The sequence below is a fragment of the Macaca nemestrina genome, chromosome 6, assembly GCF_043159975.1.
Source record: "Macaca nemestrina isolate mMacNem1 chromosome 6, mMacNem.hap1, whole genome shotgun sequence".
Taxonomy (NCBI): Eukaryota; Metazoa; Chordata; class Mammalia; order Primates; family Cercopithecidae; genus Macaca; species Macaca nemestrina.
The window spans coordinates 81481994-81740228 of record NC_092130.1 but is presented as its reverse complement, the minus strand read 5'-3'; the positions used below and the strand labels follow the sequence as shown (position 1 = coordinate 81740228).

The 258235-nt window shown below is 38.1% G+C and overlaps 3 protein-coding genes, 1 non-coding gene and 1 pseudogene across 10 annotated transcripts; 3 read left to right on the top strand and 2 right to left on the bottom strand.

The window, feature by feature from the left end:
- The first annotated feature begins 36283 nt into the window (after positions 1 to 36283).
- On the top strand, positions 36284 to 38715 carry LOC105471042 (tRNA-dihydrouridine(16/17) synthase [NAD(P)(+)]-like; annotated as a pseudogene).
- Positions 38716 to 54967: 16252 nt separating this feature from the next.
- LOC105471048 (chromodomain helicase DNA binding protein 1) lies at positions 54968 to 128414 on the bottom strand. 5 transcript variants are annotated; one of them, XM_024789478.2, is made up of 36 exons: positions 128214 to 128399; positions 105855 to 106056; positions 104737 to 104862; positions 103830 to 103894; positions 102113 to 102262; positions 101734 to 102005; positions 100424 to 100649; positions 99618 to 99718; positions 99207 to 99385; positions 98124 to 98251; positions 97155 to 97371; positions 95474 to 95563; positions 94299 to 94489; positions 93083 to 93271; positions 89649 to 89811; positions 88656 to 88808; positions 85848 to 85919; positions 83616 to 83765; positions 82545 to 82693; positions 81855 to 81951; positions 81649 to 81744; positions 80111 to 80287; positions 76993 to 77153; positions 75658 to 75699; positions 74180 to 74310; positions 72949 to 73087; positions 72584 to 72734; positions 71227 to 71343; positions 70303 to 70431; positions 69572 to 69835; positions 69058 to 69198; positions 63659 to 63837; positions 59822 to 59918; positions 58793 to 58844; positions 58005 to 58215; positions 54968 to 56503 (listed from the first exon to the last, which is right to left on the bottom strand). In XM_024789478.2, the coding sequence occupies exons 1-36, from the start codon at positions 128264 to 128266 to the stop codon at positions 56158 to 56160; spliced, it is 5406 nt and encodes a 1801-aa protein (XP_024645246.1). In that variant the 5' UTR covers positions 128267 to 128399; the 3' UTR covers positions 54968 to 56157. The 5 variants fall into 5 exon arrangements, 4 of the variants coding, with proteins under 4 accessions (XP_024645246.1, XP_024645247.1, XP_070954771.1 ...); XM_024789479.2 differs by lacking the exon at positions 69572 to 69835 and having other exon boundaries at positions 128214 to 128414; XR_011624835.1 differs by lacking the exons at positions 54968 to 56503; positions 58005 to 58215; positions 58793 to 58844 and adding an exon at positions 60820 to 60977 and having other exon boundaries at positions 59850 to 59918.
- Positions 90302 to 90405, top strand: LOC112424829 (U6 spliceosomal RNA). Its single transcript, XR_003015770.2, has one exon. It is a non-coding gene; the product is annotated as a U6 spliceosomal RNA (small nuclear RNA).
- LOC112424828 (uncharacterized) lies at positions 128279 to 131625 on the bottom strand. The gene is made up of 4 exons (XM_071099195.1): positions 131482 to 131625; positions 131210 to 131326; positions 130414 to 131089; positions 128279 to 128414 (listed from the first exon to the last, which is right to left on the bottom strand). Exons 1-4 carry the CDS (start codon positions 131623 to 131625, stop codon positions 128407 to 128409), a joined length of 945 nt encoding a protein of 314 aa, XP_070955296.1. The 3' UTR covers positions 128279 to 128406.
- On the top strand, positions 130845 to 254456 carry LOC105471044 (uncharacterized protein C9orf85-like). Of its 3 annotated transcripts, XR_011624836.1 has the most exons (11): positions 130845 to 131190; positions 139965 to 140072; positions 156862 to 171665; positions 172835 to 176899; positions 187345 to 194116; positions 197742 to 197824; positions 198762 to 198857; positions 203028 to 203149; positions 226798 to 226915; positions 230656 to 230776; positions 250994 to 254456. XR_011624836.1 is itself a non-coding variant. In XM_071098672.1 (9 exons), exons 7-9 carry the CDS (start codon positions 198853 to 198855, stop codon positions 251113 to 251115), a joined length of 249 nt encoding a protein of 82 aa, XP_070954773.1. In that variant the 5' UTR covers positions 130852 to 131190; positions 139965 to 140072; positions 156862 to 171665; positions 172835 to 176899; positions 187345 to 194116; positions 197742 to 197824; positions 198762 to 198852; the 3' UTR covers positions 251116 to 254456. The 3 variants fall into 3 exon arrangements, 1 of the variants encoding a protein (XP_070954773.1); XR_011624837.1 differs by lacking the exons at positions 130845 to 131190; positions 139965 to 140072 and adding an exon at positions 145264 to 152114 and having other exon boundaries at positions 171420 to 171665; XM_071098672.1 differs by lacking the exons at positions 226798 to 226915; positions 230656 to 230776 and having other exon boundaries at positions 130852 to 131190.
- The last annotated feature ends 3779 nt before the right edge of the window (positions 254457 to 258235 follow it).

Sequence of the window (258235 nt, the reverse complement as noted above, 5' to 3'; positions counted from 1 at the left end):
ATGGTGGCTCACACCTCTAATCCCAGCACTTTGGGAGGCCAAGGCAGGCGGATCCCCTGAGGTTGGGAGTGCGAGACCAGCCTGACCAACATGGAGAAACCCCATCCCTACTAAAAATACAAAATTAGCCGGGTGTGGTGGCACATGCCTATAATTCCAGCTACTCAAGAGGCTGAGGCAGGAGAATCGCTTGAACCCAGGAGGCAGAGGTTGTAGTGAGCCAAGATCATGCCACTGCACTCCAGCCTGGGCAACAAGAATGAAACTCCATCTCAAAAAAAAAAAAAAATCAGTAACATATCTATACACAAATAGTGAACTAACTAAAAAAAAAAGTCAAGAAGGCAATCCTATTTACAAATGCTACAAAGAAAATACGATGATTAGGAATAAATTTAACAACAATAAAAACAAAAACACAACAACAACAAAGGAATGAGTTTAACCCAGGAGGTGAAAGATCTCTACAAGGAAAACATACAACACTGATGAAGGAAATTGAATCTTTAGCCTGTTTTGTGTGTAAACATCTGTATAAACACATATGCATATGTTGATAAAACCTTATGTAAGCTTCATCATTAGTAATCACTTCATAAAAATGTGAAGTGTCATAAAAATGTGAAGTGTCATAAAAATGTGAATGTCAAAAAAAATGAAAAGACATTTGCATCCATGCTCATGGATTGAAAGAATTACTATTGTAAAAATGACCATACTACCAAAAGCAATCTACAGATTCAATGCAATTATTATCAAAACTACCAATGATATTCTTCACAGAAATAGGAAAAAACTTAAAATTTGTAGGGTACCACAAAAAAAAAAAAAAAATCCTAAGCAAAAAGAACAAAGCTGCAGACATCACACTACCAGATTTCAAAACATACTACAAAGCTGTAGTAACAAAACCAGCATGGTGCTGTCATAAAAACAGATACATAGACCAATGGAACAGAATAGTGAACTCAGAAATTAATCTGCACATATACAGCCAAATGATTTTTGACAAAGTCACCCAGAATACTCATAGGGTAAAGGACAATCTCTTCAATAAATGGTACTGGGAAAACTAGATATCCATGTGCAGAAGAATGAAACTACCTGTCATCTGTTTAAAAAATCAACTCAAGTGGATTTAAGACCTAAATGTAAGATCCAAAACTACTAGAAGAAAACAGGGGAAATCCTTCAGGACATTGGTCTGGAAAAATATTTTATGTATAAGACCTCAACAGCATAAGCAACATAAGCAAAAATAAACAAATGAGAAAGGGAATTAACATCCAGAGTATACAAGGAACTCAAACATCTCAATAGCCAAAAAAAAAAAAAAAAAAAATCTGATTAAAAACTTGGCGAATGATCTGAACAGACATTTCTCAAAAGAAGGCATACAGTCACTAAACATATGAAGAAGGGCTTGACATCACTAATCATCAGGAGAATGCAAATCAAACTGTAATAGTGTATTATCTCACCAGAGTTAGCATGGCTATGATCAAAAAGACAAAAAATAACATGGTGGCAAGGATGTGGAACAAAGGGAACTCTTATACACTGTTTTGAGAAAGTAAACTAGTGCAGCCACTATGGAGAACAGTGTGAATGTTCGAAAAAAAAAAAAAACAACAACTACAAATAGAGCTACCACATAATTCAGCAATACCATTATGGGCATTTATCCAGAGGAAAATAAATCAGTATATCAGAGACCTCTGCACCCCCATGTTTAATTGCAGCACTATTCATAATAGCCAAGATATGGAGTCAACCTATGAAATCAACCTAGTTGTACAACACCAGATGCTTGGTTAAAGAAAATATGGTATACATACACAGTGGAATACCATTCAGCCATAAAAAATAATGAAATGCTGTCATTCACAGCAACATGAATAGAACTGGAGGATATTGTGTTAAGTGAAATGAACCAAGAACAGAAAGTTAAACTCCACATGTTCTCATTCTTATGTGGAATCTAAAAAAAGTGGGTATCACAGAAATAAAAAAAAAAAAAACAAACAGAGTATACTAGAGGCTAGAAAGGAGGAGAGCTAAGAGGGAAATAAGGAAAGATTTGTTAACCAATACAAAATTACAGCTACATAGGAGGAGTAAGTTCTAGTGTTTTATACTACTGGAGGATGACAGGAGGAATACCAGAGTTAACAATAATATGTTATATAGTTTCAAATAGCTAGAAAGAGGATATTGGCCATGTGCAGTGGCTCACACCTATAATCCTGACATTTTGGGAGGCTGAGGTGGGAGGATTCCTTGAGCCTATGAGTTCAAAACCAGCCTGAGCAACATACAAAGACCTCATTTCTACTAATCTTTTTTATTAATTAGCTGGTCATGGTAGTCCACATCTGTAGTCCCAGCTACCACTTGACAGCTGTGGCAGGAAGATCGCTTGAGCCCAAGAGGTCCAGGCTGCAGTGAGTTGTGACAGTACCATTGCATTTTAGCTTGGGTGACAGAGGGAGACTCTGTTTAAAAACAAAACAAAACAAAACAGAAAGAGAAAACTGAATGTCCCCAGTAGAAAGAAATGATAAATGCAAATGAGATTATGAATATGCTAATTATAATTACTATGTGTTAATTTTTTAATGTTATTCAGTAAATATATGTGTGTGTGTGTCTGTATACATATATACACACACATTATATGTGTGTGTATGTATGTATGTATAGACACAGAGTCTGACTCTGTCACCCAGGCTGGAGTGCCGTGGCGCAGTCATAGCTCACTGCAGGCTTGAACTCCCGGGCTCAAGCATTCCCCCTGCTTCAAGCCTCCTGAGTAGCTAGGACTACAGGCACTGCCACCATACCTGTCTAATATTTGTAATTTTTTGTAGAGATTTGATCTTGCTATGTTGCCCATGCTGATCTTGAACTGGCTTCACGTGATCCTCCCACCTTGCCCTCCCAAAGTACTAGGATTACAGGTATGAACCAGGTATGAACCAAAAAAAAAAAATTAAATTAAATTAAAAAAATAATAATTTAGTTGAACTGAGTAAAAACAAAGAGAAAACGAGAAATGTCCAGATAGTAAATAACAGATTCTAGCATAGAAGGAAGAGAAAAAAGTACATTAAGAGGTCTCAGTTGCAATTTTTTCCGATAAGAACTTCCTCCAGCCTCACTCTTTGTGTAGTCGCACAGTGCTTCCTGTACCTCCTGTTCTCCATAAACAAAGATTCAGTCCCATTTCCTAGCTCCCATTTTCATTGTAAGCCCTGCTGCCATTTATCAGTATAGACACGCATGTTGATTCCCGAGCTCTCTGGGAATCTCCGGATGATGAGATTACAAAGAAAGTCTCAGGAGGCTGGTTCACTGGAGGGCATTTTGAATCGATTGTGAACATGTGTTGGGTGTGTAGGTCAATGAATTCTGGGGGTAGGCTCAGGTGGCTCAATGAAGAAGGCTACTTCCTTAGGCTACTTCTGACCTCAATTTAAGCAAATTATTTATAGTTGGGATAAAGTAGTTTTTGCATGACCTTAAAGTAAATTGAACAAGCCAATAGACAATGTAATGATCACCCACTTTGAAGCTCCTTTTTTTTTTTTTTTTTTTTTTTTTACAGGAAAGAGATGCATTTAGATATTTGGTAAGAATTTCATAGAGACTAAGGTGATGGAAGTGTGGGAAGAAATTTCAGAAGCAAAGAGAAATGGTTTGTTTTTTAGAGAAATAAATGGGCCAGTGTTTCAAATACTGCATTTCATTCATGAAGTTGGCAGCAGTATCAATAAGCTCAATTGCTAGCAAATGGTGATCTGATTAAAGTGGGAAGAATATATCCAAACAGGTAGAGATTATGAACTAAAATTCCTAAGATTAAATTATTATTTTTTTTTTAGATGGGGTCTCACCCTGTCACCCAGGCTGGACTGCAGTGGTGCAATCATAGCTCACTGCAGCCTCAAACTTCTGTACTCAAGTGATCCTCCTGCCTCAGCCTCCTGAGTCACCAGGATTAAAAACATATACCACCATGCCCCATTAATTTCCTGCCTTAGCTTTCCAAAGTGTAGGGATTACAGGCATGAGCCACCATGCCTGGCCTAAAAGTACTTTCCTTCTTTCTTTCTTTTTTTTTTTTTTTTTTTTTTTTTTTAAGAGATACTGTCTCATTTGTTGCCCAGGCTGGTCTTGAACTCCTCGCCTCAAGTGATCCTCTCACTTTGGCCTCCCACAGTGCTAAAATTACAGGAGTGAGCCACCACTAAAAATATTCTTAATGTATTATTTTCTGACTGTGTTAGTAGGACATTGGGTAACTTTTTTTTGCCAGAAAAAAAATCTCCAAGATTTGCTTTTACTTTACAAACTATACATTCCTTGTTCTCTTGAGAATGTCATTCCACTTTTCAAGTTCACTGAACTATGCCAACCCACTTGAAAAATGAAATTGACCTCAGTTATCCTTGTTTATGCTGTTGAAAATGAACTTCTTAAGGTCACATTGCATTAAGTTGTTCATTCCTTTTGTTGTCCCATTCCCAAGTATCTCCAGGTGCTTAAAATGTCGATAGTAATAATGAAATCACAAAATGAAAACTGGAGACAATATGCCCAAATTTCAGAGAAGAAAGAAGAAAATGTTCTTTCTCTTCACTCCTCCCATGGAATATGAAAATGATAAAGAGAAGTAGTGACTAACCTCCAAACTCTTGCTTCAAGGCAGGCAAATGGTGTTTCAGATGGATATCTAAGACATTGAAGCTCCAAGCCCCAGACCTGCAACACCTCTGTCTCCTACCCTTGGATGACTCAGTTCTACATTTTGGATTATATGGTCTGCATTTACCTGGAGCTCTGCCTTAACTGATCTATTATGTGTAACAGGATGGCTCACCCGGCAGCAATTTTGCAATCTCTTTCTCATGAAATATTTTGCAAGAAAGCTCTCCCTTTGACACCCTATTCAGCATAATATTGTATCATGTGTAGATTAATATTGCATTTGTTCCATGATTAGTTATCTTGCAAAGTGAGTTATTCAGAACACAGCCAAGAATCAATAGGAAGATGAAAAAATTATCTGAAAAACCAAGTAATACTCTTACAGAATATTACTCAAAGAAGAATCTCTCTGGCCATTACTCAGGACTTATTTACTTCTATTTTAGATACAATTCTTACATGCTTAATAAATCAACTTGTTATTCACCCAATTCTATGCAATCTTTTTTAGAGATAGGGTGTCACTGTGTCGCCCAGGCTGGAATTCAGTGGTACGACCACAGTTCACTGCAGCCTCGGCCTTCCGGGCTCAAGCCATCCTCCCACCTATACCTCCAGAGTAGTGAGTAGTGGGAACTACAGGCAGGCTCCACTACTCCTGGCTAATTTTTTATGTTTTTTAAAGAAACAGATCTCACTGTGTTATACCTGCCTCAGGCCCACAAAGTGTTGGGATTATAAGCATGAGCCACTGTGTCCAGCCACTAATGACATTCTGAAAGTTACTCCTAGGCTAACCCAGGCCATAAAGATGGTGCAGAACTGAAACACGGTGCCTGGTCTTACACAGGTCCTCAGCAGCCTTAGAATGTGCTCAATGAACTGTTTATGATGTGACTGAATGGGATAATGAGACGCAGCCCAACAACACTATGTTCACTATGAGAAACTTAGTGAAAATATTTGGATCTGAGGATTCATTTCTTTCTCTTCTTAATGTAAGGAACCATACTGGCTCTTCTTTTTAAATTGTAAACTCTGTGAACAATGTAAGTGATTGTCATTCATATTCTGCCTTGGTATCAGAAAGCTCAAAGCCAAGATTGTGATCCATTTCTCATTAGTGTAAAGGATTTCATGGGAATAATTTTGTGTTTTGCATTTTGTTTTATTTTTTCTTGGCATCATTTTCCTTATTTTGAATTTACATCTTTTTGCCATATTGTTTGTTTTATTTTTAAAAACTCATATGGAATTTACCATATGCTAGACACTGTTCTAAGCACTTTGCAAATATTAATTCATTTAGTTCTCATAGTTACCCTATGTTATCATATCCATTTATGGATAGTTAAAAATGGAGGCACTTAGAGATTAGTTGTATATAATTAAATCTACATAAAATCTTTTTGGAATATAAGAAAATATATGGCTGGGTGCAGTGCCTCATGCCTGTAATCCCAGCACTTTGGGAGGCTGAGGCAGGTGGATCACTTGAGGCCAAGAGTTCGAGACCAGCCAGGGCAATGTGGCAAAATCCCATCTCTACAAAAAAAAAATAAAAATTAGCCGGGCATGGTGGCTGCAGCCTGTAGTCCCAGCTACTTGGGAGGTTTAGGTGGGAAGATTGCTTGAGCCCAGGAGGCAGAAGTTGTAGCAGTGCTGAGATTGTGCCACTGCACTCCAGCCAGGGCAACAGGGGGAGACCATGTCTCAAAACAATAAATAAATAAGTAAATAAATAAATAAAGCAAGCTTATTCAAGCTGGAAAGGCTGATTGAAAAAAAAATTTAATGCTTAAAATCGATGTTAGTAAAAAGCAATAGGTAGAAATATAGAGGTAAAATACTAGGGGAACAAAAGCTAAAGGTTTAAGTGATTGCTTTTGGGGAATATGATTCAGGTGTTAAGGATCATGGGAACTGCTGTGTGTGTGTGTGTGTGTGTGTGTGTAAGCCTTTAACACTTTAATCCTTTTTAAACCAGGAATGTGATAATGTGATTTCTTTGAAATTTCTAAAATATTATGAAAACATGCACACAAACTTCTCAATCATAAAAGTGACTATCCTTTGATCACTCGCTGTGTGTGGTTCACTGGAAGGATATGAATCATGTGATATCATAGGGAATTTCTTGAGCAACAGAGTGAAATTGAAAAATATGTTAGACTCTAGATCTGACTACATTTGAGGTTGGTATAGCTCTTCTGTCAAGGTACATGTCTTCATATTACTAAGGTTCTACTTCTCTGAAACACAGTACAAAGCTATGGCACTTTTGAAGCAAATACCTGAGAACAGGGCTTTTCACAGTGCTGGCCTCAGACTCTGTCTCTCATGGTCCATGAAGGATCATCTGTCTGTTTAGCAATTAAATATTTTTTTGAACTTACAATAATTATTTATATATATTTTGTAAATTTAAGATGTAAGATTAACTATAAGTTTTGCTAAAATCTTATTCTGTTCTAACAATTTATAGACTTTAAGAGTTTGTACTGTATTAATAAGAAACTCTTGCTTAACATTCAAGTAAACTGAAATATTGTCTCTTGACCTCAGTGTTTTCAAGTTAATTAAATATTATCACTTAAATTTGTTACATTAAGCATGTTTCATTGCTGTCATTCCAATTCAAAGAATATACCCATCTATCAAAAGCAGCTCATTAAACATTAAAAGAACTGATAAAAATGGTAATATAAATACTGTGACCCAAAATAAAGTTGGAAGTATGAATAGGGAGAAGTGCTTTAGTGTGAATGTAAAATGCAGATCTGTATGTGCAAAAGCAAATAAATCTAAACATGTAATGATTTTGCACAAGCAGCCAAAAAAGAAAAGGGTGATTAAGTCCCATGATGAATATATAATAAACAAACTTTATTGGAAAATTGATCCACTGCCACCAGTCCCAGTACATTATCTGTTAGAATACTTGTCTATAGCAACATACAGCTCTAGAGGACTTCAGGCATAATGACTGTTCTTGTAAAATCAATCAGTTTTTACGAAACTGTGCAGAATTATGGTATTCAATAAATGATTTCTTTTTCTGATGACATATAAATGACCAAACTACCAACTGATATTTAAACAAATTTATATACCTATTACACTTTATTGCTGTGAAGGTTTTTAAAATCATAAAAATGTAAATGCCTTTTGTTATACCAGGGAGAACGCAGAATACTTTTGAAGAATAACATGTCCAAACAACATGTCTTACTAGGAATGAATAACTTACATAACACATAACAATTAAAGCAACGTTATACTGCCTCAGAATTAGAAATACAATCTAGTGAAACAGAAACCAGCAGTTGACCCCAGCATATAAATAGAAATGACATATAATGGAATTGACAATTCAAATCAATGGGAAAAGAGTAACGTATTTAATAAATTGCACTTGAACTATTGTTTATTCATTTTCAAAAAAAAAGTATCTTTACCTCACCCTACATGAATATAAACTCCAGATGTTTTAAAGACATAAATGTCAAAAGAAAAACATTTTTAGATGTTAGAAGAAAATATAGATATATTTGTTTATAAATGAACCTTAAATTGAGTAAGAATTTCTTAAACAATATACCAAAAACACAAGAAGCAAACGACATGACAGTTGATATATCTGATTATATCAAAATGCTTAGCTTGAATATAAAATTTTAAGATATATTTATGTACTAAAAATATAAAATCATGAATCATTGTTAATTTGAGAGAAGCAGGAAAAACAATAGATCCAGAGAAAGTATCCAGGAGATTTTAATTATATGTATAATTTCTCAAAAACATCTTTATATCCATATATGCTTATCTATATATAATTGTATCTATATTTCTCAAAAATATGTATAATAAGCATTTATGGCAAAATGCTATAGTTTGACAAAGATGTCTTACTGGTGTGGGTTGTATTGTTTTCTATACTTTATCTATTTTATGCTTGAAATAGATTGTAGTAAAAAAAATCAAGAATATTTAAGAGACATGGAAAATAGAATTTCAGGTCCATCACATAGTAATAAGAGCTCCAGAAGGAAATATTAGGGAAAATGGAAGCTTAGTGATATGGTTTGGCTGTGTCCCCACCCAAATCTCATCTTGAACTGTAGCTCCCATAATTCCCACGTGTCATGGGAGGTACCTGGTAAGATGTCATTGAATCATGGGTGTGGGTCTCTCCCATGCTGTTCTATAAAGGGGAGTTCCCATGCACATGTTCTCTTTCCTGCCGCCATGTAATATTGTGAGGCCTCCTCAGCTACGTGGAACTGTGAGTCAATTAAACCTCTTTCCTGTATAAATTACCCAGTCTCAGGTATGTCTTTATTAGCAGCATGAGAATGGACTAATATACTTTAGTATATTCCAAGAGATAGTGGCTGAATATTTTCCAAAATTCACAAAAGACATAAATCAAGTTTAAAAAACACATCCCCTTACACCCTCTCATAAATACATATTTTTCTCAAAGATCAGTTGTGCTCGATCTGGGATCTTTTTGCTACAATTTGTGCCAAAAGTATAAAAGTATCTGAACTGGGATGGAACAAATTTATTATAAAATTAGAATATCACAATTAAATATTCTTACCTAGATGGCCCAGACTGTTACCTGAGAAAGCTGAATAATTACTCTGACCAACTTAGGGCAAGCTTATGTATCCCTTCTACTACCACAGTTGGTGCTCTCTTGAAAGTGTTGCCTTTTGACTGCAGGCCAACCAACTCAGTCCATTACAGTAACTCCATAAGAGAACAACTCTGCTCCAAAGAAGGAGAGAACAACAGCTAGTTCCAGTGCCTGCCACATCCTGGCTAACGAGAGGTCCTGAGTCTTTCCACATGGTGACTTCACTGCTAGCATAAGCAGCATTTGAGACAACCACCACACTAAACAAAACTACAACCACGGACTCTCACAGAGTCCAATTCACTGCCCTGCCACCTTCACCAGAGTAGGTGCTGGTAGCCGCAGCTGGGAGACCGGAAGATTGACCACATCACAGAACATTTGCAGACATTCCCTAGCACCAGCCCAGCATCTGGTATCCCTGCTGGGTGGCTAGATCAATAGCCACCTGAGATCACTCCATGAGACAAAAGAATCTGAATAGCAGCCCTTCAGTTCCAGATTTTTCCACTGAAATAGTCTACCCAAATAAAAAGGAAGCAGAAAAGTAATTCTAGTATTATGACAAAACAAGGTTCTATAGAACCCCCAAAAGATCATACTAGCTCTCCAGCCATGGATCCAAACCAAGAAGAAATCTCTAAATTGCCAGATAAAGAATTCAGAAAGTTTATTATTAATCACTCAAGGAAGTACCAGAGAAAGGTGAAAACCAACTTAAAGAAATTAAAACAACAATACAGGATATAGATGAAAAAGTCACCAGATAAATAGATATCATAAAGAAAAAACAATTATAACTTCTGGAAATAAAAGACACACTTAGAGAAATATTACTGTAGTATTGTGGCAAAAACACAATTACTTTTGCACCAACCTAATACAAAATACACCAGAAAGCTTCAACTATAGACTATAACAAGTAGAAGAAAGAAATTCAGGGCTCAAAGACAAGGCTTTCAAATTAACTTAATCCAACTAAAACAAAGAAAAAAAGAATTTTTTTAAAAATAAATAAAGCCTCCAAGAAATGTGGGATTATGTTCGATGACCAAATATAATTGTTCAATATATGTTCAGTGACAAAATATAATTGTTTAATATATGTTCAATGACCAAATAATTGGTATTCCTGAGGAAGAAGAGAAATCTAAAAGTTTGGAAAACTTATTTGAGGGAATAATGGAGGAAAACTTCCCTGGCCTTGCTAGAGATCTAGACATTTAAATACAAGAAGCTCAAAGAACACCCAGGAAATTCATTACAAAAATATAATCACCTAGGCACACAGTCATCAGATTAACTAAAGTCAAGATGAAGGAAAGAATCTTAAGAGCTATGAGGCAAAAGCATCAGGTAACCTATAAAGGAAAATCTGTCAGATCAGCAAACTTCTAAGCAGAAACCCTACAAGCCAGAAGAGACTGGAGCCCATCTTTAGCTTCCTTAAACAAAGTAAGTATCAGCCAAGAATTTTGTATCCAGTGAAACTAAGCTTCATAAATGAAGGAGAGAGAAAGTCTTTTTCAGACAAACAAATGCTGAGAGAACTCATCACTACCAGGCCAGCACTACGAGAAATGCTGAGATTTCTAAATCTTGAAAAACCTCAAAATACGCCAAAATAGAACGTCCTTAAAGTATAAATCTCATGGGGCCTATAAAACAATAATACAATTTAAAAAACACAAGGTATTCAGGCAACAACTAGCATGACTAATAACAGAACGGTACCTCACATCTCAATACTTATATTGAAGGTAAATGGCCTAAATGCTCCACTTAAAAGATACAGAGTGGCAGAATTGATAAAAATCCACCAACCAAGAATCTACTGTCTTTAAGCTACTGACCTAACACAAAAGGACTCACATAAACATAAGGTAAATGGGTGGAAAAAGATATTGCATGCAAATGAAAACCAAAATTGAGCAGGAGTAGCTATTCTTATATCAGACAAAACAGACTTTAACGCAACAGCAATTTAAAAAGACAAAGAGGGATTAGTCCAACAGGAAAAGATTACAATACTAAATATATATGTACCTAACACTGGAGCTCCCAAATTTATAAAATAATTACTACTAGACCTAAGAAATGAGATAGATAGCAACACAGTAATAGTAGGGGACTTCAATACTCCACTGACAGCACTAGACAGGTCATCAAGACAGAATGTCAACAATAAAAAATTGACTTAAACTGCATTCTAGAAAAAATGGACTTAACATATATTTGCAGAACATTCTACTCATCAGCTGCAGAGCATACATTCTTTTCATCAGCACATGGGACATTCTCCAAGATAGGCCACATGACAGGCCACAAAACAAGTCTCAATAAATTTAAGAAAACCAAGATTTTATCAAGTACTCTCTCAGACCATAGTGAAATAAAATAGGAAATTAACTACAAAAGGAATTCTCAAAACTATACAAATACATGGAAATTAAATAATCTGCATCTAAATGATTGTTGGGTTAACAATGAAATCAAGATGGAAATTTGTAAAAAATTATTTGAACTGAAGAATAGTTGTGACACAACTATCAACACGTCTGAGATACAGCAAAGGTGGTGCTAAGAGAAAAGCTTATAGCATTACATGCCTACATAAAAAGTCTGAAATAGCACAAATAGACAATCTAAGGTCACCCCTCAAGGAACTAGAGAAACAAGAACAAACCAAACCCAAACCCAACAGAAGAAAATAAATAGAAAAGATCAGAGCAGAACTAAATGAAATTGAAACAACAACAACAACAACAAAATACAAAGGATAAATTAAACAAAAAGCTGGTTCTTTGAAAAGACAAACAAAATCAATAGATCATTAGTGAGATTAACCAAGAAAAGATCCAAATAAGCTCAATTAGAAACAAAACAAGAGATACTACAAAAAAATACCACAGAAATATTAATACAAAAGATCATTCAAGGCTACTATGAACACCTTCACATGCACAAACTAGAAAACCTAGAGGAGATGGTTAAATTCCTGGAAATATGCAACTCTCCTAGATTAAGGAAAAAATAGAAACCCTGAACAGACCAATAATAAGTAGCAATATAGAAACAGTAATTTAAAAATTACCAACAAAAAATAAGTCCAGGACCAGATGGATTTACAGCTGAATTCAATCAGACATTCAAAGAAGAATAGTGTCAATCTTACTGAAACTATTCCAAAAGGTAAAGGGAATCCTCCCTAAATCATTCTATAAAGCCAGGATCACCAAAATACCAAAACCAGGAAAGGACATAACAAGAACAAACAAACAAAAACAAAACTACAGAACAATATCCTTGATGAACATATATGCAAAAATCCTCAGCAAAATTCTAGCTAACCAAATCCAACAGCATATCAAAAAGATAATCCACCATGATCAAGTTGGTTTCATACCAGGGACACAATGATGGCTTAACATCTGCAAGTCAATAAATGTGATACACCACATAAAGATAATTAAAAACAAAAATCACATGATCATCTCAATAGACACAGAAAAAGCATTTGACAAAATCCAGCATTGCTTTATGATTAAAACCCTCAGGAAAATCAGCATAGAAGGGACATACCTTAAGATAATAAAATCCATCTATGACAAACCCACAGCCAACATTATACTGAACAAGGAAAAGTTGAAAGCATTCCCCCTGAGAACTGGAAGAAGACAAAGATTCCCACTTATACCACTTCTATTTAACATAGTACTGGAAGTCCTAACCAAAGCAACCAGACAAGAGAAAGAAATAAAGAGCATCCAAATTGGTAAAGATGAAGTCAAACTGTCACTCTTCACCAGTGATATGATCGTATACCTAGAAAACCCTAAACACTCATCCAAAAAACTCCTAGGTCTTTACTAAATGAATTCAGTAAAGTTTCAGGATGTAAAATCAATGTACACACATCAGTAGCCCTGCAATACACCAACACTGACCAAGCTGAGAATCAAATCAAGAACTCAACTCCTTTTACATCAGTTGTAAAAAGTAAAATAAAAATATTTGGAATATACCCAACCAAGAAGGTGAAAGATTTCTATAAGGAAAGTTACAAAACACTGCTGAAAGAAATCATAATTGACACAAACAAATGGAAACACATCCCCTACTCATGGATGGGTAGAATAATATTGTAAAAATGACCATATTGCCAAAAGTAATCTATAAATTCAATGCAATTCCCATTAAAATACCATCATCATTCTTCATAGAACTAGAAAAAAAAATCCTAAAATTCATATGGAACCAAAAAAGTGCCCGCATAGCCAAAGCAATACTAAGCAAAAAGAACAAATCTGGAGGCATCACATTATCTGACTTAAAACTATATTACAAGGTTATAGTTACCAAAACAGCATGGTACTGGTATAAAAACAGACAGATAGACCAATGGAACAGAATAGAGAACCCAGAAATAAAGTCAAATACTTACAGCAAACTGATCTTCAACAAAACATACAAAAACATAAAGTGAAGAAAGGACACCCTATTCAACAAATGGTGCTGGAATAGTTGGCAAGCCACATGTAGAAGAATGAAATTGGATCCTCATGTCTCACCTTATACAAGAATCAATTCAAGATGGATCAAAGACTTAAATCTAAGTCCTGAAACTATAAAAAATCTGGAAGATAACATCGGAAATACTCTTTTAGACATTGGCTTAGGCAAAGAATTCACAACCAAGAACCCAAAAGCAAATGAAATAAAAATAAAGATAAATAGATAGGACTTAATTAAACTAAAAATCTTCTGCACAGCAAAAGAAATAATCAGCAGAGTAAACAGACAACTCACAGAGTGGGAGAAAATATTTGCAAACTGTGCATCCAACAAATGCCTAATATCCAGAATCTACAAGGATCTCAAACAAATCAGCAAGAAAAAAAAAATCTCATTAAAAAGTGACCTAAGGACATGAATAGACAATTCTCAAAAGAGGATATACAAATGGCCGACAAACATAAAAAATGCTCAACATCACTAATTATCAGGGAAATGCAAATCAAAACCACAATATGATACCACCTTACTCCTGCAAGAATGACTATAATTTAAAATTCAAAAAATAATAGATGTTGGCATGGAGGTAGTGAAAAGGGAACACTTTTATACTGCTGATGGAAATGTAAACTTGTACAACCACTATAGAAAACAGTATGGAGAATCCTTAAAGAACTGAAAATAGAACTACATTCCATCCAGCAATCCCACTACTTGGTATTTATCCAGAGAAAAAGAAGTCATTATATGAAAAAGACACTAACTAGCACATGCATGTTTATAGCAGCACAATTTGCAATTGCAAATATATGGAACCAACCTAAACACCCATCAACCAATGAGTGGATAAAGAAAATATGGTATATATACATACATATATACCATGGAATACTACTCAGCCATAAAAAGGAATTAAATAGTGGCTTTCACAGCAACTTGGATGGAGTTGGAGACCATTATTCTAAGTGAAGTAACTCAGGAATGGAAAACCAAACGTTGTTATGTTTTCACTTACAAGTGGGAGCTAAGTTATGAGGATGCAAAGGCATAAGAATGATGTAATGGACTCTGGGGACTCAGGGGAAAGGGTGGGACAGGGGGATGAGGGATAAGACTACACATTAGGTACAGTGTACATTGCTTGGATGATGGGTGCACCAGAATCTCAAAAATCACCACTAAAAAACTTATCCATGCAACTGGACCCCACCTGCTCCCCCAAAAAACTATTGAAATAATTAAAAAAAGAAAAAATATATTATGCACTAAACTCCATAGCCTGACATATTAGTTTCTCCCTGATGTCACTTGCCTTCTTTCCAGCCTCATTTTGCATCTTAGAAATCTTGCACTGAGTTGTGTACAAGGTCACCTGTGTCACTGAGGGCCTTGTTTTTTAAAACTTCTAGGTATTTTATCTTCCCAAGTTTCAAAATTCCAGTTTTGCTCCCACCAAGGATTTTTCTGACAAGAGTGGGTTCCTTCTCATGTTTATGCTGGCTTTTCTTTCTGAATGCCTTACATGAACTGTAAAAAAATAAATAGAAACATAGAAATATTAAAATATATCAATGTCTTAGTCTGTTCAGGCTACCATAACAACAACAACAAAAAATCATATCCGCCTGCCAGTGAACAAATAAAAAAAAAATTAAGTTACTGGTAAAATTCATTTTTCAAATGACACTGTTAGATATAATATAAGCGGTATAAAAGTGTAACAGCAATAATTTTCTTCGTGTTAGCAGATCATTCACTTTACTGTTAAATTACTACCAATGGTAAATGTATGATTTAGATTTAGGCATATATGTAATACATATAACGTATTTGATTATTTTTATTTGTTTTGTTTATCACTGAAAACCCAGACTACATGAGAACAGATATAGGCCAGGAGTTGACAAACTATGGCCCACAGATCAAATCTGGCCCACCACCTATTAGCCCTCCAGCTAAGAACAGACTTATATTTTTAAAGGGTTTTAAAAATAAAAAGCAATATTCCCTTATATATGAAAATTTTGTGAAATTAATATTTCATTATCCATAAATACAATGCTATTTTTTTAAACACAGGCACATTTGTTTGTTTATGTATTGTTTATGGCTGCTTTTATGGTACAATGGCCAAGTAGTTTCAACTGAGGCCATAGGGCCTACAAAGCCTCAAATATTAACTCCCTGGCTTTTTGCCAAAAACGTTTACCAGCCCCTGACATAGGATACAAATGGGCGACTTATATGCTCCAATTGAATATGCAGGAAAGAAAAGAGGTAAATTGTAAATGAAATAGTTTATACATTAATGCCAATGTATATACTACTTTATTCACAGAAAAGAGTTATGAAGAAAAATATGACACCTTACCATGAATGATTCAGCACTAGGTGAAATTGTAAAAATTATTAAGATAATTAAATTGTGGTAATTACTATAACTCCTTCATGTTATATGAAGGAATAATGAGTAAGTAAATGACTGTGCTTTTTCATACTACAGTTACTGAGATTTTGAAAGGAAAGTTGCTCACATGACTTTTGGAAAGGAGAGATGAAATTAAAACACTTCATCATGATGCTGAAAATGCCAGGAAAGATTATATTTTTAGTTTCATGTTTTGTTACTCTAGTGAATAGCCAGAATCTAATACTTCAAGACCAAAATCTCACAAGTTTATAAGTTGAAAATAAGATATAAATTTTCATCAGAAGACAAAATTGTGGCTCAAATTATTCCATTGCTGAGTGTTACTCTTTTTAGGCACTTAATATTTTTTCATTTTTCAGAGAATTAAATCAATGATATATTATTGTACAGACTTTAAGTACCCAACCCCACAAATGCTGAAACAGAACATGAAGAAATTATCCAGAACTACACGAAACCTACAAGTTTAACCTCATATGTCAAAGCAGTCAACCTTATAGGTTCCTTTTTGTTTTTAGTTGGGGTCTCGCTCTGTCACCCAGGCTGGAATGCAGTAGCACAATCATACCTTCTGCAGCCTTGAACTCCTGGACTCAAGCAATCCTCCTGCCTCAGTGTCCCGAGTAGCTGGGACTACAGGCATGCACCACCAGGCCAATCTAATTTTAAAATTTTGTTTAGAGAGTGTTTTATAAAGAGTATTTCTGTCTTGCCACGGTGCCCAGGCTGTTCTCGAATTCTTAGGCTCAAGCAATCCTCTCGTCTTGGTCTCCCAAAGTGCTGGGATTATAGGCATGAGCCACTGTACCCAATCCAACCTTATAGGTTGCTTTGGGGGCTGTTGTTATTTTAATGTGATAACTCATCCACACCGTGTCCAAGAAAGTAACTAAAGTCATTATCAGTGAGCAATCACTCTTTAACTTTAGGTTCATTTTCAACACAAACATGGAAAACTGATAGTTATCAAATAGTTGCTCCCATTCTCAGTGATGCACAAATGTAATGTTCTAGCTCAATTGAAATAATCACAAGATAAAAACTGCCTGGATATGGAACCTCACTACTACCTTCATGAAAACTGCACATTGATTAGAAAAAAAGAAAAATTATTTCCAACCTAGAATTTTAAAGTCTGCCCAATTATCAATTAAGTGGGAGATTAGAAAAAAACCACATTTTTAGAAATAGACTCTCAAAAACTTAATTCCTGTTTATCCTTTCTTAGAATGCTACTGGAGAACACACTCCACAAAATAAGAGAAAAACCAAAGAGGAAAATAGGAGATCCAGGAACCAGGGAATACAACACAGGAGGGAGGCCAAGAGAACCCCTATTTATGGAATGAAGAAAAATCCCAAGGCTATAGTTACAGCAGGGTAGAAGCACACCAGTCCTGAAGGGGAAAGGTTAGAAAGTTTTGGAAGAGACTTCTGAAAGAGATGAAGTTGATAGAGTATCTAATGTGTTTGAACATCATAACTGAAGATTTACACAATTAAGGGAGAGTTTGGGACTAAATTAAGTACATAAAAAGAACAAGTAAATTGACAAGACATTTAAAAATTCCAAGGAAGATAAAATATTGTGCTAGCAAAAACAAAAAGAGTAACCACAATATACTGCATGGTTCATCAACAAACTGTTTACATGGTCATCATAATGTCAACACTGAACATTTCTCTTTTTTTTTTAGACAGTCTCACTCTGCCTCCCAGGCTAGAGTGTAGTTGCATGATCTCGGCTCACTGCAACCTCCGCCTTCTAGGGTCAAGCAATCCTCACACCTCAGCCTTCCTAGTAGCTGGGACTACAGGTGCGTGCAATTGCACATCCAGTTAAAGTTTGTATTTTTTGTAGAGATGGGGTCTCATCATGTTGCTCAGGCTGGTTTCCAACTCCTGGGTTCAAGTGATCCTCCTGCCTCAGCATCCTAAAGTGCTGGGATTAGGCATGAACCACTATGCCTGCCAGAACATTGTTCTTATTAAAGTTATATCTATACCGGAAAGATGCGGTATGTGAATGCTGTTGGGGGGAAGCTGGAGATAAAATTGAACTAAATCCTTTCATAACAGAAAGTTAATAGTTAATGCTGAAAACGGTAATATTGAGAAGTAGAAATACACACCTTTTATAGAGATTTAAGTCAGTTACAACCACAAGAATCAATCAAGAGAGTTAAGAAGGGAAGTAGACAATGCTGGGGGTGAGTTGGGGGAGGCAAGGGACTGCTCTTTTTCATAAAAGCTTTGTGGAGGTATTTCTGTCTTTATATTACGTGAATGATTAATTTCAATAAAAACAGAAAAGTATGTTTTAAATAGTTAATAGTTTTAACTAGTTACTTTTAAAAGTATGTTTTAAAAGTATGTTTTAAATCATTTATATATAAATATCCATATATATATATATATATAGAGAGAGAGAGAGAGAGACAGAGAGAGAGAGAACTTATCTATCAATTAAAAAACGACTTCTTTATTTGAATACAAGGATGAGTCTAGGCAGGGCTGGGAGAGGGGCACCACCCACAGAAAGCACAAGTCCCTCCCCAACACCACACCATATAATTTTTAAACGGATAGTGATGACTATAAAACTGCTAAGTTATTTAGATTCCTTCAGATACATGAAAAATGTACTATTTTATTTTAAAATGCTGTATTAGGGTTCTCTAGAGGTACAGAACCAATAGCATAGATGTATATATAAAAGGAAGTTTATTAAGGAGTACTGACTTATATGATCACAAGGTCCCACAATAGGCCATCTGCAAGCTGAGGAGCAAGGAAGTCAGTCCAACTCCCAAAGCTGAAGCACTTGCAGTCCAATGTTCAAGAGAAGGAAGCATCCAGCACCACGGGAGAAAGATAGAGGCTGGGAGGCTAAGCCAGTCTAGTCTTCCCATGTACTTCTGCCTGCTTTTTTTCTGGCTGCTCTGGCAGCTGATTAGATTGTGCCCATCCGGATTGAGGGTAGGTCTGCCTCTCCTAGCCCACTGACTCAAATGGTAATCTCCTTTGGCAGCACCCTCACAGACACAGCCAGGAACAACACTTTGCATCCTTCAAGCCAATCAAGTTGACAGTATTAACCATCACAAATTCCAATATTTAAAATGCACTAGAAATGATATGCTTTATTATAACATACAAAAATTATGTCTTATCTTGAACAATTTTAGATATCAACTTAAACTGTTTCATGGGATTCATAATTTTTGAAATTATTTTAGGAAGTCTGAGACCAAGCATTTCATACCAAACACCTGTTAAAAGTAAATGTTTCTGTGGTTCAGTTTAATGGGTGGACTCATACTCCCCTCTAGTGGTTAAGATGGTCAAAAACACATGAGATACAAATTTGGACCTGTGGCATTTTGGAGACACAGGAATTTCATTTCCTTTTGTTGCATTAAACAAATAACAAGTTTTGTGAAATCTGGATATAGTAAAAGGATTTTGAAAACTAGGATTTGAGAACAAAATGGACCACAGAAAAACAACTTATCTGCCTTTAATATTGTGATTGGGTGTGAACCAAGCAAGAAAATTTTTGCTTTCCAGAGAGATCCAAACAATACAATGTCAGCATCATATTCAGAGACACGATGAAGACATTCAATTAACTGAATGCACCTATAGGTTCACTGTGTTCTCTGTGTAACTGTGGAGGTTTGCCTTTGTATAAGCGTCCCCATAGCGTCTTTTCTCCTTACCCATCACTGTCCCCAAGGATTCCATGGTGTGACACTGTCAGTAACAAGAACGCACATTATGGAGAAAGCACAGTTTAGTGGTATGAGTAGGGAATGATGAAATTTGAGAAAGACTAGATATCTGAATTTTATCCCCGTCTATCCCTAACTGTGATCTTGGAAGAATTAACTTATTTAGGCCAATTTCCACAATAATAAAATGGTTAAAATTCTAGCATGTGTGTTGCCTCTGCCACTGTGGTGTGCCCCCATGGAGGCCGGCATCCCAGCACCCACTAGCACCCTGCTACAGCTGATGGAACATATACCCCACAGCGCTGCTACTGGCACATGCAGATGAGAATGAATCATGCTGCCACTGCACTATGAAATGCTTTGACTGACACCACCCATCAGAGTGTAGTGACCAGCAGTCTGGGAGCACCTTGGGCCTCCTCCTACAGCACAGTGGATTTCTAATCTCGAGGAGACAGAGAACAACACTGAGCCTCAATACAAGTCCCCCTTAGTTAAAGCATGCAGTCTAGGAGTTAAGAGCTGACCAATGGTCTCCTAAAATCTTCCAGAAATGAAACCAGTCAGCGGAATCCACCTTATATCACAATCAAACCCTCAAGATGATTGAATAGGATAAAAGGGAAAAAAATCCAAAGGTTAGCAACTTAAAAGATTGAAGAAATTTTCAACCAAAAAGATGAGAAAGAACCAACGCAAGAACTCTGACAACTCAAAAGGCCAGAGTGCCTTCTTTCTTCTAAATGACCATACCACCTCTCCAGGAGGGGTTCTGAACCAGGCTGAGATGGCTAAAATGACAGAAATATAATTCAGAATATGGATAAAAACAAAGATCATTGAGATGCAGAAGTACATTGAAACCCAATCCAAAGAAGCTAAAACTCACAGTAAAACAATACAGGAGCTGACAAACAATATAGCCAGTATAGAAAAGAATATTACTAACCTGATAGAGCTGAAAAACACACTACAAGAATTTTAGAATGCAATCACAAGTATTAATAGTAGAATAGAACAAGCAATCTCAGAGCTTGAAGACTGTCTTTCCGAAATAAAACAGGCAGACAAGAATAGAGAAAAAAGAATGAAAAGAAAGTAACAAAACCTTTAAGCAATATGGGACTATGTTAAGAGAACAAATCTATGAATGACAGGTATACCTGAAAGAGATGAGGAGAATAGCACCAATTTGAAAAACATACATCAGGACATTATCCATGAGAACTCTCCCAGCCTAGCCAGAAAGGCCAACATTCAAATTCAGGAAATGCAGAAAACTCCAGTAAGATAATTCACAAGAAGATCATCCCCAAGACAGGTAACCATCAGATTATCCAAGGTTGAAATGAAAGAAAAAATGTTAAAGGCAGTTAGAAAGAAAGGTTAGGTCACCTATGAAGGGAAGCCCATTATACTAACAGAGGACCTCTCAGCAGAAACTCTATAAGCCAGAAGAGATTGGAGGCCAATATTCAGCCTTAATTCTTAAAGAAAAGAAATTTCAACCCAAAATTTCATATTCAGCCAAACTAAGCTTCATAAGCAGAGGAGAAATAAGATTGCTTTCAGACAAGAAATGCTGAGGGAATTTGTTACCACCAGACCTGCCTTACAAGAGCTCCTGAAGGAAATACTAAATATGGAATGGAAAGATCATTATCAGCTACTACAAAAACACACATAGTGTGTTATAGGCCAGTGACACTATAAAACAACCACATAAACAAGTCTGCAAAATAACCAGCTAACATCATGATGACAGGATCAAATCTACACATATCAATACTAAAGCTGAATGTAAGTGAGCTAAATGCCCCCAGTGAAAAGGCACAGAGTGCAATCTGGATAAAAAAACAAAGACCATTAGTATGGTGCCTTCAAGAGACCCATCTCACATGCAATGACACTTGCAGGCTCAAAATAAAGCAATGGAGAAAAATCTACCAAAAAAAAATGAAAAACAGAAGTAAGCAGGAGTTGCATTCCTAATTGCTGACGAAACAGACTTTAAACCAACAAAGATCAAAAAAGACAAAGAAGGGCATTACATAATGGTAAGGGTTCAATTCAACAAGAAGACCTATCTATCCTAAATATATATACACCCAACATAGGAGCACCTAGATTCATAAAGCAAGTTTTTAGAGATCTCGAAGGAGACTTAGACTCTCAAACAATAACAGTGGGAGACTTTAACATCCTACTGACAATATTAGTCAGATCATTGAGGCAGAAAATTAACAAAGACATTCAGGACCTGAACTCAGCACTGGATCAAATGGATCTGATAGATATCTACAGAGCTCTCCACCCAAAAGCAACAAAATATACATTCTTCTCACCACCACATGGCACATACTCTAAAACTGATTACATAATCAAATACAAAACTTTGCTCAGCAAATGCAAAAGAACTGATAACAACCACTCTCAGACCACAGCACAATCAAATTAGAAGTCAAGACCAAGAAATTCACTCAAAACCATATAACTCCATGGAAATTAAATAACCTGTTCCTGAATGATTTGGGGGTAAATAATGAAATTAAGGCAGAAATCAAGAAGTTCTTTGAAACGAATGAGAACAAAGATACAGTGTACCAGAATCTCTGGGATACAGCTAAGGCAGTGTTAAGAAGGAAATTTATAGCACTAAATGCCCACATCAAAAAATTAGGAAGATCTCAATTTAACAACTTAACATCCCAACTAAAAGAAATAGAGAACCAAGAGCAAACAAATCCCAATGCTAACAGAAGACATGAAATAACCAAAATCAGAGCTGAACTGAAGGGAATAGAGACACCAAAAACCATTTAACAGATCAACAAATCCAGGAGCTGGTCTTCTGAAAAAAATAATAAAATATACCACTAGCTAGACTAATAAAGAAGAAAAGAGAGAAGATTCAAATAAACACAATCAGAAATGATAAAGGGATATTACCACTGGACCCCACAGAAATACAAATAACCATCAGTGAATATTATGAACACCTCTATGCACATAAACTAGAAAATCTGGAAGAAATGGATATATTCCTGGAAACATACATCCTCCCAAGACTGAATCAGGAAGAACTTGAATCCCTGAACAGACTATTAGTCAGGGTTCTCTAGAGAGACAGAACTAATAGGATAGATGTATGTATGAAGGGGAGTTTATTAAGGAGTACTGACTCGCACAGTCCCAAGGTGAAGTCCCACAATATGCCATCTGCAAGCTGAGGAGCAAGGAAGCCAGTAAAAGTACTAAAATCTTAAAATTAGGGAAGCTAACAATGCAGCCTTCAGTCTGTGACCAAATGCCCATGAGCCCCTGGCAAATCACTGATGTGGTCCAAGAGTCCAAAAGCTGAAGAACTTAGTCTGATGTTTGAGGGCAGGAAGCATGCAGCACGGGAAAAAGATGAAGGCTGTAAGACTCAGCAAGTCAGCGTCTCCCATCTTCTGCTGCCTGGTTTATTCTAGCTGCCCTGGTAGTTGATTGAATGGTGCTGACCCACATTGAGGTGGGTCTGCCTCTCCCAGTCCACTGAATCAAACTTTTTTGGCAACACACTCACAGACATACCTGGGAACACTACTTTGCATCCTTCAAAGCAATCAAGTTGACCTTTAACATTAACCATAACACAGACCAATAATGAGTTCTGAAATTGAGGCAGTAATAAATAGCCTGCCATCCAAAAAAAATAAGCCCAGAGCCAGACAGATTTACAGCTGAATTCTACCAGATATACAAAAAAAAGCTAGTACCATTCCTACTGAAACCACCCCAAAAAATTGAGGAAGATGAACTCCTCCCTAACTCATTTTATGAGGCCAGCATCATCCTGATACCAAAACCTGGCAGACACACAACAAAAAAAGAAAATTTCAGGCCAATATCCTTGATGAACATCAATGCAAAAATCCTCAACAATATACTGGCAACCAAATCCAAAAGCACATCAAAAAGCTTATCCACCACAATAAAGTAAGCTTTACCCCTGGGATGTAAGGTTGGCTCAACATACGCAAATCAATAAATGTGATTCATTGCATAAACAGAACTAAAGACAAAAACCACAGATTATCTCAATAGATGCAGAAAAGACTTTCAATAAAATTAAACACTGCTTCATGTTAAACACTCTCAATAAACTAGGTGTTGAAGGAACATACCTCAAATTATTTGCCATATATGACAAACCCACAGCCAACATCATATTGAATGGGCAAAAGCTTGGAGCATTCCCCTTGAAAACCAGCACAAGACAAGGATGTCCTCTTCTCACTATTCCTGTTCAACATAGGAGTCCTGGCCAATGCAGTCAGGCAAGAGAAAGAAATAAAGAGTATCCAAGCCGAAAGAGAGGAAGTCAAACCATCTCTGTTTGCAGACAACATGATCCTGTATCTAGAAAACCCTATAGTCTTGGCCCAAAAGCTCCTTAAGATGATTAACAACAAAGCCTCAGGATACAAAAGCAATGTACAAAAATTACTAGCATTCCTATTTACCAACAACAGTCGAGCAAAGAGCCAAACTAGGAATACAGTCTCATTCACAGCTGCCACAAAAAAAGAATACCTAAGAATACAGTTAACTATGGAGGTGCTTTCACCTCTCTACAAAGAGAACTACAAAAAACTGCTCAAAGAAATCAGAGATGACACAAAAAATGAAGACAATTTTATGTTCATGGATAGGAAAAATCAATATTGTTAAAATGGCCATATTTCCCAAAGAAATTTATAGATTCAATGCTATACTTATTAAACTACCACTGACATTCTTCACAGAACTAGAAAAAACACTACCTTAAAATTCATATGGAACCAAAAAAGAGGCCCGGTATTGGGAGAACCCCCCCGCCAATATTTCAACATAGGTTCTATTTTCCATAAGTGTCAGTCAGCTGAGAAATAAAGAGAGACAGTACAAAGAGAAGAATTTTACAGCTGGGCCGCCAGGGGTGACATCACATATTGGTAGGACTGTGATGCCTGCCTGAGTCTCAGACCAGCAAGTTTTTATTAAGGGTTTCAAAAGGGGAGGGGATGTAAGAACAGGGAGTAGGTATAAAGATCACATGCTTCAAAGGGCAAAAAGCAGAACCACTGATAAGGGTCCAACAAAGATCACGAGGCGAAGGGCAAAAGCAGAACCACTGATAAGGGTCTATGTTCAGCGGTGCATGTATTGTCTTGATAAACATTTTAAACAACAGAAAACAGGGTTCAAGAGCAGAGAACCGGTCTGACCACAAATTTCCCAGGGCTGAGTTTTCCCAACCCTAGTAAGCCTGAGGTTTCTGCAGGAGACCAGGGCTTATCTCAGTCCTTATCTCAACTGTACAAGACAGACATTCCCAGACTGGCCGTTTATAGATCTCCCCCAAGGAACGCATTCTTTTCCCAGGGTATTAATAGTAATATTCCTTGCTAGGAAAATAATTTAGCCATATGTCTCCTACTTGCATGTCCATTTATAGGCTCTCTGCAAGAAGAAAATATGGCTCTTTTTGCCCTACCCCGCAGGCAGTCAGACTTTATGGTTGTCTTCTCTTGTTCCCTAAAAATCACTATTATTCTATTCTTTTTCAAGGTGCACTGATTTCATATTGTTCAAACACACATGTTTTACGATAAATTTGTACAGTTAACACAGTTATCACAGTGGTCCTGAGGTGATGTACATCCTCAGTTTATGAAGATAACAGGATTAAAAGATTAAAGACAGGCATAAGAAAGTATAAAAGTATCATTTGAGAACTGATAAATGTCCATAGTAAGATGAAATCTTCACAATTTATGTTCCGCTGCCATGGCTCCAGCCTGTCCCTCCATTCGGGATCCCTGTCTTCCCATAACAGCCAGGCACGGTGGTTCATGCCTGTAATCCCAGCATTTTGGGAGGCCGAGGTGGATGGATAACTTGAGGTCAAGAGTTCAAGACCAGCCTGGCCAACATGGTGAAATCCCATCTCTACTAAAAATACAAAAATTAGCCAGGTGTGGTAGCACACACCTGTAGTCCTAGCTACTTGGGAGACTGAGGTAGGTAAATTGTTTGAACCCAGGAGGGGGAGTTTGCAGTGAGCCAAGACTGCACCACCGCACTCTAGCCTGGGTGACAGAGTGAGCCTCCATCTCCAAAAATAATACTTTTTATTTTTAAATTTATATGACGCCAAAAGAGCCTAAATAGCCAAGGAAATCCCAAGCAGAAAGAACAAAGCTGGAGGCATCACACTACCCAACTTCAAACTATACTATAGGGCTTCTATAACCAAACAGCCTGGTACTAGTATAAAAACAGACGCATATACCAATGGAACAGAATAGAGAGCTCAGAAATAAAGCCACACACCTACAGCTACCTGATCTTTGACAAAGTCAACAAAAACAAACAGTGGGGAAAGGACTCCCTATTCAATAAATGGTGCTAGGATAATTGGCTAGCAATAGATATAAGATTGAAACTGGACCCCCTCTTTACACCATATACAAAAATCAACTCAAGATGGATTAAAGACTTAAATGTAAAGTGCAAACCTATAAAATCCCTGAAAGACAACCTAGGCAATACCAGTCTGGACATAGGAACATGAAAAGATTTCATGACAAAGATGCAAAAAGCAATTACAACAAAAGCAAAAATTGACAAGCAGGATCTAATTAAACTAAACAGCTTTTGCACAGCAAAAAGAACTATCAACAGAATAAACAGACTATCAACAGACAACCTACAGAATGGAAGAAAATTTCTGCAAACTATGTATCCAACAAAGGTCTAATATCCAGCATCTGTAAAGGAACTGAAACAAAATTGTAAGAAAAAAACAACCCCATTAAAAAGTGGGCAAAAGACATGAACAGACACTTTTCAAAAGAAGACATACATGAGGCCAACAAGCATATGCAAAAAAGCTCAATATCACTGATTATTAGAGAAACGCAAATCAAAACTACAATTAGATACCATCTCGCATGAGTCAGAATGGCTATTACTAAAGAGTCAAAAAAACAAATAACAGGTGCTGGTGAGGTTGTGGAGAAAAGAGAACACTTTTGCACTATTGGTAGGAAAGTAGTGTGGTGATTCCTTAAAGAATGAAAATCAGAACTACCATTTAACCCAGCAATCCCATTACTAGGTATATACCCAAAAGAATATAAATCGTTCTGTGATAAAGACACATGCATGCCTATGTTCATTGCAGCACTATTCACAATAGCAAAGACATGGAATCAACCTAAATACCCATCAATGGTAGACTGGATAAAGAAAATGTGGTACATAAGTACCATGGAATACTATGCACCCATAAAAAAGAATGAAATCATGTCCTTTGCAGGAACATGGATGGAACTGGAGGCCATTATCCTTAACAAACTAACACAGGAACAGAAAACAAAATACTGCATGTTCTCACTTGTAAGTGGAGGCTAAATGATGAGGACACATGGACACATAGAGGGGAACAACAGAAATTGGGGTCTAGCAGAGGGTAGAGGGTGGGAGGAGGGAGAGGATCAGAAAAAATAACTAATGGGTACAAAGCTTAATACCTGAGTGATGAAGTAATCTGTAAAACAAAGCCCCATGACACAAGTTTACCTATGTAAGAAACCTGCACATGTACCCCTGAATTGAAAATAAATGTTTTTCAAAAATAAAATAAAGTATAACTAATAAGTAATTTAAAACTTCTAGCCCTGGCCAGCTGCAGTGGCTCATGCCTGTAATCCCAGCACTTTGAGAGGCCGAGGCGGGCGAATCATGAGGTCAGGAGATCGAGAACATCCTGGCTAACACGGTGAGACCCCGTCTCTACTAAAAATACAAAAACTTAGCTAGGCGTGGTGGCGGACACCTGTAGTCCCAGCTACTCGGGAGGCTGAGGCAGGATAATGGCATGAACCCGTGAGGCGGAGCTTCCAGTGAGCCGAGATTGTGCCCCTGCACTCCAGCCTGGGCAACAGAGTGAGACTCCATCTCAAAAAAAAAAAAAAAGAAAGAAAGAAAGAAATTCTAGCTTCACAGGTACCTTGTAAAATTATAAAAGCATATAAGTAAGGTGCTCAATAATAGCAACCAATTGTCGTTATTGCTACATTATATGCTTGAAAGATAAGTAGCTCTGTCCATTTAGAGGATACAGAATATAATTGCAAGGAGTCCCTTAAAGTAGCTTAGTCATTTAGTCATTTCTACTTATTTGGTCATGATAGTGCCATCTTCTAAGGGTTTTCTTTCCCATTCTCTGACATAAATATTTCCATTGAACTTCCTCCCTTCTTCTTTTATCAGGTTTGTATTAGGAAAAAATATCCAGCCCCCACAACAACCAGACTTTGAGCAATCATACCCATATGATTGCTCCTCCCTGACTGCTCTGACACTTGACCTCTGTAACTTTTATCAAAGGCTTCATCCTTGCAATTATCTGCTCTTCTGTGCGTTCCTTAAAGAACTAAAATCAGAACTACCTACTGTCATTTTTCCCCCTCTACTGGATCATTTTCATCCACCCAAAATATCCTCAAGTATCTGTTTCTCTTGAAAACAATCCCCACCCCTACCTCATTCCTCGAAATCCTTCTTAACTTCACATAATCTTGAAGCTAATGACCTATTTCTCTGTTTCTCTTCACCATTAAACTTATTGGGGCTGGGTCCAGTGGCTCACACCTGTAATCTCAATACTTTGGGAGGCTGAGGTGAGAGGACAGCTTGAGGCCAGGGGTTCCAGACCAGCCTGGGCAACATAGTAAAACTCCTGTCTCTATTGAAAATACATTTGTTTTTAAATTTATTGAAAGTGTTGTCTATATTAAATTTCTTGAAAGAGTTGCCTATAGTCCCACTTTCTATTTCCTCACCTCACATGCTTCCCTCAGTACTATCCATTTGGAATAATTTTCTTCCACTCAGCTGAGACTTCTCTTGTCAAGGTCAGAAATTAATTCCCTGATACTACATTCATTGAAACCTTTTCTGCTCTTACGTTAACTAACTCCTTAGCAGCTTTTGACAGTTGACCACTTAAATTTCTTTTTAATGTGGTATGTGAAAATGATATACTGGTGATACCTTGATGACTTGGTAGTAAATAATACAAACTCACTCAAAGTAACTTAAATAGAAAAGGATTCATTGGAAAAATGAAAAAACGGTTAGGGGCTGGGCATGGGGGCTCAGGTCTGTAATTCTGAGACTGAGATGGAAGGATCACTTTAGGCCAAGAGGTCAGGACCAGCCTGGGCAACATAGTGAAACCTCCATCTCCACACACACAAAAAAAGTTTAATTAAAAGATTAGCAGCCGGGCACAGTGGCTCATGCCTATAATCCCAGCACTTTGGGAGGCCAAGGCGGGTGGATCACAAGGTCAGGAGATTGGGACCATCCTGGCTAATACGGTGAAACCCCGTCTCTACTAAAACTACAAAAGAAAATTAGCCGGGCATGGTGGGGGGCACCTGTAGTCCCAGCTACTCAGGAGGCTGAGGCAGGAGAATGGCGTGAACCCAGAAGGCCGAGCTTGTAGTAAGCGGCGATTGCACTACTGCACTCTAGCCTAGGCGACAGAGCAAGACTCTGTCTCAAAAAGAAAAGATTAGCATATTTTAAATTAATACTATTTATTATAACATAGTACATTATAAACTCAAATACAAATTAATATTCGTAATATAGTTAAAATTTCAATCACTTCCTTACATAATTTGACTATTCATATTGACATTTTATAGCTTCGGTGGCTAGAACTAAAATAGAAAAGGGACTGGTCGAGGTGGCTTACGCTTGTTATCTCTCCACTGTAGGAGGCTAAGGTCAGAGGATCGCTTGAGCCCAGGAGTTTGAGATCAGCCTGGAAAACGTAGCAGGACACCATCTTTACAAAAATAAAAATTAAAAATTATAAAATTTTAAAAATAGGCAAGGGCTAAAGGCTACAACAAAGAAACAAAAATATAAAAAGATTAGTGAAAAGAAGATGTTCACTCCTGTTGCAGTTTTATGTAAGGGGTTTCCTGCAGACTTCATCACGCACTTCAACTCAGATAGCAACTATAGCTCCCATCTGAAGCAGCCATTCCTCATTCTTTTCAGGACCCTGAACCACCAATATGACTACACATTTGACTGGATAATGTAAAAGCAAAAAGTAGCACAGCAAGCAGCCTCTTCCAGTGGGCAGCGTCAGCAGGCCCAAACTCCCACAGACAAGCAAACTGATAAAACCAAGAGTAACACAAAAGGTTTCTAAGCATGAATTGGGGAACAGAAGCAGCAGAGCAGACGATCAGAGCAGCATTCGTTTCTCTCCAAATCTAGAATTTTTAGTTCATATATACACTAGCCAGTGGTTGTGGACAGTGATTTACTTGATGTAAAGAACTTAATTTCAGTATAAACTGACTTTGAGCAGCACTGGTGATGTTGTATCCTGAGTTGTAGCTGCTGTAACTGTGACTATTAACTGAGATAGTGAAACATGGTGTCTGGTTTTCTACTGCATTTTTTCAAGTGGAAAAGTTAACTAAACGGTTGACACACACAAATTGGGGGAATTTAAAAAATTAAAAAGTAGAAAAGGCACTCTGGAATCCTCTGCATTCTGGAAGTGAAAGAAGAGGTGACACTTTCAAAAAGATAGACCATATAGAAGAAAAGTTCATTGGAATGGAGCAAAGAGGTGAAAGATCCAAGGCAAAGAGTAGGAGGGAGTCTGACCTCACTTTCTGACAGCAGCTAGCCACTAGTAAACTCTTACTCTTGCCATTTTCTTTCTAGACCAGTATAGGGCAATCTTGAATACCACAGTAGTAATAAAATATTTATTCACCCTAACGCTAAATTCCTAAAGTATACATGAAATGCAGTGTCTTATTTCTGTTTGTATGTGCGTGTCTTGTTTTCACAATTTGCAGCCAGAGCAAAACCAAAATTAACTGGAATTCTACAGATCAGAAAATAGGTTATACAGAAACTGAGGTGAGGGAAAATGGTTTGAAGAAGGAAAATGGGTTGCTAAAAAATTAAGCAGAGTTTGAGGTAGAGAAGACAACCAGATAAAAATGTCCAATGGGCCTCTGAAAACAGCACTCTAGAGTTTGGGAGAGGTCACCACTGGCAATGATGTAGAAATTATCTACTGAAACATAATAATTAAAGCCATGAAAGTAGATGGCATTGCCAAGGAAGAATGTGTAAAAAGAACAAAAGAGAGTGTATTAGTCCTTTTTCATACTGCTGTGAAGAAATACCTGAGACTGGATAATTTATAAAGAAAAAGAGGTTTAGTGAACTCACAGTTCCACATAGCTGGGGAGGCCTCACTATCATGGTGAAAGGTGAAGGAGAAGGAAAAGCATGTCTTACACGGCAGCAGGCAAGAGAGGGTATGCAGGGGATCTGCCCGTTATAAAACCACCAAATCTCATGAGACTTATTCACTATCACGAGAACAGCATAGAAAATACTCACTCCTATGATTCAATTACCTCCCACCAAGTCCCTCCCAGGACACATGCCGATTATGGAAGCTAAAATTCAGGATGAGATTTAGGTAGGGACACAGGCAAACCATATCAGAGAGCTTGGTACATTTTTAAGGATTTCCAACAGACAGAAAAAAGAGATCTGATTTAAGGGAGGGGAAACATCCACTATTATGCAGCTGCACTACTTGGCCTCTCAGGAGCATGTTTCCCTTTCATTCATTTTTCTCTTTTATTTTTGCTATGCCAATCCCAATTTATTCTATTTTGCCCACTTCACTCTGGGAAGGGTGAACTACTCCCAGCTCCAGGGGTAAATCCTAATTTACCTAAGCTGATCATTGTACTCCCTTCGTCTTGTCATAGATTGGCATGCATATCTCTATATATAATATATGCATGTATATATTTGTATATGTTATATATAATTGTGTATACGTTTATATATATATACACACAGTAGTTCTGGCTCATGCATTGTGAGAGAAAACCCGCTGTAGAGACTTCTGGTAGAGAGTTTTGCTGCTGAAAGACACATGAGAAATGAAGTTCCCCTTCTTCTGGCTGTTGTTCCTCTTGGAACTGCAGCAGCCATCTTGTGGTACTGAAGAAAACGATCTCAAGATGGCAGAGTAGAAAATGGAAAGGACCTGGGTCCTCAATCACATCATTAAATTGTTGATGAGTTACCCTTGAGACAAAATACTTCAGGACTATGGAAGATAACTTTTCCTCGGTGTTTAAATCAGTCTAGTAAGGATTTTCTGCAGCCCAAAGTGCACATTAATATGTAAAATGCAGCCAGAGTTAAGAAGAGTCAGCTTAACCTTATCAAATGTTCCTGATAGTTGAAGAAGAAGAGAAGAGTCATTCTTGGTTTAGGTCCAAATAGAAAGTGAAAAACTCAAAATCCTTCATTTGATTTTAATACATATGTGCTATGTATAACACATATAGCTTAAAAGGAAATTTTAGTCATATTTCTTCAAATAAATGAAGAAATATATCAAGTAAGGTTTAATCAGAAAAGAACTATTAGGAGACAGATGATTATGATGACTAGATAGATAGATAGATAGATAGATAGATAGATAGATAGATAGATAAAGGGGATTCGGTACAGGGATTTGACCTTATCAACTTTGGGAGCTGGTTAAGCAGTCTCTGTAAGGCTGTAGACTTTGCACCTGAAGCTGAAACTCTTAAGTCCATACAGTAGACAGTCGGGAAAGAAGATGGGTCTAAAGTGAGGAAGACCAAGAACAGTCTCAAACCCATAAGCACAATTGGAGCCCCTGAGAACACACTGACCAATATGTCATTTCTTGTTTCTTCTCACCTTAAGGAAATACGAGCCCTGCAGAAACAAGGGCCTTTCATCAAGGTGTTAAACACACACACCTGGCCCAGGAGTCAGAGACACTGACTCCAGGGGAGGGTAGAACAGGTGCAGGCCTGGTCACTGACTCATGCCAGGAGGTGATCCAACAGACAAGCAATGAGCTTTCTAGGCCATAAAATGGCTGCATCTTCACTTTTGCCCTCTGAATCTCCCACAAAAATGTCCCTGGTGGCTCACTGTAACTGGCAACACACAGGACAGTAAATTCTGGGAAGTGTAATGTAGACTAGCCAAGTTGACACACTAAAAATTCACCAAAACTTGCCAGGTTCTCATGAAATAAATGGAGTCTATTGTTATCATGGTGTTTCTTTTTCTTAATCTAATAGGACAGTCTTTGGAAAAAACATTTACATATTTAGATGCATGCTTACCAAAGCCTTTTAGTGGCATCTGTTTTGCAAAATATTTGCATCTGCTCAGCATCTTACTATTTTAATTAAATGTTATAAATAAGAGAGCACTTATCGTCTCTGAACTGTATCCTGAACTTTCTTGAATATGCAGATAGTGAGAGATGTCCTTTCTGAAGACAGTTGCTTTACAGACATATGCTACTTGTTATGATAGCAGAACACCTTTGCCAAAGTACCATATCCTAGTCTCAATTTTGCGAAATTTATCAAGAATAAATATTATCTCTGCCCTAGAAGACCAATAATGAAGGTTATGCATGATCAAGGTAATGTGAACAAGAATTGTCTAATATATGAAAAATCTATTTTAACAAACATGTTTTTCTGTGTTATAGTGAATGAAAGACTCAGCACTGAATAAACCATAGACATCAGTACTATATACAAAGGTCAAAGTTAAGAAATACACGTATATGTTAAATGAGATTGATGAAGTCAATAATTAACCTGTATCCACTTAGGTCAATTTACCTCTTTGTGTCTCTATTTTCTTATTTACAAAGTGAGATAAATAAAGCAAATTCTAAGATTAACTTCCAACTTGATTCTATATATATTTCTGAATGTATTCATGTATTTAATTCCAGTATTATTTAATACTTTAGGAGTACAGAATAAAACAATTTAAAACATAAAAATACTTATACATAAAATATTTATACATTTGCACAAATATATTGCAAATATATCATTATAACAGAGGCATGAACTACTTTATAATTATTTGTGTAAACTAAAAAATATAAATCCAACCAGAAAAATTTTGCATCAAATCACAGAATATTTTTCTGTTTTGTTGTTGTTGTTTGTTTTGACACAGAGTCACACTTTGTTGCCCAGACTAGAGTGCAGTGGCATCATGTCGGTACAAGTGAGTCCCCTGTCTCAGCCTCCTGAGTAGCTGGGATTACAGGCGCCCACCACCACGCCTGGCTAATTTTTTTGTATTTTTAGTAGAGATGAGGTTTCACCATGTTGGCCAGGCTGGTCTCAAACTCCCGACCTCAGGCGATTCGCCTGCCTCTGCCTCCCAAAATACTGGAATTACAGACATGAGCCACTGTGCCCTGCCCTGTGTATATTTTTTAATTTGTACAAGTTAATTTTAAAATCTGAAGGCCAAAATATACAATGAACAAACAAGACAATGTATTAAACAAGTCTAAATACAATATCAGCTTTGGGAAACAAGAAAAAGTTAATGACAGATAATTGGTTGGGAGGAGATATTTACAATATTTTGAACCAATAAGGAACTAACTTTTAGTATCCCAAAGGAACAATAATTAACAGGTAAAAGGAAAATCAATATAAAAATTGGTAAATGATATGAGCAGGCAATCCATAGAAGAAAATAACTCAAAAGAGTATAAAATATATGAAAAGATGTCAAACTCATTGTTAATCAAGAGAAATACAAGTGAAATAAAAGGGAGAATTTTTAAAATAAAGCAAGATGATGCTACTTTATACTATAAGATTGGGGGGAAAAAAGAAAGTCTGATAATGTCAATCATTGACATGAATAAGGGACTACAGAATCTACAAATGGGAGTGTAGACCGGTGCAGACCCTCTGGAGAGCAATTTGGTAACAGTTTGTCAAATGGAATAATAAAGTAAAACAGACCCTGTGACTGAGTAATCCTATTCCTGGGTACATATGCGAGAATTTTCTTACACAGGCTCAGCCTATAAGCGGACATATGCAAGGATATTAATCTCAGGGTTCATAGTAATAGGAAGTTAGCTAAACTGGAAAGCTGAATGGAGAACTATACAGTCAAAATAAAAGAATGGGGAGATTTATGAAACCAAAGTAAATATTAAAAACCAAAACACCACTGTTAAAAATTATAAAGAAATTAGAAACAGCATGGGGCAAAACAACCACAGCTGAAAATCAAATCAGCGGCCTAGAGAGAAAGACATAAGAGAATGACTGCAGATGCAAAATAAGAAAAACAGATTGAGGCCGGGCGCGGCGGCTCACACCTGTAATCCCAGCACTTTGGGAGGCCAAGGCGGACAGATCACCTGAGGTCAGGAGTTCAAGACCAGCCTGGCCATCATGGTGAAACCCCGTCTCTACTAAAAATACAAAAATTAGCCGGGCATGGTGGTGCATGCCTGTAATCCCAGCTACTCGGGAGGCTGAGGCAGGAGAATCGCTTGAATCCAGGAGGCGGAGGTTGCAGTGAGCAGAGATCATGCCACTGCACACCAGCCTGGGTGACAGAGTCAGACTCCGTCTCAAAAAAAAAAAAAAAAAAAATAGATTGAAGAAATTATATAGAGGATTATAGAAAAAGAGGACAATGGAACAGAAAATATATTCATAGATACTATTTTCTTAAAACAACTTTCATAAATGGAAGAAGTAATGCAATCTGTAGTGTGAAAAAGTATACAGATTATCAACATAAACACATATTCTGGTTAAGTTACTGAAATTAAGAATAAAAAGTTATTCGTGTTTCCTTACAAAACAACTAACTACATGAGGAAAAAGGCTGTTAACAGCACACGACGTAGCAATAGCTACAAAAGGCTGAGGGAAACAAAGTTCGACCTCTGGGCATGATATTCAGTCAAGGGGATACACAGATGAAAGGCAGGTGTCCTAAGACCTCACTGAACTGGGAGAACACTGAAGTCTCTGCAAAATCTATTGGATGACAGAACCGACTCAACCTCGAGATTAAAGTAGAAATTTTGGGTGGCAACTTGGAGCCCTGGGCCCGGCAGCAGCCCCCGCGCGGTGCAGGTGTTCGCTTAGGCCCGAGCACTGGCAGGGACCCCGGGAAGCGGCTGGGCGGGAGCCAGGCTGGCCTGGGAACCCGGCACCTGGCGCCCGGCACCCGACGCCTCCGTAGCCAACGGTGCGCAGCTGACAAGACGGGACCCTCGGGCACCTGGAGACCATGCCAAAGCAGCAGGGCTTCGAGTTCTGGAGTTGCACCCTGGGCCACGGCCGCGCCATATGGTGGCCCCCATGGTGACCAGAGCAAGCTGGCCTGGAGGCTGCTGAACCGCCGCCATGGGGCACAGCTGTGCTACACACCCACGCTGCACACCCAGGTATTCAGCCACAACACCAACTACTGAAAGGAAAACCTGTACTGCGAGGTGTATCCTAAGGACCGGGCCCCTCATCCTGCAGTTCTGTGCCAATGACCCTGAGGTGTTAGTTCAGACAGCTCTCCTGGCTCAGGATTACTGTGACGCCATCAACCTGAACTTGGGCCGCCTACAGGTGATAGCCAAGAGAGGTCACTGTGGCGCCTACCTGCCAGACGAGTGGGACCTGCTCCAAAGAATGATTGAGCTGACACATGAGAAACTCTGTTCCGGTCACATGCAAAATTCGTGTCTTCCCAGAGATTGACAAGACTATGAGGTACGTCCAGATCCTGGAGAAGGCCAGCTGCCAGCTGCTGACCTTGCATGGGCGTGCCAAGAAGCAGATGGGGCCCCTGTCGGCCGCAGCGTCCTGTGAGCAGTGTGGAAGGCTGTGGTCATCCTTGTGTTTGCAAACGGAAACATCCAGTGCCTGTGGAATGTGGAGGGCTACATTTAGGACACACGCGTGCAGGGACTCATGAGAGCCGAGGGTAACCCGTACAACCTCACCCTATTTGAGGGCCGGAGCCCTGTGGGGTGGGAGCTGGCCAGGGAGTACCTGGACATCCTGCAGGAGCACCCCCGGCCACTGTCCTGCGTCGTCGGGGCCTACCTCTTCAAGCTGTGGCACCGCGCACTGCAGGTACATCAGCAGCTGCCAGAGGAGCTGGCCAAGGTGAAGACCCTGGAGGAGGTCGCTGCGTGAGCCAGGAGTTGAAGCTGTGGTGTCAGGAGGAAATATCCAGGCAGGAGGTAGCAAAGACAGCCAGCGACTTGCCCTTCCCCTGGATCTGCCAGCCCTACCTCGGGCCAGGGCCCAGGGAGGTGAGCAAGGAGAAGGTGGGTGCGTGCAACAAGCAGACCCAGGAGGTGGAGTGCTGCACAGACATCCTGTCCAAGAACAAGCAAAGAAGCAGCTGGGGATCTGCCACAAGACCTTCTACCCTATCTGGAGCTAAAATATGCAAAGTCTGACCAATGTGGAAATGTTACATGGGAAAGGGGAGAGGGGGTGTGGGTCCTTCTTCTTAGAGCTCCCAAAATGGTGGTGGGCTGCTTCCAAGATGGCGGCAAGCCTCTTGTTCTCTGACCTGGGATTCTTGGCCTCACCAATTTCAAGGAATGGAATCTTGGGCCATGTGGTGAGTGTTATAGCTCTATTAGAAGCCGTGGGCCACAGAAGAGAACCATGGAACCCACTGATTAGTGTTCAGCTCCATTAGGACCAACCTGGGCACTTAGCCCTGCAGGAACAATGGCAAGCCTTTAGCCTGATAGGGAGTGGCCATGGGCACCTCACTGGATCACGAGGCAGCAGACACACTGCTGGATCTGGAGGGATAGAAGTCAGCAGTGGGTCTGCCACTGCACACAGCAGTGGTGGATGGTAAGCAAAAGCTCACCTTGAGCCCTAACAAACATGGAACAGAAGAGTGTGTAGTTGCAAGATTTAATAGAGTGAAAATAGAGCTCCCATAAAATGGGAGGGGACCCAAAGGGGGTTGCCCCTCCCTGTTTGAATGTCTGGGGTTTATATCCCAATCATTGTCCCTCCCTCTGTGCTCTCAGGCGATAGGTGATTGGCTATTTCTTTACCTCCTGTTTTTGCCTAATTGGCATTTTAGTGAGCTCTCTTTACTACCTGATTGGTCGGCTGTGAGCTAAGTTGCAAGCCCCCTGTTTATAGGTGGATGTGGTCGCCTTCCCAGCTAGGCTTAGGGATTCTTGGCCTAGGAAATCCAGCTAGTCCTGTCTCTCAGTAACCCAAAGGGCAACAGGTGTGTGTTCAGCTGTGCTATGGCTGCTGCAAGAAGCAAGCCTCCAAAGAGACCACGGATTGCTTTTTTAAACCAAATTTGAGAAGAGTCTGGCCTGAGCTGCAGGAGCCTCACCTGACAGGGCCTGGAACACCAGGTGGCTTCTCCCAAGTCATGGGAGTGCCCTGGCCTGAAGGCCCCAGAACCCCCAACCCCCAGCACTGTTGCTGGAGACTGCATGTGTCCTACTTGAGGAAACGCCTTTTACTTAGGGAATCTCCCACTACTTAACATGGAAAGATGCGCTCATGTCCTTGCCTTGGCCTACTCTTAGGGCCTGGAAATGTTGCAGCAGGAAGCAGGCCCCAGGCTGGATTAGCCTTGTTCTCCCAATGCATGTGTTCAAAAGTAAACAAATTATTTCAAAGATTTAAAAAAAAAAAAACAAAAAACAGAAATCTTGATAAAATGGGAATATTGAATAAATGTATAGAAATAAATTTACCAATGTAGACATTTTGATTGTAGAATACAATGTATGTGTTGCAAAACTTTACAAATTAACAATATAAGCTAGTTAATAAAATATCAGGAGGGAAAATATGGGAGAGGGACAGAGAATAGTTTACTAAATGTTTTATATTTCATAAAAAAGAGTCATTAGACACTACGTGAATTTTATAAATCAAGAAAGAGTTAAAAAGTATAAAATTTATAAAAATAACTGATATAAGAACTAAAAACAGACCTTTCAGATATCAGAAAAAAATACACAGAGAAAAAGAGAGCAAATCAAAGATAATATATAAAGTAAAAGAGAATATAAAGCATTATAAAGAAAAAATAAGATGAAGACTAAACATATCTGTTCTTTTAATAAACATAAATGAGATAAATGCATTTTTTTGTGAGCAATCTTCACTCGCTGCAACCTCTGCCTCCTAGGTTCAAGTGATTCTCCTGCTTCAGCTGCCTGAATAGCTGGGATTACAGGCACACACCACTTTGCCCAGCTAACCTTGCCCGGCTAATTTTTAGTAGAGACAGGGTCTCACCATGTTGGCCAGGCTGATATCAAACTCCTGACCTCAGGTGATTTGCCCATCTCAGCCTCCCAAAGTGGTGGGATTAGAGGCATGAGCCACTGCACCTGGCTTTTTTTAAAATTTGCTTTCTTTTGTCTGTCATATTGATGCAGGATTTTTGCTTCTTAGTTCAGCTAAAATCCAAGTTCTTATCTCATGACCAGGAAAAAATTAGGCACAAGGACACATTGAAGGTAGAGGAGAGCTGACTTATTAGGCAAAAAGAAAGCTCTCAGCAAACAAAAAGGGAGTCCTGCCAACAGGCTCCCACCTCACAGATTGAATACTAGGCCACCACACATGAGCTGAGGAGGCCAGGCTCCTCCCCCTGCATAAGGTGCAAATCCCCATTGGCTTCACCCTGCACAAGCGGGGCCCCAGTCTGTCGTGGGCATGCCTAGACAAGGCCCTGGGCAGGTTCCCTTATCTGCTTTCTTCATGGATCATTCCCTCCTCTAAAGAAGTACATTCAACTGCCATTAGAATAAGGATAAGGACAAAGACCAATCTTAACTGCTTCCTGCTGACAGAGGGCACTGTTTTGGGAAGACAGCAATCAGATCTCCCTCAGAGGCCTATCTAAGGGTCCTTGGTAAAAGGGGGCTATTGTTTAAGGTTCCCATCGTTTGGAGTTCAGTGGCCTGAAGGTAAGAAGAGACAAACTGTGTTATTAGAAAACATGTAGCAAAACGAAACAAAAAAGGGTAAAGACAGCTCAAAAATCCCAAGACTTCCAACACTCCCAGATAACTGGTGGCTACAGTCATGCCTGGTAAGATTTGGGTGCATGAGACTTGGCTTTGGTGAGCTCCATAGGTCTTATTTTCCCAAAAAGAAACCTCCAGGTTAGGAGCACCTATTTACTCCCATCACCTGGTAGGATTTGCAGGATAATTACTCAGAATTAAAATATTAATCTAGATTTTTACATTACCCATCCCTTTTGTTCCTTCTGAGCTGCAGCCGGAGATTGCTGGTTGGTCCACAGCAACAAGTAGGCTTAGTCTAAAATATAGGCAAAAACTTAAAAACAACTAATGAGTTTAGAATTTAATGACAAATGTATGATAAATTTCGAAACATAATTTCTCTCTCTCCAATCCTCAATTAGTTAAAAGCAAATCATGATAAGCCTGAGCTGTTTGCAAAATAGAGTTTAGTCTTAATACTTGGTTTGATTACTTGCATAAAGTGCAACAAGAATAATTGTTTTTACATAGGCTTTTTTTTTTTTTTTTTGAGACAGAGTTTCGCTCTTGTCGCCCAGGCTGGAATGCAGTGGTGTGATCTTGCCTTACTGCAACCTCTGCCTCCCAGGTTCAAGCGATTCTCCTGTTCTCCTGCCTCAGCCTACATAGGCTTTGATGGAATTCTGTTCCACAAGGAATCTCAGATAGGACTTTCGAAAGCCCAGCCCAGCCATGGGTTTGTACACTCAAATATCTATGAGTTGGGTAAACTCCATTCTTCTTGAGGTCCCAAGAACATGGCATTCCACGACCTGTTAGAAAGTGACATTCTTTACTCACCATAGGTTAGGAACCCTGTACAGGGACTGTGTAGACAAGGTATGAGGTCAGTTTTCCCAAGGGGCTTTTATCGGCTCTGCAAGTCAAGCTTGATTCCTTAAAGGGAAGCACACCCTTCCAGTCAAAGCCTTGGTAAAACAACCAGTTTCTCTAGTTGCATCCTGTTGCAAAAGAAAATGGATTCTTACGGCACTGATGCAAACAACTATACTGCCATAAGTCAAGAATACTCATAACAAGTTTCCAAATCCTGAAGAAGCCAGTCAGAGAAAAAAACAAATATGCTCCAAATTTTGTTCACAGGAGTATACGTTACTCAATTATTAAAGGCCATAAATAGCTCAAAATACATATCCTTGACTCTGAAAAACAAAACAAGGATCAGGAATGTTCCAAGCAAAGGTATGAAAAAATAGTACTTCAGTTTTCTATGAGGTCAGTCCATTCAGTTTACTCTTGCTTTGCTTGATATTCATGAACACTTCAGCTCTTCATGAGTCCTGTACTTCTTTTTATTCCATTGTCACATTCCCCAAAGTTATCAGAAACTTGCATTTGAGAGCACTTGTCAGGTTCTATAGCTGATTATAAACTGTGTTTTGAAGAGGATCAAAACAAGACAACAATTGTCTGTGAATAACAAAATGTCCAGGGTAGTTACTCTCAAAACATGACTGACAAAGAAATTTGGTTATCTCTGTGGTTTCTAATAACATAATAATCTTAATTGTGATTGATAGCATATACTCAGTCATTGAATTTTAGAAATCTCATACAATTCTGAAACAAATGTTAATATTATTTCCTAAAGTACAATCTGAAGAAGATTAAACATCATATTGGCAATCACACATACCTAAACATGTCAAATAATCCTGCTTACCTCTCTTTTGAATGTTCCAGGGGCCCTCTGTACCACTGAAAAGGTAGGGGTCAGGAAAGACAATCTTGAGGCTGAAATTTGATTTTGGGAAGCCTGTTAATGTTATGAAATAGAATTCCATATTACCATATGGAAGTTATTTATTTTGCCAAAATGATGACTCAAAAATTTTAAAACAAAGCAAAAACCTTTACTGATTAAGAGGGAAAATTTAGCTTTCCAAATAATTTGTCTCCTGCTTTCTCTTTCTTTTCCTTGGCAGCCTATCCACAAGGCAAACAGAAATCTTTCATTATCCTTTACTATTACACAAAAATCTTGTACATGGGAGAGAAAGCCAAATTTTGCCCTTACATTAGTTTACTGTTAATGTCAACCCCAATTTTCTAATGAAAACTTAGACAATTCTATCCAATCTTAAGCAGTTTGACCACGAGGTAAGATTCTTATAACCTTTTATAACCCTTTACAAATTTTGCTAAAGAGCAGATTCGTGCCATAAGGGAAATTTGTTATGCTTTTATTTCAATGCTGAATTTACAGAAAAACAATATAATACACTACTGAATTTAGTCAATGTTTACACATAGAATTTCTTTTGCAAGATTTTTACAATCCTTCCATAATTTTCTTAAACCTTTAGCTTTATTTTAACTAATTTAAAGCAATCCTTTTACCATAGGCAAAAATTTAGATTTCCATGCCTTCTTATAATATTTTACTAAGATTACATGATTAATGAATATTTACTGAGATTAAGGCCTATGTACACAGGACTTACCATGTTGTAAAACAGGCAAGTTCTCAAAGGCCAAAGAAACAGTTTACAACTTTAAAACATTTAGCAAATCTAGTATCTGACCCACATAATTTAGACCACCTACTTCCATTTTAACTACATTTGCATTTTACCAGTAATCTTTAAGACTTTTTTTTTTTTTTGAGACAGAGTGTCACTCTGCTGCCCAGGTTGGAGTGCAGTGGTGCAATCTCGGCTAACTGCAAGCTCCGCCTCCCAGGTTTATGCCACTCTGCTGTCTCAGCCTCCAGAGTAACTGGGACTGCAGGCACCCACCACCAGGCCCGGCTAATTTTTTGTGTTTTTAGTAGAGATCGGGTTTCACCGTGTTAGCCAGGATGGTCTCAATCTCCTAACCTCGTGATCCGCTCGCCTCGGCCTCCCAAAGTGCTAGGATTACAGGCGTGAGCCACTGTGCCCAGCCAAGACTGTTTTCATTACTCAAAGATTAATGTCACATGAACTAAAAGGCATTATAGCTTATATTTTTCTTTCAAAAATATTTGATCTAAGTACTCATTTTCCTTTATGCCAATTAATTAGAGCTCTCTTTTTTATAGACATCACACACAACACGTATATAACCACACAGACAAACAGAAGCAGATCCAGTAGTTACAAGATTTTCTGTTTACCAGCCAGGCGCGGTGGCTCACGCCTGTAATCCCAGCACTTTGGGAAGCTGAGGGGGGTGAATCACCTGAGGTCAGGAGTTTGAGACCAGCCTGACCAATATGGTGAAACCTCATCTCTACTAAAAATACAAAAATTAGTTGGACGTGGTGGTGGGCGCCTGTAGTCCCAGCTACTCAGGAGACTGAGACAGAAGAGTTGCTTGAACCTGGGAGGTAGAGGTTGCAGCGAGCCAAGATCTTGCCATTGCACTCCAGCCAGGGTGACAGAGCGAGATTCTGTCTCAAAAAAAAAAAAAAAAAAAAGATTTTCTGTTCACCAATCTCCTTTTTGGACTATTGGCCTCTAAGTGGGGCCCTTTAAGAGCAAGGCTAGGAAAGCATGCAGTTTCTAAGGCCTAATAAACAGGTATAGCTGGAAGACAAAAGCAGATTTTGAAAGGGATCCATCTGCCTCTAATTCCTGGAGCTCCATGAGGAAAACAGAGGTCTCTCCAAAAGTGGAAGCAGTGGCACCTTTTCTGTTTTTAGCAGGCCATCACAAATTATCTTAGGGCCTCCCATGCATACATTAAGGGTGGCAAGAAAAAATGGAGAAAAAGAATTTAGTCAACTGAGAAAACAACTTTTTTCCAACAAAATAAGATCCAAGAGGAGAAAAACATAAAGGTCTAATATACCTATAACTTGGATATCCACTTTTAATTAAGCTGAGTGCTCTTTAAGAAAATCCTTTTAAACCCCTTATTACCTGACTTTGCCCATGCCAAGCAGCCAATATTTCTGGCTTTTGAACTTTACCAAAGGTAATCTCCTAGGTGCTCAGAGAAAGGAAAATTGAAGGTGGTTCATGAAGGGGGAGCAAATCAACAAATGGTAAAGGCCATGCAGATATCAAACTAGTAAGGACCCTTTACCTAAGCCAGGATTGAACCCAGGACACCGTTGTAAAATGGCAGAGTCTAAAAGAAAGCACTGCCACGTGGTTACAGGTCATCCTTTCAAGGAAGTAAAACAAGATGGAGACCTGCAGCAAAGTTTGCCACTGACCGGTTTGCTAGACTGCGTTGAACAGTGGGCCTATGGAGTCCTAGGCCCACATGGCATCCTATGGTACCCCTATTTCTGACAGAATCATACAGAGAGACATGCCAAGCACACCAGATTGGCTACAGCTTAAGACCAACCTCACAAATACTTTTTCATAATTAAAACTTTAAAGAGAATATAAACAGTGATCCTTATCATTCTCTTTACTGATTTGCACAGGGACAGGGAGGCCAAAAGCCTGACTGGTTTAAAAAAACTCTTATCCTTTTTCTAGCATGTCAGGCTTCTGGCTTCCAACCCCTCAAGTTCAATCCCAAGCCAACCAGTTTAAGGCTTGGGAAATTAACTTTTCCCAGTTTGGAGGATACAGCTGAGGGGAGTGCCCTGTAGCATGGGGACACAACCACCCATCTGTAAAGAAAGGACAGAGGAGGAAAAAGGCAGCATTTTTTCAAAGCAACCCCAGGACTCAGTATGCATTTGAAAGAGGTGCAGACTGAAAATGAATGGCTGTGCATCTAGAAAGAGGGGAGAGAGGCATCCCTGATTCCCTTCTCTTCCTAGTGAATACCTGAGGTACATGAGGTAGAGAAAGTGAAGCATCCTTCTTTCTTTATTTTTATCCCTGAGTCCCAGTGACCACACCACCAGGTGGTCACCAGCACATGGGTGCTGCCCATGAGTGTCAAAGCAGCTTTCACCCATGTTAACAGTGGGACCTAGGTGATAGGATTATCCTCTCTTACCCATGTATGTCCTATCTCCCCTGCTGTCAGTAGCTTGAGTTCCCTAGACCTCATTTATGCCATGGGATACTAGCATGACCTTTATCCATGAAATGGGAGACTTGGCTTAATCAGCAGCAATTAGTCATGCTCACCTGCACTGTGCCTTTTAACTTCAGTCATCATCTGCCTCTGAATCCCTCAGATACAGTTTTCTTTCCTAGGGCTTCAAGTCGAAGCTTGGAATTGAGTTTGGGACAAAAGACCTGCCTCTGGGGGTTGCATGGACTCCTTATCATAAGCTGAATGCTAAGGTGAAGCTGTAGAATTGAGTCCTCCTCCAACAAGGGAGACAAAAGGATGTCTTGTGAATTGAGGTCCTGTAAAACATCTTCTAAAAGGAAAAACAAAAACAAAAAACTGTTAACTCCTGACAGGGTGGAGAAAAGAAAAAAAAAAAAAAAAACAGCTTAAATGCAGGGCTGGAAAGATGCCTGAAGGAAGAACCTCTTATTCTTATGCAAATAGGTTTCTCCAACAGGGAGATAATTTTTTTTTTTTTTTTTTTTTTTTTTTGAGACGGAGTTTCACTCTTGTTGCCTAGGCTGGAGTGCAATGGTGTGATCTTGGCTCACTGCAACCTCTGCCTCCCAGGTTCAAGCAATTCTCCTGCCTCAGCCTCCCCAGTGGCTGGGATTACAGGCACAGGCCACCACGCCCAGCTAAGTTTTTGTATTTTTAGTAGAGACTGGGTTTCCCCAGGTGGACCAGGCTGGTCTTCAACTCCTGAGCTCAGGTGATCCACCTCCCTTGGCCTCCCAAAGTGCTGGGATTACAGGCATGAGTCACCACACCCAACCAAGAGAAACTTTTCATTGCTGTTTCTTCCCTGGGGCTTAGACCAAGCTGGAGCTTAGACCAAGCTGGAGTCCTTGGCTGGGGGAATGGGGGAAGGGAAGACTCTGTGGGCACTTAGCAGGAAATGCTGTCCTGATGGCCACACAGGGCCCTGGCCTCCAAGGCCACCTTGGGCTGGGCGGTGTTGGTGGCTTATTCCTGCCCTCCATGGCCACTGGACATGGCATGCACATGCAATGGACACTGCCATGCACCCCAGCTGGGAGGGAAGTGGGGCAGGGAGCCGCCACTCACCCATTTGTCCCACACGTGCACCTGTGGCCATTGGGGTGGGAGTGGAACACCCCCAATATTGTAAAAGAAAAGATAGGTGACATTACAGTCCCCCCAGAAAAGAAGGGAAATGCCATAGAAAAGGCTGGGTTGGACTGAGACCAATATTCCTGATCCCCAAGAGCAACAAGGGCTCGGGGGTCAGGGGGCAGAGTTTCCTCTACCTTCAGAAGAAGTCTTAGGACAAGAAGGCTCAGAAACGACAGGGAAATAAATTTTTTTGTCCACATTTTACTCACCATTTCTCATAGTTCCAAGCAGGCCACCAAAATGATGCAGAATTTTTGCTCCTTAGTTCAGCTAAAATCTGGGTTCTTGTCTTACAAAAAGGAAAAATTAGGCACACAGGCACACTGAAGGGTGAGGAGTAGGCAAAAAGAAAGCTCTCGGCAAATAAAGAGGTGGTCCTGCCAACAGGCCTCCACCTCACAGATTGAATACCAGGCCACCACACACAAGCTGAAACGGCAGGCTCCATCACCTGCATAAGGTGTGAATCCCTGGTGGCTCCACCCCATTCTCCCAGTGCACATGCGGGCCCCCAGTCTGTTGCAGTCATGCCCAGACAAGGCCCTGTGCACCCTTATCTGCCTCCTGCATCTATCAGTATTGTACAGGATAAGGCCTTTTTATAGGACACCAAAGGCACAATCCATGAAAGAAAAAATAAACTGGACTTCATTAAAATTAGTTTATTTTTTTATTTTTTTATTATTTTTTTTTACTCTGTGAAAGACATTGTCGAGAGAATGAGAAGACAAGACACAGACTAGGAGAAAATATTTGCTGAAGACGTATGTGATAAAAGACTGTTATTCAAAATATGCAAAGAATGCTTAAAACTCAACAGTAAGAAAACATACCCAATTTTTTAAAAAGGGGGGATTAAAGACCTGAACAAACACCTCACCAAAGAAAATATACACATGGCAAGTAAGCATATGAAAAGATGTTCCATATTATATGTCATCAAGGAAATGCATATCAAAACAAGTGAGATAACACTAAACATCCATTAGAATGTCTATAGTCCAGCACACTAACAACACAAAATTCTGACAAACACATGGAACAGAAACTCTCATTTACTGCTGGTGGGAAGCAAAATAGTACAGCCACTTGGAAGACAGTTTGAGAGGTTCTTCCGTAAGTCAACATACTCTTAGCATGTAATCCAGTAATTGCCCTCCTTGGTATTTACCCGAACGAATTGAAAATTTATGTCTCCACAAAAATATGCACATGGATGCTCATACCAGCTTTATTCAAAATTGCCAAAACTTGAAGACAATAGAGATATCTGTCCTTCAGTATGTGAAGGGATATATAAAACTATGGAACATCCAGACAACAGAATATTACTCAGTGCTAAGAAAAAAATGGGCTACCAAGTTATAAAAAACATGGAGGAAACTTAAATGCATATAACTAAGTGAAAAAAGCCAATCTGAAAAGGCTAGCTACATGCCATAGGATTCTAACTGTGACACTTGAAAGGTAAAAACTATGGAGACAGTAAAAGGATCAGTGGTTGCCATAAGTTAGGGGATTGAGGGAGAGAGGAATGAATAGGAGGGACACAGAATTTTTAGGGCAGTGGAAATACTCTGTATGATACTATAATGAAGGATACATGTCATTATACATTTATCCAAACCCACAGAATATACACCACCAAGAGTGAACTACTGACTTTGGGTGATGATGTGTCAATACAGATTCACCAATTGTAAGCAAATGTAGCACTCTGCTTATGGGGAGGTTATATGTGTGGAGACTAGAGAGTATATGTCTGTACCTTCCTCTCAATTTTGCCATGAACCTAACACTGTTCTAAAAAAATAAAGCCTTTTAGGCTGAGCACAGTGGCTCATGCCTATAATCCCAGCAGTTTGGGAAGCTGAGGCAGGAGGATCGCTTGAGGCCAGGAGTTAAAGCCAGTCTGGGAAATATGTGAGACCCTTTCTCTACAAAAAATTAGCTGGGCATGGTGGTGCATACCTGTCGTCCTGGCTACTTAGGAGGCTGAGGTAGGAGGATCCCTTGAGCCCGGGAGTTCAAGGTTACAGTGAGCCATGATGGCACCACTACACTCTAGCCTGGGCAACAAAGCAAGACTCTATCTCTCAATAAATAAGCCTGAAAAAATACATTTTTATAAAAAGACAAGCAATAAAAAACCCAAAAGCTGGTTTTAAAACTATCAACAAAATTGGCAAACCTCTAGTTAGGCTGAATAAGAAAAAAAGATAAACAATTAATATCAGAAACAAAAAAAAAAAAAAAAAGGAAAGATCACTATGGAACATACAGACATTTAAAAGTTAAGGTGAAAGAACATATCACCTCAGTAGACAACATTTATGATAAAGCTTCTCTAAAAACCAAGAATACAAGGTAAATTACAAAGCCTGATAAAAGGCATCTATTTAAAAAAACTTAATGCTAATAATAAAGAAAGGCTAAATGCTTCCACTGTAAGATAAAGGATAAGCCAGGATATCCACTCTCCACCTCTCCCCCATGTCAACATGGTATAAGAGGTCATACCTAGTGCAGTAAAGCAAGGAAAAAAAAGTATACAGATTGCAAAGAGGAAGTAAAGCTGTTTTTATTTGCAGACATGATCATGTGCATAGAAGAACCTAAGGTACAAATAAAACTTTTCACTAAAGACATGATCATTTATGCAGAAAATCTTAAAGAATCTGGAACAAAACTATTAGACCCAATGAGTCAGTGAGCATGATCAGAGGACACAAGGTCAAAGGACACAAGGTCAAATCCAAAACATGAGCACTTAAAAACTGAAAAAAAAAAAAAAAAAAAACACATTTAAATAGCACAAAAATATAATTTACCAAAGATAAATGTAACAATATATGTTACAAGATTGTATACACTGAAAAACTGCTATATGCTGATGAGAAAAATTAAAATACCTAAATAATGTAGACATATTTTGTGTTCGTGGGCTGAAAGTCTCAATATTGTTAAATTGTCAGTATTTCCCAAATTGATTATGTAAACAATACAATCTCAAAATCCCAGCATGTTTTCTAATTTAGAACAAAACATTGCAGTTCATTAAGATCCTTTTTTTTTTTTTTTTTTTGAGTTGGAGTCTTGCTGTCGCCCAGGCTGGAGTGCAGTGGCGTGATCTCAGCTCACTGCAACCTCTGCCTCCCGGGTTCAAGCAAGTCTCCTGCCTCATCCTCCTGAGTAGCTGGGATTACATGCGCACACCACCATGCCCGGCTAATTTTTGTATTTTTTTAGTAGAGACGGGGTTTCACCATGTTGACCAGGCTGGTCTCGAACTCCTGACCTTGCAACCCGCCTGCCTCGGCCTCCCAATGTGCTGGGATTACAGTCATGAACCACCATGCCGGGTCTGGGATCCAATTTTTAAAATATTAAATAAACAGAAAGCCAAAACAATTTTGAAAAAGCAAAATAGGATTCACTACTACCTGATTTTATGGCTTACTATAAACTATAGTAATCACCATAGTGTGGTGTTGGCATAAGGACAGAAATATAAATTAATGGGACAGAATAGAAAGCCCAGAAACAGACTCACACATATATGGACAGCTTATTTTCAATAAAAATCAAATAAGCCAGGCAAGGTGGCATTCATCTGTAGTCCCAGCTACTTGAAAGATTGAGGTGGGAGGATGGCTTGGAGCATGGGTGTTTGAGACCAGCCTGGCAATATAGTGAGACCCTGTCTCTAAATAAATAAATAAATAAATAAATAAATAAATAAATAAATAAAAAGAAAGAAATGTAGTGGAAAAAAGGATAGTCTTATTAACAAATGGTGCTGAAAAAATTGGATATATAATATTTAAATAGTAACAGAACCCACAACTCTTTGTGTTCCACACAATATAGAAAACATCAACTCAAAATGAATCACAGACATACTTAAAAGGTCAAGGCTGCAGTGAGCCATGATTGTGCCACTGCACTCCAACCTGGGAAAGGAGGATCACTCAGCAATAAAAGGAAATGAACTACTGATAGATGCAAAATCATGGATAATTACAAAAGCATCCTGCTAAGCAAAAGGCAAACTCAAAGGGCAACATACATATGATTCCATTTATATGACATTATGAGAAAAATAAAACTATAGGAACAAATCAGTGATTGCCAAGGGCTTGGTATAGGGGAAAGGAGCAAAAGAGAACTTACTTGATAAGATGGAAATACTTTATATCTCAAGTACGCTGATGGTTACAACAACTGCATAATCTGTCAAAACTCATCATGATGTATGCCTAGAGAAGGTGAATTTAACTTGGGTAAACATGATGTAAATTTCTTAATGGGAAAAATATAGCAAGTAACAGCAAGAGAGGGGATATTTTTTGTTTTTGCAATTTTACTTTAAAAACATTGGAAATACAACATATTTCTCTTAGTGTTTTTACAAGTTGTGCTCTTGTGCGTTAAAAAAGATAGTGTCTCATGATACTATCTAAAAATATATTTCTTTTCGAAAGATAAGGGAATAGACAACCCAGTCATTGTGGCTTGAGTCTGTAATCCCAGCTACTTGGGAGGCTGAGGGAGCAAGATTGCCTTGATCCCAGGAGTTCGATACCAGTCTGGAGCAATATAGCAAGACTCCACTTCTAATTTTTAAAATAATGAAGAAGAAAGGTAAAGCAATAGACAAATCAAAATGTTTTACATTTTCCTATTTTATATATACCACGTCTCTGCATATCTCTTTGCAAAGTATCGATTATATTTCCTAAGTAGCCATATAGTTACAGAAACCAGGTTTTCATTTAAGCATTAGTGTATTATTTATAACAGTGGAATTAACCTCTGTATTAATTATTCAGGTCAATGAAAGAGATATTAAAACCCCATTACTTGGAGCATTTCCCTGCCATTTTAATTCCAAGAGATGAGGCTTACGTTTTTCTATGTTTCTCAAGTACCTCTGGTGATTTTTATCAGTCAAGTTTAAAAACTGGTAGTAAACAGACTCAAGTAATCCATGAAACAGTAAAGCATACGATAGTTTCCAATACTAACAAATCAGGTTAACAATGGTAAGACAAAAAGTTTGGTAATGCTGGCCATTTATAGGGCATAGCATTTCTGGGAAGGACACTAAAAAAATGAAAACAATGTAATTGATACAAGGCATTAAGTACTGAGAATATAGCAGTGAACAAAATAAAGTCCCTGCCCTAATGGAACTTATCTTCTAGTGGGGAAGCAGTCAATGGCAAATGAACCAAATATATAAGCAGTGGTAATGCTAGAAGATGCAAGATAAGGGATTTTTTAAAACGATGGGGCAGGGTACTAATTTCAAGACCTGAAATGACATTTGAGCTGAAAGAAACCTGAATTGAGGAAACAAGTTTTGTACAAATCACAAATAAGCATTTTTAATAGATGGACAACAATGCAAAGATCAGGAAGTATTTTCTTTGTATTGAGAGGAGTGACTGAAGTGAAGCAAAAAGAACAGAAATAGGTAAGTAGAAAGTGCCTTAGGCAGAAAGCCGTGAATGCATTTATCAAAGACCCTAGTTTTTAAAACTTTCTCTCTTTTTTTGAGGCAGTCTCACTCTGTCGCCCATGCTGTAGGGGCGTGATCTTGGCTCACTGCAACTTCTGCCTTCTGGGTTCAAGCAATTCTCCTGCCTCAGCCTCCTGAGTAGTGGGGATTACAGGCGCATACCACCATGTCCAGCTGATTTTTGTGTTTTTAGTAGAGATAGGGTCTCACCGGGTTAACCAGGCTGGTTTCAGACTCCTGATCTCAAGTGATCTGCCTGCCTCAGCCTCCCGAAGTGCTGAAATTACAGGAGTGAGCCACTGCACCCAGCCTCGTAGTTTAAACTTTTAATGTCATTAGTGTAAAAGGGTTGAGTTTGGTTTTACATATTTTAAAATTACATATTGTTAGCTGTCTAAGTGGAGATGACTTCAGGGTAGTGGTTGAAGCTAAAGATAGTCAGCACTAGAAACAGGAAAAAAAAATAGTACAGCTGTTGAGAAATAAATCAGAAATTAAGTCTTATCATAACAATGACATTGGATTCCAGAAAGTAAAAAGAAGTGGGTAAGAGGCAACAGCTGATCAAAAAAGAAATTAAAATAATAATAATAATAAAACCACCACAGGACTTAATATAGTCAGCCTGCAGAACACTAGAGACAAAGCAAAGATTTGAAAAGTAAACAGAAGAAATAAAAAAAGTAACAAGTAGTGGCAGTTCCATAGCTCATTCTAAATTTGAAATCTAATGAATAGTAGTCTACAATAATGAAATGACAATACATCACTTTTCAGTCACATAAAGTTTTTGTATCACCAACGCAAACAATATCATTAGCTCCTTTAACAGAATCGTTAGGAGTTTTAGATTGTTCATACCTCTTTAGTTTCATCTTTAGATCAGGACTCAAATGTGGAGTAGAACATGGAATTAAAATTATTTCATTCATTTGAATGAATTGAGTTTCTACTACAAATTTTGTTTCAAATATAGGTGTAATTGTTTTTTACACCTTAAAAAAATTGTTTTTAAAAACAATTTTATGAAAAAAAAATTTTCCATAGTCTGAACATTAATTTCTAACATACTCTAAAAAAATTTTTTAGAGTGGTTAGTGGCCTTTTAGTGTAGAAAATCCAGTGCATGAAGCCCCATTAGAGAATTTGTATAGGTACTTGTACAATCTTTTAACATTTTTTATTAATCCTACTTTCTCCAGTAATCTCATCTTTCATCCTTTTACACCATAGCTAAGATTTCCTATTCCAAGATCTTCCTATCAGAATTCAAGGAATTTCTGTAATGGAGTCAACCTATTAGGTCCTACTTTTTTTTGAGTTAAGAAAATTAGCATGAAGTGTTCCACAAAATCAATTACTATTGTCAGAAAACATAATCTCAAATTTTCTTCAAAATATCTATAATTGAATCTTAGAAATTTTAACACATTTTGACACTATCTCAAAATATTTGTTGTTGCATTACTATCTAATTGTGTCCTCTGTAACATCCTCCATTCATTACAATTATTGTACAGTGCTAAAATCTAAGTTTCGTTTGCATTTTGAGTAATGTGTATTTAATAGAGGCATCTATATTAATGTGCTTTTACATATTAACTCAGAAATATTTTAAAACATTTTTGCAGTTTCCTATGAAGCTGAAAGTCTTTTTAAAAAAATCCTGTATTTAAATATTAGTTGCTCTTCCAAATCCCTATCCCTTTTTAAAGCTGTTGTATTTATAAAGCTATGACAGCTAATTTGGGGTGCAAAGATCATTTTCTAGTTAGAGATAGTAGTGGGGTAGAAATACAAATCATGCCATTTACCCCTAGAGCATATTCTTGATAAACTTCATGAAAATGAATAACCTACTCAACCTTTTCATATTAATTACAAAAAGAGAAATTATATATACAATCTACATTACATAAAATTAAAAAGGTTCTCATTAAGCTACTCACTCTGAAAATAAATTATTCAAACTCATTTTCCATAGTCTGAACATTAATTTCTAACATACTCTAAACAAAGAATATCTTTATAAGCAAACAGGCTATTGCTTTTAGTAAGAATCATTTATTGTGTAAGAGTGGAAGGTTAATTGGTACAGTACTATGCATAATCTCTCACCCTTGAAAAATTAAACATAACTGGATAAAAATAACAAAGCAGAATGAGCATGTGAAAGACAAAAAATAAGCAAATTTTATAGAGAATGTTCTGCTATATTTATGTACTGTTCTTCTCCATTGTCTTTTCTACTTACTGATCTCTTACAAAAAATGAACATATTTTGTCATTTGATAAATGTACATACAGTTCTGTATTTTTCATTCAACTCAGCTGACTGAAACTTTCAACTAAATGTAGCATTATTTTAAAAATTAGAGCCCATTCCCTTGTCTCAGAAAATGCAACATTGTTCTGTGAAATTTGCACAATAGAATATTATGCAAGTATCTCAACTACAAAGCAATAAATTAAAAAATGCCAGCCATGATCTTATGACTTAAGCATCATGAATTAGTCAAATGCTAGCTTGTGGAATAAAATAATCATACTAAATGTAGAGAAAAGTGATAAAAGTTTCAAAAATGTGTGCCAGGACTACGTTCATTACTTTTATATTTAAATATAAATTAGATGTTTAAAAAACTGAGCCATTTCCTCCCATGTTATTTCATATACCAGAAAAGAAATAAACCATCATTATTCTTCAGGGTAACTGTATTAGAAAGAGAAATTACTGCAAAACAAAACAAAAAGCAGAAAAACCCACAAGCTTTTATACACATAGACCTAATTGGACAAAGGAAAATTAAAAAAAAATAAATCTATGGATAGGTATCTGTAGGTTGCTCCCACAGCCAACTAACAGTGACACACAGAGGAATATTATAGAAATTATGTCCACATACTTATGTTTGTCAAAGTTAAGATTCAAATTTGTTACATCGAAGCATACATGCTAGAATGTGCCACATGACTTTAAAAAATCCCACTGAATATAAAACAACATAAAAATCTATGAATAAATATAAAGCATCCCATAATAATATCTGCAGGAAGCCAAAAGGGGCCAACAAAAATGTCTATGGCCTAAGTCTTACTTCATAGGAATATTCATATATTCTCCAAAAGATTTAGTTGTAATGCTACACATTACAAATATTCAACTGCTTACCAAAATACGTTTTCTGGCGGCAAAACGTTACTTAAAAAGGGAGTACGAGGGGTGTTAAGTGCTTGAGGGAGTAAGAATGCAGCAGAAAATTACAGGAGCCCACATATCCTTTTTCTTAAATTTAATTTGTCATATATAAGGTTTTTATATACAATCAGTGTGCATTGTAACAGTTTATATTAAAAGTCAATCAAGTTTATCTAAAATGTTAACCTGGCTGCATAGCACATTTGACATTATTGCCCACATGAAACGGGAAAACAAACAGATTTACAATAACTTTTGGCCGTTTTGGATTCTGAAAAGTGTTTATACACCTACCCTTTTAAACCAGATGCATCTGAAAAAAATGTTTCCAGAGCATGCAGTTTAAGATTTTACATATCATCTCGCCATTTTAAAACTACAAACACAATATTGACTAAAAAAGGAAAAAAAAGGGGGAAGAAATAACATGTATCTAATAAAATATTCAGTATAAAAAGAGGACTAATGGAATTAAAGTGGCCCCTTTCCCCATTTTTACATTCTAAACAATGATTCCATCAAGACAAATCATTAAAAAGTGTTATTACACTGATTTTTTTTTTTTTTTAATAAGAAGGCCTGAGTTGGTAGGGAAAGGAACAGTCAAAAAAAGCCTGAGAAAGGGAAGGAAGTAAGGAAAGTTCCTTTAATATTTACAGTAATTTACAGCCATTTCTTTTTTGTAAAAAGGCATAATAATAGATCACAAACAGGAAATTCCTGGCTATTTTACAGATATAAGTACAGAATTTAAATATTCAAGCTTGTGATGAAAAGCGGCAAGGTGGTCGCAGTGTACAATGTAAACAAGTAGCTTTGGAAATGAACAAAGTCCTTGAGTGTTTTTCTTTATTAAGAAAGAACTCTCTTTCATTCCTTCCTGAAACATGATCACAGGTCAGAGTAAAGTTCATATATAAACATAATTTAAATGGAGGTCAGTCTAAAATCACTGACTTAAAAACAGTTTTATCCAGCCTGTATGGGAGGGCAGTGTTGAGGTCCCTGTAATAGTAAACATTTTCCATTTCTTTAAAAAAGAAACAAACAAACAAAAAGTACTACAACATTTGTAGTACAGTGCAGCATAATCCTTAAATATAAAAATATTTTCTCTTCTGTTGGGATAATAGACCTTGCATCCTGGAAAGAAGTAACAATACTGCTACTGATAGAAGATCTGTTTATATCTTTCAAGTCATGTAAGGCAATTACTGTGTTGGTTTATGATATATGGCTAAAAGTCCAGAAAGACGAAATAGCAGTTTTTGTTATGTTTTCCGACTACTCCAGGTATGCTCCGGTGTACTTTTGTGTTCAACTGAATGTTCAAATGGAGATCTGGAGCCATAAGGAGATCTCTGATCTAGTGGTGACCTAGGGCCACTGCTGGAAGCTCTGTGGTCCATTTGCCAATCTGAGTGATACCTATAATCCCTGGAAGATTTATGGTGCGTATATTCAGAACTTGATCGGTGGTCTGAATGTAACCGATGATCTGAATGAGAACGATGATCAGAATGAGATCTATCTTTTAAATTTCCTTCCAAATTTGACCTGTGATCTCTACTCCTGTGATCATCCAGTTTTCTGTGTTTCTCTCTGTCACCGTAATATCTAATAAAGAAAAATTGAGAATTTTAGATAAATAATGCAAATTAAAATGTTTCCAAATAAAAGATTATTAAAAAACATAAAAATACCTTAAAACATGTTTTTAACTGTATACAAGCTCAGTGTTTCATTATAAAACTTACTAAATTAACTCAAAAATCACTGGAAATATCTCTTTGGAAGAACTATTTGATTCATAAAACTAAAGTGAACCATACAAAGTCCTTAAAATAGCATCTAATTTCACATGGCTATTTTAGATAATTAGCTGCTTTTTATTTTACAAATCATTTATATGACTGCATCTTAATTGTCTGAAAGTTGAAATTAAGACTATTACAACTATCTGAAACACTCCTGAGACCAGAGACTTTTATCAACCACTAAGCAGGAAAAAGTTTTAAAATGCTAGAATGCAGTCTACGAAATAATCTGAAAAAATTTTTCATTGGTTGCTGATGCCTATTACAAGCTTCCTCAAGTTTGACTAGTAAGACGTGACACATGAATCATTAAGAAATTTACTCCACAAACATGTGACAGCTTGACAAAAAATAAATGTGGCAGTTTAATGAGAAGTATTCTCTAAAATGACTGCCTATTCCAAAGTGACACACACTGAAGATAATGTGTTCCTTTTTTGTTGACCTTACTACAAACAACTATATTGTATAGGCCTGTGAAATATATATTACAAATCTGCCTTTTTAATTATTTGACGCTTTCTAATAATAAAGAGACATTTACAACTGATGTGTTCATAGTGTTGACAGAAGTTCTCAAAGAAATTATTGTAGTGAACACAACTAAAATACAAAGAATGTCTTCTAATTTGCTGCTTCTACTTACTATAAAAGCATAAATACCATAAATCTGTTTTCAAGTTTACTTTTAGTAATGATCATTAACTACTGACAATACTTCTTTATCAATAAAGGAATAAAAAGTATTCTATGTTATTACACTAAGGTTGCTTACTGTTCAAAGGCTTCAAAAAACAACAATAAACAAAAAACCCTCCTGGTTCCAAGAATATTCCAGATTGCTGAGATGAAGTTTAACCTCAACGAGATGTGTTTGCATATATTAATTTTTCCCCTCATGACTTTTTAAAAATATGGAATACAAAATTTCCTAAGCCAAACCTGAACCACTATTACATCAAGTTTTTATTTCATCCCATTTATTATATTTTAAAGAGTATTTGAGCCAATATTCTCCAAAACCAACAATGAATCCCACACAATTTATAATTATGCAACTCCCTACATTAACTTTCTTACTACATATTTTGATCTCAATTTTATGATTCAAAAGCCATTTTATAGAGAAATTCAGTTCTTAAAATATATAAATTTTTCTTAATTATATACAACACCTTTATTTCACAAGATTTGTTTTGACTGCATGAAGATTGAATTAGTTGATAGGTTAAATACAGGAACATCATGATAAGGAGAAAGACATGCATAAGCAAAATTTCTAAAGTGACTGCCAAGTTTACCTGCTGTCTTGCTTGTAGTGATCCCAATCACGATGGTCTTTACCATTACTAAAAGAAGAATAGGGTCTTTTCCTGGATTCACTTTTTTTGTAAGAATCTCCCTGATGTCGGTCTTTATGATGATCATGGTACTGAGTTAAGTGTCTATCAGAGGAATAACTGTCCCTGCTGCTATCATCGTGATTTGTATTCTCTTTTAATCTTTCCACATCTGTTAGATAAGTACAACTTTTATTAACGACCTTAAAAATAATATGTGGCAAAAAAAACTTAAGTTGATAGATAACAAGAACTCATTTCAACCCTTGCCAAAACAAAATTGGTTCCCAAATACAAGCAGTTGAAGCATTTATAAATGGTGTATAAAAGCAGTACTAAGGATTATTTTAAAAGGGTCACTTGATTCTGAAATGTGACAAAAACTAAAAAATATGGGACCCATTCCTTTCTCAGACTATACTTTTGTGGCTGTCATACAGAAAGAATGCATTACTATTCCAAATTACATAAAAAAGAATATTTGTTCATTTTAGCAGTTATTCTACAATTTCTAGAAACTGGGAAAAAGATGATTAAAAGGATAATCAACTAAAAAGAACGATAGCTTAAGAGAATACATTTTATATAATAATGTAGGTATGTATCAGAATTACCGTATCTTCTTAATATAAAGGTACTTGTAAATAAAAACAAGGTAACAACTTTTTTAACATTTAGTTTATTTAAAACAAATATTTAAAAAAAAATTTTTTTTTAATTTATTTTCCCAATCAGTAAGGCTTACATACCTGGATTTCTAATCACATGAGGATTCAAGTTGCTGTTTTGATCATTGTTTTGCTAAAATAAATGCACACATGTGTAAGAATCTTTAGGTGACTTCACAAACTTACAAAAAGGATAATTCTTAGAAAATACTGATACTGAAGTCTTCAAACAAGGTATTAGAATGTTTATGTGTGTACATATATGTATATATGTGTGTATATATACATGTATGACATTTATAGATCTCCATTTTTAAAGTATGAACTACTTGTCCCATGACTTAAAGATATTTTTTCACTTTGAAATAAACTGACTTAACAGAAAAGTTGCAAAAATACTGAGTTCTCACATACTCTTCATCTAGCTTCTCCTAATGTTAATATCTTATATAAACATAGTATAAAGATCAAAACCAAATAATTAACATTGGTATAACACTATTAACTGAAGAACAGACTTTATTCAGATTTCACATTTTTCCACTCATGTTCTTTATCTGCTCGGGGATTCGATTTGGAAGCCCATATTACACTAAGTTGTCATGTCTTCCTCTGGGGCAGCTCCTTAGTCTACTGCATGCTGTTAATACTTCTGGAGAGTACCAGTTATTTTATAGAATATCCCTCAAGAAGGGCTTGTCTGATATTTTCACATAACACTTATATATTTTTGGCAAGAATTCCACATAAGTGATGTGCCTTTCTCAGTATCAGAGGGTTCATAATGCTGATGTGTCTTACCACTGGTGACATTAACCTTGATCACTTGTTTAAGGTGGGTCAGGCAAGTTTCTCTATTATAAAGTTATTATTTTCCCTTTATAATTAATAAACATTTCAGAGATCTGTCAATATCCTATTTTCTTGCCCATTAACTTTACCTCCCTTCTGTGAATCTTGCCTGCAACAATTATTACTGTGGTGTTCAATGGTGATTTTTAAAATTTATCTTACTCATTCTGTATTTATTAATCAAATTGCTTTGTAAAAAGAATGTCTCATGGTTTTAATTATATAAATTAAGGGAAAAAAATATAATGGCAAGTTTACCTGAGATTCCTGCCGTTTTTTAATAGCATGCTTATATAATTTATGTAATTTTCTTGCATCAAATTCAGTAAACTTAGATACAAAAATCCATAGGTTTCTAGAAGAATTAAAAAAAAGGCAAATTACATTAGTCTGGTGGAAAATATTTAGTTTTTTTCATGGAACTCCTTCCCTCCAAACAGAAACACATACACACATACACAGCCCTCTAAGGAACAAACTCTTAAGGATATTAATTCTATATATTTTTTCAAAACTTCATATAAGACTCCAGTGAAGCTAAACATTATATTTTACTTCTCTTCCAGATCACTTCATTTTAGTCTTTAGACTGAAAAGCAGTAAACAATCCTAATTTGAAATGCACCAAAGATATAAATTAAATCAGGAAGTGATTCAGATTCATACTGTGATCCTGATTATGCATATAAGGGACAGGTATGTTAATAATTGGGAGTGGAAATACCATCAGGTAATACGGATTATGCTTGTAAAGAATTGTCTTAAATAATGCATTAAAAAGTAACTGTCACTTAATAATAGTAATGTAATGGTCCCAAGAGTTAACACGATCAAACACCATAAATAAGGTACAGCTTGGTATCTCTTGCCATTCCAACAGAGGCATCAGTAATTAATCAGAAACTGTGGTGATTATTTCATAATGCATGTGTATATCAAATCATCAAACTGTATACCTTAAATATATAAGAACTGTAATTGTTAAATATACCTCCAAAAAGAAAAGGAATGTTAAGTTCTAAGGGAGGGTGGTAGTCCCTAGAAGATTCAAATGTACACTAGAGGTAAAATATTTACCTTGAAATATATTTTTAAAATGAACTTAAGAGAATATATTGAATGGTACCTTACTGAACTGAAATCCACAGAAGGGGGAAAATTCATCTAGCCTTTACATAAATTCACAGACTATCTCGAACATATCTACATTCTAAGGTTAACTCATAAGGGTAAAAGGTGGGAATTTAATAAAGTACCTTTTTGTTCCTAAGTAAATTCCTTGTAAAAACATATTTTCCGGCCGGGCGCGGTGGCTCACGCCTGTAATCCCAACACTTTGGGAGGCCGAGGCGGGCGGATCACGAGGTCAGGAGATCGAGGCCAACCTGGCGAACACTGTGAAACCCCGTCTCTACTAAAAATACAAAAAAATTAGCTGGGCGTGGTGGCGGGCACCTGTGGTCCCAGCTACTCGGGAGGCTGAGGCAGGAGAATGGCATGAACCTGGGAGGCACAGCTTGCAGTGAGCGGAGATCGCACCACTGCACTCCAGCCTGAGCAACAGAGCGAGACTCCGTCTCAAAAAAAAAAAAAAAAAAAAAAAAAATTAAAAAAAATTAAATAAAATTTAAAAATATATATATATATACACACACACATACATATACATATTTTCCCCAAAAAAATCTAGTCAGGAACCAGATTCTGGTCTTAATTATATCATCCAAATGACTATCTGATCTTGAACAAAGCACCAGAGCTGAGGCAAGCATCAGCACTTACACAAACCTAAGAATTAGTGCCTCTTTTAGAGTTCAGGTCCTAGTGTTTCCTCTGTCATTCTCCAGTTCCAGCCCTAAAATGCTTTTCAACTGAATCCATTTTTTTCCTTCTGTAAAATGGAATAGTAAATATCTGTTCATATTTCCTACAAGTAATACTATTAAAAGGATCAGCTAGAATGAGGCATATTTGATAGACAAATAAAATACAAATATACATTCTATTTTGGCCATCACTTTATTACAGTGATCTTTAAATAAAAACTAGTGTTGCATTTCAGTTGTTTTTAAGAAATTTGGTCAAAAAATATATTGAAAAAAATTGTAAGCAAAAAACAAAAAGATCATTATGGTAACTACTGTAACACTTGCTTAATGCCAACCGTTCTGTAATCTTTAGATTTCTATCTTCTTTCATTCTGTACAATTCCCCAGATGGGGAAGGAAAGATGGAAATATCTCATAAAGCAAAACAGCTGCGACTTCTGCCTCCTTGGTTCAAGTGATTCTCTTGCCTCAGCCTCCCGAGTAGCTGGGTCTACAGGCACGTGCCACCATGCCCGGCTAATTTTTTTTTTTTTTTTTTTTTTGTATTTTTAGTAGAAAGGGGGTTTCACCGTCTTAGTCAGGATGGTCTCGATCTCCTGACCTCGTGATCTGCCCGCCTTGGCCTCCCAAAGTGCTGGGATTACAGGCATGAGCCACCACGCCTGGCCCACAATGACTGTTGTTGAGGGGATGGGGTCAGCCAATAATAGGTCTCAATATAAGGTACTTTTTTTTTCTTGTTTCTGTATTAAAAAAAAATTCCCCCCAGCACTTTGGGAGGCCAAGGCAGGCAGACCGCTTGAGGTCAGGAGTTCAACACAAGGCTGGCCAACATGGTGAAACCCGTCTCTACAAAAAATACAAGAATTAGCCAGGCCTGGTAGCCCGGGCCTGTAATCCCACACTACCAGGGAGACTGAGGTGGAAGGATAGCTTGAGCCCAGAAGGCAGAGGATGCAGTGAGCCGATATCCGCCACTGCACTCCAACCTGGGCAACAGAGCGAGATTCCATCTCAAAAAAATGAATAAATAAAAATACAATTTCTCCAAGAGAGCAAAAGCTATTTTGCTTCATGGGATATTTCCCTCTTTCCTTCCCCATCTCCCTCTTAAGGGAATTTGGTTTAACCAGAGACAGAGGCAGCAGGAATGAACAATAAGGCACACGAAATCAAAGTAACTGAGAACCAAACGGGAAAACCAAAAAGGTAATCTGCCCAACTGAATGAAGAAAAGTGAGGTGAGAGCATAGCCTTAGGATGTAAAGTGACAGAACACAATGAAAAAGTTAAGTCTCCCGGCTATTAAGTCTCTCTTCTTCCAAAGGTTTCCCCACTCTTTCCTAATAAAAAACCGAATTTGAAATGGTACCTATTTGTATTAGCCGCTGTGTAATTTTTTTATTTTACTTAAAATTTTATTTCAAATTCTTTAATTCTTTGCTCATTTTTAAATTTACTTTCAACCAAATTCACTGTGTAATTTCAGTAAGATGTTCCTTATTCTCATCTAGAACGCAGAAAAAGTAGATATTCTAACTCTTTGAACCTCAAAAATCTAAGCCCTAATTACAAGGATTCAAATATTGGTGTGTAAGATACAACTAAATATTTTCATTCAGTGGTCCTCCAAAAATGATAACCCATTCTTGGTAAAAGGTATTACTTAAATGAGAAGTTGCCAGGCTTTCAAATTTTGTATTTCTGGTTAAATGTAAAAGATAGAAGCCAAGCATTTTTACACTAAAAAAAAGTAGAGAAGAAATTAAATGTAATCCTTTAGATTAGCTAAATTTAGCTTTAAGAATAATGCACTACATTACTTTTATTTTCCTAATTTTTGCATTTTACATTGCTTGAGGATGTTAATTTTTTATAACTTCATACATGTATCCAGGATGTAAACTGCTAAATTCATGCAACAATAAACTTTGTGGGAACATCAACTTCAAAAGATATTACCGATAATAATTTGGTAAATTGCAAAGACTTTTTCAAATAAAATGCAATCTGAATTTTAATGAAACAGCTGTCACTATTTCTTTAAAGGCAGAGATGCCACTTGTTACATACCATGATACCTAAGTAACCACCCATAAATAAAAAACTTTAACGTTAAAGGGAGAAAAATTAAAACAATCATCTGCAGGTTACCTCTTTAAAAATTATCTTGTTCCCTAAACTTCAGAATCAGGAAAGAAAACAGAAAAACAAAAGACAGTTACATAATACAAATTTAACACTTCCTGAAAAGTGTATCACTTACTTTCTCCATTGCTTAATTTGTTCAGGATTTGTATACTCTTTTAGACATTCTGTGATATGGTCTCCAATTTTTATTAAACATTGTCTAGTATGTTCTAGTTGTTCTCTTTCTGAAAGGCCTTTCTCAGGCCTATCAAGTTGTTTCAAAGCTGCTTTAACAGGCCTCATTCTTTCTTTACACTTTAAAATGAGAAAACAAGAATATAAACACATGTATTAAAAACCTAAAGTCAACAAGATCTACCTCCTTCAATGATATTTACATGAATATTATAACACTGTTTGATAGCAAAATAAGCAATTAAATCTCACTTCACAAATCTTATACATCAGGGTTCTTTCCCCTTTAGATTTTTTTCAGGAAAGTAAGCCTTTCTGTTATCATTTAAAATTAGTATTTGAGTAAGTAAAAGTTTTGGATTTTACTTAGCTTCTACATAAATGGTTATTTTTTATACTGTAGCACACTATTATAAGGAGTCTTAAATATAGAATATTAAAAGAGAGAGAGTAAAAATATTTCAGAGTATAACTTAATATACCCTACTATCCACTAAATACAGGGTAAAATGATTTTAGCAAAACTATTAAAATCAATATAGCTAGATATATAAACTGTCTATTCTTCCAAACTTTTGCAACAACGGAAGGTGGCAATAATGACTTGCTCTTCATATTTTGGGTGGTTGGGGAATACAGGGTCAAAGGGTAACTTTTTCCTTGGCCTGTACATTCCTGACATGCTTATAAAAGGCTGACATATTAAGAACTGCATGTTTTATTGTAGCAATAGGAACTACAACCGTCTACCAAAATCAAAATAAAAATATTACTAACAAGGGAACCTTCAGATAAAATTTGTAAATGCAAAAACAAATTAAAAATTAACATTATATTCACAGAAAGCAAGCTGGTTTAGTTCTAGGAATATAAGGATGATGGGTCAACATCAGACAATACATTTAGATAATCCAACATCATTTATTAAGAAATCGGGCCAGGTGTGGTGGCTCATGCCTGTAACCCCAGCACTTTGGGAGGCTGAAGCGGGAGGATCACTTGAGTCCAGGAGTTTGAGATCAGTCTGGGCAACAGTGAGACTCTGATTCTATACCAAAAAAAAAAAAAAAAAAAAAAAATTAGCCAAGCATGGTGGTCCCAGCTACTCAAGAGGTCAAGGTGGGAGGACTGCTTGAACCCAGGAGACTGCAATGAGCTGTGATCATGCCACTGGCACTACAGCCTGGGCAAGAGTGAGACTGTATCTCAAAAAAATAAAATAATAAATCCTCACACCACTGCTCTGAAGGACCTCTCTTATTATAAAGAAAATTAAAATTCAGTCAGATCTGATGCTTTAAGAAAATCTTTAATTTCCTTTCTAACTTTTAGTTTATTCATTGCTGTTCTTTATGTTTCCTATTTTTTGTTCAACTTTGGCAGTTTATATTCTGTTAGAAAATAATTTATCCAACATATGTCAGTTTAGTACATACTATGTTCTAGATATTGTTCCAGACCCAGGAAATAGAGCTGTAAGTAAAACAGATCGTGCCTTTATGGAACCTGGAATCTAGTATAACACTAGAGAGCCAATAAATAAAGAAGAAATAGTGTGTCAGGTGACAACAACTGTGATAAAGAAAAATAAAGCAATAAAGAGCAGGGAGCTTCCTATCTTATACAAGATTTCAGAGAAGGGCAATGTTTGAGAGGACATCTAAAGAAAATGAAGGAGTAAGCCATTTCAAGTAGAGGAAAAAACAAACATGAATGCCCTAAAACTTGCTTGACATGTTTTAAAAAAAAGTATGAACACCAGTGTTGCTGGAACCAAGTAAGTGAGAGAAGTGGCTGGCAATGATGGGAGGTGACTAGATGCTACGAGGTTGGTTTCAGGCTAAGAATCTTTTCTCCTACATGAGATAGAAAGCCATTGGAGTGTTTTAAGCACAGAAATATAATGGTGGGACTTTATTCTCCCTCTAAGTCATGATTACTCTGGTTGCTATGTGGAGTACCAACGGAGGTATGAGCAGGATGGAAGCAATAAGAATAGACCCTGACAATAGTCCTTTGCAGTAGTATTTAATCTATTTTATAGAAGAAACTGAAACTTAGAATAAAATGACATCTGTCAAATCCAGCTCTAACTGACCTCAGACTCTGTGCTCTTTCTTGACTGCTAAATTATACTGTCACTTAGGAAGACAACCAGTAAAAGATAAGGAAAACCAAGGTGCCAAATGAAGCAAATATGTTTAGAGAGTGACGACCTAGAAAAGGCCATTGAATTTCATAATTATTTAGAGCTATTCCCAAATACAATGGAATTTCTTATTTAGAGGTAAAATCCTATACAAGCCAGAAAGTCTGGCTCCGGAGTCCATGTTTAAGAACTATTCCAGGCCGGGCGCGGTGGCTCAAGCCTGTAATCCCAGCACTTTGGGAGGCCGAGACGGGCGGATCACGAGGTCAGGAGATCGAGACCATCCTGGCAAACACGGTGAAACCCCGTCTCTACTAAAAAATACAAAAAACTAGCCGGGCGAGGCGGCGGGCGCCTGTAGTCCCAGCTACTCGGGAGGCTGAGGCAGGAGAATGGCATAAACCCGGGGGGCGGAGCTTGCAGTGAGCTGAGATCCGGCCACTGCACTCCAGCCCGGGCGACAGAGCCAGACTCCGTCTCAAAAAAAAAAAAAAAAAAAAAAAAAAGAACTATTCCAGTCTTCATTTCCATGATACACACAATATCATTTAAGATCAATGGAGAGAAAATTCATGCATTGTGCACAGTAGGAATTTTTCCATTCCAGCAGTTACATGAAAAAGTCAGAAGACTAAAAAAGAAACGTAGGGGAAAAAAAGTGGCAAAAGGCACAATCTCACCTAATTCATTAGTGGACCACAGAGAGAAGGGGAAGTAGCTCAAGTGAAGAGTTTAATGTTTTCACCTCAAAAAATCAAAAGAATACCACCTCCCCCGAGTCCCACCCAATACAGAGTAGACAAAAAACAAAAACAAAAACAAAAAAACAGTTACCCTTGAAAAAGAGAGAAGAAATCCCAATCTGTGAATGTGCAGAGGAGATAAAAATAAAAGTCCAGAGATAAAACATATGGCTCAAATAAATAAAATGGAAGATAGGAGCCACAGCAGCTTTGAATGTCTCCAATATTCTCAGTGACTGGAAGAATGTCAACAGCTCAAAGTAGGGAGAACAAGAAGACTGGTAAGAACCAATATATTTAAAGGGCATGAACAATATTTGAACTATATTAGGGCATGTTGTGGAATCAGTAGGAAATACATTAGTGGGTTCATTAAATCAGCACTGTCTAGTCATCGTGCAAAAGAAGAGAAAGCAGGACAAGAGGGTAAGCTGGGGATCTAGGAGGACATAATGGGTCAAAAACAAATATAATTTTAGAAGGTGAAATTTCCCATCTTTGAAGTATAGCATTTGATTAATACTAGTGATAAAACTAACAACCAAGTCTAACAAGTGACTGAAGTACGTTAACTGCTCCAACTAGTACAAAAGATTCAGATTCTAGAAATGCATGTTGTCACGCATATCATGCATGTTGTCATGCATTCTCTAAAAAGGAAATATAGGAATATATATTTATATATAAATTTGTATATATTGTAACTATATATAAACATGATACATTTATATATCAGACTACAAATGTTACCTTCAGTTGTGGCCTGTAAGGAAACGTTTCCTAGTCCTAGTTAAGGCCAAACTACGTATCTGTATCATACCACTTGGCTTTTTTCTCTAAAATTATTATTCCTTCCTGGTTTTGCTCTGCAATTGGACTTTTTAGTCTCACAATCACTATCAATTTCTGAGCTTTTCTGAAGACAGCACTGATCTGCAAACTTTACATGTACCAATTCATTTAATCTTCATACTTACTTTCCAAATAGCAGCATTCTGCCTCAAGAGTCAGTACTATTAACCACATACATACTATTATATTATGTAATTACATAAGTATACAATAATATTCAGTAAATAAATTATGAATATATACATTGAGTAAATTATAAATAAATACATAAATTATAAATATCTTCAGTAAATAAAGTCTTTAGAAAAGGCACAGATAGTTTCTCCCTCACTTTGAGGAACACAAAGGCATGACAACATGCAGAATCAGTATATTTTAGACAAGAGATATTGCCAGCCCAAAACAACATAGGTACAAAAATTGAGCCTGTTTAGATACTCATATAATTTGACAATGCAACTTTACAGCTACTGCATCTACTAACAAAACATTAGGCTCATATTTTGTACATAATTTTTTCTTATTTTACTTTTCTAGTGAAACATTTCACTCTTACTGTATTTTTTTAAAAAAATATTGGTCTGTAAAAGACTGGGAAAAAAAACTAGTCCTTCACCATAGATAACAAGCACAATTACATATATGTGTGTGTGTATATACACATATTTATTTTTTAATGGCATTCGGGAATTTAAAAATTTGAAATATGAGCTGGAGGAAAACAAATACACTCAAAGTACTTGTAAAACCCCTCTTCTTAAAGTCTTTCTTAAAGTCTCTCTGAATTGCTTCTAAATTTAAGACACCAGCTGGGCATGATAGCTCAAGCCTGTAATCCCAGTACCTGGGCCCACCTTGGCCTCCTTTTATCTCCCTTGGTTTTTTTGTTTTTTTGTTTTTTTTTTTGAGATAGAGTCTCACTGTTGCCGGCCCGGGCACGTAGTCATCTGAGGTGCAATGGTGCAATCTCAGCTCACAGCAACCTTAGCCTTCTGGGTTCCAGCAATTCTCCTGCCTCAGCCTCCAGAGTAGCTGAGATTACAGGCGCCCACCACCACGCCCAGCTAATTTTGTATTAGAGTTTTGTATTTAGAGTTTCATCATGTTGGCCAGGTTGGTCTCAAACTCCTGACCTCAGGTGATCCACCGCCTCAGCCTCCCAAACTGCTTACAGGTGTGAGCCACCACACCCAGGCTTATCTCCCTTTTTCACCAAGGAATTCAAGACAAGCCTGGGTGATATAAAAAAATCCCCATCTTTACAAAAAAACTAAAAATTAGCTGGGTGTATGGCACATGTCTCTAGTCCCAGCTACTTGAGAGGCTGAGGCAGGAGGAGCACTTGAGCCCAGAAGGGTGAGCCTGCAATCGGCTGTGACTACACCACTGCACTCCAGCATGGGTGACAGAGTAAGATGCTAACTCAAAAAAAAAAAAAAAAAAAAAAAAAAAGCCTTCAAATTTTAAATATATTGCTTTTATGAATCTAATCTACAATAAATTCAAATGCAGTTCTAAATTAAAAGCTATAAATGACAAACTTCAACTTAAATGTTATATGATTTAGTACTAATAATCAGAAAGTCAAAGGCTTACAATGCTGAATGTCTTCTGATCCAGCTCTTCAGATTCTTCAGAAATGGGAACTGGTTCACCACTTGCTGTGATATGAACTGGAGCATCTGACACTGAAGATTTCTTGGATCTTTCCCTACCATCAGACTTGGATTCGCTCAACTAAAGAAAAAGTGAAAAGAAAACAAAAACAAAACCCCAATAGCAACAAAGGCAAAATGACTAACACTTCCAGAAAATAATTACTGTCTCATTTTATTCTACAAGTGCTCATTCTCACTGAATATCCTCATCTATTTTAATTTTTTTTCCCCAATTTCATTTGGGGAAACAACCAAAGCTACTCTGTAATGTTACTCTGAAGGTAAAACATGAAAGAGTGTTCAGACCTATTATTCTCCTCTACTGCATACCCACACATGCTTCTGAAGAACTCAATTATTGAGACTAGTATCGGCTGATATGCAATTTAGTCTCCTAAAATATAAATATGCTGATTGTTTTTACTTTCTATTTTTTATTATGATTTGCGTACCTTTTCTTCCTTTATGTCTTTTTCTTTCTGTATAGCTTCTTTTACTTTGTTTTCTCTTTTTTCTTTAAAATCTTTTTCCTTTATATCTTTCTTATCCTCTTTTTCTTTTATCTCCCTTTTAAGTTCTTTTTTATTCTCCTTTTCTTTTGCTTCCCTCTTTTCTTCTGGTTCCTTCTTTATAAAAACATCTGGCTCAGGTTTTTCTTCACTGTCTCTTTCTGTTTTAATTTTTTTATTTGGATGTTTCACAGAACTGATCTCATCCTGAAAAGTGCAAGTATGGCCAATGTATTACTAACCAAATTTTAACAATGACTAATTTTTTTTTCACATGACTACAGATTGCATGTATGTGGATTCTGAAAGACAGCCCAGAATCCCCCTAATAATTATACATGCAATGTTTACCTTCCTATAAAGCCAGTCCCGTTCAGGTTCATAATACAATTAAAGGAGACAGAAGCTCATCGAACTGGCAATTGTTTGAAAAGGAAGGACCTTTGCTCTATGCCTCTAGTGCTATATAATATCTACTGGATAGTTAGAATTCTCTTCTATAAATGAGACTATGTCATGAACCATAAGCACGCGCGCGCACACACACACACAGACTTCAGTACCTAAAATACAAATTTTAAGGGACTAGTTCAAATTTCAAATGTAAAGTACACAAAAACATGCCATAATTCCCTTTCCATAGAAAAGGTTGTTGTTCTAAAACACATTCTTACTTTATCATCATCTTCATCAGACTTCTCTGAAGGCAAAGGAGAAGAATCACTCTTTATTTCCTCTTTCACTTTTATAGACTTCATTGCTTTATTCTTCTTAGCTCTTGCTTTTCTCCTCTTTGAACTTCCCTAAAAATCATTATTTTAATTTTAACCAATTCTACAGATTTCATTTTTAAAAACTTCATAAACATTAAATCCAGTGGCTAGAATACATATACCTACCTGATCCTTAGTCTATTGGTAATAAGCTGTACCAACATTAGAAACTCAAAAAAGGTGCTATAACTTAATGAGTCAAATATAATATTAATGTAAATAAAAAATACTAGCCAATTATTATTCCTTTAAAAAAAGAGTCAGAGAGAAGTAGAAACAATTTTTTGTCCTCTGAGATTATTATCACCTTCAGCTTAATTCAATAGCACAAGAGACAGCATTAGGAATGATTTTTAATGCTACAGGTAGTTACTGACATTATGGTCATAGGTAAACTTCTAATGGTTGCTCTAAGTTTCCAATCACCTCCTTTTTGGTGTCTGTTTCGTTCTTTTTCAGTAAGCTCGGCAAGCTATGATGCTGTCCCTTAAGCACTCTAATGACTCCAAGTAAAACAGTCATGTAGGCTATGTAGGCTTGACTTCTCAAAAAGCACTCTACACTCTAAACGAATTTTCTTTATCCCTCTCTAAAACTAGAAAAAAAAATCCTACTTCTAAAAGCTATGATTCACCAGTTTTAAGATGTATGCCGAGATAATTTAAGGTAAAATTTGAATATGGCAACATCAAATAAAACTACTTAATTATAGAAAAACCTATTTATATAAGCTCATATTGACTTCAGATGTTTAGCATGGTCAAGTAAATGAAATTTATCTTACTAAAAAGTAAACTGGTCTTAGGCATGTGGGCCTTAACTTACCGCACCAGAAAGAGCTTCTTTTTTTGCAAGATCTCTACTAAGTAATTTGATGAGGTAGTCTGCACGGGTCTGCAACTGTTTTGCTTGTGGTTTTTTATCAGGATCATCTGGAAGAATCTGAAAAAGCAATTAACGTTTTCACATTGTCTTAATAAATAACATGAGAAATTTATTGGGTAAAACATGCTTAACCATTTAAATATATATATATACACATATAGTTCACCAAGTTTCAATTAGTATTTGTAGGAATAAACTCAATGCAAAATACATTTTTTATACCTATGCCAGAGCCAAAGATTTAATTTTTCTGAGAATGAATTCTAAATATACTTTAAATACCCTCATATTATCTTTCAAAATGAAAATAGAAAGTATGAGGTTGTAAATTTCCTTCAAATATACAAAAGTGTACTTAACATCCACTGTTATTCCATGTTATATAATCCTTAAATGCCTTCCCTTCTCAGTAAAAGTGTATTTATATATAATGTACACAAAAATTCCTAGAATACAAGATGTCATCTTTCTAGAAGAAGACCTAAAGCATACACTGGGAGGAAAGTTTTATAGGGGAATCTAGACTACTTAATTTTTTCTTCACAGTAACAAAGCACCAATATCTAAAGGTTCCCAACACAAAAGTATAAACAATAAGGAAGTTCTCCCAGTGTTTCCCGTTTTAGGTAAAAAAAAAAAAAAAAAAAAAAAAAAGATTTCAGCTAGCACAGTGCAACCAAATGACCAAAAATACTAAAATACGATGTTTTTAAAAATATATATATAAAAGATTTTAATGATTTTGTCTTACTGGAATAATAAAATTAATGATGAATGGGTACAAATATATAGTTAGATGGAAGAAATAAGACCTAGTGTTTGATAGATGAGTAGGGTGACTATAGTTAGCAATAATCTATACATTATAAAATAGCTAGAAAAGAATCATTTGAATGTTCCTAGTATAAAGATAAATATTTAAGGTGATAATGTCCCAGTTACCCTGATTTCATCTCTACATATTATATGATTGTATCGAATTATCACACGCCTCCGAAAATATGTACATCTACTATACATCAAAAAATTTTTGGTAGAATAAAACTTTTAACCTAATAATCTGAAAAATAATACACCTAATGTCTTAATAACATATAATTTCACAGTAACGCAAAATCTCAGAAATCATTTAAATTTCATCTTTTCATGCAAGGCATCTTCTAAATACACCAAGGTCACACAACTAGCTAGAGCCTTGGTTTACATATTTCCATTATTTCCAACATAATTTAAAAGTAAGAATTAGAATAAATTAAATTCAACATGAATGGTCAACAGAATCAAGAAATAGAAGTACCTTGTGTGTTAGACTGAGGTCAGGATCCATTTTAATCATTTCCCAGCTTCCATATCCATATTCATAGATGCCAATTAACAAATTGGAGTCATCTTCTTTGCCCCAGTCTATATCAAAATGAGCTGCCTTTGTGTGGCATGGGATAGTATACCTGGCATTAAAGTTAATAACTAATGGTAAATTTGTAATTGCCTTACTGAAAAATTAATTTTGAAAAACGTGAGTCATTAGAACTTTAAAATACTATGCTTTATTTCTTTGATTTTTTTTTCATAACTAGCCAGTAACACCATAAAAATTAAGCACATTCATTTTGTAATTATTGACTAAGAAAAATCTTACAATGGAGAAAATAAGTAACTCACTGCTTTCTTTCTTCTGGATCAGAAGGAATGGATTTGTGCAAAGGTATTAATTCTTCTTCATGGGAGATGACTAGCTTGGCATTCACCTGTACTCCTGATATTCGGAATGTTGGACCCTTCACTTTTCCGAGTCTACCACCTTGATTTTTTTTTAAAAAAGAGTATTTTTAAAAGTATAAAACATAATTCTATAAAACACCAAGCAACTGATGCTATTACTTATGTTATTTAACAATAAGTATTCTTTATTTATGTTATTAAGAGATTACTGGAAAACCTTAAATTTCATTACATATGAACTAGTGATTATCATCTAGCAGATGTAGATTCACGAAAAGTATTTATCTAAGTGTTTTACCAATTACATAAGATGGATCAATCTATTCATACCATCAACCTCTAAATAAAGAATTATAGGATGATGACTCAGGGTCTCGCTCTGTCACCCAGGCTGGAAGTGCAGTGGTGCAATCATTGCTCACTGCAGCCTCGACCTCCTGGGCTAAAGCAACCCTCCCACCTCAATTCACAAGTAACTGAGAATACAAGCATGCACAATCACAACCTGCTAATTTTTATTTTTTCATTTTTCTTAGACACGGGGTCTCATTACGTTGCCCAGGCTGGTCTCAAACTCCTGGGTTCAAGCTAAACCCCCATCTCAGCCTCCCCAAGTGCTGGGATTACAGGTATGAGCCACTATGACTGGCCTGCTTATTAAATCTTATCTAAATATTTTTATTCAGGTAAATGAACTGTAAAATAAGCATAATAATAAAATATGTACCAAACCAATATCATATATGTATATTTGCATTATATTTTCCCAGTCATCTATATTAAAAAACCCTATAGATACTATACATATTGTATTGTGTGTGTATATACACATATAGCTATGAATGTATATATGTGTATATACGTGTATGTATATACGTATATGCATACACACACACACACACACACATATATATATAACTGATATAAAACAGTAATTTCTGACCTTACCTCTCAGACAGAAAATGTCAGCAGAATTAAAAACAGATTCTACTGCCTTCAAATTGCAATTCTGTTCTCCATTTCCTATTACCCAGAATGGCTTTACTTTGTTTCATAAATAATCTTTTGAGACTGATGAATAGATAATTTAAGATATAATATCTAGCTCAACAAAGCATGTTTTGAAACTTTCATTTACTTCTCTTTTAAATCACTCTCATTTTAATGTTACCTGTTCGTTCTGTTCCTGAAGAACTATCCTTTAAAGCTTTAATGCAACCATTATGTACCAATTCTCCCAGTCGTCTAAGGTCTGTTTCCGACTTATCAACTAATTCAGCATCTCGAGCAATTGCATCTAATCTGTAACAAAATAATCCCATTTTCAGGTAAATATGTTAAATGAAGTGGTGCCATTTAACATAAACTAAGTTTCACTCTATTTCAAGATCTAAATGCTACTCTACTGCATGCTCTATATATTCTTGTTCATATAAATGGCAGGAAGCACATAAAAACCAGGACAATGTGGCAGAGAAACAATTCATTTATATATTCAATAAGTTTACTTAATTATAGAGCAAATGGAAGATTACATACCAATTCTGTAAAAGCTTTTAATAACTGATCAAATTTTAAGATGTTCAAAATGAAGTGGTGAAGTTTTATAATTGTAAACAAAAAAGCTGAGTAAAGTTCTGTAACTTTTTATTCCTCTGCACCAAATAATATGAATGATTAATATTCAAGACTTTTGTTCATCTAAAATAATTATGCAAGTATTTTATTTTAAGTATGCCATCTCAAAATGAAACAGAAAATATGTCCATTTTTGAAGGGATTTTTTAGATAAAAAATAAACTAATTTGAGTCTTTGCTGGTCTATATTCAAACAGTGGGTTGACCACAACAAAGGGCAAAGAATATCCAAATCACAATACTTAGTGAGATTATTTGATAACTTCAAAAAACTGTCTTAATTTGAATTTCAATACAGTTTGTATAATAAGAGAATGAATTCGAGAAAATTAAGAAAATATCTCTAGTTAGGGAAAGCAGAGCTGGTTAAAAGGCTGTGTTAGCCTTTGGGAGGCTGAGGCGGGCAGATCACCTGAGGTCAGGAGTTCTAGACTAACCTGGACCACATGATGAAACACTGTCTCTACATTAAAAAAAAAAAAAAAAAAAAAAAAAAAAAATTAGCTGGATGTGGTGGCACACTCCTGTAGTCCCAGCTGCTTGAGAGGCTGAAGGAGGAGAATCACATAAACCCAGGAGGCGGAGGTTGCAGTGAGCCGAGATCGCGCCACTGCACTCCAGCCTGGCAGACAGAGTGAGACTCCATTAAAAAAAAAAAAAAAGACTGGATTAGCAACTCAGCCCTTCTATGGATAAATCTGCTTATGCTACTTTTAAGTTACTGATGAAAAATGAGATAAAGACTGTAAAAAGTGTCTTACAGTCATAAAAGTGCAATTTAAACATGTATTGTATAAATAACTTCATTTACAGGAAAGAAATTTGAGACTAGAAATTAAAGATAGTATAAAAACATTTTTAAAAATCAATCTGAAATTTGTCTTGTACATTAATTTTTAAATGCCGATTAAAAGCAAATTTAACAAAGTAGCTAAACTGAATGTTAACACAAACAAAGCTGACAGCATGTAACACATTCCATTATTCTATGAGAATAATAAATGTATTTACCTTTCCAGAGGACCACCAAATTTCTTATAGCTCTTGATAAACCTAAGAGAAAATAATTGTTTGGTAAATGTGAGCTTCAGTATTCACTAAAAATATAGGTATTTCTAATATTTACAGATATAAGAAGGTACTTGTTAGTATAAAAATTAATTCAAGGCACTGTTATCTAAGAAGAATGAATCAACTATGCTAAAAACAAAAATGTTAAAACATTAAGATACAGCAGGTAAGACACGGCATATTTTAACACCCAGGATGATGTTTAGAGATATCAGTATAAATAAAACAATAGAAGCTAAATTTTGTTTTAAAAATTACTTTATTATTTTCATAAGACCAAAAAAGGTCTGAAGCTACCATAGGAAGTGTCTCCATAATAATTATTAATTATATTACACTTCCTCACATTCCAAGTGCTGATAAAAATTTACTGAATGGCTTTAATTCAGATGTGTGGTATTACAACAACGAAAAATTAAAATTTTACTTAAGAAAGCTACATAAGTGGTTAATAAATGAGGAAAAATATCCAGGTAAAGTAGAAGTCGAAATGCTTCCTCAACTAAAGACGAAAAGTCCAGCAATTCAGGTGGTCAGTACCTTTAAAAAAGGCTAACAATGTATTAAGTTTTCTGGTAGAAAGAATGAGGAAGAATTTTGTCAGGTCTAAGATTTAAAAGAAAAAAGTTACAATGGCTTGCAAGAAACAAACTTTCAAAATACAAAACTGAACAAGATTTTAATAAATCTCATATCCAAAACTATTACACAAACAAAAGTAAGCCGTTATCCCATTCCCCTTAAATAAATGTGTATACATAAACATTCTGAATGGACATTACATTTATCCTGCATGGTCAATCTTACCTCACCTCAATTCCTACTTCAACATATCAGAAAAGGTTTTAAAACAGGGTTATTTTCAAAAAGGAAATTACCTTGGTGTTAAGAAACTAGAAAAATACAGAACTTCTACAAAATATTAGTAACTGGGAGTCCTAAATGCAGTGAGAATTTTTAATAAAAAATTTTAATAAAAAACCAAATGTATCATAAACACTTTTATTATTCAAAAGGATCACTATTCTGAGTCAAATTAATAAAAAAAGTTTTGCAGCCTAAGTAGTTTAGCAATAAATAAATAACACGCAAAGGTAAGACACTAAACTTGTTAGTTATAATACCCAAAAGCAGAACCACCCAATTCCTACTCAAATAACATACATTTGCCTCTTCTAAAACTTCATCACAATTTTTGAAAATTATGAAATTTTTATATTTTAGTTTCACACTCTACTAAAACTAAGTTGAAGCGATTGTCTTATACCATCTTACCGCCTAATTTCTGCATCACTAAATCCTTTAATATTCTCGCGAGGAATAGTCCGTGGTCTTCCCCGTTTCTTTGGCCTTTTCCCTTCTGAGATGGAATCACTATCAGATCCAGAGTATCTCCTACTTCTACTGCGCCTCCCTTCACTTCCATTGAAACTAATCTGGAATTGGAAAATAAATATTTACCCAACCTTAGTGTAAAAACAGCTTTTATCTTAGGAGCAAAAGCCATTATAAAAGATGGTCAGAATCTTAAAAATGTTATTCAAAGTATCAAAAACATTCCATAAACAAAATTAAAAAGCAAACAGAAAAATATATACATCTGGTGGGTATTTTGACTTAAAGGGTAATGAGACAATGTTACATCAAAAGCCTCAAAAGTTATTCTACTGACCCAGCAACATAACTTCTAGGCATTTTTCCTGAGGAGATCAGAACTGTGAAGAAACACTGATCAATAAAGTTATTTACATCATAAAAGAAAAATGTGGCTGAGCGCAGCAGCTCATGCCTATAATCCCAGCGTGACTGGGAGGCCAAGGCAGGAAGATAACTTGAGCCCAGGAGTACAAGACCAGCTTAGGCAATATAGTGACACCTTGTCTCTACCAAAAATTTAAAATATTAGCGAGGCATTTTTGGAGCTACTTGAGAGGCTGAGGTGGGAGATCACTTGACCCCAGGAAGTTGAGGCTGCAGTGAGCCATGATTGTACCACTGCATTTCAGCCTGAGCAACACAGTGAGATCCTGCCTCAAAAACAAAAAGCAAATAATCTAAATACTCATCAAAGAGAGACCAGACAAATCTATATGATAGAATGCTAAGAGACCATTAAAAATGGGGTTGTAGAATAATTAACATTCATGACATACTGTCAAAAAGAAGAAAAAGTTCCAAATTAATACGACTCCACAATTTAATTTGGCAAATGATAATGAATTTTTAAAAACTGGAATGATGTACACTGTGATAATATTAGTCGTTATCTCTGAGGGAACGGATTAATTAACTGTCCCTTTTTTTCTGTTCTGCTTAATATCCACATATTGCTATTCTAACTAGACAAGTCAGATATTTGAAAGAAAAAAATGCCAGTTGAACCCACATAAAAGACTATTTGTAACATCCATGAATTTTAATGGGATACATCAAAACATACATTCTGTAAGTCTTGGGAGTTTTTCCAAAGCTTTGGCACATATTCTGAACCTCTAATATGCTGAAACTTAAATGAAGTAAAAAATGGTATTTAGACCTTATTTTTTCTAACCTCCCTTGATCCTTTCACAAGATCTAATGTAATGCTGCATTCTCACACACTCTAAAACAAAACTACTTAGGGGTTTGAAGAAATAAACAGAAACAAGAAATAACATACATGGTTACTTTTAGGCCAAAAACATTATTTTTGGCTCCACTTCTGGCTGTTATGTAGAAACTTGGTAGGGGCACTGCTCCTACTCTAACAACAAATCTGATCTACAAGATCCTAATTCTTCTGTTTAACATCAGAGAGATGAAATTTCAGGGCAACCTATACATCTAAATGTAAGGAAATACAGGAGATTGCAAAAAGAGAAAAAGATATAGGACTCGAACAGTGGCTCATCTGTGGACAGCATAGGTGACAGAAATCAAGTACCATACAAGACGGTATCAGCTAAAATCTGCTAATGGCTGAGTACAGGCTATTGTGAGATCATAGGACCTAACAGCCAAAACTCGGAGGACCTGCACCCATTCTCAGGCACGCTGCCACAAACTTCCACTAGGTGATCATGAGAAAGCAGCATGGTAGAAGACTGGACAAAACTTTTCTCCATGGTACAGCCTTAGAGAAAGTGAGCGGTCACCTTTGTGGAAACAGGAAGGAAGCCTTGCCAGACCCTTCTGATCTGCTCAACTGAGGGCACAGAATAAGATCTAATATGGTTGCAAGAAAATAAAAAACAAAAAACTCTACCCTTGGGGGAATGGTAGCAGGGCAGGGACTAGAGTGGGGCAAGCCCCTCATTTGCCCCAGGCTTAATTTAAGGAAACACCAAAAAACTCAGTAATCAAGACAAATAATTTTATAATATCCTAAAAACCAAAGGATAATAGAAAAAGAAATTAGTCTTAGAATTTTTTCCCTTTTGGCAATATAGCTTGGCATGGCACTATTACAGTTATTTAAAAATCTGATATTTGTTTACTTAGGCTACTGAATAAATACCAAATGTTTAAAAACTAAAATTACATAAAGTATGCTTTCTGAACATGGCAGAATTAAATTACCAATAATTAACAAAGATAGTTGAAAAATCTCCTAAATACCTGAACATTTTAAAACATACTTCTAAAAAAACCTATGGGTCAAAGAGAAGTCACATGGGAAATTTTAAAATATTTTTAAATTAAGGAAAATATAAAGATAGATTTGGAAGATTCAGAAAAAGCAATGCTTAAAGAAAAATTTGTAGCATTAAATGCCGATATTAGAAAAGAGAGATTACATTTCTATATCTAAGCTTGCACCTTAAGAAACTGAATAAAAGAGGCCAGGTGCAGTGGCTCACGCCTATAGTCCCAACATTTTGGTAGGCCAAGGCGGATGGATCACTGAAGCCCAGGAATTCCAGACTAGCCTGGACAACGTGGCAAAACCCCATCTCTACAGAAAGCATACAAAAATCAGCTGGGTGTAGTGGGGCACACCTGTGGGAGGATCATCTAAGGCCATGAGGTTAAGGTTGCAGTGAGCCAGAATTGTACCACTGCACTCCAGCCTTGGCAACAGAGCAAGATGCTGTCCCAAAGAAAAAAAAAAAAAAAAAAAGAAAGAAAGAAAAGAGCAAATTAAATCAAAAGCAGAAAGGAAGAAATAATAAATTGCAGAAACTCATGAAATTAAAAACACACAAAAAAATCAATGAAACCAGGAGCTGGTTCTTTGAAAAGATGAATAAAATACAAGAGGAGTAAACACTTCTCATTTCATGAGGCAAACATTATCAAATCAAGAACATTACAAGAAAAGAAAATTATGGACTGATACCTCATAGAAACAAACAAAATCGGTCCAGGTTGAATACTCTACTTTATAGAAACATCTTTAAAATTGCAAAATCACCTGTTTTGCACAATTTCTCATTCTTGGGAGCATATAAATTTCTTCAAGTTCCTTTTGTCTTTCTTCTTCTTCTAATCGTCTTCTTTGATCTTCGGGAATAATTTCCTCCCAATTCTTTGAATTTCTTTCAGGTTCCAACTCAATGTCATCCTCATCCATATTTGAGAAGTTGGCAACCTGATAAATTTCAGAATTTTAAGAGTAACTGTTATAGAAAAATTGATCCCTAATTTTTTTTTTAAAGGGAAGAAACTGAGATGCCTAAATATCCTTAGGATAATGAATATGACTGTGGACTAAACCAAAAATAACTTCTAAACAACCTAGATTCATCACCTCACTAGGGCAAAGCAGATCAAACAAATGACATCTAATAATCCTCTAGGAAAGATTTTCTTTTGCCCTACTGCTCAACAAAATTAGTAGCATCTCAGAACTAAAAGCAGTTAACAGAACAAAAAAAAAGTAATTTATACTATTAACATGCTAAATAATCTGCAGAAATTCTCAGACCAGTCCATGTATCAAGTATTGTAGAACAATCTAGTATCATTTTTATGATCGCAAAAACACAATCTAAAGAGCTACTGGCAGCAAAGAGCTACTGGCAGAGACACAGAGCTCTTTGAGAGCACACTACCTTCTGGGAGGATTATATAAGATAGCACATTTAAGGTACTATGCAAGGTCTGGTATACAGAAAGCACCCATTAAGGCTAACTATCACAGCCGGGCGAAGTGGCTCACGCCTGTAATCCCAGAAACCACCTCTTAACCAGGATTACTCAACAGTCTTCTATCTTATCTCCCTGCTATAGCTCTTGTCTCACTACAGTCATCCACATAGCAGCCAGAGTGATATTAAAATTACAAAAGTTTTTTATTCACTGTGTGGGGTACATGCAGATGTTCTATAAATACTTGTCAAATGAACACATGAAATGAACTGACCCTTAAAAACTGCAGTTCATAGAAAATAGCTAAGATGTAGAGAAGCCTGTTTCTTTAAACAAATGGCACTTAACTTACTCCATGAGGTCAGTTGACTTATGTTGTTTTAGGACTCCTTTCAACTCACTGGCCCTCAAAAAACCAGGGATATTAAGTATCAATATATAGTAGCTTATTGCTTACTTTGACTGATTTACTTGAGTTTTCTTATTTGTGATAAGTTAATGTCAAAAACTGCTTCAAAAAAAATCAGCCGAAAGCTTTCAGTCATGGAAATCTAAGTAAGAGATCACACTGATTCATTTATTTACCCAAGTATTTAAGGACACGCTATTTGCCAAGCACTATTCTAGTTGCTAATTAGCAAACAACAGCTCTTTCCACCCAACAACATGTAACTTCATAAATGGATCTGGTCTCTTTCAAATCAGTTTGCTACTGGTTTGTCTGAACAAGGGAGAGTAGTTTTTATACAACATAGCAATCTTCCTGATTATGCTTAAAGAAAGATTAACAAACCACTAAATGACAATAATTCAATTCCTCTCAATTTATGTAATTACAAGGAAAATTTTGTTTAAATCTACCTTGAACTGGGAAAGCAATTCGTCTCCTACAGTTAAAGGACCTGGTTCATTTTCATGAGTTTCAGCTCTCTTCAAGATTTCATCTATATCCATTTCCTATAATTAGAAAAACAATATTTAAATATACTTGAATCCTTTCATCCTACCAAACAGATGACACATATTCTGAAGCGGGTTTGTTGTTTTGTTTTGTTTTTTTTTTTTACCTGGGGCTCTTGTTCTTCTCCTTCAGGTTCCTTAAAAAGTTCCTCAGCACCAAACTTTAAAATGGCTGATAACTCTTCTTTATTGAAAGGAGTAGAACTAAAAGAGGAAAAACAAAAATGCTTAACATTTAACAGTTAAAAATATTTACACAGCACTTTTATTAATTACTGACATTTTCACCTTTACAAAAGTTACATGAGGAAGTTAGATGAATCAAGTATTAGTATCCTTTTTTTTTTTTTTGAGACAGTCTCTCACTCTGTCACCCAGGCTGAAATACACTGGCACAATCTTAGCTCATTGCAACCTCCGCCTACCAAGCTCAACTGATCCTTCTGCCTCAGCCTCCTCAGTAGCTGGGACTACAGTCGTGTTGTCACCATGCCCATCAAGTTTTTTATTTTTTGTAGAAGTGGGGTTTCACCATGTTGTCTAGGGCAGTATATTTACTTTAAAATAAGGAACTTGAAGCACAGAAGTTAAAGAGATTACCCCTAAAATTACAAATCTATAGCGATGAAACCAGGTATTGAAGTATGTCTTCTAACTAGAAATTAGTCAAAAGTCTTCCAAAATATAAAAAGTACAACACTGAATACATTTCCTCAATGATCTATAGTGATGTAACATATCAAAAAAATGAGTTTCCTGACTCTAAAATGACATTTTTTAAATAATAAAGTAACCACCTTGATGGGGCAGAACCTGTATGTAGTACTGTCTTCCCAGTTGTGTCCATTCTTTGAATTACAAGATGATCTAAAACCATCTTCTTTTTGGCCCTTTCAAGAATATCTTCTTCAACTGATCCCTTTGTAACTAGACGATAAATATTCACCTGTAAAAACACACACGAGGAAACAAATTGCAGCATAAAGGATTTGTTTTGCTAACTTCAAGTGCCTAAACATTGGCACACAAATTGAAGCTCATTCTACACTACATGAAGTTTTCACGGGTTAAAAGCAAAATGAAAATTTAAAAAACATGTTTAAAGCTAGAGTTCCTCAACTCAAACTATTTTGAAATATATCCTTCCTTCCTTCTTAACATTTTGGCAAGGAGATTGCATTTGCTTATTTTTGTTTTTTTTTAAAGGAAAGACAGTAATTTGTAAGTTATGATTTAGCTGGGAAAAATGGGGGGGGGGCACATAAACTTCTGACAGCCTTATTATACTCGTTGCCTTGATTCTAATGTTTCATCACTCTGTATTATGCAAAATTCTATGAACCACTCCCCAGGTTAATTAATAAGAAGCCCACCATAAAACAAACTCTTCAAAATTGAAAAAAAATTGGTGTAGTTAATTTTCCCTATTTCTCTAGGTAAAGGTTCAGTACCACCATTTAAGGGTATTTTGTTACAATTATAAAAATGGGGTCACATATTATATGTGGAGAATCTTGGAAGCACATGGACAAAATATACACTAACAGAAAGGCAGCATATGCTACTCAAACTCTTTCAAGTTAAAACAAGCAAGTAGACTTTTATTATAATTGAAAAACACTGCATTTTATAGTTATGACTAGAACACAGGATAAAAACAGCATACATGATCCTATTTATGCATAGTTACCTCAATTCTGTCATATTCTCCAGGTGATTTTGGTAAACCAAGTTCCTTAGCATCCTATCTGTTAAATAGTAGTATGACTGTTGCAGGGATCTTACCCTCTAGAAGATACACTGAAACCATTCCCCCCCAAAAAAGAATTCTAAAACAGCAACATAATACAAATTAAAATTAAAAATACCTGTTTCTTTTGCCCAATTCGATGGGCTCTAGCCTGTGCCTGAAGATCATTCTGTGGATTCCAATCGGAATCAAATATAACAACAGTGTCGGCAGAGGCTAAATTAATCCCTAGACCTCCAGCTCTTGTAGACAGCAAAAAGCAAAAATCCTGTAAGAAATTAAATAATCAAAATGAAAATTTTTCAATTAATTTTCTGAACTTAAACAGCATGTTACTAATTAAACAAAAAGGCAGTTTTTAAAACTAATACATAAACATCTAGCAAGACCAACCAACAAAAAGACTCCAAAATCAAATATATGTGTTATTAATACCAAATTCAATATAGTGTTTACTTCTGTTGAAAAAAAAAAAAAGAAAATGGAATAGGAAAGGAATGATGCTTCAACTCGAACTGTAAATTTTATTTCCTTAAAAAATAAAAGGCACATACCAAAAAAAAAGAACTCTATGGAAAATAGTGTGGAAATTCCTTAAAGGAACTAAAAGTAGAACTACCATTTGATCCAGTAATCACACTACTGAGTATCTGCCCAGAGGAAAAAAGTCATTACATGAAAAGATACCTGTATATACATGATTATAGCAGCACAATTTGCAATTGCAACAATGTGCAACCAGCCCAAATGCCCATCAATCAACAAGAAGATAAACTGTGGTATACATATACAATGGAATACTACTCAGACATAAAGAGGAATGAAATAATGGCATTTGCAGCAACCTGGATGGGATTGGAGACTATATTCTTTTTTTTTTTTTTTTTTTTTTTTGAGATGGAGTCTCACTCTTTTCATTTTGCCTCACTGTAACCTCCGCCTCCCAGGTTCAAGCAATTCTCCTGCCTCAGCCTCCCAAGTAGCTGGGATTACATACAGGTATGCACTACCACACCCAGCTAATTTTTGTATTTTTAGTAGAGATGGGGTTTCACCATGTTGGCCAGCCTGGCCTCAAACTCCTGACCGCAAGTGATCAACCTGCTTCAGCCTCCCAAAGTGCTGGGATTACAAGTGTAACCCACCACGCCCAGCCTGGAGACTACTATTCTGAGTGAAGTAACTCAGGAATGGAAAACCAAACATTGTATGTTCTCGCTCATAAGAGGGAACTAAGCTATGAGGATGCAAAGTAATAAGAAATGATACAAAGGACTTTGGGGACTCAGAGGGAAAGGGTAGGAGGGGATGAGCGATAAAAGACTACAAATTTGGTTCAGTGTATACTGGTGAAGGGTGCACCAAAATCTCACAAACCACCACTACAGAACTTACTCATTTAACCAAATATCACCCATTTCCCAAAAATCTATGGAAATAAAAAAAAATTTTAAAGCAAAGTGCGATAATTTGCTGTTTTGGGGTCTTGTCTTTACTTTTTTTGAGACAGAGTCTCACCTCTATTGCCTGAGCTAGAGTCTAGTGGCATGAGCATAGCTCACCACAGCCTCAAACTCCTGAGCTAACTGATCCACTTAACTCAGCCTCCCAAGTAACTGGGACTATAAGGGAGTGCCACCATGCCCAGTTTATTTTTTTACTTTTTTACTTTTTTTTCTTTTTTTTGTACAGACAGCAGTCTCACTGTTTCCCAGGGTGGTCTCAAACTCCTGGCCTGAAGCGATTCTCCTGCATTGGCCTCCCAAAGTGCTGGGATTACAGGTGTGAGCTACCGTGCCCAATCTGCCTAATTTATTTTGAAGCAAATTAAAGTAACTGTTCCATGCTGAAACAGTATTGATAATAAACAGTAAAATTCTTGGCTGGGCATGGTGGCTCACACCTGCAATCCTAGCATTTTGGGAGGCCGAGGCAGGTGAATCACCTGAGGCCAGGAGTTCAAGACCAGCCTAGCCAACATGGTGAAGCCCCATCTCTACTAAAACTACAAAAACTAGCCAGGCACGGTGGCATGCACCTGTAATCCCAGCGACTTGTGAGGCTGAAGCAGGAGAATAGCTTGAACCCAAGAGGCAGAGGTTGCAGTGAGCTGAGATCATGCCACTGCACTCTAGCCTGAGCAACAGAGCTAGACTCTGTCTCAAAGAGTGCAATTCTTAGGTTTAAACTAGAATAGTGACTTTAAAACCTCGTTTGCTGATCAAAGGTGGCTAACACTACTCCTTTTTTATCAAACTAGATATGAAGATTAAAAATGTCTGAATATAATAATGTAATATACTGATACTAAATCAAAATTATTTATAATTTAAAAAGCATTAATACATACCTCTGATCCCTCAGCATTAAAATGATCCAGAGCTTGTTTCCTCAGTTCTCCTTTTATTGATCCATCTAATCTCTAGAATAAAACACATTAAAATACTGCATATAACAGAATCGAAATGTTACAAAGCAATTATAAAATTAAGTAGAAATATGAAGCATGTCTTATATAATAGAAGGTACCTTCTAGACGGTAAAATAATGCTCAGGCATTCCGTCTTTGGTCTGTGCTCCAAATCACTAAGACTGAACCCTCAAGAGTAAATACAGCATAGGCTGTCATACTATTCTGCCTCAGTCCCATTCTAAAGGTATGTGATTGAGTACACAGCTGTTTATAAACACCTGAAACAAGTTTCATATCATGCCATGACATACTGTGTTATACTCTCATGTTTTATCATTTTACTTTCAAAATGTTGGTGTAACCCATTAAACTGATTCACAGATCCATTATCAGGTTACAAATTAAGTACAGTGTGGTTACTAGAACAGCATTAGTGTCACTTGAGAACATAGATAGGCAAATTATTCAGCCCTACCCCAGACCTACTGAAGGGGTTTAGCAAAGGCCATCCAATTAATTCTGATGCACACTAAAGTTCGAAAATTATTGATGTGAAGCATCATGGGCTCTAGTCAACATCCTGCAAATGAGTATTTTATTCACTGGGTATCTTGAGCAAGTGATTTGACTTTTCTACACAAACTTTTTCTCCATGTCAGTTCTGCTTTAAGTAAAACAGACGTAATAGTAGTCCCTCTTTCGTAGACTATAGAGAACTCAGTGAGAGAACATAGGAAAACACGTAGCACAGTGCCTACACATACTGAATGCTTATTAAACATTAGCTACTATTTCACTTTCTAAATGGCAATGATTTTGTAATTATTACCTGGTTATAGACTAGAAATAACTTGTCTACTGTGATCCATGCATTTAACCGATGTATTAAACTAGTATTTTGGGAAGCCATATGCCTACCTTTGCTTTGTTACTGTATGAATTTTAAGTCTGAGAAGAAAAATATATACATTTTAAACGATGTATTCTAAGTGGTTTAAGTGAAATGCTCTTAATTATCACCTACACAAAGTAGGAAAACAGATGTCTATTAAGGTTTAAAAAAAAAAAAAATGTTTCTTTTCCACTAAAATACAAACTAGTACAAATATTAAGACTAGTGGCATCTCATTACTGTTGCATGACCTAAACCAAATAAAATTAAAAATGATTCTCTCCAGGAAGCGACCTAGGAACAAGAAGGCATTAGCGGCAGAGAAGTGGTGCTTATAAACACTCAAAATTGGCCGGGCGCGGTGGCTCAAGCCTGTAATCCCAGCACTTTGGGAGGCCGAGACGGGCGGATCACGAGGTCAGGAGATCGAGACCATCCTGGCTGACACGGTGAAACCCCGTCTCTACTTTAAAAATACAAAAAACTAGCCGGGCGAGGTGGCGGTGCCTGTAGTCCCAGCTACTCGGGAGGCTGAGGCAGGAGAATGGCGTAAACCCGGGAGGCGGAGCTTGCAGTGAGCTGAGATCCGGCCACTGCACTCCAGCCTGGGCGGCAGAGCGAGACTCCGTCTCAAAAAAAAAAAAAATTAAAAAAAAAAAATAATAATAAACACTCAAAATTAGTCAAACTAATTTTTTGTTTGACCAGGTACACAATAATTTGTTTAAAAACAAATCAACACAAGGCAGGAGAAGAAAGCAAATGGAAGGACAGGAGGAATAGCTAAAGAGTACAAGTTGCTTTCCGATGAAAATGTTCTAAAACCACCTGTCTGACAATTACACATATCTGTGAACATAGTAAAAACCACTGAATTGTATACTTTAAATGAGTAAATTGTATGATATGGGAATTACATATCAGTAAAAGTGTTTTCAAAACCCTCAACTAATGGTACTCTTCTACGTTTTCCCCTAAATGATTGTAATTATTTCTCAATGATATTCATATCACCAAATACCTGTCCTTCTTCACAACACTTACCAGAATTGTAATGTTACATTTATTTGCAATCACCTGCTTGATGTTTGTCTCCTGTAAAAGATTATGAGCTCTGACCAAGCAGGGAATGTGTGTTGAGTCCCATTATTATAATTTTACTGCTATTTTACTATCTACACTAAATATACACCATTTGCTAGCTGTATCTACATAATGTCTGCTATGTTCCTAGCACTGTTCATAAAATTGCTTCAAGGATTAAATAATTAGATGTAAAGTACTGAAAATAGCACCTGACTTTAAACACTCATCAATAATATTAGCTTTAGTTATACTGAATGAACTTCAACATAAATTTTGAATAGATGGAAGGGAATTTTGGTCTTTAGTTTCTTCTCTAAAGTTGTCCAGTTTTACTCAGCGAACACTGTGTCAGATAACTATGAGCACACCAATCATCAGAATCTTGGCAGCATTCACATTCAGAGGCTGCTGGCTGTTTTCCTCATTCAGATTAAAGACTAAAGGCTCCCCTGCTTTTAGATCTATCCAATCAAGAAAACTCTGTCTTAGTTCAATTTTTAAAATCTAAAGCAAGCACAGAAGAAAAAGGCAGAATTAAAAGAAAATAAAAATTAGAGGAAAGGAAGAAAAATTGTTTTGTTGCAATATGTAAAGTCAAGAAGAAAAAACGGAATGACAAACATTTTTTAAAGCAGATATATCTTTTTAAAGAAAGTGCAGTTTATATAAAAACCTAAACACTTATAAAATAATTTCAAAGGTAATACTGTAAAATATGCACAGGAATTAGATAAAATTTAAAACAACAAATACAATTAAATGCTTACTTGAAAGGGGAATTGACGATATTTCAAATATTCTGCAAGTATATCTAACATCCGCACCATTTGCGAAAAAATAAGAACTCGATTGCCTCGTTCTCTTAGGCGAATTAAGAGCTTGTCAAGAAGAATCAATTTTCCGCTACTACGAATTAAGTGCTACAGAAACAATAAATTCAAGTCGTTATATGTTAAAAGACGTAAATAAGTTGTCCACATAACACTTTAGTTGCTTGAATTCTTTTAAATTGAGATTTTTAATTTTCATGTTAGAAAACAACTTGTTTCACTTTTCAAAATTTTCTAAGACCTTTACCATTTCACTACGACTTAAGCTAAAATATTCCTTGCCATATCACACCTAGGTTTTTGTTGTATTGTCAGGGAGGAAAAAAGTACTGTTCACTCTGTTTGCTAGTTACTACACCACAGTGTTTCTCCAAAAATCTTAGCTGAAGAACAATTACACTGGAAGCAGCAGCAACTAAGCAACCAAAGGTTTAAAAGGAGTAAGCAAATGCATTCTAATGTATTAATTCTAGATGCTGATCCCAGCCCTTCAAGGCACTACAGTGGCTGGACTGCAGTTGTGCCTTCACACTTCTAACTTATCTTCCAGAAGTACCAGGAAGGGTTAATTAAGATGTGAGGTCAAGATGTCCTTTAGACTACCATCTACCAAATCACTAATGCAGCACAATTACTATTAATGATTTTTTTCATAATTATGAACATACTGTGGGATTTTTTTGCTGGATAAGTCATTATAGTCCATGGTTTGAGAGACATATTTTTAGAAAATTCATCAAAATAATTAGATAAATTAGAATTTTAAAATCTTTTCTACAAAGATTAATAACTGAGACCATTATATAAAGGCACCATTAACTAAAGAGAACTTTTAACCAATATATTAAAGCACTGAGCTATTTTCGATTGTAAGTGAAATCAACATTTCTAGAACTTTATCATAAAGTAACAACATTTAAAAATTCTTACTTGTAAGGCCTCCTGTTTATTATAGAATTCATTATTATCTGGTGGTTTAATGAGGTAGCAATGGTTACAACATTTCTTTAGTTCCATCATAATGTTCAAAAAGCCTGAGGTACTGCCCTTGGAACCTTTGCTGAGGGCTTTGTAATTCCTAGTTAAAATCCATCTTAAAAAAAAAAATTATGAAAATGACATTTAGCAGAACAATTACCAGGATAAATTCTAAACGCTTAAAAAAAAAAAAAAGGCAAAAGGTAGTACCAAAGTAAAACTGTACCATTATGAAATTCACAACTGGATATATGATGGACCAAGCCTCTTTCATAATACTCACGAGAACACAACTTGTTTTCCGAACCATTAGCTACACACAGAACAGGCTAATGTAACATAATTATTACAGAGTATTAATCCTTTTCCCCTCAAATTTGCTAAAAAGATGGTCACCTGCATTACTTATCTTAATCTTCTTACAACTTTCACTGCATTAGACATCTAATGAAATTGAATCTTCTACATGGACCTAAAAGAAACCTGAGGATACCTGGTTTTAGCCACAACTGTCTTCTCTAGATTGCAATTACACAATACATATGCAACTTACAGAAAACACCTTGGTGCTATTTTACTGCTCCTAACTATATGTAACAATTCCTGTGCTCACTTCGGCAGCACTTATACTAAAACTGGACCGATACAGAGATTAGCATGGTCCCTGTACAAGGATGACATGCAAATCCACGAACCCTCCATATTTTTTGTATATATATATACCATGAATACTACACAGCCACAGAAAAAAAAGGATGAAATGATGTCCTTCAAATAAAATAATGTCCATGGATATAGTTGTAGACCATAATTCTAAGTGAATTAACACAGAAACAGAAAACCAAACCTCGCATGTTCTCACTTATAAGTGCAAGTTACACACTGCGCACACATGGACATAAACATGTAACACTGTGGACTACTAGAGAGGGGAATGAGGGGAACATGGGTTGAAAACTACCTACTGCATACCATGCTCACTACCTGGACGCAATATTACCCATGTAACAAACCTGCACATACACCTCCAGCATCTAAAATAAAAGCTGAATTTTAAAAAGAAAAGAAAAATTTCCTCTCACCACGACCTTTTCCACCTTTTATTTTCCTCCTTTTAACAAGGTCAGTTTTTGAAGGGACTTCAAAGTCTCAAATATCTAGTGTACATACTCTTTTATTACCATTCTTTACCACTAGTTATACAGGCAGTTCCCCAAAACTGGAATGAAAAGCAAAACAAAACCCATGGACAATGCTCAATGCCGTAAGAGGTAATCAAGAATAAAGAATTATTTTTCCTTATCCAGAAAAAGTTTATTATTAATTTCTCTAGAGGTAATAATTCTAAGAATTTTTCCAGAAATTTATGGCAGTATCTTATTACTTTAGTTGCCAAAAAGTACCCTGAAGAGTTTAAGTTCAATATTCATGATATATGACTAGCACTGAGAGAATTACAGGTGAATGTATCTTCTTCCTACTTTGACTTTTCTTCCCAGATATTCTACAAAATGCATTACTTTTTTTAAAAGAACCCGATAACAAAATCAGATAATCGCCATTGTGTACTACAAAATATACTCTTATCGTAATTATTAATTTGAATATTATCAAGCACCTAGATCTAACTACCGATCTATAGGGAATACAGGGGATACTGTTAAACTATTTTAGAGGGAAGTACTATGCAAAATCTAGATTGTAGAAAAATTCTACAGAACAACTGTTTTCCTCATCGTATATATTTTAACAAAAAAGAAGTACCTATAGATAAACTCAGAGACAAATCAATTGCCATATATGAACCTAACTCAATCCTGATTTGAGTAAACGTAAAAAAATTTTTTGAGACAGAGAAAATCTGAACAGACACTGAATACTGGCATCAAGAAATTACTTGATTCTGTTGAGAGAGCAATAATTTCCTAAATTGTGAAAATTTTAAAGTGGGTTATTTATGATGGGGTCTCACTGTCACCCAGGCTGGAGTGCAGTGGCATGACCTCGGTTCACTGCAACCTCTGCCTCATGGGCTTCAAGCGATCCTCCCACCTCAGCCTCCCAAGTAGCTGGGACCACATGCACCCACCACCACTCCTGGCTAATTTTTTTGTATCTTGGGTAGAGACAGGGTTTTGCCATGTTGCCCTGGCTGGTCTCAAACTCTTGAGGCTCAAGTGATCTGTCCCCCCTCAGCCTCTCCAAAGTGCTGGGATTACAGGCATGAGCCACCATGCCCAGGTGATACTAGTATTTTTAAAAGTCAATTATTAGAAATACATAGAAAAATATTTATGGAAAAATGTCTGATCTGCTTCAAAAGGATAGTTACTGAGGGAAATGGGGATGATCAGAGATACGTAAAAAGACTGGCTTGAGAGGAAAGTGAAGCTGGGGCTGGGCACAGAAGCTCACACCTATAATCCCAGCACTTTGGAAGGCTGAGGTGGGTGGATCGCTTGAGGTCAGGAGTTCAGGACCAGCCTGGCCAACATGACAAAACCCTGTCTCTACTAAAAATAAAAAAATTAGCAGGGCATTGTGGGGCACACCTGTAAACCCAGCCGCTCGGGAGGCTGAGGCACCAGAATCATTTGAAACCGGAAGGCGGAGGTTGCAGTGAGCCAAGATCGTGCCACTGTACTCCAGCCTGGAGTACAGAGGGAGACTCCATCTCAAAAAAACAAACAAACAAACAAAAAAAGTAAAGCTGAGTCATGGGTATAAGAGTTCATTAAATTATCCTATTTTTGTACATGTCTGAAATTTTCCATAACAAAAATAATTATGCAGTAAGTATATTCTTTCAAATGTGTGGCACCTATAGATTTACCATAAAATATAAATGTTTCGGAAACTCCAAATGCATGTAGCAATGTATTTCCTTTTATGCAATTAAATGTTTAAATAGATATTAGAACAGATTTTCCTTTCTGACTCTTTGAAAAGTCCTACTGTATAGATCTTGACATACAAAATTTATACCAGCTATGATCTGTTAATACTCTTCAAAAAGCAGCAGGGCCTAAAATTTTGTTCTAAGTTTCTTTTTTTGGCCTCTATCTGTTAACTGTCATAATCAAATAATACCTTCATGTCGTGGAAATCCTAACACTTAAACTTTTTATAATGTAACAGTATGATATACAGGAAAGCAATTAATAATGTGTTAGAAGATAAATTAGTCTTGTTACTCATCATTTTGGACATGTCATTAAATCTCCTTTTGCCTCCTAATGACACAGAATAAACTTATTCTAAAACTCAAGAATTGCAACTGCTCTACGACACTATTGTAGAGAAGGTGGGGGCACCAAGAGCAGGACACAGACATGGAAGTTATTCAGAATTAAAAGTTCAGAACATGTGCTCTGTGTACAGCTTACTTGTAATATTGTTTCTGTAAAGCACTCATTTCCATTCTTAAAATCTGCTCAACCTTGGCAGGAAGAGATTTTTCCACATCTTTCTTAACTCGGCGTAACAGAAACGGCTCAAGCTCCTTGTGAAGGCTTGCATAACCATATTCTCTCCCTTTGCCATGTTCTTCTTCAAAATCTTCCCAGGAAGAAAACCTTTAAAATTTAAGAAATTGGAACAATCACTAGAAAAAGTCAAACTGCATATGAGTTTTTTTTTTTTTTTTTTTTTTTTTTAGGGGAGTCATTTATAAACAAAATACTACAGATTTTTAGAATAAAAAATTAGCTAAAAACTTAGTTACTGGCCGGGCACGGTGGCTCACGCCTGTAATCCCAGCACTCTGGGAGGCTGAGATGGGTGGATCACGAGGTCAGGAGATTGAGATCATCCTGGCTAACACGGTGAAACCCCGTCTCTACTAAAAATACAAAAAAATCAGCCAGGTGTGGTGGCGGGCGTCTTCAGTCCCAGCTACTCTGGAGACTGAGGCAGGAGAATGGCGTGAACCCAGGAGGCAGAGCTTGCAAGCTTGCAGTGAGCCAAGATCGCGCCACCGCACTCCAGCCTGGGCGACAGAGCGAGACTCCATCTCAAAAAAAAAAAAAAAAAACTTAGTTACTTCTAAAAATTTCCCTCCCAAGAAGATGCATGATGAAATATAATTAGTTGTTTTATAAGTTATGATTCTTGAATCAAGTGAATATGAAGTATTTTGAGGTATGGGAGTAATTATCACTAAAATATTTCTCAAAAAAAATACTTTTAAAGTTCTGGACCTACTGAAAAAGCACAAGTAGTGACCTTAGGGAACTTATTTAGCCTAGTCTAGTCTAGTTTTCCTCATTTAGAAAAAAGGATTGCCAGCACCTCATTGTTGTTACTCCTACTATTAAACACAAAGAATGTTACTATGTTAGTTTTTCAAGCAAGGTATATTTTGACCATATGCAAAATCAACTGTTGTGATTTATAACACATGGCTTAAGTTTACTAACAAAATTGAAAAATTGAAATGGTATTACAAACTACCTGACCTCATTTTCCTTTTTTAAAAATTCTTAGTGATCTGTGATCTAATCTTTTAGGGCAATAAAAACTCTAACTGACCTTATTACCTGGGTTTCTTCCCACTAAACATAACCACACAAAACTATGATTAAAATTGTAAATTTGTCTTACTTTTCTGGCATAATGAAATGTAGCAAAGACCAGAGCTCTTTGAGGGAATTCTGTAGAGGAGTTCCAGTGATAAGGAGACGATGATTGGATTTAAAATCTATTAAAGTTTTATAGAGAAGGGAGTCATCATTCTTTAATCGGTGTGCTTCATCAACACCTATAAATGCCCAATTTAGACCTCCAAGGAATGCCTTAAAATAGAAAAACAATATTTTGAGAGAAAAATGGAATTCAGATTTAGCCTTACCATTAAATCTGAACTCTATTATTAAAATGATATAAAAATTAAAAACACGCTTTGTCTAATTTTCAAATAAAAAATTGTAATTTCAAGATTACAATACACAAGTAACTCAGCACATATTCCTTCTATGACAAATTTAACCACTAGAACGTAATATCAAGCTAAAGTTTTTATTAGCTTATAAACATAATTAACAGAGAAAAATCAGCAGTGTCATTGAAAATTTTTACAAAAGATTTTTAGCCTAAGCCCAATAGAAGCCTCTATTAATGTCAATATGAAAAAAAACTAAGACGCAAATTCAGAACAGCGTCTTATTCCAAGTGTAGGTACAATTCTTTGTACAACTTTTATGAACTGTAGAAATCTCTTAAACTTAGGTCTCCAAGTTACAGCAAGCCTGATTCCACTACTTAAGAGTTGTGTTACCATAGGCAAGTTCATTACATTCTTTGAGACACTCTTGAGTTCCGTTTTCTTTTCCATAAAGTAGAGAAAGCGAATATAAAGTAGATGGAGGAATTAAGTAAGGCAGTATCCATAAAGCCTTCATTGCTTCACACAGTGGTAGCTTAATCCTATTAGTTATCTTCCTCTTCTTTAAAGAGCTTACAAATCAATACACACTATAACAAACTAGTTTCATTAGACTGAGTTGGCAAGGTTTTTCTAAAAAGAGCCAGATAGTAAATATTTCAGACTTTGCAGATAAGTATATGGTCTCTGTTACATATTCTTTCTACGACCCTTTAAATGTAACCTTTCAAAAAGGTAAAAACCACTCTTAGTTCAAGCACCATTGAAAAAATAAGACCACAGGCTATAGTTTGCTGACTCATGATTTAGGCTATTCTCTCATCTTGGCCACAGCATATGATAAAGAAAAAACTGATATACAAGAGACAAAAACACGTGAGAAATAAATACATACCTTATCCTTTAATAAAATTTCATAAGTTGTTAACAGTATATTAAATTTTAACCGTTTGGTCTGATGATGTGTCCATTCATGAGTTCTTATCTATCAAGAAATTTGAAGGACAATTTTAAGACAAACATCAAGCAAATTATACTTTTACTTACACATCTAAAAATAAAAATCCATTCAAATATGTAAATGACTATTAATATATGTTTATGTAACAAAAGAGTTTTTGTGGTTTTTTTGAGACAGAGTTTTGCTCTTGTTGCTCAGGCTGGAGTGCAATGGCATGATCTTGGCTCACCACAATCTCTGCCTCCCGGGTTCAAGCGATTCTACTGCCTCAGCCTCCCGAGTAGCTAGAATTACAGGAATGCACCACCACACCCAGCTAATTTTGTATTTTTAGTAGAGACGGGGTTTCTCCATGTTGGTCAGGCTGGTCTCGAATTCCCGACCTCAGATGATCCACCCACCTTGGCCTCCCAAAGTGCCGGGATTACAGGCATGAGCCAGCGCGCCTGGCCTGAGTTATTCTTTATATAGTCCAAAATGCTATGTAAATCTTATAAATAAAGCATAAATACCACAGCATTTGTTAAAAAAATGAAGTAAACACAATTTTAAAGCACATCTTTCACAAAAGAAAAGGTCTTATTTAAGAAAACATTAGTGATTAATTCATTTAATAATGTAATGTTTATGGAGGAAATATGATGTCTGGGGTTTGCTTCACAGTAACTAGGAAAGTAGTGTGAAGAGGTATAGATAAAACAAAACTATCAGTAAATTTGTGAAACTGAAGGTGAGAACATGAGGGTTTATTACATTATTCTGTCTTCTCTCATGTATATTTGAAATTTTCCATTAAAAATGTAAAATATGGGGGTGTGGTGGCCCATGCCTGTAAATCCCCCCAGCACTCTGGGAGGCCAAGGTGGGTGGATCACTTGAGGTCAGGAGTCTGAGACCAGCCTGGGCAACATAGCGAAACCCCATCTCTACTAAAAACACAAAAATTAGCCGGGCGTGGTGGCAGGCACTTGTAATGCCAGCTACTTGGAAGGCTGAGGCAGGAGTATCACTTGAACCTGGGAGGCAGAGGTTGTAATGAGCTGAGATCGTACCACTGTACTGCAGCCTGGATGACAGAGTGAAAAGAAAAAAAAAAGAAAAAAAAAAAAAAAAACAAACACACAAAACCAGTCAAATATATATATGAAGTAACACTAAACCAAAATTGACTTTGTTATAGTCAATTAAACATGTACTGAGAACTTATTTGTGGCAAGTTCTATGCCAGAAACAAAGATTTTTATAAAGACCAAAACAAAACAAAACCCTTCATCCTTATTAGGCCAAGAACGGTGGCTCATGCCTGTAATTCCAGCACTTTGGGAGGCCAAGGGAGGCAGATCACTTGAGCTCAGGAGTTCAAGACCAGACTGGGCAACACAGCAAAACCCTGTCTCCACTAAAAAATATAAAAAATTAGCTGAGTGTGGTGGTGTGCTCCTGTGGTCCCAGTTGCAATGAGCCAAGATCATACCACTGCACTCCAGCCTGGGAGACAGAGTGAAACCCCATCTCAAAACAACAACAACAACAACAACAACAACAACAAAAAAAAAACGCTCGATCCCAAAGACAAGTACATTTTTATTTCTACATTTACAGGGAAACAACTTACCATGTTTCTGCTGTTAATGTCACCTAAATAAACCACAGCATTCATTTGAGAAGCCCATGTCTGAATTTCCCTTTGCCAGGAAGTAAGAGTGGAGAGCGGTACTACCAATAGAAAAGGTCCATATAATTGATGTTCATGAAACAAATAATTCAGAAATGAGATCGTCTGTATTGTTTTTCCAAGGCCCATTTCATCAGCGAGTATGCAACTATTTCCTCTACAAAGTTAAAAAAAAATTAGCATGGAAGAAAATATTCAAATATACAAAGAAACCTTTTTATATCATGTGTATATGTTTATATGAAGTTAAATAAAATTAATCTGATAGGTATTATACATATCACTTTTATTAACTATAAATAATAAATGTAAAGGTATTTGGGTACTCAATCACTAATGTTGTAAGAAAAGTAAAAGGAGATGACCACTTTAGGCCAGAAGAGGCTTAAAGATTAATAGTATTATGTTTAATCAATTATAAAGACAATAATGCAATTCATCTACTACTCATAGAGTCCAGATATATTAAGTATTAAATAAGTAAAAAGCATATAGGAAGAACATAGATTAAAAGAAAAAATCTACAGCTAAATTGCAACTGAAAGTCAAAAAGTAGACTGGGGGCCACAGAGGACAGAAAAAAAATGTAGAAGACTAAATGGATATTAAAATAACTAGGAAAAAAGAGAATATTCCAGGAACAGCATGGGATGAGAATGGATATGCATTTTGATTTTTAAACAGAATAAAAATGTATTTTAAAAAGGCAACAATCAAGTTAAACTCAAACTCCACTGGATTTTCTTCCTAGTATGTAATAAATATTGTTTATATAAACTAGGAAATACAAAGAGTAGCATATCAACTGCCAAAGTCTTATCCTTTATGTAAATGGAAATCTTTTCTGAATTCTGTATTGGTAAAATTCTTACTCTGTCAAATTAAATAGATGATTCAAAATACACTTACTTGCACCAAGAATGAGCAAGCCAATTTAAACCATTCAGTTGATAATCTCTTAATTCTAAGCCCTCATGTCCTCCAATATAGGATGGCTGCTTCTTCAGGGCTACAAATCTTGGCCTTTGTTTTAATACCTTCAGCAGAAATAAAATTATGTAGAATTATTAAATATAAGAAATTATACTAAAAGATGAAAGCCTCAGCTTTACCATAAATTCTTAAATTTCATCTCTCATCATCAAGCTCAGAGATTCCATTATTCAAAATGTATCTGAGGATTCAGTCAATACTGTTTTCTACTATTCTAACAAAAATGAAAAGTGAAATATTTTGCCTTCTTTTTTAAACAAAAATTTATAGAGAAAATTAAGTTCCTGCCAAAATATGAGTCTCATGTATATCACATGCAAAACCTATGTTAAATTGTTCACAACCATTGCTCCAGCCTTAAGCTACAAATAAACCATAAAACTGGCTTAGCTTACCATTCAATTTCTGAATTCCAAGTTATCCCTATGAAGAATGTAATTCTTTTAATAAGGAAAGAAAGTCTAGTACTATACAGATCTCAACACTATCACTAGTAACTTTGGGTAAGTTACAAGGATTCAGAAAGTATTGTGCAAGGTAGTTCTGGATACTTTCCTATATCCCTCCCTCTCCTCTTTCTCTACCTTCTAAGAAAATATCCACTATCTTTAATATTGAGCATATCTCTAGTTTCCAAGAGCTTTTTTCTATTTAGTTTCCCAACCCTTTCCAACAATCGACATAACCAACTTATCTTTCTGACATAGCGATGCTCAACAAGATAAAAGACAGTACAACATTTAAGAAGATATACTGACCAAAACATCGTTTACAATTTTTTTAAAAGAGAAAGTTTCAAATAAAAAATTATAAAATTAAAACTAAAAAACAAAAACACACAACAATTGCAGCAAGTTCACTTCCTGTAAGACCAATTAACCAAGAACTATTCTCCCTTAGTCTATCTGAAATCAGGATCCAACTGCTGTATTTAGGCTTGTAAATATTTATAATGCATAAATATATTTTTAATAATTTAAAATGTTAGACAATACTCACTTTGCAATCTTTAAAAGGAGTGGTTTTTGATTGGTTCCTGCTAAAATACTCATCAATACACGCTTGAAACTTTTTGGAAATGAGAGCTCCATCTTCCCAGCTGCACTCTGAGTATGGAAGGCCCTGCCATTTGCAGTAATAATCAGGATAACCAGCTGCTGACTTTTGATTGGAATGAGCTGTGAGATAATCAGGCATTTACTTATTTTTTTTTTTTTTACATTTAATCATCAAATGCACAATTCTTAGTAAAGGCTACACGAGTAAAATTTAGCTATCTAGTTTACAATACTGTTTTAGTAAGAGCAAGCTACTGTGTTTGATGTGTAAGTAGCAAATTTATGACTTTTTTCAGATTATTTCAAGCATAAAAAGATAAAGTTTTTTTAACCAGAATCATTTATCACTAACCAATTATACGTTCCACTATTTGATACTGTTTATGTAGATCATCTGTAAGTTCTTGCTGGCAATTATAATATTCCACATCTTCTGGAGAAGCATTTTTCAACCTGAAAAATTATTAATCCGGGAACAGACTTAAAAATCTCCCATAAATAACCTGTCACTCCCCCAATCCCAACACTATCTGTAGCACAGAATCTTCCATTTTGCCACCGTGTGGGCCAAGTTTCAGTAATAAAGAAACTAACAGGAATAAGGCATCATTAATTTTTAACTAAAAATTTGTAATTTATAATGTATGAGACACTCTATGTGACTGTTACCACGGACAGGTTTAGATAGGTACACCCCTAGGAGTTTTACCTTGAGATGGAATAAAATCATCCCTCAGTACCTGCAGGGGATTGGTTCAGGATCCTCTACAGATACCAGAATCTGAGGATGCTCAAGTCCCTTACATGAAATGGCATGGTACTTGCAATATAACCCACACACATCCTCCCCTATACTTTAAATCATCTCTAGATGTTCTTAAAATACCTAATTTTACATTTACAGTGTAAAGAGTTGTTACATTGTATTGTTTTTAATTTGTATTGCTGATTGTTGTTCTATTTTTCCCTCCGAATACTTTCAATCCATGGTGGGTTGAAACCAAGGATAGAAAAACTGTGGACAAAGACAGCCAACTGTATTATAAAGTCTATAGTTATTTTAGGCTATCATTTGATGTTACTATGTATTCTTTATTAACATAAAGGCTTAGTAATCTTTGAACTATTAAAAAAAAGTATGACATACAGCATACTTACCATCTTTTTGTTTCCTGATCTTTTTTCTTATAATTATCCAATTTTTTCATTCCTCTAACATTCTGTTGCTTGAGGGTTTCTTCTGTCTCCCAAGTGTTGTGGATATGGGACCATCCTTTCCATTTAATTAAATACTGAATCTCTCCTGGTTCTTTGTTTTTTTCAAAGCCTGCATTTGGGTCACCATCTGCTTCAACTGCATAGATGGTTGTAGTAGCACCAGTAGCTGAAAACAAAAGCATAAGATCCTTCCATGTAATCAATTCTGTTGTAGGATTATATTTCAACTCAAAATTTCAAAAATACGAACACAAAAACGTAATACTCTTAAAGTATCGGGGGGTATAGAAACTTATGGGAAATTCTATTGCTCATAAATAAAACTAAGAATTTCAGAATTATCTAATATAATCCCCTCCTTTTTCAAATTAGAAAAAATAAAAAGACAGAGGTCCACCTGAGATCCCACAGCATTATTCTATAATTATCCACAATATAGGAAATGTGGTCAGGTGGAGGCCCAGCGCGGTGGCTCACACCTGTAATCCCAGCACTTTGGGAGGCCAAGGCAGGTGGCGGATCATGAGGGCAAGAGATGGAGACCATCCTGGCTAACACGGTGAAACGCCGTCTCTACTAAAAATACAAAAAATTAGCCAGGCGTGGTGGCAGGCGCCTGTAGTACCAGCTACTCGGGAGGCTGAGGCAGGAGAATGGCACGAACCCGGGAGGTGGAGGTTGCAGTGAGTCAAGATCGCGCCACTGCACTCCAGCCTGGGCGACAGAGTGAGAATCCGTCTCAAAAAAAAAAAAAAAAAAAAAAAAAATGTGGTCAGGTGGTTATTAAGAAGATACTCAGGCTAAGCAAAGCATGCTTTTATAAAACATAAGTAAAACAACAAATCCACCCTCTTAGCTTTCAACACTGTTGAAACATCTTTAACACTTTACTCTTTTTTTTTTTTTTTTGAGATGGAGTTTCGCTCTGTCACCCAGGCTGGAGTGCAGTGGCGCGATCTCAGCTCACTGCAACCTCAGCCTCGTGGGTTCAAGCAATTCCCTTGCCTCGGCTTCCCAAGTAGCTGGGTCTACAGGTGTGCACGACCTCACCCAGCTAATTTTTGTATTTTTAGTAGAGACGGGGTTTTGTCATGTTGGCCAGGCTGGTCTAGAACTTCTGACCTCAGTTGATCCACCCGTCTCGGCCTCCCAAAGTGTTGGGATTACAGGGGTGACCCACTGCGTCCGGTCCTTTACTCTTGTAAATATTATTTAAATAAGCAAACAATAAATGGTTTTTAAAAAACTACCTCCTTTTCTCCCAATCCGACAATCCATAAATCTTTCTATGGTTTCAAATTCCTCTTCCTCAGGTTGAGGAACGTCCTCTCCGCAGACTTCCAATAGGTCATCAGAATCTGTTTTCATTTCTTCATCCTCCTTATAGCTAACATTAACAGTTGCTTGGCGACGAGAACTTCTTTTATCATTATCATAATCTTCTTCATCCTCCTCCTCCTCAGACGAATCAATCTGTCTCTTTTTTTGTCCAAGAATCTTCTTTCCATTTTTTGACTTAGATCTAGGAAAGGACAAGAAGAAAAAAAAAAAACCAAGATTTGAAAAACTATATACACAAAGAATGAACACCTTCTACAATCAATTTTCACCACCAAACTGAGACCATACCTATTTTGAGGTTTTCTGCTTTTGACTTTGTTTTTTGGCTCATAATCAGATTCTGTTTCATCACAACTGCTTTTATCTCTCTCTTCTTCGGATTCTGAATCTGAACCAGACTGAGACGGAGATCCTGACCCAGACATTTGCCAATCTTCACTGTAGACAAAATTTATAAAGTATTTTTATTTGTACTTATACAGCAAATTTTATCCTTAATACAAAGATGATCAAATCAACTAAACTATATTCCAGTTATTATCAAAACTACTGTTGCTTTTACTCATGCTAAAAATGATGAAGCATTTACAGAATAAACACACTCTGGATAATATTCTTCATAGACTTCTCTCACAAGTCTAGTTTTGTTTATCAGTTATACGTCAATGAACAGCAAATGAATGATATTTTAATTTTCACTATAGATGAAAATCTTGTAAAATTATTCTACTTGCCCTCTCAAAAAAGAGATACTAATCCATGCCATTTTAATTCTCTAGAGGCTGTGATTTTGAAAAACATCTTTTTAAACTGATTTTTTAAATAGTGCCCGTTCACTAAGGAAAGCTTACAGAAAAATGTAAAAACAAAACAAAAGCAACATTAGTACCATCTCAAACATTCAATCTGAGTACCTTACTTTTATTATTTTTAGCCTATTAAGTCTACTTCATTCCAATCAACATGTAGAGAAAAATAATGGATGTTAATATTTTGCTATCATAAGAAGTTCAAATGAAAGGCACATACTGATTTCTTATAAATACACTATATCCTATTTCAGCTATGCTTCTGCTTCATTGCTCTGTATCTTTTGCACCAATTGTAACTATGATGAAGGCTACATAAACAAGCGTATATGATCATATCTGCTTATGATAAAAACATAATAGAAGCAAATTTTTTACTTTGAGATCTTTTCAGGGCTTGCATGCCAAGAAGTCTCCATTTAATATTTTTATAACGGAAAAAAAAAAATGGATGATCCAATATACATCTATTAATAGGAGGATCAGAGAGATTTGTAGAAAGAGAAAGGAAAAAAAATCCAAAGATAAATGATTGACCTTTCAGAATAAAAGATAGAACAGACTAATAAAAGATATGAGTCTTCACATTAAAAATGCCTGAATCTTTTGGGAAAAGCAAGTAACCACTCTAATAGGCAGAATATCAAAGGCAAATAGGAAAATAAAAGTCAAGAAAATGGAATGTTTCCAAACCATTAAAATAAACATGGATTGATATTTTGAAGTATTCTTAATACTTGCTGGGTCAAGATCTTTAGGAAAATACAGTGAGTTTCTAGAATGAGTTCTACAGTATGAAGTAAATTTCACATGCAGCTGAATAGTAAGGATAGCTATTAACATAATTATAAGGATCATCCCAAATCAGTCATCCTGTCATCCCTATACTCCTATATTCCCAAGTTATTAAGATTTTCTGACATTACAACTAAGGAGATCATTAAAGTTTAAAAATATATAGGGGGAGTTATAGGAGATAAAGAAATGGCACAATACCCTCGGGTAGTCACAGAAAGATAAATGTAAAAGATAAGATTTATCTTTAAATGGTGTAATGGTGTAAATTAACTTTATAAAATGCCAAGAACTAAGAATTTAGAAGACTTTCCTTTTGGCAACAATTTTCATAAAGAAAGAAATATGAAATCATTAAGATTTTTCTAAAATGAAGAAGTCAGTTGAACAAAATGACATACTCTCTATGCTTTTTCCTTTTGACCTCACTTGATGAGTCATCGGAATCTTCACTGCTAGAAGAATCCTGCAGAAAAAAAATAAAGTCAGTATCATCCACTAATGATTAGAATGTAACCATATCAAAATTTTACTTGCTATACTATTTAACATTCACTTTATGAATAACAGCACTTGTGAAGCCTTTTTTAATGTAGTTTTATTTATATTAACTAGCTGAAAGGAATTAGTAACATTTTTATTGCAAATTAATATAGCCAGTGAAATTAAGTAAACAGCAAAATGTCAGCATTTTGTATAAAACCTTAAAATCTACCCTCTCCGGAGACCATTATTGTTGCCTAGTATAGCCAAAACAAGAAATCCTAGGTGCCGGCATGCCAAATTTTGAACTTTTTTCTTCACCATTACTATTACTTTTTGTTATAATTTTTCCTGAATGTTTTTGTGCAAACATACATGTATGCAAGCTTGCACACACACAAAAACTACATTGTTGAAACAAGTTACTCTTTCAAAAATATTATGTTGAGAATTCTGTTATTATTTCGTACAAATATGATTTAATGGTATAATATTCCTTCATTCATACATGTATATGGATATATGTGTGTAGGTGCATATCAAATTTAATTATTTCCCACGGAGTTCACATTTAGTTTATTTCTAACTTTGCTGTGATGAGCAAATGCACACAAATGTCCCACTGCTTATTTTGGATTAATCCCTAAAATTGGAATTATTGGATAATGCAAAAGGTGCATTTCAACATTCTTGATATATACACTTAAAGTATTTCCTACTTATTCTTTCAAAGCACCTATTATTTTTAATAATTTCACCAAATACTAGTTAAGTGATTCAGCAGCATGTCCACTTTTAAAATAAAAGCTCATGACGAAAATGCACCTCTTCTGATCCGCTATTAGATGAGGCTTGATGTTGCTGTTGTTGCTGTTGCTGCTGCTGCTGCTGCTGCTTCCTGAGCATTGCAGATCTCTGAACGGCCAGAATACTAGGACTAGATTTCCAAAACTATAATAGAAATATAAACCAGTGAACGATGAAGTATTAAGAAAATTGCAAAAAAGGTTAATTTATTGAAAAACTGTACCACCATCTTTACTGCCTCAAAGTAATAAAGACTATTTTCCTTACCTATATGTAACACGATTATCATTGCAATATAATTAAAATGCTGAGTTTTAGTTATGTATAAAAAAAATGGTGTGTTGAGTTCCACAGACAATGTTAATCAATATCCTCTTGATGTTAAGAGCATCTAAGTGATAATACGCTTTATTAGTGCAACTCATAGAGTGGTTACCTATTTTATCAGTGTGAGGTGAAGAGGCTGAGTCAGAATATACACCAACGATGTCACTAGGCACACTGTTTTAGTTCAGATTTGGTGGGGGGCAGTAGTAACATTTTTTTCTATGAAGGAAGCGTGTGTCGATTTATATTCTGGCCCTCAAGCATCTTATCTCATCACAGACAGGTACTCTGAGTAACACTGTACACTACCATGAGGTATAGACAACTTTTGTATCTCTTGTAGTAGTTTTTTTCAAACAGAATAGCCCCTTATCCTATTCTATCATTATCTTTGAGGAATCTGAGTTCCATCAAATTATTCTGCTAGTAGCAATAAAGTATTTCCTTTGAAGATCTTGAAAGTAGAGATCATACACAGTAAGGTTAACAAGTAGACCTCAGGATGTCTTAAATTTGTATCTATGACACAATGGATATTTATGAAACTCAATTTCTGCGTAAGAGGCAGAAAACGTTTTATTTGCCTGCATGTGATTTACACTTTGTGTTTTCTAGTTCGAAAATGCATCTATTCCAAGCCAATTAGTCCACACGTGTACCACCACGAATGTGAGGATCACTAAAAGTAAATTTTAATTTAAAACGCTGTCTTGTCTAAAAGCTAGATTAAGAATGGTATAAACCAATCCTCTAAATTTTCCCAAAGTAATACAAGCAATCTACCTTTCATTGGGTATTTTATTGATTACCTCAGCTCCATCAACTTTCGGTGGTTTTGCTTGAACTTTGTTTTCTCGGGAAGTGTCTGACTCAGACTCTGACTGACTGCCTGATTCAGATCCGGAGTCAGAGTCACTGCTACCTGACTGGCTACTGCTTCCATCACTACTGCTTCCAGAACTCGAACCAGATCCAGAGCCTGAAGCTGACCCAGAATCATCATCCGACTGGCTATAATTTGAAAATAAACAATTTCAAACAAAATTCATTAGGAATTTAATTTTTCTTAGACGTCAGCAGAAAGCCCCAAATCATTAATTTCACTTCATACTTAATATTTCAACTACCTTTGGCCAACAATATAGAAAAATAAATTGACTTAATCTATAGTAACAACTGCCATACTTGATAATTTATACGTGATATATTACATACTTGATAGATTTATGACATATTTTATAGATTTTTATGGCTAAAACATAAGCAACAAGATTGTAATCTTCTTCTAAGACAAAATGCAAAATCCACTAAGTACAAAATCCTGGGTTAGAAACCTTGAGAAGTCAAGAAGTTGAAGCCATGATACCTACCTTTATAAAGTTCTAGCAATTATAAAGTAAGCAATGTGCGAAGAAAAGATTAAATGTGTTTAAAAAAACTCTTAACAGTAATAAGCAGAAATTTATTTGTAGTTTCTGCCTGTTTTCAAGTTTCCATCTCTATCACTCCAGGAGAATGTAGTTTATTATAATCGAGCTATGATAAAATATAATTTATTTTAAAAAATCAGTAACGCTTAATAGTTCTTCATGGATCTGTAGCAATAAATCTGAAACAGCAAATTCTCATATTTCCTAACATGCATACACATACATACAAAAGCAATTAACATTTCATAAACTATCTTTTTTTCCATTTCTAATTTTTAGTCCAAGATAGAGCAGAAATGGTCTGGACTAAACAGTTCATTATATAATTATCCCCAAGGTCATTTGTTTATATGTTGAAAACTAGGGCATTAAATTTCTGGTACATACGGTAGAATCAGATTTTGATGTAATTTCATTTGGCTTTATGAGAAACCACAGGTAACATAGTTTACAGATACACAAGAAAATACAAGCTTCCGGCCGGGTTCGGTGGCTCAAGCCTGTAATCCCAGCACTTTGGGAGGCCGAGACGGGCGGATCACGAGGTCAGGAGATCGAGACCATCCTGGCTAACACAGTGAAACCCCGTCTCTACTAAAAAATACAAAAAAATAGCCGGGCGAGGTGGCGGGCGCCTGTAGTCCCAGCTACTCGGGAGGCTGAGGCAGGAGAATGGCGCAAACCCGGGAGGCGGAGCTTGCAGTGAGCTGAGATTCGGCCACTGCACTACAGCCTGGGCGACAGCGCGAGACTCCCTCTCAAAAAAAAAAAAAAAAGAAAATACAAGCTTCCTGTCCTCTTCTGTAATTTTCTAAAATGCCACCAGATGGAGGTATTTACTCTAAGACAACACAGTAATTCTCTTTTTCCAGAGCAAGAATTTAATAATTTCTGCATGAAAACAGAAATAAAACTTTGCAGGAAGAATTTTGATTCTACAGGTGAGATATATAAATGCTTAAAGTATGAATAAGCATTATTGTGTTTTTAAATCTAATGGAATAAATGTTATATTCACAGAAACGGTAAATTAAAACTTGCTTCTTAAAGGCTTATGTTATGAACATCATTTTTGCCATCATGTCTACTCTCTGGTCACATAGTTTTGAGGTCCAAAAACATCGTATTAAATTTTAATTTTTAAGGCCATATTTTACTTGCATCTCTTGCAAGAAATTTTAGCAAGGATATTAGACTTTTTTTCCTGATATACAACTTTATTTTTCCCTTACAACAGTAGGTAAGCAAAATATTTCATTTACTCAATACACTTTATTGAGAACTATCATATGTTAGGCACTGGGGACAGACTGAGATGAGACGAAGTCCTTACCATTAAAAGAACTATTTAACCTTGAGACAGTCATATAAATGGATAAATATCATTCTTCGCTATGTTTAAAACAACTGATCCACATGTATGGGGAGCACTAAAGATACAACCAAGTTTGGTACAGTAGTCAGAAAACACTTAGAAGGTAAGTGCTGCTAAATGAATTCTTCAGCAAAGAAAGAAAGTGTATCTCTTTCTTTTGAGGAATCTGAGTTCTATTAAATTATTCTGCTAGTAGCAATAAAGTATCTCCTTTGAAGATCTTGAAAGTAGAGATCATACACAGTAAGGTTAACAGACCTCAAGAGGTCTTAAATTTCTATCTATGATACAATGGATATTTATGAAACTCATTTTTTTTCCAGAGTACCTAGCACAGTGCCTCACACAGATGTGTGCTCAATAAATATGTGAACAGTAGATAGATGAATGACTGAATTGTGGGGGCTATTGTGGGCCTGTAATTCTTATTAGTCATTAGTCACTCCAGATGCATAGCTAATACAAACTGCTTGTTAACAAATCAAAATTCTAAAATGAATATAGAAATCTTTCCTTTCACATTCTTTAGGCAGTAGTACTGACTGGAGATAAAAGCAACAACCTGAGGCTAGGCTACTCTAATCGCACGGGTTTATTGTTAGAATGCCTTTACCTTGGGTATTAGAAATACTGAATAAAGTATTTTATTGAGTTGTTCTTTAGTAGGATAAAGAATATGCAAAAAGAGCCAGGAGCGGGGACTCACACCTGTAATTCCAGCACTTTGGAAGGCAGAGGCAGCTAGATCACCTGAGGTTGGAAGTACGAGACCAGCCTGACCAACATGGAGAAATCTCATCTCTACTAAAAATACAAAACTGGCCGGGTGTGGTGGTGCATGCCTGTAATCCCAGCTACTTGGGAGGCTGAGGCAGGAGAATCGCTTGAACCCTGGAGGTGGAGGTTGTGGTGAGCCAGGATCACGCCACTGCACTCCAGTCTGGGCAACAAGAGCAAAACATCTCAAAAAAAACAAACAAAAAAACAAGATGCAAAAAGAGTAAGGAATATCTTATTTACTGCTACAGAATGATCTAAGATACAGTTTAAGTGAAAAAAAAAAAGTTTACAGAATGTCTCTTTTGCATAAGAAAGAAAAATATTTATATATATTCGCTTCTATTTTTTGAAAAGCAACAATGGCAGAATAACCCAACTAATTAAAAAATGATCACCTAAAGACAGAGGGAGGGAAGAGCAGAAAGAACAGCAACTGAAATGAGTCTTCAGTTTTAGAATTATGTAAATGTTTTGCATGATTTTTTTAAAAAGAGATTTTAAAAATGAAAGAAAAATATATATGGGGCCAGAAAAAAAAATTATAGACTGAAAACTCTGAGCTAAAATAGGTCAAAAGCCTCTCCCTAATTAAGAAATTTTATTTCCACCTATTGCTGCAAATGCTCTTTCTAAAATAAAAAGCCGATCGTGGCCTTTCTTTTTTAAGTCTTCTGTTCTGTAACAAAGTTCAACAAACATCTATGAGACCTTTCAGGAATCTCTAATTCTCCAATCTATTTTCAACTGGTTGCTCACTTAAATCCCTAAGTTCAAGCTATGGCAAGCTACATGTAATTCTCTGAAAGCCACTTACTCTTTCCACTTCCTGCCTTTGTATCATTCCTTCTCTTTTCTTTTTATTATGTAATTTTTTAACTTGAGTCCCACCTCACAGCTACTCCTCCAACAAATCTCTGCCAACTCTATCTCAACCCAATGTTAAATCAGGTATCCTTCCTCAGCACTCCCAAAATTTCTTGAATATATACCTCTATCTTGGTTACGAGAAAATGATGTAATAATCACTGTAGTGTTTTTGTTTTCAGGTACCCCATCTAAGACTTTACGTTCCTTGAGTGCTGGGATTGGCTTATTGCTGCTCTTATGTCAAGCATTAAATGAAGAGTACAATGTTTCACAGGTAGATGAATGACTAAATAAAGTAAATCAAAGAGATACAGGGGACAGTTTTACATATTTTATGTAAAACTCACAAATTTGGCTACTAAATCTCTGATCTCCAATTAGTATTTTATTTTAGGTAACAACCAGTATTACTAATCTTTTATAAAACTGAAATATCTGTACAACACTTAAGAGTTATCCTTAAAGTATATTAAATCTCACTAGCACAATACTATTAAAGTGGTAGGTAGATTACTAAAAACACTGAATTCTTAATTCAGATAATACACCCATGGAATAAATAAATAAATAAACCCATTGAATTCTTTTCCTCACTTAATTCACAGAAGAAAAACCACCATTAATAGGTACTGTGATAAAATTTTAGTGTTTTCTTAGGGTAAATTAAGGAGAAATACCACATTTAAAAGATAAAATAGTAATTCAAATTAAAGTGTCTTTTCAAGTTTATTTTTATATACAATTTCAAATATAAACTGTAGAGTAATATGAATTATCATGAATCTATCACCCAGCTCCACAATTAGCAACTCATATCAATCTTGATTCAACTAAGAAACTATTTGTAAACATTTGCAATACCAATATATCTTAAAAGATCACTTCTTTAATATTAAAGATTTAATATTATTAAACATTTAAATTAAGTATACTGAATATTAAATATCCACATCAGGCTATACTTTTAGTCTCATAATTGTTTCTTCCATTCTGCTTTCTAGATTTTGCTAAGTGCACCTGTGTTATCATTTAATATATTTTTCTATCCCTTGTATTTCTTATAAACTGGCTATTATATCTAGAGGCTTGATCAGATTCAAGTTCTGTTCTTGACAAGAATAGTTTATATGTGGTGTTGTGGACTTCTACCAGATGGCATTTAATGTTCTGTTGTTTCCTTTTGTGTGAGATTTAGTAAAAATCTGTGGACTCAGGTACTGCCAGCCTTATCCATCCATTATAAAGCTCCCCATCACTTCATACCTAGTATTTTTTAGTAGCCATTGATGATCATATGTTTTCTTCCATTAATTAGAGGCAGTAAAGTGGTGACATCATTCATCAGTTACTCAAAACATCTTTTCTTCGTTATTAGGTAGATTATTTCTATAAAGAGAAACTTCTCCCTCATTGTATTTGTTAACTCTGAGGTATATAGTTCATGAAGGGATTTTATTTCTTTTCCTTATTTACCAGTTTTCAAAATGAGTTAAATCGCCAGCATCTTCTAAAGTTGACCAATAATTTTTTAAGTCCCATTATGAACTCGTGGATTTCAATTTATTTTATAAATTTTAATCCACTGTCAGCATCCTTGATGTCCAAACTCTCCCACCTTTTGCCAACAGGAAACCCTTTATTAGCACTTAAGTCCTTCTGACAAGACCTGAAGTAGTCTTTGATAACCTAACTGCCTTTCTAGTATGACAGGATGTACCAGGCTCATCTTGTGTATTTGTTGCCTGGGGCTATAACCCAGTCATTTTATCAAAAAGCCCTTCTATTTATAATAAATTAGAAACTAAGCTGCAATACTACTGGACTGGTTGCCTTACTTAGGATGTTTCAATGGAATGAGCTAGGATGCGCGTATTTATTTAGAGAAAATACATTAAGAATTCATGTAATTCAAAACTGCAGGCTTTTTACTTCGATTGTATATTCATGTCGTCACTCAGGCTGAGTTGGTTGCAAATGGCACTAATTATTTGCTTTATTTCATTTTTAATAGTTTCAAAATAATACATTATAAACAGTATGATTATTCAAGTTAAAATGACTATGCAATTCTTTTTGTTTTCAGGAATACTCACTTCTACAGTCAAATGACTGCTATAAAGTCAGGTAAAATAATTTATCTCTATGTGACCACCAATTTGGCACAGTTAGGACCATTTGCTTTTTTAAATAGAGACTGTGCTTTCTTACTACTTTTGATTTTTATGTTGCTTTATTTACTTGGATCCAACTTTGGAGCTACAGAACAAGTTATGGTCAGAAGTTCAGCTTCCATTCCTGACTCCTGTACACTACGTCCTCTCTTCCCGTATAGTAACCATTTAAATTTTTTTATTTTCCCCTTTTTTAACATAAGCAAATTATGAATAAGAATGTTTATATTTCCCCTTTCATAAATAATCATTAACATATTTTACTCTTGGCCAGGCGCGGTGGCTCAAGCCTGTAATCCCAGCACTTTGGGAGGCCAAGACGGGCAGATCACGAGGTCAGGAGATCGAGACCATCCTGGCTAACCCGGTGAAACCCCGTCTCTAGTAAAAAATACAAAAAAATAGCCGGGCGAGGTGGTGGGTGCCCGTAGTCCCAGCTACTCGGGAGGCTGAGGCAGGAGAATGGCGTAAACCCGGGAGGCGGAGCTTGCAGTGAGCCGAGATCCGGCCACTGCACTCCAGTCTCTGCGACAGAGCAAGACTCCGTCTCAAAAAAAAAAAAAAAAAAAAATATTTTACTCTTAAATAAATGGTAGCAGATTATATACACATTATATCCAGGAGATCATTCTGTAGTAGTAGACATATTTGTGCAACTGCATATACTCCATTTTGTAGATGTACCATAGTTTCATGTCCCTCAAGGATGTACATGTTGTTTTCAGTTCTTTGATTCCACAAATAGTGATACGAAAAAAAAAAATGGCCCTCTGCAGATATCTTTTTTATTTACAACAGTGTATCTTTTGATGTGCTATTTATCAACCAATGCAAACTCATCCTTTCTGAAGTTTTAAATTTACAATCACCTAGTACCTAGATTCTGACTTCTAAATACTACTCCACACTTAAATAAACTACAGCTCCTTTGAGAAACGGCAGGTTCTAAGGCTGCAACAGGGAAGATACAAGATGAGTCTAATAACCTTCCTGTGCCAAAATGAAAAAAAATGCATATATATGGAGGAATGTCAAAAAGTACAAAGGAAAAACAAAAGGACATGGGAGCCAACTTGAAGGGGCTTCCATTGACCAAATCTGATTTGAGTATAAAAATAAAGACAGTTAAGGATCACTACTCAGTATATAAAACAGGAACCCTTGAGTCGGTGCTGATGACAGAAACAGACACACAGAGGAGGGCTCTGATAGAGCTCAGAATGTCAACTGGTAAATATGGACAGGATATTAGTCTTAGAAAACCATAATTATGCAATCATCCAAGAAAATGCTGATTCAGGCAAAAAATCATCAATGAATACTAAATCTAGGGGAAGAGTTTGCTGAGTAGAATAATTTACATAGACTCAAAGTGTCTTCTCACAAATTGCTTCTTAGCTGTTAACAAATGAATTAGAAATCACAGTGGAGAAACTGGACACCATGTCCTGGTGACTGAATGTAGCATCACTAATAGGGGCAGACAAACAATGTGAGCTCCAGCTGTGAAACACTTGAGAAGATGTATCATTACCTATACAGTTCTCCTCCAGCCAGGTATGCAGAGTAAGGAACACATAACTTGGATATAATGATAAGTGAATACCAGAAAAACCCAAATTGAGAAATATATTCCATAAAATAACTAGCTTATAGTCTTTCAAAATGCCAATGTCATGAAAGACAAAGAAAGAGGAACTGTCCAGATTAAAGGAGATTAAAGAGATACGACAGTCAAATGCAATATGTAATCTCTGTACTGAAAGATGATTGACCAAACTGGAATGCAGGCTGAAAATTCAAGTACTGTATTAGTGTAAATTTTCCTGAACTTAATAAACAATACAGGCCTTAAGTAAAAGAATACTTTTTTTATTCTAAAATATGTACTGACTGTTATGGAGAATGGTTTAAAAGAAAAAAAAAACAAAAAATATATACTGAAGTGTAAGAGGTGTGATTTTTGCAACCTACTATATCACAAGTTTTCTTCATTAACATCCATGATTATGAAATCTTCTTTGCAGGTAGTAAAAATGTACAATGAAGCAAAAATTTAAAAGCCACAGAAGTAAAGTGAACAAAACAGGCAACTAAACATTCAATGTAAGAAAAATAGAAATACAATTATCTAATGTATAATGTATCAATAAATTGGCCGAACTAGGCCAGTAGAAATAAAATAACAAAACTTCTTTTTAAAAAATCTGAAAAGATAAAAATGAACACTAAAGAAGGCAAATGTCAAACTGGGCAGGGTGGCTCATGCCTATAACCCAGCACTTTGTGGGAGGATGAAGCTGGTGTATCATTTGAGACCAGGAGTTCAAGACAAGCCTGCCCAACATGGTGAGACCCCATCTCTACTAAAAATACAAAAATTAGCCAGGTGTGGTGGCACATGCTTGTGTTCCCAGCTACTCAGGAGGCTAAGGCATGAGAATCACTAGAACCCAGGAGGCAGAGGTTGCAGTGAGCCAAGACTGAGCCATGGTATTCCAGCCTGGGTGACAGGGCAAGACTCTATCTCAAAAAAATAAAATAAAATAAAGAAGGCAAAGTCAAATGTATATAATAGCCACCTCAGAAACTGCTAGTAGCACTAGAGAATAGACTGTTTATGTGTATTTAAACATTATATGTCAAAAGCCTTAGATCTATTTTCAATTACATTAAATAACATATATTTATTTACTTCTGTTCTTAGCACATAAAGATTTTCTTTCTTGTATATATAATTTCCCTACTTTTTATTTCTTTCTTTTTTTTTTTTTTTTTTATCAGTTAACAGTGATTAGATGAATTAGATTCCAGTTGGGGGTGTTGGGGAAACCCTGACAGAAGGTAAACTGATTTTCCACAGAATTATAATGGAGGATGGTGTGCTTGACAAAGAGAGCTATAAATAAAGAAATCAAAGAATTTTATTTACTAAAGAATAGAGCATAGTGCACTACATTCTCATCCTATGCCTCTTGTTCCCTTCCACCTATAGCTACTGCTTAAGTGTCAATGTCATTTGAAAGAGCTTCTTGCTAGGCATGGTGGCTCACACCTGTAATCCCAACACTTTGGGAAGCTGAGGCAGGAAGATCACTTGAGGCCAGGAGTTCGAGATCAGCCTGGACAACATAATGAGATCCCGTCTCTCCAAAAAAAAAAAAAAAAATACAAACTTAGCCGGGCGAGGTGGCATATGCCTTCAGTCCTAGCTACTCAGGAGGCTAAGGTAGGAGGATCATTTAACCCAAGGGTTCGAGGCTGCAATGAGCTATCAACTGTACCACTGCACTTTAGCAGGGACAACAGCCAGACCCTAACTCTTAAAAAAAGGGGAGGCGGCCTTCTTTTAAGGAATTCTTGGAAGAATTTTTGGACACACACTTACAGGGTAAATTCTGGACTAACTTGATGTTCTGAAGTTCAACCACAAATTATTTTCCTCTAGCTCTCTAGCCCTTTCTTCTCCTTCTAGTTGTATTTATATCTGTACACTGGTTAGATGAGCCTCAGGTTTCTGCCACATAGAACTAATTATTTAATTATTTAATTAAAAAAGGAAAAGATGATGTTATTTGTTAATTGGTGCTATGTGCCAGATATTAGGTTCTTATTTAATCCTTTTATTTTCATAATACAGACAAATAAATTAAGGATCAGAGAAGGCTGTGTAAATAAATGACAACACTGTAATAACAAGGGTACAAATTATGAATATCTATGGAGAACTAAAAGGAAGTTCAGAAAAATAAAAGTCCCTAATTTCTTAGGATGAGAGTAGTAGTTTATTTTTTTAAAAATTCCTTAATGTTTGTGGCAGAAAATGTGCCCCAACCTATCCACCCAGTATCCATTTTGCTTGTCCTCTAGTATTAATAACCATCCCCCCAGTTTTGGTTGACACATGCCCACCCCGCTAAAGATTAGCTTTCTCAGTATCTTCCATAGCTCAGTGTAGTCATGTGAGTAGGCTGTGGCCAATGAGATACAGCTAGAGGTGATGGTGATGTGTGATTTCTACATCATAGCCTTAAATATGAAGTGGCTTGCCTTAAATCCTCCCCCTTTGCATCTTCTCCCTGCTAGCTGAAAAGGGTAACCACTAGTATTGGAAGCCATACATTAACAAAAGTAAGGCTGCCCAAAGGTTTGAACTCCCTTACCTGGGAGTGAAAGAGAAGTAGTTATATTTAAGCCTCTGTGTTTTTAGTTCTCTAATACAGTACCCTGTTTCTCTAGCCTAACAGCTGTACTAACTTTGTGAAATAAACATTTTGGAAAGAACATGTTTTATACATACACAATTTTAACTCACCTGCTCATATCCTCAACTAATGAGTATTGAGCTAGAGTTTCTATTGGGAACAAAATGCCATAGGAAAAAAAAAAAAAAAAAACTTTATGTGAAAGTAAAAAGATAAAATACAACTGGTCCGATTCCTGACTGAGGAACTGAAAATAGGGGAAATGCAATCATACGCATGGTTTTATGGGGAGTGATTTTAGGACTCAGCATCAGTATCTTTCTCTATACTTTTCCCTCTGTCTGGAGAATGCTTTCTCTCCAAAGCAATCAATAAAACTTTTCACTCTTCAAGACTATTCAAAACCACGACTATTCAAAACTATGTCCTCTAGGTAGCCATTCCCTGATTTCCCCAGGCACACATCACTGCTCTAGCTCATGTTCCCACAATACTGTGCTCAAGTTACTAACAATTCCTTCACAATATTACAATTATTTGTATACATATATCTCTCTGCTAACTAAGTCTTGAAGATCATTCAGTCAGGACCTTAATTTTAGTTATTTTATAGACCATTGTCCACTTTAGCATGACTGCAGAAAGAATCTGGAAAGTAGTAGGCAACGACTAAATGCTAAGCATTAACAACAACAAAAAAGAATAGTGGCCAAAGTCAAGCAATGGCTTTCCAACTTTTTGGACCATGACCTATATAATACATTTTACATCATGATGGAGTATACACACACATAAACACAAATAAAAAGTTTGATGACATAGTACAAATAAAAACTGTAAAAGGTTTCAGAAGACCTGGAAAACATCTTCTCATCTGTACAACTCTGAAAACCAGGTAGTTCCACTGCTTTGTTAAACACTGACCAGCAAAAACAACAGTTCCTTTCAGCATTCTAAACTACCAATCCAAGACAAAATTGTACTATAAACTCTTCTTAAAGTACAATATGATTCTATCTCCTTAAAGTTTCTAACTGAAGAAATTTAAAACTGCTGAAAGTGGAGCGATACTAAGAAGAATAACTTTTAACATGACTGATTTCAAAGATGATTACTTAGTTGTGTTGAACCTGGGATAAACTCAAGAGAAAGTATTTTCTGCCGGGCGCGGTGGCTCAAGCCTGTAATCCCAGCACTTTGGGAGGCCGAGATGGGCGGATCACGAGGTCAGGAGATCGAGACCATCCTAGCTAACACGGTGAAACCCCGTCTCTACTAAAAAATACAAAAAACTAGCTGGGCGAGGTGGCGGGCGTCTGTGTTCCCAGCTACTCGGGAGGCTGAGGCAGGAGAATGGGGTAAACCCAGGAGGCGGAGCTTGCAGTGAGCTGAGATCTGGCCACTGCACTCCAGCCCCGGCGACAGAGCCAGACTCCTTCTCAAAAAAAAAAAAAAAAAAAAAAGAGAGAAAGTATTTTCTAGTAAGCAGAGAATGATCAGATGAGAAATAAGGGCTATGGATATATACATTGAAAAGTCATTGAAAAATAGTTTCCTAACATACATACAAAATTTATTACAATATTATGACATGAATGAAAATCTCTAAATCTTTAATTTATAGTTATAACAAGCAGGCAAACCTTAATGATTTTTCCCCCTTTAGTATTATCTCTCAAGTCTAACACACACAGAAATTATGTTTCCAAAAAATCAAGTGAGGTTGGAGAGAGTAATAGGAGTTAAGAGATTAAATTAGATTGGCTATGAATCGAAATATGTTGAAGCTGTATGGTGTGTACATGGGGCTCATTTTACTACTGTCACTACTTTAACATAAACTTCAAATTATTAATAATAATATTTCAGTTAACACAAATAATGCCTACATTTAAAAGTTCAATTTTGGTTGGGCGCAGTGGCTCACACCCAAAATCCCAGTACTTTAGGAGGCTGAGGTGGGTCAATCACCTGAAGTCAGGAGTTCAAGACCAGTCCGACCAACATGGTGAAACCCCACCTCTACTAAATACAAAAAATTAGCCAGGCATGGTGGCACATGCCTGTAATCCCAGTTACTTGGGAGGCTGAGGCACAAGAATCGCTTGATCCCAGGAGGTGAAAGTTTCAGTGAGCTGAGACTGTGCCATTGTACTCCAGCCTAGACAACAAGAGCAAAACTCCGTCTCAAAAATAAAATAAATAAATAAATAAAGTTCAATTTTAAAGAGATTACTGATACTTAGTCTGCTTTTTTAAAAAGGTTTTGGCAGGGCACGGTGGCCCACGCCTGTAATCCTGGCACTTTGGGAGGCCAAAGCGGGCGGATCACCTGAGGTCGGCAGTTCGAGACCAGCCTGACCACCACGGAGAAATCCTGTTTCTACTAAAAATACAAAATTAGTCAGGTGTGGCAGTACATGCCTATAATCCCAGCTACTTGGGAGGCTGAGGCAAGAGAATCTCTTGAACCCAGGAGGCGGAGGTTGTGGTGAGCTGAGATTGCACCATTGCACTCCAGCCTGGGCAACAAGAGCAAAACTCTACCGCCAAAAAAAAAAAAAAAAAAAGGGTTTTAAAATATTTATATGCTTTTATATTACTTTAACGAATACTGCCACAAAAAAATGAAGTTACCAGCAATATATAATTTTAAACAAAATTATTTGTTATGTGGTATTTCATCTGTCTGCATATACCTATAGGTCTGTACTGCACCTAAGAAAAAACTTCTTTTACTGTGAGTCATTTGATTAAAAAAAGTGAAATAAACAATGTAGTATGTATCAGATACTAGGCTGGACACTAGGTTAATCCTTCACTATAAAATACATTCTAAAACTGGAATAGATAAAAGATGATTAGGAATTTCGGTACCCCATATACAACTAATTCTGATTCTTTTACTATAAATTTTCCTTTCATATCAAACCTCTGCCGTTTACTAATGTAACTGAGGACTGAATCATTTAGAACTGTGAAAACAGTATTACAGAAGTAATAATAATCAGTATCAAGCACAAAAACAGAAAGACTGTTTCTTGTTTTAGGCTTCTAGGAATTTAGACTGTTACTTCACTCTTTTCCAAAGGCCCCATGCCTTGACATAAAAACTTTTGATCCTAAGACCCACGATCTTTTACTAACATACTTTTCCTTAGTATAAAAATTAAATCACTCTGCTTTTTGCTTAATCCTGTCAAAATGCCTTACCACCAAAGTCACATTACCAGGACGTTTTTAACATATGTGAAATTTAAGATTATCATGGTTTAAGTCAATCCTTCCAAAAACAAAGAAACCAAAAAAACACAAAAAAACAAAAAACAAAAAATCCTCTTCATTTTAATATTGGGCTTGATACTTGTCCTTATGATCAAACCGCACTCCTACATTTGAACCGCCACAGATTTTGGTATCTCTCTGCATTTATGGTATTCACCTGATATATACATGTATTTTTGAAGACTTTTATCTCTTTCTTGATTATAAGCTTTAAAGGAACTCAAATTTTAGAATCCCATGATATCTACCACACAGTAATTGCTCAATCATCTAAATAACTATCAGAAAACAAACACTTGTATTTCTGAAAGCAACAACAGTAGAACTGAGAAATAGCTATTCGGAGTCATTCTCATTAAGACTAACCCACTATTCTTGTGTCTTATGCCTCAGTTCTGAGAGATACTGTAGACACTGAATTCCAGAAGTCAGTACTGTTTGAATAGAACTTTGCACATCTCCAGCTTTGTCTCTACATATTTTAATATCAATAACTTAGATCTCAATCTATATACACCAAAGAAACTTCTGAGCACAATTTAACATTTAAAGTTGACTTCTGACTCAACAGTCACCTCATACCATAGTGATAGATAATATATTTTCAATCATAAACACTAATTTTCTCAGTCACAAGTTGATTTTGGAACAAGATTCCTGGAATTTCTCCCTAAAACTAGTGGTTCCAACCCATTCACATGGGGAATACACTCCCCATGGGTAGTGTTTTTTCTGCTATGCTTCCTTTTCCTTCTTTCACCTGGAACTAACCCACACAAAAACTTTTTTTTTTGAGACGGAGTCTCACTCTGTCGCCCAGGCTGGAATGCAGTGGTGCGATCTCGGCTCACTGCAAGCTCCGCCTCCTGGGTTCACGCCATTCTCCCACCTCAGCCTCTCGAGTAGCTGGGACCACAGGTGCCTGCCACCACGCCTGGCTAATTTTTTTGTATTTGTAGTAGAGAAGAGGTTTTCACCTTGTTAGCCAGGATGGTCTCGATCTCCTGACCTCGTGATCCACCCGCCTCAGCCTCCCAAAAGAGCTCGGATTACAGGCGTGAGCCACTGCGCCTGGCCAAAAACTTTTAACAATGAATAAACCTCAGGTAAAGAACTGCAAAACTAGATGTCAAACATATTCTCCTTATTAGGGGACTTGCACACTTCTTTATTGGGGGACTATGACTTCTATAAAAATCTTCCTAAGCCAGCTGCGGTAGCTCACGCCTGTAATCCCAGCACTTTTGAGAAGTCAAGGTGGGCGGATCACGAGGTCAGGAGATCGTGACTATCCTGGCCAACATGGTGAAACCCCATCTCTACGAAAAATACAAAAATTAGCTGGGTGTGGTAGCATGTGCCTGTTACCCCAGCTACTCGAGAGGCTGAGGCAGGAGGATCACTTGTCAGAGGCTGCAGTGAGCTGAGATCATGCTACAGCACTCCAGCCTGGCGACAGAGCAAAACTCTGTCTTAAAAAAACAAAAACAAAAACAAAAAAACTTCCCCTCTAACACCTTTTTGAATATATATTATTTGTTCTTCCTTTCTTTTCAAACTGCATTTCTCATCATTATTGAAATTACAAAAGTTAAAGCATGCTATGAAAACTTTCCAACTAGCTCATTAAATGACTCCAGTAATTTACCCTCCATTTTCTTTTTACCTCACTTTCATGCCCATTTGGTCCCACAAATTTGAATATACTCAATTGTATATTTAAACTGGGTATTCCATTATCACCCCTAGATTGTAACAGTCTTTCTTGAAGTTAATTTATAACTTTAAAACATGGCAAGATGCTGAATGACTACAGGTGAACAGCTTCATATACATGCATATGAATTTAACATTGAATACAATTCTCCTGGGAATCTTGTCAAAATGGAAATTCTGGTTCAGTAGATCTGGGACCTTTTAAGATGAAGGAATGGTTCTGTACAGTACTGGAATAGAGAATAAATGATTCTATGCACTTGTCAAAACCCACAGAACAGTGCCTCATGGAATAAGTATTAATATACACAAATTTTAAAAATCAACCGGTATGATGAGGATCACAGGATGGAATGCATATTGTGACAAATGAGTCTAATTTTATTACAAATTTATCACATAATTACACTCAAACGGGTGAGGGAAAAATGAACTTGACCAACATCAGAAAACAGTGTTTTGACTAGAAACTTAAAGGCTAAATATTAAAGTGTACTGTACCTAAACACCATATTTTAGTTGGGAAATTAGTTTCTCCTGATAAAGTATATCTAAAAATTCTAAAACTGCTTTACATGTATATTAGGAGTGAATATATAAGCACATAAATGGTGGATGGTGAGAGCCAGGTTTCTCACTGTTGAATAAGGAAGTTACAAAGGAATAAGAAACAAAGGTTAGAATGAACCCTATAGTACAGGATTAGAGTTGGAGCCATCGGTATGAACTCATGTTTATGTATGAGTTGGTATGTATATAGATGGAAGGATACAGAAATTACTACAGATATGTAGGTATACATAGTGTATCTATATATATTACCTAGCTCTGTCCACTTCGTTCACTGAGAGGAAATAAAAGCAGTGACACTTGAATATCAAGAAGCATACCCAGTACCCAAATCTTGGTTTCTAATACCATTCTCCACAAAAATGGAACCAAGGCTCCTTGGAGAGTGGCTGATTCTAGGGTGAAAGTAAGGGAGTATGTAAAAGAAACATACAAGCCAAACTAAGAAAGCTTCCAAGAGCCAAGGCTAGATCAATTTAAGTAACAAAAAAGTCATTAGGTATACATTAGGTACATAAAAGTACCTATTATACATAAACACATAAATATTATACACAAATATGTATTTTATAGAGTTGTAATCCAGTTTAGTGGATTACATATAATCCACTAAATCCATATAAGCACACATATAAATCCACACATATATAAACGATTTATAAATTTCCTTATAGAAATTCCATTTAATATATGTAAATACTCCCCCCACCAGAGGATGGAATTTAATTCCTACCCAACCCTCCTGAAAGTAGGCTAGACACAGTGACTCACTTCCAAAGAATATATTATGGAAAGGGAACTTTAGAGTAGAGAAACTTGCAAATACTACCTTGACCAAGTGATGGAGGTTAACACCACCAGTAATGTCATGAGGATAACATGTTTCCCATGATGTGACTAGCACACTTTATCTTTGTGGTATTCTTCTAAAAACCAATAACCCTAGTTTATCCTAAGAATAATAGACAAGGCCAGGTATGGTGGCTTACACCTGTAATCCCAACATTCTGGGAGGCCAAGGCAGGTGAATTACCTGAGGTCAAGAGTTCAAGATCAGCCTGCCCGACATGGAGAAACCCTCTCTCTACTAAAAATACAAAAATTAGCCAGGCATGGTGGCGCACACCTGTAGTCCGTCACTCAGGAGGCTGTGGCAGGAGAATTGTTTGAACCCAGGAGACGGCAGTTGCAGTGAGCAGAGATCGCGCCATTGCACACCATCCCGGGCAAGAGAGCAAGACACCGTCTCAAAAAACAAACAAACAAACAAACAAACAAACAAAAAAACCAAAAAAAACCCAACAACAGACAAATCTAGATTTCAAAGACATTCTACAGGATACCTGGCCAGTATTTCTCAAGATGGTTTAGATCATGAAAACTAAGGAAAGACTTAGAAACTCTCACAGATCAAAGACGACTGGGGAGATCTGACAACTAAACGCAATGTGGTACTCTGGATTTAATCCTACAACAGAAAAGAGGGAGTTAATGGAAAAATCAATGAAATCCAAGTAAAGTATAGAGTTTAGGTAATAGTTTTTTAAAAAAGAACTAAAAAATATATAAAATGGCTATAAATCTTGTTTCCCCATCTGGAAAGTGGGAATCATAACACTATACTTCACAGAAGTTTTGTGAGGATGAACTGTGATAATTCAAGTAATGCACAACGCCCCATGTGCATCATGCTAGGTTAAGGCACAGTAAGAGCTCAACAATCATCGGTTGCCATTGTTACTGTTTCTGAAGAAATGAAACTTACCTAGCCTCTTGCTGGTCTTGCTCAAGACACAGTTCATTGGAGGTTCCCAGAAAATGAAAACCATATATAACAACATCAATAACAAAAAAAGTGGCAAGATGCTATGACTCCAGATGAATAGCTTCATATAAATGTGTATGAACTTAATACGTAAGAATCACTTGGGAATCTTGTTAAAATGAAGATTCTAATTCAGTAGGTCTGAGGCAAGGCACAAAGTTCTACAGTTATAATAAGCTCCCAAGTGATGCCAACACTGCTGGTCCATGGACCACAACTGGAGCAACTTTTCTATTTCTGTAGTTTTAAATATTCCCCATTTTAAAAAAAGTTTAAACATTTTCTCCATTTATCATAACGTAATATTCATTTTAAAACACAAAACTGCACCACATATAACCCATCAGTCATCAACATCTTAAATAAGCAACCACTTAAGCAGAGTAAAAGGGATAACATCACATTAATGTTTGCCCACACATTATCTTATGACTATATACAGAAAAGTAGTATCTTTAAAAGTTAACTCATATACCATTCTGATCTTTAACCGTATAGCCATTCCTGAAGTAAATCATCACTCAAGATAACTTATTTAAAACTAAAAACAGTCGGTTAGGCACAGTGGCTCACGCTTGTAATCCCAGCACTTTGGGAGGCCGAGGTGGGTGGATCATGAGGTCAGGAGTTCAAGACCAGCCTACCCAAGATGGTGAAACCCCATCTCTATCAAAAATACAAAAATTAGCAGGGCGTGGTGGCAGGCGCCTATAATCCCAGCTACTCAGGAGGCAGAGGCAGAAAATTGCTTGAACCCAAGAGACAGAGGTCACAGTAAGCCAAGATCATGCCACTGCACTCCAGGCTGGGCAACAGAGTGAGACTACATCTCAAAAAAACAAACAAACAAAAAAATTTTTAAAAAGTCTACCAGGATTTGAAAAATTTGCTTGCAAATACCACCACAAATCCACACAGCTGCAAACTGATGCTTTGAAATCTTCCAGCATTATCTTTAAAAAGCTTAACTTCAGTTATATAAAACTTTGTGTTGAGCTATAACTGTTATACAGGTGCATCCTGGCCCATATTTCTTAGTAAATAAATTTCAAGACTGTCAGCAATAGCATAGCCAAAGAGACGTATTTTCCTGTGTATTCTTCCTTTCAGTGAATAGTTACAGAGAGCTCTCCAGACAGAACACTTAAAAAAATTTTTTTTCAATAGAAAGCTAACTGTAACCTGCCAATGCCAAATGAATTCTTTCTTAATTCTATTCTGTTTAATAAACTTTCACAAAGGAAAAAGGAAATTTTGAAGCAAAAATACATTATAGAATTCTAGCCACTAAAAAATCAAAATTTACTTTAGAAAGCTACTTACAATGAATATCAACTTTAAAAACAAAGTATATTTCTCATCTAATTGTATTAGGGGCCCAGGCACGGTGGCTCATGCCTGTAATCCCCAGTGCTTTGGGAGGCCAAGGTGGGCAGATCACTTGAGGTCAGGAGTTTGAGACCAGCCTGGCCAACATGACAAAACCCTGTCTCTGCTAAAAATACAAAAATTAGCTGGATGCAGTGGTGTATGCCTGTAGTCCCAGCTACTCGGGAGGCTGAGGCAGGAGGACTGCTTGAACTCGGTAGGTGGAGGATGCAGTGAGCTGAGGTCACACCACTGCACTCCAGCCTGGGCGACAGAGCAAGACTCCAGCTCAAAAAAAAGAAAAAAAAATTACTCTATATTAATATTCATAGTTATAGAAGCTTTTGTTTTTTTGCAAGAAAATCCCTCTACCTCTAAAGTTCACCTCCTCAGTCTTTTAATAAGGCACAATCTCCCTTCTTCGTAATGTCTTATGAAAACGCTTCTGGGGAAAGGAGTGGGAATAGAGTGTTAATGACTGTAGAGCATAGCTATAGCAGCAGTAAGAAAGAAAATGAAGGCAAAAAAGAAGGTCTCTCTCCTGATGAACTCCAAGGCAGTTGTAAAAGCTAGATAACCACACTTTTCAGAAGCACACAAAATTAATAACTCTGAATAATTAAAGAAATATGCTTTGCAATTATTTAAGATGAGTATGCATTGTAAAAGATTCCTTAAATTAGATTTCACAAGGTTTAATTTTTTTTTTTTTGAGAAGGAGTTTTGCTCTTGTGGCCCAGGCTGGAGTGCAATCGCGCGATCTCCGGCTCACCACAACCTCCACCTCCTGGGTTCAAGCAATTCTGCCTCAGTCTCCCGAGCAGCTGGGATTACAGGCTACCACACCCAGCTAATTTTGTATTTTTAGTAGAGACAGGGTTTCTCCATGTTGGTCACGGTGGTCTCGAACTCCCAGCCTTAGTACGCCCGCCTCAGCCTCCCAAAATGCTGGGATTACAGGCGTGAGCCACCGCGCCCGGCCACAAGATTTAATTTTTTTTCACCTGTAGTATCAAATTAGACCAATTACTCCTCCTCACTTTAGATATGGCAGAAAAATAAATAAAATATTGGAACAGGTAAGTAGTCAGAATATACCAGCACATGATCTGTCTGCTAGACAGATCCAACTAGAGGATTTACTCCCAAGTCTTATTTCCTATTTTATGAGTAGTTTGGTTCCTGTGTTTCCTCTAGATATTTCTACCTACTAAACATTTCATTGCAACTATGAAAAAGAAAATGTGAGGCCAGGTATGGTGGCTCACACCTGTAATCCCAACACTTTGGGAGGCCAAGGTGGGAGGACTGCTTGAGCCCATGAGTTCAAGACCAGCTGAGGCAATATGGTGAGACCTCATCTCCACAAAAAATTTTAAAATTAGCTGAATGTGGTGGCATGCACACCTGTCAGGATGCTGAGGTGGGAGAACCGTTTTGAGCCCAGGAGGTGGAGGCAGAGGCTACAGTGAGCCGAGACTACACAACTGTACACCAGCCCGGGTGACAGAGTGAGGACCTGTCTCGGAAAAAAAAAAAATTGTGGGTGGACAATATGACTCTTCTATTCACTTAACTGTAGTCAGTAGTCAGCATACCTACAGAGATTTGAATCGAAGCTGAGATTTAAGTCTTTTAATTAAACCTCAACTCTAGTGGTTCTAGTAAAACTTTACTGTTTGAAACTTTACAATGCACTTTGTAATTAATTAAGGTGAAACTTCAATATCAGTTCAATCCTTAGAGTGGAGGCAATCATATGAGTTCTAATTAATGCAGAGATAGCATCAACTCAGGTTTTATAACTCCTAGACTATACTTGTTCAATAATGCTGCTTTCCATAACTGTTCCTTATTTTATTCTAATATGATATTCTTGTTCATCCAAACGGTACCTATGAAAGCTGATAAACTAAAGTATAACTAGTTAGGTCAGAAAATTCCATGTGTCAGGCCGGGCGTGGTGGCTCACGCCTGTAATCTCAGCACTTTGGGAGGCCGAGGCAGGTGGATCACTTGAGCACAGAAGTTTGAGACCAGCTTGGCCAACGTGGTGAAACCCTATCTCTACAAAAAAAAATACAAAAATTAGCTGGGAGTGGTGGCCTGCGCCTGTAATCCCAGCTACTCTGGAGGCTGAGGTAAGAGAATCACTTGAGCCTGGGAGACGGAGGTTGCAGAGAGCCAGGATCGCACCACTGCACTCCAGCCTGGGCGTCAGAGTGAGACTCTGTCTCAAAAAAAAAGAAAAAGAAAAGTCCAAGTTTCAGATTAAATACAAATACCACTACTTAATTTTAGTTTTCTATCTAACATTTTTCTTAATCTTCTTAATTGCCAAAACTTTCCCGTTTCTTGTCTACCCCCATGTCGCCATCACTGTAATTAATGTTTTTGTTATATAGTATCCTGTGTTACACAAAACATGCTGGTTACAATAAGCAAATATTCAGTGCTCATTATCTCAGAAAATATTTTAAGCCCTTTACATGAAGCATCTCAATCCTCATATTTTTTTTAATTTTATTTTTTATAAATTAGAGACAAGGTCTCACTATGCTGCCTAAGCTGGTCTCCAACTCCTGAGTTCAAGTGATCCTCCTGCCTCAGCCGCTCGAAGTGCTGGGATTACAAGCATGATCCACCAAACCTAGCCATGAACTTTAAATAAGATAATAGTGTAATCCTCTCTTTATGGGGCAAAAATCAGAGCTTCAGAGATTAATTTGCCCTAATTCACACAACTACTAAGAGACAGAGATGGAATAAGTAAACAGTTTGACTCCACATTTCTAATTTCTAAATATGATAATGCATATAACTACATGGACCGTAAATTAATGTGCAGATAACTCAAAATTTGGGAGCTACAGAATTTGAAGAATCTTCTTTGCAAACACTTGGCCCAAGCAAGAACTCTTAACTCCTTCACAGATAATTAAAACTCCAATCTGAAAATAAAACAGGGCGCAGTAATATTTCAACAAATGTTTGGCTCAGCACTGTCTAAAACTTTCTCCAGTGATAGAACTTTTCTATGTACTGTCCAATATGGTAGCCACTAGCCACATATGATTATTCAGTACTTGAAATGTATCTAGTACGACTAAGTAAATTCTGAATATTTTGTAATTGAAGTTTAAATAGCCACATGCGAATAGTGGTAACCATACTGAACAGTACAGGTATAGAAGACAAAATGCCAGAAAAAGATGAGTGAAAAAATTTTTACTGCCTTCATCTAGAAATTTCACTAACAGTCAAAACAATTTAAATCTATTTTACATGCTCCAGCTTAATTATTAGCTCAAATATAAACTTCCAAATAGATTTAGGTAAACAAAAACTTTCTATATTTAAGACCTACTGTGTATTTGAATGAAAAAAATTAAAACCTGTATTATGAGAAAAGGTTCGTATATCACAATTTTTTTAGTATTTTGGATAGCTAAAAGGAAAACCTGAAAACTCTGCTACCTATGAGGAAAACTAAACAACAACAATAATAAAGAAAAAAGAGAGTGAAGTTTTCAACTCTCTTCATAGTAAACAAATGATAACAAAGTGCTTACTTACCTTGATTCTCCACTACTGTTTCTAACACTTTCTTCATCACTGTGTCCATTCATTGTAAATTATTATCAAGAAGTTTTAAAGTAAAATATAAATCTTCCCAGTTTAAAAGATGACTATAAATACTGACTCCTTGAATATAAAAATTCACAGATAAATTTTCTTCAACAGTCACAGGTTTTCTGGGACTCTCCTTTCATTCACCTAAAGAAAATATATTAACAAATTAAGAAAATTTCCTACAGAAAAAAAGTAAATAAGCCCTGTTTAAAACATACAAATCTACGTAGGCCAATTAGACTAGAGGTAGTAAGGAAGAAGTGGAGGCCTTTTATTAAATACTTAAAATACCTAGACTTCTAGTAACCACACTCCTGACTACTAACTGGAATTTAGTATGCTACTGCTAGTATACTTCAGACAGAAGAATTAAAATACTTGCGGAGTGATATGATTTTGAGAGACTAACTGAAAATGCAACTATCTAACAATGTTTGTATAGACTCCTAAAGCAAGGTGATACGATGTAACATATGCATACATCCCAAGAGTAGATAACGGAGTCTTATTAGATAACTTGGTCGAATAAATGAAGTGGGGGGCAGGGGGAGGTTACCTTTAATCAAGCTCTCATTCCTCCCACCAAGAACTTCATACACTTGAGTGAGAAAGTTTTGAAAACGCTCCCATGGGAGGAACAGGCAAATAAAAGATATCATATAATCTCAACAAAAATGCACAGATCAAAATAAATGTGTTCTTTAACAGGTAAACGGATAGTGGGGTAACATTTAAATAATAACCAGTTTGCACTTGGTTTCTATTTTGTGAAAAAAATTAAAAAGGTAATAGAATATCCACTATATCTGATTTTTTTACATAAAAAAATTGGGGCAAGAATAATGAACCAAGACACACCATTTCCACCTTTAGAGATTTCAGTACAACACTGAAGAATCACCTACAAGCCATCCACGAATAAACAAAGGAGATCTCTGGCAGGGGAGGGAGAGGAAGAAGCGGGGGAAGGAGACGTCAGATCCTTCCCCAGCCAGAAAGTACCGAGACAGCCAAATGAGAGCAGAGCTGTCCTCCGACCTCAGCAAAGAGAATTCACTCCTACGATTATTTCCCTTCCACAAAAGAGGGAGGGAAACAGACTGTAACCAACTCAATGATAGCAAAGTCTGCATCTGGATCAGGATGTTAATTCTCTAGACTACAGTCCAGAAAACTCTGCAAGCACAGGTTATCTAAAAAGTAACCGTTCTACTCAACATTTATTCCTAATGTTAAATATTAATCTCACCCTAGTCAAACAGCCTTACTGAACAATTAAGTCTTAAAAAATCGATGTTAACAAACTACCTTTCCCGTTTCTTCCTTTAAAAAGTTCACTCCCCTTTTCGTTCTTTCCTTTTCACTTTCCTTTCGTCCCTCAAAATGGCTTTCTCTGTACATTTTTAACTTCCTTTCTCCCCCACCTCCCTTACCCGAAAAAATCCTCTGAAACCCTTTCACAACCTTAAGTTCTGAAGCTCCAAGCGCACACAGTGCTCTGTCCTCTCAAGTGTCTCCATGAGGACTATCCTAAGTTATCAAACGTCTTCAGTCCCCTGTCTTTTAACAGTTGCTTTGCTCCTGTTAAGTTTTTAGAGCTGCACTCGAAAGAGGTTTGGAAATCATCCTCCTTGCTCATCCATTCAACGCTCTCCAATCAGCCTCCCTTGCGGACCTGCCCCCCTCTCCCAGGGCCTCCATCCCGGTCCGGGAGTCCCTCTTCCCGCCTCAAACTTCCCGCAGACCCGCCCCGCGCCCTCCCAGGCTCGCCCGAGCCGCCGCCCCCTCCCCCTCCCGCCGCTCCCCACGTGCTGGGAGCCCGGGTCGCGGCGGGACCCACGCACCGGCTAAGAGCCAGCCATTCGCGGGTCTCCTCTCGCGGCCCGGTCCGCACCAACCTGAAGAGGCCGGGGCAGGGCCGCCAGACCGGCTAAGGACGCGTTCTGCGGCCGCCGGCCTGTACTCGCCGCTCACACGCCCCCTGCGCGCCGGGCCCGTACACCGCCACCGGCACTCACAGAGCCAGCCGGCCTTCGCCCGGCCGCTGGGCCGCCGCCTGGGCACCGCGCCGCGCCTGCCCTCCACCCGACCGGCTCCTGTCCTCCCCGCCACATCCTGACCCGCCCGCCGCCCCCTTTCTTACCGGCGGACTTGGCGGGGCGGAGGGAGCCGACTCCAGTCGACGGCCTCCCCCGCGCCCAGGCCCGGGATCTCCGCCGCCAAGGTCCTAGAGCTCCGGCGTCTCCGGGTAAGGAAGAGTCCGTGCGGGGGAGGGGGAAGGGGACAGACGCGGAGGGGAAGGGGAAGCCCTGGCCCGCAGCACCAACGCGCGATCCCCTGCGGAGTGGAGCTAACAATTCATTATTGAAGCACCAACGGCGAGGGCAGCAAGAGCTAGAAGTAACGAGTCGTCGCTGCCGCCGCCGCGCGCGCGCGCTCCCGCTCCCGCCGCTTATCTGCCCCCGGCAGCCGCCATGACGCCGAGAGAGCGAGCGAGCGCAACCGTCTCCGTCGTAGCCGCCGCCGCCACCGAGGTCGCCGTCGCCTCCGCCTCCCGCGCGACGTAAGCGCTTCTGCTCACTCCCCTTCTCGACAGAGCGCGACGCGGGCAGGCGAGCGGGCGAGTGCGCGCACGCCGAACCCTTTCGGCTCGCGCGCGGGCTGCGGGAGGGACTACGTTCAAGAGTCGTGGGCGTAGGAAAAAAGCGATTGGTACTGGGGCGGGGCGGAGGGCGAGTGCGCGCACGCGCACGAATGGGAGTGCGCACGCTGGCTGCGCGGAGGCCGCCGGACTCTGACTGCGGGGAGGCCGCCGGACTCTGGTCGCAGCCTTAGTCCGCTGATCTTCACTTGGGTGCCCGCCCTTAGCGGCGCGGCGTTGAATTCCGGGAAATGGGAGCTTCAGGCTCGCTCCGTGCGGGTATGGGCGCTAATGTCACTCGGGATAGTTGCGCAAAGACGTCGCGGCGGAGACTGACAAGGAACCGGGGAGGAACGGGGGTGGGGAGAGAGTGCGATGGTACTCGGGAAGCCGGGAACGGCCGCGCCGAATAAGCCTAAAGGGCCGGGTCGCAAGGAGTGTCGGGTAGCACAGGCCTCGGCTCCGTCGGAGCGCCAGGCCTCAGGGTCCGGGCGGGGGCTGCTGCGTCACACCAGGCAGCCTGGGAACGCAACTGTTGGGCAACCGTGGTGGCCTCTCGCCACCTCTTACGTTTGGGCGATCTGCGACTGACGCTTCCTCGGGAGCTGATGTCCCGCACAGGCGGGGCGCCTGAGGAGGAGTGAAAATAGAGACCCGGTTGTTGACAGCCTGTGATGCCGCTTGATTCCTATGTGGGTGGCCTGGTTTAGACATGTACCAACCCTTCCTTTCTAGGTTCCTCCCCAGAGGGCGGGGTGAAGGGTGCGGCACCGAATCGCAACAAAAAACGCTACTCGAGGGATGTTAGTAACTGTCTCAGCTTAACTTGCTGCCTTTTAGCTGACAGTTTGTATCGTAACTGTAATTGTGAGCCTTAGTTAAATCCCTTCAATGTGTTGGAAACATCTTTTTTAAGTGTGTTTTTGAAACATACGTAAAGCATTTTGAAATGCTTTTTTGAAAGCATTGGTTTTTAAATCAGAATTCTGTTACACGTTATTTTTTTCAGTCTGCAGATGGACTTGACTCACTCAAGGTTAATGATTTTTGTTTTTTACTTATTTTTATAGAGGGGGGGTTTTGTCATGTTGCTAGGTTGGTCTTGAACTCCTGAGCTCCAGCGATCCTCCTGCCTCTGCCTTCCAAAGTGTTAGAATTACAGGCGTGAGCCACGGCACCCAGCGGCCAAGGTTAATAGTATTTAAAAGTTTCTAATTCCATTGTTCAGTTATTTGATTTGGTGTAAAGGCCCACTTTCCTAGTCAAATGAGTCTGTGGTAACATGCATTCCCCAAGTAATTATTTTTCTCTTGTGGGAAATATTCCAGAGTTTTAGACTACCAGCTGTTTAAACAATTTGGTTCAAATCCTTCAAAAAAAAATCTCAAAACATAACTCCACATATGTATTTACTGCATATTGAAGGGTATATTCACCTGGAGGAGTAGGGAAAAGCAAACAGATGCCCATGGCCTTTTTGAAAACATGTATTTATCAGCAATAATTGAATAGCAAAACGAAATGGAACACTACCGTCCTTTGCAATATTAGTTTTAATACTGGGCTGTGAGGGATAAAAAGATCATACAAATCTTCATTTCTGAAGTCCCTAGAGTATTACGAACTGAGTGCTAATTTTTCATATTAAGCTTTATGTTAATATCCTTAATGATAGGAACTTCCTGTGCTCCTAATTTCTCCAGAGAAGCTAATGATTAACATATATAAAGAATGTTGTAATCAGAAGTGTAGTTCAGTTAATAAAGTCCTCAATTACAACTCTGACATTTTGTCATTGTCTTATGAAAATAATTACTGTATAATACAGTCTATTTTACGTTTTCTGGAAGCACATCAGACTGTTTTTTTTTTTAACTACTAATTGTGCCATCAAATATGCTATTCTGCCATATTGTGCCATCAAACATGCTATTCGAAAAAATATCTTGCCCAATATGTAATAAAATATTGAACATTGGAGATTTAGATTTCGAGTAAAATCATACTTTATTGCTTCACAGAAGTAGACAGTAGGTGGAAACTTGCAACAATCTTGCCGGTTTATTTTTTAAAAAGCGTGTAGGCAATCCAAAGATACCTTTTGGGTGATTTATCAACGTAGTTAAATTTACAGTGTCACTTTATCTGAATAAACTGGCTTTATCTCTACTTACTGGTACTAAAACAATATCCAACAGTTGATAATCTCACATGACTAACGAAAAATTCCACATAATTAACATTAACCAGGAGGTTTTTTTTACTATTTAATTTCCCATTTTTTAAATTTCATATTCTTTGGAAAGAATGTTATTTTCCAGAATCTAAGACAGCATTTTGTGGGTCCTTAATTGTGATATGCTTTACTAGGCGAAGTACTAAATGGGTATCCTTAGGTGGGGATAGACTGGGAACCACATATCCAGAATTTGAAATATATAACGTAAACAGGATGACTTGCTCCTTTGTTAGCTTTTTGGATGCCAGGGTTGAGATTTTAATTCCATAATTATCTTCTTGTTGCCTGGAGGATTTGCATATGAGAAACCACAAAAAACAATCAGGACAGTATGAAAATACCCTAGAATCTCAACCTATGACAGTATTTCCCATGTGCTTGCCAAACCAGAGGAAGTCTTTCCAATATGATTCTTAAATTTACAAAGTTCTCTGAATAGAACCCATGAAATCCTAAGTCATCATCTAGTGAAGATTTACTGTACATTTTCTGTTTTCCTAATAAGAAATTAGGGGAGTTTAGTTCCCAGTGTTGGGCAAGGGACAGGACTCAGTCACCTGTAAAGTTCAGAAACTACATGTGCCTGACCTTCCTATTCTTCCCCTCTTCTGATATGCAGAATTTCTAGGTTCTAGGTAGTATTTGGGAAGTTTCCCAGATTATCGTGATGTCCACCAGTGGCTCATTCACCTTCTTTATGGTCACTGTGTTTGGGGATTTTGACTGATAAATTCTTGAATCACTAAAAGCTAAATTTCAAACAAAATTCTTAGAGGTGATACTAAGAGGCAAGTATGTATAAAATCTAATAGGCATTGAAGAAGATATAAAGATTCCATCCTCTGCTGCAAAAATTGTGTGCACGCGGAGTAAGAAAGAAGGTTCAGTAGCCAACCTGAAAAATATTAAAAAATAGTTGCATTGATGCTGTATCACTCCTTTCCTTGCCCAGATTCTCTCTCTCTTTCTTCCTTCCTTCCTTCTTCCTTCCTTCCTTCTTTCTTTCTTTCTTTCTTTCTTTCTTTCTTTCTTTCTTTCTTTCTTTCTTTCTTTTCTTTCTTTTCTTTTCTTTTCTTTTCTTTTCTTTTTTCTTTTCTTTCTTTTCTTTCTCTTTGTCTGTCTGTCCTTCCTTCCTTCCTTCTTTCCTTCTTTCTTTCTTTTTTTTTTTTTGACAGTCTCTGTCACCCAGACTGGGGTGCAGTGGTGAGATCTCAGTTCACTGCAACCTCAGTCTCCTGGGTTCAAGTGATTCTCATGCCTCAGCCTCCCAAGTAGCTGGGACTACAGGCACGTGCCACCACACCCAGCTAATTTTTTGTACTTTTAGTAGAGACTGGGTTTCACCATGTTGGCAAGGCTGGTGTCAAACACCTGACCTTGGATGATCCGCCTGCCTCAGCCTCCTAAAGTGCTGGGATTACAGGCATGAGCCACCACGCCTGGCCCTCACCCAGATGCTTTACTCACTGCTGTCCAAATACGGTTGGTCCTCTGTACCTGCAGGAATTTGCAGTTACAGAGGCTCAACTATAAAGGACTTGAGCATCCCCAGGTTTTGGTAAATGGGGGTCCTGGAACTAATTCCATGAAGATACTGAGGGACAAACTGTACCACTCATTTTAATGCAGAAATTTTGTATTCATCCTTTCTTTTTAAATCCCACTACCAGGCTTAGTTTAGGCCTCTATTTTCTCTACATCTTTCCCTTCAGCTTATCCTTTAGGTTTCCTTCAAACTTGAAACCTAATTAAATCAGTCCCCTGCTTATATACCACATATATTTGTAAACTAAACATATATAAACATATATGTACATATCATATATTCCTAGTATTTTAGTTAATTTTTTCACAGACCAATCTCAGGATTGCCTCCCATCATTCCTCACGAACGCTTGGTACTCTAGACTCTTCTGCAGGTCACTGGAAAGGTATCTCTCATTGTAAGTGGATATAGCCCATTTATCTTATGGGTCAATCTTTCATAGGTTCGTTTAAGTAAATGCTCAAGAGCTCTTGAGTACCCTGACACAACTGTGCTGTCAGCCTCTGAGACTTGTCAGACAACTCTCTGACCTCCCTTTTAGGACATGGAATTGAGTATTCTGTAAGTGCAACATGTCATTGTATCACAATATAACATTTGTTTCCATACTACATTGTGAGGTCCTTGAGCAAAGAGACTGTGTCTCAGTGCATTGTATTGATATTCATTCAATACAATGTATTACATACCAGACATTCTGCTGAGGGTAGGGAGGGATTATAATACAGCAAAAACTAACACTTCCAGAGTTAAAGCCCAGTTCAGGACACAGTCACACTATAAAATCACAGCTTAGAAAAATAGTATGAGGAGACATACAGTGCTGTGAGAATCCATAATAAAGAACCCTAGTCAGGAAAGTCTCAAGAAAGTTACATGATCGACTTGATCTAGACCTGAAGAATTAACATGAATTAGTCAAGAAAGGGAAGTAAGAGCTGCTTTCTGGGTAAAAGAAACAACATGGACAAAGATTCTGGGGTCAGAGAGATCACGTCAATGCATTTGCCAGTTTGCCAAGAACAGGCTGTATTCACTTTCAGAAGTGTTCAGGTTTGGATAGTAAATTGCATGACCACCCTATTTGTAAGGAACTCTTAAGAGGCTTGTTACTGCTGGAGCAAACAGCAGCTGGACAAGATGAGGCTACATAGACGCTAGGCCCAAGGCTAAGTGAAGTATGTTTTTCAAGACAATAAGGAAGCTACTGAAGGATTTGAAACTGGGTGGTAGCTTGATGGGATTGACAAATTGAAAGTTTTTACTTTAGGTGTAAATCCCAGAGAAGGATTAGATGTGAGTTGAAGTAGATACAGTATTCCTAATAGAGTCAGGAGTCTTTGGCAGATAAGAGAGGTTAGAAATGATACGATAGACTAGGATAGTGTAATGGAGGTGGAGAGAAGTAGAATTGGGAAGAATGACAAAACTTGATGGGATTGGATTCAGGCAGGGTTAGGGGGAGGAGGGATGTTAGTCATTTGCTGGTGAATGACATTCACTTATATAGTAATGTATTTACAGATGTGTAGATAGGGAGATCATTACATTTGGTTTAAGACAGAATTGGGCCCAGTGCGGTGGCTCATGCCTGTAATCCCAGCACTTTGGGAGGCTAAAGCAGGTGGATCACGAGGTCAGGAGGTGGAGACCATCCTGGCCAACACGTTGAAACCCCGTCTCTACTAAAAATTAAATTAGCTGGGCGTGGTGGCATGCACCTGTAGTCCCAGCTATTTGGGAGACTGAGACAGGAGAATTGCTTGAACCTGGGAGGCGGAGGTTGCAGTGAGCCGAGATCGCGACACTGCACTCCAGCCTGAGCGACAGAGCTATACTGTCTTGGGAAAAAAAAAAAAAAAGACTTACAGAATTTCCAATGCCTTTGAATTGCCCGGGAGGTTTCTGGATAGAATGATGTAGCTAAGTGAAGTCTAGACTGAAAATTAAAGCTGTTAAGTGTGAAGTGTGTAGGGAAAAATTAAAGTCTTGAGTATTCATGAAGTAAACTTGGAAGACAGCCTAAGTGTGTGCAATGAAGAATTTCAGTTTATTTTTGACTAGGTAAAGGAAGATGAACTGGATAAGGAGGAGTTACACAGTTACCAGAAGGGTGTTGTGCTATTGAAGATGAGTAAGTGCTTCATGGAAAGAGTGGTGAATAGTGTCCAGTTGCTGTGTAAGAATTAGGTGGAAGGATTATCACATATTAATCATCTAAAAAACAAATACATTAATATCTTCAAAGTCTGATTTGGGATAATATGTTTTCATTGTTTTTTTCAAACAGGAACTGAAGAATACCATCATTTACAGTTATGGGCTGTGGGTGGTCACTCAATTGGTGTGATTTGAGACTGAGAACCTCCTATTCCACAAATCTGTACTTCATCCTCTACTAATGCTTGAAAAGTCATTGATGGAAATCTGTTTTAAAGCATATACTCCTGGGAAGAGTAATATGTTTAGAAGATACATAATTCTCAGCTGTGCCAAAATTTAGAATTACCTGAGGAGTTGTATACTAAAAATGCTCAAAATTCTATTCCATGGTTCTGAGGTGGGGTCTTGGCATATGCATTTTTTTTAAAAGCTCGCCTAGGTGATTCTAATGTGCCATTGTTGGAACAATCATTGACAGCATCCTATTAACACAATGTTGACTCATAACATTTTTTTTAGATGACATGTGGGGAGGACAGGACACTTATTTATAAAACAGTGGTCGGTAATGGCCATTGAGTAGGGAGGATTTTGCCCCCAGAGAAAACATTTGCCAAAATCTGGAAAAATTTTTGTGGTCATCCCAGTGGGTGGGTTTTGCAGAGTTGGCACTATTCATATATAGTAGTTAGAGACCAGGGATACTGCTAAAAATCCTACAGTGTACGGCACAGCCCCCTCTTCCCCTGCACAAAAGAATTATCTGGCTCAAAATGACAGCAGTGCCCTTGTTGAAAAAACTTGCCATAAACGATGGCAAGCTAGGTAGTATTTTCCAGTGAAATCTTACACAGATTGGAGTTGTGGTTTGGTAAGGGTGCAAATGAATGAGGATCTACTCTCTACCTAGCAGCTTAGCCAAAACTCACCCTTTCTTATAACCAGTAACAAAGGAGCCTCAAATAAAATACATTCTGCAGAACAAAGAAATGTGACTAGCATAAAAGACTGATTTCAATGTTATTTTTCTTGTTAACAATTTATAGTGTAACAAACTCTTATTGCTGGTAAGGGTGCAAATAGGTTACAACCACTTTGGGAAATTGATGGGCAGTATTCATTATAGCTGAACTTATGTCTACCCTGTAATTCAGCAGTTTCACTCCTGAGTGTATACTCAAGAGAAATGAATGTGTCTACTAAAAGTTTTTGTGTAACAATGTTCATAGCAGTTTGATTCATTATAGCCCCAAACTGGAACAAAGTGAAGCATATTCATAAAATGGAATATTATCTGGTAATAAAAAAGAAAATGCTACACACATAACATAGATAAATCTCGCAGTCATTGCATTGAGTGAAATACACACAAAATAATTCATATTGTATAATTCCATTTGTATGAAATTCAGAAACAAGCGAAACCAACTGATGATTGAAGTCAGGATGGTATTGACCTTTCTGGCGTTGGTATTGACTTGGAAGGGGCGCAGTGAGCCTTCTGAAGTGATGGAAATGTATACCTTGATCTGGAATGTTACACTGGTGAATGTGTATGAGAAAGTGCATCAAACTGCACATTGACTTTTTGTGAACTTTATATATGTTATACTCCAGGGTTTTTTTTATTATTAAATATAAGAAAAACAGCGAAGCCGCTTTTTAACTACTTGAAGTCTTCTGTCTCAAGCTTGGTTAAATACAGGGTCAACTACATAATATAGTCTCAATAAATATAAATAATCTAATGCATTATTTGGTAAAAGGAATATTGGATTTGGAATCAGACCTAGTTTGTTTTTTAAGACTAGTCAAGTGCAGTAGTGAGAAGGAGGGAAAGAGTAGAACAAGAGTTCAATCTAGAACAGACTGAACAACCAGCTGAGATAACTCACTACCTTTGGACCAGCTTCAGACCTGGTTTTGTATCACAGTTTCATCTTTCATTAGCTGTATGACATTGAGTAAGTCTCTCACTTGGGTACTTTTTGTGACTGTAAAAGAACAGAAGATAGCTGAGAGAAGTATAAAAAACATTTTTAAAATTTTAGCCTTGATTCATGATCCCTCACGACTGAGAAACGTCCACACACATTCAGGAATGGGCCTCAGCAGTTAGTAATGTATTAGGTGACCTAACACTTCTGGCTTTAGCTAGTTGAACAACAGAACCCTATCTGAATGAATCAGATTGTTCTGAGAATTTAAAATTAGGATTGAGAGAAGCTTGTCAGACTGCTGATCACTTGAACTGGGAAAATATAAATGTAGGCCAGGGCTGCTTTGTTTGGTAGCAAGCAGCATGTGGAGAATCTGAGAGATGTGATAGAGAACAAGAGTAATCTCAGATTGCTTACTGTGTCACCCAGTGTTCTAACTGCTATAAGTCTATGAATTTGGGTACAGGTTTAGTATTCCTTATCCAAAATGGTTGGGACCAGAAGTGTTTAGGATTTGGGTTATTGGAATATTTGTGTATACATAATTAGATATTTGGAGATGGGTACTCAAGTCTAAACATGAAATTCTGTTATGCTTTCTATTTTATGCTTTATATACGCCTTATACGCATAGCCTGAAGGCAATTTTATACAATGTTTTCAGTAATACTGTGCATGAAACACATGATGTATTTTACGAGGTCAGGTGTGGAATTTTCCACCTGCTGTATCATGTGGGTGCTCAGAAATTTTCATGAGGGAGGAAGATTGCTTGAATCCAGGATTTTAAGACCTGCCTGGTCAACATAGTGAAACCCCAGCTGATTTAAAGAATAATAATAAAAAGTTTCAGATTTTGGAGCAATTCAGCTTTCTAATTGGGGGTGCCCAACCTGTACTATTATCCTTACCTACAGGTAAGGAAACTAAAAACCTTGCTTAAAGTAAGTGCTAAAGATACTAAACCCCAAGTAATTTGACCCCAGAGTCTGCTTTCATGAAGCAGTGCTGACATATCAGACACAGATATAGTAGCTGCCTCAGTTACTGATAGCTTTCTGGTTCCTGATCTTAGTGCTTTGCAAAGATAGGTCTGCTGCCTATCTTTGAATTATTTATAATAATTTATCCTTAAAATAAAATTTTGTGTCTTTGGTTAATCTAGTTTGAGTGGATTTCAGCCAGTTGCAACTGAAAGAGCCCTGCCTCAGTTTGACTGTGAATGGGGTTGCAAATAACAAACCTCAGAGAAACTGAAACTGGCTGATTCGAGGTAAGATTGGGGGGTAATGTGGACTTTCCACCATTAAGATGGAAATTTAGTTTGTGTTATGCAGCAGTGAATCTTTTATCCAGACATTCTCCAACAGTGTTTTAGAACTCAGTCATTGAGTGTTGCATTAGAGATTTTGGTAGCCAGATATTTTTAAATGTCAAGTATATTGGTTACTATATATGAGTTTTGAAAAGTACATTGGAAAAGAGAGGCATTCTAAACAAGTTTTCCAGAAAAAAAGCAGATTGGAGCAAATTCTGCAAATTTGACAATTATTGGAAGCCATTTCTGCCTGTAGCCTATGGTCTAAGAATGTAAGACCAGATCAAATTATTTGAGAGGCATGTTTAATTGCAGCATTTTTTTTTTTTTTTTGGCCACATTTTTTCTAATACTAGAGTTTTTACACTGAATACCAGAAAGTGAAATCTTAGTATTAGGAATAAGACTGTCAAGGAGATGCAAGTGATAATAAAGAACTCTAATTCCTCAGCTCCCCTCCAAAATATTTTCTACTGCCTACCCCCTTTCATGCCTCACAGAAATATGATGATACCTCACACCATCTATCAATAGCAACTAGGATCGGAATGCACTGTGTGTATAGGGATATGACTAAAGGGCAAGCTGGCATGCCTACTTATTCTCTTATTTGCTTGTGAGGCTGAAACAGAACAATGTCGATGGACAGAGTCCCAGCTGTTGCTAAGAAACAGAAGTTCAGAAGAATTGACAACTTAAGGAGAAAGCTGACCCACTAAGGTCTTCAGCATTAACTAAATACAAAAGGAATCTCCCTAAAAGAAAATTGTCAAGCAATCCTTCACAGTAGAGCAGTTGCATGCCATAAAACCCCAATGTCTGCAGTAGACCCAGACCACAGACTATCTCAACTTCTTGGGCACCTTTCAGTCTCCAATTCAAAGGAATGTGCGCCTGCCATAAGTGAGTACCCTTACCCCAAATGAGGAACTTCAGTGTCTCTCACTTGGGAGTGTGCCTGAAGGACTCTATAAAAGGGACTCCAAACTAGGTGTAGCCAGATTTTCTAATAACTGGTTAGGAAGTGGCTTAATTAATTTGTGCCTTGTAAGATTACAAGGGCCCATTATGTCCTATTATACTCCTGCTGGATACAGTATATACTCTATTTGAGCTAGTTAAATTTATATTGAGTCCACAGATTGCAGTATAAATTCAAATATTTCTTGAAAGCTGTCTCTATCCCTGTCCTCAGGCCAAGTACTAGGAAAACAGTGTTAAGGAAAGGGTTTTTCTTTTTTTTTTTTTTTTTTTTTTTTGAGACAGAGTCTTGCTGTGTCGCCCAGGCTGGAGTGCTGTGGCGCAATCTTGGCTCACTGTAAGCTCTGGTTCCCGGGTTCACACCATTCTCCTGCCTCAGCCTCCCAAGAAGCTGGGACTACAGGCGCCCGCCACCACGCCCGGCTAAGTTTTTGTATTTTTTAGTAGAGATGGGGTTTCACCATGTTAGCCAGGATGGTCGCGATCTCCTGACCTCGTGATCCACCCACTTCGGCCTCCCAAAGTGCTGGGATTATAGGAGTGGGCCACCGTGCCCGGCCTAGGAAAGGGTTTTTCTCACTTGGAGTTGACAATCTAGTTTGAAATTGGAGGAGGAGAAAGATGGATGAATAAGTAAATAACAGGATTACAAACGGAAGCTGGGTTCCGTGGTACATGCCTGTAGTCCCAGCTACTTGAGAGGCTGAAGCAGGAGGATTGCTTGATCCCACGAGCTTTAGTGGAGGCCCACCTAGGCATCATAGCAAGTCCTGCTGTCTTAAAAAATAAATAAATAAGATATTGGGATGATTTCTGTAAAGAAAAGATAGGGTACTATCAGAAAGAGTAACGAGACATTTACATGGGAAGAGCAGTTAGGGCGGTCAGAGAAGGCTTCTTTGAGCAGTATCTGGAAGGATGAGAAGGAACTGATTGTAGGAAGAACCATGGGAAAAGTAGGAAGGAGAGCAAATGCAAAGACCCTAAGGTAGGAAAGGGTTGTGACATGGAAAGGACTGGAAGAGGCAGATATTGCTGGAGATAAATGAGTAAGAAATAGAGTTGATAATAGAGTGAGCACTCATGCAACAATTAAAAAAAATATTTTTTAATTTTTATCTGAATTTATTTTTACTAATTTTGTATTAACATTAATTTGAAGAAGTAAAAATACTCATTTGGCTAGAAACTTCTCTCTTTCTTTTCATTTTTTAAGTTCTCCATACATCTTAATTTTTTAACTACCTGAAATTAGACTTGGTGTAACAATTATAAGGCACGAATATTTTACTTTTAAAAAATGATTTTTCAGTCAATTTGATTTTATGGTTTCTTAACATTTGTTATTATGAATCATGTTTCTGTTTTTTCCTCTGACTAGTTAATATCACTTTAATTAGAGAAATGTAAGTAAAAACTGTGCAAAACTTGTTGTTTCATATACTGCCATTAACAAAACTTCCCGAGGAGATAGTATACGAAACTGCCTAACTCATCAAAAATAATTAGCCTAGACAAATAGACATATTTGATGGGAAGAGAAAAGAAGTACAAGTAGCTCTCCATGTTGATGTCCTGTGGGTTTTCACAGTTAAATCAACATGTAGTTTTCAAGGACAATACATTAATAAAATAAGCTAATTAGACATTTTGAAAAGGGTTCAAACTTAAAAAACAACAACAACAACAAAAAAAACTATCTGTATAGCCCAAAATGTACAGTACAATAGAACTGCTGCAAGGAAGAGAATGGTAGTAGGACTTCTGCCTGTTTTTCATACTTCCATTTCTGTGCCTTCCCCCTGCCTGCCACTCTCATACAGAAATCAGAGAGGGGTCTTTAAAAACGTAAAACAAATCATCTTGCTTCACACTCTTTCAGAAAAATTCAACCTCCTTTCCATTGAGTCTTACAAGAGCCTGCATGATCTCACTTCAGTCTAACTTTCCAAAGTCCCATCCCCTATCATTCTCCCCCCTACTCATTATGTTCCAGCCAATTGGCTTGCTTTCTGTCCTCAAGCCTGCCAAATTCTTTTCCACTTGCAGGCTTTTGCTCTGGTCATCTCTGTTCCTGGAATGCTTCCTTGGCTCTTCACACATAGGGCTATTCGTCATCCTTTAGGTCTGAGGCCAGATGTCACTTCCTTAGAGAGGCTTCCAAAACATTTTCCAAAGAGGGCTTCCTCTGTTACTTTTTCTAATTCCCCTGTTTATTTCCTTCATAGTAATGATCATGATTTGCAGTTACTTTATTTTACCTGTCTTGTCTGTTGTCTACTCCCTTACTAATACATAAGCTCCCTGATAAACTGATATGATGAAACATTTGGAAAACTTAAGGATATATTAAAAGTAAATTTTGTAGGATTTTTAAGAAGAAGCAATTAAAAATTACCAGTGAAACGTAACAATTATACAGAAAGGAAACAAAATCATCGGACCCTATTACCATCCGTTGTCAACATGAAGTAAATATTGTTACTGATTTTTAAAAATATGGTGTTATACAGTAGTTCTATTGGAGTGGTAGGGATGTAGGTAGTATGTGAGTGCTGAATGCCCATAGTAGAAGTTGGCGTTGTTGATCCAACCTCCATCTGTCTTTCTCCCATAGGATATTGGCCACATGGTCCAGCTTTAGAGTTCAGCCTGATTAACTTAAATTGATTAGTGTAATCCCATCCTGCTTGCCACTCTACTACATTTATGGATGGGTAAATCTAAGCCAATAAATTCATGGCGTTCCTTAGGCCATAGGGCATAGTTAAGGAATGGGCATATAACCCAATTTGGAATAAAGAGTTATGAGAGGTTTGTTTAGGAATTCAGAGAGAGGGCTTTTTTTTTTTTTTTTTGAGTGAAAGATGAGAATGAGCTTCTTTGTTGCCTCTGGGTGTTGGGTGTGTTGTTGTGAAACCAGGAACTGTTACATTTCTTTTGCTTCCACAAGAGACGCAACCAATCTAAAGATGAAGACATCACACAGAAGAGAAGAGAACTGAGGAAATCACAGAGAAATGGAGCTAGAGCTGCTGGGTGAAGCTGACTCTGAGGCTTCTCATAAACTCTGTGCTTCCAATTGTGAAAATAAATGCAGTTCTCATTTCTTTTTTTTTTTTTTTTTTTTTGGTAAGTTTTTCAAAATTTTATTTATTTAGAGACGGGAGTCGTCCTATATTGCCCAGGCTGTTTTTGAACACTTGGGCTCAGGTGATCCTTCCCTCCGGAGTAGCTGGGACTGCAGGCACATGCCACTGTGCTCGACTGTAATTCTCATTTTTTAAACTAGGTGGGATTGTGATTACTACAAGTTGAGGCATCCTAACTGATAAAATCCTACTAATAAGAAGTCAAGAGATAAGGTCTAAAATATATAAATGAAGAGGTAGCTAGGAATGTATATTATTTAGAAAGATGAAACTTGCTAGCAGAATAAACAGCTTTCAGTAGCTAAAAAGTGTTTGTCTCTTTAAAATAGAAAACAGATGGGGAGAAGAGAAATGAGGTGCAGGCTATTTTTTTTTTAATTGTGAGCCTTTCAACACTTTGATTTGTTAATTACATATTTTAATTATTAAGTTTTTTAACCTGATGAAGCTTAGACTTAAATTGAGCCCATTTAAAAAATTGTATCTTAAATTGCTATTTTAATGCAAGCAATTTTAAAATAAAAATATTTGGTGTTCCAGATATAGAGAATGGGTAATAGAGGAGTAGGGTACATGGAGTAGACCTAGAAGGAAAGTCGGGATCTTAAAAGATAAGAAGTTTAAAGTTTTGGGTTTTTTTTAAAGTGCCTAGTGGCTATTTTTTTTTTTTTTTTTTTTTTTTTTAAGACGGAGTTTCTGCCGGGCGCGGTGGCTCAAGCCTGTAATCCCAGCACTTTGGGAGGCCGAGGCGGGCGGATCACAAAGTCAGGAGATCGAGACCACAGTGAAACCCCGTCTCTACTAAAAAATACAAAAAATTAGCTGGGCGCGGTGGCGGGCGCCTGTAGTCCCAGCTACTCAGGAGGCTGAGGCAGGAGAATGGCGGGAACCCGGGAGGCGGAGCTTGCAGTGAGCCGAGATCGCGCCACTGCACTCCAGCCTGGGCAACAGCGTGAGACTCCGTCTCAAAAAAAAAAAAAAAAAAAAAAAAAAAAAAAAAAAAAAAAGACGGAGTTTCATTCTTTTTGCCCAGGCTGGAGTGCAATGGCGTGATCTAGGCTCACCGCAACCTCCGCCTCCCAGGTTCAAATGATTCTCCTGCCTCAGCCTCCCTAGTAGCTGGGATTATAGGCATGCACCACCGCCCTGGCTAATTTTGCATTTTTAGTAGAGAAGGGGTTTCTCCATATTGGTCAGGCTGGTCTTAAACTCGCGACCTCAGGTGATCCACCTGTCTCGGCCTCCCGAAGTGCTGGGATTACAGACGTGAGCCACCGTGTCCGGCGTGGCTAAGTACCATGCTAAAAGTACTGCAAAAGTATTGAAAAACAACAGAAACACTGATAGATTTATTAAGATAGATTTCTTAAAACAAATTGAACATTTTATACATAATATGATTTATCAAAGCCCATTTTGGAGAGGTAAGAATATCAGTTTTTCTTTTTCTTAGGCTGATATTGGCAATATGTTTTCCCAAAGTAGTATTATAGCCCTATATTCCACTTGTAAAATACTCAACTGTTCCTATGTGTAACAAATTTATTACTTCCCAATAGATTTTCACAGTGTTCTCATATTCACTGCATAAAATTCTTGTGCCTCAGCCTCCCAAGTAGCTGGGATTACAGGCATCCTGGAAGTCCTTCAGAGTTGATACTAATCTTCTCCATCCCCACCTAAAATGTGAGATACTGCTTTTGGTTTACTTTTTTGTCTGAAGTAGACTAGGGATCAGTTTCCAAAACTCTACTTAGCTTTCCCTACTATAATAGGTCTTACTTTACGATCTAAAACTCAATGTAGGAATTACTCTAACTGCCAAGCATGTCTATACCAAATAGCATTCCGGGACTGGGGACCATCAACTGTTCCCATGGACCCAGGGTACCCATCATGAGCCAGGATTTGGCCAAGACTAAAGTTTATTATTAGTTTGGTGCAAAAGTAATTGCGATTTTTGCCATTAAAAGTAATGACAAAAACCGCAATTACTTTTGGATAAACGTAATACCTGGCTCCTATATGCTGCTACTCTAATAAGAAGGCCAAGATGATACTGTTGATCTGTAGGTATCAATGTTAACTCAGACCCTGTGTCTGTCTTCCCTGAAGTGTCTAAATATTTCCCACTTTCCAGTGTGCAGTCACCTGAGAAAAGGGCTAGATCCCTTTAGGGAAGTATGAGAAGAATCATTACAGTATATGATTATGGGATCCTTCCCTCCAGTTATCTGGCCACCTATCAACAGGTTCCCAGTCTGAAAATTGGCTCAGATCTGGCAATTGATTGAGGGATCATGGTGTTTTTTATTGTGATAACCACTCTTAGTCTCCCCATCCACTCTTGCTTTTTTTGATTATATATATGAGGCAGTACTCTTGTTGCCTCCCCATCTGTTTTGCACGTAGGGACACCGAACTCTGTTAGCCAACTCTAAAACTCATTTTGGGTTGAACTCCCTTGACTGTCACTCTGCTTTTGCTCATCATAATTGTGACTCCCCCTGACTTCTGGCAATAAACCCTGCCCCCTGGCATTTAATGTGCATGTGGGGCCCGTCATTCCCATTCCTTTTGATAAGCCACGCCCTGTGATAGTATCTTTTATCGTTAGCTCTGACTATCAAAGGTGAACTGTCACTGAACTTTTTAGTGAGGCTAGTGCATCTCTTACTGGTACATTCCTGATGACCTTAGTGAATGGTGTGTCCTCCGGGCCCTCCCATGGAACATAATTCTTGTGTGGGCTGCTGGCCTCACATAATATATCTACTCCAGCCTACCCATTTCCCTGATCCCTTTTAATCCTGTTCTTCACTATCTTCCTTTAGCAGTTTAGGTGTTTTGACTTCACTCAACATGGGCAATTGCTTATAGTAACCATCCTAACCGGAAGTTTGCACCCTCCTCTGGGACCCTGATAGAGTATTAAATCTCATATCCTGAAAATACCTCCAAGTTAATAATGTCACTTTTTTCCAGTCTTATGTTTCAGCCTTCTTGATCAAACACCCTCAACATCCAGTCCCACATACTCCTTTATTTCCTACCAATATATTCTAATTCTTGCTGCTGCTTTTGGGGGTATACATTGGGCCTGGCACATTCCCATTTGGGCCATGACTTAATTCTAGTTACTGGTCTGGCAGTCATGAGAGATAGGGTAGGTTTCCAGGAAGGCACTCTGTTGCCTTATTCAGGAACTATCTACTTTTGAGTACTAGCTTTCAGTAAGAAAGGTAGGCAGCCTCTGCAGACTGAGTGTTCAAAGGAGATTTGGCAGCCAAAATCTTTGGGGGTATCCCCCTAGCTGTCCTCATCCTGTATGCCAGAGTCCCAAGTTTTCCAACTAGCAACCTAACCTTGGGTTCAATTGTATTTTAATCTTCTTGACTGTTAAGTCCTGAGTTTGGTGTTCCAGCTTTTTTCTGTTTTCCCAGGGCAAAAAGATAAGGGCCTCTTTGTAAGCTACTAAAGAAGCTGTCTGACCTACACAGTAAGTTTTCACTTGTTAACAAGCTCTCAGATTTTCATTAACCTTTTGTAGGCCTTAATGTAATTTTATAATAGCTGGCCAATTCCATTGTTCTTGTAGATATTATTACAAACACATACACACACACACACACTCACACACTCTCACACTCACACTGAATTTTTGCCCCAACAAGGGCATTGCTCTGTATCAGAACATTCTCCCAAATTACTCCTGTAAGTTTTTTTTTTTTTTTTGAGACGGAGTCTCACTCTGTAGCCCAGGCTGGAGTGCAGTGGCGTGATCTCAGCCCACTACAAGCTCCGCCTCCTGGATTCACGCCATTCTCCTGCCTCAGTCTCCCAAGTAGCTGGGACTACAGGTGCCCGCTACAACACTCGGCTAATTTTTTGTATTTTTAGTAGAGACGGGGTTTCACCGTGTTAGCCAGGATGGTCTCAATCTCCTGACCTCGTGATCCGCCCGACTCAGCCTCCCAAAGTGCTGGGATTACAGGCGTGACCCACTGCGCCCGGCCACTGCTGTAAGTTTTAATGACTGAGCCACCACGTTCTTCCAGGGACTATCCATGCTCCAACAGTCACACATCCCATTGACAGTGGGTCATTTCTGATCGAAACCCAAGCCCCTTGTTTGTTTGAGTTTGTGGTGTAATATGAAATAACTTGGTCTTTGTCTCCAGTTCCTGTCACAGTGCTAAACCCCTTGGAATTTCCTTGTTATTCATAATATCCCTGTCTTGATCACATCTGAGTTTATGCTAATGAGATAATTTAGGGTGGGGCCTCTAAATAGCCTCAGAATCAGGCCAGCTGCCAGAAAAACCAGGTGATTTCAGGATTAGAGGATTGGAACTTTTAACTACACCCAACAACCTCCAGGAAAGGGAGTGGGGCTGGATGGATGTCAAGCTCCATAAAAACTCTTGGACAACATGATTTGATGAACTTCTGGGTTGCTGAAGATACAGAGATGTTGGGAGGCTAGCACACCCAGAGAGGGCATGACAGCTCTGTGCCTGCTTTCCTCCCCATACCTCATCCTGTCTATCTTTTCATCTGGCTGTTCATATGTATCCTTTATAATATCCTTCATAATAAACTAGCAAATATAAGTTGTTTACCTGAGTTCTGTGAGCCAACCTAGCAAATTAATTAAATGCTAGAAGGAGGTTGTGGGAACCCTGATTTGTAGCAGGTCAGAGTATAGGTGACAACCTAATACTTAAATCTGAAGTGAAGGCAATCTTGTGAGACTGAACCCTTAAACTGTGGGATCTGACGTTATCTCCAGGTAAATTGCCAGGTGGATTACCCTATTCCAGGTAGATAGTGTCAGAATTGAATTCAATTATGTAATACCCAATTGGTGTCCAATGGAGAATTGCTTGGTTTTGGGAACAGCCCCCCACACATCTGTTCACAAAAGTGTTCTGTGTTGAGTGTGAGAGTGGGGTTGTGGGGAACAGTATGTTTTGTTTTTTTTTTTCTTCTTTTTTTACAGGGTTGCTATAACAAAATAACATAAACTGGTTGGCTAATAAATAACATTTATTTCTCACAGTTCCAGAGGCTGGAAAGTTCAAGATCAAAGAGCTGGCAAATTTAGTGTCTGGTGAGGGCCGACTTCGTAATAGATGGTGTCATCTCATGTGCCCTCACGTAGTTGCTTTTGGCTTTTTTTTTTTTTGAGACAGAGTTACGCTGTTGTGCAATGGCATGATCTCGGCTTACTGCAATCTCCGCCTCCCAGGTTCAAGTGATTCTCCTACCTCAGCCGCCCGAGTAACTGGGATTATAGGCATGTGCCACCACGCCCAGCTAATTTTGTATTTTTAGTAGAGACAGGATTTCTCCATGTTGGTCAGGCTGGTCTTGAAATCCCAACCTCAGGTGATCCGCCTGCCTCAGCTTCCCAAAGTGCTGGGATTACAGGCGTGAGCTACCATGCCCTGCAACCCTCACATAGTTTAAGGGACAAACTAGCTCTCTGAGGCACTAAGCCCAATCATGAGGGCTGATTACTTCTTAAAGGCCCCACCCACCTCCTAATACTATCAACTTGGAGGTTAGTATTTGACCATAGGAATATTGGAGAGACATAAACATTCAGACCACTAATCCTTATACCAACTGGTTCACTTTGGATGTTCCAGGAAGCAGAATATAACATTAATTTAAGAGTACAAGAAGTCTATTGGAAAAATGATGGGGAAGAAAAAGACAAGAGACTGTGGTGTAGATCTAAAAATCAGGCTGGGTTGGGTGTCTCATGCCTGTAATCCCAGCACTTTGGGAGGCCGAGGCAGGTGGATCACTTGAGGTCAGGAGTTCGATACCAACCTGGCCAACATGGTGAAACCCCGTCTCTACTAAAAAATACAAAAATTAGCCAGGTGTGGTGGTTCACGCCTGTAATCCCAGCTAGTCAGGAGGCTGAGGCACAAGAATCACCTCAGCCTGGGAGTCGGAGGTTGCAGTGAGCCGAGATTGTGCCACTGCATTCCAGTCTGGGCAACAGAGCAAGACTAAAATAAATAAATAAATATCTAGCAGAATCTCAGCTAACCCATTGTGGAGCTCTGGGGAAAATATTGCTTATTAGGGAAATTCAACTTTGGGCAGAAATGACTAGACCCTCATACCATTGCCATGTTCAGTCATTGTCTGGGGGCTGCCAGGGAAGACGTTACCTCAACTGGTGTGCTGTGGTAGATCTTGACAGTGCTGCAGATGGAGGCAGTTAGCTTACTGGTATTCATTGCAGCTGAATGGCAAGTTCTATCTAAAATGGAGATATTAGTGGTGTACCTCCTATGACTGCCCCACTGATCTAACCTGAGAAGGTTCAGGAGATGCCTGCAACTAGTAGTCTAAGCATTTGATGGGGAAGGAGAGTAAGGCCAAAACAAGGCGGGTTGGCTGAAAGTTGATGACGGAGCAGTTATCCCATTAGATATCCCCAACTCTTGTCACTAGGCAAAGGCCAGTTGAAAACTGGTTTTATCAGTACACATTCACACCTGTTCATTTACATATTGCCTATAGCTTCTTTTTATTTTTTCATTTACATATTATCTATGCCTCCTTTTTTTATTTTTTTCTTTCTGAGATAGGATCTTCTTCTGTCACCCATGCTGGAGTGCAGTGCTGCCATTATGGCTCACTACACTCTTGACCTTCTGGGCTCAAGCAATACTCCTACCTCAGCTGCCCGAGTAGCTGGGACCACAGGCACACACCATCACACCGGACTAATTTTTGTATTTTTTTGTAGAGATGGGGTATTGCCATGTTGCCGAGGATGGTCTCGAACTCCTGAGGTCAACCAGTCCACCCACCTTGGCCTCCCAAATTGCTGGGATTAGAGGCATGAGCTCCTGCACCCAGCCTGGCTCCTTTTTCACTACGATGCAGTGTTGAGCAAATTCGAAAATATTTACTGCTTAGTCTTTTCCAGAAGAGCTTGCTGGAAAGTTTGCTGATTTTCAATCTATGCCATTGGGGTTATTTACATCTATGCATTGAGGTTATTTGTATCTATTGTATCTCCATGGTAGATTTACTATATAATGGTGTGCTGCTGCTTATCTCTTCCCAACTGCATTCAGAGGAATCATATTGGTAGCTTGAAATTGGCTACAGTGGGGGAATTTTACCATAGAAGTTAGCAAGTGCTACAATTCGGGCCTTTTTCTTTTTGGACAGCTGATTGTTAAACATTGACCTGCAGTATTTTTCAGTATAGGATATTACAGGCTGCATTGTTTCCACTCTCCAGAGGTATGTGTTGAAGTGCCTACCCATAGTACCCCAGAATGTGGGTGTGTTTAGACCTAGGGTCTTTAAAAAGACATTGAAGGCTAGTCACGGTGGCTCATACCTGTATTCCCAGTACTTTGGGAGGCCGAGGCAGGCGAATCACGTGAGGCAGGGAGTTTGAGAGCAGCCTGGCCAGTGTGGTGAAACCCCGTCTCTACTAAAAATACAAAAATTGGCTGTGTGTGGTGGCATGTGCCTATAATCTCAACTACATGGGAAGCTGAGGTGGGAAGAACACTTGAACCTGGGAGGCAGAGGTTGCAGTGAGCTGAGATCACACCACTGCACTCCAGCCTAGATGACAAAGCGAGACTACGTCTCAAAAAAATTAAAATTATAAAGTCATTTAAGTTAAAATGAGGTCATTAGGGTGGGCTCTAATCCAGTATGACTGGTGTCTTTATAAGAAGAGGAAATTTTTACAGGTTTTGGGGAAGACTCTGTGGTAACACAAGAAGACAGTCATCTACAAGCCAAGACCAGAGGCCTCAGAAGAGAACAACCCTAGTGATACCTTGATCTCAGACTTCTAGCCTCCAGAACTGTGAGAAAATAAATTTCTGTCATCTCACCTGCCTATTCTGTGGTACTTTGCTATTGTAGCCCTAGTAGACTGATAGAATAAGTGACCTGACAAAGTGTCAAAAGTTCCTGCAGTAGCAATCAATTGAAACAACTTCCAAAGAGCTTTGGTATAGGGCCAGGAGTAGTGGCTCATGCCTATAATTTGAGCACTTTGGGAGGCTGAGATGGGAGTATCACTTAATGCCAGGAGTTCAAGACCAGCCTGGGCAACACAGTAAGACCCTGTCTCTAATGTCAGTTTAAAAAACAAATACAACAACAACAACAACAAAAATGGCTTTGACTATTTAGTGCATGGTCTTTTCCAGAAAAATTTGCACCTCACAGAAGTTTGCTAATTTCTGTGGTAAAAATTCCCCCACTTCAGCCAGTTTCAGGCTAGCAACATGATTTCTCTGAATGCAGTTGAGGATAAGCAGCAGCACACCATTATGTAGTAATCCACCACGGGGATACAGTAAATATAATGCACAGATGTAAATAACCCCAAGAGCATAGATCAAGAGTCAGCAAATACACCTGATTCTTTTTACCCCAACTGCATTTTGGTGACATTTAATAAATTTGTTGAGCACTGTAGGTACCATGCAAGCCTTTTGGACTCTGTAAAGACCAGTTACCCTAGGAAATAATCTTCAAGACTCTGGAATCAGGGTTATATAAAGGCAGTACAGCTTTGCTCCCTCCCACCTGTACCCTGCCTTTTGTTGGCCTCATTCCTAAGGTAAAGTGATAGCTAGGTAAAAAGCAGAAGTTACAGCTAATAGCAGTCTTAAGGGAGAATTTCTGGAAGGATTCAGTAGGCTATGTGAGTGACACCTGAACTACTTTTTGTTTAAGATATACTCATGTAGAAAGCCCTTGAGAGCTGGGCTCAGTGGCTCATGCCTGTAATCAAAACATTTTGGGAGGCTGAGACAGGCGGATAACCTGAGGTCAGGAGTTTGAGACCAGCCTGGCCAACTTGGTGAAACCCCGTCTCTACGACAAATAACAAAAATTAGCTGGGTATGATGGCAGGTGCTTGTAATTCCAGCTACTCCAGAGACTGAGGCAGGAGAATCATTTGAACTTGGGAGGAGCGGAGATTGCACCATTGCATTCCACCCTGGGCAACAGAGTGAGACTCCGTCTCAAAAAAAAAAAAAAAAAAAAAGAGTCCTTGAGAGAAAGGGGCAAAGGGGCAAGTGATACAAATGTACCACTCCCTAGGTAGTATAATCTTTAGCCTTAAAAGTTCTGTGTGACTTGACCTAGGGTGTTTTTAACATGGAAAAGAGCAAACTGATTGGGAAAGTAAATAGTCCCAAGACTTCAGGAGAATAAAGTAATTCCAGTGACCTTTTATGCTGTTGTGGTGTGAATATGGCACCCCGAATTAATATGTTGAAACTTATTAGCCAATGTGATAATATAAAATGTGGGGCTGTTGGGAGGGAATTAAGGCCCTTATAAAAGGGGTTGAGGTAGTGGATTTTCTCTCTCCCACTCTTTTGCCATGCAAGGGCACAGCATCCATTCCCTTTTTTACCCTTCTGCCTTCTGCCATGTGAGAAGGCCCTCACCAGACATCAAATGCCAGTGCCTTGATCTCGGACTTTCCAGCCTTCAGAACTGTGAGGAATACATTTCTATTGTGCATAAATTACCCAGTCTGTGGTATTTTGTTACAGCAACACAAATGGACTAAGACATATACCATTAGCACTTTTGGAACATAATTTACTTTACTGGCACAGTACATATATAAAATAAACTCTCTTTTATCCTTTTGAAAATCAATAAATATGCATTGAATGCCTACATATTTATGTAGATGAACACAGGCTATAATAGGAGAGCTCTAAGATATTTAAACATTTATTCTCACATCATTAGTTACTTGACAGAGAGTATAAAGGACAGAAAGACTTGAAGTAGTGGGAGCATAGCCACTGCTGATTAAAGACAAAAAATAAGAAAGTAGATAAACAATTATTTGTCAGTTAAAATAAAACTTTTAAAAATTAAGAAAATATATATGTGAACTACATCCTTAAAAGGTCAGCTTACATGTAACTTTTCTGGAACAAATATATTTCTGAAGTAAAATATATATATAAAGGTATACTTTCATTTAGCACTACTGATATATGAAATTCCACATTTATGAAGTATACAAACTGTATTAGGATTCTCTAGAGGGACGGAACTAATAGGATATATATATATAGGAATTTATTAAGTATTAACTCACATGATCACAAGTTCCCACAATAGGCCGTCTGCAGGCTGACGATCAAGGAAATCCAGTCCGAGTCCCAAAACTGAAGAACTTGGAGTCCCATGTTCGAGGGCAGGAAACATCCAGCTTGGGAGAAAGATGTAGGCTGGGAGGCTAGGCCAGTCTCATCTTTTCACATTTTTCTGCCTGCTTTTTTATTCTAGTCCTGCTGGCAGCCGATTAGATAGTGCCCACCCAGGTTAAGAATAGGTCTGCCTTTCCCAGCCCACAGACTCAAATGTTAATCTCCTTTGGCAGCACCCTCACAGACACACACAGGATCAATACTTTGTATCCTTCAACCCAATCAAGTTGACACTCAGTATTAACTATCACACAAACTGAAGTGGATCATTTGGCTTTCCAAATGGATATGCCGTGAGATTAATCATGTATTTCACAAATTGAACACCAATAATATTCAAAAATATTTTGCAACCAAACCCATTTTATGACATCATTCAATGACATTTTTTAATTTCATGAAGAAAACACAAATTCAGCACCCCCAAAATGAAAATTATTTATACAATAAAGCATAATATAAATGTTGTATAATGACATGACATATAACTTTGTACTGTTAATACTGATTTAGATGATGTTGTATAGTGAGTACTAGAATATGTATTTGAATACAATACTTAGCAAAGCATCTTTATTTTTTGACATAATTTGACTTTAAACATTTTATTTTGTTACATTTTTTAAGACACAGGACCTCACTGTGTCACCCAGGCTGGAGTACAGTGGTGTGATCATAGCTTACTGCAGCCTTGAACTCCTGGGCTCAAGCAATCCTTCTGCCTTGGCCTCCCAAAGGGATTACAGGCTGAACCACCACATGTGGTGTATTTTATTTTTTTCAATGAATTTTTCTAACCCCTTTTGTAGTAACCAGGACCTACCCTTAGGTGAGGCATAGATGGACACCCAGAGTCAACACACTAGTGGTCCCAAGCTGGGTCAGAAAACCTGTGTGATCACAGGGAGACCCTTTGAGAAATCCCCCCTCAACCAAGAACTAAAGCTGATAGGTAAGTGTGGCCTCCAGAGCAAATGTGACATCTGGAGAGTCAAATTTACCCTGGACAAGTCTGCAGAGCTGCCCAGGAGCTGCTGATGTTTGCTGAGAAGGACCCATGGCCTCTGTTTGAAGGCAGTGCCCTGCTGCAGTGACTTATTCACATCAGAGTGCAGTACAGGGACAGAATGAAACTAGATTGCAACCTAGGCCTGAAGATTGGGGCTTTCCTGCAGAGATGCCTGCAGACCCAGTTCTTCAAGCCAGGGTTTGGCCAAGTCCAGTCATTATGCCCCTGTGCTGATCCACTAGCACCATATCTGGGTCTGCAGGTGGTGAACATCCTGTCTGTACTTCACTGACTGCCTGGACTCCCAGAAGCACGGCAACTTCTCCCTTTGCTCTTTGTTTGGCAGTGGTCGCCTGGGCCTCCTGAAGAGAATTCCAAGAAGGACCAGGGTTGGGCTGGAGAGCCCCTGGAGATAACCAAGAGGAGGGTTAAACACACCCATCCGCTCCTGGGGTGGGGGATTGTCTAGTTTTCTAATCAGATAATGGGATCAACATTTTGAAAACAAGGATTCTAGGGATGATGCTTCTCTATTTTCCATTGATAATATGGAAACATGTTTTTGAATGTACATACTTTTATATTCCATTAATAAGTACAATCATCTACCCAAATCATTTTTTTCCTGCAATTTCAGTAACTGAATTTGAGGTAAGTAAAAATGCTTTGTTTTCTTTCTTTTTTTGTTTTTTTTTGAGATGGAGTCTCGCTCTGTTGCCCAGGCTGGAGTGCAGTGGCATAGTCTCGGCTCACTGCAAGCTCCACCTCCTGGGTTCACGCCATTCTCCTGCCTCAGCCTCCCGAGTAGCTGGAACTACAGGCGCCCACCACCACGCCCAGCTAATTTTTGTATTTTTAGTAGAGACGGAGTTTCACCTTGTTAGCCAGGATGGTCTCGATCTCCTGACCTCGTTATCCACCTGCCTCAGCCTCCCAAAGTGCTGGGATTACAGGTGTGAGCCACCGCGCCCGGCCGCTTTGTTTTCTTTCAAGCATGCACAATCTACTTTCTAAAATTCTACAAGCATGAAAAAGAGGAGCACTTCTTAAAACACATACCATTTACTAAGAAATCTGTTAAATGTTCAGGTGGTGTTGCACAGTTTTCTAGGCATAATATTTAAACCATATGTGCAGTAATAGGCACATACCTCCTTTGGACAATGTGAAATCACTCCATAAAGTATTTTCAAAAAATGTTCATATATTTTTTAGTAATGGAACTATTTTTAAAACAAAAATTTGCTTAGAATCTTAGGAAGCCAAAGAGGTAAACATAGCGATGCTAGAGTTGAAGCTGGGTTGGGATGCAGAGGCTCTTCCACTCAGCCATCCATCCATTATCCTAGAAGCCCTGCAGGTTTCACCAAGAATCCTGGGTCCTTAAGAAACCGAGTTTGGGAACTGGTATAAGGAACAAGCACCAGGTAAGAATCTGAAAGCTTTGTTCTGAATTTGAGACTTGTAGCTGGTCGTTAACTTTCTCTGGTTTTTGTTCACTGATTGGTATAGTGGAGGTATAAGATGTAGATGATCTCTGAGGTGTCTTCCAGCTCTAAAACTTTATGATCTCAGGTGCTACTAGTGATAAATTACTCCACATCTGTCCAGTCAGTGCCAGAGATTTAATCTAAGTTCATGAGCAAGCCAGGCTGTGCCAAAGAGGAAATAGTTCTCGACTCTGTATTTGGCATTGTTTTTAACACTAGAAGCAAATTTCATTTTTCATATTGGCTACATTCATCCCTTATCATCAACCAAGAATTATTTCAACATTGCCTAGTTTATCTAACATAAATAAGGAATGTTCATATTGTTCCATATTTGAAAACTCTGACTTCTAGTTCATGAATATCAAGTTGAATAGAAACTTGGCACATAGTAGGTATTCAATAAATAGTTGTTCCTTATGACTATGCTAAAAACCACTGAATTGTATACTTTAAAAGAGTGAATTTTTATGGTACATGAATTGTACCTGTTTTTTTAAGTTGTTAAGTGAATGAATTAATTATATTTCTGGATGTAGAAGTAAGAGAATTTGTTGCAGTTTTAAAATCCTAATTTCTGGTGCTCAGAATAAAACAACAGCAACAACAAAAACCAAATAAAAAATAATAATAAAAAAGAACAAAAGAAGCTGCCACTTGTTGTCAGGAGACATTAATTATTGGGGCTGGACACAGTGGCTCACACCTGTAATCCCAGCACTTTGGGAGGCCAAGGCAGGAAGATTGCTTGAGCCCAGGAGTTCAAGACAAGCCTGGACAGTAGAGTGACACTCTGTTTGTATGAAAAGAAACAAGGTCTCCCTTTGTCACCCAGGCTGGAGAGCAGTGGTGCAAACACAGCTCACTGCAGCCTTGACCTCCCAGGCTCAAGCAGTCCTTCTGCCTCAGTTCCCCAAGTAGCTGGGACTACAGGCCCATGCCGCCACACCCAGCTAAATTTTGTATTTTTTGTACAGATGGGTATTTGCCATGTTGCCCAGACTGGCTTGAACCCCTGGGCTCAAGAGATCTGCCCATCTCACCCTCCCAAAGTGCTAGGATTACAGGCGTGAGCCACTGCACCTGGCCACATTCCTTAACTTTTAAGATTTTGGCAAGATGTTACATAGAATTTTCCTTGCTACTTTTTCAGAGGCAAAATAGTGACTAGATCAACGTCACTCATAAATCTCTATGGCATTTTATAATGTTTTGATGTGCCGGGCGTGGTGGTTCACACCTGTAATACCAGCACTTTGGGAGGCCGAGGCGGATGAATCACATGAGGTCAGGAATCGAGACCAGCCTGGCCAACATGGTAAAAACCCGTATCTACTAAAAAATACAAAAAACTAGCCAGGCGTGGTGGCGGGCGCCTGTAATCCCAGCTACTTGGGAGGCTGAGGCAGGAGAATTGCTTGAACCCAGGAGGCAGAGGTTGCGGTCAGCTGAGATCTCACCATTGCACTCCAGCCTGGGCAACAAGAGCAAAACTCCATCTCAAAAAAAAAAAAAAAAAAAAAAAGGTTTTTATGCTTTGTAAGTATTGCATTTAATGCCATGAATTCACGATGCCTAATATGTTGCCTATTATTCCCTTGAGTCAATTTCTTAATGCGGTGAGAGCCATGGGCTTACACATTAACTGTAAACATTTACAATGTTTGGGAATTGGGTACAGTGGCTTGTACCTGTAATCCCAGATACTGGGAGGCAGACGCAGGAGGCTTGCTTGAACCCAAGAGTTCTAGACCAGCCTTAGCAACATACCGAGACCCTGCCTCTACAAAAAAAAAAAATTGTTTAAATTAGTCGGGTGGGTGGCAGCACATGCACGTATTCCAAGGTACTTGGGAGACTGAGGCAGGAGGATCTCTTGGGCCTAGGAGTTCAAGCCTGAAGTAACTCCTCATCTCTCTAAAAAAATAAATTACAATGTTCAATCAAATGTACATAAATATCGTATTTTTATATACTTCCTTCTTTCTGAGTAAATATTTGTTGGAGGAGATCTTATAAATTAGTTTAAAATAAAAACTCTTTATATTTGGTTTATTTCTTATCTTTACTATATCACTAATAAGAGAGGGCAGCCGTAGACTATTTTTAAGAATTCTATTCTAAAATAGAGGCAAAAGTCCTTTAATTCTACTTTAAAAACACTTCATTCAGTAACGCATGGTACTTATTTATTTATTTATTTATTTATTTTGAGACAGAGTCTCACTCTGTTGCCCAGGCTGGAGTGCAGTGGCACAATTTCGGCTTACCACAACCTCCGCCTCCCTGGTTCAAGCAATTCTCGTGCCTCAGCCTCCCATGTAGCTGGGACTACAGGCTCGTGCCACCATGCCCGGCTGATTTTTATATTTTTAGTAGAGACAGGGTTTTGCCAGGTTGGCCAGGCTGGTCTCGAACTCCTGACCTCAGATGATCTGCCTGCCTCGGCCTCCCAAAGTGTTGGGATTACAGGCGTAAGCCACCGCACCCAGCCAGTACATACTATTTAAAGTCATTGCTGACACATCATTTATACCTCTGATATCACCCTTAGAACATAGAGGGTCCTAAGTAACTGTCTAACTGTCTCATTTTATAGATAAGAAAAGTAAAGCCTGAAAAGCTTACATGACATGTCCAAGACTACCTAGCCACTTGATGGCAGAGTTTATGCTTCAGAATTACCTAGAAATTCAAAACATAATTCAAAAATCATTTACATCATCTAAATTCACAAACCTGATGACCTTTCCTGATCCTATATCCTAATTCTCATTTGCTGTTTTTCTCCTTTTGATATGTTAATATTTACATATATCTTAATTATTTACAGAGTATTTGAGATAACCCAGCAGCATATTGCATAAAACTCTTAGGTTTGCTTTGTACTATAGTAATACCTTTAGATGATTTATTTTATTTATTTATTTATTTATTTATTGAGACGAACTTTCGCTCTTGTTGCCTATGCTGGTGTGCAGTGGTGTGATCTTAGCTAACTGCAACCTCCGCCTCCCAGGTTCAAGCCATTCTCTTGTCTCAGCCTCCCAAGTAGCTGAGATTACAAGCATGTGCCACTATGCCCGGCTAATTTTTGTATTTTTAGTAGAGACAGGGTTTCACCATGTTGGTCAGGCTGGTCTCAAACTCCTGACCTCAGGTAATCCATCTGCCTAAGCCTCTGAAAGTTCTGGGATTACAGGTGTGAGCCACCATGCCCGGCCAAGTTTGGATAATTTCTAAAAGTCATTATTTACAGCACGTTATAATGACATCTATACGTCTGTTAAAATTATTCTTTATATAGGCTTTGAACATTTCTGGCAAAAAGTGTATTTGTTTTTGTTCTCAGTGTTGTAGTGCTCACTTTAATGCTATAACCTGAGGAAACTGAAGATCAGAAGCATGAGGAGAGACATTTTTATGTACTTGTTTCTCTTAGTTAAAAGATTAGTTCCCTCAACCTTGGTGTTCCCATGCCGGTTTGTCGCTGCCTCAGAGATGATTTGAAGAATTATTCTCACCAGCAGCAGGTGTAGTCAGTTTACCAACATAGTTGTTATATCACCAGAATACTTTGATCGTCGGTAATCATTTTTTATGATCCACTTACTGACTAACCAGAGATTCACTAAATACACACACATGTGCGCACACACACACATACACACAGACACACTTGCAAAGCTACGAATCAGGTTCTGTGGTGGATGATGTGTTATGACCCCCACTACGCCCCCCAATTCCAGCCCCTTAAGGACTAAGACACTCATGCGCCCGTTTGCCAAGAGTGTTGGCTGCTGACTGCTGGCAGCTACATTCTTATGATTGTTCTTTTCTTAAAGAAGCTGCCTCACCTAAGTTTATACCCCCACTATCCATGTGGGAATACAAAGGCTTGGACCCTTGGCTTTAATTTAGAACTTCTCTGAAGGGACTTCATAGCTCCCGTGGGTCAACTGAGACCTCTGTTGTAACTGCATCACAGTTCAATTCCTCCCTCTCTAATCCTGCTTCCTTACCTCTCACAGATCATGTTTCTGAGAGAAACCCTCCTTTCCACAACAAACCTCCTACATGCACCTCAGAATCTCAAAGTCTATTTATTTCCTGGGATCCCGACTTGCAGCTGCTTACAAATATGTGTGTGTGGAAATGGAAGGAGAGAAAAGAAGTTTGAATGAGTTGATTAATTTTACCTGTCACATGTGGCATAATCATGGGAGAAAGGCCAGGAAAACAAGGCTTGGATATTAAATTCATTTTCTCATATAATACTACTGGTTCTATTTTATCTATAGTCCTTACATTGGATTATCATTTATTTACTTCTGAACGTTAGACTACCTCATCCTTCCGTTCTTTACCCTCTTTTCTCTCTATAATTCCATAAAGAGACCAGATGTGGTGGCATACATCTGTAATCCCAGCGTTTTGTGAGGCTGACATGGGAGGATCAGTTGAGGCCAGGAGTCTGAGACAAGCCTGGGCAATATAGCGAGATCTAGTCTCTTAAAAAAATTATAAACAATCTTTTCTATTCAGGTAAGTCCTATGAATTTAATTAGCACCTATACACACATGGATTCCTAAATCTTTAGCTCCAATTCTAACCACTTTCTGAGGTTTAGGTAAGAATTTTCAAAGCCTATTTGACCTCTCACCTTGAATTTTTGACACTTCAAATTCATTGTGTCCAAAACTAAACTCGTTACTATCAAAACTACTTCCCCATGTAGTCTCTATGTTTTAATATAGTCACTGTCTGCCCAGCTCCCCCAAAGTAAATGATCTAATCGTTGTTAATCTTCCCATATGTTATACTAATGATTGATCACCAAGTCTTGAAAATTCTAATCAGAAATGTAAAATCTACTTTTTCCACTGCTTTACTTAAGTCTTGTCATTTTATTTTCTTTTTTGGTCTGAAAGGCTACCTACTATTCAATGTTAGTTCTTTAACCATCCTCCCAGTTTTTCAGTGTAACTCACCACATACCACCTACCTTTAGGCATATAAAAGAAACGGTATCCAGTGATATTTGTGAAAACCAATTTGGGCCCTACTTCCTTGTTTCTGATCCCTTACCTATCCCGAGTTCTTATTCTGTCTCTTTTACTTCAAATTGGCATTTAGGTGTGTGTTTGGGCTCTTGAATCCTATCTATCCTGTAGGATTCTGACTTGGCTGTCTCTACTATGGACCCCTGCAGGTGATGTTATCATAATCATTCTCATACTCGGAGCTGAAGCCTCTGGGTACTAAGGATGTAGCAGTCAACAAAAATTACTGTTCTCATAGAGTTTACATTCTAGTGGGATAAGTGCATCTGTTGAAGCTCAGAGATGAGGGAGGGGAATGCTAACCACAATATTTACACTTTCTCACTTGGCTGACCTAGTTTGTTAAAGAGGGAGAGAGACTGTCCAGCAGATTGTACTAGCATCTCCTCCCATAGTTGTCCAAGGGATCTGTAAGCCATTGCTACTTCACCCTCTTCAAACATATCTTGGGATCAATTAAAACAAAACCGAAAACAAAAACAGCCTTCCTTGCTTAAGCAACTGCAAATTCATGTGAAAGCCTGAGACTCATAATCGGCATGTGTAATCAGGTGATATTTTACAATATTACACGGATACAACGTAATCTTCACAGCTTTCCTTTTCCTTGGTTTGAGGCTTATTACACAAAAGGAGCCAGAGGATTATTACACAAAGGAAGCGACACCAGAAAGGACATTGATTAGCTTTGAGACTCAAAGCTGACTTTCCTGACCTCTCTAAGAAGAGAATTGTCTTGCAAACGTGGAGAATGAAAGGGTTTCCCAAACTCCTTTTGCTAGCGTTAACACATCAAAGACTAGGCCTGATAGCTATTAGGCTCTCACATCACTACTACCCACAATAGGAAACATCATATTGTGACCCAGTTCACATGTACCTAGACCGAATATTATACATTCATGTGAACTGAATCATAATATGATATAGGTACACACACACACACACATGCATTATCGCTGAAACAAAAATTTAACATGCATTTTGATATATTCACTACAATTTTATTTCTTTTTAATACACTATTCACAGCACACTGAACTGAGATGTGCATTAAAAAAATATATATATACCACCTAGGATTTTTCAAAAGGGAGAATTCGGTGAGACAGAAAAAGAAGTTAATTCTGCTTCTGCTGGGGGCGAGGGTTGGGGATGGGTACGGGTGGGGGCCGTGCTTAGGGAAAGGATCTGAAGAATCAAAATGTTCAAATTTTTGGTGTTGAGTAGATTTTGATCAGAGGGAAAATATCTTACAGTGAAGAATAGAATTATTTGATGTCGGTTATTAAAAGCAGAAAGTTTTGAAGTCACTGCATTCAGGGGGAAGTATAAGGTCACCAAGACATTGTAAAAAAAATAGATATGGATGAGGCAACTGCAGAATGTTTACATTCTTACAGGGATAAGCACAGGATAAGCTAAAACCACAGCTGGTGTTTGACCAAAGAAGGACTGGCTATAACTGACATTGCTCTGTGTGGGTCCCTCCTGATGACTTGGGCAATGAAATTCCTCCTTATGATAATGATACTATAAAAAGAAAGAAGTAAGAAAATGAAGCAATTGGTAACCAGTGATGGAGCAACCTGTGGTCTAGTTACTGTCATCTTGAGGGAAAGACTGGGGAGCACTTGTGTTTGTGGTAGGTTGGGTGGTGGTGGCTGCAGGTGGAAAGTTGTGCAAGAAAGATGAGACCATGAAAATGATAAACATGAGGTAGGCATAAAAATGTACAGACTTGTCGGCCAGGTGTGGTGGCTCATGCCTGTAATCCCAGCACTTTGGGAGGCCGAGGCGGGCGGATCACCTGGTCGGGAGTTCGAGACCACCCTGACCAACATGGTGAAACCCCGTCTCTACTAAAAATATAAAAAATCAGCTGGGTGTGGTGACACATGCTTCAATCCCAGCTACTTGGGAGGCTGAGGCAGGAGAATCGCTTGAACCCGAGAGACGAAGGTTGCAGTGAGCCAAGATTGTGCCATTGCACTCCAGCCTGGGCAACAAGAGTGAAAACTCCATCTCAAAAAATAAAAATAAAAAAATGTACAGACTTGAATATTTAGAGAAAATGCTTGGATGCCATAGACATGTTATAATTAACTGACAAGGTTGTGTTCGATAAAGATAATAGAATTCTGTGTCTCCACGTTGCCTCATCAGTTTCCCCCATCCTACCTTTGAAGCAAAAAGTAGATTAAGCTGAGGTTTTTCTGGGCTGGGTTAAATATAGATTTTTTTTCTTCCTTGCCTCCCAAAAGGGGAGGAACTAAGAAGGAAAATGAGATTGTTGACTGCTATATCCTTAGTACCCAGAGGACCCTAAGAGGTTATAGTAAATGAAAAGACCTCATTGTCATTGTACATTCAAGGATAGTGAGCAAATGTGTGACCCTATCCATATGGTCTTTGCTCAAATGTCACCTTTCGGCAGGCCTTCCCTAACCACACTATAATTTACCCCAAGCATTCCTTCTTCTCCTGTTCTGCTTTACACTTCTACATAGCATTTATCACAAATAAACAACAGTGTGTGTGTATGAATAATATAATGAATCTCTTATGTTCCCATCACCAAGCTTCAATAATTATTAATATTTTACCATCATTTATATTACCCTCATCATTTTGTTTTGCTTTGTTTGGGCTTTTTTCTGAAATGTTTCAAAGTGAATACCAGACATGACATTTCCTTTCATACTGTATGTTTTATTTATTTAATGTCTGTCTGCTCCTACTAGAATATGTGCTCCATAAGGGCAGGAATTTTTATCTACTGTTCACAGAAACATTCCCAGCATGTTTTTTACTTTTTCTTTTTTAAATTCATTCAATTTTGAGAAGTGATTTCGAGCTTTTTTTTTTTTTTTTTTTTTTTAAGACCAAGTCTCTCTCTGTCACTCAGGCTGGATTGCAGTGGCATGATCACAGCTCACTGCAACCTCAGCCTTCCCAGGCTCATGTGATCCTCACACTTCAGCCCCCTCAGAAGCTGAAATTGCAACTGCATGCCACCACACCCAGCTAATTTTGTATTTTTTGTAGAGGTGGAATTTCACATGTTGCCCAAGCTGGTCTCAAGCTCCTGGGCTCAGTGATCTGCTTGCCTCAGCCTCACAAAGTGCTGGGATTATAGGCATGAGCCACCGCTCCAGCCACAGCATCTTAAAAAGCTTCCTGGCACATAATAAGTGCTCAATAAATATTTTTTGAGTGCATAAATATGGAATCCAAAAAGTAACATTTTCAGTCTCTTCCTAGTTAGGCATTGTCTCAGTCGGTTCAGGATGCTATAATGGAATATCATAGATTAGGTGGCTTAAACAACAGAATAGTTTGTTTTCAGTGTATAGAAATGCAAATAACTTTTCATATGTTGGTTTTTTATCCTGCAACTCTCTGGATGTATTAGTTCGAAGAGTTTTTTTATCGCATTTTTAAAGGATTTTCTATACATAAGATGTTCACAAAAAGGGACAACTTTACTTCTTCTTTTTAGATTTAGATGCTTCTTATTTCTTTTTCTTGCCACATTGCTCTGGCTAGGACTTCTAGTACTTTGTTGAATTGAAGTGGTGAAGGTGGGCATGTTTGCCTTGTTCCTGATCTTAGAGAAAAAGCTTTCAGTTTTCCACTGATTAATATGATGTTAGTTGTTGGCTTTTCATATATATACTTTATTATGTTGAGGTACTTCCCTTCTCTTCCTTTTTAAAAAATTTTTAACAATTCCCAAATTGTAGTAGAGAGAGTCTGTGGGCTTTTTTTAAATCACAAAAGGATGTTGAATCTCGTAAAATGCTTTTTTGGTATCTATTGAAATGATCATATGGATTTGATCTGTTGATGTGGCAAATCACATTGATTAATTATTTTGTATCTGAAAAGAAAATTAGGGAAACAATCCCATTTACAACTGCACCAAAAAGAATAAAATACTTAGGAATAACTTAATTAAGGAGGTAAAAGACATACACTGAAAACTATAAAACATTGGTGAAAGAAATAAGACATGCATAAATGGAATGATACTATATTTGTGGATTGGAAGATTTAAAATTGTTAAAATATTCATACTATACGAAACAATACAGATTTAATGCAATCCCTGTCAAAATCCCAATGGCATTTTTACAGAAATAGAAAAGACAATTCTAAAATTCATGTGGAACCACAAAAGACCATGAACAGCCAAATCAATCTTGGAAAAGAACAAAGCTGGAAGCATCACACATCCTGACTTCGAAATATATTACAAAGCTACAGTAATCAAAACATATATAAAAAACGTACATACAAAACCACATAATACAAAAATCAACTCAAAATGAATGAAAGACTTTAAGGCTTGAAACAGTAAAACTCCTAGAAGAAAACTTAGGGGAAAAACTTCATGACATTGATTGGCAATGATTTTATATATACGACACCAAAAAGACAGGCAGCAAAAACAAAAATAAGTGGGGTTACATCAAGGTACGTAAACCTGCACAGCAAAGGAAACAATCAACAGAGTGAAAAAGCAACTTACACAATAGAAGAAGATATTCGCAAACCACATTCTGATAAGGGTTAATCTCCAAAATATACAGTGATTTCCTCAAAACATTACTCAATAGTAAGAAAATGGATAACCAGATTTTTTTAAAAAATGGTCTAAGGACTTGAACAGAGATTTTTCCAAAGAAGACATGCAAATGGCCAACAGATATGTGAAAAACAAATGCTTGGTATCATAAATCAGGGACATGCAAGTTAAAACGACAATGAGATATCACCTCACACCTGTCAGGATGGTTACTATCAAAGGAAACAAAAAACAAGGATTAGCAAGAATGTGGACAAATTGGAACCCTTGCACACTGTTAGTGGGAATGTAAAATGGTGCAGTGGCAATGGAAGACAATAGAGAGCTTCCTCAAAACATTTTAAAAATAGGACTACTGTATGATCCTGCAATCCCACTTCTGTGTATATATCCAAAACAATTGAAATCAGGATCTCAAAGATGTTAGCACTGCTATGTTCATTACAGCACTGTTTCACCACAACCGAGATGAGGAAATAACCTAAATGTTCATGGAAAGATGAATGTGTTTTTTAAAGTGTGGTACATACAAATGGTAAAATATTATTCAGCCCTAAAAAAAAGAAGGAAATTCTACAATATGCACCACATGGATCAACCTTGAGGACATTACATTAAGCAAAGCAAGCCAGTTACAGAAGGACAAATACTGCATGATTTCACTTATTTCAGGTATCTAAAATAGTCAAGTCTGGAAATTCAAGGAGGGAATGGTAGTTTCCAGGAGTGGAGGAAGGAGAAATGGGGTATTAATCAATTTGAAGTTTAATTTAAGATGAGCAAGTTGTATAGATCTGCTGTACAGCATTGTGCCTGTAATCAACAACACTGTTACTGTACACTTAAACATTTGTTAAAAAGGTAGATCTCACGGTAAGTGTTCTTACTACTGTGAAATAAAATTAAAGAAAAACTGCAAAGTCTAACACTGCTATCCTACCAATGAGCACTTTTTTCCTCAAACTTGCAGCAGCCACTGCTCAAAGTTCTCCATCTCAGTATCCGTTTGTCAGTAACCCACCATCATAGGCCAATTACTGTACTGGGTCTTAGATTATTTACACTTCTACATACTATACAGGCCCAAGGCATAATTCACTAGAATAGAATTTGCAGAGTGTGTTGCTCTACCCATTCAGCTAATCACAACAGTCATTACCATTACAGCTTCGATCCCTAATTTCCCACTTCCCTGCCCCTCTAAAAACCAGCCTCTGATTGCTAGTGGGATAAGATGCTTAAGAAAACCTACAGGATCCACTGTGCTCTTGGACATCTAATGTTTTAGCATAGTCAGCACATTGTCATTCTTATGGTAAATGCACCAGATTTTTGCTTAGGGCACTGTCTCTCTTTGGTTACCATTCCACATTGTTAGGTTGGGACTGATCCCTCCACCTTTGCTCCGGAAGTAATTATGTAAGCCAGTCAGAGAATCTCATTAGCCTTACCACAGTGCTTGGGTCATAGATAAATGTATAACAGGAAACAGGCAAATCAAATGCATGAAATCCATTTCTGAGCTATATGTTGGAATTGTTGGGGGCAGAATAGCTCTCTTTACAACAGGTTTAAACCTAAAAAATTTTGAGCTGCTGGTTGCACTTTTGCTATCATATGTGGAGAGCCTAAAGTGAGCCTATCTGAGACTGAAGATAATGCTTAGGAAAGGAGAACCAAGAAATGGCTAGTTAATATCAATTGAGCAATTACTATATGTTAATCACAATTGATCATTTAATTCTACAGTAACTCTTAGAAACAGGGTCCAAATTGATCATTCATAAGCTAGAGATGAGGTCAATAAGAATAAATGTCTTGCCTAAAGTTTTACAGCTAATGGCAAAGCTGAGATTTGTACTAGCTAGATCTAGTCTAGATCTAGATCCATGTTCAGTACCACTATGCTACACTGTCTCAATGTATGCTAATATATTGATTAATAAATACATGCACTTCAGAGAGAGTTGGAGAGAGAGTAAGAGCCTGAGAAAAACAATGAGTCCTGGTTATTTGTCTTTGAGTACCTGGATCTAATCATACCTAAAATCATAAACTTTTTTTTTTTTTTTTTTTTTTTTTTTGAGACAGAATCTCGCATTGTCACCTGGGCTGGAGTGCAGTGGCACAAACTCAGCTCACTACACTCTCCACTTCCTGGGTTCAAGTGATTCTCCTGCCTCAGTCTCCTGAGTAGCTGGGATTACAGGGGCCTGCCACCACGCCCAGCTATTTTTTTGTATTTTTAGTAGAGATGGAGTTTCACCATGTTGGCCAGACTGGTCTCGAACCCCTGACCTCGTGATTCACCCACCTTGGACTCCCAAAGTGCTGGGATTATAGGTGTGAGCCACCGCGCCTGGCCCTAAACTTTTTTTTCCTTTAAATTAAATAAGCAAATTCCCCTTTCCACTTTTTTTCAGAAGCCAGTTTGACTGTTAAAACTGATAAAACTCCTAATATATCCTTCAATATGCAAGGAGTGATACACAGAAAACTATATCAAACATGAAAGCTTTCAGATCACACTGAAAACACTGGGTGGCTCTACATACTTTATAAATATTTACACTTGTCTCTAGGAGAAATTTGAGGACCATTTCATGAGATTCTTTGAAGTAATTCATTGAAGTAACCAACCCTTCAGTATTCTCCCTATATTTACCCCTGCCCACTTATGCTCTCTTTCATTTCTTCATGCCAGGCCTGACTGACATACACCTTGCTCTACATCTAGGGCCTACAACTTCAGGAAAAATCAGAGTACATAGTAAAAGTAGTGTCCTGGTGACCTGGCATGCTGCAACCCAGGCTCCCATCTCAAAATTGCCCATAAATGTATCTGTTTTCCTTGGACCTTCCCCAGAAAAGTTACACTGAGCCTTGTCTAGTAGGGGAGCCTTGCCTCAGATACAGTGTCCATCTCAAATTTGTTGCTTGAAGTCATCCTAACACATCCACACAAGGAACCTAAAGGAACATGACCTGACCCTCCTTATTTGTTCTTTTTCTGTTCCTGCTTTTGTCCTGTCCTTGAGTGATTTCCAATTGGAGACGCCTCTTATTTAACCTACCATTTCTGTAGGCAAAGATTTCTTAATCAGTATTACAGACAACACAATAAACAAAAAGATTAGCAAATAACAAAGTGATAAAATTAAGAATTTCTGTTTCTTGAAAGATACAATTGAGACACTGGAAAAACAAGATAGGAAAAAAACGTTTGCAATGCGTACAGCAAAGAGATCCTACAGATTAATAAGAGAAGTACCTAGAAAAATAGATAAGAAACTTGATTGGCCAGGTGTGGTCAATCCTAGCACTTTGGGAGGCTGAGGCAGGCAGATCGCTTGAGTCCAGGAGTTTGAGACCAGCCTGGACAACATGGTAAAACCTCGTCTCTACAAAAAACAGAAAAATCCGAGTGTGGTGTCAGGCACCTGTAGCCCCAGCTACTTGGGAGGTGGAGTGGGGAGGATCACCTGAGACCAGGGAGCTGAGGCTATGGAGAACTGTGATCGTGCCACTGTATTCCAATCTGGGTGACAGAGTGAGACCGTGTCTTAAAAAAAAAGTTAAAATCCCAAAACTTAATTTGGTACTCCATATAATGGGATACACAGTTGATCAATCAGTATATGAAAAGGTATGTAGCATCATTAGTCAAAAGGGAATCGAAATTAAAACTATAAAGAGTTAACATTACCTACCCAGTGATCAGAATGGTTAAGAATATCAATACGAAGAGTTGATGTGGGCCACTTGGGGTGACTCATGCCTGTAATCCCAATACTTTGGAAGACTGAGGCAGGAGGATCCTTTGAGGCCAGGAGTTCAAGACTAGCATGGGCAACATAGCAAGACACTGTCTCTACATAAAAATTAAACCGTAATTTAAAAAAATTTAACCAGGCATAGTGTCATGTACCTGGAGTCCTAGCTACTCAGGAGACAGAGGTAGGAGGATTCCTTGGCCCAGAAATTCAAGGTTATAGTGAGCTATGACCACACCACTGTACTCCAGCCTGAGAGACCCTGCGTCTATTGAAAAAGATAAAAAGTTGATTTGGATAATTTGTTGATGATCTGGAACTCTCACACACTTTTGGTAGGACTATAAATTGGTACAACTTTGCAAAAACATTATTAATCTGCTAAAATTTTAATCTCCTAAAATCTTAGGGACATGCCCACCGGGAATGCAAACATGCATATCAAAGCTACACTGGAAGTTGTTAACAGTATTATTTATTCTAGCTATAAATTGCAAGCAACCCCAATGGAATTAGAATAGATAAATAATATGTGATATATTCATGGAACAAAATACCATTCAGCAGTGAAAGTGAACACACTATAGCTATGTACACAATGTGGATGCATCCCACAAACATAATATTTCCTGAAAGATACCAGACACCAAATAATATAAATGCATGATTCTATTAATGTATACTCAGAAATGAAATTTTAGAAGTTAGAATATTGGTTACCTTTGAGGAAAAGAAAAGGGATAGTTCACCTTGCTCCAGAATACCCTGGTAACATACATACTACCCTGGCTGTCTGGTGGATAATTCTACCCTCTGCCCCAAGTCCGATGTCCCACTCCAGACCACAAGCAGGTTCCCCAGTCTTTCTACCCGATTCACCAATGGAAGGGATGGTGGAACTGTGTTCTAACAATGGTCAACAACCCGGATTTTCCTAAACGTTGCACATACATGCATAACTATTTGTTCATATTGTTCCCTCTGCCTAGCATGGAATTCCCTCTTCTCTCTCAGCAGAGAAACCCATACTCCCAATTCAAAACACAGATGGCACCACACGAGGTCAGAGAAAGAGGTAAGAAGTTTTAGTCAACTTGTCTTTGATTATTGGCTTACCATATGCAGTCTACGTGAACTTGGTCATTGCTTAACTTTTTAGCCTGTTTCTCACATATGAAATGAGAATAATGATATCCAGCTCATGGGCTGTTTAAAGGAATACATGACATGATAAGGTAAAAGCTTATTACATATTATTTTTCTTTGTTTTCCTTTTTCCCTTGCAGTATCACTTGCTTTCAGCTGTGTACTGGCACCACTCAGAATCATTTTAGAGTCATTAATTTTATTTATTTTTCTCTTTTATTTCTGTTAACCTTATTTTTTTTTTTTTTTTTTTTTCCAATTTTAAAGGCATAGTCTTGCTTTGTTGCCCAGGCTGGTCTCAAACTTCTGGGCTCAGGAGATCTTTCTGCCTCAGCCTCCCAAAGTGCTGGAATTACAGGCATGAGCCACAATGCATGGACCCGAGTCATTGATTTTGTTTTAGTTAATTTAATTAATTTATTTATTTGAGACAGAGTCTCACTTACTCTGTTGCCCAGGCTGGAGTGCCGTGGTACGATGTTGGCTCACTGCAACTTCCCTCTGCCTCCTGGGTTCAAGCGATTCTCCTTCCTCAGCCTCCCGAGTAGTTGGGATTACAGGCATGAGCCACCACGCCCAGCTAATTGTTGTATTTTTAGTAGAGATGGGGTTTTACGATGTCAGTCAGGCTGGTCTTGAACTCCTGACCTCAAGTGATCCACCTGGCTCAGCTTCCAAAGTGCTGGGATTATAGGCATGAGCCACCGCCCCTGGCCCCAAGTCATTAATTTTAAAAAGTATTTATTTAGCCTGGGTGTACTTGGTAGGAGCCAAGGTTAGAAAAAGAGCAAGATAGGATTTGTGAGAAATTATTACTTTGGCCAAGAATAGCAAGTTAGTGAATAAGAAAATGTCTAATGAAAAAATAATTTTCAGAAATTCTAAGAAAACTTTAAGAGATTTTAAAGCCATTATGTGCAAGAGACTAAATTTTTTAGATAACCAGAGAGATAAATCTACAGTAGCTATGCTGATCTAAAGGTATTGGTATCTAGCTTAATAGGTGTGTCAATGGGAAGATTAAAAAAAAGATATGACACATGAGACAGTAAGAAGGAAGAAGCATTAGAATTTTTAAAAATAGATACTGTATAAAGAATAGTACAGGCCAGGCATGGTGGCTCACATCTGTAATTCCAACACTTTTGGAAGCCCAGGCGGGAGTATCACTTGGGGTCAGGAGTTTGAGACCAGCCTGGGCAAAAAAATCAAGACCCCATCTCTAAAAATAATTTTTTTTTTTTTCCTCCTGCCTCAGCTTCCAGAGTAGCTGAGACTACAGGCGTGTGCCACCACGCCCGACTAATTTTTTTTTTTAATTATTATTATTATACTTTAAGTTCTAGAGTACATGTGCATAACGTGCAGGTTTGTTTAAATTAAACTAAAATTAAAAAAAAAAAATTAGCCGGATGTGGTGGCATGCACCTGTACTAGGTGACAGATTGAGACCCTGCTGAAGAAGAAGGAGAAGGAAGAAGAAAAGAAGAATGAGGAGAAAAAAGGAGGAGGAGGAGAAGTGGTAGGAAGAGGATGATAAGCAGAAGAAGAAAGAAGGAGAAGAAGAAGAGGAAGAGGAGGAGAAAGAAAGATAAGGAGAAAAGAAGAAGAAAAGAAGAATAGTATAATGTGAACCTGTTTTGTATTTTTTGGTTTTGTTTTTTTTAGAGACAGGGTCTCACTAAGTCATCCAGGCTGGATTACACTGTCTTAGTCATAGCTTACTGCAGCCTTCTGTACTGCAGGCACACACCACCATCCCCCGCCTGCCTTTTTTTTTTTTTTTTTTTTTTTTAAGATGAGGTCTCTGTGTTACTCAGGCTGATCTCAAATTCCTACACTTTTGCAGTCCTACTGCTTCAGCCTTCTGAGTAGCTGGGATTATAGGCATGACCCACACTGCACCTCACAATTTCAAAGTCACATAGAAATCGTATTTGTTTACTCTGAAACCAAAAACCTACCAATATTTTATCAATCTAACTGTGTGTGCTTCCAATGGTGATAGCTGAAAATTTCAAATATTCAAAACAACACACACTGTTATAGAATAAATTCATCATGTTGATTCTAAATAACATTAAACATGTTTTATTAAACATTTTAATTTTTAAAAGATGAGACTTTTGTCACTTCTGTCAAAATATCTATCTTGGAAAAAAGAAAAGAGGATGCAGGAAAACATCAAGTGGCAACTGTTGCTACATAGCTGGAAGGCTACATATGTTTCGGTTATTAGACAAACATTTTCATGCTCTGTGGCTTTTAAAAAGATTACTACCCCTGCAATGGGACATAAATCTTAACAATACATACAATCTGACAACTTGAAATTTATTGGTATTGTTATAAGCTGTTTTAACTGACAAAATTGTACCTTGACATTTGAATAAAACATCTAATATGCAATTTGCTTAACACATAATTTGCATATCATCTGCTATAATATAAACTTCTATTGTAACAATGGGAATATAAGATATAAAGACATTTTTACATAGTAGACGTGAACCAATGAATCCTTTAAGATGAAATGTGAAATCCTGGCAAGGAGGGGGAAAGAACAGAACATATTAACGGAATGCCCTAAGATGGTCTGGGAACACTTACCCCTAATCAATATTTCATCAAGCAGATCACATAGCAAAGCTACTAACTGAGCTAAGCACTGAACTAAGATACATAACTAAGATACGTAAAGAATAAAGAATAAAAATTTGTAATGCACAAAATAAATTACATGTTTACAGTTGTGGATATATAAAAAGCCAGTATTTTAAAAAAAGATTCTGGAAGAATCATGGCTTGCCAATAATCAAAATTGACTCTGGACTGTTTGATCAATGGAAGATCTTTTGAAGTAACAAGATACTCATAATGGGGAAGATACACTCAGGAGAGGAAAAAAAAAAACCTTCTGGTATGAAATCATGGAATATCACAATAACTATTTAATGGGAACAAATATTCCTACTGAAGTACTAAACTTTAATGTTCCTATTACAATACTAAACTCCTGGATATTACTCATCTGACAGGAGACAGTTGAACCTTACTGTTATGCTTATACAAATGTTTGGAATGTAACTTAATCTGGAACAGTATTTGCACCTGGAACTTTTGTTATAATTTCATGAAATTTGCTTTATGAGTTTCCACTGCCATTTGGGAGTAACCTACATTCAGTCCTTGCCTCTGTGTTAGTTTGTTGTTGCATTGCTGTAAAGAAATACCTAGACAGACACAGTGGCTCACACCTATAATCCCAGCATTTTGGGAGGCCAAGGGGGGCAGATCACTAGAGCCCAGGAGTTTGAAACCAGCCTGGGCAACACAGTGAAACCCTGTCTCTACAAAAAATACAAAAATTAGCCTGGTGGTGCACACCTGTAGTCCCAGCTACTCGGGAGGCTAAGGTGGGAGGATAACTTGAGCCCAGGAGACGGAGATTACAGTGACCCATGATTGCACCACTGCACTTCAGCAGCTGGGTGATAGAGTAAGACCCTGTCTCAAAAAAAAAGAACAGAGTGAGAGAGAGAGAGGAGAAGGGGAGAGAGACAGAGCGAGAGAGAAAGAAATACCTGAGACTGGGTAATTTATAAACAAGTTTCATTGACTCACAGTTCTGCAGGCTGTACGGGAACTGAACACACCCACATAGGGTATGTACAGAAGCAGATGCTCTGGGGCCTCAAGGAAGCTTACAAGCATGGCAGAAGGCGAAGGAGAACCAGCATGTGACATGGAGAAAGAGGGAGAAGGTGTCATACACTTTTAAACAACCAGATCTCACGTGAACTCAGAGCAAGAACTGACTAACACCAAGAGGATGGTGCTAAGCCATTCAAGAGGGATTCACCCCAATGATCCAAACACCTCCCACCAGGCCCCACCTGCAACATTGGGAATTACATTTGAACATGAGATTTGGAGGCAACAAACATCCCAACTATATCAGTTTCTACCCTGGTACAGGAATCTTCATTGCATATAGTGCCATGCCATATTGGGTGCCCTGAATTTCTTTCAGTTCTAATAGGTACAAAAGTTAGCTGCTTGTGGGCGGTGAGTTCATGAACTTTATGGAGGCTACAGAATTGCCTAGCTGTTCAGTTTGAGGATGTCCCCGGGGAGGGCTATCTCTTAGATACCTTAATAATTAATCTTTTTGCACATAGCATCAACTTCCCAAGACACAATATATCCAAACGTTAGAAGAACAGAGTTCATGAATGTTTATGCCTAAGCATGGATTTTGCTGAAAGTTGTGGCTTGTTTATGTGGGTGTGTCTTTAGTTAGGTACCCTATATGGGTGTGTCTTTATTTAAGTACCCTAACCCTCTCAGGTGTGTCTCTAACCCTCTAAGGTTAAGGTACTTAAGTAAAGACACACCCACATAGGGTACCTTGGAGTTTAGGGTACTTATTTAAAGACACACCCACATAACTCTTACTGTGCTGCTCTGACTCACAAATAAAGGTGGAAACTGGCAGGCATAATTCCTGTTCCCTTATTTCATGTACATGTCTGAGAGTAACTGGGCTCCCCAGAGCACTTGTAGATCCAGGTCATGGTGGATTCCCAAGCATTAAAAACCACATCTGTTAGGGTCTAGGACAGGAAACCCAGACTATGTCATGCCTAAGTGCCACTCCAGAGTACACAAAAATGAGAACATATTAGAAAAGATCTTACAGCTTCTCAAGCAGCTCTGTAGTTCATTTATTCCCAATCTTCTCTTAACCCTAAAGTGCTGGTGTTGCTGGTCGAGGACAGTTTCAGAGCAATAATTTCAGAGCCTATGAGCTGCCTCTGTGTATACAATGATATATGTCATAACTCTCCTAGTTCCTGCAAAAGAGCTGTAATTCTTCTTAGGATTGGGGGTGCACACTTTAAAGGAGTATGTTGATAGAAACTTGTTATAGGAATTCATTTTCCCCTCAAGCCACTTCATGGAAGCACAAGTACAATTTGTAAATTTAGTGAGGCCATAATTCAGGGATGCACTGGATTTGGGCTTCAAACTGAGTGCACAGAGATCACTAGAAGACTTAGGGGAAAAAAGGAAGTGACCCCATGAACAAGGGGGAAAAATTGACAGACGAAAAAAGTGAAACAGAATGATAACTGCCAGAGGAAGGGATGAAGTTTTATTCCCTACAACATCCTTTCTTGTACTGCCTAGGTACAGAGGCACATCTGCTGCCATGATAGGAGTTTCCTAGAAAGTGGTGAAGAGACCATAGCCTAATGCAAGTAGAGAATTGGGACCAGGAAAAATAAAGCCATGAAATGATGAGTCTACTGTGTTAGAGGTAATTTATTACTGCTTCCAAGATTTAACATATGGAGTAAAATCCTAAATGTTGAATGAAAGAATCCAAAAGTTGAACATAATATAAGGTGTCCTAGGATCCCTCAAAAAAATTAAATACCATTGGTTTAGAGAGAGGTATTCTATGGATTGACGGTTCCTGGGAATTTGGGGGTTTCAGGAAAAAAATATACTATATGTTTAGTATTTGGTTATATTACACTATTTGTTTAAATACATAAACATTTTAACATAAGTTCATTGTCTGAGAATTTGCTCTATTTTCACATATCATCAATACTTCTAGGAAAGAGTTTCCAGAACATTTTATGAAACTTTAATCAGTGGGTATCTATAAATTTTATTGGATTATGATGCCATATAAACAGGTAAGAAGCCATTTTTTCCCCTAAAACATTATCCACACAAAATGTTCTTATAAAAACCATAAACTTTGTCTTTTCTCTTTGGTCCTACAACTTCACCGCCACCAGAGCAGGTAAACAGTTCTTGGGATTCCATGCCTCAAAAATGTACTTTCAGGCTAATCTGTTGTTGGCCAAGAAAAAGCTATAGGGCCATAATAACAGGCAATTTGTAGCAAGAGAGACTTGAATTTAAAGTACCTCGTCACTTCGCCCACCACACTGGGCCCTGAAAAACCTTAAGAACAGGTCACTGAGCCCCTTTCAAGTCAGGAATTATCTAGTGGACTAGTACCTCATCGTCTTCTTTCAAATATCTCCAACCTGTTTTCCATTGCTTATATTCAGGCTCTTTCTTTATAGATCTCATGTTGCATCCTGATTGTTTTCCTGATAGAGCTAGGAGAGAGAGACAGCATGTTCCATTTATGCTTTCTGGACTCCTGGGATCCTAGAAGTCAGCTAAAGCACATAGTTGTAGAAAGAGCTACTAGCTACAGAACAGAAGAGCCAATCTTTCCTTGTGTATTCTGCCAGGACAAATTCTAGCTTTCCATTGGCTGGCCCCATTCCACCTCACTCCCGTGCCAGGTAAGTCTTTTGAGTCATCAAGCACAGCCAGGCTCACCCTGTTAGATATGTATACCCCCAGATTAAAACCTAATGCTTCCCACCTCACCCACTCCACCTGGCTTCTCATTCTGAAAGTTGTACTTTATTAAGGGCCTAATTGTTCTTTTTTTGTGCCTTACCTCCACTCCCTAATTTGAATTACTCAGTTTCTTTTGTTTTTTCATATTGAACATTTGATACACAGACTGTAATTATTCATAATTCTTATTTACTATCACACTCTCATCATTTGTACACACAGGGCTTCCTTCCTTCTCTGCTTCCAACCTTCTTTATTTTTTATTTTTTTACAAACCGAGTCTTGCTGTCACCCAGGCTGGAGTGCAGTGGCATAATCGTAGCTCACTGCAACCTTGAAATTCTGGGTTCCAACAATCCTCCCACCTCAGCCTCCAGAGTAGCTAGGACTGCAGCCATGTGCCACCATGCCCAGCTAAGTTTTATTTTGTTTTGGTTTTTATTTTTTAGAGAGAGAGTCTCACTTTGTTGCCCAGGCTGGTGTTGAACTCCTGGGCTCAAACCATTCTCCCGCCTTGACCTCCCTAAGTGCTAGGATTACAAGTGTGAGCCACCATGCCCAGCCTTATAATTATTTTTTAAAATTTATTAGTGTAGTCAGAGTCTCACTATGTTGCTCAGGCTGGTCTTGATCTCTTTGGTTCAAGCAATCCTTCTGCCTCAGCCTTCTGAGCAGCTGGAACTACAGGTATGCACCACCACATCTGGCCAATTTATTATTTTTTATTTTTATTTTAAAATATTTTTTGATTATTGTTTTTATTATTCACTGACTATTCCCCAAATGTTTTAAAAATTATTTTGTTGAGACAGGGTCTTGTTCCATTGTCCAGGTTGGAGTGCAATGGCATCATCGTGGCTCACTGCAGCCACAACCTCCTGGGCTCAAGGGATCCTCCTGCCTCAGCCTCCTGAGTAGCTGGGACTACTGACATGTGCTACCACACTTAGCTAATGTTTTCTTTTCTTTTTTTTTCTTTTCTTTTTTTTTTTTTTTTTTGTAGAGAGGTGGTCTCACAATGTTGCCCAGGCTGGTCTCAAACTCCTGAGTTCAAGCAATCCTCCCACCTCAACCTCCCAAAGTGCTGGGATTACAGGTGTGAGCCACTGCACCTGGCCTTATTTTTTTAGAGACGGGTCTTGCTATATTGCTCAAGCTGGTCTCAAACTCCTGGGCTCAATAAATCCTCCTGCCTCAGCCTTCTGGATAGCTGGGATTAATAGGCCTAAGCTACAGTGCCTGGCTCAAACCTTTTATTTTAATAATTTTATATATTGCAAAAAAAGAAAAAGACCATTTATGAGTCTACCACAGGAAAACTAGAGCACAGACAATAATTTACGTCCACCTCTGTGGTTCTTCCTTATCTTGTTCCCTCCTGCTTTGATTTGAATGTGTTTCCCCAAATTCTTGTGTTAGAAACCTAATCTTCAATACAACAGTGTTAGAATGTGGGGCCTAATTAATGGGAGGTGTTTAGGTCATGAGGGATGGACCATCATGAATACATTAATGTTGCTATAAAAATGGCTTGTGAGACTGGGCTCAGTGGCTCACACCTGTAATCCCAGCAGTTTGGGAGGCCGAGGTGGGGAGATCACTTGAGGTCAGGAGTTCAAGGCCAGCCTGGCCAACATGGTGAAATCCTGTCTCTACTAAAAATACAAAAAAACTAGCTGGGCATGGTGGCACATGCTTGCAGTCCTTAGGTGGCTGAGGCATGAGAATCACTTGAACCCAGGAGGTGGCAGTTGCAGTGAGCTAAGATTGGGTCACTGAACTGCAGCCTGGGAGACAAAGCAAGACTCCATCTCAAAAAAAAAAAAAAAAAAAAGGGGCTTGTGAGGGTAGGTTTTCTCTCTCTTCTGCTATATGAGGAGGACACGGTGTTCCTCCCCTCCGAAGGATGCAGCATTCAAGGTGCTATGTTGGAAGCAGAGAGACTGGGCCCTGACCTGTCAGTGTCTTAATCTTACACTTTCCAGCCTCCAGAACTATGAGAAAGAAATTGCTATTCTTTATAAATTACCCAGTCTCAAGTAGTCTGTTACAGCAGCACAAAACAGACTAAAACACCTTTATCCCCCACTGCATCCAAGGTAATCACTATTTTGAATCTTGTGTTCGTGATTATTTTGCTTTCCTTTTACTATGGTACTGTATGTATGCCTAATTAATTAATTAATTGTAAAGATAGGGTCTCCCTATGTTGCCCAGGGTGGTCTGAACTCCTGGGCTCAAGCAGTCCTCTCACCTCAGCCTCCCAAAATGCTGGGATTACAGGCTTAAGGAACCAAAACTGGCCATATGTATGCCTTAAAGGTTTTAACTGTTACATGACTCATTTTCATTTGACTTCAGACTTGAGCCCTCACATGACTGCAGTGTTCAGTCTGTTAGTCTGTCATGGTCTTGCATGAACTAAAGACGAACTGAAAGTCAGATAAATAGTAATTCAAAGACACTTGACATCATGACATCTGTGCCTTATTTGTGAAAGAATCCAGTAAAGATGCTCTAAAAGATAGGAACCAAAGATATACTATGAATATTTGCCTTTTCTTTATATCTATTCCTTTAAAAGCTTTAGAGAGAGATTACCTGATAAGTAACCCTCTGAAGATTTCTGATAGTTTGCTGTTTTTCTCTTCACTAGTCTTCTTTACCTTAGAGTGTTCTACTCATTGTTTAAGATACATTTCAAAATTCACCTCAGGGCAACAAATGCAAACATAGACAAATGGGATTACATCAAACTAAAAATCTTCATAGTAAAGGAAATAATCAACAGTGAAGAAACAATGTATAGGATGGGAGAAAATATTTGCAAACTATACACCTAAGAGGTTAATACTCAAAATATATAATGAATGTAAACAACTAACAGCAAGAAGACTACCCAACTGAAAAATGGGCCAAAGATGTGAAGAGACTTTTTTTTTTTTTTTTTAAAGAAAACACACAGTGGACAAGTATGCAAAATCTCAACGTTATTAATCATTAAGGAATCAAAGAAATGCAAATAAAAATCACAATATCACCCTACACTCCTATTAGAAAGGCTACCATTAAAAAGACAAAAGATAAACAAGTGTTGGTGAGGATGTGGAGAAAAAGGAACCCTTGCACACTGTTGCAGGGAATGTAAATTTGTATGGCTATTATAGAAAACAATTTAGGGATCCCTAAAAAAATTAAAAGTAGAGCTAGCATATGATCCAGCAATCCAACTACTGGGTATATATCCAAAGGTAATGAAATCAGTATGTCAAAAAGATATCTGGCCTCCCATATTTATTGCAACACTATTCACAATAGCCAGATACAAAAATCATCCAAGATAAAGAAAATATTGTACTTACATAAAATAAAATACTATTCAGCCAAAAAAAGAAGTCTTGTCATTTCCAACAACATGGGTAAACCTGAAGGACATTAGGTTAAGCGAAATAAGCCAGGCGCAGAAAGACAAATACCACATGATCTCACTTATATGTGGAATCTAAAAATTTTATTCTATGGAAATAGAAAGTAGAATGATGATTACCAAAGGCTGGGGTTGTGGGGAGTGAGAGAGGAGATATTGGGAAGATGTTGGTCAAATAATACATAATTATAGTTAGAAGGAATAAGTTCATGCGCAGAATGGCGACTAGTTAATGAAGATATATTATGTTCTTGAAAAATGCTAAAAGAGTTTAAAAATGCTAAGTGTTCTCACCACAAAAATGATAACTGTGAAATAATAGATTTGTTAATTAGCTAGATTGAATCATTCCACAATGTGTATATATTCAAAACATTATATTGTACATATTAAATACATATAATTTTATATGTCAATTTTTAAAAATAAATAATTTCAAAAAAAGTAAAAGTCACTTCAGAAAATCCTTGTACAATTCTCATAGGCATATAGTTCTCCATCGTTTGTTCTTTAAGCGCATGCCCAAATCATTATTCTGGAATTTATCTCACTTTGTGATGATTATTTCTAGAGAAGCCTGTCTTTTCAGGTCACTGAGCTATTAAAGAGATGGTCTCACTCATCTTTGTCTTTTCCAGAAATTAGTCCAGTACCAGGGCAATAGTAAATATTTGTTTAGTAAATGAATGAATGAATGATAGGCACTATTTCAGATTATTAGTAGTGGAAAAGAATGGGGCATAGTGTTACATGTCTGTAGCCCCAGCTATTTGGGAGGCTGAGGCAGGAGGATTGCTTAAGTCCAGGAGTTCAAGGCCATTCTGGGCAACATAGTGAGACTCTGCATCAATATATATTTTTTTCTTTTTACAAAAAGAAAACATTACCAAAATGTCTACTTATGGTCCCAACTACAATAAGAATGTGCTGTAACAGGAGTGAACTTAAAATTGTTTCCATATCTGCTCACCCTACTAGGCTTTTTCCTTATAAATGATATCACTGAATAGAAAATGGTAAATCAGGTTTAACAATCATGCAGTAATCACAGTAGTGGTGGGTACTATAACTGATTATAACTGAGGCTGAGGATTACATTCATTTACATCCTCAGGAAATTCTGACTAAAATGGCAGATTTGGAGACAGTGGTAGAGGGGACAGTAGCAGACAAGGAATTTATTAATTTGTTTGTTTATTTTTTAGAGACAGGGTCTTGCTCTGTCACCCAGGCTAAAGTGCAGTGGTGCCATCCTAGCTCACTGCAGCCTTGAATTCCTGGGTTCAAGTGGTCCTTTCACCTCACCCTCCTGAGTAGACTGGTACTACGGGTGCACGCCAGCATGCCTGGCTTCAGGCAAAGAATTTAAACAAATACTTGGAAGGTGGAAAGCAGAGAAGGAGCAATAATTACATTAGTAGAGCAAAGTAAGCTGCAATCTAAATGCCTGCAGAAGGGAATACCAAAGAGAAGCAAATAGAATTGTTTCAGGACTCTGGTAAACAGTTAAAATAAGGAGCAAGACAGGACTGCTGGAAACAGAGGGAAACTCCGAAAAATCTATACTCGGCGTACCTAGACTACCCTACAAATGCCTTCTTATCTCCCACCACGAACTAGATGTTTAGTCTCTGGATATATTGAACTGGAGAAGCTCTAGGATAGGAGACACCAGCTCAGCAGACGGTGGTGGGGGAGGGTTAACTTCAGACACTGAAGGTGACACCCTGAGTTCATTTGTTCTTTTCCCAAAATGCCAACAATCAGATCTATGCCCTATCGGACAGGAGATCAGGGGATTTCTTCATGGAAAAATTGAATAGTCTTGGGATCCTCCAACCAAAAATTCAGCTTTTTACCCAGGTAATCGAGAATTAAACTAGCCAATAAGCTTTATACTGCCTTAACCTGAAATATAGGTGATTAGCCAAAGATCTCCAGATGTTTGAAAATGACCCCTTGACACGAGAGGCACAGGTTCAATCAACCTAATATGGAAAAAGAACCCAGAGAATATTGAGATAGGGCAAGAAGAAGAAAAGAAAATCTTTTTTAAAAAATCAGTAATATTCTCAGAGAAACAAGAGAAGATATTGCATCCTCGCAACAAAAAGCAATGTTACTTTGTAGCAGAGAAATAAGATGCTATATTTTTAAAGGAATAATTTGGGAACCCTCCCCCCAAAAAAGTCCTCTTAGAAAAAAATGACAGATGAAAACGTTAAGAAAATAGAACAACAACAACAAAAAGCAATGGAATATAAGAAAAAAATATAAGAAAATCCAGTAAATTTGGGCCAGGTGCAGTGACACATGCATATAATCCCAACACTTTGAGGCCAGGAGTTTGAGACCACCTTGGACAATAAAGTTAGGGCCGTATCTCTACGAAAAGATAAAAAGAAAAAAAGAAAATTCAGGAATTTCAATATCTGATTAATAGAGTTCCAAAAAAAATAAAGAATAAAGAAAATGGAAATGAGGGAGTTATCAAAGACACAACATAAAGAAAATTTTTCAAATAGAAAGAACGAGAGTCTATGTGTTTAAAGGGCCCACTCAGTGCCCATAGTAGCAAATGAAGACCAACAACAAGGCATAGAATGCTATGAATAAAATGAAGATTCTTTAACCTGAAGAGAGAGAAAAAAAGTAGTATGTGGAGGATTATCTCATCAGACTGCAAGAGTAGTAAGTACATGTAGAAGACAGTGCAGCAATGCTCTCAAAATTCTAAGGAAAAATTTGCAACCTAGAGTTTTATATTCAGCCAAACTATTCATTAGTTATAAGAAAAAACCAAAGGTATTTTCAACATGCGAGTCTCAAAAAATATACTTCCCTTCCATTCTTTCTTAAGATATTACAAGCCATGGCCGGGCATGGTGGCTCAGGCCTGTAATCCCAGCACTTTGGGAGGTCAAGGCGAGTGAATCACCTGAGGTCAGGAGTTAAAGGCCAGCCTGGCCAACATGATGAAACCCCGTCTCTACTAAAAATATAAAAAAATTTACCAGGTGTGGTGGTGCGCCCCTGTAATCCCAGATCCTCAGGAGGCTGAGGCAGGAGAATTGCATGAACCTAGGTGGCAGGTAGTTGCAATGAGCTGAGACCAGGCCACTGCACTTCAGCCTGGGCAGCAAAATGAGACTTCATCTCAAAAAAAAAAAGATACTACATTACAAGCCAGATGTGGTGGCTCACACCTGTAACCCCAGTGCTTTGGGAGGCTTAGGAGGGAGGGAGCCCTTGAGCCCAGAAGTTCAAGGCGTTGAACTATGATCACACCAGTGCAGTCCAGCCTGGGTACAGAGTGAGACCTTGTCTCTAAATTAAAAAAAAAAAAAAAAAAAAAAAAAAATATTATTTAATGATATTATTTACTGCATCCAAACATATTTTTGATCATCCTGGATCTTGGAAATTAGAAGCAAATCATGAGCACTGAGATCCAGGATGTCCCAAGATAAAGGCAGGGTAAAGGAATTCCTGGATGGCAGCTATGTATCTGGGATTGATGGATAATCTGATGCATTTTAACTATATACAAAATAGTATTGAGGATATTTTGAAGACCTTTCTGAGAATTTGGAAAGAATTTTTGATAGGTATGTGGGAAAATAAGTAAATTGGAGAGATTGATAATTTGTATCTCAGAAGAAAAAATGGAAACAAGAAAACATTTCAAAATGAAAAACTATATTACATAGTGAATCAATAGTAGATTATATTTTAATATTCATACTATTCTTAAGAGTGATAATTTAAAATATTTAGAGAAATTTTAGGGAAAGACAAATGGGGTTGTATATATCCTTATCTACTATGATATATATAACTAATAAAACAAGAATTAACAATATTAGTGTATCATTAGAAACTCCTTCACCTCAGCAAAATGTATGAATATTGAAAGTGGTAGCATTTAAATAATAGGATGAGAAAGGTAGGGGAAAGGTTATAGTTTGCTACAATTTGTTATAAGCTTTTTTCTGTTCCATTGAACTTTTACATTATATGTATACATTATTTTAATACAAGTTAAAATTGGTTAAAAGTCAAAAGTATTACAAATTATTATCCTATACACACAGAATCACATATAGAATACACTAGCCCTGTGTTAGTCTAGATCCTCCAAACAGCAGAAGCCAAGATAGGATTAAATATGAAAAATATTTATTAAGGTAAATACTGATGAAAGAAACATGGGGATTTGGGAGAGGCTAGGAGAGCCATAGGACTATTATGCGTGTCTGATTTTGAGTGGAGAAAAGAAAAAAAGAAAGGAGGAAGGTAGGCAGGCAGGAAGGAAGGGAAAAGGAAGGACAGGTAGAAGCAACTTTTGTGTAATCAGAGGAAAAGTCTCCAAGACCACTGGAGGGTCCTCAAACCAAAGTAGACCGGCTGGGTGTGGTGGCTCATACCTGTAATTCCAGCACTTTGGGAGGCTGAGGCAGGCAGATCACCTGAGGTCAGGAGTTCAAGACCAGCCTAGCCAACATGGTGAAACCCTATCTCTACTAAAAATACAAAAATTAACTGGGTGTGGTGGTGCACGCCTATAGTCCCAGCCATTTGGGAGGCGGAGGCTTGAACCTGGGAGGTGGAGGTTGCAGTGAACCGAGATCATGCCACCGCATTCCAGCCTGGGTGACAGAGTGATGCTCCATCTCAAAAACAAACAAACAAACAAAAAACACAAAGCAGACCATCAGAAGAGTCCTGGCATCTCCCAGGAACAGGCCTGCCTTCCTGCTGGATGGAGCAGCTCCTGGAAAGTTTGGCTTCAGTGCAAACCTAGCAGTTGATTTCAGACCACAGAGGTAAGAGCTCTTGACCCATTAGACTTCCTGCTGTAGAAGATCTAAGAGGCGCACTCTCATGGTTGCCACTGCCACAAGGACTGTATTGAAAATAAAAAGATTTTATGTCATCTATTGAAATAAGTGTGTTAAAAAATCAAATTAGCAGGGGATTTTTGTATTTTGTTTTTTGTTTTTTTTCATTTGAAAAGAAGGGATTCTAGTATTACCTATCACTTAGGAGCTTTGTGAGAATAAAGTGAATAGAAAGATTAGATAAATAGATATAGATATGTCTTAATCTCATAGCCTGTCACATAGAAAATGCTATATAGTTACACATTAAGTAACAATGCTACAATAAGGTAGACAGTTCGGGTTTTTATTTATGTTACATCATCTTCCCCTTCCTGAGACATGGAAGACTACTGTGTCACTAGATTTGATGAAAAAATGTGAGCAGAAGTGATGCATATCATTTTTAGGCAGATGCAGTAAAAGTCCATTCACAATTCTTCATGTATCTTTGCCTACTGGTCATGAAGGAGGCCTCAAGTTGAGATGAAAGAGCTAACATACAGCAAAGTAATCTGGATCTCTGGAAAATCCACAGAAAACATGTGCCCTAGAATAATTCCTGCACCAGCAGCAAACTTTGCATAAAAGAAGAAATGGATTTTTGTCTGCATTTTTTTTTTCTGAGACAGAGTCTTGTTCTGTTGCCCAGGCTGGAGTGCAGTGGCACAATCTTGGCTCACTGCAACCTCTGCCATGGGTTCAAGCGATTCTCTTGCTTCAGCCTCCCAAGCAGCTGGGATTATAGGCATGCACCACCACACCTGGCTTTTTTTTTTTTTTTTTTTTTTTAGTAGAGATGTGGTTTCACCATGTTAGCCAGGCTGGTCTCGAACTCCTGACCTCAAATGATCCACCCGCCTAGGCCTCCCAAAGTGTTGGGATTACACACGTGAGCCACTGTGTCCAGCCAATTTTTTTCCATGATAGCAACATAACCTAGACCCTCCTGATGAATGCAGCTATTATTGTTGTTGTTATTATTTCTAAAGATCCTCTCATTGAACAAATGACTGAATTTCTGTGTTTTTTTTTGTTTTTTTTTTGTTTTTTTTTTTGCAGTAATGTGGAACAAGTGACAATTTCATTTCTTAAGAATGCTGTTGTAAAATAAGGAGAGAAAAATGGAGCTGGAATGCAATGCAAGTCTGATTCTGAGTGAAAAAGAGAGGAGTAAAAGGAGGAGGAAAGCAGGCAGGCAGGAAGAATGAAAGACAGGTGGAAGCATCTTTGACTGAAGTAAAGTCTAAGTAAAAGAAGGAATTTGTAATTTGGAGTAATTGTTAATTTTTCTTTTTTCATAACCACATCCAATCAATTACTAATTCTTTTAGACTCACCTTCAATAAATATCCGAAATCCAGAACTTTTCACCATTTTGAAACCATCTTAATCTCCTGTCTTCCTGTCTGGGTTAGTAGTCTCTCTCTCTCTCTCTCTCTCTCTCTCTCTCTCTCTCTCTCTCTCTCTCTCTCTCTCTTTCTCTCTCTCTCTCTCTCTCTTTTTAAGACAGGGTCTCACTCTGTCGCCCAGACTGGGGTACAGTGGAGCAGTCTTGGCTTGCGGCAACCTCCACCTCCTGGACTCAAGCGATCCTCCCTTTATTTCACTGTATACAAAAATTAATTCAAGATAGATTAAAGACTTAAATGTAAGACCTGAAACAATAAAAATTCTAGAAGAAAACCTAGAAAAAACTCTTCTGAACATTGGCCTAGGCAAAGAATTCATGACTAAGACCTCAAAAGCTAATGCAACAACAACAAAATAGAAAAATGGGACTTAAACTCAAAAGCTTCTGTACAGCAAGAGTCAGCATAGTGAACTGAAAACTTGCAGAATAGGAGAAAATATTTTCAAACTTTGCATCCAGCAAAGGACTAATGTCCAGAAACTATAAGAAACTCAAACAATTCGACAAGAAAAAATCTACTCCAGTGGGGCATGGTGGCTCAAGCCTGTAATCCCAGCACGTTGGGAGGCCGAGGTGGGTGGATCACGAGGTCAAGAGATCGAGACTATCCTGGCCAACATGATGAAATCCCGTCTCTACTAAAAATACAAAAATTAGCTGGATATGGTGGCACGCACCTGTAGTCCCAGCTATTTGGGAGGCTGAGGCAGGAGAATCACTTGAACGCAGGAGGCGGAGGTTGCAGCCAGCCGAGATTGCACCACTGCACTCCAGCCTGGCGACAGAGTGAGACTCAGTCTCAAAAAAAAAAAAAAAAAGAGAAAAAGAAAAGAGAAAGAAAAAGAAAAAACCCCATTAAAAAGTGGGCTATTTTTCAAAAGAAGACATACAAATGGCCAAGAAGCATATGAAAAAATGCTCTAATCACAGAAGTGTAAATTAAAACCACAATGAGATATCATCTAACACCAGTCAGAATGTCTGGGATTGGTTTTATTTTGTTTTTGTTGTTGTTGTTTTGTTTTGTTTATTTGTTTTTGTTTTCAGGGACAAGGACTTTGTATTAATCTGTTTTCATACTGCTATAAAAAACTGCCTGAGACTGGGTAATTTATAAAGGAAACAGGTTTAATTGACTCACAGTTCAGCATGGCTGGGGAGGACTCAGGAAACTTACAATCATGACAGAAGGCAAAGGGGAAGCAGGAACCTTCTTCACAAGGTGGCAGGAAGGAGAAGTGCCGAGGGAAGAGGGAAGAGCCCCATATAAAACCATGAGATCTCATGAGAACTCACTGTCTATCATGAGAACAGCATGGGGGAACCAACCCCTTGATTCACTTACTTCCACCTGGTCTCACCCTTGAGACATGGGTATTATGGGGATTATAATTCAGGATGAGATTTGAGTGGTGACAGAAGGCCTAACCATATCAATTTTGCTCTATCACCCAGGGCGGAGTGCAGTGATGTGATCACAGCTCACTGCAGCCTCAATCTCCCACACTCAACTGATGCACCCACCTCAGCCTTGCAAGTAGCTGGGACTATGGGCACATATCACCATGCTGAGCTAACTTATTATTTTTTGTAGAGGCAGGGTTTCACTATGTTACCCAGGCTGGTCTCGATATCCTGGGCTCAAGCCCAAGAGTCTGGCTGGAGCCCAGGAGTTCGAGACCAGCCTATGCAACATAGTAAGATCCTGTCTATGTTGAGACTCTGTCTAAATCCTCCTGCCTCAGCCTCCCAAAGTGCTGAGATTACAGGAGTGAAAAATGGCTGCTATTAAAAACGAAAAAAAAAAAAAAAAACCATGTTGGTGAGGATGCAGAGAAAAGAGGACGCTTATACACTGTTGGTGAGGATGTAAATTAGTACAGCCTCTCTGAAAAACAGTATGGAGATGTCTCAAAGAACTAAAAATAGAACTACCATTCAATCCAACATCCCACTACTGGGTATCTACCCACAAGAAAAGAAATCATTATATCAAAATCTACCTGCACTCATGTTTATTGCAGCACTATTCACAATAACAAATATGTGGAACCAACCTAAGTGTCCATCAGTGGATGGTTGAATAAAGAAAATGGTACATATATACCATGGAATACTACTCATCCATAAAAATACATGCAATCATGTTTTATGCAATAGCAATGGATGGAACTGGAGGCTATTATCTTAAGTGAAGTAACTCAGAAACAGAAAGCCAAATACTTCATGTTCTCACTAGTAAGTGGGAGCTAAATAATATGTATACATGGACATAGAGAGAGGAATAACAGATATTGGAGACTTGGAAAGGTAGGAAGGTGGAAATAGAGGGTGAAGGATGAGAAATTGCCTAATGAATATAATGTACACTATTAGGATAATGGGATCATTAAAAGCCCAGACTTCATCACTATGCAGTATATCTGTGTAACAAATTGGCACTTGTGCTGGGCCAGTGGCTCACACCTGTAGTCCCAGCACTTTGGGAGGCCAAGGTGTGAGGATCCCTTGAGCCCAGGGGTTCAAGACCTGCTGGGCAACATAGGGAGACCCAGTCTCTAGAAATTTTTTTTTTTTAAACAATTAGCTGTGTGTGGTGATCCCACCTACTCAAGAGGTCCCACCTTGTGGTCTCACCTACTCAAGAGGCCAAGGTGAGAAGATTGCTTGAACCTGGGAGCTCGAAGTTACTGTGAGCTGTGCACTCCAGCACTGCACTCCAGCCTGGCAACAGGCAAGATCCTGTCTCAAAAAAACCTACCAACCAACCAACCAAAGAAACGAACAAAAATTCACTTGTACTCTAAGTCTATAAAAATTTAAAATAATAATAATAGTAAAAGGAAAATTGATCTGTGAAAAACCAAGCTTATAAGTATTAAATTAATAAAAGTCATTTGATAGCATTAATGTAAACCTTAATTTGAATACCAAATTTAATATTGCTCCTCATCTTTTGATTTCTAAGCTGTGTTGAGATATTAGAGAGACAAATGAATAATTACTATCTTAGCTCTACAGGTTTCCTAGTAGAATTGGAGTCTGCTGAAGTCATCTGCATTGCACATTCATTAGATATTTTATATATTTGATTTTAAAAAAAATTATTTTTATTTGGAGGCAAGGTCTCTCTATGTTGCCCAGGTTGGACTTGAATTTCTGGGCTCAAAGAATTCTACCACCTCAGCCTCCCAAGTAGCTGGGACTACTGATACATGCCACCTGAGTAGCTGGGATTACAGGCATGCGCCACCATGCCCGGCTAATTTTTGTATTTTCAGTAGAAACAGGGTTTCACCATATTGGCCAGGCTGGTCTCAGACTCCTGGCCTCAAGTGATCTGCCTGGGTGTGGAGATATATTAGTATATTTAATATTAAATAAAGTTGTACAGTTCTTAGCAGAAGAAACTTTGCACACTTTCCTAATTTCTACCTATCATTCTGTTTTGTTTGTTTTTCTTGAGACAGAGTCTTGCTCTGTTGCAGAGGCTGGAGTACAGTGGCACGATCTTGGCATGATCTTGTCTCACTGCAACCTCCATCTCCCGGGTTCAAGCGATTCTCCTGCCTCAGCCTCCCGAGTAGCTGGGATTACAGGCACACACCACCACACCTGGCTAATTTTTGTATTCTTAGTAGAGATGGGATTTCACCATGTTGGCCAGGCTGGTCTTAAACTCTTGACCTCGTGATCTGCCCACCTCGGTCTCCCAAAGTGCTGGAATTACAGGCGTGAGCCACCGTGCCCGGCCCTCCACCTGTCATTCTTGACCATTTTCTCATAAACCCAGACACTAGTTTGGGCTCTTAATGACTTATAGATGGTAAAAGATTGGCATTGTGGAAGACAGTGTGGTGATTCCTCAAAGACAGAAATACCATTCGACCTAGCAATCCCATTATTGGGTATATACCCAAAGGAATATAAATCGTTCTGTTATAAAGACACATGCATGTGTATGTTCATTGCAGCACTGTTCACAATAGCAAAGAAGTGGACTCAACCTAAATTCCCATCAGTGATAGACTGGATAAAGAAAGTGTGGTACATATATGCCATGGAAAACTAGGCAGCCATACAAATGAATGAGGTCATGTCCTTTGCAGGGACATGTTTGGAGCTGGAAGCCATTATCCTTAGCAAACTAACTCAGGAACAGAAAATTCATACTGCACATTCTCACTTATAAGTGGGAGCTAAATTATGAGAACATGTGTACACACATAGGGGACCAACACACACTGGGGCCTGAGAGGGTGGAGGGTGGGAGAAGGCACAGGATCAGGAAAAATAACTAATGGGTACTAGGCTTAGTTCCTGAGTGATAAAATAATCTGTTCAACAAATCTCCGTGACATGAGTTTAGCTGTGTAACAAACCTGCACATGTACCCCCAAACTTAAAATAAAAGTTTTAAGAAAAAAGAGAACTGGGGGACAAGGGGAGAGAGTGCATTAGGACAAATACCTAATGCATGTGGGGCTTAAAACCAGGTGATGGGTTGATGGGTGCAGCAAACCACTATGGCACACGTATACCTATGTAACAAACCTGCACATTCTGCACATGTATCCCAGAACTTAAAACAAACAAACAAACAAAAAACAAAGAACTGTCACGAGCAAAAGTATATCACAAGCGAAAATATGTTTTTCTTGAAGACCAACAAGCTCAAATAGATCTCTTTGAATTCTTTCTGAAGTGAACTTTTAAAAAGGGAAGGTTTAGGAATGGAAGAGAAAAAAGAAAAGGAGACACCACTTTCTCAATTAGGAGGAACCCTAAGGCCATCTACTACTTACCCATAAAGAAAGCAAGGTTTATAGAAAAAAAACTGAGTGAGGAAAAGCCAGGTGCAATACCACATGCATTCAAGGAACTTTAAAGAGTGCTTCTCAAAGAAAAGGGTCAGAGTGTGCCTTTGGGGCAGGTAGGAGGATGAAAGAATTTCATCCCAGTCACTGCAGGCTGTGGCATAAACTGAAAAAGGTTGAGAAAGTACTGCTTTAACCTTTTCACTAGTGACATAAAAAACTCCAGCCCCCAGCATTGTTGCTTACTTCTGTTATCAGTAGGTATCCTCTTTTGGAGGCAAAGTGAGGCAAGAAACACCTTGAGTTCCCTCAAGTGTACAGCCAATAGCTTTTATTTTGTCCTCCTGTTAACCCACATGAATTTAATACTCCAACCATGGGATGTTGCTGTTTCATTCAAATGAGATCAGAGTATTAGAAATACCCTAACTGGGCCAGGCACAGTGGCTCATGCCTGTAATCCCCAGCACTTTGAGGGGCCAAGGCAGGTAGATTGCCTGATCTCACGGGTTCAAGACCAAACTGGGCAAAGTGGGGAAACTCTGTCACTAGAAAATATACAAGAATTAGCCAGACATGGTGGTGCACACCTATAATCTCAGCTACTTAGGGGGCTGAGGTGTGAGGATCACTTGAGCCCAGGAGGTGGAGGTTGCAGTCATCCATTCAGTTCACACCATTCAGTTCACACCATTGAAGTCCAGCCTGGGCGACAAAGCGAGACCCTGTCTCAAAGAAAAAAAAAAAATTTCCTAACTGTTTATAATCCTTACCACAGCTCCTTTGCATCATCCAGAGGTGGGCCATATAGCCCACTCAAGGCCTGGTGTTTCCCCTAGACACATCAGAAATAGGATAGGACAATATTTTAACTGAAATGACATATGACAACTCAAAACTATGTATGTGGCCAACTGGGAGCTAGCCTCTTAGAATGATCCAAAAACTGTTTAATTTGGTTAGCACTTTTGATAATTAAATACTGAATGTGAATGCCCTGAGGCAATAGACATGCTTACTCTGATTTGCAAAAGCCAAATACCTCTTCTAGATTTCGCTACTTTATTTTCCTATCTCTGAACTCCCCGATACACCTTGTAATGTTTACTTTTAGGTGTCAACTTGACTGGATTACTGAATACATAGAAACCTGGTAAAGCATGATTTTGGGGTGTGTCTGTGAGGGTGTTTACAGAAGAGATTAGCATGTGAGTGTGAGTGGACTAGGTGAGGAAGACCCTCCCTCAACGTGGGCAGGCACCATCCAATTTGCCAGGGCTGGAGAACAAAAACAGAGGAAAGACAAATATGTCCATCTATTTCCTAGAGCTGGGCTTCATTCTTCCTCTCCTATCCTTGGATATCAGAACTCCAGGACCTCTCCTATCCTTGGATATCAGAACTCCAGGCTCCGGCCTTTGGACTCCAGGACTTAACACCAGCAGCTCCCAGATTCTCAGGCATTCAGCCTCCAACTGAGAGTTACACCATTGGCTTTCCTGATTTTGATGCCTTCAGACTTGGTTTAAGCCATGCTACCAGCATCCCAGAGCCTCCAGTTTGCAGATGGCCCGTTGGGAGACTTCCCACCCTCCATAATTATGTGAGCCAATTCCCTTAATAAATCCCTTCATATGTCTATGTACATATCCTATTATATCTGTCTTTCTGATGACTCTGACTAATACACATTGTCTACATATATTTGTGCAACTTACCTGTCCCCTACAAGTATGTGGGCTTGCTATTTCCTTTGTAGCCTGCATTAGGCAAAGCAGTCTCCTTCTATTCCTATCCTTGTTTTATTTTGCTTTTTCTTTTTTTAAATTTTTTACTCTTTCTGGCATGTGCCTCTAGATGTGATTCTTTCCATATTTTAAAGTATGCTCAGGCCAGGCACAGTGGCACACACCTGTAATCCCAGCACTTTGGGAGGCCGAGGTGGGTGGATCACCTGAGGTCAGGAGTTCAAAACCAGCCTGACCAACATAGTGAAACATCATCTGTACTAAAAGTACAAAACTAACTGGACGTGGTGGCACATGCCTGTAATCCCAGCTACTTGGGAGGCTGAGGCAGGAGAATCGCTTGAACCCAGGAGGCAGAGATTGTAGTGAGCCAAGATCATGCCATTTCAGTCCAGCCTGGGTGACAAGAGTGAAACTCCATCTCAAAAATAAATAAATAAATAAATAAATAAATAAATAAATAAATAAATAAAAATAAAGTATGCTCAGCTATTCATTGCCCAACAAACTTACCACGCTATAATACAGTGATTATAGCTAACATTTTTACAGCTAGTATGTGCTAAACACAATTCTATGTTTTCTACATATGTCAGTGCATGTAATCCTCACAACTAATTTATGGGTAGGTATAATTATTTTTTCTACTTTTAAGAGAAGAAAAGAGGTTAAGAGACTTGCCCATAGAGAAAGTAGTATTAAAACCCAGATGGTCTGACTCCAAAATCCACCTCTCAATCACTATAGTATATACTGAGCCCTTGATGTCTGCACCACATAATGTCAGTTATTTTCTGTATACACCTTATACATTTTAACAGTACAAATCTTTTCCCAATATCAAGCCAATTCTCTGTTCCCACAGATAAATCAAAGCTCTAATATCAGATTCAGTGTCTCAGGCCCTCTTGCATATCTCCCTCCTGTTTGCCTGCAACCATGCACATTTTCTTTTAAATCCATGCAGTCCCACTGTTGGGACTAACCCAGGGCATGTTTCAGCCTGAGTCTTTTCCTCTAAGGTATATTCTAGGCCATCTTCCACTAAATATGAGTTCAGTAACATGTGAACGGAGACCACTATGAGCTACTTTAATCCCAGCAGAACCCTAGCTTTCTTTGCTCCAAGTTCTTCCAGCACTGTGCATACGGGGCTCATTGAGAAGGATGTTATCTCTGCGGAGTCTCATTCCCTAAATCTCACCTTTCTTCAGTGTTGAAATCACTAAACCTTGGTTAAAGTTGTTCTTCTCAGGCTGATGCAGGCATTCTTTTCTGCAACCCATTTTCCTGTTCCAGGAGGAATTTGCCTATTTTCTCTAGCATTGAATATTACTCCTTCAACCCTGGCTGAGGAATAGGATGAAGAAGAAAATTGACCTTGGAGTGGAGAACACAGAGCAATCCAGCAGTACTTGGTATTTTTAAGTCAGAAGTTTACATGCTGAGGCTCTGTCTTGAGGTCAGCCAGACACCCTAGAACTGAATCCTCGTCTTCACCAAGACAATGGTCTACTTACTGGATCCCATACTTGTGCATTAGCCTTTCTCTTCTTGTGGGGATTTATCCATAAATAGGACAACAGTCCTTAAAGTTTAAGATTCTTTAGTGATCTTACCTCCTAAACCTTAGCTGTGTATGCACTTTGATCAGTTTAACTACACGAGATGTTGGTGATCAGAATTCCAAATTCTGCTTCTTAAAAATTTTTTAAATTTTTTGAGACAAGGTTTTGCTCTGTTGTCCACGCTGGAGTGCAGTGGTGCAATGATCTGGGCTCAAGTGATCCTCCCATCTCTGCCTCCCAAGTAGCTGGGGCTATAGGCACATATCAGCACACTGGACTAATTTTTTATTTTTGTAGAGACAGGGTCTCACTATGTTGCTCAAGCTGGTCTTGAACTCCTGGACTCAACAATCCCACTTCAGCCTCTCAAAACTACTGGGATTCCAGGCATGAGCCACCGCACCTGGCTAGAATTCCAACTTCTGAGTCATACACTACTAGGTTGGGCTTTGGACTCCAATCCCAATGTACTCTACTCGTGATTCAATCAGGACTTTGTGGGCCCCCAAGGATTTCTCTTATTTATGTCAGAGGCAGACTGAAAGAGTGTTCACCAAGAACTACACCCTAAATTGAGATCTGGAAATCTTATGACTTGAATGGAGTGAGGGGAAAGTAAAGATGAATACAAAGAAAAATGACTCATAGGCATGAAAAGCATTTCTTAAAGAGGCCTAAATCTGAACTCATGTAAAACATAATCTCCTACACTTTCCTAGGGCTGTAGTTGTGTTTTTGGAGTTAGTTTGGGGCACGAAAGCTGTATCAGAAGGATACACAGCATCCAAGCACTATGTCCATCTTACAACATTAGACATATTGGAGACTGGCACTCTAAAAATGCAGACTTGACTGGGTACGGTGGCTTACGCCTGTAATCCCAGAACTTTTGGAAGCTGGGGCAGGTGTATCACCTGAGGTCAGGAGTTTGAGACTAGCCTGACCAACATGGTGAAACCCCGTCTCTTATTAAAAATACAAAAATTAGCTGGGCATGGTGGTATGTGCCTATAGTCCCAGCTAATCAGGAGGCTGAGGTAGGAGAATTGCCTGAACCCGGGAGGCAGAGGTTGCAGTGAGCTGAGATTGCGCCACTGCACTCCAGCATGGGTGACAGAGTGAGATTCCATCTCAAAAAAAAAAGAAAAGAAAAAAGAAAGAAAGAAAAATGCAGACTTAAGGGATGCTAGGCCACTGCTGACGCTTTAAAGTTGGTCAGACACCCCAAAAGTGTCGCAGTGTCTCCTAGCAAAGAAAAAATTCGGAAGAAGTCCAGGATAACTTCTGAATGCCTTGTAAGATGGGGGTACCAAAACCCCAGACAAACAATATAAGAGAGAAAGTGATGATTTCAGTTTTGGATTGTAGCTGTCTGTAATATTCAGGAATAGATGTCTAGCAGGCGGTTGGATATACTGGTCTGAAATCAAATTACAGAGAGTTCTGGATAGGGATAAAGATTTGTGAGGCAGAAGCAAAAAAGGTAGTAACTGAAAGCTTGAGATGATCTTTAGATCTTCTGCAACCCTATTACTCTATAATTATTGCTTTTCATGTTGATGACAAATTTTTGCCTACCAGTTTAGTGCATGATGTTTTAAATGCAGAAAAAAGTGCCACTGTTCCTTTGTATCTTCTGTGACATAATGCATTGATTCTGTATTTAACTGTTCTATGTAAGGACACTCTTTTAAAGAATGTTAATTGGTGCAGAAAAGGAAAAGGAGTGGAGTACTGTTATGAAGATTCTGATGTGAAGCTGCTCAGCAGCACCTCTCATTTTCAGGCAGATTTTTTACTTGGACTTTTAATGTCTTTGGTTAGGAATATTTCTCCTAATGGAATTGAGAATATATTCCTCATAATATTTGAAGTGCCTGTTGAAAAATTAAAATTTCTTAATCCCTTTCAGAGCTACTGTGTTATAATATCTCAAACTAACATTTGAGACTCTCTGGCTTGATAACTATGATTCCACTGAAGATGACTATTGAGGTAATCAACTTTGTAGCAATTCTCAAACTTTAGTATATAAGTCAGTCAGCTGGGTACTTACTAAAAATATGGATTCACAGCTATTCTCCAGCCCTAGTTTTGATTTAGTAAGTCTAGGAAAAGGCCAACATATTTGCATTTTAATAAACACTTGTATCTGTGATTACCTGATTACACATTGAGAAATAATATTTATTTCTTAGTATTACCCTAGAAATTCTAGGATAAGTATAGAATAGGGTTTCTTGTAACCTGAGATCCAAATATCCCAAAGGAACCTATGAATAAAATCTAAAGGGTTCACGAACTTGGGTGGGGTAAAATACATCTTTATTTTCAGTAACTCCTAATTAAACCTAACATTAAAAAAATTGTAAATGTAGACAACATAGCACAGTATTAAGAATAATTCTCCTAACTTTGTCATCAGTAGAAAACACAGAATTTTTTATATTGCATTGGAGTTGCTGCAAATATCTCAAAGTGTTGTTTATAATCATCACTCCTTTAAAATTATGGTAGTTACCAGACTGGGATTTCATTTAATTTAATAAAGAAGCATACATATTACTCTAAAATTACATTTGAAAACATTTTGAAAACTGTGTCTTGATAAAATTGGTTTCTTTCGTAATCCTGCATATTTCTAAAACCATTTACAAATGATTACAAGAATAGTCCATAGGCTTTGCTAAAATATTTAAAGGCTCCATGGCACTAAAAGGTTAAGAATCTTAGTGTAGGAAAGACTAGTTCCTATTGAGACATTAGGGAGGTATATTACTTAATTCCATGGGAAAAAATCATAAATACTTATAGATCAGTTGAGATTTTTGACTCAGTCTCCATTTCCGCTTTCCTGACTAATTTTTCACTCTTCAATATCTCTTCTCATGGACTACACATCTTCTCCGATTTGTTTACTCCTCCTCAACAGTTGAATGGCTCTGTTTTCCATCAATGATGACAGCTTTTAATCATAGATCTCAAGCCCATTATGAATATTAATTAATGTCTGACATCGCTTAATGAGGTAGGTAAAAACTATTACTGTTTCATAGATGGGAAAATCAGGTTGTGGCAAGTTTGGTGACTTGTTCTTAGGTCACCCAGGAAATTGTGGCTTATTTCCAAAATCAATGCTTATTCTCCTTACAGACAAATGATGTGGGTTTTTTGTTTGTTTGTTTATTTGTTTGTTTGTTTTTCACAGTATACCAATCTGTTGCAAAGACAACCTATTTTCCAAAAAAAAAAGATTATTGATACAGGCATGGAAATAATCTTTCTTAAGGCAGAAACATTTGATGGTATCAGTATTTATACTGCTTCAACCTAACAATGTATTGGTTGGGTTTTCTCTGAAAAATAATAGATGTCTTGGTTGGAGGGAAAAAGCCTCAGCTCAAATAAACCATTAAAACCACTATCCATTGTTTTGAATACAGTAAAAGTTGATTAAAAAAAAAAAAAGAGAAAAAAACCCACTACCCATTTTGAAATAAAACAGTTAGTTTCTTCTTGTATGTAGAAACTCTACCCAGTAAGGGTCGGAGAGGAACAAAGTGAACATTAGTTATCAAAATGCATTGACTTACTTTTTGATCTTAAGACACCACACACAGTCAGTAAGCACTTTTGTCTTTTTGTGGTAACTTTGTTTTCTATGGACTCATGTTGCTTTGATCAATGGTATTTGTGTGCCTCATCTTAATCTAACTTTTTTGTTGTTTGACCAGTTCATCCGGTTTGACAGGCTAATGTGAAAAATTTGAAAATTCTTTGTGATTTGTCTTTTTAAACGGTATTTGCTCTTCTTTTGTTGTTTTGCTAAATCCTCACTTGCCTGGCAAATAAGGCGAACAGAAGGAATATGATTTGGAATAGTTGAATAAATATTTGAGAGAGAAAGGAAAGTTTATTTTTTATAGAAAAATCCAATTAATATATGAGAAAAGAATGAGGAAACTTTAAAATTTCCATTAGACAAACACGATTGTTGCAGGTAAAATATGTGGAAGGATTCCAAAATCAGTGGACAAAAGTTTGAGGAAAAATAAGATATTTGTATAGTCTCAAATTATTTCCCCAACGTACTTATTAATAATGGGAAAAGAGGGATAATTACATGGAGAAATTTGGCAGATACCACCATGTCTCCCGGTATTTAAAATTAGTAGGCCTTAAATAAATGTATTAACTTTTTTCTCAAGCCATCTCTTCCTGCCTATATTCGATTTTCATTTAAATTATTAACAATTAGCCAATTTCTTGAGCTAAAATTCTCAGAATAACCTTTGACCTTTCCTTCAAGACCTACTGTCCCTTCCTCCTTCCCATAACTATTTGCCAGATTCTCTGTTAGTCACTGAGAGTACTATTGTGAAAGAGCAGACACGGCCACTTAATACTCATGGAGTTTACAACTCCGTGGGGAATATACATAAGAAACATAATACATGAATAAAATAATTACAACGTGTAAGAGGTGCCATAAAGAAAATATAGAGGGTAGCATGGTAGAAATTTAGTGAGATAAAAATATTGAAGAAGGCTAATTCAGCTAAGCCTTCTGAAGCTGAGACCTGAAAGGTGAGTATGTCAAATGCTGCTGAAAAGTCCAACAATTAACATTAAAATCTTTTGCTCTGAAAAAGACACTGGTGGAAAATGAAGACAAACCTACAGACTGGGAGAAAACATTTAAAGTCACATTTCTGACCAAAAAAACCACCACCACCACCAACAACAAAAACTTGTGTTCAGAATATATAAAGAATGCTCAAAATTCAACAATTAAAAAAGCAAAAAATATACACAAATCAACTCAAAAAGATATGTTGATGGTAAATAAGCATATGAAAAGATATGGTACTCATTATGGAAATGCAAAGTATGATCACAGTGAAATGCCCAAAATACCTATGAGAATAGGGAAAAATTCCTGATATTACCAAATGTTGGTGAGGATGTAGATCAACTGGAATCCTAATATTTTGCTGTCACAGCCACTTTGAAAAACAGTTTGACAACCTTGTTGACTTAAGCAGGTTTAATCATTTAAACATTTATGATTTGCCATCATATATTCTATCATATAAGAACATGCTTTTCATAATGCAGCAGTCTGACTCTCAGATATTTACCCAAGATTTATGCAAGGTTATGTTCACATAGAAATCTGTACATGAATGTTCATTGCAGCTTTATTAGTAATTGTCAAAACCTGGAAACAACTCAAACTTGAATAAATGAATTAGCAATTTGTGGTGTATCTATACATTGGAATTCTTAGCAATAAAAGTTGGGAAATATGGATTCATGTAGCAACATGAATGAATCTCAAATATATTTTGTGAAAGTGAAAGAAGATAGAAGCAAAACATTTATATTGTATGATTTCACTTATTTAACATTCTAGAGAAGGCAAAAATATTAAGATGGGAGACAAATCAGTGGTTGCCAGGAGTAGGGTAGAGATGGAGGCTCACCATAAAGAGGCAGCAGGAAGGAATTTGGGGCGTGATGAAACTTTTTTTTTTTTTTTTGAGATGGAGTCTTGCTCTGTTTCCTAGGCTGGAGTACAGCAGCATGATCTCAGTTCACTGCAACCTCTGCCCTCCTGGATTCAAGCGATTCTCCTGTCTCAGCCTCCTGAGCAGCTGGGATTACAGGTGCAGGCCACCACTCCCAGCTAATTTTTGTAGACATGGGGTTTCACCAAGTTGGCCAGGCTGGTCTTGAACTTCAGACCTTAGGTGATCTGCCCGTCTTGGCCTCCTAAAGTGCTGGGATTACAGGTGAGAGCCACTGTGCCTAGCCTGATGAAACTTTTGTATATGACTGTGATGATGTTCTATGAATGTGTCAAAATACATAGAAATATAAATTATAATAAGTGAATTTATGTAAATTTTAAATCTGTAAATTTTTTTTAAAGTTAAGCAAAATAAGAATTGAGAAAAGACTTTTTGAGTTTTTCGTTATGCATTTCATTGGTGACTGAGCAGTTTTGATGAAGTGGGGCTCATTGAATCCAAATTGCATTATGTTTAAGAGGAAGTGAAGTGAGTAAATGGAAACATGTAGTGTGGACTTTTCTAGAAGTTTGACTATAAAGGGGAGAAGGGAGTAGATGGATGAGAATGTGAGCTTATAATAAATCTTAATTTTTGGGGATGAGACCGATTAGAAATAAAACTAATAAAAATGTGCAAGACCTCTACTGAGAACATTACAAAATTTAATAGAAGATATAAAATTTCCAAATAAGTAGGTGCATCATGTTCACTGATGAGATGACTTAGTGCTACAAAAATCTAAGTGTTCCCTTAATTAATTTATAAATCCAAACAAACAATCTCAATAAAAATGCTAATAGGATTTGTGTGTGTGTATGTGTGTGTGTGTGTGTACTTTGCCAAATGGAGTCCAAAATTCATTAGGACAAGCAAATGTATAAGAATGGCCAAAATAATCTTTGACAATATTAGGAATTACTTCATCAGTTTTGACGACACATTATAAAGCTATATTAATAGAAACACTGTGGAACTGGTGCAGGAATAGACATCCGATTTTGAGATATGAGCAAGGTCGTCTCCTTGAGGAACAATTCTACAGTTCTACCAGTAGAGTATACTGTTAATTTTCCACTTTGCCTTCCTGAAAGTCACTAGAGGCTGTTTGATAGGTTATCTGTGTACTGGAAAGAGGGCAACATCCAGATTTTTCTGGGATTACTGGGACAGACTTAGAGTTGATGCTAATTCCTGGAGAACTCAAATGCTCTTTGGCCAAATAGAGTGGAAATTTATAGACATTAGATGTTATATGGAGCTTTGGTCTAATTTCTTCTCACAGTGGGCCACGTGGGTCCACACAAAGAACCCTATGGTAATTCTCTTTATTTCTGAATTTGTAGTTCCCCAGAAAACACTTGAAAACTAACAGACTCTTCAAATTGGCTCCATTGCCTGTAGAATGATGGCTAATGTGAAAAGGGCCAAGTAGAAACCACTAGAATTACTCTGACCAACCGAAATGTTAAATCAAAAGCAATAGTGCATCTGTGAGGTCTGTGGAGATTAATGTCACCATGAAAGTCTTGAGGGATGCAAGAGTGTAGATTTAGCTTGTGATGATGGTAGTAGGCTTTTGGAGAGTGATAGAGGATTTTCATAAAGTTTTTTTTTTTTTTTAGATGGAGCCTTGCCCTGTTGCCCAGGCTGGAGTGCCATGGCTTGATACTGGCTGTCTGCAACCTCCGCCTCCCGGGTTCAAGTGATTCTCCTGCCTCAGCCTCCCAAGTAGCTTGGATTACAGGTGAGTGCCACCACACCTGGCTAATTTTTGTATTTTTAGTAGAGATGGGATTTCACCATGTTGGCCAGGCTGGTCTTGAGCTCCTGACCTCAAGTGACCCACCTGCCTTGGCCTCCCAAAGTGCTGGGTTTACAGGCATGAGCCACCGTGCCCAGCCAATTTTCATAAACTTAATCAGGTGGTGACAGGAAATGCTGCTGCTTTTATATATGTAATCTCTTTACTGGATCAAAACAACAAAATCTCTGATACCTAGTATGCAGCTATTGCTCTGGCAAATGCTTTATTCTCTCTATTCCAACCAAGAAGCAATTTGCTGTTGCATTATTAAGACAAAAAAAAAAAAATTCACTGTTGCTTTCAGCTCTGTGGCTGTCTGTCATAATCTAGGCTACATAATATATGAAATCATGCTTATAGATCTATTGCAAAACTTTATTAAGACACATTTGTGCTGGGGGAGGAGATAAATCCCATGAAAATGTATTGGGTTCCCAAGGTCCTGGGGTTCGGGATATACTGAGATCTCTCCTCCAAAGTAAAAGTTAACTTGATGTATCTTCCACCCACTAGCATTAAGCAAGTGGTTATTTTGTGGACCTCCTTTGGATCTGGAGCCAACATGTATCTAATTTGTGTGATTTGCTTTGCCCATTTACTGAGTTTTGAATGGAGCTCAGAGCAAAAGAAGACTCTGAAGCTGGTCCAGGTTACAGTACAAGTTATTTTACCATTTAGGCCATATGAATCAGCAGGTCTGTGACTTTTAGGGCTGTTCCATGGAGCTTCTGGCAAATCCCCATACAAGAATGATAATACATGCTTGTAAGATTTTAAAACAAAGCTATGTAGATATTCATTCACCTTTTTAGAAATGGCATCTTTCTTGCCACTCAGTGCTGGTAGAGATTGAATATCTGACCATGGGACATCAAATGACCAGGCAATCTGAGATGAGTATCATGAACTGGATGTATCTGATCCCAAAAGCTCTAAAGTTGGACATCAACAGTGAAACCCCATTATAAAGTGATAGTGGTAGGAGACTGAGCTCAAAGAGATACTGAATATGTGATTTGCATGAATTGAGGTTTAGGCTCTCATGAAATGTACTGTTATTGCATTGCTGCCTGTCCTTCAACTCATACTTCTGACCTCATGGGGCGTTCCCCCTGACTGAGGAAGAAAAAAAATTCAGGCCTGGTTTACATATGATTCTGAGTGATATGCTGACACAGATGGAAGTGAATTGATGCATAATTATGGCCCAACTCAGAGGTGGTCTGGGATGACAGTAAGGAAATGAAATACTTCTACTGAGCAGGACTTCAAGCAGTATATTGGTCTGCTTGCCCACTCTGCCTGGAAGGAGAGATGGCCAAAAATATGGATCATATTGACAGTCACTAGTGATTGTCACTGGAAATTCAATGACTTGAAAGATACACAATTGGAGGAATGAAGATAAGGAGATCTGGGCAAAAGGTATTTTTGTGTACCTCCAGAATAAGAACAGAATATGAGGATTTGTCTCATGCGAATTCCTACCAAAAGTCACTGACTGAAGAGTCTTGCAGCTACCAGCTAGACAAGAAGACCCATTGTATGCATAACATCCAGCTTCTAGCTTCATCAACAAGTGCTTCATCAAGGGCTTATGAACAAAGTGGCCTTGACAACAGGAATGGAGATTACACATGGGTTCAACAACATGAACTCTCATCAAGGCTAATCAGATTAATGTCACTGCTGAGTGCTTGCCTGGCCAGTAGCCTAGCTGAGCCTCTGAAAGAGCAGGATTCTCCTGGGAGACCAGTTACCAATCTGGTGGCAGGTTGATTTTCTTGACTATACTGTCACTTTGGATAAATTTGGCTTTAAAATTTGTGTTACTTGTCTGAAATGTCTGTCAGCATCACCATCAATTAACCTATGAATATTTCACTCACTATCATGGTATCACACATAATAGTGTTTCTTCAAGTATGACCCATGAAACCATAGGGATCTCCAAGACCCTTTCAGGGGATCTATAAGGCCAGAACAATTTTTAAAACAGAACTAAGACATTACTTGCCATTTTTTGTGTTTACATTTATACTGATAATGCAAAAGCAATGCTGGGTCAAACCTCTGTCTCCTTAGCACAAATCAAGGCAGGGGCACCAAACTGTACTGAGTTCTAAGATTCTTTGCCACTGGGGACTCAGAAAAAAATGTAGTTTCACATCAAGAATATACTGAGGAGGTAGTAAAAATGATTACTTACTAATTTTTTTTTTGAGATGGAATCTTGCTGTGTTACCCGGGCTGGACCCGAATTCCTGGGCTCAAGGAATCCTCCTGTCTCAGCTTCCCAAGTAGCTGGGACTACAAGTAAATGCTACCATGCCCAACTAATTTGATTAAATATTAACTCTTTAGTACATGGCTTCTAAATATGCTGTGTGGCAAATAAGTCATTCATATAGCACTTTTGCTGCATACAAAAATACAATATTTGTCTTGTGGAAAAGCACTTGTGTGATGAAGTTGTGAGCCAAACTAGCTGATTTTTTTCATGGGGCACTAGTTTTACTTGAAAGAACAATTGACAGACAAATTAGGATTATTCAGACTTGGGTATTTGGCAGACATTTTCTCAAAAATGAATGAAGTAAGCCTGTCATCTCAAGGAAAACAACTGACAGTATTTTGTTATCAATAAAAAAAAAAAAAAAAAAAATTTAAGCTTTCAACTAAAAGTTAGTGTTTTGGAAAACTATCCAGTACTCTGAGCATGAAAACTTCAGAATTAAGATGCTAAAAATATTGTTAGTGTGATATTAGTGATTGTCATTTTATTTTATCGTATCATGAAATGTGTCACTACTTGGAAGGTTTGAATAATTCAGTAATGCAGTATTTTCCAAATGTTCAAAGCATGATGTTACAAAATCATGAATGGTAAAAGGTTCATTTAAAGTGCAAGTTAGGCTAATAGTTTTAATGTAACACAGTATATTGAATAACAAATTTAAATAAAAGGCAAAAGACAAATTGAGAAAACTATTTCAACACATATTAACACTGTCAGAAATAGCACTTTAAATTATTTTAATAAGTATAATAGATCATTGAGTTATTTCTACTTGTTTGGGTATAGAAATGAAATCTTTTTTTTTTTTTAACTATTGTTTGAAAATGTACTGTGTCAAAATTTCTTTTTCATCCCTTAGCACACTCTTGGGCAGATTCCAAAATCTTCTGGTTTTTTATTTTATTTTATTTTATTTTTTGAGTTGGAGTTTCAATCTTGTTGCCCAGGCTGGAGTACAGTGGCAAGATCTGGGCTCACTGCAACCTCCACCTTCCAGTTTCAAGCAATTCTCCTGCCTCAGCCTCCTGAGTAGCTAGGATTACAGGCACCTGCCACCATGCCCAGCTAATTTTTATATTTTTAGTAGAGACGGGGTTTCACCATGTTGGCCAGGCTGGTCTTGAACTCCTGTCCTTGTAATCCCCCCACCTCGGCCTCCCAAAGTGCTGGGATTACAGGCGTGAGCCACTGCGCCCGGGCTGGTTATTTTTTTAATTAATTGTGCCCTGCATAGTTTCAAACCACCAGGTCATGTCTCCATTCCTAGTACCACCAAAAGCTGAGTTTCTGGCTACTAGGAGTGACTTCAAGAAATGGGTATAGGGATTAGAAAAATGCTACAAAAATAGTTCTTGAATTGCCAAAATAACTAGTCTCTGAATTGTATTATTCTTACTTCTTAACCCTGTACTTTGTATGGAGTGGCAGATGGGGGTGGGAAGAGGCTGTAGGGCTATTTTTGTAAACCTTGAGGGTAAGGAAAACTCTCTGTTCACAAATTTGATGGTATTTTTATGTCTTTCTTTAGCATGTAGGTTACTTGGAACCTCTGGACTTCAGCTTTAAGTCTAAACCTAGATTGAAGAGAGTAGAAAAGTCTACCTAACACCCTATTCTGTAAGAAAAATACTAATACAACAATGGAAAAATAACAAAAGATCCTAAGCAGAAAATCCACAAAAATACAAATCACTAATAAACATTTGCCATCTTAGGAAATCCAAAATATTGTTGGATCAGTTGATATGGTTTGACTGTGTCCCCACCCAAATCTCATCTTGAATTCCCACATGTTGTGGGAGGGACCTGGTGGGAGGTAACTGAATCAAGAGTGCAGGTCTTTCCTGTGCTATTCTTGGGATAGTGAGTAAGTCTCATGAGATCTGATGGTTATTATAAGGGGGGGCAGGGTTCCTGCACAAGCTTTCTTTGCCTGCTTCCATCCATGTAAGACGTGACTTGCTACCCCTTGCCTTCCACCATGATTTTGAGGCCTCCCCAGCCACATGGAACTGTGAGCCCAATAAACTTCTTTCTTTTGTAAATTGAGCAGTATTTGGTATGCCTTTATCAGCAGCACGAAAACAGACAAATACACCAGTATAACAATTTTATATGTCATATTGCCATTAAAATTTATAATACCAAGGCCAGGTGTGGTGGCTGACACCTGTAATCCCAGCACTTTGGGAGGCCAAGGTGGCAGATCAACTGAGGTCAGGAGTTCAAGATCAGCCTAGCCAACATGGTGAAATCCCATCTCTACTAAAAATACAAAAATTAGCTGGGTGTGGTGGTGTGCGCCTGTAGTTTCAGTTACCTGGGAGGCTGAGGTGGGAGAATAATTTGAACCTAGGAGGTGGAGGTTGCAGTGAGCTGAGATCATGCATTGCATTCCAGCCTGGGTGACAGAGCAAGAGCCTGTCTCAAAAAAAAAAAAAAAAAAGAAAAAAAAAGAAAGAAAATGTAATATCAAAATGTTTCAAGCTTATGAGTGATAGGTACTTTTCATACACTGCTGATGGATTTCAAATAAGAATAACCAGTTGTGAGGAACAATTTGGGGACCCATGTCAAGAACCTGTGTCAATATAAATATATTCATGCTCTTTGACCTACTAATTCCTTTCCCAAAAATTGACTGAAGAAAATAATCTTAGATACTGTATTAGTCAGTTTTGCATTGCTATTAAAAAACCCTGAGATTGGGTAATTTATAAAGAGAAGAGGTTTAATTGATTCACAGTTCTTCAGACCATACAAGAAGCATGATACAAGCATCTGCTTTTGGTGAGCCTCAGGTAGCTTACAATCATGACTGAAGGTGAAGGGGTGGCCACCATCTCACATGGTGACAGTGGGAGCAAGAAAGTAGGAGAGGTACCACATGCTTTTAAACAACCAAATATAAAATTAACTGAACATGGTGGCACATGCCTGTAGTCCCAGCTACTTGGGAGGCTGAAACACAAGAATCGCTTGAACCGGAGAGGTGGAGGCTGCGGTGAGTCAAGATTGTGCTACTGCACTCTAGCCTGGGTGACTCCATCTCAGAAACAAACAAAAAACCAACAATAGTCAAATCTCACGAGAACTCATTCACTATTGTGAGGACAGCACAAAGCTATAAAAGTTTAACAACCATGACCCAAACAACTCCATCCAGGCCTGATCTCCAACACTGGGGATTAAATTTTAACCCTCTCGGTGGTGCAAGCCATAAGTCTTGGCAGCCTCCATGTGGTGGACCGAGCTGTATTTGGGGCCCTTTGAGCAGAGATTGGAGCTGGAGTTGCCTAGATGCAGGGAGCAGTGTCCCCAGGCTGCACAGTGTCCCTGTGGCCTGTGGTGGGAGAAGCTGCCTTGAAGGTCTCTGAAATGCCTTCAAGGCCTTTTTTCCATTGTCTTGCAGATTAGCACTTGGCTCCCTTTCAGTCTTGGTAATCTCTCTAACAAGTGGTTGCTCGCAGCCACTTGGATTCTTGCCCTGAAAATAGGCTTTTTTTTTTTTTCCTACTACATGGTTAGGCTACAAATTTTCCAAACTTTTATGCTCTGCTTCCCCTTCATATTAATATAATTTCCAACTTTAATCCATTTCTTTGCTCCTGCATCTGAACATAGGTTGGTAGAAGCAGTCAGGCCACACTGTGAATGCTTTGTTACTTAGAAATTTTGTCTCATGCGTCCATGTGAAGAGACCTCCAAACAGGTTTTGTGTGAACAACAAGGCTGTTTATTTTACCTGGGTGCAGGCAGGCTGAGTCCGAAAAGAGAGTCAGCGAAGGGTGGTGGATTATCATTAGTTCTTATAAGTTTTGGGATAGGCAGTGGAGTTAGGAGCAATGTTTTGCGGGCTGGGGTGGATCTCACAAAGTACATTCTCAAGGGTGGAGAGAATTACAAAGAACCTTCTTAAGGGTGGGGGAGATGACAAAGTACATTGATCAGTTAGGGTGGGGAAGAAACCAATCACAATGGTGGAATGTCATCAATTAAGGCTATTTTCACTTCTTTTGTGTATCTTCAGTTGCTTCAGGCCATCTGGATGTATGCATGCAGGTCACAAGGGATATGATGGCTTAGCTTGGGCTCAGAGGCATGACATTCCTGTCTTCTTATATTAATAAGAAAAATAAAACAAAATAGTGGTAAAGCATTGGGATGGTGAAAATTTTGGGGGGTTGTATGGAGAGGTAACAGGCAATGTTTCTCAGGGCTGCTTTAAGAGGGATTAGGGGCGATGTGGGAACCTAGAATGTGAGAGATTAAGCTGAAGGAAGATTTTGGGTTAAGGGGTGATATTGTGAGGTTGTTAGAAGAAGCATTTGTCATATAGAATTATTGGTGACAGCCTGGATGCAGTTTTGTATGAATTGAGAAACTAAATGAAAGACACAAGGTCTGAATAAAAGAAGCAGAAAAAATAGATATTAAAGGACTAAGAATTGGGAATACCCAGGACATCCAATTAGAGAGTGTCCAGGGGGGTTCAACGTTATTGTTTGCTTGGTTGTCAAGTTTTTGGGCTCTATCCTTGAGTTTTTTTATGTTGTCATATAGCAGGCCAGATTGATTTAGGTAAAGACAACACTCTTCATTTAAAAATATACAGAGTCCTCTTTTTTTTAGCAGTGAGTAGGTCGAGGCCTTGGTGATTTTGTAGGAAAGAGAAATGCAAAGCCAGCAACTATTTGTTAAAGAAGGATTAGAAACGGCTAGGAGACAGTGAGATTGATAGTGTGGTGGAGATAGCTGGGGAGAAGTAGAGAGTGGCATAAGAACGAGAACCAGAATAAGAGTGAGTATAAAAGTAAAGAATAGGACTTCATCAGGGTGAAAATATCGGAGGGTACCTTGCCACTGAAGATCTTCCATCCACTTCAGGAGAGACTTAAGGGTGGCGATTTGAGGTAAAACCAGGAGCCACTAAATACCAAGAGCCTGAGAAACTGCTTGGGTGATTTGACTAATAAAGGCTGGTCCGTTATCAGATTGTATAGAGGTGGGAAGGCCAAACTGAGGAATTATGTCTGACAGAAGGGAAGAAATGACCACGGTGGCCTTCTCAGACCCTGTGGGAAAGGCCTCTACCTATCCAGTGAAAGTGTCTACCCAGACCAAGAGGTATTTTAGTTTCCTGACTCGAGGCATAAAGTCAATTTGCCAGTCCTGGGTGGGAGCAAATCCCTGAGCTTAATGTGTAGGGAAGGGGCCTGTACAATCCCTGAGGAGTAGTAGAATAGCAGATAGAACAACTGAGAAGTGATTTCCTTGAGGATAGATTTCCACGATGGAAAGAAAATGAGAGGTTCTAAGGGGCGGGCTAGCGACTTGTAACCTACATGGAAGAGGTTATGAAATGAAAACAGAATAGAAAGGGCCTGTGAGGCTGGAAGGAGATATTTTCCTTGGTCCAAGAACCATTTTCCTTGTGTGGGAAGAGATTGATAGGTGGATGTTTCAGTGCGGAGGAGGTGGAAGTGGCCAGATGAGAAGGAGAAAAACTGCCATGAGGGATAGAAGTTGGAATGCTAGCTGCTTTTTGGCTGGCTTATCAGCACAAGCGTTGCTCTGAGCAATGGGATCTGATGCCTTTTGATGGCCCTTGCAGCGAATGACTCCAGCTTCCTTTGGAAGTAAAGCGGCCTTGAGAAGAGTTTTTATTAAAGGGGCATTAATGATGGAAGACCCTTGCATAGTGAGGACATTTCTTTCTGCTCATATAACAGCATGGTGGTGCAGGATATGGAAGGCATATTTAGAGTCAGTATAAATATTGGCACATAATTCCTTTGCAAGAGTGAAGGCTCAAGTTGAGGCAGTGAGTTCGGCTTGCTGAGAGGTAGTGGAGGGGGGCAGAGTGGTAACCTGAATGATAGATGTGGGAGATACTATATCATAGCCTGCCTTTGCTGGTGTGTGGCATTAGGCCTGGTGGAACTGCCATCAATAAACCAAGTGTGATCAGGGTGAGGAACATGAAAGAAGGAAATACAGGGAAATGGAGTGAATGTCAGGTGGATCAGAGAGATACAGTCATGGAGGTGGAGGCCAGCCTAAAACAGTAGGTCAAGTTGTTGGGACAGAAAGGCTACAGGGCACGGTCCTGGCTCTTGTGTAAGAATTTTGACCGCACAGCCCTGTTCTTTGGCTGTGTAATGAAAAGGGTTGGGATGAGTTAGAGAGAGCCAGCATGGGGGCAGCTTCTAGGGCTGTTTTTAAGGAACAGAAAGAGGAGTGGCAAAAGGGTTTAGGATCTATGGGGTCAGCTAGGTTTGCTTTTGTGAGTTTACATAATGGTTTAGTCAGGATGGTAAAACTAGGTATCCAAAGGCGGAAGTATCTAACCCTGACTAGGAAGGAAAGGAGTTGTTGTTTTGTAGAAGGGATTGGGGTTTGGGAGATTAGCTGGACACAATCAGCAGGGAGAGCATGTGTGTTTTCATGAGAATTATGCCAAGATAGGTAACAGATGAGGAAGAAATTTGGGCTTGACCTAAGTAATGGGGGCTGTCCGTGAAGCCTTGCATCAGTACAGCCCAGGTAATTTGCTGAGCTTGATGGGTGTCAGGGTCAGTTCAAGTGAAAGCGAAGAGAGACTGGGATGAAGGGTGCAAAGGAATAGTGAAGAAAGCATGTTTGAGATCCAGAACAGAACAATGGGTTGTGGAGGGAGGTACTGAGGACAGGAAAGTATATGGGTTTGGCACCACAGGGTGGATAGGCAAAACGATTTGGTTGATAAGGCGCAGATCCTGAACTAAGCTGTAAGACTCGTCCGGTTTTCGAACAGGTAAAATGGGGGAATTGTAAGGAGAGTTTATAGACTTTAAAAGGCCATGCTGTAACAGGCAAGTGATAACAGGCTTTAATCCTTTTAAAGTGTGCTGTGGGATGGGATATTGGCGTTGAGCGGGGTAAGGGTGATTAGGTTTTAATGGGATGGTAAGGGGTGCATCATTTGTCGCCAAAGAGGGAGTAGAGGTATCCTATACTTGTGGGTTAAGGTGGGGGGATATGAGAGGAGGATGCGAAGGAGGCTTTGAACTGGGGCAAAAGGCAGCAATGAGGTGTGGCTGTAGCCCAGGAATATTTAGTTAGAATGTCTTGACCTGATAAGGGAGCTGAGCAGGTGGGGATAACTAAAAAAGAGTGCATAAAAGAATGTTGTCCAAATTGGCACCAGAGTGGGGGAGTTTTTAAGAGGTTTAGAAGCCTGGCCATCAATACCCAGAACAGTTATGGGGGCAAGGGAAACAGGTCCTTGAAAAGAAGGTAATGAGGAGTGGGTAGCCACCGTATTGATTAAGAAGGGGATGGACTTACCCTTCACTGTAAGAGTTACCCAAAGCTCGGCATCCGTGATGGTCCAGGGGGCTTCTGAGGCGATGGGGCAGCGCCAGTCTTTAACCACTAAGCTGAGTAGATCTGGGAAGGAGTCAGTCAGAGTCTTGGGCCAGAGCTCCAGGGGCTCTGGGAGTGGCTGCTAGGTGAGTTGAACAGTCCGATTTCCAGTGGGGTCCCGCACAGATGGGACATGGCTTAGGAGGAATCCTGGGCTGCAGACATTCCTTGACCCAGTGGCCAGATTTCTGGCACTTGTAGCAAGCTCCTGGGGGAAGAGGTCCTGGAGGAACGCCTGGCAGCTGTGGTTCAGGTGTTTCGAGTTCTTGTGTGCTAGAGATGTGGCTGGGGTTTGTCTCGCAGTGGAGGCAAGGAATTGCAACTCAGAAATACATTGCTACTTGGCTGCCTCTACTCTATTACTGTACACCTTGAAGGCGAGGTTAATTAAGTCCTGTTGTGGGGTTTGAGGGCCAGAATCTAATTTTTTGGAGCTTTTTCTAATGTCAGAAGCACACTGGATGATAAAATGCATATTGAGAATAAGATGGCCTTCCTCTAGGGTCTAGGACAGTAAAGCATGTAAGGGTTGTTGCCAAACGGGCCATGAACTGGGCGGGTTTGTATATTTAATGAAAAAGAGCCTAAATGCTCACTGATTTGGGAGAGGTCAGATTAAGAAAAAAGGAGCATTAACCTTGACTATGCCTTTAGCTCCAGCCACCTCTTTAAGAGGAAATTGTTGGGCAGGTGCGGGAGGGCTAGTCGCGGAATGAAACTGTAAGCCAGACCGGGTGTGGAGAGGGGAGGTAATAGAAGGGTTATAGGGTGGGGGAGCAGAGGCTGAAGAAGAATTGGAGCCTGATTCAGCCTGGCGGAAAGCGACCTGAAGAGGAGCAGTCTGGGGAGGAAGTGAGAGGTCAAATAGGTCCATAGAAAAGGAAGATTCACAAGACTCAGAGCTTGGGGCGGAGACTGAAGGAACAGACAGGAGAGAAAGAAGAAAGATTTGGGACGAGTTGCATTGGGAGCAGAGACTAGGGAGGGACCAATGTGTAAAAGAATGCCTGGACGTCAGGCACCTCAGACCATTTGCCTATTTTTTGACAAAAATGATCTAGATCTTGTAAGATGGAGAAATCAAAAGTGCTGTTTTCTGGCCATTTAGAACCATTATCAAGTTTGTATTGGGGCCAAGTGGTATTGCAGAAGAAAATAAGGCGTTTAAGTTTTGGGTCAGGCGAGAGTTGAAGAGGTTTTAAGTTCTTGAGAATACAGGATAAGGGAGAAGAAGGGGCAATGGAGGGTGGAAGGTTGCATATAATGAAGGAGGTAAGTTTAAAGAGAAGGGTAGAGACACGGAGAGAAGGGATGGAGATATGGAGAGAAAGGGTGGGGGGGTGCTTGCCCCCCAGGAAAGTGGAGAAGGGGTAGAGACACGGGGAGAAGGGGTCGGGGGTGCTTGCCCCGCAGAAAAGCAGTGCTTACTTCTAAGGGTGAAAGACCAAGACAGGCATCCCCGGTGGTCAGACACCTCTGAAACATGAGTGAATAATCAGGCAGGCGTCCCCACAATGATTAAACACCTAGGGAAAGCTGCCATCCTGAGTGCATGACCGGCTCTGGAGTTTTGGGTCCATGGATAAAATGTGTCTCCTTTGTCTCTACCAGAAAATGAAAGGAATTGAAATTAAGAGAAGGGGGAGATTGAAGGGTGGCTCCATGATTGAAAGGAGAAAGTGGTTGAAGGATAGTGAGACAGGTTGGAGAAGAGAGTAAAAAGAGGCCGCTTACCTGATTTAAAATCAGTGTGATGTTCCTTGGGCTGGTTGGTCTGAGGACTCCAGATCGTAGGTGGATCTCTTCACGGAGGGAGGGTGAGGACAGGGGCTGGTCTCCCGAAAGAGTCCCACTGACCCGGGTCTTTGGCACCAAATGTCTCACACATCCATGTGAAGAGACCGCCAAACATGCTTTGTGTGAGCAACAAGGCTGTTTATTTCACCTGGGTGCAGGCAGGCTGAGTCCGAAAAGAGAGTCAGCAAAGGGTGGTGGATTATTATTAGTTCTTACAGGTTTTGGGATAGGCAGTGGAGTTAGGAGCAATGTTTTGCGGGCAGGGGTGGATCTCACTAAGTTCATTCTCAAGGGTTGGGAGAATTACAAAGAACCTTCTTAAGGGTGGGGGAGATGACAAAGTACATTGATCAGTTAGGGTGGGGAAGAAACCAATCACAATGGTGGAATGTCATCAGTTAAGGCTATTTTCACTTCTTTTGTGGCTCTTCAGTTGCTTCAGGCCATCTGGATGTATGCATGCAGGTCACAAGGGATATGATGGCTTAGCTTGGGCTCAGAGGCCTGACAAATTTCATCTGCCAGATACCCTAAGTCATCACTCTTAAGTTCAAACTTCCATAGATCCCTAGGGCATGAACACAATGCAGCAAAGTTCTTTGTTAAGGAGTAACATGGGTTACCTTTATTCCAGTTCCAAATAAATTCCTTATTTTCATCTGAGGCCTTGTTAGCTTAGTCTTCACTGTTTATATTTCTATCAGCACTTTGGTCATAACTACTGTACAAGTCTCTAAGAAGTTCCAAACTTTCGCTTGTCTTCTTGTCTTCTTCTGAGATCTTCAACCTCTGCCTGTTACCCAGTTCCAAAGCTGCTTTAACATTTTCAGGTATCTTTAAAGCAACATCATACTTTTTTTGTTGTTTTTTTGAGACAGAGTCTCAATCTGTTACCCAGGCTGGAGTGCAGTGGCACGATCTCAGCTCACTGCAACCTCTGCCTCCCGGTCTCAAGCAATCCTCCTGCTTTAGCTTCCCGAGTAGCTGGGATTACAGGTACCTACCACCACACCTGGCTAATTTTTGTATTTTTGGTAGAGATGGGGTTTCACCATGTTGGTCAGGCTGGTCTTGAACTGCTGACCTCAGGTGATCCACCTGCCTCAGCCTCCCAAAGTGTTGGAATTACAGGTGTGAGCCACTGCACCCAGCCAACACCCTACTTTTGATACCAATTTTATTAGTTTTGTATTGCTATAAAAATTTACCTGAGACTGGGTAATTTATAAAGAAAAGAAGTTTAATTGGTTCACTGTACACTACAGACCATACAAGAAGCATGGTGCTAGTATCTGCTTCTGGTGAGGTCCACAGGAAACTTACAATCATTGTGGAAGGCAAAGGGGTGCTGGCATCTCACATGGTGAGAGTGGGAGCAAGAAAGAGGTTGGGGAGGTGCCACATACTTTTAAACAACCGTATTTCACTAGAATTCACTTAATATCATAAGTACAGTACATGGCATGACGGGTCCACCCCCATGACCCAAACACATCTCACCAGGCCCCAACTCTAACATTGGGGATTATATTTCAACATGACATTTGGAGGGACAAATATCCAAACTATATCAGATACTATCAAGGATATATGAGCAAAGATAATATTTATGAAATTATAAGAGTAAATATTACAACCATTTAAATGACCATAAAGAGAACTGTTAAATAAATTACGGTGTACCTATATGAATAAAATGTTATATAACCAATAAAATGATGCTTTTGAATAACTGGTTAATATATAACTTTCTCAGAGTACAATATTAAATGAATAAAGTGGAACAAGATAGTGAATGCATATTATGATTTCAGTATTGTTTATTAAACAACTCATAAACATACAAAAGTAGAAAAAATATTTCTATGGTCATATATTAAATCAATAAAGTGGGCCGGGCGCAGTGGCTCAAGCCTGTAATCCCAGCACTTTGGGAGGCCGAGACGGGCGGATCACGAGGTCAGGAGATCGAGACCATCCTTGCTAACCCGGTGAAACCCCGTCTCTACTAAAAAATACAAAAAAACTAGCCGGGCGAGGTGGCGGGCGCCTGTAGTCCCAGCTGCTCCGGAGGCTGAGGCAGGAGAATGGCGTGAACCCGGGAGGCGGAGCTTGCAGTGAACTGAGATCCAGCCACTGCACTCCAGCCTGGGCTACAGAGCAAGACTCCGTCTCAAAAAAAATAAATAAAGTGGAATATGAAATTGAATGAATAGATTAAGTTTGCTTTTTAAACCTCATAACATATAAAGATGATTGAGAGAAAAATGCTGTACCATCATATATATTATTTATATAATTAAGATTAATTAAAATTAGATCATCTTTCTAATAATGAAAGTCATTATTGTTTTTTATTTTAAATTATTCAAGTGTATTTATCAATTAGGAGATAACAGTATAATGTCACTAAAAATATTTATTGAGTACTTATATCTACATCATTGCTAACCTATTAAATATCAACAGATAAGACATATTCTTATTTAAAGCCTAGATTGAGGAAGAGAATATATACATACAAGGATATGTATTGCTTTTTAAACCTCATAACCCACAGAATATAACAAATTATTGATACTAAGAATACAAAAATGATATAGGAGTTCAAATTTCAAGGAATAATTATTTTTACTTTTTATTATTATTTTTTAAGATGGAGTCTCACTCTGTTGCCTAGGCTGAAGTGTAGTGGCTAGATCTCTGCTCACTGCTGCAACCTCTGCCTCCTGGGTTCAAGCGATTCTCCTGCCTCAGCCTCCTGAGTAGCTGGAATTACAGGTGCCCATGACCACTCCCAGCTAATTTTTTTTTTTTTTGTATTTTTCAGTAGAGACAAGGTTTCACCATGTTGACCAGGCTGTTCTGGAATTCCTGACCTCAAGTGATCTGCCCATCTCAGCCTCCCAAAGTGCTGGGATTACAGGTGTGAGCCACCATGCCTGGCCCAGTTTTTAAAAGAGACGGTAGCAACAGAGGAAAGTAAGATGTGACTGGGCTTCTAAAAATGAATAGAATTTTTTTTTAAAGAGCAAAAAGGGGAGAAATAGAAGCAGAAGAAATAACATCAACAGAAGCTTAAAATGTGGCAGTTGTATTAGTTTCCTAAGTTTGCTGTAACAACAAAAAGTACTGGAGAGCTGGGTGGTTTAAAACAGTAGAAGAGTATTATCTCACAGTTTAGAAATCAGAAATCAAGGTGTTGGCCCGGCCGTGCTTCCTCTGAAGGCTTCAGAAGAATCCTTCCTTGCCTCTTCCTACCTTCTGGGTTTGCTGGCAATCTGTGGCATTCCTTTGCTTGCAGATGAATCTCTTCAATCCTCCTTCTTCACATGATGTTCTTCCTACCTTTACATCATCTTCCTTCTGTTCGTGTCTGTCTCTGTGTCCAAATTTCCACCTTAATGACCTCATTTTAACTTGGTTACCTCCGTGAAAACTCTATTTCCAAACATGGGAAGATTCTGAGGTACTAGGGGTTAGGACTTCAACATATGTTTATTGAAGAATACAATTGAACCCATAACATTTTATTTTTATTTTTTTTAGAGATGGGATTTTATTATATTGGCCAGGCTGGTCTCGAACTCCTGGCCTGAAGTGAACAGCCTGCCTTGGCTTCCCAAAGTGCTGGGATTATAGGCGTGAACCACTGCACCTGGCCAGCAACTTCTTATATAACAATGATTTGAGAGTAGTAGGAGTAAGTTTGGAGTGAGCTCCTAGGATGGGGCATAAAGAACTTTGAATACTAGGCTGAGGAAATTAATTTTTAAAAATACAGGTAAGTGATGAAGAGCCACTGAAAATGTTCAAGAAGTAGGACTGAACTCATGCAACTCCCTTACTCTCTTGGCAAGCTCTCACTGAAATAACTGGAAAGCTTTATCTTTTGGTTTTGTTTTAAAACTTCACTTTTAAACAGGTAAGATATGAGGAATACATGGGAGGTAGAAAGCAAATGGTGTCAAAAAGATAGAAAAAGAACAGAGGAAGCAGCAGCATGGGATGGTGGAGGGAAGCCCTGCTCTCTCTGGGAGAATTCTGGAGAAGCTCTGGGCTGAATCCATACAAAACAAAACAACAACAAAAAACTGGGTCATGGAGAAATCTGCAATGTTTTATGTATAAAAGTTGCCAAAAATTTCCCTGAACTGGAAAGTCTATTCGAAATTTACACTGAAGATATTGTCCAGTGACTGTAACTGTGGTGACTCATCACATAAAACCTATAATGAGCTTCATTTTCACAGACCACATGTTGGACACTTGTCCTTGATATATGGCTTTAGTATGACATCATTCTCACTTAAGAACAACTTTATTTCTGGAAAACTGTTCTCTGTACAAATTATCTGTTGCCATTTTGCATGAAATCAGTGCAAAAGCCTCTCATCATAATACTAAATGCCTTCTGAAAGTTTCTGTCAGGGGCCAGGCATGGTGGCATCTGCCTGTAGTCATAGCTACTGGGGAGGCTGAGGTGAGAGGATCACTTGAGCCCAGGAGTTCCAGGCAGCAGTGAGCTATGATCATGCCACTCCACTGCAGCCTGCACAACAGAACGAGACCCTGTTTCTATAAAGAAAAACAAAGACAAAACAAAACTCTATCAGTGCAAATCCAACCTAATTGCTTAATTGTATTTCCAAAGTTTGAATTCTGGAGGCAAGCACACACTTGACAGGGCAAGGTACAGAGCTTTTATAGAGGCTTGACCCTTCTCCCACATGAAACAGTCAGGATTCCTGCTCTCTACATTCATCTCTTAAACAGTCACAGGGGGGACTTTGGCAAGTCAACTCGTTTTGTTACTAAAACTCATTTAGATGTAGAACTTTATATATTTTTAGTCACTGGAAACACCTTATTTTTGTCTAAAAAATTTCAGAGTGTTATTATTAAGTATTTAGAAACAGGGTCTTGCTATGTTGTCAAAACTGTATTCAAACTCCTGGTCTCAAGCCATCCTTACTCCTCAGCCCCCCCAGATAGGTGGGATTATAGGTGCATGGTAAGACACTCTGCTAAACATTTCAGATTTATTAGAAAAGTTACAAAATATTGAAAGAAACAGACAATGAGCAAATTTTCTGATTGTGATGAAATGCTGAGATCTTATATAGGCAGGAAAACTGCTTCATATGTCTCTATTCTTTGCAATGGTACTTATTTCCCTCTAGCTAAGTTTATTACAAGAAAGAAAGACATATTCAGATACATATTTGTTTGGCCGTGTGTCAGTAGGGGAATAAGGTAAATCTGTATGAACGATGATTTAGTCTAACTTTCGTATCTGCTTTCAAATTTAATTGAATCTGAATCTGACTGTCCTCCCTCACCTCCTCCATCCTTCCCTTCAACTGAAAGCTTGAGAATAATAAATATAACTCTCTTTGTACTCCAAAGAGATCATTTCAGATTCATGGAGGAAATAGGTTAAATGACAGGTCAACATTGAAGAGATTAGTACATGGCTAATACCCTATGATGGTGGGATTCAGATCCAGACCAGACGTATTTCTGTAAGTAATTGTGTAGAAAAAGATCTCAGAGACATTTTAATAGTTGGGTTCGTTTATGGAATTTAATTATTATCTAGTTTGGCCTGGTTAATCTAGGAGCAAATCTCTTATATGGTTCAATCTAGAGTAGATCTAATTGCCCTTTATTTAAAAACTGTTTCTTTTATTTTTTAGTAGAGATGAGGTCTTGCTATGTTGCCCAGGCTGGTCACTGCTAGCCCAAATGATCCTCCATCCTCAGCCTCCCAAAGTGCTGGGATTACAGGCATGAGCCACCATACCTGGCTTTCTAATCTCCTCTTAAATGGCAGAATTTGCAGAACTTTCCCTCTTAAGTAGCAGACTAAATGTTATTAAGAAAACAAAATCTAAAGCGGCACTTTTTCCCTACTGTTAATTGAAAAGGGAAGAGTAAAGCATCTCCTTTCCCCAAACAAGAGAGGAATGGCCAGCAATTTGTTTTTAAAGGCCTGAGTTAGAACTTCTCTTTCCACCTCTGCTTAGACAGGAGAAAAGTAAACTGGATTATCTCAGAGGAGGAAAGGACCAAAACTGGATTTTGGAGTTGAACAGATAAATGTGGCTTATCTTCACCAGGTAGCTTCCCAGTGGTGTGGTGACTGAGGGTGCACATTACCCCTTGTGGAGCCAAGGGTGTAGGTAGGGGGACTCTTCCAGAAAGTGCATAGATGCTGTCGCTTTGAGAATCATGGTGAAAGCTTCCAGTGCCCATAACCGCCATGAAGGGAATGAGCTGCTGGTCTTCTATGAACATCACAGGTTTAGAAGATGATAGAGCACAGACTAGAGTTCTTCTCCAAGTTATCAGGGCAGCATTCATCTATCCCAGGGAGACCCTTCTCTCTTGCCTCCCCATGATAACTAATATCTACTGTTTTAATTCCATAGTGAGTGTGGGCATAACTCCAAATTTAATTTGATATAAGGAAATAAAGGAATGTGATGCTTTCTTTACCTGAATATATGGAAGGTATTTGCCTTCTAGAAGGTCAGGGCCAAGGTCATTGCTAAAATTAGATTCACAACCAGAGTCGTCCTCAAGATTCTCAAGACATTACTCTGGCATGTTTGTGCCAGAGACATAAAGTTATTCAAAGTTGTATTAAGTTTGTGGATATAACTTGATAAATTCCAAGAGGATGGGAGACCAGAAGAACCTTAAATTTGTTACTCATGAACTATGTTAACATATCTTTCTTTCATATTCACTCACTATTCTATCTATTCTACTTCTTTTTCGTTTGTTTTCTCTTTTATTATTAATTTCTCTTCAGACTGGCTGAAAATTCAAATATCTGAAGCCAGTAAGGTAATATAGATTAGTAAATGGGGCTGCATTGGAAAATGATGAATAACAACTGGCTCTTGGCTTCAGTGTCAGGATGAATATGGAATTGTGTGTGTGTGGAGGAAGGACAATATTGACTACATATACCTTGCCTAAGGAAAGTAGTCACTATTCAGCAGTGGAAAGTGGATCCAGAGTTGCTACATTTCAGATTTTTCAAGAGAAGTTGGAAATCCTTTTCTTTAAATGAAATACTCTGTATTTGAAATATTGGCAATTCAAATAAAAACTGTAGAAACACTGTATTCCACCTACAGAATGGCTAAATTCAAATGGTGTTGCGTGGGGAAATAGAAACTCTCATATATTGCTGCTGGGAATGTGAGTTGGGAATACCTCTATGGAGAGCATTTTGGCAATGCATGTCAAAATTAAATATATACATATGTACATATTCTTCATCTCAGCAATTCCACATCTCTACATTTACCCTATAAATAGGCTTGCACTTGCAAAATCATATGTGCACAAGGATAGTCATTGCAACACATATCTAATCCTAAAATATTGTAAACAACCTAAATGTCCCTGAAAAAGGAACTGTTTAAATAACCTATGGTACATCAGTACAATGGAATGTTATGTAGACATTGGGATGACTGAGATAGTGCTATATTTACTAACATAACAAATGTTAAGAAGAAAAGCAAGATGTAGAATAAACAGCTTATATTGTATGCTACCATTTCTCTTTTTAGTTTTATATTTAGAGATGGGGTCTTGCTATGTTGCCCAGGCTGGAGTATGATAGCTATTCACAGGCATGATCATAGTATGCAACAGCCTCAGCCTCAAACTACTGGCCTCAAATGATCCCTTTTCCTCAGCTTCCCTAATAGTGGGGTCTACAGGCTAATGCCACTGTGTCCAGCTTGTTGTCTATATTTTTTAAAGAACATCTATGTATTTTATCTTAAATAGCAAATATATATTAAGTATTAACATATATTTATATATACACACACAAAGATTTTTATATTTATATATGTATATACACAAAGATGTATATATTAATATATACATACACACATATTTGTGCCAGGATTTAGTAGTGTCTTCTTTTAAGTACTCAATAAATGTTCTTAACTGAGTAGATGTACTTTTCCTCATGTTTTGCTACTCTCATTACATTTTAATTAATTAATTAATTAATTTTAGAGACAGGATCTCACTCTGTCACCCATGTTGGAGTGCAGTGGCCCGATCACAGCTCACTGAAGCCTTGAACTCCTGGGCTCAAGCAATCCTCCCATGTCGGCCTCCTGAGTAGCTTGGATTACAGGTGCTACCATGCCCAACTAAGTTTCTAAATTTTTTGTAGAGACAGAGCCTCACTATGTTGCCCAGGCTGGCCTCATACTTTTCGCCTCAAGTGATCCTCCCATCTGGACCTCCCCGAGCTCTGGGATCATAGGCATGGCCACTATGCCTGGCCACAGTTTTCTTTTATTCTTGTGTTTCCTCTACCATGCCCCAGTCTTCTCCTGGGTCTCTGGTTCTCAGCCATCTACTCTCTTCCTGCTACCATCTAGAATAAGAACCTGCATATGTCATTTTGAATCCAGGCAAAATTGTGACCCCTGCTTTGGCATCTGATAGACACAAATGAGTTTAGTTTCTGGCTGTCACTTACAGGTGGTGTAAACTTTTCACAACTTCTGAACCTCAGTTTTCTCTTTCATAAGATAGAGATAAGAATGCCTACTTGGGCTGGGCATGGTGGCTCACACCTATAATCCCAGCACTTTGGGAAGCCAAGGCGGGCTGATCACCTGAGGTCAGGAGTTCAAGACCAGCCTGGTCAACATGGTGAAACCCTGTCTCTATGAAAAATACAAAAATTAGCTAGGTGTGGTGGCACACACCTGTAATCCCAGCTACTCGGGAGGCTGAGGTAGGAGAATCACTGGAACCCGGGAGAAGGAGGTTGCAGTGAGCAGAGATGGTGCTGCTGCACTCCAGCCTGGGAGACAGAGCCAGACTCCATTTCCAAAAAAGAATGCCTACTTGGTAGAATTATTGTGAGACTTAAAAACACATACATACATACATATGTGTATATATGTATATATTTATATATGTATATATAAAGTCTCACAATAATTAAGTGCCTTAAAATATTAAGTGTCTTAAAAAATGTATCCAGTCCAGAGCTTATACATGTAAATGAGCAATGAGCAATAATAGTTAATTTATTCTCAAAGAGATCAATACAGTTAATTCACTCTCAGAGGCTTAAGCAGTCACCTATCAAAATTGTTTGAATTCTTCCATCACAGTAGAGCATAAATAATTAATAATAGTACAAAGAGCATTTTTATTTTAGCAGAAGTTAAAGCATTAGGGTCAATGGAATAAAGCTCAAATGAACAGAGTTTAAATATTAACTAAAAGAATTTGTTTGTTTTGGGGGATGGAACAGTTCAAGAGTGGCTTGGTCAGGGACTTGGAAACAGGAAGTAGCTCAGGAGTTCCCTTGGTTGTAGCACTATGAGACTGTTTAAGTTAAATATTGTTAATTAAGGCCTTGCACCCCAACGGAGAAAAGACAATGTGGATTATAAGTGGCTGTGTGTTAGCAAAACTACCTTTCGAGAATTTCTAAAATCTCTTAGGGTTTCAGAATCTATCCTGAGGTTAGAATCTTGAGAACTTCATATTTTGGGAAATCTCCCTTACTGCCTCTCCTGACTGCTAGCTGCTATCATTTTATATTTATTTATTACTGACTGATTGATTGAGACAGGGTCTCACTCTGTTGCCCCGGCTAGAGTGAGTGGTGCAAACACAGCAGCCTCTACCCCTTGGGCTCAGGTGATCCTTCCACTTCAGCTTCCTGAGTAGCTGGGACCACAGGCTTATGCCACCACTCTCGGCTAATTTTTTAAATTGCTATAGAGATGGGGTCTTATCATGTTGTCCAGGCTGGTCTTAAACTCCTGAACTCAGTTGATACTCTCACCTTGGCCTCCCAAAGTGTTGGAATTATAAGCTTGAGCCACTGTGCCCATCCTGCTATCTTATTTATTTATTTATTTATTTTGAGACAGTCTCCCTTTGTTACCCAGGCTGGAGTGCAGTGGTGCAGTCTTGGCTCTCTGAAACCTCCTCCTCCCAGATTCAAGTGATTCTTATGCCACAGCCTCCCAAATAGCTGGGATTACAAGGGCCTGCCATCACACTTGACTAATTTTTGTGTTTTTATTACAGGTGAGATTTCACCACGTTGGCCAGGCTGGTTTCGAACTCCTAACCGCAAGTGATCTGCCTGCAGTGGCCTCCCAAACTGTTGGGATTACAGGCGTAAGCCACCGCGCCCAGCCCCATCCTGCTATCTTTTAAATTATAGGCAAAGTACCTTTAAAATGCATATCAAATGCAGCCCTGAGAGGGACAGAATATTCCAGAAGAGCCAGAGATGGCCTAAACTAACTGAGGGAGATATTACCCAGTACACATTGCATTGGTGAAGAGAGCTGAAGAGATGGAAGAATTTGTCACTGTGTATAATAAAATACTTATTTTAGCATAAATGGTAGACATAGGCTACAGAGCTAAAATTGTTCTAACAAGTTGCGTTTTGTTGACCTTTCAAACTAAATGCCCAGGGTACCCATCTTAATTCACTGCATCGTACAAATGATTCTTGATTCATATATTGCAGAGTTGGAGCAGGTTACTTCTAACAATACCTCCCAAGTCTGTGATTTGTAGAGTGCATAATTTTCTTCTAAGGTGATTAGAGCACTTTTTAGACATTGCCTAATAGAAGTCTTTGTACCAGTTTGAAAAGTCAGCAGTACTACAATTTTAGTTTTCCAGGTGTGAAATATGAAGATTAAATTATTGGGCCTGGGTCAGTGGCTCATGCCTGTAATCCCAGCAGTTTGGGAGACTGACGGTGGGTAGATCACTTGAGTGCAGGAGTTTGAGACCAGCCTGGCCAATATGGTGAAAACCCATCTCCGCTAAAAATACAAAAATTAGCTGGGCATGGTAGTGCATGCCTGTAGTCCCAGCTACTTGGAACTTGGAAGGCTGAGACAGGAAAATCGCTTGAACCCACAAGGCAGAGGTTGAAATGAGCCAAGATCCTACCACTGCACTCCAGCCTGGGTGACACAGAGAGACTCTGTCTCAAACAAAACAAAACAAAACAACAAAACAAAACAAAACAAAAAACGGTTTAGGCTATTGAAGCCTGAGTATGGATTATTCTAGCTTCCAGATTCCAATAAGCATCTTGTAAAGATGAAGATCTCTAAATACAGAGAATGCAAGCAGTGTGCCTAACTTTGCTTAGAAAGTGCTGACAGGAGCGAGGAGTTTCACTAGCATTTCCTGTCTCAAAAACAAGTTCTCCATTTCATATTCAATGACAGTAAAACAAGGATGAGAAACTGTTACAGTTTGTTCAAAAGCAGAAGCTAGAATCATTTCAAAGAAAGACAGGACAAAATTAAAACTGAAACTCCACTTCTACCTCTCTGTAGAAGCAGTGGAGTGTATCTCCTTGAGGCTTCTACTCCCTTGCTGCAAGTGAAATTTATTAACCGCAGAAGTGTCTTTCACTTGTGTCTTAAATGAAGGTGTATCTTACTGTTTTTGATACTAACCAAGTCATCTTCTGGGAACCAAAAATAGTTTTTGTGGCTTTATGAAAAGTCTGGCCTTTCCACGGCATGTGTATCCATTGACCTCACTTCTGAGAGCTTTAGGCTAATTTGGTAATTAGACTAATTTGCACCATTAATTAAACTGCTCTATGAAATAACCCAAATCCCAATGCAAAGAAGAACAGCGTGGTATACAGATGTTTGTTTTTTTTTTAATTTAAAAACATTTAATAGTCTTCTTGGGTTCCAGAATCAGATTTTAAAAAATTAACCATCCCTAAAAAAACTCACAAAACCCACTTTTATCAGGAGGTTTCATTCATTCTTCATGACTGTGGTGGACCATCCATTATTTTAATACACTATAAAATTTCAAAGTTGGTGACAAAACAAGAAATAAAAATGGAGGGAATTCTCATGGCTTCATGGGTATTTAGTTAGGAAGGGTAATGTGGGGAAGCTGTCACACAGGAGGCAAAAAATTGCAGAGACTAAATATGTAAGGTATATTTATAGCTTCCTCAGCCATTCTCTTTGCCTAAAATGCCCTTTTTTTTTTCTTTTTTCTTTTTTAGACAGTCTCACTCTGTTGCCCAAGCTACAATGCAGTGGCACGATCTTGGCTCACTGCAACCTTCGCCACTGGGATTCAAGATTCTCGTACCTCAGCCTCCTGAGTAGCTGGGACTACAGGTGCACACCACCATGCATGGCTAATCTTTTTTTATTGTTAGTAGCGATGGGATTTCCCCATATTGGCCAGGCTGGTCTTAAAATCCTGACCTCAGGTGATCTGCCCGCTTCAACCTCCCAAAGTGCTGGGATTACAGGTATGAGCCACTGCACCCGGTCCTCCTTTTCTTATTTCTAAGTGATATTCTCATTCATCAAGGCTCAATTCAAATATTACTTCCTGTCAGAAATTCTTTTGTCTCTATCCTCAAACCTCACATTTGCTGCTTTCTTACTTTTGTTTCTGTAGTCATTTCTTAACAGATCATATTATAGATTTTTAGTTTTGTAGTTTTATCCCCTAATAGGCTCTAATTTCCTTGAGAATATGAATCATTCATCCTTACAATTCTTACAATATACATATTGTCTGGTATACAGTAGATAAAGTTTGTTAAAGGGTACCAGTTTGGAATAAGGAGTTAGTAGCTGAAAATGACCTAAAATGCTCTCTGCTTTCAAGTTATAAACCCACACATTCCTCTGTTTCTCTGTATGTGTCTGTCACTGCTTAGATGATACATGGTCTAACACCCCATCTATTAAGACATCTTCAAATGTCAGACTCCCATTTCTAACAGTACTACACAATTGTGTGTAATTTTAAACCTTTCAAACGTCTTTTGCATCAATCACTTTATTTAGCTCTTACAGTAATTCTATAAAGTTTGTGGATGAGAAAACAGAAACAACAAGCATCAATGACTTTGGACTACAGCTCAGGTCTTTTGAACCCTCGCTATAATTCCCTTTGGTCCAGAGCTTACAGTTTTTAAACTTTTTACTTTCAAATACTTTCAAACTTACAGAAAAGTTGCAAGAATAGTGCAAAGATCAACCATATACTTCACACAGATTCACTATTGTTAACATTTTACCACATTTGATTTCTTTCTCCCACCCTGCCCACATATATACAGGACCATTTGAAAGTGAGCTGCAGATGTCATGCTGCTTTACTCCTAAATACATCAGTGTGTATTTCTTAAGAACAAGCATATTCATCTATGTACTGTAGTAAAATGATCAAACCTAGGAAATTTGACATTGATATAATATTTTAATCAATACACCTAATATAAGTTTGCAAATTTTTCTAATTGTGTCTTTTATGAATTATGACTTTTTTGCTGATTCAGAATTGAACAGAATCACACATAGCATTTACTTCTTATATCTTTTTAGTCTCCTTTAATCTGGAAGTGTCCATTACTCTTTTTATTTTGTGATACTGATATTTTTAAGAGTTCAGGGCATTTATTTTGTAGAAAGGAAATTAATTTGGGTTTGTTTAATGCTTTTGTATGACTCAATCCAGGTTATGCAAGTTAGCATGTAAAAATACCATGTAAGAATAATACTGTTTTCTTCTTAATACATCACGTTAGGAGGCATGTGATGTCAGTTTGTCCCAACACTGGTGATGTCCACCAGATTTCTCCACTATAAAGTTATTACTTTTCCATTTTTAGTGATGTTCAGAGTTTTTATTTAAAAAGAAAATCTAGGGCTAATTGTTGTGTAGGCACCTGGTGTGCCCCAACTCGTAGATTCTTGGACCTAATTTTACACCAATCATCACTGAGACCACTGTTCTTGACTAGGTAAAAATCAACATCACTATTGACATTGATATAATATTTTAATCAATACACCTAATACAAGTTTGTAAATTTTTCTAATCATGTCTTTTATGAATTGTGACTCTTTTACTGGTTCAGAATTGAACAGGATCACACATAGCATTTTACTTCTTATATCTTTTTAGTCTCCTTTAATCTGGAAGTGTCCATTATTCAGCCTACACTTGCCTTTTCTTTTCTTTTTTTCTCTTTTCTTAATTCTTCTTTTCTTTTCCTTTTTTTTTTTTTTTTTTTTTTTTTTGAGGTGGAGTCTTGCTGTGCTGCCCATGCTAGAGTGCACTCAGCCTCATGGGTTCAACTGATTCTCCCGCCTTAGCCTCCCAAGTAGCTGGGATTACAGGTACCTGCCATCAAGCCCAGCTAATTTTTTATTTTTAATAGAGACAGGGGTTTCACCATCTTGGCCAGGCTAGTGTCAAACTCCTGACCTCACGTGATCAGCCTGCCTCGGCCGCCCAAAATGCTGGGATTATAGATGTGAGCCACTGTGCCAGGCCACACTTGGCTTTTCTTAATTTCTGCCCCATTGCTAACTCTACAGGGCAACTGGGGTGTCTGTGGTAGGTAACAGATCTGCCTCACACATTGTATACGAGAGGTTAATATCATTAAGGCAAATCATGACCTATCAGGGACAGACCCCAGTGGATAAATGCCACCTTCTTCTGTACCTTGTTTGCAGAATTTTGAGGCTCATTCTATATGGATCTTTAGAGGATTTTCAATGGATCATGATCTGTGGTCATGTTCAGCTTGAGACCTTCTTCCCCTGATACTGCTTGCCTTTCTTCCCTATTTTACTCTCTCCAGTCCATTCACTCCTTAAAACTTAGGATCATTTCCCAAAATAATCCCTTGCACAAAGCCCTTGTTTCATCTTTTTAAAAAGAGATCTATACTAATACAATTATACCTACTGTTAATAGAGTTAGTGGGTCCACAGTTAGTGGGTCAGGTAGGCGACAGATTAGAAGTTAGCAGTACAAATAGCGGAATGCATCTTTCTTAGATGCTGACCTAAGTAGACCTTCCTTCTTAACCCCCAAACAAAGACACAGTACTGGCCACATTAATGCCTCTGTAGGCTCTGATAATGACATTGACACTTCTCTCCAGTCGATGTTTCTTACCTTCCCTTTCCTTCTCCCCTTCCCTTCCCTTCCCTTCCCTTCCCTTCCCTTCCCTTCCCTTCCCTTCCCTTCCCTTCCCTTCCCTTCCCTTCCCTTCCCTTCCCTTCCCTTCCCTTCCCTTCCCTTCCCTTCCCTTCCCTCCCCTCCCCTCCCCTCCCCTCCCCTCCCTTCCCCTCCCCTCCCCTCCCCTCCCTTCCCCTCCCTTCCCTTCCCTTCCCCTCCCTTCCCTTCCCTTCCCCTCCCTTCCCCTCCCTTCCCCTCCCCTCCCCTCCCCCCCTCCCCCCTCCCCCCCTCCCCCCCTCCCCTCCCCTCCCCTCCCCTTCCCTTCCCTTCCCTTCCCTTCCCTTCCCTTCTTTCTCTTTTTGAGACAGGGTCTCACTCTGTTGTCCAGGCTGAAGTGTAGTGGTGCAGTCATGACTCAATGCAGCCTCAACTAACTGGGCTCAAGTGATTTTTCCACTTCAGCCTTCTGAGAAGCTGGGACTACAGGCATGTGCCACCATGCCTGGCTAATTTTTAAATTTTTTTGTAGAGAAAGGGTCTTGCTATGTTGCCAGGGTCAGTTTCAGACTCCTGGGTTCAAGTGATCCTCCCACCTTGGCCTCCCAAAGTGCTGGGATTATAGGAATGAGTCACTGTGCCCGACCCATGTTTCTTCTCAGCCTACTTCCACACCAGTGCAGTGCCTTCCAATCTGTAATCCCTGAGAGTATTGCAAGAGAATGGAAAGGGCTTAGTGAAAGTGATTGCTCTGCTTAAACTGCATGCATCTCTTCCCCCGTTTCTCATCATCCTGCCCTTTAGCACTCCTTTTTCTTTCCACTAATGATTTCCCTTTTGTCCTTGCCCATTTCTCTCTGATAGACAACTCATTTCCCTTTTGTCCTCTCTGATAGAAAATTTGACTCTGTGTATGTATGTTTCCTAGAAGAAAGCAGAACCATGATTAAACACCCAGTGAATAATTTGGGATGCTGATGAAATCAAGGAAGACTGGAAAAGCAACCTGCTGGGTGTGCTGTGGAGAGATTTCCTATACTGGGCAGAAGGTTAGATAAAAGATTCTCTGTGGTGTCTTCTATCTCTGGGAGTTTATGCTAGAAATGTCAACTTAATTAAATTGCAGCGCCTGTCAACAATCCAAGGGCAAAAGTTTGCTCCAGATCTACAATTCAGCCTCATTATCTTAGGGGGAATGTGACCGAGTATCATATAACACCACCAGTATGAAAAGAACGAAATCCACACAGCCTGCATAATTATAGGTGCAGAGAAGAAGAAATTGATGGCACAATATTAAGGTTTATTTTTGCCACCTATAAACATGTCAACATCGTATTATCTCATTATCTCAGATTTTTATTCAATTCTATGACAGCTAAAGGTAACCACTACATCTGTCAATTAAAAAAAGATAAACTGGCGGGGCGTGGTGGCTCAAGCCTGTAATCCCAGCACTTTGGGAGGCCGAGACGGGTGGATCACAAGGTCAGGAGATCGAGACCATCCTGACAAACACGGTGAAACCCCGTCTCTACTAAAAAAAATACAAAAAACTAGCCGGGCGAGGTGGCGGGCGCCTGCAGTCCCAGCTACTCGGGAGGCTGAGGCAGGAGAATGGCGTAAACCCGGGAGGCAGAGCTTGCAGTGAGCTGAGATCCGGCCACTGCACTCCAGCCTGGGTGACAGAGCGAGACTCCGTCTCAAAAAAAAAAAAAAAAAAAAAGAAAAGAAACTGCTTATTGAAATTTTAAAATTTGATCTATGACATGGAGTTGAACTGTAAGCACCTGCCAGTCTTCCTGAGCCTCCAGATAGTATTTTGCTGCAAATTAATTAATCTAACTACATCTTCTTGATTTTCTCACGCTGCATTAGAAAGTGTGTGCTCTTGGTCATAAACCATGATGAAACTATAATAACCATGTAATGAAACCTTATGGTTTGAGTTGTCTGGCTAGTCATAGAGATGAATATAGTATATTAAGCCACAGTCTCTCCTAGCAGTAATGAAGGCACTATTTTGGGGACTATGCCCAGGACAGGAGATAAGTTGTCTATGGCACTGGAACAGTCTACACTATCCAAGTAAGGTAACCAGCTAAGGCACTTTCAAAGTAAAACCAAACAGGAAGTCACGGCAGATAATGCCACTTTCATCACTGGTAATTACTGACTTTAGAGTTGTAATGAATGGCTGCTACAGAATAAAAGGTAGGTGGCAATTTATGCAACAGATCATTGTTCATCATCAGCAGTATGGGTGGCACTAAGCAATATGCAGAATTTTTTTTAAACCTGTGAGGTAAAATAGATTAAAGGTATTATTAATAGGCTAGGCCTAAAGGAGCAGTGTCTTAATTATGGTCTCTTTTTCCGATCCTTTCTTAAAGATATTATATTTCTACAACTGATGAAGGACTAGATTAAGCTTAGGCTAGTAATAGAGGGAAGACTCATTGCTGCATTAAGATCAAAGAAACTTCCAAAATCTTGGTTGCTCCAAGCACCAGAAGTCAGTTGTCATTGTATTGGAAGCAATAGGGAAAGGGTAGCTCACAATTTTTTTTTTTTTAAAGTATTTCTCAATCAGTCCACCATTTATTGGACCGGGCTAAAGTAAACTGCATAATTTTACAGAATCTCAAGTTTTTCAGGATATCTTGTTAACCAATGGGCTGACATTCCCTTTGCAGGAGCTCCACCAAGTGGTCATCCAGCTTGTGGGCGAAAGTCAGAAAAACAGATTAGGAATCCTTAGAAAGTCTGACTGTTAGCTGAGTAGAGCAGTCGGAAGGCAGATAAACGTGAACCCTCCATTCACAGAGAGATTCAGATACAGGCTTGATGTTTAGGCAAGACATCTGCTTTTCCCCACCATTTATTTTTGGTAACTTTCTTGTCCTTGTTTGAACTATGTCTGCCCTTTGACCTCATGACCCCATATGCTTTGAGCCCTCCATTTTCTCCTAATCAATTAGTCTCCTTCTGTCTTCCCATTTTCCCTGTTCAGCCCCACACACTGGTGTCCACTACTTAAATTATGCTATCAATATTACTTTCAACTCTTAATCCAGCCATCCTGTTTCTCTGACTCTGGAACTGAGCAGCTGAGAGTTCCTGGAGAAAAATCACACAGCCATACCAATTGATGTCACTGTATGTTGTTGCTTTTTGACCAAGGCTGAGTCCTCAGTTATGGTGAAGGTGCTTCTGATCAACTGACAGTGGGTATTCAAAACATTTCCCTTACTGTCAAAACCTCCAACTCTTCTTACACTCAGCAGATGATGATTCTGTCCATTTCATTGTGAAAAGCCAAGGGCACAAAGTGAAAACTGCACCTTCCTCTCCCTCTTACTTACATGCTTATTTATTGGCATTTGTACTTTTCCTTCCTGATGGAAAAGGTGCCTATCTAACTCGAGGCTCATTTCTCAACCTGTAGATTGGATTCCATCCTCTTCTGTGTACTCAATGACTTCATTATATCAATCATCTCCCTCTTTCCTGTTTTACTTCAGAAAATAAACAGAACAGTAGTTTGTCTTATTGAAAAATGAAAGCAAAAGTAAAATTACTTTGGCAGTTTTGGGTCTCTAATTAAAAGCCAAAGAAACAAATTGAGAACAACTTATGGAAAAAAATGGTATTCGTTGGAAATATACTGGTATAATGAAGAATAGAAGAAAATGCTAAACAGTCAAGCTTCCTGAGGGCAGAAAGCACAGGATCACTGAAATGAAACCGTGGACATTCATAATCATGTATGTTTACTAAGGTTCAACTACCTTTCCTCCTTGTGTCACCACTTAAGATTCAGCTCCTAGGAAGGAAACATTTGATTGGCCAAGCCCACCAGAAACATGTGCAGAGGAGATGCTCCTGATACCTGCACCACTGAATTCCATATGGCACAGTTCAGAGAACTTTGCTTTGTCCTTGTTTTGTTTGATGTATCTGTAGCAGTTCTTCTCCTTTTGGAGTCCTCCTTTGTTTTCTGTGGCATTATTCTTTCCTTAAAAAGAAAAAAGATAATTCTTTTTAGTCTCCATTGTAGGTCTCTTTTTTCCTGCTTAAACATTAAGTGTTATCTTCCTCATGGCTTCAACTTCGATCACTGTTACATTACAAACTTCCTCCTGGCAAATCTTCCTTTTGAGTTTGCGATGGAACCTACAATTGAGTTTCCAATAAAATTCAGTATATCTAAAATTGAACTTATGCATTTCAAACCTGCGCTTTACTTGAATGGCACATTTTCATAAATGGCATATCTCATATCCAGTCACCCAATCCACTTCCCTGGGAGTCTTCCTAGGTCACTCTCACTTATACTCAATCAATCCCTAACCCCCGTGGCTTCTAATTCCTTGGTATCTCTTGTTCTCCTCTTTCCTAAACTCATAACCATTTTTTAAATTAAGGTCTCAATGACTTCTCACCTAGATTGCCGCATTAGCTTCCTCAAAAGCAGGTTTCCTTACACGTCATACTCCCGTTTCTTACAGAGTGATCCTTCTAAAATGCTAATCTGCTCTGCAAACTTGGATTCAGTCCTTTATCTTTCAGGATAAACTTCAAGGCTTAACCCACGCATTCTGTCTTTGGCCACTTTCCAAGCTTCAGTGATGGCTACTTCCTTACTGCTATATTGTAAAACAAGCAGGTTTCCAGTTGGAGGGACTTAGAATTTTTTTTAACCTTGACTGAATGTAAGAATTTCTTGGGACATAATTAAACATGCAGATTCTTGGCCTGACCCTAAACATATTAAATTGGAATCTCTAGGAGTGGGGCTTATTTTTCTACTGACTTTTTTAATGTCTCTACTGATTTTTTTTTTCCTTTTGAGACAGAGTTTTGCTCTTGTTGCCCAGGCTGGCGTGCAGTGGCATGATTTCGGCTCACTGCAACCTCCACCTCCTGGGTTCAAGTGATTCTCCTGTCTCAGCCTCCTGAGTAGCTGGGATTACAGGTGCCCACCACTACGCCCGGGTAATTTTTTTTATTTTTAGTTGAGATGGAGTTTCATCTTGTTGGCCAGGCTGGTATCAAACTCCTGACCTCAGGTGATCCACCTGCCTCGGTCTCCCAAAGTTCAGGGATTACAGGTGTGAGCCACTGCGCCTGCCAGTCTCTACTGATTTTTATGATCAAGCCAATTTGTGAATTAATGCTTGACTGTTTCTAGGACTCCTTGTACTTATGCTGTTTGTACTGCAATTTCCATCCCCCTTGTCCTTCAAAAGTTTACTTAGTGTCACTTAACAGGTAACTCCCATTCTTACTTAGAGGCCTCTTCTCTGTGTTCCTGTACCATGTAGGCCTATCTCTGTCATAGTATCCAACACATAATATTTGACTAACCTACCTATAACTGCTCTAAACACTTATCTTTGTTTTCCTAGTACATAAAAGACAAATAGTAGGCATTTGGCAAAAATTGCTTTGATATGTAAAAACAAATGAAAAGCTCAATACACTTTTGCTGCTATGGATTCTTTCTGTTGCTTTATCTCTAAGGAGGTACTCATAAGATGAATATTGTTCAATTACTTAAAAACACCATTATTACTATGATTCCTTTAAAATCATATTATAGAAGAATATTTTTTGATATGTGAAAATATTATAATATACTACTAAGGGAAAATAGGCTAAAATTTATATAATATGACTTTTTTGGTAAAAATTTTAAAACAAATTAAAAGCATATATAAAAACATATTGAGAAGACATGCAATGTAATTTTCTTACTCTTTGATTATGAAATAATGGGTGATTTTTGTATCTACTTTCTATCAGAAGTAGGTACATCTAAAACATTTTTTTATTTGCATAAATTTAAGGGCTACAAGTGCAGTGTTGCTACATGGATATTTTGGATAATGGTGGTGAAGTCTGGGGCTTTTTCTGTGACCATCTTCTGAATAACGTACATTGCACCTATTAAGCCACTTTTCATCCTTCACTCCCCTCCCACCTTCCCATCCTTCTGAGTCTCCAGTGTCTGTTACTCCACACTCTATGTCCAAGTGTACATGTTACCTCGCTACCATTTGTTAAGTGAGAACATGTGGTATTTGACTTTCTGTTTCTGAGTTATTTCACTTAATATAATGGCCTCCAGTTCAAGGCAAATACTGGGTGGGGGCTTGAGGCTCCTGAGGATTATAAACCAGTTAAATACAAGATGGTGCTTAAAGCAGTTTAGGCAAGAGTGCAGTTAACACCATCAGCTGCCAGAAGGAAGAAGTCTTGTTGAAATAGATTAAAATAGGAAGAAGGAAGTGCCTAAAAAAATTTAAATTGATCACAAAGTCTGTTATCTACCTTGAAGCTGGTGATCTTGAAAGACTTTGTCCAGTTACAGACTAAATATTTGTGTCCCCTAAAGTTCCTGTGTTGAAATCCTAACCCCCAAAGTGGTGGTATTAAAAGTTGGGGTGTTTTAGAAAATGATTAAGTCTTGAGCACCGAGCCCTCATGAAGGGAAGCAGGCCCTCACCAGATACCAAATCTGCCAGCACCTTAATCTTGAACCTTCCAGCCTCCAGAACTGTGCGAAGTAAGTGTTTGTTATTTATACGTTATCCTATTTGTTTATTTTGAGACCGAATCTTGCTCTGTTGCCCAAGTTGGTGTGCGGTGTTGCCATTTCGGCTCACTGCAACCTCCACCACCTGGGTTCAAGCGATTCTCCTGCCTCAGCCTCCCAAGTAGCTGGGACTATAGGCATGCACCACCATGCCTAGCTAATTTTTGTATTTTTAGAAGAGACAGAGTTTCACCATGTTGGCCAGGCTGGTCTTGAACTCCTGACCTCAGGTGATCGGCCTGCCTCGGCCTCCCAAAGTGCTGGGATTACAGATTGGAGCCACTGTGCCTGGCCTAAAGTTATCCACTTTATAATATTTTGTTATAGCAGCTCAGACAGACTAAGATACTCTCTTTTCTGTGTTTCTTGAAAGAGTGCTTCATATTTAATTTTTCCTACATGTTTCTGCAAATGTTAGTAAATAGAGTATACTCTGTAGGGAAACATTTTTTTAATAGAACTGGAATAACTGGGTGGCATGTGAGCCACTTCTGCTCTTTCTCAGCTCTGGAGGAAAGCTTGGCGACATGGTAAGGTCTCAAAGCACCACCCTTCACTGGTGGAAGCACACCAATGACAGTGATATTGTCCTAGAGGAAATATATCAACTTTTCTTCAGCTGGCCTTAATCCTAACTTTGCAAATGTCCTAAGAAGAAATAAAACAATGGTTCATTTATAAATGTGACTCAAGCCTTTATATATGAAATGTCAATAAATTTAAATTTCCACTTGTTTAGCTGGAATAATGAGACTTAAAATCTATGTGTCACCTTATTTAGACACATAGATTTAGGCGCACATGAAAGAAATGCAAATATAAAGTTGCTGTCCAAAAGCACCCACAACTTAGCATAAATTACTTTTGCTGTTACATAAAGAATTTTTTCCATTGTATATTGTAGATGCTATTATTTTAAGTAAGGACTCCTGGTGAAGTTAAAATATATATTCCACAAATATTTAATGTTTGGATAATTTGTCAGGAGTAGCCTTATTACATAAAATGGGGGCAAATTTGTATTTAAATATCATGTAATTAGTTCCAAATTAAAACAGCATCAAATATAAATTGTTTATTTGTATAAATTACTTCACGCATAAAGGCTTAGTAGTAGGAAATATTGAAAGCCAGATGCTCTAACAAATTGTGACTAGGGAATCTTAAAACAGGTCATCACTTGGCCAGGAAGATTTGACATCTGACCTTTGATTTTTTTGAAATATGTTGCTTACTCAGCAAGAATGTCAAGCCCTGAATAATCTAATATTAAGGAGCTTCTTTCTCCTTTTGTGCTTCTACAAAGCTGGTAGTTACTGTGACAAGATTCAATACGAGGAATACTTTTTTGAACAAAGAACCTGAGATTTTTTTTTCTTGCCCTTATTCAGAATTAGCATGTAAATGGAAAGCAATGATATATGATCAATTAATAAGATGGAACCCAAAGTCCTATGAAACATCCTTTGTTTTTTCACTTTGTGGGACTTGTAGGTCTAAAATGTTTTAGGATTAGCTTCAAAGAACTAACATAAATATACTTTTGATGTTAAAAAGATAGTAAAAATCTATTTTAAGGAGTGTGATACTGTTGTGGAGAAAATAAAAAGGCAAGGAATTGGGAATTAAACAGGTTAAAGTTTAACTAAGCACTAAATTTTGGTTTGAAAATAGATATCCAGATGTTACTTTTATTTTACATAACGTAAACTCTTTGAGAACAATTTCCTGTTTAGCTAACACAGTGAGTTTGTGCTTTCAACACAGTGTTTACAGGAGTGCCCGAAGTTACCACTCTTGCAGTTTGTTAGACTCTAACTCAAACTGGCATTAACTACATTGCTTGTTCACAATCAGGTTCCTTTGGTAGTTATATAGTTAACTACTTCTAATAGTTAGATGTAGGTAGACTCTATATATCTCTTTTCCCACAACGTAGGTATGAGTGGCATATTTATTTATTTATTTAAAAATAATTTTCACTTTTATTTTAGATGCAGGGGGTGCATATGGAGGTTTGGTGACTGGAAATAGAGATAATTGAAGCTACTCTTGAAGGGCTTTTGAATAGTCTTCCAAATGCTAATTATCCTTAGTATAAGTATTCTGCTTATAGTTTGCAGATTAAAGCCTATGCTTATGTATATATTGCATTGCCTATGATGACCTATTTTGTGTAAAATAAACATTTCCCCCAATATAACAATATGCTTCCTTGAAAACACCTTACGTAGCCAAAATGACATGATCTCACCTAACAAAGTTATTAGTTTGTTAGTATCATGTAATACTCACTCTATATTTAAATTTCTCCTATTTTTCCCTTTTCAAGTGGTTTAATCTGAATCAAGATCCAGTCTGAGTACATTCTGTTAAATCCCATGAGTCTCTTCTATTCTTTGAAAGTACCTTTTATAATGATACTCTGACTTGCTGAAGTCCTCCCAGTTGTCCTTTAGAAGATCTTATGCTGTTTGATCCCTTTCTTGTGGTGATGTTTTATTTGTTTCTTCATCTCCAGTAATCTCTGTAATCTGGCAGTCAAATCTAAAGGTTGCATTAAATTCAAGTTAAACATTTTTGTCAAAGTTAAAATCATAGGTGATGTTGTACACTTAACATTGCATCACATTGACAGTCATAAATGTCTGATTGTCCCACCAGTGGTGATATTAAATTGGGCCACAGGATCAAGGGAATATAAGTCTGATTCTTCTATTGCAAAATTACGTTTCTCAGATTGTGATCAAATTTTTTTGTCTAGAACTGTATGAATTTTCAGGTCACCAACAGCCATTCATGTTATTTTATTTTAACACCAACTGATAAGAGTTGGCTGCATCAATAATCTAATCAGGGCAAATAGTTATATCTATGATTCTTATCATTTATTTCACACTTATTAGTTAGCTTTCTTTGTCACGTAGACTGTTTTTTCTTCAACTGGGTCTATTTAATTTTCTAAATCACAATTCCTTCTAAAAAGTTGGAATAAATGTTAATTCTTTCTTTTGTTTCTACAATTTGGAGGCGCTGAGCAGATATCTGTCTTCAGAACTCTAATTGACCTGTCCAATGTGGGTGCTTTATAATACATATTCTATTAATTTTTTAAAATAATTCCCATTGTGCTTGTGCCAAAATGGCTATCCAGGAACAACTGTTATAGTGTATTGCATTTCTTATTTGTTTCTTGTTGTTATGTAAAATCCCCTAAGCATTTGTAAATATACTAATCATTGTTCTTTTTTTATTCATTGTATTTCCATGTAAGGGTGTATTTGATTCATTTACTGTAAGCTTTTCCTTCCAGACTTTTCCCATGATATTCCAGAATTTCCATTTCATCTTGATGATTTCATCTATAATATTTATTTGGTGCTGAGAAGGTTCCCACAAATTAGTCAGATTCCAATGCTGATATCCTGTTACTTTCCACCTGCTACCACTAACCCTCTCCTTGGGTATCCAGACAGATTATGGCACTGTCTTGTAGCTGCTCCCAGAAACAATTTATATGGCCAATATTTGTTACAGAATAAATACTGAGGATCTAGGACATCTGGCATGACATAATCTTTAGACAATTTTGATTAGTTGTAAGACTGTCTTAGATTTGGCATTACCCGGATTTGTCATTATGGGGTCCGCCTAGTTTGTCTTCTGGTGTTGTGCTGGAAACTGAAATAATCTGATGCATTAATTAGGCCAGTGTAACACATGAAATAGAGTGTGGTTGGACAGACAAGGGCCTCTGTGGAAGATTAGGCCAGTATAACACATGAAATAGAGTGTGGTTTGACAGACAAAGGCCTCTGTGGAAGAATATTACCTTGCCATCCATGTTGAAGAATTTTATAATAAATTACAAACAATATATAACAAAACATTTATGAAAGTAGGGACTAGTACTGAATCTCCAGAGTGAAGCCTCACATGTAACAGACTCTGAACAAATGCTGGTTGAATGAATTAATTTCAACTTACTCATCTGTAGGAATTAGAGATCCTTCAAAGAAATCCACAGATGAGAGTTGAAAAAATTGTCTTGTTGAAGCCTCCTCTTCTTTTTTTGAGACAGAGTCTCACTCTGTCCCTCAGGCTGGAGTGAGTGCAGTGGTATGATCTCTGCTCACTGCAACCTCCACCTCCCTAGTTCAAGCAATTCTCCTACCTCAGCCTCCTGAATAGCTGGGATTACAGGCGCCTGCCACAGCGCTTGGCTAGTTTTTGTTCTTAGTAGACAGGATTTCATCATGTTGGCCAAACTGGTCTCCAACTCCTGACCTCAAGTGATCCTCCCACCTTGGCCTCCGAAAGTGCTGGGATTACTGGCATGAGCCACACGCCCGGCTGAAACCTCTCGTAACTAAGAGTCTATATTGTCTTTTATTGGAAAGTGTGTCAAAGTTCTTTTGCCTTTCCTGAAGATGTTTATAACATAAAATGCTATCTGTTTTGTATCCTCTGACGTCAGTTTCTTACTGTTATTATTACTACATTTCAAGGTCACTTCAGAAATATTTGGTAGTAAAATAAAGGCTCTAATTAAAAAAAAAAGTATTATGTTATTGATCATATCTTTGTTCTGTTGCCAATGTTTGCATGTCTAAAAACTCAGAAACACAATTTTTCCTAGTTGACTAGACATATTTAACCATGTATACTTACTAAAACAGGAGAAAATAGATGTATCAATCAGAATGTCAATAAAAATTTGTCTGCCAAGTAGAGCATATTGAGTACTCAGCATAGTTCTCCTCCCTTATGCCTACCCAAATCTATTGAGTTGTCTTCATGAACAGAGACTCAGAAGAATTTAATAACTTGTGTCACTAGAGTTGGCACTTGGCATACTCATTTTCTTTTTAAAAATTTTTTTTGAGACAGTCTCACTGTGTCGCCCAGGCTGAAGTACAGTGGCTCAATATCGGCTCACTGCAACCTCCGCTTCCTGGGTTCAAGCAATTCTTGTGCCTCAGCCACTGAAGTAGCTGGGACTACAGGCGCCCGCCGCCATGGCTGGCTAATTTTTGTGTTTTTAGTAGGGACATGGGTTAACCATGTTGGCTAGGCTGGCCTTGAACTCCTGACCTCAAGTGATGTGTCCTCCTCAGCCTCTCAAAGTGCTGGATTACAGGCGTGAGTCACCGCGCTTGACCTGGCATACTCAGTTTCATAATGATGGTTTAACTGTCAAATTAATAAAAAGTCCTACGCCCTGTCCTCCAGAAAGTGCTAGAAACCCAGCACCACTCAAATTAGGCTCTCCAAATTCTTCTTTCATAGATAACAAGAAGACCACTCCATGTTTGTCTATATATATATATATGTATATTTTAAAAAATAGAAATAGCTAACATCAATAAATTGATTGAATGTAAGCTTTCCAATTATGACATATGAATTTCCATGTATCTTTTATTTAGTTACCAGTTATTAATAGTTTGACAAACTAGCTTTATCTCCTCGCTCTCATTTTTCTTTCTTTCCTTGTTAACACTTTGAATAATGAAGAAATTTTAATGCATTATAATTCATTATGATGATTATTATTTTGATGTCATATTATCCCAAACTTGGCCAGAAGGAGCTTCTTCAGACCTGCTCTTTTATGTTTTTGCCATGATCATATTCATCCATTACATTGAATTCCTCTTGACTTCATGTCTTGGAAGATTTAAGCTTTAGATTTGTTACTGTTTTGATATTTCCCACATGCATTTCCACACAGATATAAATGACTTAGTCATTTGAAACAATTACTTGGTCTCCTCTATATCTTCAGGACAAGATGTTTTGAAAAGACAAAATTTAATGTTTTTATATACCATGGTAAAGTATGTCATTATTGTTATATTTTTAGGTAGAGTCTTGTTCTCTCACCCAGTCTGGAGTATAGTGGTGTAATCACAGCTCACTGTAGCCTCAATCTTGATCCTCCCACCTCAGCCTCCCAAGTAGCTGGGACTGCTGGAGTGCCATCACACCACCATTGGTTTTTCTTTTTTTGTATTTTTAGTAGGGATGTGTTTTGCAATGTTGCTCGGGCTGCAACATGGCCTGAGCTCAAGCAATCTGCCTGCCCTAGCCCCCAAAGTGCTGAGATTACAGGTGAGAGCCACCGTGCCTGGCCAATTTATGTCTTTTTAAGAAAAAATATTTCTATTAAGTTCAAAGACTAGCATTAGAGATGATAACAATAGAGTTTAGTTGGCGTTTGCTTCTTGGTATAACTTTATCTGCAATTTTTTGCTCAATACCACTTTGTTAGTGTTAACTCTTTTATGAGATTCCTTGTGGGTTTTAAAATTAGATAAAATTTCATATACTTTCAGAATTCTGAATCCAGTTGAATGTTTAAAAACAAATTAAAATGCCATAGGAACTTTCAGATGAACAATCCAGCCTTGTTCAGAAATGCTAAATTACAGGACCTTTTCAAATAATTTTCCTGGTGAAAAAGTACTTTAATATTCACACAATGCCCAATGTGTGCCTTTTTCATAGAATGGCTTGATATGTGTTACTTCTTAAGGAAGCTATTACTTCTTTATAGTCCTTTCAGAATATTTTCTATACTTGTCACTAATGTTTTCACTTTGAAATGGAGAAAAATACATATTTCCAGAACTCAGTTATTCTCATGTCATATTTGAAATTTAAAAATTTTTCATCCCAGGGGATATTGTTTATGTCATAAAGCAAGATTTATCTAAAATATGCACAGTTATCCTTGAAGGCTTAATTATAATTTCCCAAAAATGTAGGTAGTCTTTTGCTCCACAATGATCCTGAGGGATAAGAAAGTTTTATTTTTAGTCCCAGATCTTTCATTAACCAGCTCTATTATTACCTTAGGTAAATTAGTTGACTAATAATTTAGTCAATTTTTTTGATAAAAAAGTATCTGAAAATGTACAATATATGGGAGAGTCAATTCTTTGGGTTTACTTTTTCTATATGCAAAACAGGAAAGTTTGACTAGGTAATTTCAAAATCTTTCCTAATTTTAAATTGTTGTGACTCTGATAACAGATTTAAAATTTTATTATCTGAAGAGAGTATTCAGAGAAGAAGCACTTTCTTTTATCTGCAAATTCATCTTTTGCTAGAGGTGGAGATAAGTAGCTGGAATTACAGGATGGATATTATGTACTTCTGCTAGCTCTTTCCTTGCACATATTTTACAAATACAAAGTATCGCATATGAATAACATTGCTGTACTGAACGGTACATCCTCTGCTTTACATGTAGAGAGGTGGATGGACGGGAGATGAGGCAATAGTTCTTTTTTTCCCTTTCTGAAATTTTAAAATGTGTTAATGCTGGCTCACACCATTCTTTCACATGAGAAGATACTAGGACAAACATGTTCATCTGAGAGACGTTGCTGCTTCTGTAGCTCGAAATATCTCTCCAGTCCTAGCTCTCTACCCCTTGGGTTTAACCACATCCAATTATTTTCTAAGACTCCATAAAGGATTCACTGCGCTCATAACAATAGGCTATCTCCTTGGGGCACTGGTTCATCTGCTTTCAAATACGTTATTGAAGAAAATTCATTCGTTTCAAAGATCCAGTATTTCTTACAAACTTTCTGGAAAATATTCCCCCAAATGTTCTAACTTAGATATCCTCTTACTGCTGGCTTAATGATCAAAAGGAGTTAGAGAGCATGAAGCATTTTGAAGCTGAAGTGATTTAAATGCCTGTTCTGCCATATCCCTTGTTCTTGAATGTGTTCACTCACTTGCTGAATTTATAGAACCAATTTAGGAGAAGAACAATGTTTCTGCGTCCCCTAAGAAATTCCTCAAATTCCTCACAGTGACAATCAAAAGAAAATCTGATTTGCTCTTTGTGAGAGCATTTCTTATATACTCTCAGTAGCAGTAAAAGTTTTGATTGCTCTGGTTTCAAAAAGAAAATTACAAAATTTTTAAATTTCTTCTCCCTTTAAAAGCGTAGCTTAGCGCTCTGCAGTATATAAAAACACAATTAACTGCAGACAGAGTACCTAAGGCGTGAACTTTGTAATCAGACAGACGTCGATTGAAATGTTAGCTCAGACATTTGCTAGCTCTGTGATTGTAGGTATTGCTTTTAAGAAATCTGACTCTCAGTTTTTCATCTGTAAAATGAGACCCAATGTTTAATGTTGTAAGTTTTAAATGAGATAATACATGCAATATACTTAAAACAGTCCTTGGAGCATATGACATGCTCAGTAAACAATAGCTGTCTGCTAACCTTTTAATTTTAGCTATTATTAACTAGCTCTTAACCTTTTAATTTTATCTCTAAAATTTGATGACTATTTAAAAAATGTGACTAAAATATTAGTATTGCTCTTCAAAAAAACGACCCATGATTTCTTGCTATCATTAAATATTCAGTGTTCCTATTCCCACACTAGGTTGATTCAAAGTAGGATCTAAACAAGGGCCACACATTAAAGGTGATTGACATTTGTCTTAACAGTTGTTCATCAGTAGGTTTATTTCTTTTTTCTTTTTTGAAAATTGGTTTCCATTTGTTTAAAAAATACATAACTAATTCTGTAACATTTCTCACATTCTTGTTTGTCTGGTTGTAACTGCCACAGTGTTATTGAAAATGTTAACTTAAAAAAATAAGAATTTAAAATTTAAATGAGGTAGTAATTTAGCAAGATCCAACCAGACTTTAAATTCTATGAGATCATGCTTTTTTCTTCTTTGCATCCTATGGGGTGTGAGGATACAGTGCTAGGCAAATAAGAAATACTTGTTGCTTGATTAATTATTCCTATAGTTTGAATATTTGTCCCCTCCAAAACTCATGTTGAAATGTAATCTCCAATGTGCAATATTGGAGAGGTGGGGCCTTTAAGAGGTGATGGGGTGATGAGGGCCCTGCCCTCATGAATGGACTAATTCATTCATGGATTAATGGGTTAATGGATTAATGGGTTGTCATGGCAGTGGGACTGGTGGCTTTCTAAGAGGAAGAAGAGAGAACGAGCACCTCAGCACACTCAGCTCCTGTCCATGCGATGCCCCTCACTGCCTCAAGACTCGTCGGAGAGTCCCCATCAGCAGGAAGGCTCTCTCCAGATGTTGCCTCTCAACCTGGGACTTCTCAGCCTCCGTAACTTTAAGAAATGCATTTATTTTCTTTATAAATTACCCAATTTCAGGTACTCTGTTATAAGCAACAGAAAACAGACTAATACAATTATTGAGAGAAATACCCCTGCATTTAACTAAAATATATTAACGTTTATATTAGAGATAAAGTAAGAATTAAGAGTTTCAAGGCCAGGCACGGTGGCTCACACCTGTAATCCCAGCACTTTGGGAGGCCAAGGATTAGCCAGGCGTGGTGGTGGGCACCTGTAGTCCCATCATGCCGAGATCATTCCACTGCACTCCAGTCTGGATGACAGAGCAAGACTCTGTCTCAAAAAAAAAAAAAAAAAAAAAAAAAAAATTAAGAGATTCAAAATTTGGTCTTGCTTTTGCCATCATTTTGCTAGTTTCACTCTGAAAAAAATGATTAAATATTTCTAAGCTCAAGCTTGCCTTTTTTTTTTTTTTTTTGGTCTCATTGATTTGCCATGAGAGTGAGAAAATATATGAATGGTAATATAAATGCTAGTTAAATAGTAACTGTTATTCTTGTTGAATTAAAAATGCATAAATACTTATATTTAATTTTTAACATCAGCAGTTAGATAAAAGACTCGATGGCCTTGCTGGTTGAAAAGACACCCTTATATTTTACAAATGGAAAATGATTTTTCCTACTTAGCTTCCAGGTCTATGTTTGCCATTATTGTGCAGTTTTATATGCCACATTATAATTGGAGAATGAACATTTTCCTGATTTTCTCACCAAGTGAGGATTCAGTTGCAATAATGATGATTGACTTGTATGGCAAAATGAGACCATAGACTTTGCCTTATGTACCCAGAACTCTTGATCAGGCCAGCTTCAGAGATCTTCTGAAAGAAGGGAGGACTCATCTCCATCCAAATAAAGCAATTGAGGAAGTATCAACAACTTTTTATCAAAGACTGAATTAATGAAATATTTACAGAAATAAATACACATGCATTTAAATACAAATGTCATTCCAGAAAATGTCATTCCAATGAATATGAAATACATTTGTAATAAGGGTCATTTGAAGTAAAAACAAGACCCTAATTTCAGTTTTAGCAAAGGCTCAATGAATGTGTAGTGTCTAGGCACCTAATATGTTTAATGGTTTAAAAAACAGCTTTTAAATTCCATTTAGGACTCATTTAGATTCACAATTAAGATATGTGTTATAATACTCGGAAAACTACAGCGAATGACCAGGAACAGTGTAGTTGCAGAATTACAGGAATGTTGAACACACAAGGCAGACTCTGCATGAAGGTATAGCTGGAGGTTTGCATCTACCTACTCTTTAGGTTTGGACATAAGGTCTTATTAATAAAGGAATAACAAGGCATACCTGCATATACAAATGAACCAGAGCAGTGATTCTCATCCTAGGGAGACGATTTAAAAAATACTAATATTCAGTTTTCGCCCAAGATGCATTACAACTCAGAATTTCTGGAGATATGGCCTAACATTTATTACTGTTAGTAAAAATGTTGGAATTCTTTCCCTTCAATTTTATCCTCAGTTCAAAATGGAGATGCTGACAAAATTAATTTTCAAAATATATATAACACTTGTAAATTACAATAGGTCAGGAAGGAAGCAAAATGAGGTAGCGGTTATTTTTGTGCCCTCTGTGAGCGCAGTTACAAACTCCAGACCAAACCATTGTTTGGGGTTTCAGCTCCTTGAAATGGCTTCTTTTCTCATCCAGAGATTACCTCCTTTCCAAGATTAGTGAAATTTAAAGACTATGTAGACAAGTTAGGTTTTCTAACAAGGGTGTTTTTTTTTTTTCTTGAGACCTCTTTTATATGGAAAATATCTTAGGAAAGTCATTTAGTCAATAAAAAATATTAAGGAAAGAATTTTTCATGATTCATCATAATGAGCAGAGTAAAAATAGGTAAAAATAATCTGGTACAAAATATCAATGTTTTTGACATTTTTTTCCTCAAGAATTGTTGAGAGAGTTTTAGATGTGTAAACCTGCTAGAAACAAAAGAGGTCTTTAGAAAATCTGTTTTTTTTAAAAGAATGGTTTATATCTGTGAACAGAAGAAAAATAAAGGTTCTTTGTCTAACTTATTTCAAACTCTTGAGTTGTGGTTTATGGAAGTTAGAATATTTCACCATGTATCCTACAGCTTTGACTATTTTGAGTTATTTATTGTTACTGCCAGTATTAAAGTAAAAAGATGAATCAGTTAATAAGAAAAATTTTTAAAGTTGTAAATTTTCAGAGTTATGAGTTTTTGAAAAAACATGCAAATATCCTATTAGTTTTTTCTTTTCTTATTAAGTCATGATTCAATTACTCTTTGAAAACAATCATCATTTTTCCTTTATATTTCATTTACATTGTGTGCCCAATTATTTTTCATTATTGGTCAGACTTAACACATTCTTTTGAAAGGAGAATAGATAGATACTTCTCAAGGTCCTTCCAGACTTATATTTTAATAAATTTATGACTAAAATTAATCTTCTCCACACATTGGTGAGTTAATTCTCTTGATCTGCATGGCAGAAGGATAAGCACAACTTTGTCAGTTTCAAACTACTAAAGGCAGCTATAAAAGCGTAAGCATTTATTGAATGATCTGGATTCCATAGTATATAATCAGAAAATAGCTTTATTTTTCCACCACTATATATCACTGCTGATTTTTGGACTTCTCCTTTTCCACTATTTGACAGCATTTTTTTTTTTTAACAGATCTCTTAGTTTGTCAGTCATTAACAGTGTTTATTTATTTATTTATCTATTTATTTATTTATTTATTTATTTATTTATTTATTTATTTATTTTTGAGACGGAGTCTCGCTCTGTCGCCCAGGCTGGAGTGCAGTGGCCGGATCTCAGCTCACTGCAAGCTCCGCCTCCCGGGTTTACGCCATTCTCCTGTCTCAGCCTCCCGAGTAGCTGGGACTACAGGCGACCCTCACCTCGCCCGGCTAGTTTTTTGTATTTTTTTAGTAGAGACGGGGTTTCACCGGGTTTGCCAGGGTGGTCTCGATCTCCTGACCTCGTGATCCGCCCGTCTCGGCCTCCCAAAGTGCTGGGATTACAGGCTTGAGCCACCGAGCCCAGCCTTATTTATTTATTTTTTGAGATGGAATCTTGCTCTATTGCCCACGCTGGAGTCTGGTGGCACGATCTCGGCTCACTGCAACGTCCGCCTCCCGGGTTCAAAGAGATTCTCCTGCCTCAGCCTCCTGAGTAGCTGGGACTACAGGCATGCACCACCATGCCCAGCCAACTTTTTGTATTTTTAGTAGAGATGCACTTTCACCATGTTGGCCAGGCTGGTCTCAAACGCCTGACCTCAGGTGATCCACCCACCTTAGCCTCCACAAGTGCTGGGATTACAGGCGTAAGCCACGGCGCCCGGCCACCAAGTGTTTAAAAGTCCATTCTAAACCAGCATTCTAATCTTGCCTCCAGTTTAAAAATTTTTCCCTTTAGGCTTAGCATGGACTCTGTTTTTTTTTTTTTTTGAGATTGAATCTCCCTCTGTCGCCCAGGCTGGAGTGCAGTGCTGTGATCTCACTCACTGCACCCTCCACTTCTCGGGTTCATGCATTCTCCTGCCTCAGCCTCCAGCTGGACGCTGTTTCAGGAATTAGTGATGTGGGTGGGGACAGGTGAGGTGTTAACTCTTTTTTCTGTCTCCTTATTTCACATCCTCTTTCAGTTCCAGCTCACTATGCTGTTCTTGGCTCTTCCAGCGTCCAGGTCGGGGGCAGGGGTGTGATGAGAGGTAAAGAGGTTAAAAAGGAGGCAGTAAAAAGGGGTTAAGATCATGAACTCTTGAGTGAGAGACTTGGGGTCGGAGCCCCTACCACCCACTAGCTTGGTCACCTTGGTTATGTGTCTCCACAGTGTCCCTTCCTCACAATCCCAATAATGACTTTTTAAATAATGACTTATAGTCCTGAGAATCATGTAAATTGATTTATGTAAAGCATTTACTCAGTAATTGTTAGGTGTTACTGGATATTTTATGGGATTCATTATTATTCTTTTTTTTCTGGGTCTTTCTTTCTTTCTTTCTTTCTTTCTTTCTTTCTTTCTTTCTTTCTTTCTTTCTTTCTTTCTTTCTTTCTTTCTTTTCTTTCTTTCTCTCCTTCCTTCCTTCCTTCTTTTTCTTTCTTTCTTTCCTTCTCTCTCTGTTTCCCTCCCTCCCTCCCTCCCTTCCTTCTTTCCTTCCTTTCTTCCTTCCTTTTTTTTTTTTTTTTTTGAGATGAACTCTTATTCTGTTGCCCAGGCTGGAGTGCAGTGGCATAATCTTGTCTCACTGCAACCTCTGCCTCCTGGGTTCAAGCGATTCTTCTGCCTCAACCTCCCGAGTAGCTGGTATTACGGGCATGTGCCACCATGCCTGGCTAAGTTTTTGTATTTTTAGTACAGACGGGGCTTCACCAGGTTGGCCAGGTTGGTCTCGAACTCCTGACCTCAAGTGACCCACCTACCTTGGCCTCCCAAAGTGCTGGGATTACAGGCATAAGCCGCTGTGTCTGGCCTGGGGCTGTTTTACCAATGCCGATTACCTTGGCAGGTGTTCATCACTAGTTCTCTTTTGTGGGATGGTTTTCTGTGTTCTCTGCCTTCCTCTCCACCCACAGGGATCTTTGCACTGTAGTTTCCTGGTGTTTGTAATGCTCTTACTGGCTGACCTCAGTTCTTACCCTGCTAGACTCATGCAGTTTCCTTCCCAGGGCAGGCAAAATGATGGAAAATGGGAAAATTCATGCATCTAGGGCCAGCTAAATGCTGGAGGTGTAGGCCATTTTGCCTGTAAGTGTCTGTTCTTGCTCTACCATTATGGGCTGTTCCAGTGGTCTCCTGCTTACAGATTCCTTTAGAGTGCCTTCATTTCTTCATGCATGGAGAAATACCTGGAGACATGTCAGAGCTTCCCCAAATACTCTCATCAATTTGCCTACAGAGTGTTGCCACTCAGCAAACTTCCACCTAAGGAGTGAACTATCTCTTGGAGAAAACTTTCATCTCTGAGTGGTCCTCTTAGGGTCCCCTTTCCTTGGCTTGCTTTTAGGGAAACACACCCCTGTCCTCTCATGTAGGTGAAGGGAGACACCATGGTATTCTCTTCCTTTAATTCATTTCAAAAACTCCCCCTCTTCAGTGAATCTCTAATCTTCTCCTAAGTAATCACTGTGTACATTTGCAAGCTTATATTTTACTAGACAAGATGTATACCAAAGGAATAATCTACACGTAATTTGTGGATTGCAATTGTTGTGTGGCAGTATGGATTTCTGACTCCCCTCCCCTCATCTCCCCACCACATGTCTCATGTGAAGACTGACTCTTATTGAGAGCCAGAATACAAGGCTGTGGCAAATTTGATTCAAAAAGGAGACAGGTATTCTTTAGTACAATAAAGTGCAAACAATATACTAATATGTGGTAGTATGAAGAAGCTAATGGCCTTATACCGAAAATGTAAAAGACCGACCTTAATGAAGATTTTTTTCTCTTCTCTCTTCTGCCTTCAGCAACTGAAAATCTCTGCAACAACTTGGCAATGGAATGTGAAGGAGCCGAACAAGGAAGGACCAGACGACTGACTCATGGGGTTTGGTTGAAGGAGATGAGGGCAAGGAGAAAAGGGATATGAAGAGGGTTGTAGAGGCTGTGGGAGGAAGGAGATAGAAAAGGCCTTCGGCAAAGATACTTTTCTGCCTACATCTATGTTGGCCATATGGGGATGCCATAAATACCTTGAACACTGGAGGAGCTAGGTGTGGCACCAGACATCAAGATGGCCCTTAAGGATTCTAGCCTCCTGGTATTCATGTTCTTATATAGTCTCCTCCAACATTGAAAAGGGCTGACCTGTGTAACCAATAGGATATTGTGGGAATGATGGAGTTTGTCTTTTGAGGCTAGATCATGAAAGACATGTGGTTCTTGGACCACTTAATCATGGAGAAGACGGCTGCCATGTTGTGAAGACTCTCAAGCAGCTCTGTGGAGAAGTCCATAGGTGAGGAACTGAGACCCCCCTCCAAGTGAGCAATCTTGGAGGTGGATCCTTTCCTCTCATTCAGGCCTTCAGATGACTACAGCCTGGGCTGGTATCTTGACTACAACCTTATGGGGAACCCTAAGGCAACACCAGCTAAGATTCTCCTGAATTCCTCACCCGAAGAAACTATGAGATAATAAATCTGTGTTGGTTTAAGCCACTGTGTATTGAGATAACTAATTATGTGGCAATAGAAAACTAATACGCTAAGAGATGAATTAAATAGAGAATCCACTCCAAGATTCCACTGTCCATTTGTTTATCCTTTTAAATTCTGTGTCTGCCTGACTGGCCCACAAGACTCTAGGATTATCAAGTATACTACCCTACCCTTACATAATAAAGCGTGTAGGCTGGGTGAGGTGGCTTATGCTGGTAATCCTAGTGCTTTGGAAGGCTGAGGTGGGAGGATTACTTGAGGCCACGAGATCAAGATCAGCCTGGGCAACATCGTGAGGCCAGGAGATCAAGACCAGCCTGGGTGACGGAGTCAGACTCTGTCTCTGGAAGTAAGCAAACAGATAGTTAAATAAATAAATAAAATAAAGGGTGTGGTGTTTTGGTTACAATTTTAAGTGCCGAAAGGAGAAATATAAGATACAATGAAATGATATAACTCATTAACACTGTTATTATTTACATGTAAAAGTAACTAAATACAGTTGTGAGATACTGAATAATATGAGTAAAATTATATGGTGTGCACCTGTCATACAGTCATCAGTTCCACATGCTCCTGCTGAAAATAGCTGAGCCCTTAGTTCCTCGGTACCATTGACCTTTTCTTAAAAAAAAAAAAAAAAACATTAAATCTATTTCTACTGTAATTTGCTATCACATATTGTCTCCTCTCCCTTTTAAAAACAACGTTATTTCTCTCTCTTTTTATAATAGAGTATTCTGAAATCTTCTGTTTGTATTCTACATTGCAGCTTCATTTCAAATCCAAATCCTTACAATTGGCATTGCTTAGCAAATTAACAATGATATACTTCGGTAGATATCTTGTTATGATTGCTATTGTTTTATGTAACAATTTGGCAATTGCATAAAAAGACATGTATCAATGATTCTAATAATTGAAATGCCATTTCCAGTTCCCCTTTAAGTGAAGGAAAACCTATTCAAATTAATTCATTTTTAAAAACCCCACTGTTGCAAGGCAATTTTAACAGAATGATACCACTATCTCCCTTGCTCAGAGGTTGCTATTTACATATTTAACATCCTGAATCTCTAAAGGGAGTTCAATACCATGTAAGCATTAGCATAAGGCAAGCATGTGAACCAGATACATCTACCTATCGCTTTTTACTTGGTGTTTTTCCTCCTTTAACTTTGTCATCAAACTCAGAAACCGTCAGCTTCTGGCGCCCTCTTGTGGACAAATGCTCCTACTGTTTTTGGCAGCTCCCTTGTTTAGGGAAGTTTGAAAAAACGAATCATTTTCCTATTTATTTACGCAAAATAATTTGAATTTCTGAAATAGTGTGGCATTGCTCAGTTACAGAATTGGGGAACTGAGAGAAATTTCTGTTAAAGCAAGCATAAGACATTGAAAAAAAAACCACTCCCGATAAAGCAATGAAATTCCTACTACATTTTTGATTTGTTAGATGGGATTGTTGGTTCTAACTTGTATTGATAATAATTAATTGCAAGAATACCAATCATGTCTGCTTCCTTCCTTCTCAATTTAGGACTTGACTAACGGGGAGGCTTCCATTCAGCATTTGTTTTCCCAGCTCCAGGGTCAGGACTCACCGTGATCACTGGAGCCCCTGCGGTCTGCTACTGCAGGATGGGTCCTCCAACACAATTCCATAACCCATCCTACTGCCATTCCTTTCCTAGCGTCTCCTACAACAGTGTTCTCCTTTGGCCCATCCTCCTCATCCTGTCCTCCACTGACACATTAATTTTCCTTCTTGTGTTCAGGAAAGCTTAATTGAGCATCAGTGGGCATTTAAGATGAGCGGGAGTCTGAGTAACTAACAGTAGAGGGATTAGCACAGTGCTAATGTGATAATAGGGCTTAATGAGTCAGGGTATAACCCATGCCCAGACCATACAAAGCTAGGAAAAAAATTAGGCTCATAGCAGTGGTCATGTAAATTATTTCTTTGACTGTATACCTGCCTTTGTGAGATCTCCAGCCGCTTCCAGGTGTCCCTATCTCAACTATTTCTGGGAGTTCCTGTAAATTCCCATAGGTGTTCAAACAGTTTTCTTGGCCACCACACAAACACTTTCCTTTCTTTAGCTGGACTCTAGGAGATGCAGGCTGCCACGTGTTGCTTGTTTGTGTATATGTAGGTGTCTCATGAATGTGTTGCCCTGAGGTGGCTGCTCTTGCCTTGTTAAGGCCAGCTGAGGTCACTGGGGCAATGCTCTGTGTTGAGACATGTCTTGGTCACTGCTGATGTGCTAGTGCTCTAGGTATGTCAAGGCTTCGCCAAGTTTTTTGACTTTTTAGATCTGTATTGGCTTCATTTCCAAATGCGAAAAAATCCCACTCTTGTTCTATAGTCTTCCAAAGTTCAAAAGTAGTGCTGTTTTGTGTGCTCAGTATCTCTCAGACCTTTGAGCTAGGCAGCTGTCTTATATTTCTGCCAAAGGCTCCTCCCCTCGGGTTCCCGGAGAGACAGAAGGAAGAGAGAGCCTATGAGGAAGAGAGGAAGTCACAGAACGAGATGAGACACACTCGCTTTATATCACTCCTCGCACTCTTTTACTCAGGGCATTTTTATTAGATGAAACAGTAAACATCACTTCTCTTTCTTTGCTCTAAGGCTATTTTTAATTTTCTCAAACTGATTCCTTGTGGCTCTGATTCATCCATTCTCCAGAAATGCTCAGGCACGTCTGCATCTAGGAAGAATGCAACTTAGGTGTGTGTGGGATTCTCTCCATATTAGTTAATGGTGACAAAGGCGATAGTGGACAGTGGTGACCAGGTTATGAGGAGGGAAGGAACCTCTTTAGAGGAAAAATATTGGCAGCCCTCATATTTCTAAAATATTGCAGAAATTGCTCTTTTGGGGGGAGTACATCCATGAAAACTTTCAGTACAGTTTCAAAAGTGCTTGAATGTTTCATGAGAGCATAATACTAAAAATCTCACACTCTTCTGTCTTATAAAGTACTCCCACTTTGTGATGTGTTCAGCAAACATGCCAAATTATTATTAAGCTCATCGTTTACAAATACTAAAGTTATAAGACACCTAATGGCCAAACAAATGCATATATAAGTAAATAGGCATTACCTAAAGGCATTATCTGTTATTAGAATCATCGGTACATATCCTTTTATGCAATTGCCAAATTGCCAGATTATTACATAAAACAATAGAAAGCATAACAAGGTATGCTAATTTGACTGCTTAGCTAGAAATTTGCATAAAGACATTTTTGTTTCTTCTATTTTGCAAGGTAATTATATTAAAATGCTCCCACCTCCCCATTTCTGCTGCTCACATTTTATGGCCCAAAAATACAAAAACAGATTCTCCTGATATTTACAGTATTGCGAAGTGGAGGCAACCTATTTAGTTTTGAACTCAGATGCCCCAATTTTCTAGCTGAATCGCCTAGGACGAGTTCTCTCAATAGTCTGAGCCTCAATTTCCTGATGTTAGGACATTGGATAAATAACACTAGTGGTACCTACCTTATAGGTGGCAAGACTTAACTGAGTTAATCAATAAAACCAAGGACAGTTACTAAGGCAAAATAAAACTTTTCTCCCTATATAAAAGTAAGTTTTTGTATGTCAGTTATTCCTCAATAAAGCTGTTAACTAAAATGAGAGACGTTTTTAAAATGAAAGTTGTCTTACTGGAAGAAAATGTTAAGTTCGACTCCTGAAAAATCTTAGCTTTCTTTCAAAGAAGGTAAAGTTCTGAGAAAGACAGGAGGGCTGTGCTTCCTGCTGCATAGTGTGGAATGCAGGAAGAGTATTCCTGGAATGAGTATCTGGGGGCAACATGAGTGGGGACCATAAAGTGTTCCTTCTGATGAATTTGTATCATCACTTTACTCTTTCACTTGAGCCAGCACTGACCAATACAGTAGCCACTGGCCACACATGGCTATTGAGCACTTGTAATGTGTCTAAGCTGAATTGAGATGTAGTGTCAGTATAAAATGCACACCAGATTTTGAAGACTTTATATTAAAAAAGAATGTGAAATAGTTTATTAAAAGTTTAAAAACATTGATTACATGTTAAATCGGTAATATTTTATATACCTATTTTTAAAAAGAAATATGTTATAAGTTATTTTTGCCTGTTTCTTTTTACTTTTTAAATTGTGACTGCTAGGAAACTTAAAATTACATATGTATTTTGAATTAGATTTTTATCAAACAGTGCTGTGAGCCACATACATTTTCACCTTTCCTTGATGACCCGAAGATACACAGAGAGGGCATACTTTCTGGAAGATTGGATTTAGACCTTATGACTTTAAATCTGGACACCATCAATAAATTAGCTGTATGATCATGGACAGGCATGTTAATGTCAGAATCTCAGGATTTTGTATTTTTTATTTTTTCCAGAAGCAGAAGGGTGATATTATTATGTGAGTCCACAAATAGAGGTGTGCAAGAAATACAGGTTTATTTTTTCATAACTGGAGTTAATTTCTATTATGAATGTCTAATTTATCTATTAAGGAAAACAATCTCAGTTAATTCAGGTTCACTTAGCCCATATACACAAAATCTTCCCTCTTCCTTGAATAGCCCTAAGGTAAGGAGGCAAAGAGTATTTGATCCTGGGTATTGTCATCTATCTCTCCTAGGGACATTCTCTTGACTGCCTGGGGTTTAGTCATCATCACTGCTGTTTCTTTCTCATTCCCACTGCAAGGCCTCTTTAGGAATCCTAGTTCTCTTTTCCATAACAGATCCAATGTGGGATTTATGGAAAACAGTCCCCAAGCTACAGAACATACTTCATAGGTGTATTAAGAAGAATAAACAAGGTGATCCTTCTGAAGTGCTTAGTACAATGCCTGATATAAATGAAGCCTCTAATAAAAGTAGTTAATATTACTAATGCTGTTGATGCAGATGTTCTGGCTTTCAGGCAGTGCACTTTGAGTTTCTAGAAATTTAGCTGCCAGAAAAGAGGTGAGTAAGGCTGTCATTTTCTGTTGCTTCTTTTTCAGTAGTTCAGAGCTAGGAGAGCAAATGTATACACTGAGGGGAACAGTGCAGTGTTGAGGGGGTTGAGGTTTGGGGACAAAACAAAACATTAGTCTACAATTACTCCCTGGTTTTGATCAACAGTTTAGCAGCTAGGATTGGTGCTGGGAAGACACCACCACATGTGGGTGGTGGTAGTTGGGTGAAGACTGGTAGACCTTCTAACATTGGAGGGTACCATGGCAGAAATAACAATACCACAAACATCTACTAAGTGTCTCTGACATGTCAATAATGTGATAGGTGGTGTGGAGGATACACAAGAAGTGGAAGTCATAGTCCATGTATTTGAATAACTTACAACTGGATAAACACAAAATCCACATTGCATTTCTAGAATGAGTGATGAGGATAAGTTGGAAGGCTGACTGTTTCTGCATGATCTTGTGTGATGGCGATGCTTTGGTGGAGACGTCAAAGCTCAGGATTAATACTAAAATGTTGGCTGGGCGCAGTGGCTCGCGCCTGTAATCCCAGCACTTTGGGAGGCTGAGGCGGGCGGATCACCTGAAGTTGGGAGTTTGAGACTAGCCTGACCAACATGGAGTAACCCCCCATCTCTACTAAAAATACAAAGTTAGCTGGGCATGGTGGCACTTGGGAGGCTGAGGCAGGAGAATTGCTTGAACTTGGGAGGCGGAGGTTGCAGTGAGCCAAGATCGTGCCATTGCATTCCAGCCTGGGCAACGAGAGCAAAACTCCATCTCAAAGACAAACAAACAAACAAACAACCTAAAATGTCAGATATAGAAACTCAATTTGTTAGTGCTCTTTGAGCCAATATGGCTACCAGAAACTTATTCTTTGGGCAATATGATGGATAATCAGAATATTGATGTATTTACAGTGAAGGATATTCCTTTCAAGAGAGGAGAATGCTTGCACAAAATTTAGTGACAGCTAATACCCACCAGAAGATAAAATAAATAAGTTCTTTAATTTTTATTAATATTCATTTATTGACATTCATTTTATCATCTGGTGAATTCTAGCTGATACTAAAAATTAATTTAAGTTTATAGAACAAATTCTTTAGCATCAAAAATTTTATCGACTAATTACATTAAAAATATGCAGATTGGGGAAAGACTACCGATATTAAAATGTTAGCAGTTACATTCTCTCATATTAAGAAATCTTATATCAGTTTGAGGAAAGGCAGTGTTTTGCAAAAGCATGGTTTGAAAACCACTGCTACAAATATTGAATGATTTAACACTGTCTTGATGATTCTCTGTTTTGCACTCATATTTATTAAGGGGTTAAGACATGATCTGACCTTTGAATGAGGTATTAGATTTGGATTAGAATTAAGAAATAGGACCTATAAGCCAGAGAATGAATAAAGTGTAGGTGAAAGGAGATGCGCAGACAGGCTTTTAGTAGAACGCAGAGAGGAATCAAATTAGAGACTAACAGGAGGGAATGTTGTCTGGAGGCTGATTTGATAGACGATGTATCATATAGACAATTTGATAGATGATGTATCATAT

Excerpts from the sequence above, each read along its gene's own strand:
- LOC105471048 (XM_024789478.2), bottom strand. The coding sequence starts at position 128,266 with ATGAATGGACACAGTGATGAAGAAAGTGTTAGAAACAGTAGTGGAGAA. Across the intron at positions 81,745-81,854 it reads GAGAAGAACAAGAGCCCCAG|GAAATGGATATAGATGAAAT; the intron begins GTAAAAAAAAAA and ends TTCTAATTATAG. Across the intron at positions 80,288-81,648 it reads AATTGCTTTCCCAGTTCAAG|GTTGCCAACTTCTCAAATAT; the intron begins GTAGATTTAAAC and ends GAAATTTATCAG.
- LOC112424828 (XM_071099195.1), bottom strand. The coding sequence starts at position 131,625 with ATGTCTAAACCAGGCCACCCACATAGGAATCAAGCGGCATCACAGGCT. Across the intron at positions 131,327-131,481 it reads CAGTCGCAGATCGCCCAAAC|GCTTATTCGGCGCGGCCGTT; the intron begins GTAAGAGGTGGC and ends CCGGCCCTTTAG. Across the intron at positions 131,090-131,209 it reads TCTTTGCGCAACTATCCCGA|AGTCCGGCGGCCTCCCCGCA; the intron begins GTGACATTAGCG and ends GGCTGCGACCAG.
- LOC105471044 (XM_071098672.1), top strand. Across the intron at positions 203,150-250,993 it reads CCAAGTAGCTTGGATTACAG|CAACTGAAAATCTCTGCAAC; the intron begins GTGAGTGCCACC and ends TTCTGCCTTCAG.